The sequence below is a fragment of the Bombina bombina genome, chromosome 1, assembly GCF_027579735.1.
Source record: "Bombina bombina isolate aBomBom1 chromosome 1, aBomBom1.pri, whole genome shotgun sequence".
NCBI classification, from domain to species: Eukaryota; Metazoa; Chordata; class Amphibia; order Anura; family Bombinatoridae; genus Bombina; species Bombina bombina.
In genome coordinates this window covers 1,412,051,288-1,412,339,645 of record NC_069499.1, presented here as the reverse complement: position 1 = coordinate 1,412,339,645, position 288,358 = coordinate 1,412,051,288, and positions in this window count along the sequence as shown.

Below are 288,358 nucleotides of genomic sequence, written 5' to 3'. Positions count from 1 at the left end.
TAGCGTGACCTCAGAGCTGTTACGCTAAAAAAAAAAGTGTCACGAAAATACATTTAAAAATACAGTTACACTCATAATAACACTATCTGATAAAAATTATTTTAAAAAAATATTGCATATGAAAGTTATAAGGGTTTAAAGATATGAGGTCTCGGGTTCTAAAAAGGACTGCAAAGGGCTTTAACATAGAGATACATACATATACATGTCTAAAGATGTATATGTATATAGATAGATAGATATATAAAGATAGATAGATAGATAGATAGATAGAGTACTGTGCAAAAGTCTACTATTAGATTTTGTTGTTTTAGCAATGGTATAATGACCATATATAATTATTTCTCAGTGTCTTTATTAGAATACAACCAGAAAATACTGGATTTTTGTATGCAGTATTAAAAAACTGAAAAAAAAGAAAAGAAAAAACAGCTTCTATAGGCTAAAGTATTAAGTGTGACCTCCCCTTATACTTGAGCAATAGCAGGAACCTTGTAAACCTAAATAGAATGGATCCCTAATAAATGTCATTGCTAATACCTGTATTTGTACTACTATTTCATGTAAAAATAAATGCTGTGAAAAAGGTTTATTACACTAGGTTTTTGCAAGACATGGTTGAGCACTATATACAAATGTGGTATGAGTTTAATTCATTGGAAGCTTGCTAATAAGGGCAACATTCAATCACATAATTCCAAACAAAATGCCAAAGATCACATAATTTGACAGACATAAAATCATACATTTGCATCATCAAGGCCACTCTCAAAGGGAAATCAGCAAACAAACTGGATACTCAAGATGTGGTAATCAAGCTGTTATAAAGAAATTTGAAAAATTGGGAGAAGTCAAAAAAAGGACCGTAAGGTCAAGAAAACTTTCAAAATCTTATGAGACGTTTCTCAGAGTTTCTTCTTTGAAAGACCGTTAAAAGTCCAGCAAGGACCTTGCTCAGCATCTGGCAGCTTCATCAGGATGCCAAGTTGACCCTTCTACAGTCTGAAGAAGCTTCATCAGGAATGGTCTTCGTGGAAGGGTAGCAGACAAGAAACCACTTTTTCGGAAGGGGAACAGGGTGAAAAGGCTAAGATTGTAATGCTCGTGGGATATTCCTCTATCAGACCAAATTTGGCAAGTAGTCTTCTTATCTCAACGTCAGGTGGAATGATAGGAAATATCCCATAACAGAGTGAGTTAATGAAATGAGGTAAGCAGTATTCACGGTAGACAGGGTAGACCTTCACAGCAATAAGATGAAGGCAGAGAATGGTCAAGACAGGCAGAGTCCAGCAACAGGAAGGCAATCAAGCAGTAAAGCAGTTCAGGGGTAAACCAATAGAATGACCAGGAACAGGCAGGTATAAGCAATAAAGGAAATTCAGCAGTATAACAGTTCAGGGGCAAACCAATAGAATGGTCAGACAGGCAGAGTTCAGTAATGATATGGCAATCCAGCAGTTCAAGGGTTAAGCAAGTAGAGTGGTCAGACAGACAGAGTTCAGTAACGATATGGCAATACAGCAGTTCAAGGGTTAAGCAAGTAGAGTGGTCAGACAGACAGAGTTCAGTAACGATATGGCAATCCAGCAGTTCAAGGGTTAAGCAAGCAGAGTGGTCAGACAGGCAGAGTTCAGTAACGATATGGCAATCCAGCAGTTCAAGAGTTAAGCAAGCAGAGTGGTCAGACAAGCAGAGTTCAGTAACGATATGGCAATCCAGCAGTTCAAGGGTTAAGCAAGCAGAGTGGTCAGACAAGCAGAGTTCAGTAACGGTATGGCAATTTAGCAATATAAGTAACGCAGCACCCAGGAGCACACACAGAAACACCTATACTTGGGCATAGGTGAGAGTGACTGAGGTACTTACATAGGGTAAGATTCGCGCCACAGGAGGGATCTGGACCGGCATCAGGAAGAGAGGACGTGTGGTGATGACGTCATCGCCAGCGCCTGAAGCAGCGGCGTGAGAAGATATGCTAAAGCTCTGAAAGATTGGAATGAAGATCAGGGGAAAAGAGTATTATGGAGTGACAAATCAAACTTTGGAATGTTTGGTTCCAATCGTCGATAATATGTGAGAAGAAGAGTTGGAGAGAGATGGAAGAATTAGTGCTTGCAGCCTTTAGTGAAACATGGTGGAGGGTCTGTCCTGTTTGGGGCTGCATTTCTGTCAGTGTTATTGTCAGAATTTATGGGATCATGAATGCTGAAAAGTACAGACAGGTTTTAATTCATCATGACATTCCTTCTGGAAAGCACCTGATTGGCAATTGTTTTATTTTTCAGCATGATGATCCCAAGCACACCGCTAATGCAGTGAAATCATATCTGGAGAGAAAAACAGACAACCTAAATCTAAAGAAGAACTCTGGGAAGTGCTGAAAGAAGCCTGTATAATATACCAGAAGATTCCTTTTTTTTTTTTTAAATATTTGTTTAATATACACCAAAAAAAAGAATTTTACAGTACATCATAGTCAATATACAACAGTTATAATACAAACATAGTATTTCAAATCTTGACCCTTATTAGTATAGGACTATTCATAAAAAAAAAAAACCTGACTTCATCTCCATGGTGTTTTTTTTTTTCTTTTTTTTTAACCAATTCACGTACCTCGACGTGATATAGCAAAAACAAACAAAAAAAAAGGAAAAAATAATTAAAAAAAAAAAAAAAAAAAAAAAAAAAAATATTAATATATAGGATAGGACCCAGTTTAAACTCTATTGTCCTGTCTACTGTCAATCCAAGAGGACGGGAATATACCTGATAAAACTATTTCTGCAAAACTGACAGATGAAAGAAACGGGGAGAGAATCTGTTTTTGTATAGGGGAGGAGTAGGACTTAATGAACGGGGACCATGTTGAGAGGAAACTTCTAACTCTCCTTTCTGACGCATCCTGCATTCAAAAACTATCTGTTCTTGTATAACTTTTACAACCTCATTAAACCCCGGGGTTCTTCTAGATATCCAGTGTTTTAATATAAGGTGCCTGACTGCCAAAATTATGGTGTTAACAATGTAAATCCACTGATGGTCCCCCGTATTTGATACTGACTTTAAAAATACGATATCTTGTAGTTTTAAAGAAACAGAAATATTAAGATGTAGATTAAACCAATAAGTAATTTTTTACCATAATTGATTGATTTTTGGGCAAAACCAAAACATGTGCAAGAGGTCGGCGCTTGCATGCGCTCATTTGGGACAATTACCTGATCTTGTGGGGTAAAATTTGGTGATTTTCTGAGGATGCAAATAATAATTATTAATAAACTTAACGTGCTATTCTCTCCAGCCCACAGAAACCTTACATTTCTTTAACACAGAAAAGCTCTTCTCAATAGTCTCAGAATCTGTCTCCACTCCCCGCTGGGACCAAGAATCACACAATTTGTCTACAAGAGCTTGACTTTGTTTTGACAACATAATGTCATAGATCAATGAAATTGAAGTAACTTGTCTAGCAAACTTCTGTATAATGACTCTGACCTCGGACCAGGCCGCTGATGGAGGAAAAATCCAACCTTGTTAAAAAAAAGTGTCGAATCTGAAAAAACGCAAACAAGTTGGACCTCGGAAGATCAAACACCTGAAAAAACGATTCCACATCTAAAATATGATGATTACCGTCGAAGAGCTGCTTTACTAAATTTAAGCCCTCTTCGGTCCATATTTTAAAAACTTTCTGGGATATTCCAGGGGTAAATTGCGGGTTACCTATTATGGGCAAAAATTCTGAGTAGGAAGGATCTATGCCTAACGTAGTACAAAACTTGTGCCAGGCCAGCGCTATATTCTTTAACCGAAATTAGGGAAAACACATTCAATGGCAACTGTCGCAACTTACAATGAAGAATAGCTTTTAGAGCAAAAGGATGTATTAAGAAGGTCTCTTCCTCAATTGAGGTAACCCTGTTTAAATCCGCTATCCAATCAAAAGCAAATTTGACCAATGTTGCAATATTATATAACTTGATGTCCGGAAGGGACAGGCCTCCACTGGAAGACTTCTGCATCAGTTTTATGAGAGCAATATGTCGTTTTTTTTCTTTACATAGAAATTTAGAAATATAGCCATTTAATTTACTAATGTCCTTAAATACTGATAGATTTTGTAGAGGGTACAGAAGATGGGGAAAAATAATAGTTTTGATTAAATTAGCCCTAGCAGTAATAGCTAGAGGAAATGAGGCCCAAAGTTGTGGATCTTGTTTAATCTTCTGCAACACTAGAATGTAATTTGCAGAATACCACAACTTGGGATTCTTATGTAATACTAGCCCTAGATATTTGATAGCATCAACCGTTTTAAATGGCAATTCAACCCTTGGGGGAGTAGCTTTCCCTACAAACATGAGTTCGCTTTTTTCAAGGTTAACTTTATAGCCTGAAAAAGAGCTAAACTCCTCAAGCAATAACAGTAACGTTGGAAGAGATCGATGGATATTCTCCAAGAATATAAGGGCCCAGAGGAATACCTGATAAACCATGCCTTAACCTAATTGCAAGCGGTTTGAGGGCGATATTAAACAATGAAGGTGATAATGGACACCCTTGTCTTGTGCCCTGTTGCAAAACAATGGGAGGAGAACAAGATCCATTTATCAATAGATATGAAGTGGGTTTTGCATAAATTCTATTAATGAATTGAACAAAATTCCCCTTGAACCCAAACTCATCCAGGGATCTGAACAGATGTTCCCAAATAATAGAGTCAAATGCTTTGACTGCGTCCAATGTAAGCACGGCTCTATCTGGAGTCTCCCGCCTCTCATCATCCTGACTGATATTCCATGTGTAGTCTAAAAAAGTAATAAGTTTACGAAAATTCTTTATGGGGTTCCTTAGGGTCATAAACCCTGACTGATCTGGGTGTATAAGATGTAGACACCGAGATAATCTAGCCGCTAAGAAGGTAACTTTGGAGTCTTAATCTTAGCCCAAAAAGATTCTTGAGTGGGACGATTTACACTAACTGCGGCATATAATTTTTGGTAATACTTGAAAAAAACCTGACCTTTTTCCTGATTATCAATGTGCCTTACCTCATTGTATTTAATGGCGACTATAAAATTCCTTTTTTTCCTGCTTCTGGTAAGCCTCGCAAGGTATTTTGCAGAGCACCCATTGAATCCTCTATAATATCTGTTAATTCTTAATTCTTCCTCCTGTGATCTTTGTTTTAAAAATATATCCCTTTCCTTCCTATATTCTAAATATATACCCCAATTAACCACAGAGGGAACAATCTGTAAGTTCCTGTACGCATTCTTCACCTTATTGGATAATTGTGTCTCCCTCATCTTAATGGTCTTATCTTGTTTCTTCAAATAAGCTGGAATCTCCCCCCGCAAAACTGCTTTCAATGTTTCCCAGAAAATTTCTACCTTGTTTCGGTAACTAGCATTAAGCCTACTGTAATCAAACCATTTTTGTCTAATCCATGAGCAAAATCTAGACTCCGTGTACAGATGCCTAGGAAAAGAGAACACTGTGTTATTGGAGTTGCTCTTTCACAGGGAGGAAAGGACAAAGAGATTATTGCATGGTCCGAAATCAAAATCTGATAGATTTCAGTCTCCAACTTCCAGATGGACACAGCCTCCGAGACCAAAAAGAGATCGATTCTCAAGAAGGTTCTGTGGGCTTTGGACTCACACGTATATTTCTGTATATCCAGATTTTGTACCCTCCAAATATCAACCAAATTTAATTTATAACAAATTTTTTTTAAATATTTGGCCTCTTTCTTGTATAATGACATATTTGTTTTTGAAAATCGGTCCAATACCGGTTGTGATGTCATATTAAAATCCCCACCAAGCACAAGATTCTCTGCTTTAAATGGGTATACCTTGCCTTTAATTCTTTCCCAGAACTCGGAAGAAAATTTATTAGGAGCGTAAATATTACAAAATATGAATTTGATATTTTTGATACTAATTTGGAGTATAATATATCTGGCAGCTGTGTCTATATCCGATTTAATGATCTTGTATTCAAGATTTTTATGAATTAAAATTGCTACTCCAGCTTTCTTGGTAGACCCTGACGAGGTAATTACTTCCCCTACCCACTTAACCTTGAGCTTGGCAGCTTCTTGCGCATTTAAATGAGTTTCCTGTAAAAGAACTAAATCAGGTTTTTGCTTAGCCAAAGTCTTAATAACTAATTTACGCTTAGCAGGTGATGAAATCCCCCCCACATTCCATGATAGAATCTAAATACCTTCTACTAACATAACCTTTTTTTTTGTCCTCCTTCTTCTCTCTTTCCCCTTATTACCTGCCAATAACCGCCGTGACGGAGAGAAAAAAAAAAAAAAAGAAAAAAAAAAGGAAAAAAGGTGAGGGCAGCCGCCCTGTATATACAATCAATTTTGACAATAAGAAAAAATATAACAAGAATATTCCCATTTGTCCTTCCTTCATCCTTGCAAATTTACACAGAATATACCTCCTAAGCTCATCCAGTCTAGCCAAGTGGATTATCTGGCGAATTAAGTTCTTGGTCAGGACTACCTTTGTACATCTTAATAAACGTTTTAACTTCCTCTATCTGATTAAAAATATGCCTTACACCTCCAAATTCTACTACAATTCTAGCTGGGTATAATAAACGTGCATTTAAACCTTTATTTATTAATTGTGTGCAATATGGTGCCATCCCTTTCCTCCTGGAGGAGGTTTCTGAGGAAAAATCCTGAAAGAGGAGGATCTTGCTGTTGCCAAAAGTCAGAGGGCCATAACTTTTATAACATTTTAATATTTCAACTTTATCCTGAAATTTCAGAAATTTACATATTGCCATTCTAGGTCTAGTAAACCCAGTCTCTGCAACTCTCTTGGGTCCAATTCTGTGCGCCCTTTCAATTATGAGTGGCAGGGTGTGGGCTGGTATACCTAGGGCCTGTGGTAATGTCAAAGATGCAAACTTGCTAACCTCATCAAATTCGGGTAACTCCGGTAGGCCAATAATCCTGAAGTTATTGCGTCTGGAGCGATCTTCCAGATCCTCCAGACGCTATTGCATACCTTTAATCTTGGTTTCCTGGCTGTGGACTATACTCTCTTGGTTATTAACCTGATCTTCTAGAGAAGAAATTCTGTTCTCAGCTTCCATCATCCTAGAGGAAAACTGTTTGACTTCTAGAGAGAGTGTCCCTATTTCCGTTGCAATGGTCCCTAGTTCCTTTTTGATTATCTCAAACTGGGGGGAAAAAAGGGCTGTAAGTTGGCCAACAAGAGCCTGTGTGTCAATGGCAGATGGATTTGTATCCGTTACTACATCAATACTAGTATCGGCCATTTTGGCTTTTTTGTCCTTTGACTTCACAGGCATCTTTGGAGAGCTAACTCTGACCTGGGATACAAACTTATCCATACAGTGAGTGAAAAACAATAGTGTAAAGTGACAGGAAAAGGAAAAAAAAAACAAAAAAAATGAGTGCCAGTACCTTATCTAACACACTGGTCTGGATATAAATATGCAAAACAATCAAACACACAAAAATAAGAGAAAAAACAAAACAAAACTCAAAACAGTGAAATATGGACCAGCCAAGTCCTTCAAAAATATTCTGCTTTTGCTATAGTGTTTAAATTATATGTGACTGTGAAATAATCTTCTATATAAGCTTATGGCAGTGACCCTGCCAAATAATGTATCTATATAAGTGATATTAAGATGAGTCTGAACCCACAAAAAAAAAAAAAAAAAAATTCTACTTTTTTTCTTTCCTTTCCCTTCCCTTTTCTTTCCTTTTTTTTTTTATGATACCGCCTATGCGAAAGATAACAATTGCCAGAGAGAGATTGAAACCATTAACAATTGACACTCCTATTATACAATTTCCCTCGGATTAGATATGAAACTATCAACAGATGTTTAGGAGAAATGCTATTAGACTTCAGCAACTTTAACAGGGATTAGAATTACTCTGGCAGACTATAGGATTTAAGCTAGATGTCATCCTACAGAGCAAACCATTTATACATAACTAAGTCGCTAAATACTTTCAACTGGAAGTAATAATCATGTACAGAAAAAGCAAGAAGTCTCTGCAGTCCTTCCAATTAGACCAGTTCCTCTGAAGCTCTTTATCCTAAACTCCTGAGTTAGATCATAGATTCCTTACCGTCCATTTTGCAAAATGCTGTTATATAAGCCAAGACAGTTTTTAGCCCAAGTAATCGTATGCAACTGCAATACAGTTCGGACCCTTAGGAGCCCTGTGTCTTACGATCAAAAAGTCCAGGTTCTCAGGGGCTATCAACAAGGACCCAGACTGGAAAAAATTGGCCCTTAGTGCAGCAACAAATCTTGACTTAGCCCTTAAAACCGATAAAGGTACTCACAACTAATCCAGCAAATACATAGCAAGATAAACAGACCGAGCTACCAGGAACTCATCAACAGCTTGTATACTTGCGGTCTCTTGGGGAGTAGTTAGTATGCGTAATTCTCCAATTGCAGTTTAGCAGCTCCCATCAGAATGTAACAGAAACGTTGATGCGGCAGTCTCCTTAAGCTCCTTTGGGAATATCCAACAGCAGTCTTCTGATCCTCCGGTCCTTCTGGCTTACCCCACTGATCCTCAAAGCTGCCAGAGAGGAGCGCAACGCCCGGATCCCTCCGCGCGCTAGCAGCACCTCCCACTGCAGCGTGACCGGACCTCCGTGTGTAGCCCTCCGGAACCACTGTGAGCAAGGACGCTCCCACCAATGCCGCTCTCCCAGTCAGTGGAGCCGCTCCTACGTGAGTACCCTCCGATGCTGCTGCTGTGATCAGTAGTGAGGTAACCAATCCGGCTTAGAGTATACTGGATAGTTTAAAGACCATATGACCCAATCTTGAGACCGAATTCTGTATTTAAAAGGTAGTGAGCGGTTCCCCCGCTAGGCTCTATTTAGCCAGTATAGTTTCCACCTCAGGCTATGACTGAGCCCTGCTTCAGCCCACTAAACCCCTAGAGGTAGGGGGTATGAGGCTATGAGAGGGAGCAAGTTCTTTGCTTAGTCGAGCCAAACGCTGACATGGAGCATGCTGCTGTTCACTCCGCCCCCAAACCGGAAACTGTTACCAGAAGATTCCTTATGAAAACTTTAGAACATTCTCCCCAAAAGAGTTCAAGATGTGCTTAGTGCCAAGGAAGGTCACACTTGATACTGACTTTTGCCTAAAGAAGCCATTTTGTTCTGACAATTCTGTATTTTTTTAAAATATTTTTTTGTGTACATATTTCCTGTATTTTCTGTTTGTCTCTTAATATAGAGACCAAAAAATAAATATGGATGGTCTTTAAAAGTTTGCTAAAACAACAAATCTAATGGTGGCCTAAGACTTTTGCATATACAGTATATAGTACTCCTTCTCCCCCTGTTCTCCCCCTCTCTCTTCCTCTGTTCTCCACCCCTCTCTCTTCCTCTGTTCTACCACTCTTTCTCTTCCTCTTTTCTCCCCCTATAGCTTCCTCTGTCCCCACTTCTCTCTCCCTCTTTCTGTTCTCACTCTTCTTTCTCTATCTCTGTTCCCCCTTTTCTCTTTCTCTGTTTTCACCCTATCTCTTATTTTGTTCTGTATGTGTGTAAGTGTGTATGTTAGTGTGTTAATATCTTTATTACAAGATTTTGACTACACTTAACAATATAGTGCACAAAAGTTGTAGTCAAAATCTTTGCGCACACTGCTCAAAGAAATTAGAGGGAACATTGATGGTGTTGTGTGCATAATAGTGGGACAGTGTCTGGTATTGTGTGCAAATGAGGTTCACAATGACTCACTTGTTTAATTCAGTCTACTTTTACGCAGACTTCCTTTACACCTTAGCATCGCTCTATACACAGTTGTTGTATTTCACCCAGAAATCAACTTCACCCAGCAGTGATTCACCTACTCCCAGCTGATGAGTGGAAAAAAACACGAAACAGCTGTCCTGGGATGGTCTGAATCACTGGACTAACCCTAGCTAAGCTTAAAAGCTGTGTATACAGCAATGCTATGGCGTAAAGGGAGTCTGCGTAAAAGCAGACTGAAGTTAAAAAGTGAGTCATTGTGAACCTCATTAGCATATCTTACCCAGAATCCTTTGCTGCATTGGAAACAGTGTATCCGGAGGTTTTCTGGGAAAAGCAAGCCTCCTGACTTGTTTAGATTTGTTAAATGAACTACACAATGAGTTATTTTCTTTATATTTTTTGTGGAGTGGAGGATTTTAAAACTCACTTTTCACCTCCCCATAATTTAAAAAGTTGTTTTATTTCGCCCAGAAATCAGAAATCAACTTCACCCAGCAGTGATTCGCCTATTCCCAGCTTATGAGTGGCAAAAATCATGAAACAGCTGTCATGGGATGGTCTGAATCATTATACTAACCCTAGCTAAGCTTAAAAGCTTTGGCATAAAGGGAGTCTGCGCAGTGCGTAAAAGCAGACTGAATTAAAAAAGTTAGTCTTGAACCTTGTTTTAATATATTACCCAGAATCCTTTGCTGCATTGCTGGGAAAAGCAAGCCTCATGACTTGTTTAGATTTGTTAAATGATCTACGCAATAAGTTATTTTCTTTTTATATATATATATATATATATATATATATATATATATATATATATATATATAGCATAAAAAGATCTGTTTTATGTTATGCTGTATGCATATTATCATCAGCTTCAAAGGTTAAATTTTTGTTATGTACCATAAATATCTGCAATTGAGTTCTGCTTTGAAAAAGATCTGCAGATATTCTAAATTGTCTAAATGCATCTTAGTAAAATGTATATAGTTTTGCAGTACAGGGACAAACCACTTGGAAAACATCACATAGGTCTGAGGGTAAAAGTTGTTTTTCTACTCAAAATTAAACACTTGTGTGGGAAATAATCTGAGTTAAGATACAAATTTTGTTTTGTTATTTTTTAAATAAAGAAGTTCATCTTAAAGGACCAGACCTGTTCAATTTCTTTGTTCTATAATTTTTTCACCATTCTCCAAAATGAATACCATGTTAAGAAAAAGATGAGGTCTATTTGAGATAATATCACAAGATCCAAGTGATGCATGATTTAAATCAAGATAATAAAATTACAGTGTCCTTAGGTCCAAGATCTTCCATAAGGAGTCTAGTTTAGTGATTCCTAATTTTTACACAGTGCAGTGCATTTCATTGTTACTGCAGTACAATTATGGAGCTATTTCCAGTGATTCTGCAGATGCATTTTCCAGAGATCATTACTCAAACATGAAATCAGCATATTTTCCTGACAATGTATATTACACATTCCTCAGTCCATAGCTCAAACCCAAAATCTTTACTGTTAGGCAAACAAAGATCTTGTTCCACGGGAGTTATGTATAGGCAGTTATCATGTCTGCCAGCTAAATCCACCTCTGTCTGGAGACTCATTGCTTAATCCTACTCCCAACGCGTTTCTTGTCTCTTTGTCTGATATTGGTTGCTTTGCTTTCCAGAAGGGATTATCAGTCTGCATTTGGGAAAACTGGTCAAAAACCACAACTTGTCCAGATATTTCTAGCTGAAGTGGTATGAGGTGGGAATTGCACAATAAATTCTAGCTAGAAGTACAGCAATTTAATTTAGATTTTATGTAAAAGACTACAAATCTTTGCCTGTCACAGGCAGTCTTTTAACATGTTAGGAACAGATTTAGTTTCATTTGTTTCAGGATTATCTTCCTACTCAGCCTTTTCATAAGTTGATGGATTCACCTCCTGCTTTATCAATCAGATATTTTATATAGTATTCAAATCTACAATTTGAGTATGGTTTGTAGGTCTGTCATCTGGTTTGCAGTATTAGGTATCTGCCTAACTGACCACTTCCTATGGAAACTGCATTTAACTGCCCTCTTGTACCATCTGGCAATAGGTTTGGAATGTGGTTGCCATGATATATAGGGTAATGATATAGAATTGTACACAATCAATAGTTCCACCATGTTCAGTTTTATTTATTAATTAGTCAATAGAGAGCCAGAAGAAAAAACACCTTATCAATACTTCACATACAGAACAATGTACTTTTATTGTAAATATATATTTCTATATATACCTATATATCTATTCCTATAAATATATAGGTATAAATATATATTTTACATTAACATTATCAGATATAAATATAAAATATATTTAATAACTACATTATTTTCTAAATGAAGAACATAGGAACGTAAAATATGCGCAATGCGCATCAGGGTTCTAATGCGGTGTCGGGTTAGTGCACATGAAGAATTGCTAAATTCAATACATGTTCTTGAAATATTAAATATAAAGTATTAAAAAAAAATAACAATTCTTAAAAATTATTATGCCTATTGTTGGATATTCTAAAAAAATCCATAGAATATATTTATATTTTTTATAGAAAAATGAATGAAAGTACATTAAAACATTTTTCCTTACATATATTTAAACAATTAAGGGGAAATTCATTTTAACACCTTCACTACAGGGACTTTGAGAGAAAAACTTGGCCAAAATACCGGAGAATTTTGTAGCATTTTTGCTATCACTCCATTTAAACCGAAATATTTTTTCTATTTACCTGTCAAAACGATATATATTTTTTTAAAGTAGACAACCCTATATATTAATCTAGGCCCATTTTGGTGTATTTCATGCCACCATTTAACCGCCAAATGTGATCATATAAAAAAAAGGTTACCTTTTTCACAAACTTTGGGTTTTTCACTGAAATTATTTACACACTGCTTGTGCAATTATAGCACAAATGATTGTAAAAGCTTTTTTTTTAATTCCTATTTTTTTAATAATTTCTGCAGTGTAGGATCAACCCTCCAACCTCCCTGATCCCTCTCAAACAGGTCTCTAACCCTCCCCTCTCTAACTATGTCCGCCATCTTAGGTAGTGGCAGCTGTCTGCCAGTACCTTTAAAAGGTCATTATTTATTTCCTATTTTTTTTTTTCTGTAGTGCAGTGGTACCCCCACCACTCTTGCAATCATTAGTTAGGGACCCCATACACCCCCACCTAGGGTTGCCACCTCAGACATGTTTTCCTTGCACTTATGAGTTACACATGTTGCAGAGTGGGCAGAGGGGAACATCCATTGCTTCTCTGGACAGCACACAAATAGTGACCCTGGACAGCAGTATTCATATTCCTTCCAGCATACCCTGCAGCATGTGTAACTCATAGCTGTCCAGGAAAACATGGCCAAAGGTGGCAACTCTACCTCCACCCCACATTTTTTTCTGTAGCGCCCCTTCCTTCCCTTAAATTTTTTTCACACAGTGTCACTGTTACAGACCCCATTTAGGAGTCCAGTAAGCAGATTAAATGTTACCTCTTAAAACAGGAAATATTAAGGAGAATTGGTGTGTACTTCACAGAATCCTCAATGGTTATATTTATTAAACATATATTTGTTTGCAATTGTATTCAAACAATAAAGTTTTGAAGTTGTATTCAAACAAAGTTTTGCAGTTGTATTCAAACAATACAAGTTTTGCCATTGTATTCAAACAATAAAGTTTTGCAATTGTATTTGTATTCAAACAATAAAGTTTTGTAATTACAGTCAAACAATAAAGTTTTGCAATCTTAATAACCAAGTAACATGTAATTTGTGCTTATTTATCATAAATATTAAACATGCAGATATTCATTTTTCCTTACAGTATTCCTCTATCACTTTTCATGTAAATCAATCTCACAAACTTTATATTCTTATCTATACAAGGGAATGTCATACACAACAGGACCAGGGATAGGCACGGACCAAGGCTGTGGCGGACATTTTCCAAAGTACAGACGTTAGTGAAGGACACCAAGGTACATTTCAAATTAAAAACATAAAAAAAATCTCTTTACAGATAGGGTAGTGGATACATGGTGGACTTGCCATCCAGCAGAAGTGTTAGTGACAGTAAAGTAGTTTAAACATGCATGGGATAGGCATAAGGTTATGCTAGATATAAGATAAGGCCAGGAACTAATGAAAGTATTCAGAAAATTGGGTAGACTAGATAGGCCGAATGGTTCCTATCTGCTGACATATTCTATGTTTTTATAAGTCAGGAGAGCGACACTTTGCTGTCAATTGGGCTGCACGTTGGACGCTCCTGGTCTAGTTCCACAAGTATAAATTAGTCATCTAATCAAACAAGTTTAAAATAAAATTTATATAAAGACTGCTTGTGGTATTACCTTTTTTTTTGGTTATATTGAGAGTCTGCAACTCCTGACCAAACCCACCCACCTTGATGTTAATTGCATAATCATCATGGTTGGTTACTTACTTGGTTATGTAAGGTTTGTCAGAATAGGCAGCGCTCTTCTACAGACACCAGCACCACGCTGCCGCACAGATCAAGGAATTGGGATGGATCATGACTCACGGTTAGTTGACTGCAGGCAGCTTGATTCTTCCCTCACTTTCCCACTACTAAGCGTGGCGCCGCTTGGGTCAAGGAGGTGTGAGGACCAGCATTCATCTGTTCTACTCCTCCCTCCCCTCCGCAAAACGTGTGGCGGACACAGCAAGGGCCACTCACGGACACCAGTGTCCGTGTATGGACACCTTGCCTATCCCTGAACAGGACATGTAATAAATCTTTTCTAATAGAAGACAATAATGTATCTGAGATTATCTGCATATAAAGTACATTTAACTGTAAATAACTGACTCTGTGTCAGACAGTGTTGTTACCAACACACATTTTATATTAACATTAACATTAATATAGCATTTAAAGGGCCAGTAAACCTAAAAATAATGTTATATAATTCTGCACATAGTGCAGAATTATATAACATTATATTAGCGTTAGCTTTATAGAACCTAATATTCCCTGTGAATTTTTATTAAAAAAAAGACTGTTTTTCAGACCCGCTCTCTGTGCTCTTCTAAGCGGGTCTGTTTTTATCACAGAGCGCATCTGGCCAGCTGTCTAGTCACAGCCTGGCCCGACCGCGCAATTATACTCAGTGCAGCTCGCTCCTGCTCTATCTGACAGCGGGAGCGAGCTGCACTGAGAATAATGGCGCGGTCGGGCAGAATTATATAACATTATTTTTTAGGTTTACTGGCCCTTTAACACCAATGAATACTGCATTAATAAAATAATTTAAAAGGTATTTGCAATGAATACTACATTAAGAAAATAATTAAGAAGTAACTGGAATAAATAATAAATTAATAAAATAATTTAGAAGTAACTGGAGCCTTAAAATCTTATTTTGATTACCTCAGACATATTTACAGATCAACTGATTCATTAAATACAGAAATGTTAACATACAGTATCTCTCTTATGTTCTCCCATCTGACATCTTGCACATGTAATAAAGCTGTACATAAAATATCTCTTTTATACCTAAAGTGTTTTGTGTGGTATTTCTTTAGGCATACCTGTTAAAACAGGAAATAAGGAGAATGGGTGTGTACTTCACAGAATTCTCAATGGTTATGAGGTAAAACAAAAACAGTCTCATTGCTCCACCCATGATCTCCCACAATCCTTCAGGATCATAAGTCCATGTCAAAATAAGAGTCCTATGCTCTCACAACAGAGAATTGCATTTTCATAGAAAATTATTACAAGCACCATATAAAACAAATACAATTAAACAAACATCTTTCAATATGAAACATGAAAATTGCATAAAACATTATACAATTGTGCACATATATTTTATGTGTCACATTCTCCCTGACAAAATAAGATGGCTCCAGCTACTAAAACATATATACCCAACTTTCTTAACTTAATATACTGTCACTGTTGGAATGTATGGTGCCACATTGTATGAGTTGTGAGGTGTATGATATGAGTGTGGTGGCATATAATACAGGGAGTGCAGAATTATTAGGCAAATGAGTATTTTGACCACATCATCCTCTTTATGCATGTTGTCTTACTCCAAGCTGTATAGGCTCAAAAGCCTAGTACCAATTAAGCATATTAGGTGATGTGCATCTCTGTAATGAGAAGGGGTGTGGTCTAATGACATCAACACCCTATATCAGGTGTGCATAATTATTAGGCAACTTCCTTTCCTTTGGCAAAATGGGTCAAAAGAAGGACTTGACAGGCTCAGAAAAGTCAAAAATAGTGAGATATCTTGCAGAGGGATGCAGCACTCTTAAAATTGCAAAGCTTCTGAAGCGTGATCATCGAACAATCAAGCGTTTCATTCAAAATAGTCAACAGGGTCGCAAGAAGCGTGTGGAAAAACCAAGGCGCAAAATAACTGCCCATGAACTGAGAAAAGTCAAGCGTGCAGCTGCCAAGATGCCACTTGCCACCAGTTTGGCCATATTTCAGAGCTGCAACATCACTGGAGTGCAAAAAAAAGCACAAGGTGTGCAAAACTCAGAGACATGGCCAAGGTAAGAAAGGCTGAAAGACAACCACCACTGAACAAGACACACAAGCTGAAACGTCAAGACTGGGCCAAGAAATATCTCAAGACTGATTTTTCTAAGGTTTTATGGACTGATGAAATGAGAGTGAGTCTTGATGAGCCAGATGGATGGGCCCGTGGCTGGATTGGTAAAGGGCAGAGAGCTCCAGTCCGACTCAGACGCCAGCAAGGTGGAGGTGGAGTACTGGTTTGGGCTGGTATCATCAAAGATGAGCTTGTGGGGCCTTTTCGTGTTGAGGATGGAGTCAAGCTCAACTCCCAGTCCTACTGCCAGTTTCTGGAAGACACCTTCTTCAAGCAGTGGTACAGGAAGAAGTCTGCATCCTTCAAGAAAAACATGATTTTCATGCAGGACAATGCTCCATCACACGCGTCCAAGTGCTCCACAGCGTGGCTGGCAAGAAAGGGTATAAAAGAAGAAAATCTAATGACATGGCCTCCTTGTTCACCTGATCTGAACCCCATTGAGAACCTGTGGTCCATCATCAAATGTGAGATTTACAAGGAGGGAAAACAGTACACCTCTCTGAACAGTGTCTGGGAGGCTGTGGTTGCTGCTGCACACAATGTTGATGGTGAACAGATCAAAACACTGACAGAATCCATGGATGGTAGGCTTTTGAGTGTCCTTGCAAAGAAAGGTGGCTATATTGGTCACTGATTTGTTTTTGTTTTGTTTTTGAATGTCAGAAATGTATATTTGTGAATGTTGAGATGTTATATTGGTTTCACTGGTAAAAATAAATAATTGAAATGGGTATATATTTGTTTTTTGTTAAGTTGCCTAATAATTATGCACAGTAATAGTCACCTGCACACACAGATATCCCCCTAAAATAGCTATAACTAAAAACAAACTAAAAACTACTTCCAAAACTATTCAGCTTTGATATTAATGAGTTTTTTGGGTTCATTGAGAACATGGTTGTTGTTCAATAATAAAATTAATCCTCAAAAATACAACTTGCCTAATAATTCTGCACTCCCTGTATGCATGTATGATCTGAGGAAGGTGATCTTTCCATCTTGCCTTTTCTTTGTCAACCAGGGTATGGAGCATTTAGAGGAAAGTCCGGTTGAATCTCTCAGCTGGGTTACTTTGAGGGTGATAAGGAGATGTTCTCGAAAGGCGTACTCCAGCAAGTTGCCGAATATTCTGGAAAAGCTCATTCTGAAATTCCCTGTCTTGGTCATGATGTAGCTTTCCAGGGTAGCCAAACCGGGGGATGTAGTCATTGAAAAGACGCTCAGCCGCCGTACAGCCAGACTTATTTTTTGGTGGATAAGCTTGAGCAAATCTAGTAAAGTGATCTACGACCACTAGTATATACTCATACCCACCACGGCTTGACTCTAAGTGCAGGTAGTTGATGCAAACAAGTTCTAGAGGTGAGCTGGATGTTATTCTTCCCATGGGTGCTCTGACATGGGTTACTGGTTTCTTTTGCTTGATGCAGGGACACTTCTTAGTGACATACTCCTCTACTTCCTTTTTCATAAATGGCCAGTAGAATTTTTGTCTCAGATGAAATACCTGTTCTGTGCCCAAATGCCCCATCTTGTCATGCAAGTACTCCAAAGAAAGTTGTTTATACTGAGCTGGGAGAACAAGCTGCTTGTTTTGAGCTGTTTTCCTATAGAGACATCCATCCTCTAGAATTAGCTTGCTCCATTCATGCAAGAGTTTTTTGGCAGCTCCAGTCACTGTTTTTTTTAGACTCTCATCTGGTGCCTTGACATCCTCTTTCATCTTCAAAATCTTGGAGATCACTGGATCCTCCATTTGAGCTTTGGAGAGTTCGTCTTTACTTATCCTTGGCAACAATGAATTGTGGGATGGTGGGTTAGTTTCCATGGTGGACATACTGAGTTCTGCAATCCAAGCTACATCTTTCCTTTTGGCGGCACGAGCTCCATCCCAGACTGCTTGCACCACTTCAGATGACAAGTGCTCTGTGCACTCAGTGGCATACTTTTCCATGTCAAGGGGGATATGCAACAGTGTATCAGCATCAATATTTACTTTACCAGGCTGGTATTTGACATCAAAGTGGTAGTCGGACAATTCTCCCACCCAGCGATGGCCAACCCCGTTTAACTTTGCAGTGCTCATGATATAGGTCAGGGGATTGTTGTCTGTGTAAATGGTAAAGTGTGGAGCGTAGAACAGGTAGTCTCTGAATTTTTCGCACACTGTCCATTTAAGTGCAAGAAACTCAAATTTACCACTATGTAGGCAGTAATTTTTTTCGGCTGGGGAGAGTGTCCGGGAGCCATACGCAATGACCCTCAACTTTCCATACTGATGCTGGTAGAGGATAGCTCCTAGGCCCCTTTCTGATGTATTGGTGTGCAGCGTGAATGGTAAATTAAAGTCTGGGTAGGCTAGAATTGGTGGTTTTGTCAACATGTCGATCAATACTTCAAGCATTTTCTGGTGCTCTCTTGTCCACTCCACAGGGGTTCGGGAGGGCATTTGTGGTCCTTTGGTCTTTCTTCAACTGGGCTGAACTGGTGCCACCCCAGGCTTTGCCTGGAGAAGCTCATAGATAGGCTTGGCCACACATGACAAATTTTGAATAAAAGAGCAATAGTAGCTTAGGAAGCCAAGAAGCCTCCTTACCTCACCAATGGTCTGTGGAGTATGATCTTTGAGTGACAGAACTGCTTCAAGATCTTTGGGATCAATCCGCACACCTTCAGCAGACACAAGACGACCCACATATCTGACTTCACTACGGAAGAGCTCACATTTTTCAGGCCGAAGTTTGACCCCATAATGTTGGAGGGCTTGGAGAACCTTGCAAATCCCTTCCAAATGTTCATCAAAAAACTTGGCATAACATATCAAGTCATCAAGGTATGGTATGCAACATTCGTCCCTGAGGGAATCCAGCATTTCCTCCATGCTGCGCTGGAATACTGCAGGTGCATTGGACAGGCCGAATGAAATTCTTACCCATTCATAAAGCCCCCAAGGTGTTATAAAACCTGTGATGTGCCTGGAACATTTGGCTATGAAGCCCTGATGGTAAGCTTTTCCTTGGTCAAGAATACTGAACCATGCATAACCCCCCAGTGTATCAAGCAAGTCTTGGATTCTAGGCAGAAAGTGCCTATCTGGTACAGTATTTTTATTGAGGAGACGATAATCTATACACAGGCAGAGCGAACCATCCTTTCGGACGCAGACTACTGGTGTAGAATAAGGGGACTTGGACTTCACAATCCACCCTTTTGCCAGGAGATCTTGAATATAATCCTTGACTTCTTGGAACAAAGGCTTAGGTACCGAAGAGTATGACCGCTGCACTGGTATGTCATCTTTGAGATTAATTGACATTTGCAAGCTTGGGATGCAACCAAGGTCACTCTTATCATGAGAAAAGGCCATAGACTCTTCGTACAGCATCTTTCTTACTACCTCCTGCTGTTTCACACTCAAATGGCTGAGGTCTACAGGTGGGTGCCACAGTGTCAAGGTTTCTTGAGTAACTAAAGTAATCTAACCCTGGGCCCTTACACCAGACTTCATGTCTTCTGGTTGCTCTGCCTCCAGTACTTTTTCAATTGGCTGCATATAACCAAGAATTGTATTACCAGGTAATGTTACATCACATGTGGAGTTGTTTCCGATTGGGACAGAAACATAAGGGCTTTGCTGGTTCTGGACTTCTAGGAGCCCCTCGCCTATATCCAGCTTTTCCAAATATACATTGTTTTGTTCTGGTTCAAACAGTGCGACTGGGGCAGGTTGATCCATGGTGGGTGGTATTTTACACTTTACCCGTGTTACTCGGCCTGCTGGAATGACAATGCCTCTCTTTACTTTCAAACATCCTCGCTGTTCGTCAAGCTCAGGAGTTTGGACAAAGTTTACAAGCATTTGAGCTTTCTAATTGGACACAGAGATGGCTCCAGATAGCAGGGAGACTAGAGTCGGTACAAGGCCCTCGGGTTTCCCCTGAATTAGTTCTTCCACTACGTTGAACCCAAGCAGTGGTCTTTCAATTGGCAGATGACTTATTAAGAAGGGAACATTGATAGAGAGATTAGGGTAATTGTTTCCTTGTAAATTAACAGTGATTACAGCCCATCCATCACATGGAATGAGTTTCCCATTTACAGCATACACTTCCAACTTCTCTGTAGTTCCCATGAGTTCAGAAAGAGGTCTTATGTCCACAGCCAGTAAATATTTATCTTTCCAAGCATGATCAATAATACTTACTTGAGCTCCTGTGTCAAGCAGAGCACTTACTGCAAGACCGTTGAGGTTACACTGAGTCAAAGACTTCCTTCCTATTAGGTTGACAATAGCCTCATTCTTTGTCCTAGGGGCAGAGAGAGTGGAAGTCTGATAATGTTCTGTCTTGTCATTGGAAGTTTTGAATGTCGTACAATGAAATGTTTTTGTGTTTTTGCTTTTCACAGGACCAGATTCAACCTCTAGACTTTCATCATTTGAACTTTGGGACAAGGAGGGCTTGGTCATTGGTTGTCCCGTTGCAGTGAACGTTTCCCATTTCCCTGCAGGTTGCATTTCTGGAGGCATCCCTTAGCCAGGTGCCCCTCTTTACCACACTGAAAGCAGTGAGTACAGTTTTGCAGACCAGTTTCAACACACTTTAAGCAACCACAGGGTTTTGTCCCTTTCTGTAGAGGTGGCCGGCTCATGCCACGCTGACAGGTATGCTCAAGCTGTGCTTGTTGTGATAAAATTTCCATGGAATCTACCATACTGATAAGTGCATCAATTCAAGCTGTTAGTTGTTTGATTGAATCATTTTTGCTCATGGGTTTCTTTCACATCTCCCACAGGTTCACTTTTAAGCTGGGTACAACTTGTAATGTTTGGCTTAGTACGAGTTACAGGACCCAGCCTTCGGACCCTCTCATTCTCATCGCTGGTGATTTTTGTTACATTTCTCAGTATTTCCTCTTCTGTGATGTTGTGGTTGGAGAGTAGGGGTTTTAACTCACTACAAAAGTCTTTATATTTGTGTCCTAGTCCCTGGTAAATGGTGTGAAGGAAAACATCCTGAAGAGTTGCCGAGCTGTATCTCACTTTAGTGTCAGCCTGTTTTGCAGCAAAGATGATTTTCTGTTTGAGACCTATTACTCAATACAGGAACTGCTAAAGCGTTTCATTCTCATTTTGTTTTGCACACATTAATTCCTTTAACAACTCTGTGCTATTTTTGTCTCCTTGATATGACCTAAGAAACCCTTTGAGTTCCTCAACTGTCACGTCTTCCTTATTCATCAACATGTCCTTGAAACTGCCTGCTTTTATTATCCGTAGAGTCCCCCTGACTAATTCAGTATCACTAAATTTTTCTTTGATTCCATCTTCAATTTGCCTGCATACACTAGTGTATGTGATGTCAGATGTGTAGTCGCCAATTTGTCCTCCTTTTATTTTAAACTCGCGATGCTGGAGATAGGAGAAGTCCCTTAGGGAGACTACCTTCTCTGACGGTAACTGCATGGACCATTCAGGATGGTTGCTAAACTGTGTGTTATTATGGTTGTTTGTTTGTTGTGATACTGTTGTCAAGGGTTGTGTTAATGTGGGGTTTTGTAAGGATGCTGCAAGATAATGATGGGTTACATTCTGTTTAGTATCTGGGTTTACATTTACTACACTAACCCCTTTGTCAGCTATAGCTGCAGATGATGTTGCATGAACAGTGTCTGTAGTAAAGATATGATCAGTAGTAATGGGTGTATGTGCTGTGCTTGAAGTTTGTACACCAACATTACTCTCATTACTATCTCCAAAATTCAACAGTTTAGCCATACCTCTGTCCTCTGATTCTAAAAAGTTTGTACTATACATGAAGGGATTAATGTATTGAAAACAGCCCTCCTGGTCTCCAGCATTTAGTTCTGAAATGTCCCTGTCCGGTACTAGTCATATGCTCTGGGTGATCTGTAACAGTTCATCAGCGGAAAAGGCGAGAAGTTTCTTTCTGATGTCCCACACCAAACTCTTTATCCAACATAATGACCCTTCTCACGATCCCTCATGTCACTGTCACCAGCTAGCCAGGCAACTCCTTTCACAAACTATTTTTCTTGAATACAGCCACTGCATTCATACTTTGTTGGTCCCAAAGATCATAATTTTGCGAACCAGCGTTCTGCAATCAATTAAACGCCGATCCCAGGACGAGCCCCCCAGAATCTGTTACAGACCCCATTTAGGAGGCCAGTAAGCAGATTAAATGTTACCTGTTAAAACAGAAAATAATGAGGAGAATAGGTGTGTACTTCACAGAATCTTCAATGGTTATAAGGTAAAACAAAATTGCTCCACCCATGATCTCCCACAATCCTTCAGGATCATAAGTCCATGTCAAAATAAGAGCCCCATGCTCTCACAACAGAGAGTTGCATTTTCATAGTAAATTATTACAAAATAGGAGTCCTATGCTCTCACAACAGAGAGTTGCATTTTCATAAAAAATAATTACAAGCACCAGGGGTTACATTTAATGTTCCTTTAACCCCTTGAGTGCTGACGACGTCTCTGAGCCGTTGCAGAGTCTCCTACTCAGATGCTAACGACGGCTCAGAGCCGTCGCTAGCACTCTCCCACTTTGAGGGAGATCTGGGGGCTTACGCGTTTCAGCAATTAAGCTGTACTCATAGCTCAGTGTGAGCTATGAGTACGTCTTAATTGCTGAAATGCGTAAGCTTAATGATGTGCTAAGGGCATATGTTTTTCTAATGTTTCTCTAATTTTGTTCCTGTTTTAATGAGGGCTTAATTAAGCTGAATAAAGAACATTGTTTTACTGCTACTCCTGACTTTTTTTCTTTTGATATTGCTTGGGCCGATACAGAGTTTGTAGCAGTACATTATCCCTGCAAGGTGGATTCTGGCATGGTCAGCGTTTGTAGTCTACTGGGATTGACTTACACTGCAGAGCTGATTCTGGTCTCCATTACCGCTTACCCAAAAGAAGCCGGCGACACCGGATGACGTCACAGCAGGAGCGTTTGTGAGTGAAGCGGCAGACAGTTGTAAGTGGGTGCATGCAAGGCTTGTGGGAGCGGTGGACTCCGAGCTTTAGTTTTCATGGACCGCAGCTAGCCTAGGAGAGAGTTCTCCCGAACGGCTAGTGGTCAGCCAGAGCTTCCGACATGAGCAGTGAAGAAGGGGTAAGTGGAGAGACGCATAGCCTGCTTTTCTTCAACAAATATTCATCCTTGAGACACAGAACTTGGTTTCCAACTTAACAAACGACTGGGGAACTGTACTTATTAGGATCGTTTCTCTCTGAGGGGCAATATTGTATTGGATTGCAAAATGGAAGTGGCTAGGAACAAAAACATCCAAGCTGTGAAGTGACCATGTAAACATACAGAGCAGGGCTGGCGAGTGCTGATGATAGCGCACCTGTCATCTGTTGCATCACTTACTACGGAGTTCCAAACTACCAGCACAAGAACTGTGTGTCAGGAGCTTTGTGAAATAGGTTTCCATGGCTGAGCATCTGTACACAAGTCTCACATCAACATGCGCAATGCCAATCATCTGCTGGAGTGGTGTAAAGCATTCAGCTACTTGACTCTGGAGCAGTGGAAACATGATCTCTGGAGTGATAAATCACACTCCATTATCTGGCAGTCTGATGGAAGAATCTAGGAGTTGTGGATGTCAGGAGAACTCTACATACTGGAATACATAGTGCCTACTGTAAAATGTTGTGGAGAAGGGATAATGGTCTGGGACTGTTTTTCAGGATTTGAGCTATGCCCCTTAGTTCCAGTAAAGGGTCATCTTAATGCTACAGGATACAAAGACATTTTAAACTATTGGGTGTTTCCAAGTTTGTTGCAACCATTTGGGGAAGGTTCTTTCCTGTTCCAGCATGACTGTGCCCCTAGGCACAAAGTGAGGTCCATGAAGACATGGTTTGATGAGTTTTGTGTAGAGGAACTCAAGTGGCCTGCACAGAGAACTGACCTTAACCTCACTGAAATGGAATGCTGATTGCAAGCTAGAAATTCTTATACAACATCAATGTCTGACCTCACAAATGTTTTTTTTTGCTCAATAGGTATAAATTCCCACAGACACACTCCAAAATCTTGTGAAAATCAAGAAGAGCAGATGTTATAGTCACAAAGGGGAGGGGAGTAACTCCATATTTATGTGCATGGTTTTGAAATGGGATTAAAACAATATCATAGGGCCAATTCTATAAAATTTGCAGGTCTAAATATGGCTTTCCACGCCAACACTTGCAGGTACATCCCTCATGGAATTCTATTAAAAAAGGGGCTTTCCCTGTGAGTGGTGAACACCTGAATATACAATTACACTTTGTATTTTGTATAATTTCTTTGTGTTTTTTGCAGTGTTCTTACATTACGACTTACGCTATGCATATTTAATACGATTTATTCCTGTGTAATTTACATACAAATTTTACATTTCTGATTTCAATCGGCCACTAGCAGGGGGTGTCAATCAACCCGATTGTATCTGATCGGGTTGATTGCTGTCCGCCGCTCAGAGCAGGTGGACGAGTTAAGGAGCAGCGGTCTTAAGACCGCTGCTTCTTAACTCCTGTTTCTGGCGAGCCTGAAGGCTTGCGCGGAAACAAGGGGAACAGAGGCCGTTCGGCCCTTGTTAAATTGGCCCCTTGGTGAGCAATTGTGTTACGATTTTTGATGCATCTTAACAATACAATTTTTTCCTGCGTATTTTTGTGTGCATGGTTCAATTATTTGTTTTGTATGATTTCTAAATTACAAATGTAATAGTGCACTTGTGTAATGCTCCTTAGCGAGACCTCCTGTTTTCAGGGTAAAAAGTGGCTTTATAGAATTTCACCACAGAAATAGAAGGGTATTCTTGTAGAATTTCACCAGCCCAGAGAACTTAATAGAATCAGCTACCAGATGAGTGATGGTCAGGTGTCCACATTCCACAGACTTTTGGCCATATAGTGTTATAAATGTTATTTTAGGTGATACATTTAAAGGATCAACTTAAATATTCTTCATAGATTAAATACAAACCAATTATCTGTTTGTACTTATTTGAGTGAGTAGAGGAACACTATTGAGGATATATTATAATAACATTATCTAGGACCACTATACAATTTTGTTCATTGTCCTAAACTGTCATCAGTCTATAATTTTATTGCAGCTAGTGTGTGATATACAGCAAGGCACCTTCTGTGAATGTACACATATTTTCTGAGGTGATTATATGTATACTTCTCAACATTACCCGGAGACTTCATGGAATGCAGGAGGTTAAAAAGGGCTCATCTTTGTAGAATCAAGGATTGATCATGGGCAGACTGTGGTCGTATCTAGATGATCCGTGGGCGTGGCTAAACCAGGATAATAAGCCAGATCTCACAACCTGTGACAATCCCACAGGATGCCGTATGGTTTAGAGGTATAAATATAGGTCAAGCCCATATATTTTGTTGCTTATTCAAAACGAAATGCAAGAATCAAGGCGGCCTGTATTACTTATTGATCCATATTGTAATTGTGTTACTGGATGTGAAGTATATGCACTAAATGCTATCACAATATGAAAAATGTTTATCATATAAATATTAAAATGAGTGGCTTTTGCCACAATTTTATACATTTGGGTGTATTATTATTATGATTACTAACTTTTCACATTTTTGGGTTAGTAAAGTTTGTTTTAATGTGTTGTTTTTTTTTAAAAAAAAGATGGCCTAGAGATAGTATGAATAATCCTTGTTGGAAAAATATTGTTAGATCAGGTTCCCCACGTGTGAAATATATGCACCAACTGCAACCACAATGTGAAAAATGTTTATCATACAGATATTACATTTGAATTTTTTCTTAAATTTCACATATTTGATTATTATTTTTGTCATGATGACTGAGTGTTCATAATTTTTGTTAAATAAAGCTAGTTAAAGCAAATTAACTTGAATGAGTTTTTTTAAAGTCCCTAGATATTCAAAGCTACGATTAATAATCCTTTTTGCCAGCATACTGTTTAGTGGAATTTAATCGACCTCTTCACTAAGTGGCCTTAAACTTAATTTCTGTCTCACTGGTGTTGAAGGAAAACTGTTTTCCACGTAGATAAAATGTTTCTTAAAGAGCTTTTACACCAAACAGGAAATTTTTATATTGCTGCCAGGTTCCTGTGCCCCGTTATCACTCGGCAGAACTGCCCAGAGGCTGTTTACGTATAAGATAATATATCAAATGCGCATATGGATATTTCCACTGACTTGACAAATCGAAACCTGCCCATCTTGCATTAATAAAAAAACACATGTTGAACAATTATTATGTACCATTTAACTCAGAAAAGAATGCAAACCACATAGGTTCTTGTAAGCAATTAAACATCTGAAGAAACATTTTATTAATTTCCACTGGTGCAAGCTGTTAATTTGAGAAGAACACTGTGTAAAATGTGTTGTTTACAGACAAGCACGATTCTCGAAAAAAAGATATGGTTCTCAGAAAGTCTTAGTGAAGCTTGAAATATTATGACAAAGTGCTAGGCTATTTTTGTCATTAAAAAAATATCTTAGGTTCTGTAGTAGATTTTTAACTAGTTCCTTTGTTGTACTTTTTTTTTGTAATGCCATTTAATTTTAATCTACATGTATCCATGTAAGTGATGTAGGCACAAGCTCTCATGCACACCAATTGTCATATCCTTAAGGGTAAAACTTTCTATACCTCCCCCCACTAGGTGATAAACATTAACCATACCAACACAATTCCCAAAATAATCACTCAGACACCAGTTATGGGAGGAAAAAAATCTTCCCCCTCCGAGGACAGGGGTTGCATTTATTTAATACAATAACATATTAACTTAAATAACTCAACTAACTTAACGGTTGCCAGCAAGATCTCCCCTGTCCTACAACTCCTAAGTAAGGGGTGCAACCGCCCTAAAGGAATGGGGGCACTCCCATTCCGTCAGCATGGTGGGCTTATCATTAAGGATTGTGCAGGGAGCCACCAAGCACTAGCCCTGACGGCTAGCATTGAATTTGCTCGAAGTGTCCCCCTCCTCTTTCACCCCCCAGGTTAAGCCCACTGCTGATTTATCGCACCCCGCTGCTGCCACCCAAAGAGGACAAGGGACTCTTGCCACCATCAAACACATAGGGAAGCCAGGGAACAATGTATATTGTCCAAGAATAAATCTGTACCCATATCTGAAAGGTGGTCCTCATCTCCACGGGAAGGTCCTGGGCAGTCAATTCTGATGTTATCATGGGTGATTACCTCTCCTCCGGCCGCTACCATGGCCCTACCTACATCCCTGTTTTGCTTCCTCATCACCCTGAATCTTGCCTTATGGGAACTCATGTGTTTCCATACATTACGGGAAATAATATAAGACCAAATCAACTTTACCTCGGGGAACTGAGCTAACAATCACCGATTATCTGCCAACATAATGCTAGCTAGATCGCCCATGGGCATAGTCCCAATATCGTTTCCACCTAATTGCAGAACAATCACATGGGGATGGCCCCACCTCCTTCTGGCCCGGCAAGTCCGACCAACGCACTTTTCCCAGCCATCGAATAAAAAGTCTTTGCCCAGGCACACCCAACTGCAAGCCTCCTGTACTGGACGCAGCGTGCAGTGCAGCCCATATAAGAATGCCCCAAAATCCATGCCCTCTTGCACGGTTGATTCACACCTGGAACAACAGAAGAAATAAACCCTGGATTTCCAAACAAACAATAAACAACAGTAATAAACCACAGAACTCTACTACCTCAGACGTCCCCTTGTTTCAAAGGCCTGATATACTTTTTAAATCTGGCTTATGTCCACCTGCCCAAAGCGTTAATTTCCCCTTCTGAAGACCCAGACAAAGCCGTATCCATGGCGGCTCCGATTCAAAATAATTGGGGAGCTACCACTGAAGTATTCCACCCCAAGCTCAGCACCACCCTGGTCAACAATACCCTAAATTGAAACCTAGAATGTAAAGATGTAATAGAAACACGTCTTCACCCCAGGCCTAAGTTCCAGAAACCACTGGCACAGGCTGACCGGGCAAATAGATGGCTCCAAAGCAAATTGAGCCATCTACCCATACCCAGTTGATCAGTTTTGGAGCGTGCCACCAGCACCATAACCGCCTTATGACCTAGAAGCAGTGCTGACCATTCTGAATGCTTCAATGGTGCTACCAGCTCACTAACTCGCAGGGTAGCAAAATATGCCAGGGAAAAAGCTGTAGCAAAGAGGACGACCTCGTACTTCGAACTACATATCGTAGGCAGAGCCCTAATCATAAGTCCTAGCCTACTCCTCATGACAGGTTCCCTGATATCTTTAGTAGCACCCCACAAGCTATGTGCTCCCTTAAGTGCTGTCCTGGCTAAGAAGGATTTAGAAACATCAGGAACCCCGCACAGCTTGGTAAAGAAAGAGATAGCTGCCGATTGCGCCTGGCTTAAGGCTCCTTTTGTGCAAGCACACGATCCACTGCAAGAAGCTGTGTATTCGGGGATCTCCACAATTACCCCATAGAGGACAGGAAAGATTGCCATTCACCCCAGTACCTGCAGTATTATAGCCAAGTCCTAGTAGCTAGCGACCCCTGAAGTAACCTTAATGCAGTTCCCCAGAACTCACCAATTGCCAGAGATAAGTTCCAGAAACCACTGGCACAGGCTGACCGGGCAAATAGATGGCTCCAAAGGAAATTGAGCCATCTACCCTTACCCAGTTGAACACTTTTGGAGCGTGCCACCAGCACCATAATACCTTCCCTTTCTAACCTAATATGACCTAGAAGCAGCGCTGACCATGCTGAATGCTTTGATGGTGCTACCAGCTCACTAACTCGCAGGGCAGCAAAATATGCCAGGGAAAAAGCTGTAGCAAAGAGGAAGACCTTGTACTCCGAACTACATATTGTAGGCAGAGCCCTAATCATAAGTCCTAGCCTACTCCTCATGACAGGTTCACTGATATCTTTAGTAGCACCCCACAACCTATGTGCTCCCTTAAGTGCTGCCCTGGCTAAGAACGATTTAGAAACATCAGGAACCCCGTACAGCTTGGTAAAGAAAGAGATAGCAGCCACTCGGCTGCCAATTGCACCTGGCTTAAGGCTCCCTTTGTGCAAGCACGCGATCCACTGCAAGAAGCTGTGTGTATTTGGGGATCTCCACAATTACCCCATAGAGGACAGGAAAAATTGCCATTCACCCCAGTATTCACCCCAGTACCTGCGGTATTATAGCCAAGCCCTAGTAGCCAGCGACCCCTGAAGTAACCTTAATGCAGTTCCCCAGAACTCACCAAAAAGCAAAAGAAACTCATTGGCAAGCAGCGGTCCACATAATACAGTCTCTAAAACATGCACCCCAACAAGAAGAAACTCTTGGGATGACTGGGAAGAAGATAAATAGCAGATTTGATCTCGCCATCTCCACCTCGGGACCTAGACTTTGTGTGACCTCTAGAGCAGACTAAAAAGACTGATAAGGGACAGGCATGTCCGCTTCATTGAGAGAGTCATTTACTGACGCTCCCTCTGGATGAGACAGGTGCTGTATTAGCCTAAACTTCCCTAGATCCTTCTTAGGCACTACCCCAAGGGGATATATCACTAAATTACCCAACCGAAGGGAGATGAAGGGACCAGTCATTCATCCTAATGCTACCTCCTTAGCTATATTCTCTTCAACAGCCTGAGGATGCTCGTTGGCCGATTTTAGGTTACGCACTGTTAGGGGAGGGGACACGGGACGTCTGATCGGAATGTGGAATCCAAATCATAACCCCGATCTCAGGAACTTCACTGCATTCCTGTCAGGGTAGGCCCTTAGCAGATTACAAATTTCCAGTAAAAGCTGGCCTATATTGCACCCTACTCCCGACTAACTCCCTATGCCTGGTGCAATCTGCGCCTGCACGCGCCCCTCAGCAATAGATGAATATGTATCGAAAAAGACACTGGAAACTTTTCTCACACTGCTTGTCTTGAAAACACCAACATTCTCTACCCCCAATCTCCTAAACTGCCTTCCCTGAATTGTACAGGCCTAGCTGGCGGAACTACTGAGCTCTCTTTAGGCCTGACCATAAATCCATTTCTTTCCGTCTGAAATGGAGTATCATATTAGCTTCTAATCTACGCCTAAAATCAGCGTCATATTGATGCCAATCTACGCCTTTACCCCTGGCATGGATGTCATTGATGACTTCCATATACTTCAGCATGTTAAGAGAGTGCTGAGGATGAGATTCTAGGTAGCATGAACCTAACACTCAGAAGCATTTCATCCATTCCTCATAAGTTTCAGGTCTCTTCGCTTTCTTGTTCCCTGTCCCATCCTCAGACATCCCTTTCATATGGTGAGCTACTCCGGATAGTTCTAAAATCTTAACATATCTTCCCTTCTTTATTCTCCTAGCTATTCGAGGCTTAAGGTGGGCGTGCAGTGAGTGAACAATGCACGGATAAGTGTCTGCAGTGCTTTATACAAGGGCCCTAGCAGAACCCGTCTGAATCTCTGGTTGTGCTGCTGCTTTAATCCAGTGGAACTGTCAGAGTCCCCTGCAGAATAACTATCCTCATCCCTAGCGTGTGGTGCAAGCAAGGACTCACCAGTTCCTGCTGCAGCTGCGCCTCCAGAAGTCCCGGGTATCGCCACTAATGGTGCAGGCCTGAGGGTATGGAATGCTAAACTTTCTGGTGTTGTTGCCATTGCCACAGGAGGAGCTTGTGACTGCCTGGGGGGCGGGTCTGCCATGGACGCGGAAGCTGCAGTAGCCATGGAAACCTGTGGAACAAAAGTTTAAGTGGGGGCATCACAGGAATCAAAGATGAGACCCACAGTCCCTTGATCCTGACTCCCCAGCCCACTGACACCCTGAGTACCAGATACACCTCTAGCTAACAACCTTTTGCGCAAACTTGCCATGATATTCATGTATCCAGTCTTACTAGCAATGCCCCTACTTCCAGGTATTAATTCCTGAGACCTTATGCTTCTTGTTTTAGTAACACCCTTCTGAGACACTTTGAATTCTTTAGAACTAACACCACCCCGCCCTCTTCTACCAACTACTTCCTGCCTGCAGTCACTAATACATATGCTCTGAAACTTCTCCCCCTAGCTAATACACCTACACAGACACCTAGCAGTTCAGTCAAAAGTTAACCCTTAAGTTGCTGCATGCTTAATCAGCCCTCCACTTTCCTTTTCATTCCCTTGATACATTTTCCAGTAAATGGCTGTACAATAGATGCAGTAATTGTTAAAGGGACAATTTTCTCCCCTTTAAAGGGCCAGTCAAGCCCAAAATAAACTTTCATGATTCAGATAGGGCGTATAATTTTAAACACATTTTCCAATTTACTTTCATCACTAATTTTGCCTTGCTCTCTTGGTATGCTTAGTTGAAAGCTAAACCTAGGTAGGCTCATATGCTAATTTCTTAGACCTTGAAGGCTGCCTTTTTTTTAGCACTAGAGGGCGATAGTTCACGCATGTAAGTTACCTAGTAGTAAGCACTGATTGGCTAATATGCAAGTCTGTCAAAAGAACTGAAATAAGGAGGCAGTTTGAGGAGGCTTAGATACAAGCTAATTACGGAGGTAAAAAGTGTATTGTTATAACTGTGTTGATTATGCAAAACTGGGGAATGGGTAATAAAGGTATTTATCTTTTTAAACAAAAAAAATTCTGGTGTTGACAATCCCTTTAATGTGTTTTCAGTGATCCATGTTACCCTTTGGAGTGTATTAAATTGTTTACAAACAGCTCCTTTACCTTCACAGAAATTTTCAGTACTGTAATACTGGCTATTTTAATGATATAACAGCTGAAATCAACCTTCCAGTGGGGGTGGCAGAAAGATAATCCAGCCCAGTGGAAAGGTTATACATGTAGCTGCTTTGAATACATTGAAAGCTTATTAGCTGCTTACCTTGTCCTTTTAACCCCTTAATGACAATAACATACCATGTACAGCGCAGAACTCGTCATTGCAGCAAGACCATGCTATATCTACATGCTGCAATGCCTGAGGCATGCAAGTCCCACACTAACACCCCTATTTATTGTACACCCATAACGCACAATAAATAACTAGCCATTACATTTAGCGCTCCGAAAATGAACCAGAAATCAGATCTCTGGTTAATTTTCTAAATCGCCCCAAATTGTGTTTGTTTTATTCTTATTTTTTTAAATATAACTGCACAAAGCAGTTGTTAGGGGTTAAAAAGTGTTGTGTGTGGGGCACTCTGTGTTTCCTGTAACTATATACCCATACACCAATAAAAACAATAAAAAAACTTTAAATGTTCACAATAAATACAAATAAAAGTGCCTTAGACTTGCAAGCGTATCAAAGGATCACTTCCTTCTTCATCAGAGGGTTCAAGCCGAGGGTTCCAAGGAGTCCTATATATTGGGGATGGCAGCAAGCCTCCAGAAGTCCTAAGGGTAAAAGCAGGAATGATTCAGCCCTCTGAGGTTTGATAATTATATTCTCTTAGTTGCTATTAGCGACCGCAAAGTTTTTCAACAAAGTTTTTCAACAAAGGACTCTCTAGTCGCATTAAGCGACCGCAAAGGTTTTTTGCCAGCATAAAGGATCCTCTAGTTGTTATACACGACTGCCAAGTTTTTCAATTCAAAGGATCCCTCAGTTGCTACTAGCAACCACAGATGCCAACTATAATATAATATCCTTAGTCGCTATATAGCGACCTCAAAGTTTCTCAGCACAGCATTATCAGTCTTGATGGTCTTTACCATCTATCACTCTCATGTGTGAAGAAAGAATACTAGTCACACACTGTGACCGCAAAGATCTCTTACATTTCCCCCAGGACCTCCTTTTTTTAACTAAGGAATAGGGGCTGCTACGAAAAATACTGAACGTCAAATACAAACGTGACGTCAGAGGGGTCACGCAAGAGCCGCATAAAAAGCCGCCTACACCACCAGTCGGTAACTCCAAGCCGCAAACAAATGGTGAGCATTGTTTCTCACTAACACGCTCATTTGCTTCTCCTCACTGAATACGGCCAAACACCCTCTATCGTCACTGGCAACTAAGGAAATCTCCTTGCTTATCTTGGATTGAGACATTTTAAAGCGCAAGTACTGAGTGCTTTATTTTAAAAAGTTTTAAGCTGCTATTTGTTTGAGGGAGACGTCCCTCTTTTTTAGTATAACTATATTTTAGGAATTGTGTTCGTTTAATTTGCACATTACTCTTAAAGAGATTATGTTTTAAATAAATTGATATATTGATATATTCATTTGATATTGATACATTATTTGCCACTTAAATTTACCTCTTTGTATCGGACATATATCTCCATAGTGTCATTCCTTCCGATTGATATAATCTTAGTTTACTATACATTCGGATTATCACTTATATTTTTTCCTACGGATTAATTATATACACCTATTTCATTATACCACCTGCTATATATTTTTTGGGTTTTAAAGTATTGGATGTGATTATACATTTGGCCACTACATATTAACACCCTTGCTTTTAGCGCTTAACTTTCTTTGTATATAGCTTGTTGCACCTTTTGTTTTCTTGGAGGGGAATTCACAAGTTAAGCTGGGTTAACACATCCTCTAGCGCTTATAATTTCTTTTTTCCTTGGACATTTATCATTGCACCAGCAGTTCTTGTGAACTGCTGGTGTAATGCTGCCCCCTGCAGATTCGCGGCAGATCGCAGCCCCCTGCAGATTCACAGCCTGTCCATGGAAACAGGGGCATCAAGCTCTGTTCAGCAGCCAATAGGATGAGAGCAAGTGAAATCTTATTGGCTGGTGAACAGCCTATAGGATGAAAGCAAGTGAAATCCTTTTGGCTCTTCACTAGCCAATAAGATTTTACTTGCTCTAATCCTATTGGCCAATGTGAAAATGTCAGCCAAAAGGAATGCAAGGTACCCCAATAAATATGGATTACCTTGGATTTAATCATCAGTGTGCGACGGACGATCGCGTGAAGAGGAACCTCCGCGCCACTGAGTAGCACCGCCGCCGGGTACCACCGCTAAGGACCATTGCCGCCAAGAACCATCGCCACCTCCAGGGATCGCCACATCTGGAAACACCGCTCCACATCTCCAATCCGCGCCGCCTTCGCTGTGGATGAAAAAGATGAACCTGCCTGGAAGAAGATCTTCTCCTCTGGACTTCAGGACCTGTGAGTATCTATTTGGGGCTTTAGTGTTAGTTAGTTAGTTTTTTTTAATGTTTTTTTTTATTTTTAAATTAGGATTTTTTGGGCTAAATGCCCTTTTAAGGGCAGTGCAAAAGAGCTAAATGCCCTTTTAAGAGCAAAGCCCATACAAATGCCCTTTTCAGGGCAATGAGTAGGTTTTTTTAGTGTTAGGTTTTTTTATTTTGGGGGGTTTGGTGGGTGGGGGGATTACTGTTACGGGGGGACTTAGACTTTTTTCTTCTGCAAAAGAGCTGTTTATCTTGGGGCAATGCCCTGCAAAAAGCCCTTTAAAGGGCTACTGGCAGTTTATTCTTAGATTAGGGGGTGTTTTTATTTTGGGGGGGGCTTTTTTTGTTTTTGTAATCATAGTTATTTTTTTTGTAAACTTAGATTTTTTTAAAGTAAATACGGGGTTAATTTAGGGGTTGTTAGGTTAGGGGGTTCAATATTTAAGTTATTTATTTACCTTGTGGGGTTGGCGGTGTAGGAGTTAAAAATTAAATTAGTTGACTGCGTTCGTGGTGGATGGGGGTTTAAGGGTTAATAATTTTTTATTAAAACTTAGTGCCGGCAATTAGGTTTTTTGTTTAATACTTGATGCGGGCGGTTAGTTTTTTTTTTTAATACTTGATGCTGCCGGTTATTTATTTATTTTTAAATACTTGATGCCGGCGGTTAGTTTTTGTTTGTTTTTTAATAGTTGATGCGGGCATTTTTTTGTTTTTTTTAATATACTTGATGCGGGTGATTAGTTTTTGCTTTTGTAATGCTCCGTTTGCCTTCGTTGCATCCCGGTGGATTCTTAAAATGGCAGGGTGGTGGATTTTCGGAATCCACCTGGATTCGCTTTGCTGCATCCAGGTGAATTCTTTTGGCCTCGCGCTGCCTACATTCCGTTGAGGATGCCTGCGTAATTACTGACAGCGACGGACATTACAAACACAATTATAGTATAGATTAATACATCATGTCACTATTGTTCATGACTAATGCTAAGGCAAGATGAAACGAGTAAGACTGCCGCCTGTAGGTCCTAAACTATGAATTAATTGATGGATTGCTGATTTGCATTTTAAAATTTATAATAAAGTTTAAGTTTTTATAAAAATCCATCTCTGTATCTTTAAGAATAAAGCTTTGAAACCCCTGCTCTTCTTTTAACTGAATAGTATATTACTAAAGAAAAACAAGTAAGTTCTGCCCAAGCGTCTAAACCCAGCGTGTATGTACAGTATATACTGTTACTTCCATTATACTCCATCTTTAGCAGCAGCGGCGTCACTAGGGTTGGTGTCACCCGGTGCGGTAAGTTATGGTGTCACCCCCCCCCCCCAGAAAGCAGACACACACAAAAACACAGGCAAACACACATACAAACACTCAGACACACTTAAAACATACTCAGATGCACACACAAACACTCGGAAACACACTCAGACACACACACAAAAACACACACACAAAAACACTGAGACACACACACACACACAAAAACACTGAGACACACACACACAAAAACTCAGACACACACATACAAAATATGTAAACTGCACTGCATTAATTATAAAGCTCATGCCTAGAGCTGCTCCCTGGCTCAGCAGAGCATCAAATGAAAGATAAACAGAGCACTGTAAAAATAAATCACTAAAGAAAAGTTTTAGGTGCAAACTATGAAAATTCTGCTCTCTGACTCTGTTCCAAGTCTGTCAGTGCACAGCCCCGGGCCGCGTGCCTACCGCTTCTTATGGCCAATCACCTCTGCACTCTGCCCACCCCCAGACCCCCGCCTGCCCTCCTACCTGTTCAGTGTGCACTTAGTGTACCGTAACCGTAATGGTCTGGTGGGCATCATGCGTGGCTCCTTCACTTTAAAGACAGTGTCAAACAGTCATGCGGTCAGGTGCCAGGCATCCCCTCATGATTTGCCAGTTCCCGTTTAGAGAGACAGCACAGCAGTGAGTGACTCCACTGCTCCACATGTCACTGAGCAGTGAGCACAGATAGGCAGGCAGGTTTAGGCTAGCAGCGCAACTTTGCAAGGCCCACGGCATGCCCACAACATTCATAGTGAAATTGGGCAGGGGAGAAGCAAAGTACAAACAAGCAAAAGCAGCTGGGAAAACTATTTGTTGAAATTGCAGCACTGGCTCAAGGGGCAAAAAAATTGTGTGTCTACATCTTCCCCAGTCCCACCAATGTTCACAAATGCCAGCCCCTCTAATAAAAAAAAATCTATACATCTCAACATTGTATTTCTTTGAATTTCAATAAAATTAAAAAAAAAAAAAACATTTTTTGGTGTCACCCCCTGGTGGGTGTCACCCGGGTGCGGCCCGCCCCCCCCCTAGTGACGCCACTGTTTAGCAGCATGTTTATCATTACATAATGTTCTGCTTCTCTGTCATTCTCATTGGTTAAATTTTAACAATGGTTTAGTGAGTTCATCTTTAATCATCTTTTTCTTATCAGCAAAGCTATAATAATAAATCTCTGCTTTTGAATATCCCATAGCAAGTTGTACTTTTTATCAATGTGTTTAGTTCTGGGGTTTATCCACTCAGTCTGTGCCAATCTTTTTTTGAGTGATTGTTTGTTAGTTTTTAGAATTGACAAATGATTTGACACATACAGTTCAGTGGTTAAAGGACCACTCAATGCAGTAGAATTACATCATTAACAAGCACATAATAAAAGACAATGCAATAGTACTTACTCTAAATATCCCCTTGTATCATGTGACAGACATCAGCCAATCACAGACTAGAATACGTATACCCTGTGAGCTTGTGCACATGCTCAGAAGGATCTTGTTCCTCAGAAAGTGTGAATATAAAAAGACTGAGCAAAATTTGATAATGGAAGGGAATTGGAAAGTGTCTTAAAACTGCATCCTCTTTCTGAATCATAAAAGTTTATTTTGACTTGAGTGTCCCTTTAATAGTAATTGACATATTCATGTTGCTTCCTGATGTGCGTGTGTTGCTGGTATGTTCTCTGCTACAATTGAATAGGGTATTTACTTTCAGCTGTGCTAGCTGATGGCTCCTACACCATGATGAACAATGTAGGAGTTTGTGACGAGCACTATTTCCAATGGGGGTGAGTTGCATCTAATGTCATTTCTATGGAACCCCACTGTTTGCAGAAAAAGAGCATGAAAATATATCAATAACAATAGCATTGTAAGCAGAACCATCCTACTGTAGTTGTCCCCAGCGGCTTCATGTCTCTTTATGTCTTCACTGACGCAATAATACCACTGTCAGCTTGCTGAATACTCATGTCACATATGTGTGTATGCTGCTGAAACAGCAATAACTTCTGCTCCTGGAAGTACATTGCAAAAGATGTTTCTGTTTAAAAGTGAAATGGACTCATGCACATTACACTTGGGATCCTGAAGTGACTATTGAAGTATGCCCATCATGCCAAGATACCAATGGCATTCATATGGTTAATGAGTGTTGAGGATAGATTCTGATTACAATAGGTTGATATCACACATGTAAATAAGTTTACAGAGCTTCTGCAGATCCTCCCTGTCTCAACATCTCTGCCTGTTAAATACCTCTTACATGTCATGCATTACCAATAGGATTGCCAGGTGTCCAGTATTTAACCGCACAGACCAGTATTTAACCGCACAGACCAGTATTTCAGCCATCTGTCCATTAAAATCTTCGCAAAAATACTGGATACTTAAAGGGACATGAAACCCAAAATGTTTCTTTCATGATTCAGATAGAGAATACAATTTTAAACAACTTTCTAATTTACTTCTATTATCTCATTTGTTTAATTCTCTTGGTATTATTTGTTGAAGGAGCAGCAATGGTTTCTAAATGAACACACGGGTGAGCCAATGACAATAGGAATATATATATATATATATATATATGCAGCCACCAATCAGCAGCTAAAACCTAGGTTCTTTGCTAATCCTGAGCTTGCCAAGATAAACTTTTCAGCAAAGGATAACAAGAGAAGGATGCAAATTAAATAATAGAAGTACATTGGAAAGTTGTTTAAAATTGTATTCTATATCTGAACCATGACATTTTTCAGGTTTCGTGTCCCTTTAAATTTCCAGTATTTTAAAGTCCATGCGTGTTAACAAAAAATAATAGGCCTCCTAGGCATAAATACATTACAAATATGGAGCAGAAAGAAGTGAAGGGCTCTCAAGGGGTCAAATTACTTCTGCTTATATATGTTACTGGCAGCCAAAGTGGTAAAATGATATGCTCTGTATGTTACTGGCTGCTAAGGGTAAAATTACTGTTCAGTTGTGAAAAATACACATCATGAGATCAAGAGTGGGGGTTATGATAAAGCTTTTAGGGGGGCATTGTGTGACTCCAGCTACTATTGTGCCCAGTCAGTGGGAGATTGTCCAGTAATTTTGTGTAAGGCAGCTGGTAACCCTAGTTAATGAACAAAGCGAGGAGTGTCAATCAGCGGGATCGTATATGATCGGGAGGATTGATGTCCGCAGCCTCAGAGCAGGCGGACAAGTTATGAAGCAACGGTCTTTAGACCGCTGCTTCATAACTGCTGTTCCCGGCAAACATTCAGAGCTTGATAATTCGGCCCCTCTGTCTCTAGTTTATGAGTGTCTTCATAAAGGGCAAATCAGTGAATGCTGCCTGGCTGATAAACTGCCTAGTAGCTGTAATCACAGCATTCTCTGCTGGCTCTCATTATGACTAACACTGCTATAAATCACAGCTTACACCAATAGATCATTCTTACACTACATTAAAATAACACAGCAATGCAATTTCCCCAATAAGCTACACAACAAGGAATTATTTTATTGTAGAATGAAGAAAACATATTTATTTATTTTACACTTCCTGTCCTTACCATTACTACTGCCGGTACTGCTCCATAGCTCCATCACTGTATCAGTAGTATAATTCATCATTATTTACCTGTGACCCTGCTTTTTGTTCCCTACATTTAATGAAATATTCTTCCCTGAGGTACATTGCAGGCTCTCTAGATATATTTAAAAACTATCAATGGTGTTTAATTTATTTATAAGCCCCAAGCAGGTCAGCTACTGGGCAGAACACAGCAGGTGAGCCAATCAGGAGCTTCAGTTGCATATAGCCAATTGTCACTGGAGTTATTCTGCTTAGTAGCTTGATGCTACTGTGCAGGACTTGATCAGTGTACTTAAAGGGACAGTAAAGTTAAAATTAATTGTTATTCAGATAATGGGGCCGATTTATCAAGCTCCGTATGGAACTTGATGCGCCTTTTGGCTCACCGGAAACAGTAGTTATAAAGCAGCGGTCTAAAGGCCACTACTCCATAACTTGTCCGCCTGCACTGAGGCCGCGGACAGAAATCAACCCAATCAAATACGATCGGGTTAATTGACACCCCCGGCTAGTGGCCGATTGGTCGCGAATTTGTGGACGGTATTGCACCAGCAGTTCACAAGAACTGCTGGTGCAATGATAAATGCCGACGGCGTATGCTGTCAGCATTTATCGATGTGCAGCGGACATGATAGGCTACATCGTATCATGTCTGCTCCCACAATGATAAATCTACCCCATATCCTTTGTTGAAAGGCGCATGTCTAGTTGGACAGAGCTGCAGTGGGAAGGGAGGAGCCATGGGTATGTCATCGGCAGGGTGGGTGTGTTGTGGGTGGGGTTGGAATAAGGACATGTCATGGGTGGAGCTGGGCAGTCTAGAAATTGGGGCGTTTGCCCTAATGGGGGAGGTACAACTAAATTATTATGCCCTAACAAATCAGCACATCCTACTATGCTATTAAAATGCTGGCTCATAAAGCAGTGATGCTCCAGACTAATTTGCAAAAGCCTCTGAAGCAGTAGCTGATACGTGAAATTGCTTCAGACAAGAAGAAGTAATTACAGTAATAACATCTAAGAATGCCTGGCCGGGATATGTATATAACTATTCTTTAGATAGGAATATGTTCAGACTAGCTGGGATTTCTGGTCGCTGTCATGCTATGTTTTCATTTTATTATTGATTTCTTTGTGTGTTTGTTGATGTGTGTAGTGTTGAGTACATGATTAACTAGGGTGACCATATTGCCGCTTTAAAAAGGGACCCATATGAAAAATACATATGTCAGGGTTCTTATACAAAACATTTATTTAAACATCCATGAATACAGCCCTGACATTTGCATTTTTCATATGCGTCCCTTTTAAAGGCGGCAATATGCTCACCCTATGATTAACAGGTATATATGCTTATGCAATCAGTATATTAGACACTACAAATTGATACAGGATGAGAAGGGATTTGCAGAAAAGCTTACAATCTAGAGGCTTAGGGGCTAAAGAGAATAGAAGGGTTGCTAGTCTGAGGCTGGTGTATGTTTCTAAATACACTGTCATGAACAACCAAGAACTACAAATGTCCCATGCAGCAGATGCACCAGATCTGTAACACTCGGCTATAGTAAAATTTACATGCTGGATGCAGTGACCTACACAATTAACCTATATAGACCATTATCCTTGAACTAGATCCTCTTTACTTCCTGTGGTGTGGAAACTCTCTCTCCCCCTTCTATTGATAGGGTTTAAATGAGAGCTTAGCTTCAAAAGAACAAGTTGAAATCCATAGCTGCACTAAAAAAAAAGTCTGCCCCAGACCTTTCATTAAAGCACGGAGCAAAGGTTTCCTTCCTGAGTTAATGACACTGGAAGTCATAGAAAGGGCTGCCTGCCACATGGGGCCATAAAAATGATCTACAGGATTCTAAAAAATGTCAAGGGAATATATTACTCACAGATACAGCTACTCCCACATGCCCATTCACTGTTTTTCACGGTAACTAGAATTATTAGAAGCTTGAACAAAAAGCATCTGGAACACCAAGGTTCATTTTATGAGGCTTCCATAATGTAGATGAGAAATATTTAAGCTTTAATTGCTTACTCTGTATTTTATGCTTGAAATACACATTGGCTATAATTGAGGTAGGTGGGTCCAAGGAACAATCTGCAAATATAGGTATAAGAGGCTAATGGAGCTGGTGTATTACACACACACACACACAAAGTACACATACAACATACACATAGTACACACACTACAGATACACACAGTACACACACAGCACATACACATTCTCTGATCATGCATGCAGTACATAGAACACACACTATGGGCAAGTCATGCGTAAAATCTGTTTTTTTCGCAATTGTGAAACACTGGACGCGTTATGTTTTTTTTCGCATTTTGGGATGGGCAGGTATTACAAGTTGCAAAATAATTTATTAACCCGCGTAATCCAAAAAGCCAAATCGCATGGGCGTTCATGTGTTCCTCCATAGAAGTCAATGGAGAAGACAAATAGAAAGAACCCCAACTAAACCCTAATCTGTTGCGCAAAGGCCATGACGTATTCTCCTTGAAAAGTGTGCATGAAAATGCGAATATTTCATATTGCACAAATGTTTTCTTAACGGATTATGTTCTATTTATTTCTAAATAAATATTTCTCTATATATGTGATGATTTTTGGACTGATATATCTATTTATTAAGAGATAAGTATATGAATATATATATGTCTAGATATCTCGAGATCTATATGCGAATATTTCTTTGAAAAGAGATATTGTTTAATGTGCATAAGATTGTAATGTGAAATATTTTTATTATCTCCATAGTTAAACATATCTCTACACATATAAATGCATGTTTCTCTATGTATGTGTATTATGTATGTGTATCTATGTCAATGTTAAATCCCTGCTTCTGCTTTTTTTTTCTAACACTCAAGATCTCGTATTTATGAGCCCTTATAACTTTTGTGTGCAATATTTTTTTTAAATAATTTTTATTAGACAGTGTTAATATGAGTGTAACTGTACTCTGTAATCTATTTTTTAAGTGTTTCGTGAAACTTTTATGTTGTGGAAAACTGTTAACTACAGCTCTTTGAGCGAAAAAAAAACGGATTGTTATGTAAAAGGCAATCGGGATTTTTCAAGACTTGTAATATCTGCGCCATGGAAATTGGTTGCGAAAAGACCATATTGCACGCAGAAAACTTGTAATCTTGCCCTATGAAAACAATGCACACAGGAGCTACACACACCCTACAATCTAAAAATGACACAAGCAAACATGCAACATAGTACAGAAACAACATATTTTCAATCAGGTAGATTACAAGTTGTGCGTTCATTACAAGTCTTGTCTGGTATAGCTGTACTGCAAGCCTTTTAGCCTGTAGCGCAACGTCAGTCCCGCACTCATAAAAATGACTTGTTTACGTGGGTTTTCCATAGCGCAGCCACTACGAGGTTTGCGGTGAGGCTAAAAAGCTTGCGTTACAGCCTATACCGACAAGATCCATACCGCCATCTGAGAGCAGTAGTTATGAGTTTTACGCAACAAAACTGTTACATAAAACTCATAACTAAAGTGTTACAAAGTACACTAACACCTATAAACTACCTATTAACCCCTAAACCGAGGCCCTCCCGCAAAGCAAACACTATATTAAAGTTATTAACCCCTATTCTGCCGCTCCCAACATCACCGCCACTAATAAAATTTATCAACCCCTATTCCGCCACTCTCCGACATCGTCACCACTATAATAAAGTTATTAACCCCTAAACCACTGCCTTCCCACATCGCAAACACTATTTAAATATTATTAACCCCTAATCTGCCATCCACCCACATCGCCCCTACTATACTAAAGTTATTAACCCCTATTCCACCGCTCCCCGACACCGCCGCCACTATAATAAACCTATTAACCCCTAAACCGCAAGTCCCCCACAACGAAATATACTAAATTAAACTATTAACCCCTAAACCGAAAGCCCCCCAAATCCCAATAAACTAATTTAAACTAGTAACCCCTAAACCTAACGCTCCCTAACTTTATATTAAAATTACAACTTCCCTATCTTAAATTAAATTAAAACCTGTCAAATTAAAAAAACTAAGTTTAAACTAACAATTAATCTAATATAACTATTAAACTAAAATTAAACTAACTACCAATTAAAGAAAACTAAAATACACATTAAAAAAATCTTAACACTACTATAAAAATTTCAAAGTATCTAATTACAAAAAATAAAAAATACTAAATTACAAAAAATAACAAACACTAAATTACGAAAAATAACAAACGAAATTATCAAAAACAAAAAAGAATTAATCTAATCTAATAGCCCTATAGTTTATTCTACATTAGGTTTCTTTTATTTTGGGGTGTTTTTTTTTTAAATGGGTATTAGAATAGGAATAATTTTTATTATTTTGGATAATTTGTTTGTTATTGTGTGTAGAAGACTTTACCGCCTGGAACAGGACCTTCTCCACCGGACTTCAGGACAGGTGAGGACCACTTGGGGGTTAGACTTAGGGCTTTTTAAGGGTTTTTTGGGGGGGTTTATTTTATTTAGATAGGGTGGTCAGCAAAAGAGCTGAATGCCCTTTTAAGGGCAATGCCTAACAAATGCCCTTTTCAGGGCAATGGGTAGTTTAGGGTTTTTAGTGTTTGGGGGGTTTGGTGGGTGTGGGGTTTTACTGTTAGGGGGGGCTTTGTGTATTTTTTCGGCAAAAGAGCTGATTATTTTAAGGGATACTGGTAGTTTATTAGATTAGGGGTGTTTTTATTTTGGGGGGGCTTTTTGATTTTCATAGGGATTAGGTGTAATTTTTTTTAAATTTTGTAATTTTCTTTATTATTTTCTGTAATTTTAGATTTTTTTTATTTTCTGTAATTCTAGCTTAAAGAGACAGTCTACTCCAGAATTTTGATTAGACTGCCACTTTAATTTATACTTAGTTTATTTGTATTTTTAAAGTAGTGTTACTTTTTTAAAATTTAATAGTAACTTTAGTATTTTTGTAAATTAGGTAATTTTAGTTCATTTAGGGGTGTTAGGTTAGGGGGGTTAGGTTAGGGGTTAGGTTTATTGCATTGTGGGCTATGGCGGTTTAGGGGTTAATACTTGAATAGGTTTATTGCGTTGTGGGCTATGGCGGTTTAGGGGTTAATGCTTGAATAGGTTTATTGCGTTGTGGGCTTTGGCGGTTTAGGGGTTAATACTTGAATCGGTTTATTGTGTTGTGGGCTTTGGCGGTTTAGGGGTTAATACTTGAATAGGTTTATTGCGTTGTGCGCTATGGCGGTTTAGGAGTTTATACTTAAATAGGTTTATTGCATTGTGGGCTTTGGTGGTTTAGGGGTTAATGCTTGAATAGGTTTATTGCGTTGTGGGCTTTGGCGGTTTAGGGGTTAATACTTGAATAGGTTTATTGCGTTGTGGGTTAATGGCGGATTAAGGGTTAATAGTTTTAATAGGTAGTTTGCGATGTTGGGGTTGGCGGATTTAGGGGTTAATAATTGAGTTATTACTTGTAGTGTGGGTTTGATGGCGGATATAGGGGTTAATAGTTTAAATAGGCATACTGCGTTGTGGGGGGTTGTCGGTCTAGGGGTTAATACATTTATTATTAGTAGTGAGAGGGGGGATTGCGGATATAGGCGTTTTACGTGTCGGGCTTATTTTTTAGAGGCGTGTTAGACTTTTACGGGAGATTTGTTATTTTCTTTACTTTTCTTAGGCGCCGGCAGTTTCTAAAGTGCTGTAAGTCACTGGTGACGACAGAAATGTGTATTTGCGCACATTTCTGAACGTCGCCAGTTTATCCGTCATACGCCACTTAGGAACTGCCGGCGCCGTATATGTAATGCAAGGTGAAATTACGGGCAGCGCGGGTTTCTGCGCTTACGCTGAAACCTGCACCGTATATTGGATCGGGCCCCTGATTTCTTTAGGGCAATGCCCTACAAAAGGCCCTTTTAAGGGCCCTTGGTAGTTTATTATAGATTAGGTTTTTTTTTTTTTAAATTTATTTTTTTTAAACAGGGTATTATAATTGAAATAATTTTTATTGTTTTGGATAATTTACGGCTAGATTACGAGTTGTGCGTTAGGGTAAAAAAGCAGCGTTAACAGGTCTTGCAGGTTTAGGGTCACCGCACATTTTTTTGGCCTTACCGTAAAACGACTTACGTAAACTTCGTAAAGTCTTTTTTCTATGGCACTTCCATAGCGCTGGTATTACGAGTCTGTCCTGGGAGGCCAAAAAGTGAGCGGTACACCCTACCTTAAGAGTCCTAACGCATTTAAAAGTCAGTAGTTAAGAGTTTTATGGTACAACGCCGTAACATAAAACTCATAACTAAAGTGCTAAAAAGTAAACTAACACCCATAAACTACTTATTAACCCCTAAACCGAGGCCCTCCCGTATCACAAACACTACAATACATTTTTAACCCCTAATCTGCCGCTCCGGCCATCGCCGCAATTATAATAAACATATTAACCCCTAAACTGCCGCACTCCCGCCTCGCAAACACTAGTTAAATATTATTAACCCCTAATCTGCCGTCCCTAACATCGCCACCCCCTACCTACATTTATTAGCCCCTAATCTGCCGCCCCAACGTCGCCGCCACTATACTAAATGTTTTAACCCCTAAACCTAAGTCTAACCCTGCATCAGCTAATAGGATTTTTTTCTACCTTTATTCCGATTGGCTGATAGAATTCTATCAGCCAATCAGAATCTAAGGGATGCCATATTGGATGACATCACTTAAAGGAACCGTCTTTCAGTAAGAAGACTTCGTTTGAAGAGGATGCTCCGCGTCGAATGTCTTGAAGATGGACCCACTCCGCGTCGGATGGATGAAGATAGAAGATGCCGTCTGGTTGAAGACTTCTGCCCATCTGGAGGACCACTTCACCCAGCTTGGATGAAGATTTCTTCCGGCTTCGTTGAGGACTTCGGCCCGGTTGGATGAAGACTTCTGCCGCTTCCTTGAGGATGCATGTCCTGTCTTCAGAACAGTAAGTCGATCTTCAGAGGGTTAGTGTTAGGTTTTTATAAGGGTGTATTGGGAGGGTTTTATTTTTAGGTTAGGGCTTTGGGCCGCAAAAGATAAAAGAGCTGATTTCTTTACGGCAATGCCCCGCAAAAGGCCCTTTTAAGGGCTATTGGTAGTTTAGTTTAGGCTAGGGTTTTTTTTTATTTGGGGGGGGCTTTCTTTATTTTGATAGGGCTATTAGATTAGGTGTAATTAGTTTAAATATCTTATAATTTGTTTATTATTTTCTGTAATTTAGTGGGGGTTTTTTTTTGTACTTTAGCTAATTTAATTTAATTTATTTAATTGTTGTTAATGTAGTTAATTTATTTAGTGTTAGGTGTTATTGTAACTTAGGTTAGGTTTTATTTTACAGGTACTTTTGTATTTATTTTAGCTAGGTAGTTATTAAATAGTTAATAACTATTTAAAAACTATTCTGCCTAGTTAAAATAAATGCAAACATGCCTGTAAAATAAAAATAAACCCTAAGCTAGCTACAATGTAACTATTAGTTATATTGTAGCTAGCTTATGTTTTATTTTATAGGTAAGTATTTAGTTTTAAATAGGAATTATTTAGGTAATAATATTAAATTTATTTAGATTTATTGTAATTATATTTAAGTTAGGGGGTGTTAGGGTTAGGGTTAAACTTAGGTTTAGGGGTTAATACATTTAGTATAGTGGTGGCGACGTTGGGGGGCGGCAGATTAAGGGTTAATAAATGTAGGTAGGTGGTGGCAATGTTAGGGATGGCCGATTAGGGGTTAATAATATTTGAATAATGTTTGCAAGGTGGGAGTGCGGCAGTTTAGGGGTTAATATGTTTATTATAGTGGCGGCGATGTTGGGGGTGGCAGATTAGGGGTTAATAAGTGTAGGTAGGTTGCGGAGACATTGGGGGCGGCAGATTAGGGGTTAATAAATATAATGTAGGTTTCGGCATAGTTGGGGGCAGCAGATTAGGGGTTCATAAGTATAATGTAGTTGGCGGCGGTGTCCGGAGCGGCAGATTCAGGGTTAATAAGTATAATCTAGGTGTCGGCGATGTCGAGGGTGGCAGATTAGGGGTTAATAAGTGTAAGATTAGGGGTGTTTAGACTCGGGGTTCATGTTAGGGTGTTAGGTGTAAACATTAGTTTTATTTCCCCATAGGAATCAATGGGGCTGCGTTACTGAGTTTTACTTTTTCTCAGCCGGCTCTCCCCGTTGATTCCTATGGGGAAATCGTGCACAAGCACGTACGACCAGCTCACAGCTGACTTAAGCAGCGCTGGTATTGGAGTGCGGTAAGGAGCACAATTTTGCTCAACGCTAACTTCTTGTCTTTTAACGCCGGGTTTGTAAAAACCTGTAATACCAGCGCTGCAGGTAAGTGAGAGGTGAGACAAAACTGGTCGTTAGCACCACATAGCCTCTAACGCAAAACTCGTAATCTGTCCGTTAATTTGTTATTTTTTGTAATGATAGTTTGTTTTTGTTTTTTTTGTAATGTTAGGTTTTAGTGTAAGGCAGCTTAGGTTTTATTTCACAGGTAAGTTTGTATTTATTTTAAGTAGGTAGTTAGTAAATAGCTAATAACTATTTACTAACTAGTCTTCCTAGTTAAAATAAATATACAATATAAGTATTAGTTATATTGTAGCTAGCTTAGGTTTTATTTCACAGGTAAGTATTATTTAGTTTAAATAGGTATTATTTAGTTAATAATTGTAACTTTAATTTAGCTCTACTTTAATTATGTTAAAGTTTGGGGGTGTTAGGTTTAGGGTTAGAGTTATGGTTAGGGTTAGGTTTAGGCTTACGGTTAGGGTTAGGTTTAGGGTTAGGTTTAGGGGTTAATAGTTTCATTTAGGTTGTTGCGATGTGGGGGGCTGGCAGTTTAGGGTTTATAGGTTTATTTAGTGGTAGTGATGTGGGAGGTCAGAGGTTTAGAGGTTAATAGCTTTATTTAGTGGCGGCGATGTTGGGGAGCGGCGGAAACGGGGTTAATATATTTATTATAGTGTGGGCGATGTTGGGGTGCAGGGGAATAGGGGTTAATAACTTTAGTATAGTGGCAGCGAAATAACGGGGGCGGCAGATTAGGGGTTAATAGATTTATTTTGGTTGCGGCGGTATCGGGAACGGCATGTTAGGGGTTAATAACATTATAATGGTGTCGGCGATATCTGGGGCAGCAGATTAGGGATGTTTAGACGTGGGGTTTATGTTAGGGTGTTTTTTCCCCATAGACATCAATGAGACTGCGTTACGGAGCTTTTCATTCCGCGATCGCAGGTGTTATTTTTTTTTTCTAACCCGCTCTCCCCATTGATGTCTATGGGGAAAGCGTGCACCAGCACGTCAAAACAGCGCTTGTATTTTGTGTGGTATGGAGCTCAATGCAACCATATCGCACGCACAAGGTGGCTGTTTCAAAATTTGTAATGGCAGCGCTATGGAGGATGAAATATGCAACTTTTGATGCGCTTGTTAAAAACCCTCTAACGCGCATAACTAATAATCTACCTGAATGTTAATACACTAACCATGCACACAATACACACACACACCAGGCCTGACGTTTGGGTAGGTGAGAGGGGCACTCTTTGGAGGGCCCCACAATGTCAGCAGTGAGATTATGAGATGGTACAATGTATATGTTGTATTTAGCTTATGAGAAATGTTTATGGTATCAGGAAGTCTAATATTTTGTTATTCTTTACATCGGTATCGTGGAATGTTGGCATAGGGGTGGGCCATACAATGGGCAGGGCATACAGGGGAGGGGAATAAGGGCACTGGGCCAAGGGGCCCCACAAATGTATCCTGCCCATGGCCTTACAAATGCTAAGGTTGGCCCTGACACGCACCACACATTACACAAATACACAAATACAGTAGACCTTTTATAGTCATTTTTAACAATTAAAAAAAAAAGCATAATGTGAATGTGCCAATTAATAACTTAAACTTATTTTGTTTTATCTTTTTTTTAGTCTGATCTTTTACTATTCAAACATTTTCCTAATCTTGCAGTTTCTGTTTTTTTTTTCTCACAACCTTAAAGATTATGATCGCAAGTAAAAAATGTGCCCCCGGGGATCTGATATATGATACAACATTAAGCAGATGTCTATAAATAGGTAATACAAAAAAAATATTTGTTCCAAGCCCTGTATCAGTTTACAGATTTATAATTATACTTGTCTTTCTGTCTGCAGGAACATATCCAGTGCAGGTTAGCGCAGAACCTACTTTCTTTTCACAGGCGTGTGTGTGGTCCAATTGCCTTGAGGATAACCTGATATTATCTATAAGGTTAAACTCTATTAAACATGATGTCATAATATCAAAATTTAGATTTGTACAGTTATAAAACTTTACTTTTATTCATAGATCAAAGGGTTCTCACTACAATAAGTTCAAAATGGTGTCTTCAAGTCAGAAACTACAGAGCCAACCTGCCACTTAGAAATCAGTTACTGCACCTCATCCCCTACTGAGAGCTATTTGCCTACAGTCATTAAGATTTCAACATTTACTTACATTATATGCTAAACCTTCAAACTTTTAGCTTCTTGTTTTGGGCTTTGACCAGGAGTGCTGGGAGAGGTGCAGTTTAGCAATGGTGGCCTTAAAAACATTGGGCACCATCAGTAGTGTATTTAGGTTTTGTGCTGCCCTAGGCACTTGAAATTATGCTGCCCCCCCCCCCAGGTTTTAGGCCTTTTTTGGCCATAGTATTTTTTGGTGAGGGTGTAACATGAGTGTTTGTGGCATTTCCAAAGTAAATGTTCATGTTCAAGTGTGCTTGTGTGTATATGTGTGTGTGTTTATGGTGTGTGTGTGTGTGTGTGTTTATGGTGTGTGTATATGTGTGTGTGTTTATGGTGTGTGTGTGTGTGTTTACTGAGTGTGCATGTGTAGTGATTGTGTGAGTAGTGAGACTCAAAAAGTGCTGCCCACCCCTCAAATTCTAGTGCCCTAGGCAAGTGCCTTGTTTGCCTAGGTCAAAATATGCCCCTGGCACCACTATAGAATTGAGTTAGAAGGGAGATGAAAGGAACTGTATATTTGCAGTCCTGAAAGAGGGAAACATTCCCCAAAAGAAAGCCGAAATCCAATTACTCTTCCAGTCTCTCAAATTATACTTTAATAATAAGTCCTCAACAATTTCAAAATTGTGCCAGGGACTCAGTTTTAAAGGGACAGTCTACATAGAATTTCTATTGTTTTAAAAGATACATAATTATTTTATTACCCATTCTCCAGTTTTGCATAACCAACACGGTTATATTATACTTTTTACCTCTGTGATTATCTTGTAATTTTCCCCTTCTGATGACATCACACTTTACTTCTCTGTTCCTTGCTTTCTTTGTATACAGAGCCCAGCAGATAAATATCACATTTAAGCAGGCGCATTTCTACAGTTGCTTTCACTGACTCCATGCCCAAATGTAACACCAGTTTCACTATACAAATGAGTCATTTGAAGTCCTCCGAAGCAATTTATAAAAGTTCTTTATTAAAACATATTTTTGACAGCCCAAACAAATGTGATAACAAGATTCATTTCCCAGATTTACAAAACCCTTTTCAAGGGTAAAATTTTCTTTAAAAAACATTCACTGGTTATAAATTGAGTAATGGTTAAATATATATCTCTTTCCTACAGAAGATCTGTTCTCTTCTGAAGATGAATTAATAAAAAAAACTTTATTTTTTTCAGTAATAAATTATTTCTCTCTCTCTGTAACTGATAAATAAGCTGGCTGAGCCAAAAAATGCTCACTGAACTCATCATGGAATCTAGCAATTTATACACAGAGTTCTTGCAATCATTTATTCCACTAACCGTGGCACGTCTGAGTAGCCATTTTTTTTTTCAGGAAAACACACATTATTAAATCCTCATGTCTTCTACCCTGGAATCTGCCTTTTCCAGCTCATCATCCACCCCAAAAAAATTCCTTTGTACATAAGCAATGCTAGGGTTGTGATGGAAATACTGAATTCAGTTTGGATTAATGTCTAAACCATGGAAAACCCCAGATCCATTCTGTTTCCTTAAAGTACAGACGAATATTACTGCATTTGCATAGATTTCTTGTGAATAATCTTCTTAACTGTGTGTGTGGAGATTTGTAACTTCTAGCTGTTTCTAGTGTACTCCTGATTTTCTGACTCTCTATCATGCAACATTTGCCTTTCTCTCTTTCACTTTATCCTGTATTTCTATACAATAAATACCCTTTCTCTTGCGTCTTTCTATTTTTCATCTTCCATCATCTCATGATGCTCCTCAGTCAGGCAGGCTAATGGAGCAAGCCCCCTCTATGACCTACTTCCTGTTAATTTTTTATGTGACAGTAAATTCAGGGTGCAGGAAAACCATTTTTTCTATCTATACTTTTTAACACCCCTATCTTTATTTCTCTCCTTAGTGTGCATAACCAATGGACATGTGAAAAGAATATCTGCTTGCAGATATAGGGCAGCAGAATTTTGGAGGTGCTATAATAATAAATGGGGTGCATATCAACCCCCCCAGCAATTTCACCAATTAACCATCACTAGATAAATATCATTGCCCACACCACTTTGCTCAAACTCTTTTTCATTCTACTGAAACTATATTTATCCAAATTCTGTTAAAATGCATTTCTTGTCACTTCAAACATTATTATTGACATGTTAAACCTTTATTAGACAGGAATTGATAACAGCACAATAGTTTCTCCCCCCCCCCCCCTCCATGTGTGTCACTCTTCCAATGGGTGTCCTAGCAAAATACTGTACTGCCATATGATATAGAATACAATAATTTTGATGATGTATTGTTAGGTCAATACTGCGGATAAGGGATAGAATACTAAATAGAGATAGGGTAAAGGTTGGGCTAGAAATATCTCCCACCATTTTAAAATATAACCTAGCACTGGGAATAAGAAGCGGGCCAGGGAATCTAGTAGCAGAGTTTGGGACGTCCTGGTATTTGCAGTCTGGAGATAGGGCTGTATGTTCTGGGGTGGTTCTAGGTTTTTTGAAGGGGCTTTAGGATTTTTTTAACCATTAAATTAGCACTTAACAAGGACACTGAACATACCTAACAATTAGCAAACTGTATAATGGGACTGTAAACATTCAGCATCCTGGTGATTTTCATGTCTCTGAGAAACCAGGACATAAATATAGGATGAAGGACGCATGAAGAATGAAGCTAGATTTAGCTGTCAGACTGGGAATCCCCAGCAAACTGTATGACTAGAGCTTGTGGTTTGGATGTTGTTTGCTAAATCACATTAGTGATTTAGTATTTTGGTGTTTTTTTACTATCATTTTAAATCAGTCATAGGGGCCCATTTATCAAGTTTCGTAATGAGCTTGTGGGCCGGTGTTTCTGGCGAGTCTTCAGACCGCTGCTCCATAACCCTTGTCATCTGCTCTGAGCAGGCGGACAGGAATTGCCGGAATTCAACCCGATCGAGTACGATCGGGTTTATTGACACCCCCTGCTGGCGGCCCATTGGCCGCGAGTCTGCAGGGGGCTGCGTTGCACCAGCAGCTCTTGTGAGCTGCTGGTGCAATGCTGAATATGGAGAGCGTATTGCTCTCCGCATTCAGCGAGGTCGGATCAGGTCTGCAAGACCTTTAGTAAATAGGCCTCTTAGTAACTGTAATACACTGATGGGAGTTAGGTGCTGATTGATGGCTGCACATGTATGCCTTTTTATCATTGGCTCACTCAAATGTGCTCAGCTAGCTCCCAGTAGTGCCTGGCTGCTCCTTCAACAAAAGATACAAAGAGAATGAAAAATATTTTATAATAGAAGTACATTGGAACATTGTTTAAAATGTATGCTCTATCTGAATCATGAAAGAAAAATGTTGGGTTTCATGTCCCTTTAAAACAAAACAGAACTATGTTTAATATAAGTAGATCAGTTTCTTTAATTGTGTATTTGATTACATCTCTAAGACTAAATCTATTATTGCTTACTGCTATTTTGTTTTTTAATGATACTATTGCACAGTTTTATCATATGAACCTTTAGAACACTGACACTGTAAGCACCACAATCTCACAGCTGTGTGGAAAACTCCTATGTAATAGCTATTTTATTTATCTTGGCCAAGTAGGTAAATCTACTCCCAACTAGTGACATTTACTAACTTCCAAAGGTGGGGCTCCCTATCACAATAAGCACCACACCTTTTCACTGGTGCTCACAGTGCAAGAATGTTTGACTCAGTACTTTAACGTCTCATACAGAGACAAAGAAGTTATGTCAGCTGCAACATGATGCACGTTGTCACTTGATGAAAAGTCACATTTGGAGGATTGCTGTTCATTAATATGAAATAATTATGCTGCTGACAAATGTGTTAGAAGTAAATATATACTATGTGGTATCATTTGTATAGTGCAGCAGGTGCTTTGTCACCAGGGCCCAAGTGCTATAGGGGGGCCCATAACTGCTAGTCTATACATATATATGTATAGCTATTTATCAGCACTATTCAATGCAGCATGTTCACTAATAGTGTATAGATTTTCCATCATACAGCACAGCATACTGAGTAGATATTCATTTATACAGAGCACAGTGTGTTCATCAGGGTATAGTATTTTTTTTAGGAAGGATTTAGTGTAATGTTTTTTTTTAGAAAGGTATTTTGGAAGTGGTTTTGTTTAGGAAGTTTTTTTGTTAGTTTTTTGTTAGTGTGGTGGTATGTTTTTTAATGGTTTAGTGGCTTTTTTGTTTATTTGTTTGTTTTGTTATTTCTGCTATTTTTTTATTTTTTGTCTTATTTTTTTCTCTCCTATGGTGTTAGATTAGTTTATTGGTTAATAGTGTAGTGGGGTTATGGTCTGCTGGGGGTAAGGCCGCACAAGGGGTTATTAGCATAGAAGAGTTGGGGTGCGGTGGGCCTGAGATCGCATAAGGGGTTAATAGCGTAGAGGGGTTAGGGTGCGGTGGGCCTGTACATTACATTTAGCAGCTTCTGATGTTATGGCAGGCAGTCCACCAGATTTCCATATATACCTCCAAATTCCAATGCCTATTGACAATATAGCCACTGGCCCAAGTGTGCCCCCCAGGTCAGATGGTGAGACCTTTCATTATACAACCGGCACTGACGGGTCACATGCTATGCAATATAACCGTGTAATGCACTTATACTTAAATATGTATTAATGTTTCATCTGATTCCGGGATTTTATCTGGACATGGGAAGAGTGAGTCGCATACTGCCCTGCTCTCAACAGGCTTGGATGATGCAGTTAAACCAGGGCACTCCCGAATGTTAATAAGTGGCTAACTGCAAACAAAATTGCAATCAAATTTTATGATGCCTTAAAGACAGGACTGACTGCTCTAACCCTCAGGGATAAATATGCTAAAATTATAGTAACTAGACGTGCGTTTTGTTTCGGCCGAATTTCGTTTTCGGACGAAATTTTGGTCAATTCAGAGATTTGAATGTATCCGAATTTACTAATCAACACCATAGCTAAAATTCCGAATTTTTTTGAAAATGAATAAATCAGTTTCCAAATTTTCTGATCCATTATTCATATTCAGAATTTTTCATTCATTGTTCTAATCTAAACCGCAGTTCCACGACATCACCAACACTAACTAAATCACTTAATAAAGCTATTAACCCCTAAACCACTGTTCGCCAATATCGCAGACACCAACCAAATCACTAAATAAAGCTATTAACCCCTAAACCACTGTTCTCTGACATCACCGACACTAACTAAACCTATTAACCCCTAAACCGCAGTTCCCCGACATCGCCGACACTATCTGAAACACTAAATAAACCTATTAACCCCTAAACCGCTGTTCCCTGGCATCGCTGATACTAACTAAACCTATTAACCCCTAAACCGTAGTTCCCCGACATTGCCGACACTAACTAAACCCATTAACCCCTAAACCACCGTTCCCAAACATCGCCAACACTAACTAAACCTATTGACCTCTAAACCGCCGTTCCCAAACATCGCCAACACTAACTAAACCTATTAACCCCTAAACCGCCGTTCCCAAACATCTCCGACACTAACTAAACCTATTAACCCCTAAACCGCCGTTCCCAAACATCCCCAACACTAACTAAACCTATTAACTCTAAACCGCTGGCGCCCACATCGCAACAACTTAAATTAAACTATTAACCCCTAAACCTAACACCCCCTAACTTTAACATAATTAAAATAGATCTAAATTAAAGTCACAATTATTAACTAACTACATATTTAAAAATAAATACAAACATACCTGTGAAATAAAAATAAAACCTAAGCTTAAACGAATAAAACCTAACTACTTAAAATAAAAAAACCTAAGATTGCTAAAAAAAATAAATTTATGCTTACCTGATAAATTTGTTTCTTTTTAGACACGATGAGTCCATGGATTTCATCCTTACTTGTGGGATTACGCCTCCTGGTCAACAGGAGGAGGCAAAGAGCACCATAGCAAAGCTGTATATATAGCTCCTCCATTCCCTCCCACTCCAGTCATTCGACCGAAGTTAGGAAGAGAAAGGAAAGCCAAGGTGCAGAGGTGTCTGAAGTTTAACAAAAAAAAATAAGAACCTGTCTCATAGAACAGGGCGGGCCGTGGACTCATCGTGTCTAAAAAATTTTTTATCAGGTAAGCATAAATTTTCTTTTCTTTTTAAAGACACAATGAGTCCACGGATTTCATCCTTACTTGTGGGATACAATACCAAAGCTATAGTACACGGATGAAAAGGGAGGGACAAGACAGGGCACCTAAACGGAAGGCACCACTGCTTGAAGAACCTTTCTCCCAAAAAAGTCGCAGCCGAAGCAAAGATATCAAATTTCTAAAATTTAGAAATTGTTTTGAAGAGAAGACCAAGTTGCATCCTTGCAAATCTGCTCAACTGAAGCATTATGTTAGAATGTCCACGAGGAAGCAACAGCCCAAGTGGAATGAGCCGAAACTCTTTCGGGAGACTGCTGTCCAGCAATCTCATATGCAAAACGAATGAAACTCTTCAACCAAAAGGTAAGAAGGAGCCATAACTTTCTGACCCTTATGTTCTCTAGAAAAAATGTCAAACAGAAAAGACGATTGACGAAAGTCCGTAGTCAATTATAAATAAAAACTTTTAAAACACGGACTACGTCCAAAATGTACAGAAAACGTTCCTTCTGAAAGAAAGATTAGGACACAAGGAAGGAACAACAATTTCCTAATCAATGTTCTCGTCTGAAACAAACTTAGGAAGAAAACCAAGTTTAGTACATAACACCACCTTATCCGAATGAAAAATAATGCAAGAAAAATTATATTGTAACCAAAAGCTCAAACACTCTTCGAGCAGAAGAAATGGCAACAAGAAATAAAACTTTCCAAGATAACAACTTAATATCTATGGAATGCATAGGTTCAATGGAACCCCTTGAAGAACTTTAAGATTAGTTGAAAAACAGGCCTGACCCTAATCAGAGCCTGACAAAAGGATTGAACATCTGGAACATCTACCAGACGCTTGTGTAACAAAATAGATAAAGCAGAGATCTGAACCCTTAGGGAACTCGCTGAGAAACCCTTTTCCAATCCTTCTTGGAGAAAAGACAAAATCCTGGGAATCCTAACTCTACTCCATGAGTAATCCTTGGATTCACACCAATAAAGATATTTAAGCCCTATCTTATGGGAAATCATCCCATTTACAGGCTTACATGCCTGAAATAAGGAGTCTGTGACCAAATCAGAGAAAACTCGTTTGTATAGCATCAAACGTCCAATCTCCAAGCAGTCATCTTCAGAGAAACTAGAATTGGGTGGAAGAAAGGACCCTGATTAAGAAGGTCCTTCCTCAATGGAAGCGTCCAAGGTGGCAAAAATGACATGTCCACCAGATCGGCATTCCAAATCCTGCGAGGTCACGCAGAAGCGAGGAGGATCACTGATGCCTTCTCCAATTTGATTTAAACAATCACCCGGGAAAGAAAACGGGGGAAATAGATATTCTAGGCTGAAGACCAAAAAACTGCCAAGGCAGCTATCAGCTCGGACTGAGGGTCCTGGACCTGGACCCGTATCCCAGAAGCCAGGCATTCTGACAAGATGCCAAGAGAACCAACCCCATTTGAAAATCATATTGGATAATACTCCCGGATGGAGTTCGCACTCTCCCGGATGAAAAATCTGTCTACTCAGAAAATCTGTTTCCCCCCCTGGGATATGGATCACTGACATATAGCAAGAATAAGCCTCCACCCACTGGGTAATCTTGGCTACCTCAGCCATCGTTAAGGAACTCCTCGTTCCTCCCTGATGCTGTCCGCCTGAAAACTGATGAAACTGGGCCAAAGCCAACTGAGGCCAGACCAGAAGAGCCTTGAAAGTCGCTCTCAGTTCCAGGATGTTTATAAAAAGAACAGACTCCGCTGAGTCCATACTCTGCTAAATCAGATCAGTGATCCAGAAACAACCACCATAGAAGAGAGTCCCTTGTCTCCTGATCCAGAGTTAATTGAGGAGACAAGTCTGCATGGCCTCCGTTCCAGCACCTGAGTATGCTTAACTACATAGGTCTGAAGGTGGAACGAACAAACGGAATTTTAAGTGACACAAGGCGCTGCTCATTTTATCAACCTTGGAAGAATGAAAGGTTGAGTGGACCTCACCGGGAAATTAACCTGCAATCCTCAGGTTGTTACAAAGCTCAGCCACAGTTCTCAATCTCCCAGTCGCCATTAGGATCTAATAGATCAGACACCGGGAGATAGACTAAAAATAAGTAAATAAGAAAATTGGAGTCAAGTCTGCTACCGCATGACAGGTAGCACAAGCGCTGTCCTTCTATTACAGAAAATAAAAGTTAGCCCTCTCCCGGTCTGCCTATTTAATGTTAAGACTACCGGGAGTAAAATAACACTGTTTGTCCAGCCCCAGTGTCTGTATAATACGGTACTTCCTCAAGAAGGGGTCACAGTCCCATCACAATAAAGAGTCCAATCGTATGCCCTTATATGTGTTGGTCAGAAAAGTAGTAGAATGTATGTCCCCAGAAATAGTAAAATTAGCACTTACCTTGAAAGCTGTGCGACAGCATGGCAGTCCAGCAGGTTTTCAGAGGTCCTTTCCCTCCCATAGCCCTGTGGACAAGATCAGCCTGAGTTAAAAGTGCTTAGGCTATCTGTATTAGGGCAGCAAACATGTATAGGAGGTGCATTGAGATTATGTCCCACCAGTTCCTATTGCTTTAAAGCCACCAAATGCTCTACTGTAGCGACTGAAAAGGTCTAGGCTACACCCCAGGACAAAGTAGCACTCACTGGCACTACTTTAAAAATAACAAACTCTTGATTGAAGAATTCTTTCTAACACCTCACTTTGCCATCTCCTATCTTACTAACACAGGCAAAGAGAATGACTGGAGTGGGAGGGAAGGGAGGAGCTATATATACAGCTTTGCTGTGGTGCTCTTTGCCTCCTCCTGCTGACCAGGAGGCGTAATCCCACAAGTAAGGATGAAATCCGTGGACTCATTGTGTCTTTAAAAAGAAATTAAAACTACAATTACAAAAAATAATAAACACTAAAATTATAAAAAATAAAAAAGACTACTATTGATGGACTTCCGGTGGGCGGGCTAAGGGATGGCAGCAAAAGTCAGGAGCTCCGTGTAAATGTGGCCCTGAAGTAGGAGAATTGTTGGGATTTCTTCCTGGCTTTTGGATCCCTTGAACCCTGATACCCTCTCCTAGGCAGACTGTGCTGTCCGGTACGGGGAAGACTATTCCTCTAAGTCCCCGTGAGGGTTAATAGGAGTTAATCAACTCTCCACCACCGCAGTGCTACTGGTACTTTTAGCGCATACTATGCGCTGTACTCTACTGACTTGAGACCTCAGCTCGCCTGAGTGCAGAACTTTACCTGGTGAGGACACAGAAGGAAAGCGGCGACAAGACCCAGGCAGAGGCAGAGGAGTAGAAAGTTGGCGCCATAGATCACACGGCGTGGTCGCATCCAAGAACCACTGTAGCAACCTGCCTGAACTGAGCGGTATCTGTCGACCGCAATCATCCTCCTCCACCCTGACCTTTCTGCTCCGATTCTGCTGGTGTAGGCGCTGAACCTACCTGTCCTAATCTGGAGAGCAGCGCAGACAGATTTCTGTGGCGCGAGTCCTGTGGGCGTCATCTTGATTTGGGACCCTGCGGCTGTGACGGTTCTCCATGCAGCTTTGGAACTCCGGTGCACCCATTAGATGGTAATCTTCATCAGGTAACCAAAAACGGGAGATCCGCTCAGATGGCCCTATTACCCCCCTTATAATCTGGGGCATAGAAAGACACAACTGATATGGTGATACTTTGATCACCCGGCACAACGCTGCTTCATATTATTGTGGGGATAGCCTGACATTCTGCCCAAGTGTATGCCTCACTCCTATTAGTGGTGCACCCTGCAAACTTAAGCTGCATTTCTATCCACGGATAATTTGGGATCACTGGAGAGGCTGTTGACTGGGATAGAATGTTGATACCCACAGATAGCCCTCTTTTTCTGCAAGAACTCTAACACTGGGCCCCATACCTGCTTTGGAGCTTTCTGGCTCTTAAAACTTAGCCCTACATTAACTGCCACTAAAGTACTGCCCTGCAGGCCTTATACAAATAGACCGCTGGAACCTTGGGGTGTGCTGGAACCTTACAGCAACGTTAGGAGCCTATTGGTGGTTGGCCCTGCTAATACATTGTGATTTAGGGCTCATATCTTGGACTGCCTAATGATGATTATAGGTGCTGCATTAATGTGAATTGTGACCCTGGTGTATTATATGAGCTGGTAGTACACTGTATACCAAACTGTTTTTTCTATGCCTGCATGACTTACATGTAAACATCTGCTTTATGTACTTGCATCCTTAACATCCTGTAAATTGACAGGGGATATCTAGGTCTCACCACTGTTCAACCTAGTCGGGAGGGGAAATTCTGTGGTTTTTTTATTTTTTTTATTCTTTATTATTATTTCTGAAAAAAGTTTATGTATTACCTTTTGACTAATAGATTGCTACAGGTAGCTGATGTACCTCTTAAGGTAGACTCTAGAGTTTAAGTGTATGGAGAAATACCTTATTCAAGACCCAATGGCGAGTCGCAGCAAGAATGCGGAACGCAGAGCTAAACAGGGATTAGATAGTGTAGGCCAGGGACCTTCTTATGAAATTCAACATGATGCCTCTCTGCTTGACCCCCACCCGATTGTTAAGCAAATTTCCACTCTGTTTTTACCCAAGATAGAAAACTTGCAAAAAGGAGTAGACACCTTAGCAGAAGAGGTGAAACAGTTCTCCACGAGAGTAACTGAAGCAGAGACAAGGATCTCTGACCTCGAGGACACGCAGATTGTTAATACGAGTAAATTGGAAGCTCTAGAGAGGCACTCCCTGGCCTTACAGCAAAAAATTGACGACTTAGAAAACCGCTCGCGGCGCAACAATGTCCGCTTGCTGGGGCTCCCTGAGTCTGTAAAACCAACAGATATATTACAATTTGTAGAAACTGTTCTCCCATCACTGCTAGGTATCCCATCAGACAACCTTGTAGGTAGTGTTGAGAGGGCTCACAGGGTAGGCCCAGAGAAGCCTGTGATGGACCGCAATACCCAAGCTTGCCCAGTCATGATTCAATTTCTCCACTTCCAAACTAAACTTACCATCTTGAAGGCTTACAGAAGAATGGAGGACTTGACTTTTGAGGACTCCAGGCTTCTGTTGTTTCAGGATTACTCAGTAGACCTAATGAAAAGGCGTAGGGAATTCTCCTCTATATGTTCAAAACTTCATAGAGAAGGCAGATGAGCTTACCTAATCTACCCTGCCAAGCTTAAAATCCCTACCCCCAGAGGCCCTAAATTTTTCGACTCTCCACAAGCAGCCCAGGAATACCTAGATGCAGAAAATGGCTCCGGGAGCCCTGGTAGAGCTAGAAGAGATGAGGGGTGATGAGGCTTACCAGGCCGGTAATAAATACATGTTTCTTACTTCAAAAACTTGAATGGCTTCATTGGCCAAAAATGTGAGAATGCCGCCCGGAACTGAGGCGTCTCCCCAAAGGTGTAACCTACTCAATTTGTATTTAGGTTTACTGTTTTGGTGGGGGGGGGGTTTCTTTTTCTTTGTCAAAGTTGTACCTATTTTCTTGTTTTGTTCTCTATGCTCCCTGGGACCATTGATAGATGCATACTACCCACATGATGTCTTGCCAAAAATACTCAGGGAACATGGTTTTCTAAGGTTACAGATTTGTTAATATGTTTACTCCTAGCTCTCTGTAGGTCTAGTCAAAAATGAAGGGCTGGGATAGGCCCGCGCAGGAACTCTGCCTTTGGCTCTTTACATACACCATGCAATCTATGTTAGGGATGGAAGGTTATCATATATATCTTTGTCTTATAAGATGTCTTGTCATTGTTAAGCTAATGACCTGTTTTCTGATGGGTTTTTTTATGTCTTTGATGCTTTTTTTTTTATAGCCTACTAGAGCTTGTGATGTGCTGGAAGGATGGGGTCTGCTGGGAGGTACGTGACAGTGTGAGGACTTATTATTTTATTCTATCTTATCTATTTTATGTTGTTTTATTTCCTGTTATTTTATGTTGTCTAATCCCTTTCCCTCCTCCTCCCCTCTTTTTTTTCTCTCCCTCCTCCCTCTCCCTATCTCTCGCAGGGTGTCCCTTCTAGGACTATAATTTAACATATACACATGGAATGTGGGGGGTGTCCATTCTCCTATTAAGAGAAAAACCATACTGACTCAATTGAGGGAAAAAAAAGGCTGACATAGCGTTTCTGCAAGAGACGCACCTCTCTGATACTAAACACGCTAAGCTGGAAAGAGATTGGGTGGGGAGAGTGGAATTTGTTTCATACAAGAGTGCCAGTAGAGGAGTGGCAATCCTCTTTGGGAAGAAGTTAGAACTCTCAGACACTATAGTGACGAAAGACACAGACGGGCGGTACATTATTGTGCAGACTACGATAGCCAACAAAAAGTACGTTCTATGTAACATTTATGCCCGAATCAAAAAGACAGGACCTTCTGGGAAAATCTGACTGAAGTTCTGACCCCCCTTTTGGGCTCTGCTTTCATTATTGGAGGAGACTTTAATCTGGCTCCAGACCCAAAACGTGACAGGCTTAGAGATACATAAAGAGTCAAGCCGGGAATGCAGGTTAAACCCGAGGGTAAATTTGAATCTGAGATGTTCCAGGCTCTGACCTCATCATTAGATGTGGTTGATATTTGGCGCAAGCTAAATCCGAATGGCAGGGATTATACCTGTGTCTCCCGGGCTTTGCCCACGATGTCCCGCATTGATTTGTTTCTCACCTCCAACTCCTTGATCCCAAGGATCATTGATTCCAAGATAGAAGATGTGGTTGTATCTGATCATGCCCCTGTGGGGCTTTTCCTTGATGCCCTGGACCCACCCAGGGATCGGCGGACACTTAGGTTCCCCCAATACTTAGTTACATCCCAAGAGTTTCAACAGTATATGGTCACTAGTTGGGATGACTTTTGCTGTACTAACGCGCAATACCTCGCAACCCCTGAACTCTTCTGGCAAACTGCGAAGGTGGTACTTGCGGGGAACATTTTGGCTTTCCTATCCCGCAAAAAAAAAAAATGCATGCAGAAAGGCTGGAAAAGCTCAGAAAAGAGCTAAATGCCTCTTATCTAAAATACTGTAATAGGCCCACAAGATTACACCACCAAGCATACATATCTACCAAAAAGGAATATGATGCACTTTTGGCTTATCAGGCGTCTCAGACTCTTTTAAGGAGTAGGGGAAAATACTACAGATATGGAGATAAATCGGGTAGGCTCTTGGCCTCCCTGGTCAATCTTAAGACCTCAAGGCACTTTGTACCTGCGCTCAGGGATGGGGAAAGAGTGGTCAGAGATCCCAAGGGAATAGCAGAAGCATTTGCTTCATATTATTCTAGACTGTACACTAGTGATCAAGCCTGCTCTGATGAGGCCCTAAAAGATTTCTGGGGCTCTATTAAATTACCACAGATCTCGGAAGAACAATTGAATAAATTGAACGCTCCTATCTCTAGAGAAGAGGTAGACAGAACGATTTCGTCTTTGGCACTGGGCAAAATGGCTGGCCCTTATGGGCTGCCAATTGAATTCTATAGACTGTTAAAACCTCAGGTTGTGCCAGTGTTAACTGATCTGTTCACAAAATACTTCTCAGTTGCAGACAAGCCAGCTAGTTCGTTTTCAGCGGCATACATTACTCTTATCCCTAAAGCGGGAAAGGATACTCTTTTACCTGTATCTTATAGGCCGATATCGCTGCTCAATGCGGACTATAAGATTCTGACGAAACTTCTGGCGGAGCGTCTTAAATTTATCTTGCCGGAGCTGATCCACGAGGATCAGACCGGCTTCATGTTTGCGAGATCATCGGTGGTTAATATCCGCCGAGTATTGCATCTGACCCAATACTTCTGGAGAGGGGATCAGGCCGTTTCATCTAGGCTTCTTCCGGAGGCCTTCCTGCTGTCCTTGGACGCAGAGAAGGCCTTCGACCGAGTGGAGTGGAGTCACCTGTTCCACACTATGACACACTTCAACATTTCGGGCCCCTTCATGTCCTTTCTTAAAAACTTGTACTCCTCCCCCACTGCCAACATTTGTGTAAATAACATGTTCTCTAGTAACGTGACTCTTGGGCGAGGCACCAGACAAGGCTGCCCCTTATCCCCGTTACTATTCAATCTGGCACTGGAACCACTGGCGACAAAGTTACGCCAGGTTTTCCCTGGTATTGATATGGCAGGCGACCCTCAACAGCTGGCACTCTATGCAGACGACATGATGTTGTTTGTACAAGATCCGAGCATACATATCCCGTCCATTTTACGAACGCTCCATGACTTTGGCTCCTTTTCGGGGTACAAGGTCAATATGCAGAAATCGGAAATCTTGTGGTTGAATAAAAAAAAGGAATCATGCATGACTACCCGTTTGCAACAGCCTCCCAGAGTCTAACTTACCTGGGAATCCATATTCCTGTCAACCCTAACAAGATATACTCTATGAACCTAACTCCCCTATGTGTCAAGCTCTTTAGCTTGATGAGAAGCTGGAGGTCTCTTCCTGTGTCGTTGTCTGGTAGGAGCAGCCTGGTGAAGATGGTGATCCTCCCGCGTCTCCTATATCCATTGCTCATGCTACCTTTATTGCTGACTAAGGCGGTTGTGAAGATGCTAAATGCAGCGACCAGATGCTTTGTCTGGAGAGGGGGCAAACCCCGAATATCTGCAGACAAGTTATCCATGCCTTACCTAAAAGGGGGTCTCTCCTTGCCAGACTAAAAGCTATAAAACTGGGCGGCATTGATACGATTGGTGGTGGATTGGCAGGTGGGCACACAACACTTTTATAAATCTAGCTTGGAAAATGCTGCTTTGGGGGAAATCTCCTTAGCATATCTGCCACATATGGCAAGGACGGGAGCGGCTTAATCAGTAGGGCTGAACTTCCTATACCGTGATCCCCTAAGAGCCTGGCAACAAGCTCATAAGTGTCTGCAGAAGAGCTGCCATAGCTCTGTCTTTCTTCCGCTTCATAAGAATCCAGATTTCCCAGCGGGAGCTGATATGAAGCCCTTTGATCACTGGGACAAACTGGGTTTGCACTCGGTGGGGTCTTTGCTGGAATCTTTGACCAGATCCATAAAATTCTTTTCCATGCTGCAAAGGGAATTTAATCTCCCGAAAGGCTCACTTTTATGCCTACCTGCAGGCGCGCCATTATGTGGATACGCTGCTTAGAAACAATCCGAACTTCTGGGACGTATCCCCTTTTCGATTAACGCAGTCACTCTTTAAGATGGGTAGATTTTCTCTGTCGGAAATATACCAAGTATTCCTACAGGACAGACTGTTGAAAGTACAGTCTTCAGCCATAATGGGATGGGAGAGGGAGGGAGTCACGGGGATTATGGTGGATGGAGCCCGGGGGGCAATGGAAAAAGTCAGAAAGGCCACTCTCTCTGCAATTCTCAGAGAAACACAAACAAAATTCCTGCATAGAGCCTACTTGACCCCTGATAGATTGGCTAAGTGGGTGCCGGATCACCCTAGTAAATGCTCTAAATGCTCGGCGGAGGCCCCTAGCCTACTGCACTGTATCTGGGAGTGCACGGGGATAAGGCAATTCTGGCAGCAATTACAATATTGGATTAACAAAAAACTGAAAGTCCCTATTTCTCTCAAACCCACTGATATTCTTTTTCTGGCCTGGGATGCCCAATACAATCAATGTGACTTGGAATTGACCATGACGATTTTACTCGCGCGAAAATGTATTCTAAACCGCTGGACTAAAAGGACAAGACCCACTATAGCATATTTTCGCAATCTCCTGAAAGCACAACTATTCTTAGAACAGATAGACACTAGGGTAGATGTTGGTAACAGACTTAACTTGTTCCTAAAGAAGTGGCGAAGACTGATACTGACCTTTGAGCTGCAGATTCAGAGGCAGATATTACTGCCATTTCGTCACACTGAAGTATTTCTGGAGGGCTCTCTGAGGGGTGAATGGACACACATATTTCCTTTCAGTGACTCCTGAAATCCAGTAGGAAGGGAAGAAGTGACGGAGAGAGAGAAGGGGGAAAACTTTACTTTCTTTACTTCTTCACTCCCCCCTTTTTTTTTTCTCTTCTTCACACTGTGCACGAGCAGGAGATTTAATAGGTTACCCTAGTAGGTCCTTAGGATCTAAGTTGTAGGATGGGTGAGGGTTTTGGGTTTTGGGATTTGTTATTTCAAGTTGGTAGAGTTGGGAGGGGGGTCGTGGGAAAGTTTATAAAAAAATCAAAATACAAGAGTTAACTTCTGGTGAATACTATTTGTTTCATAAGTAATTGAAAGACATTTGGACTACTGTTATGATGAGAGTTTTTGGATGATAATGTGACCCGTACTCAACAGATGTAAATGTTGCTTTTCACCTATGTTACTCTTAATAAAAAGATTTATAAAAAAAAAGACTACTATTACAAAAAATAACAAACAAAATTATCCAAAATAATACAAATTATTCCTATTCTAATACCCCGTTTTGAATCAGCCAATAGGAATGAGAGCTACCTAAATCCTATTGGCTGTTCAAACCAGCCAATAGGATTTAAGCAGCTCTCATTCCTATTGGCTGATTTTAATTTTTCAGCCAATAGGAATGCAACGATAACCCAATATAAAAGGGGTACCTTGCATTTGAATCCTCAGTGTGCGGCGGACGATTGCATGAAGAGGACCTCCAAGTTGGACCGATGGACCTCTGCCTGGACCTCCGCCTTCGCGCATCGACCGCTCCGCCTCCACAGGGATGAAGAAGATGCCGGTCCCGCGATGTATGAAGATGGAGCCGCCTGAATGAAGATGCTTCGCCGCTGGGATTAAGAACTTTCGCCGGACTTCAGCAACTGTGAGTACCGATTTTGGGGTTAGTGTAAGAATTTTTTTTGGGGTGGTTTATTTTTTAGATTAGGGCTTTTTTTACTTTAATGGGCCGAAAAAGAGCTGAATGTCCTTTTAAGGACAGTAATAGAGCTGAATGTCCTTTTAAGGGCAATGCTCATACAAATTCCCTTTTCAGTGTAATAGGTAGATTAGGTTTTTTAGTTAGTTTTTTTTATTATTTTGTGGGTTCGGGGGGTTTGGGTTTGTAATGTTAGGGGGTGTTTGTTTTAATTTAGTTAGCAAAAGAGCTGTTTAAGGGCTATTGCTAGTTTATTATAGATTAGGGTTTTTTTATTTTGGGGTGTTTTTTTTAAACGGTGTATTAGAATAGGAATAATTTTTATTATTTTGGATAATTTAGTTTGTTATTTTTTGTAATGGGATTTTCTTTATTTTTGAAGTTTTTTTTTTTTTTTAGATTAGGCATTTTTTATTTTTAATAGGACGAAAAAAGAGCTGAATGCCCTTTTAAGGGCAATGCCCATATTACAAATGCCCTTTTTGGGGCAATGGGTAGATTATGTTTATTTTTATTTTGTAGGTTTTGGGGGTTTGTAATGTTAGGGGGTGTTTGTTTTTATTTTTTTGCTAAATAGCTGGTAAATGGTAATTTTATGACAATGCCCTACAAAAGGCTCTTTTAATGGCCTTTGGTAGTTTATTATAGATAAGGTTTTTTTATTTTGGGATGTGGTTTTTTTTTTTTAAACGGTATTAGAATAGGAATATTTTTATTATTTTGGATAATTTCGTTTGTTATTTTTTGTAATGGTAGTTTTTTTATTTTTTGTAAATTTAGTTTTAATTTTTTAGTAATCTTAGGTTTTTTATTTTTAGTAATGTTAGGATTTTTATTTTTAGTAATGTTAGGTTTTATTAGTTTAAGCTTAGGTTTTATTTTTATTTAACAGGTAAATTTGTATTTATTTTTACTAGGTAGTTGGTAAATAGTATTATTGTAGCTAGCTTAGGTTTTATTTTTATTTCACAGGTAAGTTTGTATTTATTTTTAAATAGGTAGTTAGTTAATAATTGTAACTTTAATTTAGGTCTATTTTAATTATGTTAAAGTTAGAGGGTATTAGGTTTAGGGGTTAATAGTTTAATTTAGGTTGTTGCGATATGGGGGCCGGTAGTTTAGGGGTTAATAGGTTTAGTTAGTGTTGGCGATGTTTGGGAACGGCGGTTTAGGGGTTAATAGGTTTATTTAGTGTTTCAGTTAGTGTCGGCAATGTCGGGGGAACTGTGGTTTAGAGGTTAATAGGTTTAGTTAGTGTTGGTGATGTTTGAGAACGTCTGTTTAGGGGTTAATATGTTTAGTTAGTGTCGGCGATGTTGGGGAACTGCGGTTTAGGGGTTAATAGGTTTAGTTAGTGTTGGCGATGTTTGGGAACAGAGGTTTAGGGGTTAATAGGTTTATTTAGTGTTTTAGTTACTGTTAGCTATGTTTGGGAACAGAGGTTTAAGGGTTAATAGGTTTAGTTAGTGTTGGCGATGTGTGGGGACGGAGGTTTAGGGGTTAATAGCTTTATTTAGTGGTGGAGATGTGGTTGGCGGCGGTTTTAGATAATTTTGTTTCGGCAATTGCCAGCATATTAGTAATGTTAAGTTAAATCGTTTTTTTGGATCCTTTTCTTTTTTCCAGTCCATTCTTTATTCATATGCATTATTCTATTCTAAACTTCTACCTATAGAATAATGCATATGAATAAAGAATGGATCCGAAAAAATTAACAGATCCGAAAATACTATTAAACTTAAATAAACTAATTTGCCGAAACTAAATTATTTATTTAACTAATGAAAACAAAACGAAACAATTTTTTTTAGAGTTGCACATATCTAATAGTAACCCAGGGCCTTGCTGATCTTAATGCGCAGATCTACGACATCGATTGCAGTCATGACTCGCTACCAATACCGAGTGGTCCTTGACTAATTTCCACTGCAAAGTATTTGACATCTCCTGAATCTAAATCAAGGATAGACTTAGGGGCATATGTATCAAGGTCTGGCGGACCTGATCCGACACTGCAGATCAGGTCCACCAGACCTCGCTGAATATGGCGAGCAATACGCTCGCCGTATTCAGCATTGCACCAGCAGCTCACAGTGTCAATCAACCCGATCGTACTCGATCAGGATGTATTGTGGTGATGTCTGTCCGCCTGCTCAGAGCAGATGGACAGGTTATGGAGCAGCAGTCTTTGTGACCGCTGCTTCATAACTGCTGTTTTTGGCGAGCCTGCAGGCTCACCAGACACATGGGGCATCAAGCTCCATTCGGAGCTTGATACATATGCCCCTTAATCTTAACTGGATCTTAGTGCAAGAGACCTGTAAATGATACCTCTTCTTTCAGTTTTCTTGTAACTTATTTAAAGAATACGCCTCTTTTACACATTCCAGTCCATGCTGTGAGAGAGCGCACAGATGGAAAGGTTTAACTTTTATGTAGATGATATTGAGGACACATTATTTATAAGTTTACCACCGCTAATTTAGATTTTTTTTTAAAGTATTTTTCTTCTATTTGATATAAATATTCAGTTAATACCTTTCTTCCAGTCAATCTTTTTTTATTACTTGAATTAGATATCTCACATAAAATGTTATTCACTGTTATGAACTCAGAGTTACTGATATATGACAACATGTGGGAACCAGTAGACCATACTGAAGAACTAGACCTACTCCTAGACAGTATTGTTAATTATAGGGTCTGATCCTAACTCCCCCCTTCTTCTTCACCTTCTCAGACCACCCTTATAGATATCTTTAGTAGACTTAAGATATTTAATAAAACTTAGTCTGGGCTGGTGGCCAGTGACCGAGGTTGAGAACTTCGATAGCGTGGTATCCCTTTACTAAGTTACTACACAATATTTCAATGTCTTGGAATAGACCTATTTACTAGTTTCTGGGTTTCTTGTAGACACCTTGCCACATTGCTGTTATTCTTACATTCACCTTTTACTAAAGAGATAGAAAGAATAGTTTTTAACTTTTATTAGATATTTATGTCAGGATATCTGAGTATCATTAAATAGTATATATACGTATGTATATTTATCTACACATAGATTTATGATAAGACCAAGAACTCATTTTATTTGTGAAACTGTGTGTAAACAAACCGCTTCTCTCTGTTTCAGTTAGAGAAAAGGCAAGTTATTTCAAAGAGAACATCTGTCTCATTACCTAGATCACAGGAACCCCTGGGTTGATAGAGACATGGTGTCTGGGATTTTTCTTTGAGGCCTAATGAGATTCGTAGAAAAAATTTTTAGCTGAAGAAATGACTAAGTGTCACATATGTGTTAAATTGCCCCTGTTGTTTTGAATCCACAAATTCTAGACGTTACGTCTAGAGGAAGATTAGCTCAGCAAAAACCCATGTTTTGCATTGTAACTCTTGGGTTCATTTTTAAAATACAGCCTGTATAATTTTAAATACTGTATACAATTGTGTATTTGTAGACCTACAAAGCAGTGACTAATAGCAACATATTAGATAAGTGTATATGGAACTTAATGAATAAGCTGTATGGTAGATGTATAAATGTTGTTTCAAAATGGTAACATTTTTTTATCTTACAGACAGCAAGATGTCCCATTAATGTTAGACATGGATCTGTGTATTCAAAAATTGTTGGGAATGGGAAATATGCTGTGTTTGTATAAATATATGCCAGGATGTTTGAATGCTGTGATTCTGTGGAGAGCAAATAATTGACAGTGTAAATGTTTATCAATATGATCAATAGAAACATACTGGTGTTTCATATTAAAATAATCAGGATGAATAGTATGACATGGTCCAATACACTTGGAATATGTGACTTGTTGATACTAAAAAATATGGTATATTGAATAGAAATATATAGGAACTGTATTTACTGTTAGCAGTGTTAGGAATAGAAACTGCATTTCTAGTTGTTTACTGCCCCCTAGGGGATTAAAATGGTATGACAGCCAAACGAATTGATTGTTTAAAACATATGCAAATCCAAGTAGCCAATAAAATGTTTCGACTCAAAGGGCCAATTTATGCTCAGCTCCGTAAGGGCGAATCCCAGATCAGCTTCTGTAGGGCCTATCATCCAAATTTCACGATGATAAGAATAAAAAGGGGTGGGACTATATTGCAAAATGTAATCCCAAGCAAGAGAGAAAAAGAGACTCTGCTGTTAAATTTTGGACTGACAAACTGCTGCGATCCAGTCTATTTTAAAGCAACCTGGGCCTATTTTTCTTAACCATCTTGCAAAAATGACCTCTTTCAATTTATTAGGCGGAATTGGATTTACTGGAGAAACTCTGGAAGTTGAAACAATAATTGTTTATTTGTGTGATGTATGACTGTTATTTATCTTTAATATTTTAGACAGAGGTATTCTAAGCCTATAGTCAAATTGCAGTTAGTAATTTTTAAAATGTACTATGTATTTTAGCTTCCATTCATAATTCTATGTGGTTTAAAACTAATCTTTTTGTTTGCCAAGTAATTTATAACTGTAACCATATAAATATATTTTAGAATTTACCTCATTGCTGCTAAAGAATTTATTTCATCTTAGATAAATTGGCATATAATCTGGCTGTTTACATTAAGAATGTTTAAACTTCTGGTGTTTTAATTAGCGTTGTATAGAATCATTTGTGGGTTAAATAACTTAATTGTGCCAGTCTGAATGTTAGTGGCTCATATCTTGGTATCTCATTGTGGTATTTTAATGAAATTCAGTTGCGAATAAGGTTAATAAATAAGATAACTTTCATGATCTTTGCATAGCATATTATAATATTTTAAACATGTATAGTTTGATTCATATCTGGTTTTCTATAAATATAATTCAATGTGTCTATAAATTTTAACTAATATAAAGAATTTAGTAATTTACATTAATTTAATTGTTTTGTATATGCATTTTATTGGGGGTTTGTTTTAAAGAATAATTATTAAATATTTTGTATTATAACCCGGCCATATACTGACATTTAGTTAGACATTATAAACTCAATTCATTATCATAGATAATATTACAACTCAGACATAACTTAAGCTCACCTCTAAAAGGTTATTAGCACTTTCATCCCTACATAGGGCTCCTCAAATCACTATAACCTGTTCAACCTGCGTTACCCCTCCTATAACAGTGACCATTATAGTGTAGAGAATATATTGTGCAATACTGCTTTAGCTGTATTGCTCTGATCTTCTTGTTATGTTGACAGGAATTGGCGAAAGGTTCAGGAGTGGCCTTTAAACTGTTGTTTTATTTACTCCTATATTTCCTTTGATTAATCTATAGAAGGCCCATAAGTGACTTTCAATACATATATTCCCTTGTTAACTGAGCTATCTTTGTTTTCAAGGTCCAAAAGAGGCCTCTTATGATACTATGGGGGTAAAAATGAAGACAATGTTATTGACTGCTTTATACTGATTTATAGACACACTTTATATATTCTTTAGATATGAACTTTTCTTCATTACATTTCTGTAAGTACATGTTTTACTTCTATGTTGATGTATGTCCTCAATAAAAAAAAGAATTAGAAAAAATTTGTACTGCAACTCGCATTTGTATTGCTAAATCTTGGCGTGTTACAGTACCAAATTTTTCAGTAATTATAAAATACTGTAATGAGATGGATAGTTTTTCCTCAGTCCTTTTAGGTAATAAAGATGAATGTTTAGATATATGGGGCATTGGATTGCCTGCATAGACTCAAAGAATCATGGAGACCCATGTTTATTACGAAACTAGGTTGAAATGAATTTGCTTTCCTGGATTGATATATATATATAGATATTTGTTGACTACTCCCTGACCGAACCCCCCATTTATAAATCTTCTCTTTACGAGGAGAGGCAATAATGAGAAATAACACAAGCTGAACCTTAGGAGTAAAGTTAAATGTCTCTAAAAAAAAGAAAAACTTGATTTAATTAATCTGTAAAAACCTAAAAACTTATTTAATTATTAAGTATTTTTTTCCGTTGTCTCATATTAGTTGGTCTAGTAATGTTTATCAAATTTTATATTATTATTAATTTTTTCTTTTAGTTTCTACCAGATGCAATGAAAAACCATTTTACAAATTACAAAACCTTTTCTATAAACTATTATTAAAGGGACAGAATTTTTATTGTTTAAAAAGATAGAGAATCCCTTTAGTACCCATTCCCCAGTTTTGCATAACCAACACGGTTATATTAATATACTTTATACCTCTGTTATTACCTTGTTTCTAAGCCTCTGCAGACTGCCCCCTTATTTCAGTGCTTTTGACAGACTTGCATTTTAGCCAATCAGTGCTTACTCATAAATAACTTCACCAGTGCCAGATTGGGTCGCAGGGATACCGGGATGGTGGGCCGGCAACTGCAGCGTGCACCGCAACGGGCAAGCAGCAGAGGAGAGCACAGTCAGTCACTACATCATTCATCAAAATCATCATAGGTGAGTGAGACTGTGAGACTGAGTGGCCGCCCTGCTTATTGGGCACAGTGAGTTCGAGTTGTGACACACATCATCATGATAATACAGCCAGAACCAGGCTATAGGGAGACTCACTCAAGTCGAATCAAGCAGCTGGCAGCAGCTGCTCTCACTTGCTTAGGATGCGGCAGTGCTGTGCAGTGTCGCCGGGGCTCACGGCTGCTTAGTGCTCCGGCTCCAAATATGATGATGACATTTGCCTCTTTGATTGCTTTCTGTGGTTGTGTCGGATCCTTCCTGCTTGTTATTACTTCAGATTTCTCTGAGCCCTAACTTCAATCTCGCCCATAGTCGGTGACGTCACCAGAGCGAGCTGCTTGCCGCTTCCTCTCTGTCTGCAGCCTTTGACTCTTTGACTGTCAGTTTCCAACTCGCTTGTTAAACTTCCACACTAATATCTCCTCATTCTCAGGGATATTCAGATTGTTGTAAGCCACATTCTATATTTATGGGAATCCCTTTTCAAACAGTTTCTTTTATTGTGCACATGCATCACCAAATACTATTTTCCCTGCAGTTTTGATTTGTTCCTGAAACGCTGTTTCTCACTTCACTGCTGGAGCTGCGTTACCAACAATTGCTAGCTGTAGTGTTTGTGACTGTAACAAATTATATACTAATGTCTATTTACATCTGAATATAAATTATGTTCATCTGAGCATTCATTTTATATTCTCTTGTCACAAGCAACATTAGAAACTATAGGCTCTGCAGTTGTGGTTCAAAATAGTAGAATACCTGTTCTTAACTTATTTATGTTATGACTTCATATGCTACAACTTATTCTCTATTGGGAGCTGATTTGTTTTAAAAGTAAGACCTGTCGTTACATAGACAGAGAGTCTGCACCACATGACCCTGCAAGTTTTAAGATTTAATAAAAGATTATTAACCCCGGCGGTAATAAGGAATGTAGCATGGGAAAAGCAGGCTGAAATGAAAACTATTTGTCCTCCCCTGCTATTGGCACCCTTAACCAGTGCCATTATGCTAGCATAGTCATATCATGGAGAAGTGCACTGTCTCCCAGAGTGATGTCATCAGCTGCAGCCGGCTGACACGCTAGTGACCGTGACCGGAGGGAGCTGTACCACAAAGCAGTCCTCCTAGAACTGCCAGCACAGGATTTCAATTGCCAAGCCAGACAGAGATGAACAGCCAGCAGTGAGTACTATGCCTCTTGACAGATGACTTAAAGGGACAGTCAACACCAGAATTTTTGTTGTTTTAAAATATAGATAATCCCTTAATTACCCATTCCCCAGTTTTGCATAACCAACAAAGTTATATTAATACATGGTTTACCTCTGTAATAACGTTGTATCTAAGCCTCAGCAGACTGCCTCCTTATTTCAGTTCTTTTGACAGACTTGCATTTTAGCCAATCATAGCTGACTCCACGGTAAATTCACGTGCATGAGCTTAATGTTATCAATATGAAACACATGAACTAATGTCCTCTAGGGGTGAAAAACTATCAAAATACATTTAGATTAGAGACGGCCTTCAACGTCTAAGAAATTAGCATATGAACCTCCTAGGTTTAGCCTTCAACTAAGAATACCAAGAGAACAAAGCAAAATTGGTGATAAAAGTAAATTGGAAACTTGTTTAAAATTACATGCCCTATTTGAATCAGGATTTTTTTTTTTTTACTTTACTGTCCCTTTAACACATGTTCTGCTGACAGTGCACTATAGGTTCAAAGCAGCAGGTTTGTTAGGCTGCACCTCTCCCTATTTTTAAATGCTGTCTTTGCATTAAGTACAAAAATAAAAGGCAATAAAAGTCTTGTAGCAGTATCTTCAATGTTTTGTATATTTAGTGTATGGATCACCCCAGGAGCTGCTACATAAATGCTTAGGAGGCATGATAATAGGTAAATAGCAATTCAATAGGTAAATAGTTTCCCCAGAATGAGAGACAGATAGTGAATAGGAAAAAAAAAAAGATAGAATGTGGTAAAATATACTACAGATATTTATATATACAATTTATTCACTTGAAATATGTATGCTAAATTCATATCAGGAATATGAATACATGGAAACTAATATAATTATGTCTGATAAAAATGATCGGTGGGAATGAGTACCTCAGTATTCCCTTTGAGAAAAATGGGTGTGTGCATTCTACAAACTCAATGGAAAATAGGGCTGGCCTTAAAAATTTTTGTTCCCAGTCTGGCCCTGAACTTCACGGGAGTGAGCAAAATGTTATCTATATGAAACACATGAACTATTGCCTTCTAGCTGTGAAAAACTTTCAAAATACACTGTGATTAGAGGCGGCTGTCAAGGGCTTAGAAATTAGCATATGAGCCTACCTAGGTTTAGCGTTCAACAAAGAATACCAAAGAACAAAGCAAATGTGATGATAAAATTCATTTGGAAAGTTGTTGAGTCATGAATGTTTAATTTTGACTAGACTATCCATTTAATTAATTTCTGTCAATTATCATTATTCAGGTTTCTATTATTACATTTTAAAGGGACACTCATGCAATTTTAATCAACTTTCCAATTTACTTCCATTGACAAAATGTGCACAATCTTTTAATATTTAAACTTTTTGAGTCACAAGCTCCTACTGAGCATGTGCAAAAATTCACAGAATATATGTATATGCATTTGTGATTGGCTGAAGGCTGTCACATGATACAATAAGAGTCAAAAAAGACATAACTGAAATTTGTCAGAAAAAAATCTACTACTCACAAGTTGAGACATTGAGGCCCATTTATCAAGCTCCAAATGGAGCTTGAGGGCCTGTGTTTCTGGCAAGTCTTCTGATTTACCGCTGCTCCATAACCTGTCCGCCTGCTCTGATGAGGCGGACAGAGATTGCCACAATTTAACCCGATCAAGTACGATCGGGTTGATTGACACCCCCTGGCCGAGTCTGCAGGGGGCGGCATTGCACCAGAAGTTCACAAGAGCAGCTGGTGAAATGCTGAATACAGAGAGCGTATTGCTCTCCGCATTCAGCGATGTCTGACGTACCTGATCCGCACTGTCGGATCAGATCCGACAGACCTTTGATAAATAGACCTCTAAGGGGCCGATTTAGTAAGATGCAGACGGACATGATCCACTGTAGTGGATCATGTCTGCCCGACATCGCTAAATGCCAACAGCATATGCTGTTGGCATTTATTATTGCACAAGCATTTCTGGTGAAATGCTTGTGCAATGCCGCCCCCTGCAGATTCTCGGCCAATCAGCCGCTAGCAGGGGGTGTGAATCATCCTGATCATATCTGATCGGGATGATTAATATCTGCTGCCTCAGAGGTGGCGGATAAGTTAAGGAGCAGGGGTCTTAAGACTGGTGCTTCTTAAGTTATGTTTCCGGCGAGCCTGACGACTCACACGGAAACTGCTGCATTCACAGCATGTTAAATCGGCCCCTATGTGCTGTTCCTGTCTTGTTATTCTGCATTTGTTAATTATGCAGATTGACTGTTTTTCTGGTCCTTTAAAGTAAACAAAGAAAACTGCTCTACAATTATATTTTAATAAATTATATTTTTATTAATATTTCTATTATATTTTATTTAAGTATTAAAAGACAATGTTATTTGACCCAATTTCACATGAGTTAGACATAACAAAGCTGTAGGTAGTTCTTGCATTATACTGTAATTGTGGGTAAGGAACTTTCGACAGAAAAAGATTTGGTGAAGACAGCTTTGTGTTTGTCTAACTAGTCATTATTAAGTTCATACTGGGTTCACAGATAACATATTCACTATCTTCCATGTTGTACTGGATTGCGTGCGAGGACCCCCTTGTTCTGAAAGAGTCTCAGATATTGCACTTGTTGGCAGAATCAGGAAGCACTGGCATAGGACCAAATATGGCTTAGAAAACTGAATATGAACCAGAAATCTGTACGTGTGGCTGTGCATTTACAGACTGTGTGACCTGGAGAAATGAGAGGTCTATCAAGATATGATTAGCGGTTTAAAATGCATTGTTAAAAAAAAGTGGTTGTAAAGAAATGCCAGGGGAAAGTGACCAAAGGCAATAGAAAAGAGATGTTCAGATTAACACACACTTTAAATGGTAACCTTAAAAATAAACACCAAGATTACAAGTTGTGCGCTAAATCGGGTAAATAACACACAAATAATTGCGGTATCGCACTCTCCATAGCACTGCCATTACAAGTTACTAAAAAAACTTTTTTTGTTGTGCAATATGGTGCATTAAGCTCCATAGTCCATACTGCACAAAACCCAAGACCTGACTTGACGTGCTCGTGCACATTTCCCCACATAAATATCAATAGAGAGAAATTGTGATTGCCGATCTCCGTAACGCCATCCCCATTGATGTCTATGGGGAAAAGAAAGTTATGTAAAAGCCTAACACCCTAACATAAACCCCTAGTCTAAATACCCCTAAACGCCCCCGCATTGCTAACACCTAAATAAACCTATTAACCCCTAAACCACGGCCCCCCACATCGCAACACACTAAATTAAACTATTAACCTCTAACCCTAACTATCCCCTATACTTTAAATTAAATCTACAATATAACTATCTTAAAATAAATAAAAACTTACCTGTGAAATAAAAAAAAGATCAAACTATAAATAAACCTAACTATTTTAATAAAATAAAATAAACTAAAAATAAAAAAACCTAAATTGCAAAATTAAATAAACCTAACACTACGAAAAAAAATAAAAAATCTAACATTACCAAAAAAGCAAACACTAAAATTACGAAAAATAAAAAACACTAAGATTACAAAAAAATAATAAACAAAATTATCCAAAATAATAAAAATTAAACCTAATCTAATAGCCATATAAAAACAAAAAAGCCACCCCAAAATTAAAACACCCCCTAACCTAACAATAAACTACTAATAGCCCTTAAAAGGGCCTTTTGTAGGGCATTGCCCTAAGTTAAACAGCGCTTTTACCTACAAAAATTACAAACTCCCCCTAAAAGAAAACCCCCAACCAAACCAACCCCCCAAGATAAAAAAACCTAAGTCTAAAAAACCTGATACCCATTAAACCTAAAGGGGCATTTGTATGGGCATTGCCCTTAAAAGGGCATTCAGCTCTTTTGTGCCCATTAAAATAAAAAGCCCTAATCTACAAAAAAAAAACACCCCTAAAACCAAACACTAACCCCAGAAAATGTACTCACCGTTCCTAAAGTCCGGAAGTCTAGGCGGAACAAAGTCTTCATCCAGTTGGCGAAGATCTTCTTCCAAATCAGCCAATAGGATTTAAGCAGCTCTCATCCTATTGGCTGATTTGAATATTTCAGCCAATAGGAATGCAACGGTACCCCAATATAAAAGGGGTAATTTGCATTCAAGCTTGAGTGTGCGGCGGACGATCGCATGAAGAGGATCCACGTCACTGAAGACCATTGCCTCTGAAGAGGACCAGCCATCCAGATGACGATCAGCGCTCCGGATCCGTGCATTGCCGAAGACTTCTCCGGGAAGAAGATAGAAGATGGTGCCGCCCTGGAAGAAGATCTTCGCTGCCTGGATGCTATGCTCCGTCTGGACTTCCGGACTTCAGGAACAATGAGTACATTTTCTGGGGTTAGTGTTAAGTTTTTTTTATTTTGTTGGGTGTTTTTTTTTTTTGAAGATTAAGGCTTTTTTATTTTAATGGGCACAAAAGAGTTGAATGCCCTTTTAAGGGCAATGCCCATACAAATGCCCCTTTACAGGCAATGGGTAGCTTAGGTTTTTTTTAAGACTTAGGTTTTTTATTTTGGGGGGTTGTTTGGGTGGGGGGGTTTACTTTTAGGGAGGAATTTGTAATTTTTGTAGGTAAAAGAGCTTTTTAACTTAGGGCAATGCCCTATAAAACGCCCTTTTAAGGGCTATTGGTAGTTTATTGTTAGGGGGGGGATATTTTGGGGTGGCTTGTTTGTTTTTATAGGGCTATTAGATTAGGTTGACATTTTTATTATTTTGGATAATTTCATTTATTATTTTTTTGTAATCTTAGTGTTTTTTTATTTTTTGTAATTTTAGTGTTTTTTTTGGTAATGTTAGATTTTTTTTATTTTTAGTAATTTGTGTGTTCTTTTTTGTAATGTTAGATTTTTTTAATTTTTCATAGTGTTAGGATTTTTTAATATTGTAATTTAGGTTTTTTTATTTTTATTTTATTTAAATAGTAATGTTAGGTTAATTTATAGTTTAATCTTAGTTTTTTATTTCACAGGCAAGTTTTTATTTATTTGAAGGTAGTTATATTGTAAGTTTAATTTAAAGTTAGGGGGTGTTAGGGGTTAATAGTTTTTTTTTTTTTAAATAAATGTTTATTTGAGGAAAAACACAAAATACAAGAATACCATACAACTGTGACATTTTCAATGATACAGACAAAAGGTGATAGTGATATCAACTAATGTAGAGTCAAAAAGTATCAATATAAACAATATTCCAAGGTTGCATGATTTTTCGGATAACCTTATCCTCAGTTTTATATTAATAACGGGCGTTACAACAATCGTGAAGATAAGTGGGGATATATGCTCTCATAGGGTAGTCTCAAATCGGTTAATGGAGTGTGGAATGGAGAAAAAGAAACGAAAAAGAGAAATAGTACCAGAAGAAAATAAATAAATAAATAGATAAATAAGTATGTAAAATATTGAGTCAGAAAGTAGAGCGAAGAATAGAGGTATATAGTGAGAGAGAGTTAGTTATATGTTACATTAGGGGCGTATTGTCTCAGAAAGAAGCGGCCAGGGTCTAATTAATGTCAGGTTTGATTAGTTGGAAATTTTTTCCCACCAGGGAGCCCAAGTTGCATGGTAAAAGTCTAGTTTATCTAGGGATGAATGGGAGTAAGCTTCCATCTTCGATAAGTAGTTGACTGTAGCTATAATCTGTGAGGTGTTAGGAGGAGAGAGTTGTTTCCATGCTTTAGCAATTTCTAACTTAGTAGCCATCACTAGATAGATGGATAAAGCTTTATGTGTAGGGGGGAGGGCTGGGAAGTTGAGGTGAAGCAAGCCAATTTGGGGACTAAGTTGAAAGATTATGCCTAGGGATTGCAGTAGGTTAGTCACCCAGAGCCAAACAGAAGAGATTCTGGGGCAATACCACCAGATATGTGCCTGGGTTCCAAGTTGTTCACAGCCTCTCCAGCAGACAGGAGAGTGAGAGTTCTAAATCCTATGAAGGGTTACTGGGACTAGGTGCCAACGCACCGTGATTTTGTAATGGAGTTCCCATAGGGATGTGCAGTGCAACAATCTTCTAGTGGACTTAAGTTCTCTGTACCAGGAGTCAACGTCAGCTGTGAAGTTGAGTTCGGTTTCCCAAGCTATGAATTGTGAGACTTTTGGTTGAGAGGAGGGATCTAGTAGAATCTCATAGTGGAACGATAAGGTTCCTCTAACCTTGTGAGGTAGGGACCATCGCTGTTCCCATTTTGTGTCAGTTCTAATGTGTTCTCTGGGGAATCCCCATGATTTGATTATGGAAGAGAGTCGAAAGGCTTCAAATTGTAACTGAGCTGGAATCCGGAATTTATTACAGATCGAGGCATGAGATAAGCCACCAAGATGATCATAGAGGTCCATAACACGGTTAGCTCCAAAGGAGGACCAGGAGTGGACATGAGTGTCAGGTAGGCAAAAAAGAACACTAGCTATAGTTTGACACGGGGAAGGGTGGGGAGCTACCGAATTCAAGTGTCTTGCCTGATCCCAGAACTTAAGGGCATCCAAAATCACCGGGTGTGTGGTGACAAGATTTTCCCAATAATGAGAGGGAATTCAGGGGAGGTCTGTTAATCTCACTCCCGAAGGAAGAAGAGACTGTTCAACATCCCTCCATAGGGCAGGGCTCTCTGTACAACCCCATTCGGTCAGATGGGTTAAGCGTGCAGCTTGATAATAAAGAATGATATTAGGCATGCCCAGGCCACCTCTGTCACTGGGTCTTTGAAGGGTTTGTCTCGATGTTCGAGGTCTCTTGCCTTTCCAGACATAGCTGGTAATAAGGCTCTGAAGTTTATTCAGAAGTGGACGAGGCAGGTTAAGTGGGATGGTACGGAATAGGTAGATGAGTTTTGGAATATAAGACATTTTGATGGCTGCAATTCTGCCCGTCCAGGAGATATCCCGAAAATCCCAAGATTCTAATAGTTTTTTCCAATCCGGAAGTCTCTCCGTAAAGTTCTTAAGAATAACAGTTGAGACACTTGGGGAGAGAGGTGGACACCTAGTAATTTTAAGGAATGGGGAGACCACTGGAATCACGTAGAGTGATAAGATCCTGAGGTGTAACATTAATGTATAAAGCTTCGGTTTTAGCCAGGTTTAATTTATAATAGCTTAGGGTTCTGAACTTAGAGATGAGTTTGAAAACAGCGGGGAGCGACCTAAGTGGATCAGTGAGCAGGAGAGTTACATCATCCGCATATAGAGAGATGGTGTGTGAACGGGAGCTTACAGGAAAGCCGGAGATATTCGGGTCTGTTCGTATGGCTTGAGCTAGGGGCTCGATGGAGAAGGCGAACAGGAGCGGGGAGAGGGGACATCCCTGTCTCATCCCGTTGGTGATATCAAAGCTATTGGATTGAAAGCCTATTCCCTTAACCCTGGCAGATGGACTAGAGTATAGAGCCTGGACCGCAATAATAAATTTTTCAGGAATTCCGAAGGCACGCAGAGTCTCCCATAAGTACTCCCACCTCACCCTGTCAAAGGCTTTCTCAGCATCCAATGACAGGGCTAACATGGGGGTGTCTCCCTTAGCACTTTCCAGCAGTATGTCTAAGATGCGCCGTGTGGCGTCAGGACCTTCTCTTCGGGGTATAAAACCCACTTGATCCGGGTGTATCAAAGTGGGAGTGATTTGGGCAAGCCGGTTTGCTAGTATCTTTGCGTAGAGTTTAGTGTCAATGTTAAGCAAGGAGATCGGGCGGTAGCTTCCACAGTCCTGGGGGTCCTTGCCCGCCTTTAGTATAGTGGTGATGGAGGCTTCAAGGAACTCCTTTCGGAAACTTCCTTTGCTGAATACTTCGTTGAATACCTTACAGAGAATCGGGGAGATTTGAGGGGAAAAAGATTTGTAAAATTGACTTGTGAAGCCATCTGGGCCCGGGGACCTCGCAGTTTTGAGGTCTCTAACGGCCAAGGTAACCTCTTCAAGAGAAATAGGAGAAATAAGAGTCATTGTATTCATTTGATCCATTTGGGGCAGGTCTAGGGAAGCGAGGTATCTGCGGATACTGACTGGGTCAAGAGGTTTTGTAGGGTCTGAGGAGTCTAAATTATACAGTTGGTAATAGAAATGCTTAAAGGCTTCTCCTATATCAGCTGGAGACATCACACATCCAGTCGGGGTGTTTATAGAAGTTATTTTGGCTTGTGCCGTCCGATTTCTCAGCTTTCTGGCCAATAAAGAAGAGACTTTATTATTATTATGGTAATAGACTTGTTTAAGTTTGTCTAACATACGTTGAGTTTCGTCAATCTCTAGGTCTTTTATCTGTTTAGAAATCTCCAAGAGTTGATTACTCACTGTAGCTGAGTAGGAGTTAGAAAGTTCAAGCTTCAGGGTTCTGTGTTGGCAGTTAAGAGATGCAAGCGAGGTTCCTCGCGTATTCTTAATCTGGGCATACTTGCTGATAAAGAATCCCCTAAGGTATGCCTTGAGGGTGGCCCAAAGCACCTCTTCAGAAAGAAGAGGAGTTCGATTGACACTCAAAAAGGTGGTGAGCATTGATAGAGTCTCCACCTTGATCCAGGGGATGGTGACTAGGAAGTCTCTAAGGCACTACGTCTTGCCCACGGCACGCGAGGGAGGGTTACCTATTTCGATTGTCAGGGAGTCGTGGTCCGACCACGAGATCACTGATATCGTTGCATCTGTGACCGAGTTCAATAGATGTGAGCTCAAGAAAAAGAAATCAATCCGAGTATGAGATTTATGGGGAGCTGAATAAAAAGTGTGTTCTCGTCTATTCGGGTGTATTGCTCTCCAAACGTCATAGAGATCATACTGTTTAATTAGGTTTTGGAAGGCGGTAGACAGCGGACGTAGCGTCCTCTCTGATGTGGAGATCGGGGGACCTGTTCTATCAACAAGGGGGTTCCAGACAAGGTTAAAGTCTCCTCCTAATATCAATTCCCCTTGGGTCACAGCTGAGACTGACTCTAGTAGTAATCTAAGAAATCGAATTTGTCCTGAGTTAGGTGCTGACGAGTTCTAGAATTGTAAGGTCTCTAAAGGGGCTAATATAAGTCAGCGAGGGAGAGGTGAGGGGGTGATATTAGTATATGAGGAGTACAAAGAAACGAGACAGAAGGAGCCGGAAGGGGGGGTGTGCCTGATAGAGGTTCTGCTTCACTCGAGAGACCGAAGTGAGGAAGGGAGAGGATGATCTAAGGATAACGTTATTGAGTGGGAACAATAGATATGAAAGGGGGTGGACTTGTCCAATACTAACAGAGTGTGATAAATTAAACATAAATAACGTTTCAAACATTGCAACCATTTCAAACATAACGTACAAAACAGGGTAAAGGCACATCAATACAGTAGTATTATAAGGAGAACTTCGTTGAAGCATTTACTACATTTCCGAACCAAACATAGAGACACTTATGATACAGCATAACAATGGTGTGTAGATCGAGAGAGCAGTTCTACCTAGTGTATTCCAGTGGCATTGGAGTAAGAAAGTAGAAGGCTAAAACTACTATGTAGCAGGTAAGACGTGTATTGGCGTATCAGGTTCAATCAGTTTATCTTGATGTGTTATATGTGGGATGAGAAAATGTGGATGTGTTATAAGGGTTCGGATGTCGAATATAGATATAAGCCACTTTCGAGATGGGTTAGTATGAGAAATATACATGTGTTTTCTGTGGTAGATGGTGGTTAATTCCAATCAACCACTTAGAGGTTAGGGTAAATTCAACTGAATACATGGACTTCTTCTAATATCAAAAGAAGAGGAGAAATCTCTAAGGATTAAAATAAAGTGTCCATAACTGGTAGGTTGTTGGGATAAGAGAATGTGTCAGGTGAGATGTACTTGTGATGTGTCCCTAAGAAAAAAAAAAAGGGCTAGTTATGTTAATAAGCACATGCAAACTATAAGTGGACTCAGAGTTGGGCTGAGAAAAAGCTCTAAGAATGGAGATAAGGATTGAACAGGCATATTGTGGGTAGTGTAGAATAGCTAAGCATAGCAAAATAGTATAAACAACAACACAATAATAACAACTATAATCAAAGCATATAAATTAGGTGGAAAATTCCAGACATTAACAAGTATGAGGTACATTTACATTACCCATCCATCTTCTTAAAGTCTCTGTTAGCTGAGAGTCCCAGGTAAATAGGCCAATACTTTGGGAGGGGGACATCTAACGTGAAAGGGGGACAGAAACAACATAAGAGTATGGTGACTAAGGGGGGGCAGTTCGGTAGTTAGAGTGTCTTGCAAGATTTATCAAAGTGCATCATGATATGTGAAGAGTTGAAACCTTCCCCTCACATCTGGGGTCTCTTCGGAGGTGGAGATGATGAGAGCCCTCCCCTAGAGGACTGAAAACTGAAAGCTTGCTGTTGAGATCGCCAGGGGACAGCTGTGGGATTGAGCTTTTTAGAAGTTTCCTGAGTGGTCGAAGGAGGGTTGTCAGCTGTGAGAAGTTTCAGGGACTGTAGAGTCTGGAAGCCTTGTTCAAGAGTAGTGATCTCTGGGAGATCCCATGGGTGCATTCCTTGGTCTAAGAACCCTATGAGCTCTGTCAATAAGGTTTTCCTGAGGGGTGGTAGGACCGAGAAGCTCTGTGAAGAGAGATTGTAGATGGGTTGGTAGCTCCGGTTAACTTCCTCAGAAATACCTCAAATTTCTCAGAGGGTGAAGCTAACTGTGGCCATAAACATCTGACCTCTCTCCCCCCCTTTCCCATTGGCCCACTATGCCCACGGGTCATACCCCACACTTCCATTTCCTTACTCGCTCGGCAGAGAGCAATCCCCTGGGGAGAGAGTCATCTGACATATCAACCCCTCACAGGTCACCTTCAATCAAAATCAGTTTGGATTCAGAGAGGGAATAACTTAGTGTCAGTGAGAGACTACCACTAGCCTGCACACTTAATTCTCCACCGACAGCTCTCCATCTCCAGCTCTTTTGGTCTCAAGATCAGATATCATTTAAGCCAGTGATTGGGCGTAACTTAACAAATTAGAATGGTCGACATGTAGATCTTCTTGTTTTTTTTCCAGAGAATCTGTTCTCTCCCCTAAAAGGGAAATATCTCTCTTCAACTCAGAGACCGAAGTCTTGAGCTCTTGCTTTAGAGAAGTATAGTGTGAGTCCATTTTATTTGAGAGATCTTTAATGGATTCAAGAATAGGGGAGGAAGGGTGGGCAATCCTCTCTGTAGAGAGAGAGAGAGGTTGTGAAGATTCCTTAGTAGAGATGATGGAGTCTCTTGAGTCGTCATCCGATAGGTCCTGGTCAAATGTATTCTTGTGTGAGAAATGATCTGAGAGAGTCCGTTTTGGTATGTCCCCATGCTTCTGTTTCTTTCTTTGTGAGTGAGCCATCTTATAAATCCAGCAAGTTGGACGTTAAGTCGGGGAGGTTCTAATAGGGATTTCAGTAACGTATCGTGGAGCAGAGAATATATGTCAGGCACCCCCCAGGTGGCGGTGCCTAGCCCAGCATGGGATGGAGAGCTGTCGGTGGAGAATTAAGTATGCAGGCTAGTGGTAGTCTCTCACTGACACTAAGTTATTCCCTCTCTGAATCCAAACTGATTTTGATTGAAGGTGACCTGTGAGGGGTTGATATGTCAGATGACTCTCTCCCCAGGGGATTGCTCTCTGCCGAGCGAGTAAGGAAATGGAAGTGTGGGGTATGACCCGTGGGCACAGTGGGCCGATGGGAAAGGGGGGGAGAGAGGTCAGATGTTTATGGCCAAAGTTAGCTTCACCCTCTGAGAAAGAGCTTTACAGATGAGAGAGGCAGCAGGTATATTTCTGTGAGTGATGCGCTCCCAAAGCAGACAAAAAAACTTGCAGCAGTAAATAAATAAAGAGGAAATAAAGTCTCTCCAAGTGTGGTGTTGAGAAGTGCTGAGAGAATCAGTAATCTGGATGGGTGCTAGAAATGCTTAAGATGTGGGTTTTTCTGGTTCTTGTCTATTGGCACTATGTGCTGGTGTTAGTTTTTGAAGGAGGTTGGGTTGCAGCAAGTCAAAGCACAGTGAAGTAGAGCTGATATAAATAATATCTACTATAGTTGAACTTCTAGTTAATGGGGTGTCAGCAGCTTCTATGGTAAAACTTTCAAGAAGGAGCAGTAGTTCTGGCTTGGTCTTGTTAAGAAGGGCAAACAACCAGACACTCGTTGTGTGTAGGATGTAGGTCTATCTCACATGGGGGCCACTTATTGTGTAAGCTGGGTCTACAGTAGTTTCTACAGTTCTGCTGATATGGGTGATACACAAAGCCAGCTGAATCACTCGATAATGGAGTATAAGGGGCTTCAGCAAATGTGTTTACAGATGAAGATCAGTGGCTGCAGCCTGGTATGATCATATAGGGTAAGTGACCTGATGTTAGGTATCTGAGTGATGGCGTTTTACCACACGTGGGGACTGCTTACCACAGAAGTTGGCTGCGGCCATTCCTACAGGCCCCTCGAGCCGGAGAGCTGAGGCGGAAGGTCCGGTGAGTACAGAAGCGTGCCCCAATCTAGGTCGGAACACTCCGTGTGTCCGATGAAGTAGGAGAGAGGAGCGAGGCACTAGCGCTGTACCGGTGAGCGGGAGACACCCGACCGGTAGTGAAAGAGAGAGGGCTACCTTCTGACAGGCTCCGGGTAGCTGCGGTCACTTGATTGCCGAGTGTGGTAGGCTGAGGGCAGCCGGATTGGAAAGTGCTGTCCCTGGGGTTGGCGATGTGAGCCGTTGGGTATGAGCGATGACACCGGAGATCTGGATGTAGTCCAAGCTCCGTAAAGTTGCAAATCCGGAAGTTTGTAGTTAGGAGCGCCACACAGACGTGTGGCGCAGCAAAACATTTCCCAAATAAGTTAGGAGATTAGGGGGTCTGTGATAAATCCAAGTTCATAAATTGCCAGGTGATAGTCCTAAATAGTTAGGGAGGTAGGGTGAGGTAAAAGAGAAAACTTTTAGGGGGTAGAAATAAGAAAAAAAGAAAATTGGTCTGCAGAGCTCTTCTGTAGTGCGACCACTTCCTAGAGTAGCAAACTCCGCCCCCCAGGGGTTAATAGTTTAATTTAGTGTGTTGCGATGTGGGGGACTGGCGGTTTATGGATTAATAGTTTTCTTTTAGTATTAGCAATGTGGGGGCCGGTGCTTTAGGGGTTAATAGGTTTATTATTGTAGTAGCGATGTGGGGGGTCGGTGGTTTAGGAGTTTAAGGTTTATTATAGTAGCAGCGATGTGGGGGGCGGTGGTTTAGGGGTTAATACTTTATTTTAGTGTTGGCAATGTGGGTGGGCGGCGGATTAGGGGTTCATTGGTTTTATATAGTATTTGTGATGCTGGGGATGGCGGTTTAGGGGTCAATAGTGTAATTTATGGGTGTTAGTGTACTTTGTAACATTTTTGTTATGAGTTTTATGAAACATTTTTGTTTCGCAAAATCCATAACTACTGGTCTCAGATAGCGGAATGGATTGCAGGGGGTATAAGCTATAACACTAGCGTTATAGCCGGACCGCACAACCTGTAATAAAGACGCAATGAAAATCCTGCACTCAAAAGCCATTTTTTGAGTGCGGAATGGAGAGTTGCATAAAAGCTAAAATGCTAGCGGTATAGCTGTACTGCCAAACTTGTAATACGGGAGACCTGCATATTGCGCCCAATGGCCAATTTTTTAGCGGTATAGCCGTATTGTAAACTTGTAATCTTGCTCAAAGTTAATTCAACAAACTAATTGATGTTCATAGTATAGATCAGTGATGGTCAATTTCCGAACACATGGGCGCCTACAGGTCAATATTATAAAAACTTTAAAGGCTCCATATAAATTTATGGCTATTAAACAAACAATAAAAAATTAAAAAATACAGAGGGCGACTCCTAGTGCAGGTGAGTAAGTTGGATTAAACCCACTTTCTGTTCCCAACAGATGGATACTCACAAAGTATGAAGCACACTATAGTGCAATTGTAGCCTGCTGGGTATATTGTAGTGGCCCAGCGCACATTAGAACCAGGGTTGTTTACTGCTCCAAATTCTTTTGGCAATCAATGAAGGAACGGAGACTCCAGTATATCAAAATCAATTTTATATTAAAAATATAAAAACAATTTTACAGATAAAAAATGAATAAACTTTATCAGTATAACACGCTACGCGTTTCTCAGCGCTAACCATGCTGTTTCCTCAGGCAGGTAATCCTACCTTACCTGCCTGAGGAAACAGCGTGGTTACGCTGAGAAACGCGTAGCGTGTTATACTGATAAAATATCAACTACTGCTGTTTTTTTAATATACTTTGGATTCTGGTTTTGACTGTTCTACAGTGTTTCAGATTCTGACTATGATCTATTTTGTGATTTGTCATCTCTGTAGTCCGGCTGGTTTTGAATCTTGTCTACCGTGACCATAATTTTGGTTTGTGATTTGGTAACTCTGAAGTTTGGTTTTGGCTTTTGTTTAGTTTACTACTTGCCTATGAACCACCAGAACGGCCTACAACTTCATGTTACTAAAGGTCACATCCTGGGGTTTATACAGTGCTTCGGGATATACTGCTAGTCAGCTACTGGGTCTATACCTGGAATGGCATTTTCCTCTAGGCCTGACACCAGGTCTACAGTAGAGGTTGTAGTTAGATGAAGCTGGATAAGGATGGCTCAGATGGTGATCCCCTGGCCTGGGGTACAGGTAGGAGGATCAAAGTAGGGCATTCTATACCTGACAGAGTGAACAGAGGTGTGCATGAAAAAGGGGGGATAATTGGAAGGGAGCAGGAGTTGAATGGCGAAGGGATGGTGTCCCTTGGCCATGTGGTTGCTTTGTCCCTGTCCTTGTAAATTTGATTAGTCGTCTGGAGTACAACAGGAAGTGAGACATCACTTAAATTCCCAACTTTATCTGAGAGGTGTTAGTTTAAATTTGTAGATTGATATTATAAGGAGCCACAATGCTCAGGAGGGGAAATATTGGAGCCTGAAATAACTGGTATATTAAATGTTAACAGCCTGCTACTATCCCTGAAGGCTTATTAATATCTTTTATTTTGAGTAGGTTTTTTTCTTCTTCAATGGAGTGTTACAGATATTATAATCAAGGTACATTGTTTTAGATAATCTGTTCTACTGAAGATAGAGTGGGCACTTTGATAGTCGTGGATGAATATGAGGGTTTTTAGTTTTGTGGTTCTCCTCAGTGAATAGCTGAATATTTAGCAGCTTGTAATGTTTGTGTAAGCGTGTTTTTGGTTTATGTATGTTTTAATTTGCAATATCTTGCAATTTTTTAAAACTTATTAGAAGAATCTGAGGCTAAATTATATGGAGGATCTGAGGCTAGATGATAGGAAGTTTGCAAGAGGGATCTAAGGCTAGATAATAGGGAGTTTGTCAAGAAGTATGTGAGGCTAGATTATAGGGAGTTTGCAAGAGGGATCTAAGGCTAGATGATAGGGAATTTGTCAAGAAGGATGTAAGTCTAGATGATAGGGAGCTTGGCAAGAAGGTTGCGAGGCTAGATGATAGGGAGTTTGGCAAGAAGGATGTGAGGCTAGATGATAGGGAGTTTGGCAAGAATTATGTGAGGCTAGATGATAGGGAGTTTGGCAAGAAGGATGTGAGGCTAGATGATAGGGAGTTTGTAAAGAAGGATATTAGGCTGGATGATAGGGAGTTTGGTAAGAAGGATGTGTGGCTAGATGATAGGGAGTTTGGAAAAATGGATGTGAGGCTAGATGATAGGGAGTTTAGAAATAAGAATGTAAGGCTGGATGATAGGGAGTTTGGAAATAAGGATATGAGGCTAGATGATAAGGAGTTTGGAAAGAAGGATGTAAGGCTGGATGATAGGGAGTTTGGCAAGAAGGATTTAAGGCAGGATGATAGGGAGTTTGGCAAGAAGGATATGAGGCTAGATGATAGGGAGTTTGGCAAGAAGGATGTGAGGCTAGATGATAAGGAGTTTGGAAAGAAGGATGTAAGGCTGGATGATAGGGAGTTTGGCAAGAAGGATGTAAGGCATGATGATAGGGAGTTTGGCAAGAAGGATATGAGGCTAGATGATAGGGAGTTTGGCACTAAGGTTGTGAGGCTAGATGATAAGGAGTTTGGAAATAAATATGTGAGGCTAGATGATAGGGAGTTTGGTAATAAATATGTGAGGCTAGATGATAGGGAGTTTGGAAATAAATATGTGAGGCTAGATGATAGGAAGTTTGTAAAGTAGGATGTGAGGCTAGATGATAGGGAGTTTGGAAATAAATACGTGAGGCTAGATGATAGGGAGTTTGGAAATAAATATGTGAGGCTAGATGATAGGGAGTTTGGAAAGAAGGATGTGAGGCTAGATGATAGAAGTGAAGCAGTGAATACTATTGTAGAGGCATTGTTAATGCTGGCGATCAGTAGATGGAAGTTACATTAGTTTTGTTGTAGGTTTAATTAGACAGTTTTACTATTTTTGTTTATTGTCATATCTCTTACATATTTCCCATTAAAACGGTGACTAGGTGGTCACGGATCTAAGAGATTAAAATCCTAGTGCAAAAAATGTAACCACACCCATAGCAACAGGTTACAAACAATTGATCTTCCAAGGACTTTCAAAGACAAGCACTAAAGTAATGATGTCCAATATTTTTGCAATCTGTTACTCGTGCCCTCACAAACCAATTTTTCATTATTCCAGTCTTAACCTGCTATAAACCATGTGCAAGACACAAACTCAGTGTAAAGTAGACATGTACATTTTTTGAATGCTGTGACAGCACATGATACACCATTCACAGTCTGTGTATGACTGTTCATAAAAAAATTATATGGGCTCAAAGATATGAGGTGCTTTAACGTGGAGATACATAATACACGTCTAAATATGTATATGTGTGATATATATTTATATGTGTGCACATATGTATTTATATATGCATATGTGTATATATGTATTTATAGACATATATACACATATAAACACATAAATACCTATGTATACATAAATATATATATATATATATATATATATATATATTTACAAAAATGTGAGGGGTGTACTCACTTTTGTGAGATACTGTAAGTGCATTTGAGCCCTTCGCAGTCAAGTAGCTGAAAACATGTAAAATCATATTTATGCAATATTCAAATTAAATTAAAATGTTTAACTATTTATTTATTTACTGTAATTATTTCACATTCCAATGTTCTTCACATGGGGGAATATTTTCTAAATATTTTTAAATAAAAATTCCTATATACTGTATATCTGTAAATTAAATGATGCAAATCCTTGCAAAAGTATTCACCCCCTTGACTTTTTACCTATTTTGATACATTACAGCCTTAAGTTCAATGTTTTATTAAACTGAATTTATGTGATGGATCAGAACACAATAGTCTAAGCTGATAAAGTGAAATGAGAAAAATATATACATAAAACTATTTTTTAGAAATAGAAAACAGAAAATTGGCATGTGCGTATGTATTCACCCCCTATGTTATGAAGCCCATAAACAGCTCTGTTGAACCAATTACCTTCAGAAGTCACATAATTAGTGAAATGATGTCCACCTGTATGCAATCTAAGCTTCACATGATCTGTCATTACATATACACACCTTTTTTGAAAGGCCCCAGAGGCTGCAACACCTAAGCAAGAGGCTCCACTAACCAAACACTGCCATGAAGACCAAGGAACTCTCCAAACAAGTAAGGGACAATGTTGTTGAGAAGTACAAGTCAGGGTTAGGTTATAAAAAAATATCCAAATCTTTGATGATCCCCAGGAGCACCATCAAATCTATCATAACCAAATGGAAAGAACATGGCACAACAGCAAACCTGCCAAGAGACGGCCGCCCACCAAAATTCACGGACCGGGCAAGGAGGGCATTAATCCGAAAGGCAGCACAGAGACCTAGGGTAACCCTGGAGGAGCTGCAGAGTTCCACAGCAGAGACTGGAGTAACTGTACATAGGACGACAATAAGCCGTACGGTCCATAGAGTTGGGCTTTATGGCAGAGTGGTCAGAAGAAAGCCATTACTTTCAGCAAAAAACAAAATGGCGCGTTTGGAGTTTGTGAAAAGGCATGTGGGAGACTCACAAAATGCATGGAGGAAGGTGATCTGGTCTGATGAGACTAAAATTTAACTTTTCGGCCATCAAAGAAAATGCTATGTCTGGCGCAAACCCAACACATCAAATCACCCAAAGAACACCATCCCCACAGTGAAACATGGTGGTGGCAGCATCATGCTGTGGGGATGTTTTTCAGCAGCCGGGACTGGGAAACTAGTCAAAGTTGAGGGAAAGATGGATGGTGCCATTTTAAGGACAATGCCCATCCAAATGCCCTTTTAAGGGCAATGGGGAGCTTAGGTTTTTTTAGTTAGGCTTTTATTTGGGGAGTTGGTTGTGTGGGTGGTGGGTTTTACTGTTGGGGGGGTGTTTGTAAAAATTTTTTACAGGTAAAAGCTAATTTCTTTGGGGCAATGCCCCACAAAAGGCCCTTTTAAGGGCTATTTGTAGTTTATTGTAGGTTAGGGTTCTTTTTTATTTTGGGGGGGGGGGCTTTTTTATTTTCATAGGGCCCTTAGATTAGGTGTAATTAGTTTAAATATTTGATAATTTATTTTTTATTTTTTGTATCTTAGTGTTTATTTTTTTGTGTAACTTAGTGTTTATTTTTTGTAACTTAGTTGTTAGTTTTTTGTAACTTAGTAATTTTTTAGTGTAGATTTAAATTATTTTAGTAGGGTTAGGTTTCTAAATATATAATATAGTTAATTTAATTTGTAGTTTGATGTAATTTTCGTATAAAAGTTAGGTTAGATTAATTATTAATTTAATATAGTTTAATGTCATTTTATTATAAAAGTTAGGGTAGATTAATTATTAATTTAATATAGTTTAATGTAATTTTATTATAAAAGTTAGGGTAGATTAATTATTAATTTAATGTAGTTTAATGTAATTGTAAAGGTAAGTTTAAATTGATTATAAGATAGGGATGAGTTAATATTTAATATAAAGTTAGTGGGTTGTTAGGTTTAGGGGTTTATAGGTTAATTTAGTTTATGGCGAGGTGGGGGGGCTGGCGGTTTAGGGGTTAATAACTTTATTTAGTTGCGGTGGGCTCCAGGAGCGGCGGGATAGGGGTTAATAACATAATGTAGGTGGCGGCGGTATAGTGGGAGGCAGTTTAGGGGTTAATAACATAATGTAGGTGGCAGCGGTATAGGGGGTAGCAGATTAGGGGTTAATAACATAATTTAGGTGGCGGCGGTATAGGGGGTGGCAGTTTAGGGGTTAATAACATAATGTAGGTGGCGGTGGTGTAGGGGGCGGCAGATTAGGGGGTAATAACATAATGTAGGTGGCGGTGGGCTCCGGGAGCGGCGGGATAGGGGTTAAAAACATTATTAGAGTGGCAGTGGGCTCCAGGAGCAGCAGTTTAGGGGTTAATAAATTTATTTACTTGCAGCGGGTCCGGGAGTGCCGGGATAGGGGGTAAACAGTTTAGTATAGTGGCAGTGTTTAGTGACAGTATACAAATAAAGCTGGGAAAAAGCCAAAGTGCAGCGAGATCAATGACTGTCAGTTAACAACAGTCTGCTGTTCATCGCCCTGTACTTGGTGCGTGACTTTTTGACAGCTTTTTTGTTAACTATGGAGAACATATTCAGGTCCGTGGCAGCGATGTTAGGCGATGTTAGGCGAGCGTATTGGTGCCGTTGAATGCAGCACAGTTGACGGCTTGATAAGTAGGCCTCTATGTATGCAAAGAAGACCAAGTTGCTGCTTTGCAAATCTGATCAACTGAAGCTTCATTCTTAAAAGCCCAAGAAGTGGAAACTGATCTAGTAGAATGAGCTGTAATTCTCTGAGGCAGGGCTTTACCCGACTCCAAATAAGCTCGATGAATCAAAAACTTTAACTACAATGCCAAAAAAACGGCAGAAGCCTTCTGACCTTTCCTGGAACCAGAAAAGATAACAAATAGACTAGAAGTCTTCCTAAAATCTTTAGTGGCTTCAACATAATATTACAGAGCTCTCACCACATCCAAAGAATGTAAAGATCTCTCCAAAGAATTCTTAGGATTAGGACACAAAGAAGGGACAACAATTTCTCTATTAATGTTGTTAGAATTCACAACCTTAGTTAAGAATTTAAATGAAGTCCGCAAAACTGCCTTATCCTGATGAAAAATCAGAAAAGGAGATTCACAAGAGAGAGCGGATAATTCAGAAACTCTTCTAGCAGAAGAGATGGCTAAAAGGAACAACACTTTCCAAGAAAGTAGTTTAATGTCCAAAGAATGCATAGGCTCAAATGGAGGAGCCTGTAAAGCCTTCAAAACCAAATTAAGACTCCAAGGAGGAGAGATTGATTTAATGACAGGCTTGATACGAACCAAAGCAGACAAAGCTTTATCCAAACCATCCTGAAGAAATTGTAAAATTCTAGGCATTCTAAAAGAATACCAAGAGAATTTATGAGAAGAACACCATGAAATGTAAGTCTTCCAAACTCGATAATAAATCTTTCTAGAGACAGATTTACAAGCCTGCAACATATTATTAATCACTGAGTCAGAGAAACTTCTATGACTAAGCACTAAGCGTTCAAATTCCATACCTTCAAATTTAATGATTTGAGATCCTGGTGGAAAAATGGACCTTGAGAAAGAAGGTCTGGTCTTAATGGAAGTGTCCAAGGTTGGCAACTGGACATCCGAACAAGATCCACATTCCAAAACCTGTGAGGCCATGCTGGAGCCACCAGCAGCACAAACGATTGCTCCATGATGATTTTGGAGATCACTATTGGAAGAAGAACTAGAGGCGGGAAAATATAAGCCGGTTGATAACACCAAGGAAGTGTCAACGCATCCACTGCTTCTGCCTGAGGATCCATGGACCTGGACAGGTACCTGAGAAGTTTTTTGTTTAGATGAGAAGCCATCAGATCTATTTCTGGAAGCCCCCACATCTGAACAATTTGAGAAAACACATCTGGGTGGAGAGACCATTCTCCTGGATGTAAAGTCTGACGACTGAGATAATCCACTTCCCAATTGTCTATACCTGGGATATGAACCTAGCTTGAGGACTGTGAGTCCCACCCTGACGATTGACATATGCCACAATTATGATATTGTCTGTCTTAAAACAAATGAATGGTTCTCTCTTCAACAGAGGCCAAAACTGAAGAGCCCTGAGAATTGCACGAAGTTCCAAAATATTGATTGGTAATCTCGCCTCATGAGATTTCCAAACCCCTTGTGCTGTCAGAGATCCCCAAACAGCTCCCCAACCTGAAAGACTCACATCTGTTGTAATCACAGTCCAGGTTGGACAAACAAAAGAAGCCCCCTGAATTATACGATGGTGATCTAACCACCAAGTCAGAGAAAGTCGAACATTGGCATTTAAGGATATTAATTGTGATATCCATGTATAATCCCTGCACCATTGATTCAGCATACAAAGCTGGAGAGGTCTCATATGAAAACGAGCAAAGGGGATCGTGTCCGATGCTGCAGTCATGAGACCTAAAACTTCCATGCACATAGCTACTGAAGGGAATGACTGAGACTGAAGGTTCCGACAGGCTGCAACCAATTTAAAATGTCTCTTGTCTGTTAGTGACAAAGTCATGGACACTGAATCTATCTGGAAACCTAAAAAGGTTACCTTTGTCTGAGGAATCAAAGAACTTTTTGGCAAATTGATCCTCCAACCATGTCTTTGAAGAAACAACACTAGTTGATTCACATGAGATTCTGCAGAACATAAAGACTGAGCGAGTACCAAGATATCATCCAAATAAGGAAACACCACAATACCCCGCTCTCTGATTACAGAGAGTAGGGCACCGAGAACCTTTGAAAAGATTCTTGGAGCTGTCGCTAGGCCAAAAGGAAGAGCAACAAATTAGTAATGCTTGTCTAGAAAAGAAAATCTCAGGAACTGATAGTGATCCGGATGAATCGGAATATGAAGATATGCATCCTGTAAGTCTATTGTGGACATATAATGCCCTTGCTGAACAAAAGGCAGAATAGTCCTTATAGTCACCATCTTGAAAGTTGGTACTCTTACATATCGATTCAAAATCTTTAGATCCAAAACTGGTCTGAATGAATTTTCTTTCTTTGGGACAATATATAGATGTGAATAAAACCCCAGACCCTGTTCCTGAAACGGAACTGGCATGATTACCCCTGATAACTCCAGGTCTGAAACACACTTCAGGAAAGCCTGAGCCTTTACTGGGTTCGCTGGAATGCGAGAAAGAAAAAATCTTCTCACAGGTGGTCTTACTCTGAATCCTTTTCTGTACCCCTGAGAGACAATACTCTGAATCCAATGATTTTGGACCGAACTGATCCAAACATCTTTGAAAAATTTTAATCTGCCCCTACCAGCGGAGCAGGAATGAGGGTCGCACCTTCATGCGGACTTGGGGGCTTGCTTTGATCTCTTAAATGGCTTGGATTTATTCCAATTTGAGGAAGGCTTCGAATTGTAAACAGATTCCTTTGGGAAAGGATTAGATTTCTGTTCCTTATTATGTTGAAAGGAACGAAAGCGGTTAGAAGCTTTATATTTACCTTTAGGTTTTTTATCCTGAGGCAAGAAAACTCCCTTCCCCCAGTGACAGTTGAAATTATTGAATCCAACTGAGAACCAAATAATTTATTACCTTGGAAAGAAAGAGAAAGCAATCTGGACTTAGAAGTCATATCAGCATTCCAAGATTTGAGCCACAAAGCTCTTCTAGCTAAAATACCTAAAGGCATATATCTAACATTAAGTTTTGATGATATAAAAAATGGCATCACAAATGAAATAATTAGCATGTTGAATCAACTTAACAATGCTAGACAAATCATGATCCGATACTTGTTGCTCTCAAGTTTCCAACCAAAAAGTTGAAGCAGCTGCAATATCAGCCAAAAAAATTGCAGGGCTAAGAAGAAGACCTGACTATAAATAAGCTTTCCTTAGATAAGATTCAAGTTTCCTATCTAAAGGATCTTTAAAAGAGTTGATGAAATTTCAAATGACCGGCAACATACTGATTTATCCTTCTCTAATGAGGATCTATCTGATTCAGAAGGCAGAATGGCAGACAAAGCCTTCTGAATAGAATCAGAAATAAATTATTTTAAATTTACAGGTATATCTTGTGTATTAGATGTTGAGGGAACAGCAACAGGTAATGAACTACTACTGATGGATACATTTTCTGCATGTAAAAGTTTATCATGACAACTATTACAAACCACAGATGGAGGCATAATCTCCACAAGTTTACAACAAATGCACTTAGCTTTGGTAGAACTGTTATCAGGCAGCTGTGATCCAACAGTAAATTCTGAAACAGGATCAGATTGAGACATCTTGCAAATGTAAGAGAAAAAAACAACATATAAAGCAAAATGATCAATTTCCTTATATGGCAGTTTCAGGAATGGGAAAAAATGCAAACAGCATAGCCCTCTGACATAGAAAAAGGCAAGAGGCAAATAAGAATGGGGTCTTAAATGAAAATATTTGGCGCCAGAAAAATATTTTTTGGCGCCATAAACCTCCGGAATTGACACACTCGCGTCACAGATGATGCAACCTTGTGAAGGACATGGCGTCAACTAAGACGCCGGAAATTACGAATTTGCATCAATGAACGTAACTTTGCGCCAAACAATCTTGTGCCAAGAATGACGCAAGCCTAATTCTGCCCGCAAATTTAAAAGACAATCAATTTGAAAAAGAGACTATACCCCAGGTAAGAAATACATTTTCATAAAAAAGCATTTCCCAGATATGAAACTGACAGTCTTCAAAAAGGAAATATACTGAAAACCTGAATCATGGCAAATATAAGTACAATACATATATTTAGAACTTTATATAAATACATAAAGTGCCAAACCATAGCTGAGAGTGTCTTAAGTAATGAAAACATACTTACCAAAAAACACCCATCCACATATAGCAGATAGCCAAATCAGTACTGAAAAGGTTATCAGTAGAGGTAATGGAATATGAGAGTATATCGTCGATCTGAAAAGGGAAGTAGGAGATGAATCTCTACGACTGATAACAGAGAACCTATGAAATAGATCCCCGTGAGGAAAACCATTGCATTCAATAGGTGATACTCCCTTCACATCCCTCTGACATTCACTGTCAGGAATCGGGCTTCAAAAATGCTGAGAAGCGCATATCAACGTAGAAATCTTAACACAAACTTACTTCACCACCTCCATAGGATGCAAAGTTTGTAAAACTGAATTGTGCATGTAGTGAGGGGTGTATTTATAGGCATTTTGAGGTTTGGGAAACTTTGCTCATACGTCACTAGCTCGTGGACTCTTGCCAATTACATGAAAGAAAGAAATATTTTTTGCATGCAAATCTCTAGTATGAATGGGTCACACTAAGTCAACACTGGTTACTCTAATATATTGGCAAAACTGTTATTATATCTAAAAGACACAATTTCCCCAAATGCAAAACTTCACCATTCAATGAATCACCCAACATTATCCTCTGGTAATGATTACCTAGCCATAAAATGTTATTTCTAAAGTAAATCATTAAGCATTGGTTTTCAGTAATCGCCTTGACCAGAGGTGATTGAAGATGAATAAGAAAAGTATCCAATAATTTAGAAGAGCCCCATTTTTGTGGTTGAGGCTGATGAATGATGGTTTTTATTGTTGAAGAATGCTAGTACCAGGATGAAGGTAAGTAGCAAGTCAGGATTAAATGAACCTCCATATTTAAACCTGAGTGGTTAATTACCTAACCAATAAGGTTCTTTTTAAAAGTCTATAAATGAAACAGTTTCTAATGATGATCATGATGGACATTTGGAATCATGCATGTCTGAAGAGATTAAATATTAATAATAAAAGGCCCATCGATTAAGTACTTGTGCTTTTGGTGCGGTCATGCAGATGATTCTTTGGATATGGGTCTTTAGGTAGGGTTGCTACTTGCTAGGCATGTTTGGGGCGGGGGATAATAGGCTAAATTTGGGTAAAGGGTGTTTGGGAGAGAGGTTGTATAGGGGGACACTTGGGTGCCAGTTGATATTGAACTTGAGGAAGTCATGTAGCGGCATTTCTAGGAAGATGTGGGTTTTCACTTAGGGAATCCTATAGGAGATTTTTAACTCTAGAGGGGATTTATGTATAGGGTTTACATAGGAGTTGTGGGATAAGGTTAATTGTGAACAAATTCTGCAATCTAAGTGTTAGAAATCAAAGCTTTATACATTTTGTGCTAACCAAGCCCTTGTTCACTGTCAGAGAACAAGAGCTTGCTTAGCTTGAAACGTATAAGTCTTGGCTTTCTATCACTGCTACAATTGGTTATGTATAGTAAGATAGTAACATAGTAGATAAGGTTGAAAAAAGACTGAAGTCCATGGAGTTCAACCTATACAAATCTAAAATACTTTCAAAAAGCTCCAGTTAAGCTTAAATAACCTCATTAAAATGTGACCCATTTAATACTAGCAATCATATCCATTAATTTTGTTTATATACAGAAATTTATCCAGACTATTTTTAAATGTATCTATGGTATTGGCATTCACTACCTCCTTTGGTAATGAGTTCCACAATTGTATATTGATTGTATATTGATTCTCATTTTTTCTTTTCTTATTTCTTTATTGAAGATTTTGCAAAATATAGGTTTCACATAGGTATCATCTTGTTGAAAAACATTCATATACATATGCCTTTCAAAGTAGTATAATGTTACATAACAGATTTCCACTTCCTGTGGAACGGACTACAGCATAATCTAAACTTAAACTTAACCTAAATTAAACTAAAACTAAACCAAACTGAACATAGCAGTAACTGACATTTGATACATTTAGTTTAGATGGTATAATTCTTCAATGACCAATTATTTCTAAAATACAATACATTAACGCTCACATATGTATACACTGCAATATCAAAATTTGTTCCTTCAATAACCTACGATGACTAAAGAGTGTGAGTGACTCATGCTTATATCCTAGTTACTCTCAATTAGAAGAAAAAGACCCCCTATATGATTCCTAGTAAAATAACATATCATGGTATAATTGTAAGCGGTTACTTTTAAAGAAAAAGTATCTCTCCAGAGTAATAAGGCTTTGTACTTTGTCTCTCCACATTCCCACAGAGGGGGCTATGTTAGATTTCCAATGGGAGGCTATCAATAGTTTAGCTGCACTAAAGAGAATTTGTGCTAGATTTTTCTTTATTAAGCATTGCACTTCATTGAATGTATTAAATAAACAAACCTTTGGTGATTCTGGAAAGTTGCTAGACAGAACTGCATTAACCTCTACTAAGATTAATCTCCAGAAGACTTGGATAATGTGGCAGGACCACCAAATATGCCCCATATTCCCTGTACCTTGATCGCACCTCCAACACCTATCAGATGCACTGCGAAACATGTATTTAAGTCTAAACGGGGTGAGGTACCATCTTAGCATAATCTTGTAATTAGTTTCCAACCCTTGGGTTGAATGTGCAGAATGGGCAGTATTATAAAAAATTGTTGGCCAAACTTTGGTATTGATCTGATCACCCAATTCTCTCTCCCAAGCCTTAGTATAATTGTGCAGCCATGGAGATGTTGCTTTCAGTAATATTTTGTATATTTGTGAGATGAGTCCTCTTTGCGGAAAAGCTGTGTAACACATTTTCTCAAACGTGGTGAGTGGCCTTAAAAAGTTACTTCTTTCTTTATGGGAATAAATGTAGTGATTAACCTGGTGGTATCTCAACCAAGGTGACAAGATACCCCCTCCCAGCGACTCTAAATCAGTTCTGGGTTTCATTTTATTTCTATGTATCAATGTTGCTATCGGTATACCTCTATTAATGGACAAATCGGAGTCTTGAATGGGTAATTTCTCGAGTGGGAGATCTGGGTTTGCCAAAATGGGTGTTAACAGTGAGAATCTACTTGAGATCTCCTTACTAAGTGAGCAAGTTATTTTCCAGTCAGAGAATGTGTTAGTAAGGGTTTGCAACATCGCTCCATGCGTCTAATATGGAGTGTTGGATAGCCAACAAGCATTTCCCAGTTGCTGACTTCCTGATATATTGTGTTCAATTTGTACCCAATGTTTAAAATAACCCTCATTAAATCTACACCATTCTATAATCCTCTGCAAGGATATCGCTCTCTTATATAACAAGAGGTTCGGGACCCCAATCCTCCTTGATCTTTTGATGTGTACATGGATGACTTGTTTATCCTTGAGGGTTTGTTCTTCCAGACATACCCATTTATTATTCTTTGTAATTTGTTAATATAAATCTCAGTGTGTGGGAGTGGAATTGTCTGGAGTATATACAAGATCTTAGGTAAAAGTACCATTTTAGTAGAGTGTATCCTACCTATCCATGATGTATTTTTAGAGTTGCAAGAGGACGTGAGCCTTACAATATCTGCTGTAAGTTTTGCATAATTTGTTGAATGGATAGATTCCACCTTAGGAGCTATGCTGATGCCTAGATATTTGATAGCTTTAGTTTGGATGTTAAATTTACATATTTTCCTAATTTCAGTTAATATATTCTGTGGGATATTAATGGGGAGGATATCCAATTTTGTCATATTAACTAGGAAGTTTGATACCCTCCCATAATTTGCAAGTTCCTTTTGGACATTTACAATAGACTCCACTGGGGATGATAACGACATAAGAATGTCGTCCGCAAACATGGATAATTTATAAACTCTATTTTTAATCGTAGCCCCCACAATAGAATTATTATGTCTTATCCTGGACGCCAGGGCTTCCAAAGACAAGACAAGAAGGAGAGGGGATAGTGGGCAACCCTGCCTGGTTCCATTTCTAATTTCTAATTGCTCTGATAATGTGCCATTTATACAAATTTGTGCCAAGGGGAAAGTATACAATGCCATAATTTGTTTGATAAATAGGGGCGGGAAATTGAATTTGTTTAAAATGACTTCCAGGAAGGACCAGTCAAGCCTATCAAACGTTTTTTCAGTGTCAGTTGATAGTAATATTATCGGAATATTATAATTGTTTACATGTTCTAGTATGTCTAATATCTTTAGCGTATTATCCTTTGCTTCCCTTCTCGGCACAAAACCTACCTGGTCAGGGGATATTAATTTGGGTAGAAATTTGTTCATCCTAGTGGCTAATATTTTGGCGTATATTTTCAAATCAAAGTTAAGAAGGGATATAGGCCTAAAATTTGCGGGTTGGTCATTTTTCTTCCCTGGTTTGGGCAAGACCGTGATGCACGCTTGAAGCATAGTGTCTGGGAATATGCCCGTGTCCTCTATTTGGTGAAATACATTTAACATGTGAGGGAGTAACAAACTGTGATATGTTTTATAATATAGGCCTGAGAACCCATCTGGGCCAGGAGCCTGGTCAGTTTTAAGTGTTTTGATAGCGTCCACTACCTCTGATTGTAGGATTGATGTATCTCCTTCTCTTCCTCTGATAGTTGAGTTAATTGTACCTCATCTAAATATTTGGAGCATTGTGTGGAGTGTTGAGCTTGTGTTCTATTGGGAAATAAATTATAGAGGGAGGGGGCGGAGCCAACAGTCAAGCAGAGAAGACGCTTTTCAGAGAGCTGCTGCAGAAGCTTCTATAAAATAACGGCAAATTGCAGTATTCTTAATGTAATTTGCCCCAAACTTAAACCTGAGCAAGCAGGACTGTTCTTACATTTTTTGTAACTCGCTTCGCTGTAACGGTATATCAGCTGTTCAACATACTTGAAGTTTACAACTAAGAAACACGCAGGCCCATGAGGCCTACTAAAGCTACAGAGGCAGACATGGAGATAGTTTCTATAGATATCTATGGGGCCCTGTGGGAGTTCAATCTACAATTGACTGCCAGCTTCGAGGACTTATCTGCCAGCCTAAGGTTGATTATGGAACAGCCAGTGATCCAGCTACAAGACAGGCGGGACAATATAAAACATCCGTTGCGCACAGAAAAACTCCTTTCACAAGAGAAGCAGAGGGAGGTGTCTGCGCAAGATTCCATAACCAAACCAAACAGCTTATCGGTGGATCCCTTTTTACCTTACATTAGCTCTGGTCTGGAGGCTACTATACCTATGCAGGACCAAAATAGTATTACTGGACCTTCACAGTTTTCCAGAGTCTCACGGTCCCAAGGAGCACTCGTGGGCCTACAGGATGGCGCCATCCTATCCACATTTTATGTCGCCACATCTGCAGGGCTGAATATAGGATTACCGATCGCACTGCACCCTCCAATACAAGAGACGGAGGCGAGCAGAGAGCTGGAGATCAGAGCCATGGCTAAAATGGTGGATAGTGAAGCATCATTGTCCAGCGCTGTCAGATCGCCATACTCCGGAGAAGATAGGTGTGCACAGATTAGCCCTACTCCGAATGTCGGATGGAAGCTTCTACAAAAATTTTTACCTTACAACTCGAATCCCTGTGTCCAGCTGCAACTTACTAGCCCATGTCTGGGCGTGCTCTGGTGGGAGGCGGCCGGTCCCTACGGGCGCGTGCAGGGAACTTTCCACAATTATTAAAAGACACATGGAGTACGGGTGGATAGAGACCGGTCACTATGGATGTTTTTCATTCATGAATTGTATGGTCTGCAGAAAATGTGGCTTGCGAATCCATCCTTAATTGGTGCCGAGTGTGACTTACCCTTGCCGGGTTACTTGAAAGGCCAGAAGCTGCAAACAGATGTGATATCTGCCTCCCGCTTCACTATAACTGGAATAGGTTAGATATATGCTGCATATATCTCTGCACACTGAGATACTCCGCTAAATTGGTACTTTAAAACCGACTTACTGTCCTACTCGAAGAGGTTTTCTTTTTCTCTTTGTGTCATCTACATGGATTCTTTCTGTACTCTTGTCATGACGTTTGTTGAACTACTATGTTGTTATTAGCTAATTACTATGCATACCTGCTATTGTGCTTTACGTTTTTAGGCTGTACTTGCTTCCTCCCCTATGTTTATATATACAATCTACCCATAAGAGCAATATGACTTATCTTTTTCTATTTAGATAAAAAGGGAGGCAACAATTGTTATTCAGTGTGGGCACATATATTTTAATCTACTATTGGAGGGAGTTATATCTAAAATTGCATCAATTTGAACTGTGTTTTCTATATTCATGTACGGTATATACTGAGACATGGAGCCTCGCCTTTCCTTTGCCGGCAGGGAGGGGAGCTGTGGTAGTTAATGGTAATGGATGATGGTTCTAACTGATTGCCAGTTTGACGGTATAAGAGCAATTCTCACTCAGTAGTAGGTATACTTACAGAGAGGTTCTGGGGGCCAGTTCAGTGTATGCATCGCTATAAATTCATGATTTGGAACTTGCTTATTTGTAAATATTGTAGATGCCCTTGTCTATGCACATATTGGTAAGCTTTCTATTCTTCTCTAAGCTATGCACATGTAATGGCGATGTTTGCTATCATATGGTTTAGAACATCAGTTCTACGATATGATCACTTAGCTGATATATTAGCAGAATAAGATATAATGGGACACATAGTAGTAGATGAGGTCATGCTGTGAGGAAAGGATACATAGGATTTAGTTGGGAGATATGAGAACCAGCTTAGTATTTGTATCAGATAATGACCTACAACATTTTATTATAAGTGCAAGCAGATAATATTCTATCTGGCAGATGTACATATGCTGAAAGTAAGTCATTTTTATAGGTAATGTTCATTACTTCATGCTAATCACTTATGTTTTATATGTATATAGGCATGTATATCTGACACTACTTGTTTGATTTAAGCTAGCCCATGTTCTTTAAGCCAATTTCCATTCAGTTTTATTAAGATTGTTACTCCCATCCCGGGTAAACTTTTGTATTCCATTTGATAACCTTCCCCCCCCCACATCCCAATTTTTTTTATATATAATGTTATTCTATACAGTCTTATTTTGGATGTTGTTCACCTATGGTCCATGTTTGACCACTTCATTTCAAGCGGTATTTACCCACTGAATATTTCCCTTGAAAGTGTCATAAGACCCAGTAGGGTCTTCACTAAGACCACCATATTCCAATGGTTATCTTGCCTATACCTAAGGGTCCATGAGTGGCCGGATTACTGGTCACATATAGAAAATCTGTATATCTAAAATGGAGGTTTCAGTTAATGGTGGGATAATTTTTATGTCTGTCAAATTTTTCTTTTAAAAATTGCATTGTGTTGTGCTTTGCGACAGGCGGTTGTTATTTATAATATGTACCATCTACTGTATATGTTACTTTACTTTTTGTTTTCTTGCAAAACCTCAATAAAAGAATATTTAAAAAATAAATAAAAAAATTATAGAGGGAGTGGAAATAATTTGTAAAGGTTTCTGCTATGTGTTTTGTATCTTCCACTATTTTACCATTTGGTTGTTTGATTGAGTGAATGTAGGTTTTAGCTTGCTTTCTCTTGAGGGATTTTGCTAGAAGTCGCCCCGGTTTGTTTACCTCTGCATAGTACTTTTGTTTCCATTTGAGGGCAGTAGATTGTGCTTTAACGTGTAAATGAGTCAGCATTTTATCTCTATAAAAATTGAGCTGCTCCTGAATTTTAAGGTTAGAGGGGTGTAATTTGTGTAGGTAATCTAAATGAGATAGTTCTCTAGCTATATGGGTGTGTTCGTCCCTGAGGATTTTGTTTTATGTGCCCTAGCTTTTATCATTACACCTCATATATAGCTTTTATGGGTCTCCCAGACTATAGTAGAAGCCATATCCTCCTGCACGTTATTTTTAAAAAATTCCTTTAGTTCTTCTGCAATCAATTTACTAATCTCGGGGTCCAACAGGAGAGTGTTCTCCAGCCTCCAACTGAACTCTTTAATTGGTGCAGAAGGCCAATTAATACTGCATCTCATCATGGAGTGGTCTGACCAAGCTATGTGTAAAATAGATATGTCTTTAACGTGGGAACACTGGGAAAGTGTAAGGTGGTCTATCAAGATATAGTCTATTCTAGAGTATGTTTTATTTGGGGCTGAGAAAAATGTGTAATCTCTTTTTTCTGGGTTAAATACTTTCCATGGATCATGCAAACCGAAAATCTTTATAAGGTTCCATACAGTTTTGAGGGATTTCTTAGGGACATGTACGTTACAATTGGAACTATCTAATTTGGGGAATAGTGGAATGTTGAAGTCACCCATTATGATCAATTGACCCACCAGAATATCCTGAATCAGAGGGACAATAGATCTAAAGAAATTGGCTTGTTTCTGGTTTGGGGCATATATGTTTATTATTGTAGTTGGTTTGTTAAATAGCACACCACTTATAGCTAGAAATCTCCCTTTCTTATCTTTGCTCTGATTTATTAACTTAAAAGGGATTGACTTGTGGATCAATATGCTTACCCCATTTATTTTTTTCCTCGGATGAGCACTATGAAAGTGCTGGGAGTAGTTGCTGTGATAGTGTCTTGGTGTATTGCCTCTCTTGAAATGTGTTTCTTGTAGTCCCACAATTTCACCCTTTTTGTAGATAATATCCCTAAGCACCAGAGACCTTTTATTAGGACTATTGAACCCCTTTACATTCTGGGAAATTAAACATATCTTAGTGTCATTCATCATTGCACTTGACATAATTGTGAACAAGATATATCATTTACCATGTAAGACATTCTGACAGTTCCTGCTGAAACAAATAACAAACAAACATAACTAATAAAAGGAAAAACAGTAAATACTAAAACTAATTTAAGATTAATTACCAGGGGGTTCACTACTATTAAGAATTGGAACTCTACCCACCCAGCAAATGGTTGTCATTGATAAACATATTTATATAATATAGTTTTTCCAACACATCAATATAGTTGTAAACACTCAACAACAAAAATTCAATAACCTAGTCTCGAGAGCCTGAAAGGATACTCTTGGGTGCCGTTGTAGATCCCTGATCAGGTTACCCTCCAGCCATGTTAATGTCCCTGCTGATACAAGTTATTATTTTTTGCGCTACACCTTTTGCCACTCTGTCCTTTGAGGCTTATGGGGTACCCTTTGGGTTTTTTTTCTCCTTGTTCCATGGATTTCTCTACGTCTGGTGTCATAAGAGGGATCTCTAACTTGCGGCAATAATCCAACATTTCTGATGGGGCCGCACAGATTGCTCTTCTGTTGTTCCACGTTACCACCAATTGAAATGGATGGTTCCATCTGTATTTAATGTTCAGTGATCTTAGCGGTGCCAATTCTTTCCTCTTTTGAAGGGTTCTGCTAGATAGGTCTGCATAAATCTGGAGATTAACCCCTTCGAATTTAATAGGTTGCCTATTTCTTGCCCCTTTCATTATTTGCTCTTTCAAAGAGTAATTCGTTGTTCTGACAATAATGTCCCTTGGTGGAGCACCTTCTTGAGGGGTGGGCCTGAGTGCTCTATGAGCTCTGTCGATTTCAACTGGAGAAGAATCTTCTTGATTTCTGAGAGTAGAAAAAAGGGACTGTAAGTACATAGGTAGATCTGCTGATTGAACTGTTTCCGGGATGCCCCTGATTCTTATATTATGTCTCCTGGATCTGTTCTCCAGATCATCCAGTTTATTTTCCAGTTGCTGTATAGTGTTATCTTGTTGATCTAATTGAGTTTTCATTTCAACTGCATCTGAGCTATATGTTCCCCAGTCGTCTTCTAGCTTTTCCACTCTATTGCCAATTTCTGATATGTCTTTTTTTAAATCTGATATCTCATCTTTAATACACTTCTTTACTTGTGCAAGCAGCGAAGCAAAATCCTCCTTTGAAGGCAGAGAGGTTAGTATAGATTTAGTGACACAAATGGTTGCTTGCTCTTCATCTGAGTCAGACTCAGAGGTGTATGATGTATGTGCTTGCTTGGGAGAATCAGATGGAGATATATCTGGCACTTGTGAGTTTGCCACCTTAAAAAAATGGTCTACTGAAGGTGTAGAGGATACACTGAGTTTAGAACATTTTTCTTTATTCTTTTGAGACATCTTTTTAGGAGGCATAGTTACCAATTATGTACAAATGTGATTATGTTGGTATAAGTGTTGGCAATATTTAACTATTTCCAGTGTTAGCAGAATGAACAGCTATGTTTGCCCCTTACAGACTTTGATAATGAGTTCCCCTTATAATATAGCGAAAATGAAATCTTTATGAGGAGGCTCTCGTGTGCTACCGCTGCCCTGTAGGCTTCACATAAAAAATTAATACAGCTGCTTAGTGCCTGCGGTCTAGTGAGGGGTTATTGCTGACAGGGCATTCTTACTTTAGGCATTGTGATATGCATCGGCTGTGTCTAGTGCTGCTTCAATTAACATAGCCTCTTAAACAGATCGAGACTAATTGCAGAGCCTTTCAACTGTTGCAAAATGGCTTCTGTCACACGTGGGGCAAATTTGAGAGTTCACCCGATACGCAGTATTGAGGAGCCTGCTATTTATAACGTTTGTTACCTTGCGGTATTACGATCCGCTGAGCCACTAGAATCAGGGGCCCCACTGTCAATCACCCGATGTTAAACTGCTAGCGTTCCGTCGGCTGACATAGCCAGTTTATTAGGCCCAGATGAGATGTGTTTCACCTAAGTCCACAATGTTGCTGCTCTGTCAACGAATAAATGACCATTGCCTTTCGTTTGACTGGACATCTCTGCATGTTGCTCTGATCATTTGCTCTTAGTGCATATTGAGCCGTTTACTGGACTGGTGCACCGGAGCTCACCTAGAGTGCGGCCATCTCCTATGAGTGCCGGCTCCGCCCCCTCTCATTTTTTTTTAAAGATTTTTGGGGATAAAAATTAATTTATATTAGATTTTCTCCATAGCTATGTGCAGAAGCAATCCTTTTCTGTATTATTACTTTAGCAATGTGGAGGAGGCGGCTGCCTGCACCTGGAACTATGCAGTTCGGATGCAAGTTGCTTCTGACGCATTCTTTACCTCTCTCCTAGCTCTTTATAATGCAGTAAACATGTAAGAAATTCAGGTTGTGCAGTAAAACTATAAGCGTCTATTTTATTGCTCAAAGGGGATTTTCTATCTAAAAATGATTGACCATCTGGTGTGTTTTCCTAACGCATATGTCTTTGGGTAAATGCATATTTCTCTGACCCTTGTTTTCACACCATAGCATGCAAGCTTATTCTTATTCACTCCCAAAATCAGTAACATTGCCTGACCCCCTCATTGATTACACAGAAAACATCTTTGCTCTCCTCGCAACTAAACTGACATTCTAGCAAGATCAGATTCAGCAATAACCTTGACTTATGCAAAGGGCTTTACTTCTTCCACTGTTAGTTTTAACCATTTGTAAACATCCCTTCATTGTAAACTCACAAAGCTCTCTTTATCTTTATTGTATTGAGGTGCAGCTTTATAAAACTCTCTATAAATGTGTTAAATAAACATAAACTAATGACAGAGAGCCAGTAGGATCCTGCAGTTGAGACTATTTGATGTTTTGTGTATCTATGTAACCGTAAAACTATGCTGAGGTTAAAGCCAGGCAAGAACAATGCACAGGGTTCCAATGTTTACCACAACTGAGGGACATTAGCCGGCATAGCAGTAGGGAACAAGGGGGGCACTAGGCCAGTGATGTACCATTCAGCCTGCCCCTCCTCTCTGTTAACCTTATTGTTATTGCCACCTCATTAACTCACCGAAGCAGAAGGCACCCAGCTGCGTAAGAGCACAGCAACTTCGTAAATCTGTCCAGAATGAAAAGAGCTGGCCTAATCTTCTGCTCACAAGGGAATGGGGCTGTTAGGAAGGTCTCCCGTGTAGTGCTAACATGTTCCCTTGTTGACCTTCTCTAAAGTGCTTACTGCTTCCAAGAATTAAATGGAGTCAGAGAGCCTGGCTCAAAAGCACACTAGTAAGGGCTTACCATGTTTGTCATATACTGTTTTCTACACTGATTTTGAAGAGCTCCTTCGCAGCATAATGCTAATATATAATTAGGGCTTTATGATCAAAAACTTGCATGGAGAGACATCTTTATTTTTTTGAGCATTATATTGTATTGTGCGTTGTCTCTCCTTCACACCCAGAATCCTGCATAACGACATAATCAGCTCTCAAGCTAAAAATTGCCTTTCTAAAACTCTTTGAGGGACCAGGCAGTACCCAGAGATTTAAATAATTCAGCCCCGAAAGAGAACATTTTGTAAATGTATGGTACAGAAAATAAAGGGATGTTAAAGTCAATTATTTACTTATGTATATTTATATGTTATCAATTAAACACTGCATTCAAATCATTTAACATCTCCAGATGAAGAATCCTCACTCACTGGACTTTCAATGGTGATACGATTTATTATAAGTAGCGTTTTGGAGCAAACATGCCCCTTCCTCAGACCAACCAGGGGCATGTTTGCTCCAAAACATCACTTATGATAAATTGCATCACCATTGAAAGTACAGTGAGTGCGGCTTCTTCATCGTATATCATGATTTTCATTTCCTGACACACTGGCTGATGACTATTGAGGTGTAAGTGCAAGTCCCTTTTGGAGTTTATATATATAAATAAATACAAATGATTCAGCACACCTTACAATATTATTTTTATTTATATTACTTCTTAGGGGTGCAGTCAACCAACCAAATAATTACACAAAATAGAATATTGGCGCACATCCATTTCTATATTATAAAAACATCCTATAATATAAAAGGCCAAGTGTGTTTGTCCAAAGCTGTCATGCGTAGTAGAGACAGCGCAAGGACAAACACACCAGGCCTTAGAGTCTACCTGATCTGTTGTCCGCGGCGTGACAACGTGAATGGGAGTGGGCATGGCCGGGCGTGAGCGGGCAAGACAGGGACGGGACCAGGCACGGTCGCGCGCATGCGAGAGAGAGATCAAAAGAGAGGGGGGAGAGAGAGAGAAAGAGAGGGGGAGAGAGCAAAAGAGAGGGGGGAGAGAGAGCAAAAGAGAGGGGGAAAGAGGGAGCAAAAGAGAGGGGGAGAGAGAAAGAAAAAGAGAGAGAGCAAAAGAGAGGGGGGGGTGGGGAGAGAGAGAGAGAGAGAGAGAGAGCAAAAGAGAGGGGAGAAAGAAAAAGAGGAAGGAGAGAGAGAGAGAGCAAAAGAGAGGGGGGAGAGAGAGAGCAAAAGAGAGGGGGGAGAGAGAAAGCAAAAGAGAGGGGGAGAGAGCAAAATAGATGGGGGAGAGAGAGCAAAAGGGCATGTATTACCAGTTGAAAGCAAGCACATTCGATTGAGAACAATTTAATTTAGCGCGCGTCCGGTTATCTCAACTTCAGAGCTCTGGTTAACTGTTACACAAGACAAAATAGTTGCACAAAGCACATTAAAAATACATTTAAATGAACAATTACACTAATAATAACACTGTCTGGTAAAAATGATTTGAAACAAAACTGTTTTTAAAAGTTTTAACGGCTCAAAGATATGAGGTCTCAGGTGAAAAAAAGGCTGCTAAGGAATTTAACATAGAGGTACATACACATACATATCTTAGGCTTTTGCAATTTTCATGCTTATGGGGGAATATGTTAACATGGTAACAATATTTTGTTAGTGCATCTCTGGTTTTCGCTCGTGCACAAACCTTTGACTTTTAACTTGTAACACAAGTGCAACCCAACGTGTGCAAATGAGCCTCCATCTAGCATAGTTTACGCACGAGATGGGGAGCTAAATTGTGCTCTACTCATAATCTAGCCCTAAGTAGGGTTCTATAGGGTTCTGTATGTGAAGGAGAGTCACAAACATTACAATTAAATGCTCCAAAGAAGATTTTGTGCAATGTCTCTAGTTTTTTTTATCTTTAGTCCCATTTAGAGAAACATGTAAATAAATCATTTAAATTGTTAATTTCTAAGAGTATAGAAAATGCTGTTTTCATAACTGTGCTGCATCCAAATTCTAACAATCTCTGTGTAATACTTATTTTATGAACAATATTGGCATCTCTTTCACTTTCCTGCAATTGAATGGACTCCCAATCTCCTAAATGAAAAGAAAAAAGGAAGAGAATGTCATAGTCCCACAGGCAAGGGCTGGGGATAATGTCTAGAATTAAATAAATCCGGGCTCCTAGCTTTGTGTAACTTGAAACCACTTGTGCGTATATTGTAGCTTCATTAGGAATGTTTTACGATGAAAAATAAATGGAGCTGGAGAGTTTGGAAGATAGATGGGGGAATTGACCAATAAATCCAGCAGAGTTATGAACAATATTAAAGAAGCTGAAAAATATGCACATATTGGCCCAGATTACTAGTGGCGCTCTATTGTTTGCGTTTGTGCACTAGTTAACGCGCTTGTATTACATGTTGAAAGTAAATGCGAATGCGTGAGTGCAATCGAGATTTACGCTAGAATGATTACAGCAATCTCAGAGCTCTGGTTAAAGGGACATGAAACACAAAATTTTTCTTTCATGATTTAGCTAAAACATACAATTTTAAACATCTTTCCAGTTTACTTCTATTATCAAATTTGTTTCATTCTCTTGGTATCATTTGTTGAAGGAGCAGCAATGAACTACTGCTTCCAACTGAACACATGGGTGAGCCAATGACAATCAGTATATATATATGCAGCCACCAATCAGCATTAAGAACCTAGGTTCTTTGATGCTCCTGAGCTTACTTAGATAAACCTTTTAGCAAACGATAACAAGAAAAGGAAGCAAATTAAATAAGAAAAGTAAATTGGAAATTTGTTTAAAATTTTATGCTCTGTCTAAATCATGAATGTCTAATTATGACTACTGTCCCTTTAACTGTTTCTCGACTAAAAAGTGTCACAAAACACATAACAAATACATTACACAATACAGTAACACTCATAATAACACTCAGCCAGATTACGAGTTTTGCGTTATGGCTGCTCGCTAATAACTTGCAAGTTATTTTTACAGCTCACCTTTCATAGTGCTGCTATTACAGGTTTACAAAAAAAACGGCTTGTGTGGGCGATATGGTTCCGTTGAGCTCCACACCGCACCCAAATTCAAGCAATGTTTTGACGTGCTCGTGCACGACTTCCCCATAGACATCAATGGGGAGATCCGGTTAAAAAAAAGCCTAACACCTGCAATCGCGGAGCATAAAGCTCTGTAACGCAGCCCCATTGATGTCTATGGGGGAAAATTTTTTATGTTTAAACCTAACCCCCTAACATAAACCCAGGGGGTAGATCCGATAAAAATCGTCGCCCGCAAAAGCTGGCGACGCCAATATTTGCGCGGGTTTGGTATCCTATATATGGCGTAACCTAGAAGTTACGCGCGTATATTTCTGCCGTCGCCCGTAGTTTTTTGGGCCATAGGCAGGTATACCAAACCAGCGCAGTTTGGTATCCAATATACAGCGTAAGGACTTACGTGGCGAAAATGGAGAAATCTTACTCCATTTTCACCTTGCCACAAAAAGCAGCCGTAAGAAGCCTTAAGCTGACTATTGGAGCCCCGTAACTCCCTAAACTAGCTGCTAAATAAACCTAACACCTAACGCATGCGCAATGTCTATCTACCTGTCAACCGCGATCTGCTAAATAAAACCTAACACCTAACGCATGCGCAATGTCTATCTCCCTGTCAACCGCGATCCCCCGCCGCAATCCCTAATAAAGTATTTAACCCCTAAACCGCTGCCATCTACATAAACTAACCCCCTACTGTGAGCCCCTAAAACCGCCACCATCTAACTGATCTATCCCCTAATGTGAACCCCTAAAACCGCCACCATCTAACTGATCTATCCCCTAATGTGAACCCCTTACACCGCCGCCATCTACCTTATCTATCCCCTAATCTGACCCCTTACACCGCCGCCACCTAGATAAAAATTATTAACCCCATAATCTAATCCCCCTATACCGCCGCCAGCTATATTAATATTATTAACCCCTAATCTAATCCCCCTAAAATAATTATCTCTATTACCAGCCCTTAAAAGGGCCTTTTGCGGGGCTTTGCCCCAAAGTAAACAGCTCTTTTGCCCTATAACCTGCCCTCCCTACACCGCCGCCACCTATATTAATAGTATTAACCCCTAATGTAAGCCCCTTACACCGGCGCCATCTATATTAAAATTATTAACCCCTAATTTAATCTACCTACCCCGCCGCCAGCTATATTATCTATATTAACCCTAAGTATATTATAGTTAAAGTAGTTATTACATTATATATATTAACTATATAACCCTAATTATATTAGGGTTAATATAGTTAATATAGTTACTATAGTATTTATATTAACTATATTAACTCTATCTAACCCTAACACCCCTAACTAAATTCTTATTAAATAAATCTAATTCATATTATAAACTAAAATATTCCTATTTAAATCTAAATACTTACCTATAAAATAAACCCTAAGATAGCTACAATATAATTAATAATTACATTGTAGCTATGTTAGGGTTTATATTTATTTTACAGGTAAATTGTTAATTATTTTAACTAGGTATAATAGCTATTAAATAGTTATTAACTATTTAATAGCTACCTAGTTAAAATAATTACCCAATTACCTGTAAAATAAATCCTAACCTAAGTTACAAATACACCTACACTATCAATAAATTAAATAAACTACAAATATCTATCTAAAAATACAATTAAATAAACTAAACTAAATTACAAAAAAAAAAAAAACACTAAATTACAAAAAATAAAAAAAAGATTACAAGATTTTTAAGCTAATTACACCTATTCTAAGCCCCCTAATAAAATAATAAAGCCCCCCAAAATAAAAAAATTTCCCTACCCTATTCTAAATTAAAAAAAGTTCAAAGCTCTTTTACCTTACCAGCCCTTAAAAGGGCTTTTTGCGGGGCATGCCCCAAAGAAAAGTGCTCTTTTGCCTGAAAAAAAAACACAATACCACCCCCCAATATTACAACCCACCACCCACATACCCCTAATCTAACCCAAACCCCCCTTAAATAAACCTAACACTACCCCCCTGAAGATCTCCCTACCTTATCTTCACCACGCCGGGCCGAACTCCTCATCCGATCCAGGTGATGTCTATCCAAGCGGTAAAGAAGAAATCTTCATCCCGGCGATGTTTTTATCCAAGCGGCAGCAAAGTCTTCTTCCATCCGCCAGCATCTTCCATCAAGCGGCATCTTCAATCTTCTCTCCACCGACGCGGAGCATCCATCCTGGCCGACGACTGAACGATGAATGAGGTACCTTTAAATGACGTCATCCAAGATGGCGTCCGTCGAATTCCGATTGGCTGATAGGAGTCTATCAGCCAATCGGAATTAAGGTAGAAAAATCTGATTGGCTGATTGAATCAGCCAATCAGATTCAAGTTCAATCCGATTGGCTGAACCAATCAGCCAATCAGATTGAGCTCGCATTCTATTGGCTGATCGGAACAGCCAATAGAATGCAAGCTCAATCTGATTGGCTGATGGGTTAAGCCAATCGGATTGAACTTAAATTTGATTGGCTGATTCAATCAGCCAATCAGATTTTTCTACCTTAATTCCGATTGGCTGATAGAATCCTATCAGCCAATCGGAATTCGACAGACGCCATCTTGGATGACGTCATTTAAAGGTACCTCATTCATCGTTCAGTCGTCGGCCGGGATGGATGCTCCGCGTCGGTGGAGAGAAGATTGAAGATGCCGCTTGATGGAAGATGCTGGCTGACGGAAGAAGACTTTGCTGCCGCTTGGATAAAAACATCGCCGGGATGAAGATTTCTTCTTTACCGCTTGGATAGACATCACCCGGATCGGATGAGGAGTTCGGCCCGGCGTGGTGAAGATAAGGTAGGGAGATCTTCAGGGGGGTAGTGTTAGGTTTATTTAAGGGGGGTTTGGGTTAGATTAGGGCAAAGAGGCAAAAGAGCAGTTTTCTTTGGGGCATGCCCCGAAAAAAGCCCTTTTAAGGGCTGGTAAGGTAAAAGAGCTTTGAACTTTTTTTAATTTAGAATAGGGTAGGGAAATTTTTTTATTTTGGGGGGCTTTATTATTTTATTAGGGGGCTTAGAATAGGTGTAATTAGCTTAAAAATCTTGTAATCTTTTTTTTATTTTTTGTAATTTAGTGTTTGTTTTTTTTGTAATTTAGTTTAGTTTATTTAATTGTATTTTTAGATAGATATTTGTAGTTTATTTAATTTATTGATAGTGTAGGAGTATATGTAACTTAGGTTAGGATTTATTTTACAGGTAATTGGGTAATTATTTTAACTAGGTAGCTATTAAATAGTTAATAACTATTTAATATCTATATTACCTAGTTAAAATAATTAACAATTTACCTGTAAAATAAATATAAACCCTAACATAGCTACAATGTAATTATTAATTATATTGTAGCTATCTTAGGGTTTATTTTATAGGTAAGTATTTAGATTTAAATAGGAATATTTTAATTAATAATATTAATATTAGATTTATTTTAATAAGAGTTTAGTTAGGATGTTAGAGTTAGATAGGGTTATTATACTTAATATATATATATATATAATATAATAACGATATTAACTATATTTACCCTAATATAATTAGGGTTAATATAGTTAATATAGCTGGCGGCGGTGTAGGGGGATTAGATTAGGGGTTAATACATTTATTATAGGTGGCCGCAGTGTAGGGGGATGTAGATTGTAGGTAAAAGAGCAGTTTACTTTGTGACAAAGCCCCGCCAAAAGCCCTTTTAAGGGCTGGCAAAAGAGCTGAATTCTTTGGGGCATGCCCCGCAAAAAGCCCTTTTAAGGGCTGGCAAAAGAGCTGTTACTTTGGGGCAATGCCACGCAAAAAGCCCTTTTCAGGGCTATTTGTAGGGTTAGACTTAGGTTTAGTGGTAGGGATAGTTTAGTATTTTAGGGGTTAAATAATTTAATATAGATGGCGGCGGGGTAGGGGAATTAGATTAGGGGTTAATAATTTTAAAATAGATAGCGGCGGGGTAGGGGCTCACTTTAGGGGGTAGGTAAGGTAGATGGCGGCGGTGTTAGGGGCTCACTTTAGGGGGTTATAGATTTAATATAGCTGGCGGCGGTTTAGGGATTAATAACTTTATTATGTTGCGGCAGGGTTTGGGAGCGGCGGTTTAGGGGTTAATACATATTTTATTGTTAGGCTAGTGAGGGGGGATAGCGGATAGAGGGTTAGACGTGTCGGGCTATGTTAGGGAGGCGTGTTAGACTTGTCGGGCTATGTTAGGGAGGCGTGTTAGACAGTGCTGGTGATTTCATACTTTAGTCAGGTTTTGTAGGCGCCGGCAGTTTCTAACGTGGCACAAGTCACTGGCGACGCCAGAAATTTGTACTTGCGCAGATTTCTGTACATCGCTGGTTTATCCGACTTACGGCACGTTAGCATCTGACGGCGCCGTTTATTGGATAGATGCGAGCTGAAACTGTGGGCGACGCGTGTTCCCTCGCTTGCGCCGCAAACTACGCCGTATATCGGATCGCGCCCCCAGAGTCTAAACACCCCTAATCTGTCGCCCCCGACATAGCCGACACCTATATTACACTTATTAATCCCTAATCTGCCACCTCCAATGTCGCCGCCACCTACATAAATTTATTAACCCCTAATCTGCCGTCCCCAATGTCGCCGCCACCTACATAAATTTATTAACCCCTAATATGCCGCCCCAATGTCGCCGCCGCCACTATACTAAAGTTATTAACCCCTAAACCTCTGGCCTCCCACATCACTAACACTAAATAAATATATTAACCCCTAACGTAACCCTAAGTCTAACCATAACCCTAACGTAACCCTAACACCCTCTAACTTTAATATAATTAAAATAATTCTAAATAAAACTTACTATTAATAACTAAATAATTCCTATTTAAAACTAAATACATACTTACCTGCAAAATAAGCCCTAAGTTAGCTCTTAGGTTTTATTTTTATTTCACAGCTAAATTACACAAAATAAAAAAAGAATTACTCCTAATCTAATAGCCCTATCAAAATAAAAAAAAAAACCCTAGCCTACACTAAACTGCCAATGGCCCTTAAAGGGGCCTTTTGCGGGGGGGGCATTGCCCCAAAGTAATCAGCTCTTTTACCTGTAAAAAAAAATACAAACAACTCCCCAACAGTAAAACCCACCACCCACACAACCAAACCCCCCAAATAAAATCCTATCTTAGCTCCCCATTGCCCTGAAAAGGGCATTTGGATAGGCATTACCCCAAAGAAATCAGCTCTTTTACCTGTCCTCACTAACCACCGACAATCCACTTACAGTTTTTGAAGACCGGACATCCATCCTCATCTAGGCAGCAGAAGTCTTCATCCAAGCGGGCAGAAGTCTTCATACAGACGGCATCTTCTATCTTCATCCATCCGGCGCGGAGCGGATCTATCTTCAAGACGTCCGGCGCGGAGCATCCTCTTCTTCCGATGGCTGTTGAAGAATGAAGTTTCCCTTTAAATGACGTCAGTCTTTTTTCAATGGGACTTCTTGCCGCTTGGATGAAGACTTCGTTGAGGACTTCTTGCCGCTTGGATGAAGACTTCTCCCGGCTTCATTGAGGATGGATGTCCGGTCTTCAAAACTGTAAGTGGATCTTCGGGGTTAGTGTTAGGTTTTTTTAAGGGTTTTTTGGGGTGGGTTTTATTTTTAGATTAGGGCTTTTGGGCTGAAAAAGAGCTAAATGCCCTTTTAAGGGCAATGCCCATACAAATGTCCTTTTCAGGGCAATGGGGAGCTTAGGTTTTTTTTAGTTAGGATTTTATTTGGGGGTTGGTTGTGTGGGTGGTGGGTTTTACTGTTGGGGGGTTTTTTGTATTTTTTTTACAGGTAAAAGAGCTGATTTCTTTGAAGCAATGCTCCACAAAAGGCCCTTTTAAGGGCTATTGGTAGTTTAGTTTAGGCTAGGGTTTTTTTTTATTTGAGGGGGGGCTTTTTTTATTTTGATAGGGCTATTAGATTAGGTGTAATTAGTTTAAATATCTGATAATTTCTTTTTTTATTGTGTAATTTAGTGTTTGTTTTTTTGTGGTTATTTAGGTAATTGTATTTAATTAATTTAATTTATTTAATTGTAGTGTCATGTTAGGTATTAGTGTAAGACAGGTTAGGTTTTATTTTACAGGTAAATTTGTATTTATTTTAACTAGGTAGTTAGTAAATAGTTAATAACTATTTAGTAACTATTCTACCTAGTTAAAATAAATACAGACTTGCCTGTGAAATAAAAATAAAGCCTATGCTAGCTACAATGTAACCATTGATGTCAATGGGGAAATCGTGCACAAGCACGTAAAACCAGCTCACCGCAGTTTTCAGCAGTGCTGGTATTGGAGTGCGGTATAGAGCTCAATTTTGCTCTACGCTCACTTCTTGCCTGTTAACGCTGGGTTTATGAAAACCTGTAATACCAGCGCTGTAGGAAAGTGAGCGGTGACAATAACGTGCAAGTTATTACCGCACCCCTCATACCGCAAAACTCGTAATCTACCCGTAAAGAAATTCACATACCTGAATACTTCAGCTGTCCCATTGCTCTCTGCAACCAGCTGAATTTAAAGTATATCTGTCACAGTCTAAAGAAATTCATAGACCTGAATACTTCAGCTGTCTCACTGCTCTCTGCAACCAGCTGAATTTAAATTATATCTGCCACAGTCTAAAGAATGTCACAGACCTAAATACTTCAGCTGTCCCACTGCTCTCTGCAACCAGTTGAATTTAAAGGAAATCTGCCACAGTCTAAAGAAATTCACAGACCTGAATACTTCAGCTGTCCCACTGCTCTCTGCAACCAGCTGAATTTAAAGTATATCTGTCACAGTCTAAAGAAATTCACAGACCTGAATACTTCAGCTGTCCCACTGCTCTCTGCAACCAGCTGAATTTAAAGTATAGCTTCCACAGTCTAAAGAAATTCACAGACCTGATTACTTCAGCTGTCCCACTGCTCTCTGCAACCAGCTGAATTTAAAGTATATCTGCCACAGTCTAAAGAAATTCACAAACCTGAATACTTCAGCTGTCTCACTGCTCTCTGCAACCAGCTGAATTTAAAGTATATCTGCCACAGTCTAAAGAAATTCACAGACCTGAATACTTTAGCTGCCCCACTGCTCTCTGCAACCAGGTAACCTCTGGAAGATAGCTATCTCATTATTTTCCACCCTACTATTACTAATGTGTGTGTTGTAATATGTATTTGCTATTATTTTTAATTTTTATTTTAAATGCATATTGGAGCATATTGGAGAACCATATATCTTTCTTGATCCTTGTTTAATGGTTTTATTTCCCTACCTGGATACCTCTCTTATCTCTGTAATTGTGAACTTTCCCTGTGGTTTTTTTTTGCCTAGCTCAAATGTCCATAGATACCCCCTCCCTTCACTTTTTTTTGCAGGCCCATCTAACACTAATATATCTCTCTCCCTCAGCTGAATTGAAAGTATATCTGCCACAGTCTAAAGAAATTCACAGACTTGAATACTTCAGCTCCTCCCTGCAACCAGGTAGCCTTTGAGAATTTAATGTATTTTTTGAAAATATACACTCATTTTAAATCTGATGACTGCAACATGTTCCAAAAAATTTGGCATAGTCAAATGTTTTCCACTGTGTAACATCACGTTTTCTTTAATAACACTAATTAAGCATTTCGGCACTGAATATAACAGTTGGTTAAGTTTAGCAAGCTGAATTTTCCCCCATTCATCCATTATGCATGTCTTCAGCTGCGCAACTGTAAGGGGCCTTCGTTGCCTTATTTTGCGCTTCATAATGCACCAAACATTCTCAATCGGAAACACCCACACTCTCTGCTTACACAACCATGCGTTTGTGATCTGGGCAGAATGTGGTTTAGCATTGTTCTGCTGGAAAATGCAGGGGCATCCCTGGAAAAGATGACATCTGGATGGCAGCATACGTTGCTCCAAAATGTATGAATTTCTTTCTGCATTAATGGTGCCCTCACAGATGTGCAAGTTACCCATGCCATGGGCACTGACCCCCCCCCCCCCCCATACCATAACAGATGCTGGCTTTTGGACCTGATACTAATAAGAGCTTGGATGGTCCTTTTCCTCTTTGGCCCGGAGAACATGTCGGCTGTTTTTTTTTTTTTTCCAAAAACTATTTAAATTGACTCTGACCACAAAACATGATTCCAATGTGCTACTGTCAATCTCAGATCAATCCAAACCCAGAGAAGTCGGCGGAACTTTTGGACAGTGTTGATGTATGGCTTCTGCTTTGCATAGTAAAGCTTTAACTTGCATCTGTGGATGCAGCCCCGAATGGTTTTGGCTGACAAAGTTTTACCAAAGTTTTCCCGAGTCCATGTCAGAATATCCATTACAGACTCATAACATTTTTTGAAACAGTGATGTCTGAGGGATCGGCAATCATGCACATTCGTAAGTGTTTTTCAGCCTTGCCCTTTCACACTGAGATTTGTCTTGAGTCCTTGAGTCCTTAACACTTTGAGAATGTTGTTCTCAAAGTGTTGGATTATTTACTGACGCATCTGTTGACAGGTTTGCGAGCCTCGATCCATCCTTGCTCTTAAAGGACTAGGCCTTATTATACTATAATTACTGTACATGATTGCCTCACCTGTTTCACATCACCTTCTTATTTCAACTTGCCACATCGCTATTTGTCCTAAATGTCCCAACTTTTTTGGAACGTGTTGCAGTCATCAGATTTGAAATGAGTATATATTTTCAAAAATACATTAAATTCACAAAGTTTGTTTGTTTTTTTGCATTTTCCATACTGTCCCAACTTTTTTGGAATTGGGGTTGTATTTACAAATAGATATTTCTATATTAATATTGGTATATATTTATGGCTATATATAAGTGTCATGTTCTGGTGTATATTCGCTCAGGACACAGACCCTCGGGGCAGTGGTAGGGAATTGGAGACACCAACCCCTGACCCGGGGAAGAGTATCCTGGACGTGGATAGATGAAATTCTGTGATTCATAGTTGCAAGAAGTTATTGTAGAATTCATGGAGAGTAAAACATATGTATACAATATATTCTGGCTTCAATGGAAACATAAATTGATACTGTGACATAGTTAAAAGGAGTAGCTGCAGGTTTCATGAGTAAAAAATTATAGCAATGTAAGATGTTCAGGCTTCAGAGTAAACTGGTAGAAGATTGTGACTCATAGATGCAAAGAGTTGCTGTAGGTTCCAAGTACATAATATTATTTAGAGCTGTATGCCAGAGTAATAAGCAGAGCAGCACAGGTGATAGACAAATTGCAAGTTTAAGGCATTAAATACTGTATTGTTTGTGCATACATTGGAGAATCACAGGAAATCTGTTTAACTGAACACATAGATGCAGAGTTCTGAATATATTAAAATATTTGCAGGAGGATATTTCTGCTATGACAACTTGTAGCAGTGAATAGTTATAAAGTTCAGAGTATAATGCTGTTGTAGCAATTAGAATAAGTTCAGAATTTAGAATAAGTTCAGAGTTTGCTAAGGAGCAGAGTCCAGGAAACAAAATGGGAATTATATGACTATTTGCGATTAGATGATTTTAAGCTTAGTTAAAAGGAAAGGCTGTAGTTTGAATATGCTGGTAAAATCCATACTGGAACAGTCACAGACCTCTGTTGTTCTGGAACAAAACTTCAAAGCTAATGTAATGCACATTAGGCCTGAGATGATTTAAAAAGAGGCTGAGGGAATCAGGGGCATAAATGTTTAAATAAATTGTCAGGTAAGTTGAATGCAGATACTCCCCAAACAGTATGATTGTCAGTAGCAGGGAAGGCAGTCTTAAAGGGACAGTGATATCAGGCAGGCATATGTACAATAAGCATGTACTTTATATATAGTTATAGATACATATTGTAACAAATTAGCATCAGATATATGTAGAAATATGTATTTACGAATGGGTGATGGGGGAAACCAGACGTGGACTCCTTGCCCAGTGTGCTTAGAGGAATGTGGCTGCACCTCACTGACGAGGCCCATAGGAGGCCGAAACGATCGTCTGGGGTTGTCATGTTCCTTGTTCAGAGGAGAATTGCCTGGTATTTCGGGGCTGGACTGACCTTACTTGGCGGGATCAGACTGATATACTTCAGGAAAGTTTTCTTCTGTGAAAAGCACACTGGTCTAAAAGAGGCTGCTTCCGGGTGGTAAATCGCCATAGAACAAGCCACTGAGCTGTTGTTCGTTCCTGGTAGAGCGCTTCTCTCTTTGTATGCAAATTATTATGACCCTGGGGAAGTCTCCCTATGGGTGATGGGGGAAACCAGACGTGGACTCCTTGCCCAGTGTGCTTAGAGGAATGTGGCTGCACCTCACTGACGAGGCCCATAGGAGGCCGAAACGATCGTCTGGGGTTGTCATGTTCCTTGTTCAGAGGAGAATTGCCTGGTATTTCGGGGCTGGACTGACCTTACTTGGCGGGATCAGACTGATATACTTCAGGAAAGTTTTCTTCTGTGAAAAGCACACTGGTCTAAAAGAGGCTGCTTCCGGGTGGTAAATCGCCATAGAACAAGCCACTGAGCTGTTGTTCGTTCCTGGTAGAGCGCTTCTCTCTTTGTATGCAAATTATTATGACCCTGGGGAAGTCTCCCTATGGGTGATGGGGGAAACCAGACGTGGACTCCTTGCCCAGTGTGCTTAGAGGAATGTGGCTGCACCTCACTGACGAGGCCCATAGGAGGCCGAAACGATCGTCTGGGGTTGTCATGTTCCTTGTTCAGAGGAGAATTGCCTGGTATTTCAGGGCTGGACTGACCTTACTTGGCGGGATCAGACTGATATACTTCAGGAAAGTTTTCTTCTGTGAAAAGCACACTGGTCTAAAAGAGGCTGCTTCCGGGTGGTAAATCGCCATAGAACAAGCCACTGAGCTGTTGTTCGTTCCTGGTAGAGCGCTTCTCTCTTTGTATGCAAATTATTATGACCCTGGGGAAGTCTCCCTATGGGTGATGGGGGAAACCAGACGTGGACTCCTTGCCCAGTGTGCTTAGAGGAATGTGGCTGCACCTCACTGACGAGGCCCATAGGAGGCCGAAACGATCGTCTGGGGTTGTCATGTTCCTTGTTCAGAGGAGAATTGCCTGGTATTTCGGGGCTGGACTGACCTTACTTGGCGGGATCAGACTGATATACTTCAGGAAAGTTTTCTTCTGTGAAAAGCACACTGGTCTAAAAGAGGCTGCTTCCGGGTGGTAAATCGCCATAGAACAAGCCACTGAGCTGTTGTTCGTTCCTGGTAGAGTGCTTCTCTCTTTGTATGCAAATTATTATGACCCTGGGGAAGTCTCCCTATGGGTGATGGGGGAAACCAGACGTGGACTCCTTGCCCAGTGTGCTTAGAGGAATGTGGCTGCACCTCACTGACGAGGCCCATAGGAGGCCGAAACGATCGTCTGGGGTTGTCATGTTCCTTGTTCAGAGGAGAATTGCCTGGTATTTCGGGGCTGGACTGACCTTACTTGGCGGGATCAGACTGATATACTTCAGGAAAGTTTTCTTCTGTGAAAAGCACACTGGTCTAAAAGAGGCTGCTTCCGGGTGGTAAATCGCCATAGAACAAGCCACTGAGCTGTTGTTCATTCCTGGTAGAGCGCTTCTCTCTTTGTATGCAAATTATTATGACCCTGGGGAAGTCTCCCTATGGGTGATGGGGGAAACCAGACGTGGACTCCTTGCCCAGTGTGCTTAGAGGAATGTGGCTGCACCTCACTGACGAGGCCCATAGGAGGCCGAAACGATCGTCTGGGGTTGTCATGTTCCTTGTTCAGAGGAGAATTGCCTGGTATTTCGGGGCTGGACTGACCTTACTTGGCGGGATCAGACTGATATACTTCAGGAAAGTTTTCTTCTGTGAAAAGCACACTGGTCTAAAAGAGGCTGCTTCCGGGTGGTAAATCGCCATAGAACAAGCCACTGAGCTGTTGTTCGTTCCTGGTAGAGCGCTTCTCTCTTTGTATGCAAATTATTATGACCCTGGGGAAGTCTCCCTATGGGTGATGGGGGAAACCAGACGTGGACTCCTTGCCCAGTGTGCTTAGAGGAATGTGGCTGCACCTCACTGACGAGGCCCATAGGAGGCCGAAACGATCGTCTGGGGTTGTCATGTTCCTTGTTCAGAGGAGAATTGCCTGGTATTTCGGGGCTGGACTGACCTTACTTGGCGGGATCAGACTGATATACTTCAGGAAAGTTTTCTTCTGTGAAAAGCACACTGGTCTAAAAGAGGCTGCTTCCGGGTGGTAAATCGCCATAGAACAAGCCACTGAGCTGTTGTTCGTTCCTGGTAGAGCGCTTCTCTCTTTGTATGCAAATTATTATGACCCTGGGGAAGTCTCCCTATGGGTGATGGGGGAAACCAGACGTGGACTCCTTGCCCAGTGTGCTTAGAGGAATGTGGCTGCACCTCACTGACGAGGCCCATAGGAGGCCGAAACGATCGTCTGGGGTTGTCATGTTCCTTGTTCAGAGGAGAATTGCCTGGTATTTCGGGGCTGGACTGACCTTACTTGGCGGGATCAGACTGATATACTTCAGGAAAGTTTTCTTCTGTGAAAAGCACACTGGTCTAAAAGAGGCTGCTTCCGGGTGGTAAATCGCCATAGAACAAGCCACTGAGCTGTTGTTCGTTCCTGGTAGAGCGCTTCTCTCTTTGTATGCAAATTATTATGACCCTGGGGAAGTCTCCCTATGGGTGATGGGGGAAACCAGACGTGGACTCCTTGCCCAGTGTGCTTAGAGGAATGTGGCTGCACCTCACTGACGAGGCCCATAGGAGGCCGAAACGATCGTCTGGGGTTGTCATGTTCCTTGTTCAGAGGAGAATTGCCTGGTATTTCGGGGCTGGACTGACCTTACTTGGCGGGATCAGACTGATATACTTCAGGAAAGTTTTCTTCTGTGAAAAGCACACTGGTCTAAAAGAGGCTGCTTCCGGGTGGTAAATCGCCATAGAACAAGCCACTGAGCTGTTGTTCGTTCCTGGTAGAGCGCTTCTCTCTTTGTATGCAAATTATTATGACCCTGGGGAAGTCTCCCTATGGGTGATGGGGGAAACCAGACGTGGACTCCTTGCCCAGTGTGCTTAGAGGAATGTGGCTGCACCTCACTGACGAGGCCCATAGGAGGCCGAAACGATCATCTGGGGTTGTCATGTTCCTTGTTCAGAGGAGAATTGCCTGGTATTTCGGGGCTGGACTGACCTTACTTGGCGGGATCAGACTGATATACTTCAGGAAAGTTTTCTTCTGTGAAAAGCACACTGGTCTAAAAGAGGCTGCTTCCGGGTGGTAAATCGCCATAGAACAAGCCACTGAGCTGTTGTTCGTTCCTGGTAGAGCGCTTCTCTCTTTGTATGCAAATTATTATGACCCTGGGGAAGTCTCCCTATGGGTGATGGGGGAAACCAGACGTGGACTCCTTGCCCAGTGTGCTTAGAGGAATGTGGCTGCACCTCACTGACGAGGCCCATAGGAGGCCGAAACGATCGTCTGGGGTTGTCATGTTCCTTGTTCAGAGGAGAATTGCCTGGTATTTCGGGGCTGGACTGACCTTACTTGGCGGGATCAGACTGATATACTTCAGGAAAGTTTTCTTCTGTGAAAAGCACACTGGTCTAAAAGAGGCTGCTTCCGGGTGGTAAATCGCCATAGAACAAGCCACTGAGCTGTTGTTCGTTCCTGGTAGAGCGCTTCTCTCTTTGTATGCAAATTATTATGACCCTGGGGAAGTCTCCCTATGGGTGATGGGGGAAACCAGACGTGGACTCCTTGCCCAGTGTGCTTAGAGGAATGTGGCTGCACCTCACTGACGAGGCCCATAGGAGGCCGAAACGATCGTCTGGGGTTGTCATGTCCCTTGTTCAGAGGAGAATTGCCTGGTATTTCGGGGCTGGACTGACCTTACTTGGCGGGATCAGACTGATATACTTCAGGAAAGTTTTCTTCTGTGAAAAGCACACTGGTCTAAAAGAGGCTGCTTCCGGGTGGTAAATCGCCATAGAACAAGCCACTGAGCTGTTGTTCGTTCCTGGTAGAGCGCTTCTCTCTTTGTATGCAATTTACGAATAAATAGAACATATTCTTGTATATGAAGAACATTGGAATGTTAAATATTCATATTTTCATGTTGGGTTAGCGCACTTGAGAATATGTGTTCAGGTTAGCATGCAAGTAGGTGTTTTTCCCCCACTTTTTTTGCTCCATTGACTTCAATAGGGGAATAGGTTATTGCGCGCTCGATATTCTAAAATTCGGGTTTCTGCTTCATCGGGCTAGTGCACAAGCGCTAACTTTTTACTTTTAACTTGTAATATGAGCGTTACCCAATGCGTGTAAAAAATGTACTTCTAGCGCAGTTAGTAAAGTGCTAAGTAGCGTTCCACTTGTAATCTGGCCCATTATTCAGTAAACTTTGCCTGCTATGGGTATGTCTAGCGTTACCAACCAGCCGCTATTTTCCCAACATGGACCTAATTTATAAGTGGAGCAAAAAAATATTAGCACTATTGAGTGCTAACACCACTTGCCACTTAAGTTAAATCAATAGTGCTCCTTTTCTTGTGCTTGAGCAAAAGCCTCAAACGGCTAACATCTGGAAGTCAGATAGCGCGGCTGTGCTAGCTCCCTTTCCTCATAGACTTCTATGGGGGGCGCTTGAAAAGCCTAGGCTCTAAATTTCCCAGACGATTAAGAAATTGAGGTGGACAATTAAAATTTCCTATTTTCTTCCCTCTTGGCTTGTAACGTTTAACTGACTAGTAAAGAATAGTGATATTATATAACTTACTGAAAGTCTGACAATCTCTTGCAAGCACACTCTCAAACTAGACTGGGTACACATCCTAAGTCACTGTAAAACTCACAGTCCTGGAAACTCACAGATAGCTGTACAGCTCCAACAACTCCTGCATATAACCCCTGACCTGCCTGGGGGTAAAACCCATATCGAAAATTACAAAACAATACAGTATTCTATGCCGTTGAAGTCAGTGCTTTGTGCAGGCCACTTGAGTTCCTCCACACAAAACCATGTCTTCATATACCTTGTTTTGTTCACAGGGGCACAGTTATGCTGGAATAGAAAGGACCTTCTCCAAAGTCTTGCGCAATGTTGAACGCACCCAAAAGTCTAAAATGCATTTGTATCCTGTAGCATTAAGATGACCCTTCACTGGAACTATATGGCCTAGCCTAAACCCTGAGAAATAGCCCCAGACCATTTACTATGCATTCAGGTAGAAAGTATTCTCTTGGCATCTGCCAAACCATCAGCATGCCAGACAATGAAGCATGATTCATCACTTCAGAGACCACAATCTACAATACCTTCTTAGCATGTGCTGATTTAAATTATTTTGTGGCCATTGTCCTTTTTCACATAGCTCAGACTATTCAGACTTCAGAGAACACTTTTCCACTGTTTCAGAGTGCAGTTTTGGCGTGCTTTATATTAGCTGAAGTCTGGCATTGTGTATGTTGATGGCTTGTGTCCATACAAATATGGTGACAGTTTGTCTTTTATTTTGTACAACAGCAATGTGGTGGCCATCTTGGAAACCTTGCTATCATATTAATGTAAACAATGTTTTGTAGGGGGGCACACAAAGTGGCCAAACAGGATGCAGGTGAAACCGTGGACTCAGCCGACCCCCCATGTAGTGACACAACTACTAATTGAAGAGCCAGATGGGCCTCCTAGAGGTGTGGGCCCAGTCTCAACCCAGACCTCTGAGACCCCTGTAGTTACGCCCCTGCTTTTGGCCATATAGTGTATGCATCTCTCCTCACATACAGAATCCCAGTTAGCAAGATAAAAAGCTATCAAGCTAAAAATTTGCAGTTCTAAAATTCTTTGAGGGATCTTAAAGGACCTAAACTTAGATAATGTGGCCAGACCAGAGAAAGAGAACTTTAGAGAAACAGCCCCAAAGTATTTGAACGGATAATTGTGCTAATTATAAATTTAATCATAATTATGTGACATTGTTAATGGTATAGATCATGATTGATGTTAATGGTTATGTGAAAAAAACCTGTGAAAATTGACATTTCACTAATAATGTGCGTGTGTGTATGAGTGAATGTGTGTATTACTTATGCATTATGCATACGTTTTAACAAATTAAATTGATTATTATTCTATTATTTTGCAAACAGTTTGATCTTAAAATTATAACATTGCCCCTTTAAATAATATCACGGTGCTCTTGATAGTCTGCACACACAACTACTTTGTGCAACCTTTCAAAATTCTGTACATAATTATAACTCTTATAAAAACCTTTCATGGAAAGCAGTTGCTTATTCTGATTTATTGCAGCAGTATGGGCTGTTAGAGCAGTAAAATAAATGAAAAATGGACTTTCTCCAGGAGCTATAGAAGCTGTGCATGCTTTACAATCCTCAGTTTCCAGTGGACTGTCCTAAATCACTGGTTCAGAGCTTCTCATATTCTGCTTAGCTTTATATCATCATCAGTTTCTTCCCCTGACAGTAGAATTGTATTTTCTAATCATGTTAAGATCTACACAAACATCAGCTAAATGAAAAAAAAATCCTTGTCCAGTTCTGTAAGGCACAGGAGGGATCCATAATGCTAAAGAATACTCATTTTTTTAAATCTGTTTTGAATATTATCATTTTGTTAAGCCTTTCTTTTCAAGAAATTTGTAATTGTCATTTTAACCCATTCAGGATAATATTATTTATTCCTTAAAGGGACATTAAACATTAAATACATGCTAGATAGAATGATGCATTCAAAGAAAAGATTAGTCCATGACTAACATGCAGATGTATTTTTTAAAGTTTCATTAGTTGTTTAAAAAGTGACAAAATAAGTGTAAAGTTTTAGTGTCTATAAAACACTGGGAGCTGCCATGTTGTAACTTGTGTTACCTTCTCTGCTGTGGCCAATTAGGGTCAGTTATAAATAGGTCACTAGAGTGTGCAGCCAATGGTTGTGCCTGATTTAACAGTGTTCTGAACTTCCATTTCTAACAGGAACTGAAAAGCTCACAATTTCAGAATGGAATTACAGGCAGAGGATAAAAATAAATAATGAAAGTATATTGCAGAGTTGTTTTATTATATCCAATTTATCATTTTATATTACCATCTCAAAGTTTTTAATGTCCCTTTAACCCTAGCTAAAATGAGAATTTAAAGGGACACTGAACCCAGATTTTTTCTATTGTGATTCAGATAGAGCATGCAATTTTAAGCAACTTTCTAATTTACTCCTATTATCAAATTATTTTCATTCTCTTGGTATATTTATTTGAAATGCAAGAATGTAAGTTTAGATGCCGGCCCATTTTTGGTGAACACACTGTGTTGTTCTCGCTGATTGGTGGGTACATTCACCTACCAATAAACAAGTGCTTTCCATGGTTCTGAACCAAAAAAAATAGCTTAAATGCCTTCTTTTTCAAATAAAGAAAGCAAGAGAACAAAGAAAAATCAGTAAAAAAAGTAAATTAGAAAGTTGTTTAAAATTGCATGCTCTATCTGAATCACGAAAGAAAAAAAATTGGGTTCAGTGTCCCTTTAAGAAAAAACTATCTTATAACTATAACTATTAGTATATAGTAACCAGCAGTATTACAAGACACAAACTAATTATATTAAATCCTCATCTATTTTTTAAAAAGCTTTGAATTCAAATCAATTGTTGAACAGTAAATCTGCTAGATAAAATTGGTCTTCCAATTACAAAAACAAAATGTGTGGATAAACTGTTTAAAAATTGATGTGTTAACTGTTAATATATAAGAGGAATGCTAAACTTGCATTGAGAAAACTTTTATCAGCATTAAGAGAATCTTAGACTAAAATGATACACCAATTTTTTGGCTAGATTATGAGTGGCGTGTTAACAGTTACGCACAAGCGAAAAGGGGTTTATCGCAGGTGTTTCCACGTGTCAAGTTTTCCACTCGTATTACAAGTTGAAATTAAACAAGATCGCTTGAGCGCAATTGAAGTTAGCACGTGTCAGGTGAGCACAACCTCAGAGCTCTGGTTAACTGTTTCGCAAAAAAAAAGTGTCACAAAATACATAAAAAATACATTACAAAGTACAGTTACACTCATAATAACACCATCTAATAAAAAATATTCCCAAAACAATGTTGCACAAGAAAGTTATAAGGGCTCAAATATATGAGGTCTCAGGGGTTAGAGAAAAAAAAAGCAGGCAAAGGGCTTTAACATTCAGATACATACATATACATGTCTAAAGATGTATATGTATAGATATATGTCTAAATATGTGTGTGTGTGTATATATATGATTTTAACATGATATTAATATGTGTGTATACATGTATTTATATGTTTATATATGTATTAACAGACATATATACACATACATACATATGTACACACACACACACACACACACACATATATATATATATATATATATATATATATATATATATATATATATATATATATATCTCAAGAAATTTACGGCGGGGAAGCAGCTGCTGGGAGCTAAGTTTAACCATATGAGTACCTCTAGATAAATTATATAGGATACTCTTAAAGTAGAAAGTGGTGCAGACCCTTTGTAATGAGATCAGTAAGAAAGGAAATCCTGGATTATAATCCAAGATAAAAGACAGGAAATTCAACACTCTTTTATAAAGAAATTTATTAGCTCACATAAAGTAATGTATCCTTTATTTGCTTAGACCGCAAAAAAGGGGGAGAGCGGTCACTTACACACAGTATATATAGAGACTTAACACCAAAACCTAATATATACAGGAATACAGAAATTTGGATGTGTGTAAATATTACTCAGCGTTTACAAATTTGCATTCAAACCTGACCGGTCAGGGGTCCGTGTGAGTACACTGAAGTCGATTGCATAAAGCAGCATGAGGACAAATATGACAGAGGTTTAGTTAGACCTTCTACATCCGATTGCTCTCAGCGCCTCCTAGGTATCGAGGTCAATACTGGGCAGATAAATCAGTATGGGTATTTGGAGGTAAATAACTATCCTCAATAACAGCAGCAAGTTATGAAAAAATCATAAATCAGTATATGAATTTCGTACATATGAGTATAATATATACAAAGGGAGCACCACCCAGACTACTACACCCTGCTGCAAACAGCACCTCTCATGAGAGGCTTCTTGCCGAGCAGATTAATAAAGTTGGGATCTAAGTAGTCAATGGGATCGTTTCCCCTTAATATGCATAGTATAGCTGAAATGGTTAGGCACAAGTGAATCAGCAAAAGACAATTATATTACATACAATCCTTTGAAATCAATGAGAGGCGGTCAGATGTAAAGTTTCAAAATTCATTAGGGAGAGCATGCAAGCGGTAGCAGTTCATAGCCAAAAGCAAGGAGGATGCACAGAAAGCAGCCTGTCAGTCTATGTGCGTGTACATGTGCATCCGTCATTCAAAGCTTGCAGTTAGTGTTACCGAGGTAATGTGAGCCCCCTCGACAGGGTAGCTCAATACACATATGCTTGTGCTCATTTAAGTAGCTGACAGTCACCAATCAATGAAGGCAACAGTAAGAAGAAATACGACCTTATTCTTGTATTAAAGATTTCTCAGGTTTTTCAGTGCCGGTCCAAGCCAGATAAGCCTCCGAACTGCTTATTACATGAATCCATTTCCTGGCATAACTTGCAAAGTCTGTGTAATTGTGAAATCCTCCGGTACAAACGCAGATCACATGTTCCGGTCGGCTGGACCAATGCCGACGCGCGTTTCACCCGCTCTTCATTCCGGGCTTCGTCAGGGCGTGATGCTGCAGAGAACCTTACGTCCTCTTTTATGCTAACTTGTATGAGCGCCTCTGCTGGAGGGTGAAGATGTTTGCATAAGCCACTTAAGTAACAAGGAAAGTTTTTAAGAACACAAAAAACCTATTTTGTGTCCAAAGCTGGAGCTTATAAATATTAATAGAAAGTAAACATTAATAGAAAGTAAGCAATCAAAAATAGTAAACATTTAAAAAGTGAAACACTTTAATATGTACACATATTAACTTTGTTATAGAAGAACAATAGGTGTTACTTATATATAAAGTCCTTATTCATACGGGTTTATTAATTTATTGGTCATAATAAACTTAGTGGCATGGACTTTTCAAAATATCAAACTAAGTATAGGAGCTGTGTCAATTTAGAGGAAACATGCTATGTCTATTCTATCATTAAGGCCTACAGGCAATTGTGTTTCCAAAATTGAAATCCACTGGCATTCTTTGCGAAGTAGGGTCTTATCGTTGTCCCCTCCTCTATTATTAGTGATGCCTCTGTCTATGCTTTTGGCTATGATCTGCTACCGCTTGCATGCTCTCTCTAATGAATTTTGAAACTTTACATCTGACCACCTCTCATTGATTTCAAAGGATTGAATGTAAGCTAATTGTCTTTTGCTGATTCACTTGTGCCTAACCATTTCAGCTATAATGTGCATATTCAGGGGAAACGATCCCATTGACTACTTAGATCCCAACTTTATTAACCTGCTCGGCAAGAAGCCTCTCATGAGAGGTGCCGTTTGCAGCAGGGTGTAGTAGTCTGCGTGTGTGGTATTGTGAGCTTTGTAAATCTGGATACAAGTATTTATGGCAATAGTTATGAAGGTTAGCCCTAAAATTAGAGCTTGTTGCTCTTTTTTGTATTAATCAGAAAACAACTTCTATGTAGCCTGATTAAACAATATGAGACATTTAATATATGATGAATTTTAGTATTAACTACAAACTTATGTGTTAATAAAAATAAGCATATAATGATGAGATACATTTCATATGTTCAATATATATCGAAAGGAAGCCACAGAAGGAGTAGATATACTGACATGATCTGAATCAGTAACGATAGTAACAAAAATAGAACTCCTTTACTTCACGCAATCACACACATCCTAAAATATTTACAAGTTCAGACACTCCGCAAACATACATTGGCCTAGATTTGGAGTTCGGCGGTAAAAGGGCTGTTAACGCTCCGCAGGCTTTTTTCTGGCCGCACCATAAATTTAACTCTGGTATTGAGAGTTAAAACAAATGCTGCGTTAGGCTCCAAAAAAGGAGCGTAGGGCATTTTTACCGCAAATGCAACTCTCGATACCAGAGTTGCTTACGGACGCGGCCGGCATCAAAAACGTGCTCGTGCACGATTCTCCCATAGGAAACAATGGGGCTGTTTGAGCTGAAAAAAAACCTAACACCTGCAAAAAAGCAGCGTTCAGCTCCTAACGCAGCCCCATTGTTTCCTATGGGAAAACACTTCCTACGTCTGCACCTAACACTCTAACATGTACCCCGAGTCTAAACACCCCTAACCTTACACTTATTAACCCCTAATCTGCCGCCCCCGCTATCGCTGACCCCTGCATTACAGTTTTAACCCCTAATCTTCCGCTCCGTAAACCGCCGCAACCTACGTTATCCCTATGTACCCCTAATCTGCTGCCCTAACATCGCCGACCCCTATGTTATATTTATTAACCCCTAATCTGCCCCCCACAACGTCGCCGACACCTGCCTACACTTATTAACCCCTAATCTGCCGAGCGGACCTGAGCGCTACTATAATAAAGTTATTAACCCCTAATCCGTCTCACTAACCCTATCATAAATAGTATTAACCCCTAATCTGCCCTCCCTAACATCGCCGACACCTACCTTCAATTATTAACCCCTAATCTTCCGATCGGAGCTCACCGCTATTCTAATAAATGTATTAACCCCTAAAGCTAAGTCTAACCCTAACACTAACACCCCCCTAACTTAAATATAATTTACATATAACGAAATAAATTAACTCTTATTAAATAAATTAATCCTATTTAAAGCTAAATACTTACCTGTAAAATAAACCCTAATATAGCTACAATATAAATTATAATTATATTTTAGCTATTTTAGGATTAATATTTATTTTACAGGCAACTTGGTATTTATTTTAACTAGGTACAATAGCTATTAAATAGTTAAGAACTATTTAATAGTTACCTAGTTAAAATAATAACAAAATTACCTGTAAAATAAATCCTAACCTAAGATATAATTAAACCTAACACTACCCTATCAATAAAATAATTAAATAAACTACCTACAATTACCTACAATTAACCTAACACTACACTATCAATAAATTAAATAAACACAATTGCTACAAATAAATACAATTAAATAAACTAGCTAAAGTACAAAAAATAAAAAAGAACTAAGTTACAGAAAATAAAAAAATATTTACAAACATAAGAAAAATATTACAACAATTTTAAACTAATTACACCTACTCTAAGCCCCCTAATAAAATAACAAAGCCCCCCAAAATAAAAAATTCCCTACCCTATTCTAAATTTAAAAAGTTACAAGCTCTTTTACCTTACCAGCCCTGAACAGGGCCCTTTGCGGGGCATGCCCCAAGAAGTTCAGCTCTTTTGCCTGTAAAAGAAAACATACAATACCCCCCCCCAACATTACAACCCACCACCCACATACCCCTAATCTAACCCAAACCACCCTTAAATAAACCTAACACTAAGCCCCTGAAGATCTTCCTACCTTGTCTTCACCATACCAGGTTCACCGATCCGTCCTGGCTCCGATATCTTCATCCAACCCAAGCGGGGGCTAGACATCCACTGAAGAAGTCCAGAAGAGGGTCCAAAGTCTTCCTCCTATCCGGCAAGAAGAGGACATCCGGACCGGCAAACATCTTCTCCAAGCGGCATCTTCTATCTTCTTCCATCCGGTGCGGAGCGGGTCCATCTTGAAGCAGGCGACGCGGATCCATCCTCTTCTTCCGATGTCTCCCGACGAATGACGGTTCCTTTAAGGGACGTCATCCAAGATGGCGTCCCTCGAATTCCGATTGGCTGATAGGATTCTATCAGCCAATCGGAATTAAGGTAGGAATTTTCTGATTGGCTGATGGAATCAGCCAATCAGAATCAAGTTCAATCCGATTGGCTGATCCAATCAGCCAATCAGATTGAGCTCGCATTCTATTGGCTGTTCCGATCAGCCAATAGAATGCGAGCTCAATCTGATTGGCTGATTGGATCGGCCAATCGGATTGAACTAGATTCTGATTGGCTGATTCCATCAGCCAATCAGAAAATTCCTACCTTAATCCCGATTGGCTGATAGAATCCTATCAGCCAATCGGAATTCGAGGGACGCCATCTTGGATGACGTCCCTTAAAGGAACCGTCATTCGTCGGGAGACATCGGAAGAAGAGGATGGATCCGCGTCGCCTGCTTCAAGATGGACCCGCTCCGCACCGGATGGAAGAAGATAGAAGATGCCGCTTGGAGAAGATGTTTGCCGGTCCGGATGTCCTCTTCTTGCAGGATAGGAGGAAGACTTTGGACCCTCTTCTGGACTTCTTCAGTGGATGTCTAGCCCCCGCTTGGGTTGGATGAAGATATCGGAGCCAGGACGGATCGGTGAACCTGGTATGGTGAAGACAAGGTAGGAAGATCTTCAGGGGCTTAGTGTTAGGTTTATTTAAGGGTGGTTTGGGTTAGATTAGGGGTATGTGGGTGGTGGGTTGTAATGTTGGGGGGGGGGTATTGTATGTTTTCTTTTACAGGCAAAAGAGCTGAAATCCTTGGGGCATGCCCCGCAAAGGGCCCTGTTCAGGGCTGGTAAGGTAAAAGAGCTTGTAACTTTTTAAATTTAGAATAGGGTAGGGAATTTTTTATTTTGGGGGTCTTTGTTATTTTATTAGGGGGCTTAGAGTAGGTGTAATTAGTTTAAAATTGTTGTAATATTTTTCTTATGTTTGTAAATATTTTTTTATTTTCTGTAACTTAGTTCTTTTTTATTTTTTGTACTTTAGCTAGTTTATTTAATTGTATTTATTTGTAGCAATTGTGTTTATTTAATTTATTGATAGTGTAGTGTTAGGTTAATTGTAGGTAATTGTAGGTAGTTTATTTAATTATTTTATTGATAGGGTAGTGTTAGGTTTAATTATATCTTAGGTTAGGATTTATTTTACAGGTAAATTTGTTATTATTTTAACTAGGTAACTATTAAATAGTTCTTAACTATTTAATAGCTATTGTACCTAGTTAAAATAATTACAAAGTTGCCTGTAAAATAAATATTAATCCTAAAATAGCTACAATGTAATTATAATTTATATTGTAGCTATATTAGGATTTATTTTACAGGTAAGTATTTAGCTTTAAATAGGAATAATTTATTTAATAAGAGTTAATTTATTTCGTTAGATTAAAATTATATTTAAGTTAGGGGGGTGTTAGTGTTAGGGTTAGACTTAGCTTTAGGGGTTAATCCATTTATTAGAATAGCGGTGAGCTCCGATCGGAAGATTAGGGGTTAATAATTGAAGTTAGGTGTCGGCGATGTTAGGGAGGGCAGATTAGGGGTTAATACTATTTATGATAGGGTTAGTGAGGCGGGTTAGGGGTTAATAACTTTATTATAGTAGCGGTGCGGTCCGCTCGGCAGATTAGGGGTTAATAAGTGTAGGCAGGTGTCGGCGACGTTGAGGGGGGCAGATTAGGGGATAATAAATATAATATAGGGGTCGGCGGTGTTAGGGGTAGCAGATTAGGGGTACATAGGGATAACGTAGGTGGCGGCGCTTTGCGGTCGGAAGATTAGGGGTTAATTATTTTAAGTAGCTGGCGGCGATGTTGTGGGGGGCAGATTAGGGGTTAATAAATGTAATATAGGGGTCGGCGGGGTTAGGGGCAGCAGATTAGGGGTACATAAGTATAACGTAGGTGGCGGTCGGCAGATTAGGGGTTAAAAATTTTAATCGAGTGGCGGCGATGTGGGGGGAGCTCGGTTTAGGGGTACATAGGTAGTTTATGGGTGTTAGTGTACTTTAGGGTACAGTAGTTAAGAGCTTTATAAACCGGCGTTAGCCAGAAAGCTCTTAACTCCTGCTATTTTCAGGCGGCTGGAATCTTGTCGTTAGAGCTCTAACGCTCACTGCAGAAACGACTCTAAATACCGGCGTTAGAAAGATCCCATTGAAAAGATAGGCTACGCAAATGGCGTAGGGGGATCTGCGGTATGGAAAAGTCGCGGCTGTAAAGTGAGCGTTAGACCCTTTAATCAATGACTCCAAATACCAGCGGGCGGCCAAAACCAGCGTTAGGAGCCTCTAACGCTGGTTTTGACGGCTACCGCCGAACTCTAAATCTAGGCCATTGTTTGTTTGTAATGGATATTGCATATAATGGGATTTGCCCAATAATTCGGAATGGTGACAACAATATGCAGGTAAGAAGCTTAAAGGCTTTAGTTTGGTTCGTGTACGTTACCACCTTAGGGACCGTGAGTGTTCCGTTACCGCATTGGGAGCTCCGTGTCTGGGAGAGGCAGCGTGTGTGAGTGCGGCTTACTTCCGGGTAGCGGTAAAAAAGTAGTTCCGGTCGTTCAGTGATCCAGACTCGGTAATAACAAAGTTGCAACAAAACATATGAGATTCGAAAAGGTAACAAAAGTAATCTTTGGAACGATACTTAGCACAGAATATAAGTGATAGGAGACCTGAAATAGGAATAGCTACATCAGAGTAGGTATGACTTCAATAATCAGGCAGTAAATGAATGCAACAGGTAGTCCTTAAATAGGAAAGAGATCAGATAGGAGGAGTTAGAGTTAAAGGTATACCACAGCGTGGTGCTCCCTTTGTATATATTATACTCATATGTACGAAATTCATATACTGATTTATGATTTTTCATAACTTGCTGCTGTTATTGAGGATAGTTATTTACCTCCAAATACCCATACTGATTTATCTGCCCAGTATTGACCTCGATACCTAGAGGATTTCCTCAGGAGGCGCTGAGAGCAGTGGGATGTAGAAGGTCTAACTAAACCTCTGTCATATTTGTCCTCATGCTGCTTTATGCAATCGACTTCAGTGTACTCACACGGACCCCTGACCGGTCAGCTTTGAATGCAAATTTGTAAATGCTGAGTAATATTTACACACATCCAAATTTCTGTATTCCTGTATATATTAGGTTTTGGTGTTAAGTCTCTATATATACTGTGTGTAAGTGACCGCTCTCCCCCTTTTTTGCGGTCTAAGCAAACAAAGGATACATTACTTTATGTGAGCTAAAAAAATTCTTTATAAAAGAGTGCTGAATTCCCTGTCTTTTATCTTGGATTATAATCCAGGATTTCCTTTCTTACTGATCTCATTACACATATATATATATATATATATATATATATATATATATATATATATATATATATATATATATATATATATATATATATATATATATATATATATATATATATATATATAGTGCATTGGAGCCCTTTGCAGTTAAATAGATTAAACCATGATCATATTTATGCAATATTTACAGTTGCAAGAAAAAGTATGTGAACCCTTTGGAATTGTATGGATTTATGCACAAATTGGTCATAAAATGTGATCTGATCATCATCTAAGTCACAACAATAGACATCACAGTCTGCTTAAACTAATAACACACCAAGAATTAAATGTTGCCATGTTTTTATTGAGCACACCATGTAAACATTCACAGTGCAGGTGGAAAAAGTATGTGAACCCTTGGATTTAATAACTGGTTGAACCTCCTTTGGCAGCAATAACTTCAACCAAACGTTTCCTATAGTTGCAGATCAGACATGCACAAAGGTCAGGAGTAATTCTTGACCATTCCTCTTTACAGAACTGTTTCATTTCAGCAATATTCTTGGGATGTCTGGTGTGAATTGCTTTCTTGAGGTCATGCCACAGCATCTCAATTGGGTTGAGGTCAGGACTCTGACTGGGCCACTTCAGAAGGTGTATTTTCTTCTGTTTAAGCCATTCTGTTGTTGATTTACTTCTATGCTTTGGGTCGTGGTCCTGTTGCAACACCCATTTTCTGTTGAGCTTCAGCTGGTAGACAGATGGCCTTAAGTTCTCCTGCAAAATGTCTTGATAAACTTGGGAATTCATTTTTTCTTCGATGATAGCAATCCGTCCAGGCCCTGACGCAGCAAAGCAGCCCCAAACCATGATGCCCCCACCAATATACTTCACAGTTGGGATGAGGTTTTGATGTTGGTGTGCTGTGCCTCTTTTTCACCACACATAGGCCTAGATTTAGAGTTCGGCGGTAAAAGGGCTGTTAACGCTCCGCGGGTTTTTTTCTGGCCGCACCATAAATTTAACTCTGGTATCGAGAGTTCAAACAAATGCTGCGTTAGGCTCCAAAAAAGGAGCGTAGAGCATTTTTACCGCAAATGCAACTCTCGATACCAGAGTTGCTTACGGACGCGGCCGGCATCAAAAACGTGCTCGTGCACGATTATCCCATAGGAAACAATGGGGCTGTTTGAGCTGAAAAAAAACCTAACACCTGCAAAAAAGCAGCGTTCAGCTCCTAACGCAGCCCCATTGTTTCCTATGGGGAAACACCTCCTAAGTCTGCACCTAACACCCTAACATGTACCCCGAGTCTAAACACCCCTAACCTTACACTTATTAACCCCTAATCTGCCGCCCCCGCTATCGCTGACCCCTGCATTATATTATTAACCCCTAATCTGCCGCTCCGTAAACCGCCGCCACCTACGTTATCCCTATGTACCCCTAATCTGCTGCCCTAACATCGCCGACCCCTATGTTATATTTATTAACCCCTAATCTGCCCCCCACAACGTCGCCGACACCTACCTACAATTATTAACCCCTAATCTGCCGAGCGGACCTGAGCGCTACTATAATAAAGTTATTAACCCCTAATCCGCCTCACTAACCCTATCATAAATAGTATTAACCCCTAATCTGCCCTCCCTAACATCGCCGACACCTACCTTCAATTATTAACCCCTAATCTGCCGACCGGAGCTCACCGCTATTCTAATAAATGTATTAACCCCTAAAGCTAAGTCTAACCCTAACACTAACACCCCCCTAAGTTAAATATAATTTTTATCTAACGAAATAAATTAACTCTTATTAAATAAATAATTCCTATTTAAAGCTAAATACTTACCTGTAAAATACATCCTAATATAGCTACAATATAAATTATAATTATATTATAGCTATTTTAGGATTAATATTTATTTTACAGGCAACTTTGTAATTATTTTAACCATGTACAATAGCTATTAAATAGTTAAGAACTATTTAATAGTTACCTAGTTAAAATAATTACAAATTTACCTGTAAAATAAATCCTAACCTAAGATATAATTAAACCTAACACTACCCTATCAATAAAATAATTAAATAAACTACCTACAATTACCTACAATTAACCTAACACTACACTATCAATAAATTAATTAAACACAATTGCTACAAATAAATAAAATTAAATAAACTATCTAAAGTACAAAAAATAAAAAAGAACTAAGTTACAGAAAATAATAAAATATTTACAAACATAAGAAAAATATTACAACAATTTTAAACTAATTACACCTACTCTAAGCCCCCTAATAAAATAACAAAGCCCCCCAAAATAAAAAATTCCCTACACTATTCTAAAATACAAATATTACAAGCTCTTTTACCTTACCAGCCCTGAACAGGGCCCTTTGCGGGGCATGCCCCAAGAATTTCAGCTCTTTTGCCTGTAAAATAAAACATACAATACCCCCCCCCAACATTACAACCCACCACCCACATACCCCTAATCTAACCCAAACCCCCCTTAAATAAACCTAACACTACCCCCCTGATGATCTTCCTACCTTGTCTTCACCATGCCAGGTTCACCGATCCGTCCTGGCTCCAAGATCTTCATCCAACCCAAGCGGGGGCTAGACATCCACTGAAGAAGTCCAGAAGAGGGTCCAAAGTCTTCCTCCTATCCGGCAAGAAGAGGACATCCGGACCGGCAAACATCTTCTCCAAGCGGCATCTTCTATCTTCTTCCATCCGATGACGACCGGCTCCATCTTGAAGACCTCCAGCGCGGATCCATCCTCTTCTTCCGACGACTAGACGACGAATGACGGTTCCTTTAAGGGACGTCATCCAAGATGGCGTCCCTCGAATTCCGATTGGCTGATAGGATTCTATCAGCCAATCGGAATTAAGGTAGGAATTTTCTGATTGGCTGATGTAATCAGCCAATCAGAATATAGTTCAATCCGATTGGCTGATCCAATCAGCCAATCAGATTGAGCTCGCATTCTATTGGCTGTTCCGATCAGCCAATAGAATGCGAGCTCAATCTGATTGGCTGATTGGATCAGCCAATCGGATTGAACTATATTCTGATTGGCTGATTCCATCAGCCAATCAGAAAATTCCTACCTTAATTCCGATTGGCTGATAGAATCCTATCAGCCAATCGGAATTCGAGGGACGCCATCTTGGATGACGTCCCTTAAAGGAACCGTCATTCGTCGTCTAGTCGTCGGAAGAAGAGGATGGATCCGCGCTGGAGGTCTTCAAGATGGAGCCGGTCGTCATCGGATGGAAGAAGATAGAAGATGCCGCTTGGAGAAGATGTTTGCCGGTCCGGATGTCCTCTTCTTGCCGGATAGGAGGAAGACTTTGGAGCCTCTTCTGGACCTCTTCAGCACCGGATGCCAGGACGGATCGGTGATACCTGGATGGTGAAGACAAGGTAGGAAGATCTTCAGGGGCTTAGTGTTAGGTTTATTTAAGGGGGGTTTGGGTTAGATTAGGGGTATGTGGGTGGTGGGTTGTAATGTTGGGGGGGGGTATTGTATGTTTTTTTTTACAGGCAAAAGAGCTGAAATTCTTGGGGCATGCCCCGCAAAGGGCCCTGTTCAGGGCTGGTAAGGTAAAAGAGCTTGTAATATTTGTATTTTAGAATAGTGTAGGGAATTTTTTATTTTGGGGGGCTTTGTTATTTTATTAGGGGGCTTAGAGTAGGTGTAATTAGTTTAAAATTGTTGTAATATTTTTCTTATGTTTGTAAATATTTTATTATTTTCTGTAACTTAGTTCTTTTTTATTTTTTGTACTTTAGATAGTTTATTTAATTTTATTTATTTGTAGCAATTGTGTTTAATTAATTTATTGATAGTGTAGTGTTAGGTTAATTGTAGGTAATTGTAGGTAGTTTATTTAATTATTTTATTGATAGGGTAGTGTTAGGTTTAATTATATCTTAGGTTAGGATTTATTTTACAGGTAAATTTGTAATTATTTTAACTAGGTAACTATTAAATAGTTCTTAACTATTTAATAGCTATTGTACCTGGTTAAAATAATTACAAAGTTGCCTGTAAAATAAATATTAATCCTAAAATAGCTATAATATAATTATAATTTATATTGTAGCTATATTAGGATGTATTTTACAGGTAAGTATTTAGCTTTAAATAGGAATTATTTATTTAATAAGAGTTAATTTATTTCGTTAGATAAAAATTATATTTAACTTAGGGGGGTGTTAGTGTTAGGGTTAGACTTAGCTTTAGGGGTTAATACATTTATTAGAATAGCGGTGAGCTCCGGTCGTCAGATTAGGGGTTAATAATTGAAGGTAGGTGTTGGCGATGTTAGGGAGGGCAGATTAGGGGTTAATACTATTTATGATAGGGTTAGTGAGGCGGATTAGGGGTTAATAACTTTATTATAGTAGCGCTCAGGTCCGCTCGGCAGATTAGGGGTTAATAAGTGTAGGTAGGTGTCGGCGACGTTGTGGGGGGCAGATTAGGGGTTAATAAATATAACATAGGGGTCGGCGATGTTAGGGGTAGCAGATTAGGGGTACATAGGGATAACGTAGGTGGCGGCGATTTGCGGTCGGAAGATTAGGGGTTAATTATTTTAAGTAGCTTGCGGCGACGTTGTGGGGGGCAAGTTAGGGGTTAATAGATATAATACAGGGGTCGGCGGTGTTAGGGGCAGCAGATTAGGGGTACATAAGTATAACGTAGGTGGCGGTCGGCAGATTAGGGGTTAAAAATTTGAATCGAGTGGCGGCGATGTGGGGGGACCTCGGTTTAGGGGTACATAGGTAGTTTATGGGTGTTAGTGTACTTTAGGGTACAGTAGTTAAGAGCTTTATAAACCGGCGTTAGCCAGAAAGCTCTTAACTCCTGCTATTTTCAGGCGGCTGGAATCTTGTCGTTAGAGCTCTAACGCTCACTGCAGAAACGACTCTAAATACCAGCGTTAGAAAGATCCCATTGAAAAGATAGGCTACGCAAATGGCGTAGGGGGATCTGCGGTATGGAAAAGTCGCGGCTGAAAAGTGAGCGTTAGACCCTTTAATCACTGACTCCAAATACCAGCGGGCGCCCAAAACCAGCGTTAGGAGCCTCTAACGCTGGTTTTGACGGCTACCGCCGAACTCTAAATCTAGGCCATAGTGTTGTGTGTTTCTTCCAAACAACTCAACTTTCGTTTCATCTGTCCACAGAATATTTTGCCAGTACTGCTGTGGAACATCCAGGTGCTCTTGTGCAAACTGTAAACGTGCAGCAATGTTTTGTTTGGACAGCAGTGGCTTCCTCTGGGGTATCCTCCCATGAAATCCATTAGCATTTGCCAGTGACTTTTGTAAGTCTTTAGCTGACACTCTAGGATTCTTCTTTACCTCATTGAGCAGTCTGCGCTGTGCTCTTGCAGTTATCTTTACAGGACGGCCACTTCTAGGGAGAGTAGCAACAGTGCTGTACTTTCTCCATTTATAGACAATTTGTCTTACCGTGGACTGATGAATGGCAAGGCTTTTGGAGATACTTTTATAACCCTTTCCAGCTTTATGCAAGTCAACAAGGTCTTCTGAGAGTTCTTTTGTGCGAGGCATCATTCACATCAGGCTTTGCTTCTTGTGAAAAGCAAACCCAGAACTGGTGTGTTTTTTTTATAGGACAGGGTAGCTGTAACCAACACCTCCAATCTCATCTCATTGATTGGACTCCATTTGGCTGACATCTCACTCCAATTAGCTCTTAGAGATGTCATTAGTCTAGGGGTTCACATACTTTTTCCACCTGAAAAATTTGTTTACATGGTGTGTTCAATAAAAACATGGCAACATTTCATTCTTTGTGTGTTATTAGTTTAAGCAGACTGTGATTGTCTATTGTTGTGACTTAGATGATGATCAGATCACATTTTATGACCAATTTGTGCAAAAATCCATATCATTCCAAAGGGTTCACATACTTTTTCTTGCAACTGTATATTTAATAAAGTTTTGTACTGTGTATTTACTGTACATATTTGACATTCCAATGTTCTGTACATAGCAAAATATTTTCTATGTATTTTTAAATACATATTCCTTTATATATATAGTATCTGTATAAATCTATACCAATATAAAATCATCTATATATATATAGGTATACATATTGTGCAAAAAATAATTATATATATAACATAAGGATTGCACCCAGGTCGTGGCTGCTCCACCTGGTTGGAGTGCTGGGCTACATGCTATTTGACTTTTGATATATATATATATATATATATATATATATATATATATATATATATATATATATATATTTATGAATAAATAGAACACAAATGGATAAAACCAAAAATAAGCTATGAAGTAAATGTAAACATCCTAAAACAGACACTATTAATTGTTTCTTGTCATGTTCAAAGAACAATAATGTTTGTCTTAATTTAAATTATTCTATTAATCTAGAATATAAAGAGAAAATAGATTTACAACTGCAATATGTTTTTTTTTTTCTTTCGGCAATAGGAAAAAATTTGGTTCAAAATTATTTTATTTTTTTAAATGACAATTATAAGTGGAAAGAATTTAATTTTAAGACATTTGAAATTGAAGAAACAATCTAAATTAAAATAATTAATAAATAATTTGAATATCCAAATTATATTAGAACAATTTGTCATTAGTCTACAATCTAAAGTAGTATAGTAAAATTTACTCCAATTCATAAAATGGTAATCTCCTCAAGTACACAGACAAATATTGTAACCATTTAGAAGTTTAGATTTTATGAGAAATAGATTATTAGTACTGGAGGAAGGAGGGACTGAAGGGAAGACTGAGTGGTTTTTGCGGCCGTGACAAGTGTATCGCTTGACCGCGCTATTATTAGAGCGCAACTTCATATTACAATCCATACTTGTAAAGTATAGTGCGCACTTTAAATATTAAGTTGAAAGTTAAGATTTGCATGCGAGCGAAAATCCAAATAGCGTTAAAAAAAATTAGCGTGTACTGAGACCTAAAGTAAAGTGTAAGCCTAAAAGTGGCACAAAACACAACATAAACATTTAAATAAAGTATTACATTCATATATACACTATTCAATATAATAAAATCAGATAAATATTAAAATAATACAGCTATAAAGGTACAACGTTATATGATATATAACATGGTGATCAACGGAATGGCCTCAAAACATTATATATATATATATATATGTGTATGCATGCAGAACCGGGGCTATAAGGAACTGGTAATAATTGTGGAAGAAACCAGGACATGAAGAGAGTCAGTAACAGAAGCAAAGCAGGACCAGGAAAGAGTTAATCATAATTGTGGCACCAAGGCACACAGGGCAGAACAGGAGTGATAAGACCAGGAATATCCAAGCTACCTCCTATACACACTACCATGCCTCCCCTCAGAGTGAGCATAATTGGTTCGGGAAGTTGGTAAGTCCGAATCAGCAGTCATCACTGTGCCACAAGCAGTGAGTATCACTCATTTGGGTCATAGTGTCATAAGAACTGACCAGTTGAAAAAATGAGGTAAATAATAAATGCAACCAACTGGGATCTTGGTGTAGTATTATCCAGTACTGGTATTTATTTATGGGTGCAACAATTACGTCACTTAATTTCTAAAACTAGACTCTTATTTTACTTGTACAGTCTCCAACTCCCATCAATAAATGGTGAAATCCTAATCTTTTCACTGTTTGGGTAAGTGCTTACCATGAATACTGCATGAATAGTTATAATTTACTAACTACTGCTTCTACTCTAACCTCCCATCACTAGACTAGCGCTGACCTCTCAACCACAACCATTAACCACTAATGACTTCTAGTTACTATAGGCTTATCGATTAGGAAGCGAGGAATGTAGTTGTTATCCCTCCCAAAGCTCTAGGGAACAGCATTAGACATTTTTTTCTGTCTCTTCTCTCTCTATTATACAGAGGACACAAAGAGGTTTAATAGAGATTTAAAAATTAGCCTTTGTTGTCCCCCTAAATGAAGCATTCAAGTGCAATAGATCAAATGACTACTCTTTTATATGGGTGAAAAATAAAAGGGAAGGATGTAAAGGAGGAGCTCAGTTTTTTACATTTTTCGATGGGGCCTAGGGTTTCTTTAGTTATGCCCCACACTGGTCAAGAAGTAGCCTCCCATCAATGAGCATTCTGCCCCTGCTCTTCAACTACTGACTGTTCATTCAGTTTTATTACTAAAATCTGGTCATGAACACAGACCAGCAGTTTAATGCTTCCATATCACAGTGCCTACCTTCATCCCTGTACAATTGCAGGGCCTGTATGCATCTCCTTATGTGCACCATGCTGTTGCATTGGTCATACTAATGATAATTAACACTTCGAACACAGATGCAACATGCATAATGTTCAATATAATATAATTCCTCTGTATATGTAGAAATACTAATTTGCATAGCCATATCCTCACTATCTCTGAGTAGTTTCTGCTTTAACTTCTGACTTTTCCAACCCTAACTACTTTCATATAACTGAGTGATCTAGTGCCACTTATTGATACCTTCTATTCCAGTCAGAGTCTATTTTTAAAGAGATTAAATGATGCATTTGTGAGGTTTTTTTGAAAATTATTTTGGGTCTGCAATCGCCACGCCCCCTTGACTGGGCCCCCACTGGCAGCGCACTAGGTGGTCCCAGTTTCACCTCTAAAAATTATGGTAAGCCTACCAATGTATATACATAGAGAAAAATGGGGGGAATATATTGGAAGGTGCCGCTAAAATACTTCCACCTACAGAACAGGGGGAAGGAATTTCTGGGTGCGTTAACTGCTTTCCTCTTTGAGCGGTATAATACTTTCTGTACTGCGCATTCTTTTTACCTGTGATCGGCTTAGAGTGCAAGGTACATGTATATTGGAGCTGAAGGTGAGAGAATAGAGATTTATAAGAGAGATATAGTGATTTTTGGTAGATTCTTTTAGAACATATTTATAATCATATTTAGTCATATTATAAACTTTTATTTATTTATGTATACACTTACATATACATATAGTGTAATAAATATACACTTAGGCCTACACTACATACATCTGCACACATACATACTTTACCTATCCCACTCTTTACCCCTTCTCACACTGACAGTATTAACCCAGACATCCCAACCTGCAAAAACCCATTTCAGGGAGGTGGCTTCTCTCGCTACTGTGCCGCCACCCCCCCGCCTCTCAGTTATATATTGGACACCTTGAAACCCTAATTAAGGTAGAGACTTATCATTAAAGTAGCTTCCCACTAAAGTCACATTAAAAAAGTAGCTTTATTGCACAACCACATACAACAAACCTATTTTCCAGTGACCGTACCCTTGTTGAATGCTTAAATATTTTAAAATACGAAGTTTAATTACGTGCAGTAAATAAGGTAGTATTTGTGTTTTACTTTATTAAAATCAGTGGGGGCTTTTTGGTTACTGGTGCATGCTTTGAGGGTTCTATAACGTACCAGCAACTAAAGGCATTACTGAAAGAAACACTTTTACGGATTTGTGCCACATTGGATAATGGTATTTGGAGTTTCAGGGAGATTGCATTTCATTTGTTGGCATCAGGGAGTCGCTATTACAATCAGGGAGACTCCCTGAACTTTAGAGATAGTTGGGATGTCTGTTAGCCTTCCCTTTCACTTAACCCTTTCCCTCCCCTAAACAGAACAACTTTCATTAACCTTTGCCTTGTGTTTTTATTTAATTTCATAACCTTTTTTTATTTTTTTTATTTTCCTCAGACGCTGTTTTTTAAAAAAAAAAAAAAAAAAAGTAATAATCCTTGACGGTGTTCTTGCCCCTTCGTTCCCTTAAACCTCTTTCTATTAAAAGCTTCCTTTTGTGTTAGGAGTCTTGTGTTTCTTTGCTGTCTTTTTTTTCTTTTCCTTAAAAACTATCTATCCTTGTGTGTTTATGCATTTTTTTGTCCATTGTGGTTTAATTTTTGATCTTCAGTTTTTAGATGAAAGAGGGATTGTTTTTTAAGGGTATAGTAAAGGAATTGTTTTTCTTGAAAGCATTCTTTAGTTAAATATACACACACAAATTTGTCAAATACCTTGCGCTGTCCATTTTCTGTAGTTTTGCTGCTATCTTGCTCCTAATATTCTATTCCTAATACTCCTTTCCAAACCCACTGTGAAGCTAATTTGCATTAGCCAATGACAGTGGACAACCTGAGTGCTCTCAGTTGTGTATGCCTACATACCCACGCATGAGCTTAAATTGACGATTCTACCGCCCATGCATATTCCTCAACCTTAAAACTCTGCTGTCACCATCCTCCACAGTTTCGCCTGGAGACTCAGCATTAGCACATGCGTTGGGGTGCGTGCATTATATGTACATTTTTATGTGTTAAACTGCATGTCGGACAGCCCATAAATGTTGTCATCTCAGACGTCATCCTGGAAAAAATATTTTATATTTTAAATAACTTACAGGCTTCTTTGTGATAAAAAAATAATTGGCAAATGTGTTATATATGTCCTTTATTTACTAAGATAAGTGTTATTTTTTATTTTTTCTTGTCACTCATGCACAAATTATATATCTGGGTTCATTCTTTGAATCTATTCTAACATATTTTAGATTCACAACAAATATAGAGAACATTCATGTATTTCAATAAGGTATTGATGGTATTGTATTTCATATATTCTAGTATGGTAACTAAATCCAATGTATAACAGATATGGCCAATATATTGTAGGAAATAAAGCATAAGAAAGGACACACAACACAAATATGATAAATATTACTCACAAACAATTTGCACTGCAAAGCAGTGAAAAGAAGCGTGTTGGGATGTCTAACAGTCTTCCAGCTGACTGATCACTGGTAAAACTCTGTTTGCTGTGAAGAAAGAAGGGGAAACACAAAGGCCTCTTCCTAGTGTGATATGTCCTATAAATTCTTATATTCAATAACTATGAACAAAAGAGTGATTCTCACAAGAACGCTGCACCTGTTTTGTAAGGTGCTATAAATGCAGGTTGTAGCCTACCAGATGGCTAAACCCTCACGTAAAGCTTCTGCAAACCTCCCGTGAAGAGAACAATAGTTTGTTATGTTAAAAAGATTTACTAAAAAAATATTTAAAATCATTTACAAACAATTAAAATCCACAAGCTCTTATGGTATCCTGCAATACTGCACCATAGAGAATCCCTTTCTTTTGCTTTCTTTTCTACAGTTTTTATAATTCACAGAAGTTAACCCTCTGTATGGTGAAGGAAGTGCCTAAAGAAAAATATCTTTTTGGGACGTGTCCATACAAAATAGTATTTTTATTTATCCTTATAATTTTTATATTGTTGATTGATTTATATTTAAAGGGACACTGAACCCCAATATTTTCTTTTGTGATTCAGATAGAGTATGCAATTTTAAGCAACTTTCTAATTTACTCCTATTATCAAATTTTCTTCATTCTTTTGGTATTTTTATTTGAAAAGCAAGAATGTAAGTTTAAATGCCGGGCCCATTTTTGGTGAACAATCTGGGTTGTCCTTGCTGATTGGACAGCACCAATAAACAAGTGCTGTCCATGTCCTAAACCAAAAATTGGCTCTTTAGCTTAGATGCCTTCTTTTTCAAATAAAGATAGCAAGAGAACGAAGAAAAAAGGATAACAGGAGTAAATTAGAAAGTTGCTTAAAATTGCATGCTCTATCTGAATCAAAAAAGAAAAAAATTTGGGTTCAGTGTCCCTTTAAATAATTTTTTGACTAATTGTTTTATTCATATATGTATTACTGGAGCAATACGGAATATTGAGCGCTTCCTAATTTTTGAGACATCCTTTTAGTATAATAAACTTGAGAGGGGGCGCCCTGGAAATAATAGTAAGTGGTAATATCTAGAGTCCAAAAAGGACAGAGAGAATATTATGAGATAGGGTAGTAAAGGCCTGTCAGTCCTTTACAGCGCCACTAGCAATAAAAGGTGTTAGTGGAATAGATCATATAAAATATATAATAAATTCTAATGAAGCAATAACAGATATAAGTGACTACAAATAATAATAAATCCCCAACAGGCAAGACTATATATAAGCCAAAAACTTAATATCTGTAGATAAAATCAGAGAATGGTAACCCTGAATGATATCCAATGATATTAGATAATCAGATGTTCATGCAAAATATATACAAATAAAATATACAGAAAACAGTAAAATATAACAGATAGAAATCTATAAAAAAAAAAAAATATTAAGTGTTGGAGAAGTCTCTGATATTTAGATGGAGGCAGCAATCTGTGATGATCCAGGCCGGGATCCAGGAACAGCAATCTATAAGAACAAGAGGAGACAGATGCGCCACATGGCCCAATATTGTTTGATCCAAAAAAGAGTAATTGATATGTAAGGAATAAACTCACATTTGTGAAAGCACCTCAATCAGTGCTGTGGAAGCAGTCTGGGATCTATGACAGTCACCCAGAAGACCAAACTCCTGAGTGAAGTGTGATATCTGTATTACAACGATATAAAAGACACAAAGTGCCTATATGGCCTAGTATTGTTTAGGCAATGATAAATATAGACAAAAGTGAAGAATATTACTCACAATAGTTGTAGCATCTTCAATGATGCTATTAGAGCAGGATGGGGTCAATACAGTCACCCAACAGACTTAGTACAAAGGCACTCAGGATAAGACAGTGATCCAGAGATCAGACAGCAATCCAGAAAATCCAACAGGACCCCAGCAGTAGATACAAGGTCCCAGAAAAAAGGCAGCAAGTGTTCAAAGTAAAAAATTACTTTATTAAAATATTTAAAATACACAAGCGGACTCTTGCCCTCTCGGACCAAGTGCAATTGTGACTTGCACTCATTATTATTAAAGAAATATTGTACTTTAGAATTCCATGAGTTCCATGCAATATGGATTTGTAATAAAATTAACTTACTGTCATGGAAGAATAATATGGCATTGAACTAAGTTACACTTAGTTCTTATTTGATTAAGTTTCTCCTATGAGGCAATTAAAGGGACAGTTTACTCAAACATTTTCTCCCCTTTAATTTGTTCCCAATAATCCACTTTACCTGCTGGAGTGTATTAAATTGTTTACAAGTAGCTCCTTTACCCTTATATTGGCATTTGAAATAGTTGATTTAGCCTGTGGTATCCCCACCTATTCTGAAAGTTTGTGGCCGCAGGTCCAAGATATAGATAAGCTTTGTAAACACAGCCAGCAGAAGAAATTGCACTCGCAGTGGGATATAGCAGAGATAAGGTAATAAAATGTTAATTTTCTATTGTTCTCTCCAAGTATTGGTGATTAGTTTACAGACAGATATAAGATAAAGAAGCAGGTATATGAACACAATGTGATAAAGTAATGAGATTTGATTATACCTACGAGCTCAACCCATTTTATTAGTATGTGGCTTCAAAACACAAAATCAGAGCTTTAATATACAGAAATAAACCTTAAAAAGTTAATTTTCATATTTTTTTTTACCTTGCAGTTGATAAAAAAAGCAATTGTAAACACATTAAGGGAAAACCAATTTTACAGTATACTGTCCTTTTAATACTTGTATACAAAGTTATAATTTGTGCATTAATATGCACCTGCTATATTTATTCACATAAATATATATTTACCTGACGTACTTCTTTGTCAGGATAAATTGTTTGCAATTATTAACATGTTAATAATGAATGTACCACAACTAAATATTCACCCTAATGTATTGTTTAATACTATTCATATCTTAAGAATTCTTTGAAAAACCAAATCATCTGAATATAAACATTTGATATGAATATGGTGTCGTCATGTTCCTTGTGTTTTAAAAAAGATTTGCCGTTAAGCTTATGTTGTCATCTTATTTAATTGTCTTAATTTAAGGGATACTGAACCCAAATTTTTTCTTTCGTGATTCAGATAGAGTTTTTAAGCAACTTTCTAATTTACTCCTATTATCAAATTTTCTTCATTCTCTTGGTATCTTTATTTGAAATGCAAGAATGTAAGATGCCGGCCCATTTTTGGTGAACAACCTGGGTTGTTCTTGCTGATTGGTGGATATATTCATCCACCAAAAAAAAGTGCTGTCCAGAGATCCGATTCTGAACTAATAAAAAAGCTTAGATGCCTTCTTTTTTAAATAAACATAGCAAGAGAACGAAGAAAATTTGATAATAGGAGTAAATTAAAAAGTTGCTTAAAATTGTATGCTCTATCAGAATCACGAAAGAAAAAATTGGGTTCAGTGTCCCTTTAAACAAGTTGACAGTATTTTGGTGTTGTGATATTCTTCATCTTCATGTCTTAATAAACATATTTGACCTTATTCTTGTGTTTTATTTTTACATATGTTTTGGTTAATTTTCTTTACATATGTTACACATACATTTTGAACAACTATAGTCCTAACAATTTTCCACCTTTGATTAAAGTCCTTCTTTCTTTAACTAATGTTTCAAACATGTTGTAAGTTATGAGTTAAAAAAAGTCTTTTATACAAGTAATGATACTAATTTGATCTTAACGAGTGTTTAATAAACTAGATTGTTTAAAAAACAAAAACCACCCATATATGATTGTAAATAAAGGTTGTAATTCTAATTGAATTATTACATCTTAACTTAACTTAATTGTTTAATAAGATATCTGTTGAAGAATTTGTTGATTACCATATATGGTTTAAATCAATGTTTAATACAACAATTGAATCATTGACTATTAACAATTGTCTAATACTATATATGGATAGAAACTTCATATCCACCATATATGTCAGTGAACAATTGTTGACATGTAATGATTCAATCATTGCATTCCCCATTATTTATCATATATGGTTTAAAAACTATTGCTTGTAAACGATGTGTGATTGAACACTCAAGTGCATAACAGGCTCATTACTTGTATGCAAGCCTAATTTTAAAGTGATACATCACTAGACAATCATAGGAACATGTGTTAAACATGTATTAATGAAAGAAAAACATTTTTTCATAAAAAGTCAAAGAGAGAGAACAGCACTCCATGAGATAGAACAGAAGCTGGAATAACTTCCATGCATGTTCATTTTTATTGAATTCCTCAGGGTGCCAGTTCTTTTTGCACACTATGCCCCTTCACAGAGAAAAAATATCCTGAAGCATATCAGTCTGACCCTGCCCAATGACAGTCCAGCGCCGAAATACCAGGCAATTCTTCTCTGAACAAGGGAAGCAACAACCCCAGATGATCGTTTCGGCCTCTTATGGGCCTCGTCAGTGAGGTGCAGTTGTATCTCTCTAAGGGCAAGTGTCCATGGAGTCCACGTCTGGTTTCCCCATTACTCTTAGGGTGACCCAAGAATAATTTGCATAAAAAGTCAAAGAGAGAGAACAGCACTCCATGAGATAGAACAGAAGCTGGAATAACTTCCATGCATGTTCATTTTTATTGAATTCCTCAGGGTGCCAGTTCTTTTTGCACACTATGCCCCTTCACAGAGAAAAAATATCATGAAGCATATCAGTCTGACCCTGCCCAATGACAGTCCAGCGCGGAAATACCATGCAATTCTTCTCTGAACAAGGGAAGCAACAACCCCAGACGATCATTTTTTCACACTCATGAGTTTTGCATTTTTTATATCATTACCAGGGGAATATTTTGGCCTAGGTAAACGATGCACTTGCCTAGGCAGCACTTTTTGAGTCTCTGTTTTATATATATATATATATATATATATATATATATATATATATATATATATATACAGCAGTAATCCCAAATGTGTGCACTCTCACTAAGTATGGGGCAACTCCCAGGGCAATTTAAATATAGGTAAACCAAAAAAATAAATAAAAAAACACTAAGCACTCACTGGTCTTAACCAAAAAATGTGTCTTTTATTCCATACATGACATTTCGGGAGTCGGGACCACTCAGGCCCCTTCCTCGGACAAGGAAGGAGCCTGAGTGGTGCTGAAACATCGTGTATGGAATAAAAGACACCTTTTTTTGCTGAAGACCATTGAGTGCATATTGTTATATTTATTATTATTATTATTATTGTTATATTTTTTGGTTATAGAGTGCCATCCACTAATATTGGCAACCTTGGTAAATATGAGCAAGGAAGGCTGTAAAGATGTGTCTTTATTGTTTAACCTTTTGATTTTTTGTTAAAAAAAAATACACAAAAATACTCTGCTTTCATGGACATCAAACAGTTGCACACACAGCACAGGATTATAAAAAAAAAATCTTTGTTAAATATATGTCACAGAATTATTGACACCCCTATGAATTCATATGAGAAAAATATATTTGAAATATATTACCATTAATATTTAAAAAATTTTAGTAAACCTGAGTTACTAGGAAAAGGAAATTGTTCAACCATGACTTCCTGTTTCACAGGGAAATAAATATGAGGTAACACATAGGCCAAATTCTCTTAGTCATTGATCACAATGGGCAAGACAAAGGAATATTTGAGCTTCACAAAATTGGAATTGGCTATAAAGAAATAGCAAAAGCTTTGAAAATGTCCATTTCTACCATCAGGGCAATAATGAAGAAGTTCCAAACAACTGGAAATGTTATGAATCAACCTGGAAGAGGACATGTGTCTATATTGTCTCAACATACTGTGAAAAGGATGGTTCAAGTGGCCAAAATATCTCCAAGGATCACAGCTGAAGAACTGCATAAGTTAGTTGCTTCTTGGGGTCAGAAAGTCTCAGAAACTATAATGCAACGTCAACTATAGCACCACAAGTTGTTTAGAAGGGTTTAAAGAAAAAAGCCTCTACTCTCATCCAAAAAACAAACTCAAGTGTCTTCAGATTGCCAGACACTACTGGAACTTCAAATTAGATCGGGTTCTATGGTCAGATGTAACCAAAATTGCACTTTTTGACAATAAACACCAGAGGTGGGTTTGACCCACACGGGGCAAGATTACAAGTCACGTGGTAAATCTGTTTTTCAAAGTTGAGAAAGCACAGCACGTGTTATGGCTTCTTGGCATTTGGGGTTGCGCAGGTATTACAAGTTGCAAACATATTTTTCACAGGCGTTAACCAGCATAATCCAAAAAGCCAAATTGCATGTGCGTTCACGTATTCCCCCATAGAAGTTAATGGAGAAGACAAATAAAAATGAAAAAAACAATAAAGTCCTAATCTGTTGCGCAAAACCCATGACGTATTCTCCTCGAAAAGTGTACATGAAAATGAGAATATTTCATATTGCGAGAATGTTTCCTTAGCGGAATATGTTATTTTCATTTATAAATAATTATTTCTCTATATATTTACGTGATGATTTTTGGACAGATATAGCTATATATAGCAAGATATGTATATGATTATATATATGTCTAGATCTATATGCAAATTTCTCTTTAAAAATCCCTCTGAGATATTGTTTAATGTGCATAAGATTGTAATGTGAAATATTTTAATTATCTCCATAGTTAAACATATCTCTATACATATAAATCCATGTTTCTCTATGTATGTACTTTATGTCAATGTAAAACCCCTTTGTCTGCTTTTTTTTTCTTAACACCCGAGATCTCATATCTTTGAGCCCTTATAACTTTTGTGTGCAATATTTTTTTTGAATAATTTTGATTAGACAGTGTTAATATGAGTGTAAGTGTACTTTGTAATGTATTTTTGAAGTGTTTTGTGAAACTTTTATGTTGTGGAAAACTGTTAACTACAGCTCTCTGAGCACGGAAAGAATTGTTGCCTAACATTTAAGACTTGTAATATCTGCACAATGGACATTGATTGCGAAAAGACCATGTTGCGCACGGAAAACTCATACCACGCGACTTGTGATCTTGCCCACAAAGAGGTAGTCATATGGAAAAGTACCTCATGCCCACGGTTAAAGGGACACTGAACCCAAATTTTTTCTTTCGTGATTCAGATAGAGCATGAAATTTTCAGCAACTTTCTAATTTACTCCTTTTATCAAATTTTCTTCATTCTCATGGTATCTTTATTTGAAATGCAAGAATGTAAGTTTAGATGCCGGACCATTTTTGGTGAACAACCTGGGTTGTCCTTGCTGATTGGTGGATAAATTCATCCACCAATAAAAAAAGTGCTGTCCAGAGTTCTGAACAAAAAAAGCTTAGATGCCTCCTTTTTCAAATAAAGATAGCAAGAGAATGAAGAAAAATTGGGTTCAGTGTCCCTTTAAATATGGAGGTGGCTCTTTAATGGTTTGGGATTGTTTTTCTGCCAGAGGACCTGGACATTTTGTTAGGCTACATGGCATCATCAAATATTAACAATTATTAAATGAACACCTGACTGCCTCTATCAGAAAGCTTAAAATGGGCTGTGGTTGGATCTTTCAGCAGTACAATGATCCAAAACATACATCTAAATCAGCACAAAAATGGTTTCCTGAACACAAAGTCAAGGTCCTGCCATGGCGATTCCAGTCTTGAACTGCATAGAAAACCTATAGGGTGAACTGAAGAGAAGAGTCCACCAGAATCGACCTTGACATTTTAAGGATCTGGAGAGATTCTGTATGGAGGAATGGTCTCAGATCCCTTGCCATGTATTCTCCAACCTCACCAGGCATTATATGAGAAGACTCAGAGCTCTTATCTTGGCAAAGGGAGCACCAAGTATTGACTAAAAGGGTGCCAATAATTGTGCCACACATATATTTAACAAAGATATATCTTTTTTGGATAAACCTGCGTTGTGTTTGCAATTGTTTGATTTCCATGAGAGTGTTTTTGAACAAAAGATGAAAAGGTTAAACAATAAAGACAATTTTTTCACAGCCATATTTACCAATGGTGCCATATATTAGTGAAGGGTATCTGTGCCATATATATATGTCAGGGTATCTGTGAAGTAAATTTAAATAAACTATGGATGTATCATAGAATCTAATATTTCATTTAGCTAATACCTACTATAAATTGATTTAGCTGCATTGCGAACACTGGAATGGGTAATATCAACCCCTCCCTTTTGCTCTCAACTACAAACTTGTAGAACAAAAGAAATATAGACAGGACTTCTAAAGAAAAACAAACATTGGTCCCAAATTATAAGAGATAATGTCCCATATAAAGGGCCTTTGATCATGGTCTCAGAAGAGAGATAACTTCTAAAGAATTATTGCTGGTTAGCCTTCCCAGATTGAAATGTCTAAATTAATTTAGCCAAAAAAAACTCATTACTTAGATCACAGGAACCCCTGGAAGGAACAGACGGTTCGTCTGCAAGAATAAGGGAATATACAAACTTACTCAGAGGATACAGCTGTCCTCATCTAAGTGTTAAATTGTCCCTGCTGAGATCTGATACACATTCTCAGTTGAGAAGGCATCTGAACTCAAGTTACCTACAGCACATGAGAAACTAGATCTCAGAAATTGTGTCTAAATCCTCATAATAATTTAAAATACACAGATCATATTTTAAACAACTATATAAATGTATACATATATGTATATATATGATATATATGGAGAGAGAAAGATCTGAAAATTATACTGTGTTAAATATACAGTATATATATGTTGTATTGAATAATAACTGCATTGGTATATATAAATATTGACCCATTTATTTCAAGATAAACACATTTTTCTTTGTTTTCCAGAAATCTAGTGAAAATTACAAGGAAAAACTGATGTGAAAATGAGATTTCTAAACAAGATGTCCTATGAATATTGATCATAAACATGAATCTATGCCCTCAAAAATTATTAGAAATGTGAAATGTGCTGTATTTATTTAAGATGCAATACAATACCAGGATGTTGAATCCTATGATTCTGTGAAGAAGGATGGTTAACAGTGAGATGCTTATTAATATGATTATTAGAAGTATAATCATATTTAATATTAAAATAATCAGAGAGAATGACTCTATATGGTCCCATATATGTTGGCCAGATAAGTTTATTAATACTGAAAATTGTAGTAAATAAAATAAACATTTTATAGGTTAGATAATTAAACTGTAGCAGCATTGATGGTAAGACTGCATTTCTGGTTTTTTAGCTGCCCCCTAGGGGATTTAGACTAGTATGACAGTCAAACGAATTAACTGTTTAAAACATATGCCAAACCAAATAGCCTATGAGATTTTCAGATCGAATCAGAGACAAGCTCCATTAGGGCCAATCCAAAGACAAGCTCCGATAGTCCTGTGTAGTTTAACTAGTCATATTTAGTGCTAAGTAATTCATATTTGCAACTGTATATATATTTTAGAACTTGCCTTAATTGTAGCTAAAATAAGAATTATTTCAGCTCAGATAACTTGGCATATAAATTGGCTGTTAAAGTATCTTGTTATATTGTTTAACTAGGCACTGTGAAAGTTAGCGATCCATACTTAAATTTATCACATTGATATAATATATTTTGTAGTAAATAGAAATTATTATGTAAAAAAAAATAAAAATATTATTTTTTTAAATTTTAAGATTCATTTTTTTTCTCTCTCTTGTTGTTAAAAATTGTATTAGCGTTTTAATTTAACTAAATACTAAACCAATATAATAATGTCTATTACTAGAAGTGAATCAATTAATTCTATATATAGTGTTGAAATATGTTCCCCAAGATTACCCCTCACTCAGGGCGATGTCCTTAAGATGGACATTATAGGCTACATTAAAAAGAGGTTTAATATTACGGGTGATTTAAAAGATTATATGGATATACTTGCAATTAAGGCTAAAAATATTGCTATTGTTGATGGAAGGTGGAATGAAAAAAGTGAATTATTCCAAGAATTATTAAAAATTAATCAATGCAATAATATCAAAAAACGGGATGAACTAATACTAAAACCTTGGCCCCTTGTAATATGCATTATTGACTAAATGTCTATACTTCTTATAGAAAAGGAATTGTAAATACAGGGGCTAGATAATGGTATTCACTCATCACACAAGTGTGAAGAGAGTTTAGAAATGGCCGAAAATAAAATTGTTACATTTAAGCAAGACATGGCCGCCTTAGAAAAGCATAACCTAAATTTACTAGCCAAAATACAAGAGTTAAATGAACAACTCGCGCAAAGCCAGAAAGAACTTAGTGAATTAAAAAGACAATATCATCATAATGAAAACCCCTCTATTAGCAGATAATTCTAACTCCCTTAAGCAATACATCAGAAATGAACTGCAGAAATTTAGGGAAGAATTTAAACAAAGGACCCCTATTGGGTCAGAGATACATTTCCCATATAGACAGTCACCTCATGTTATAAATTCAGGAAACTGCTATACTTCAGATGAGAAGGGGTAGGCCATGTCTAGTAGTGAGTCTGAGGGCAGAGCTAGCTACCCAAATAGCCCACATAGTACTAATGTACGTAGCGGGTCCCCCCTGTAACATATCTCAGCCTAATGTCACTATCCCTTTAAGACTTCCTTCTCTGACTGCTGCATTTGGGCAGTATTCACATTCAGCTTGCTTGCCTGTCTGATTAATCATTCATGCACCTGATTACCTCAGCCTCTTTTTAAGCCTTCTCAGGTCTAATGTGCTTTGCATTAACATTGAAGTTGTGATCCTGAACAACAGAGGTCTGTGACTGTTTCCTGCATGAACTTAGCAACTATTCCAAGATACAGCATTTTCTTTTACCTATGCAAAATATCATCAAGCCGCAAGTATCAAAAATATCTCCATTCTGTTTCCTGGACACAGCTACTTAACAATCTCTGAACTTTATTATAAATCAACTATGCTTTTGCTTACCATCACTCTCTAATTACAACAGCATCTTACTCAGAACTTTATAACTATTTCTCTACTGCAAGTTGTCATTGCTGAAATATCCTGCTGCTATTCAGAACTCTGCATCTTTATGTTCAGTTAAAAGCTTTCATGTGATTCTTCAATATATGCACAAAACAGTCATTAATGCCTAAGACTTGCAACCTGTTTATCACCTGTGCTGCTCTGCTAATTACTGACATACAGCTCTTTATAATATTATGTACTGTGAACCTGCAACAAACCAAGTTTGCATTTATAAGCACAAACAATGCCTAAACTTTCAGCTTGTCTAACTACCTGTGCAGCTGTGCTTAACTCTGACATACAGCTTTATATAATATTATGTACTGTGAACCTGCAACAAACCTAGTTTGCATCTAAGTGTCAATCTTTTACCAGTTTACACTGAAACCTGAACATTCCACATTGCTATATTTTTCTCTCATTGAATCCTGCAGCTACTTCTATTAACTAACTATAAGTCACAGTGAAGCCAGAATATATTGTAAACAAATATTGCACCCTCCATTAATTCTTCAATAACTTCTAGCAACTATGAATCACAGAATATCATCTATCCACGTCCAGGATACTCTTCCCCGGGTCAGGGGTCGGTGTCTTCAAATCCCTACCACTTCCCCGAGGGTCTGTTTCCTGAGCGCATGTACACCGGATCATGACACCCCCATAGTAAATATAGGGCAGATAGGGGGCACTCCAGCCCCAAAAATAAGGTTCCTAGGAAAGTCCAAGATACGTCTAATAAGGTATATGACACCCCTAAAATAATTACTTTCTTAAAGGATGCAGTACCTAAATTCTCCAAAAATGGAACCACTTCTATAATTGACCACTTAGAGGCCTTTGAAAATGCTTTATCCATAATGAATGTTACTAGTGAGCAGTCAAAAATTGAATTTCTGCCCTGGGTATTTGAGGGTAAACATCACAAATTCTTTGCTTCACTAAAGGATATGAATATTCACTCCTAGAATGAAACGCAAAATCAGTGCAAAAAGGAATTTGGAAAATATTGCACCAAAACTGCAGTGAAAATAGCTGTATATGGTTTAAAATGTGGCGCAAATCAAAGCCCTATAGAATTCCTTTCTCTACTGAAAAGTGCGTACAGTATGGCTGAAGACTACCCCATATTTGAAAGCTCAGAATTTTTAAAATTTATTTTTCAAAGCATTGCCCGCGCACATTAAAGTTAATTTAGCTAGAGATTTTGATGAGCACTGCTCATTGGACTGGCTGATCAAAGAGAGTACAAAGTTATACTCCATTCAGCAGTCCAGTGAACAGGGGGTTGAAAGGGAACCAAAACCCAGTCCCAAAATTGTGGCAGAAACTAGGGTGTCACCTAGCCCCCTCAATTTGGAGTCTAACAATGAAACCAATGTGGAGGTGGCCCAAGAAAACAGGGCATCCCCACAAAGTTTTAACTCTGCCCCTCCCCCAACACGGGCTGAGGCGCAGAGAGAATATACTCAAAATGGGGGGGAAACCCAGGTAAATAATTATCCCCAAAGAGATGAATACTCACAAGGTAATCAGTATCCCCGTAAAAATAAATACCAAAAGTGGCGACAATACTCTCAGGATAACCTGACACCCCAAGTAAATAGTGCTCCCCAAGATATTAATGCTGAATGAGTTGAACCCCAAAGACAACCACGTCAAAATTGGAACAATATCTATGATTCTGAGGGATCCCAACGATCCAGGAATCAATACCCTGGGACATCAAAAAATCGGTCCATGGGTAAAGATAGCTTGTCCATTCAAGTGGGCCAACTCTGTAAGCAAGTTAGTCAATTATGTACACTATTTACTAATATGAGTCAAGCTTTGACGGCTCAGAACTCTAGCAATCCTTTTTTAGGGGTACAGCCAGTGGTCAGCAGTGGGCCACAGACACAGTCATAAATACTGCAATATTACCTGAAAGAGAGGGGAGAGATATACCAAATAAAATGATAAATGTCAATAATGGTACTAATCATGTTCTCTCCCTACAGACCAGAAACGGACGATTTAGCTGTGATGACGAGCAACCTCAGCTCTAACAAATCTCTTTCTTTTGCAGTATTCTCTTAACCTTATTTCCACAGATGCAGTACACAGGAACCCTGTTGATCCAATTACAGAGGGATGGACTGGTGAAAATGAAGTTTCTTCTACATCAGATAACATGGCAGATTCAGGTAACTCAGGTAACTGCCTAGCGCAGATGCAGGGATCCAAAATATTCACTGCCATTGATTGAGCACAGGGATATTAGACCATAAAGGTACATGAAGAGGACCAGTATAAGCTTGCATTCTCGTTCCAAAAGGTCCAGTATGCATTCCAAAGACTCCCATTTGGATACATAAATTCAGGACATGAATTTGCTGTATTCATGCATAAGGCTATGCCTGATGCACTGGAAAGGGGGACTTTATCTTATGTTGATGATGTTTTTAATCAAAAGCACAGACTTTGAAAAACACATCACAGAGCTTAAACACGTCCTCAGCCAACTTAAAAGGGCAGGTGTCAAATTATCCCTACAAAAAGTTCAATGGTGCCGCTCTTGTGTAAACTTCTTGGGACATGAAGTTACTTCTGAAGGGTTAAATCCTAAGAAGAAAAAGGTGGAAGCTATAATAAATTCTAAAAAACCAAGTAACTTAAAGGAATTGAGATCATTCCTGGGTATGACTAATTATTCTCGCAAATTTATTGATAATTATGCAGAGTTAGTGAAACCACTGCTACTTCTTCTAAATAAGGATGTGAAATGGCACTGGAGTGAGGCTCAAGAGACAGCCATCAGAGAGCTAAAGAGAAAACTCACTCAAGCACCTTGCTTAGCGTACCCTGAAGGGGGTAAACCTTTCTACTTAGAAGCAGGTTACACAGATATAAGCATGAGTGCTGTTTTATTATAATTTAAGCAAATTATGCAAAACTTAAGCTTATGCATGCAAAACTCTATCAACAGTGAAATAAAATTTAGCGATTGCGAAAAAGCCCTCTTATCCACTGTATGGGCTCTACAACATTTCTGCGGCTATATACATGGTTAGAAGATTATTGTAGAAACGGCCCAGCAGCCTTTGCTATATCTACAAAGTGAGAGAATAAGAGATGGGAATTTGTCTAATAGCCGCATAACAGCTTGGACTCTTTCCTTACAAGGCTGGCCTTTAGAAATTCTCTACAAGCGGAATAAAAAGAATCCAGTCGCACAGGGGCTTGCTGAGCTCCATAACTGTACTGCTAAGGATCATGGGGAAGCGTTATTAGAAGATTATTTCCTGGAGGAATAATTGCTTTCCCCATATAAAATATACAATGAGGACCAGTGTCAAACAGTGTCCTGTGCTCTCATGCGAGTGGGCTGAATATTTAGCGTTTACATTAGGAGCGTTTTTGTGACTTGTGCGGTGCTGAAGATACAACCCCAGGTACTATTTTGGATGTCTTATATTTTCTATTTGGACTGTTATACATCAATATTGGTGTTGCACTGTGCACTTTTGACCGGACTGGACTTTAGCTATGTCTGAGACACAGGATTGTTTTGTACTAAGAGACTTGGAAGCCACTCTATATCATTATGATGAGGACTTGGATCACCTCTCTACTGATAATGAAAACACCATTGACAGCCTCTTTTTCCATATTGATGAGCTTCGTAGAAAAGATATAAAATTAGATCTGGACATTAAGGCTTTTCTATTATACAAAAAAAATCAACGTATCCCAAGAGGCCTTAGGATAAGGAAATTCCCATCCTTCACAGTTAATGATTCAGACTTTATATTGAAGTGGAACAAGATTCTAAATGATTGTTCATTCGCTTTAATGGACCTTCTTATAGAATTTAAAAAACAACAGAGACAAGAACTTATCACTTTAATTAAAGCAGTACAAACTGACCTACAAAACCTACAGACTGACCCTGTATTTAAAGAGTATGACACCAAATTTGAAGCCAATATGCAAAAGTTTTCCAAAGAATTGTGGGACTTCAAGAAAACTAAGTTGTCACGTGACAAAAGAGACTATGAATCAAATAGGGTGTATAGGTGGTCTGCAGCACCTCACAAAACTCAGGGTGATAAACGTACCTTTAATAAAAGAAATGAAAATAAATCAGCTAAAAAAGTAAGATTTGCTGAGACAGAATATGATCAGGATACCACCGACCATGAGTCTAATGGGGAGGGAGCGGCTGAGGTCAGAATAACATCAGTATTAGATATTCCTAGTGTTGAGATGGAAGGGGCTTCAAAAAACGAAGTGGGTTTAGATGTCAGACCAAAAAGAAAAAAACAAGAAGGGGTAGTAGAGGAAGAAAAAGAAAAGAGAGTAAGGACATATCATATGAGAACAAATCGGACTCAGGTCCGCAAGTATGTTTAAAAAATGTAATTAATCTGTCACAGTATGAACTTAACAAGTATGAAGAGGAGGTTTTAAGTAAGGGTTTGAATTTCTCTCCGACTACCCACTTCAGCCTCTTTGATACCATCTTAGATGTAAACAGTTTTGTGAGAAAACTCACATTGAAAAAACATTTTTTTGTGGAAGATGGTAATGTGGAGGAAACTGTGGGCATTGCGGATGATTTGGTTAAATCTGGCTCTGACAGTGCATCCAATGCACTAAATTTTGATGATCAGTGCACACTTACTGAGTTAATGCAATTAATGGATGACAATATGGGTTGCAACACTGCACAGGGAGAAACTCATCCTGAGGTGAGATTAAATAGAAAAAGTAATTTTTACCCCGTACACACTAGGGGTAAAAATATAGATGTTTTTCAAAGAACAATTGAGAAAAAATTGATAGCTCTGTCTTGTAAAGTTGAATCTAGAAAAAAGAAAAAATCAAATAGGTTCAATAAAAATCTCAGTGACAAACATTTCAAGGCCTTGGCATCCCTAAAAGAAAACCACAATATAGTCATTAAGGCATCTGACAAAGGTGGGAATGTCGTTGTCATGGACAGGGAGTACTACCTTTTTGAGGCTAAACGACAGCTTAGGGATGCTGAGGTCTATGAAAAACTGGATTCTGGTCCTACTTTTGTGTTTGGGAGGAGATTGGAGAGGGTATTACTGTTGGGAAAACAAATAGGTTTGATAAAGGATATTCAAATGGATTACCTATTAAAACAAAACCCTAGAGTACCCATCTTCTATTTCCTCCCAAAGCTACATAAGGACGAGGTTCATCCCCCTGGCAGACCCATCATATCAGGGGTGGGCTCTCTTTTGGAGCCCACCTCTGAGTTGGTGGATTTATTTTTGCAACCCTTGGTGGGTGATTTGACTAGTTATATTAAAGATTCCACACAGGTGCTATGTGCCATGCAATCCATACAATGGAAACCATCTTATCGGTTTATAACAGTAGATGTATCATCACTGTATACATCGATTCCCCATCATTTGGGACTGCAATCTATTTCACACATTCTGAATAGAATGTCGAATTATTCTGAAGACTACAAACATTTTCTTGTTTGTGTCATTGAATTTCTTCTCTCCCACAATTATTTTTTGTTTGAGGGATCTTACTATCTGCAGAGACGTGGAACGGCTATGGGGGCAAAGTTTGCCCCTTCCTACGCCAATCTCTATATGGGATGGTGGGAGCTGTTCCACGTCTATGCAGATAGTAATCCTTTCCGTCATCATATAGTTTACTTTGGTCGCTATATAGATGACTTATTATTTATTTGGGATGGAGATGAGAAATCAACAATTTCCTTTTTTGATTATTTTAATTGCAATAACTTCAATCTTATTTTTGTGGGGGTTCAGGACCCTCTTAAAATACAGTTTCTTGACATTGAGCTAACGATTGAAGGAAATAACATTGTTACTAATTTGTATCGCAAACCCACCAGTGGGAACACAATTCTCAATTATAAATCTTGTCATCCAAAACACGTTTTGAATGCTATTCCCAAAAGTCAATTCATTCGTACAAAACGTATTTGTTCGAATGAATCTTTGTATCAGCAACAAAGTAAAAAACTGCACGACAGACTTCTTGAAAGAGGGTATAAGGATGCCCTTCTACTAAATACAAAAGAGATAGTTGATGCTATACCACGAGAGGACCTACTCGTATATAGGAAAGTTGAAAGAGAGGGAAAGGCTAATGATGTCTGTAAAAATATCATTTTCAGTACTCCATACAGTCTGGAGTTCCGAGAAGTTTGTGACATCATTCGTGAAAGCCTCTCGATTCTTCATACAGATACTGTATTAGAAAAAGTAGTGGCAGAAGGTATAAAATTTGTACCTAAAAAAGCCTTGACTATAAGAGATTATGTAGCCCCCTCTTCCCTGCCTGACAGGAAGATACAATCTTGGTTGAAACCTAGGATGGGTTTCTATAGATGTAGGGCTACCAGATGTAAAACATGTGACTACGTAACGGAGGGAGACAGTTTTGTGTCCCATAGTACTAACAAAGAATATAAAATTAAATTTAGACTAAACTGCAATTCCACACATATAGTCTATCTTATGACGTGCAAAGAATGTAAAATACAATATTTGGGGAAAACCAAGAGGAGGTTAAGAGATCGGGTGTTGGAGCACATCAGGGACATTGAGGACCCTGATGTGTTCACCTCTGTTGCCACCCATTTTAAATTTGAACATTTGGGAAATTCTAGCCTGGCAAATTTCCAAGCAATTGATCATGTTCCTTTCTCCAAGAGAGGTGGGGACAGAGAACATTATTTAAGCAAAAAGGAGGTTAGATGGATTTTTCATCTCAATACTAGGACCCCTCTTGGCTTGAATGTTGAAGCCGATGTCAATCTTTTTGTTTAAATAAACACAAAAAAAAAAAAAAAAAAAAATTTTTGGTTTTTGTGTACTATAGCAATTAAGCCAATATTTGAATTGAAATTAAAATTAAATTTGAATTTGAGTTATAATTAAATAATAGTATCAACAATATATGATACCTCATTTGCCCCTTCTTTCACTGTTATTGTTCACTAAATTATAAGAATTATAAAAATTAATAATTAAAAATTAAATATTATAAATCATGAATTAGAAACTATGTATATATAATAATAATTGTTTGTAATTTTTCTTGAGATTGAATCGATTATCTACTTTGCTCCCCTTTCATGTTTTGTTATTTTTGCTGTTTTTTGTTGTTTTTGATTGTTTATATAAGTATGAACTTGTATTGTTGTGTGTGCAAACCTTCCTGTGTCCTGTACATTACAGTCTATGAATTAGGGATTAATTGTTTAAGGCTTTATGAATTACTAAGTTGGACACATATGATGTTAATTGCCTAATTATATGCCCCTTTAAATAGACTATAGGCAGTTTCTTATGCTAAGCAGTGATCAAGTGCGGTGGACCCGCATGAAACGCGTCTGCTGTTACTGCCTTTATGTGACCACTACTTGATTTGGGTGGAGGTCATTTCTAGCTATTGTCCGCTCTTTGTTTTTAGTGCACAGTGCTTTGAATAAAGAAATCTTTTGAATCTACTTACCACTGTTTGGAGCGTCTTCCTAGTTAGCCGGAACTGTTTTTCTCCAGTGTCAAACATTACCTTGGGTATATGTTGATGGCTGTTCTTAGCATGCCATTATTGCTAATGAGCGTAGATTAGTCGCTGGCATTGGTATAACTTGGGCAAATGGATCCCCAAACATTTCTGTAGGTTTCAACATTGAACCAAGATCTAGTCAAGTTGCAGAACTCACTGTTGTTCTAAAAACCATTGAAATTGCTATTGAGCACAGTATTCATGAATTTGTGATCATTACTGACTCAAATACCTGCTCTTAACTTGGAAAAGAAATGGCATGCAGAAAACAACAAACCAGTCAAACATGGCAAGTTGTTCTGGAAGATTGATAATCTAGTGGTGTCTAATGATTTAACCATACACTGGAAAAAGACCAAGGGTCATTCCAGGGTTCTAGGTCCTGAGAAGGAAGGCAATGATCTTGCAGATTCATTAGCCAAACAAGGAGCCATAACTGGAGAAATCCTTAATATCGACCACTTAATAGGTGCAATTCAGGTAGAAGTCATTACCAGAAACCAGGCTAAACAACAAAGTGAGCCTAACCTGGTAGAATGGAGTCAGGATTCTCCTAGTGAGGACCTGATCACTAGTCAAAAAGAAGACCCCATTGTAGGCATCTTCTATAAACACATAGAAGATCCTGAAAGCGTCCCCATCTCAAAAGAGGACGGTATTGGCAAGGAAGATCTTAGAATCTTAATAAAATCCAAATCACATTTCAAGTTACTGGATGGTTTGTTAGTTAGTACCTCCAAAACTGGCACCCAGCAATGGGTGGTACCTACCAAGTTCAGTGGTCTAATGCTTCAACATGCCCATGATGCTCCCACATCTGGCCATCCTGGTGCCAAATTAACGTATGAAATATTGCGTGACTATGCTTTCTGGCCGCATATGTTGAAGGATGTTCAAACCTACTGTCAAGGCTGTTTAATCTGTCTACAGTTCCAACCCACTGCACCAACACATAGAGCACCATTGCAGAAAAGAGGGATGGTAATGCCATGGTCAGATATACAAATTGATTTTATTGGTCCAGTAACAAGGTCATCAAGAGGTAACAAATACAAGTTGACAGTAACATGCCTATTCACTAAATGGGTAGAGTGCATCAGTGCACCTAACAATAGTGCTGAAACATGCGCAGCTTTGCTCATCAAACACGTGTTTTCCAGATTTGGTTTGTCCCAAAGAATCAAATCCGATCGGGGAACCCACTTCACTAGCGAAGTGATGACCAAAATGTGAAAAATACTAGGGGTCAAAAGAAAGCTCCATATTGCATATAAAGCTGCCTCAAATGGTGGTGTAGAGCGTTACAACCAGTCCATTGTGAAAATCCTCAACAAGTTTGTGAGTGAAACGGGTAAAGACTGGGATGTAAAATTACCTAGTATAGTCCTAATGGCATTAAGAGCAACTCCAAGTAGTGCTACCAAGATGTCTAGCACATAGGGTCTGTTGTTGGCCATGCCCACGATGCAATTGTTTGGCGTTTCGGTATATGCAATGGCTACGTGATAGATTAATCCGTTGTGAGTAAGTACTCTTAGCATAGTCACTGTTTTCAGTCTCAGCTATATGTTATTTGACTACGAGTTATTTGACTACGAGTGATGAGGCTACTGTGTGTTTTAGTGCTCAAAGAAGCATTATTTTGTCATTATCAATATATCAGAATATACTCTATTGCGTTTTATTTTTTAGACTTTAGTTGGTTATTAATCACTATTGATATTGTTGTGCACTGATTCAGCCCCTTTCTATATATATATATATATATATATATATATATATATTACACTTTAGTACACAATTTACATGATCAGTATTTATTTTAGTTCTGTTTATGAGAATAATTGACACCTTGTATTTTTATTGCTTGATTTGCTGTATAATTTCAATTGGTAGACAATGGGATAGGCTATTGTTGAAAATGTATACATCACATGTTCTAAATGGGGCTGTCATGTTCTGATTAGGGGGAGGGGTTAACACCTGAATTAAACACTGTTTGCTCACTTTTCATTTGGTCTGAAGAAGGGGTGATTGATCCCCGAAACGTTACATATTTTTTGATGTGCTAATTAAAGCACTTTTTTTCACTAATCCAGTGAGTGAATATATATATGTATATAAATATATATTTAATAATATAAATAATAATAATATTAATATAAAAAGAACATTGGAGTTTGAAGCATTCATAACTACCTTCAGGTTTAATGTTATTGGTCTAGTGCGGTGTCGTGTTAGTGTGTGAATAATAGCTGTTTGTTTTGTTTTTTACACTCCCCATAGAAATCAATGCTAGTAGAAGTTTGTGCACAAGCAATATTCTTAGTCCCAAAGTTAGCACACCTGAGTCTTTCATTCAAGCACAAACAATTTACTTTCAACTTGTAATACGCGCACTAACCAGAGCGTGTTAACATTCTTTTTTCAGCTGTGTTAGCATGCAAGTTAAAAAGTATATTTAGTGCGCCACTTGTAATCTGGCCCTAAATGCTTAATTATGTGTCATTAAAGACAGTGAGGATTGGATTATGTATTAGTGTGATACTGATAACAATAAGAACATCATGGTTTTTGTTATTTTGTGGCAATTTCGTATTTATGTTTTAATTTTCTTAGTTGTTATTTATAAAATGTGGTGATAATAATAAGTAATGTGCTTTAGCACAATACAAAAAAAAATAGTTACATTCAGGAATGAACCATCATCAAGAGTTTAAAAACATAATTTATGTAAGAACTTACCTAATAAATTCATTTCTTTCATATTAGCAAGAGTCCATGAGCTAGTGACGTATGGGATATACAATCCTACCAGGAGGGGCAAAGTTTCCCAAACCTCAAAATGCCTATAAATACACCCCTGTAAGATGAGACCGGCACCGGCCTTCCTAGGCTCTGATGCAAATTGGTCGAGCCGGCGACCTACAGCTCCACAATATATAACAAACGAAACTGTCCACAGCACCAGTAAAGTTAAAGGAATCTTCTTTATTAAATGTTTAAAAGCATACAAGACAGGTATGCGACGTTTCGAGACCGCAGTCTCTTAATCATGCATACACAGTAATGCACCTGTCTCTTAATTTAAAGGCAGTGTCAACCAATCACATTCAGTATCCAAGGTAACACACCTTGTGCTTGGATTAACCTTTTCATCTCTTATTTAATCATATGTACATTTGTGATTTGAGTATATAGATTCTGCCATCCACAAATAGAGACATAAATAAAAACAATGTATTTACACTAAGAACAGGTAAATTACAGAACATAGGTAAAAAGCAGATGTACATTTACAGAAATATAATCACATCTCGATTTTGCAACTCTTTTAATTTAAAGCCTTTAAACACAGTACTGTTATTATTTTTTACAATGTATGAACTCTTTATTTTAATCCTGCAGAGCACGAGATATAAAAATTATCCTGCATAAACTGTAAATAACTTAGTTTAAATTTATAACTCTAAACCTTCGGAATACACTCATGATACAATAATCAGGAGAGTAAATAGAGGGGAACTCGGACTTGTGTTAAGAAGTTTTTTTGAAACATCATACTCCCAACATGGGATTTAAAAGTGAGTTTGCTTAAAGGAAGACAGACAGATCCCATTCTCTGTTTAACCCTTTAGGGTACATGGAATCCAACCTGTGGATCCAAAATGCCTCTCTTTGTTTCAGAAACATTTCTCTGTCACCTCCTCCTCTAAGCACTCCCACTTGATCAATGATTTGCCAACGTAACTGGCTAATTTGATGGCCAAATTCCACAAAGTGGCAAGCTACTGGAGCCTTATCATCTTTCTTTCTAATGTTTGACTTATGTTTGTTGAGTCTATTCCTCATGCTTTGGGTCGTTTCACCTACATAGATACGGGCACATGGGCATTTGATTATATATATCACATATGTGGATTCACATGTGTAATGTGATTTCAACTTAAATTTATGGCCATTTATAGGATGTACAAATTCCTTGCCCTTGATAACCGAATTACAATTACTACACCCTAAGCATGGGTAACAACCTACATTCCTCTCAGTGATATACCTTTCTTTATTTGGGCGTTTAGATCCTAAGTCTGATTTTACTAGAAAGTCTCCAAGGTTTTTAACACGCTTGTGGGCCATATTAGGTTTGTTCTGCAATGCTTTTATTTATTTATTACAGTCCTGGATGATATGCCAGTGCCTTCTTATAATCTTAGATATCTTATTACTGTGCTCATTATGTTGGGATATAAAGATCAATTTATCATCTTTAGCTTGTCCTGCTTTATCTCTATCCCTTACTCTATGCACATTTTGTATCTCTTGATTAATAAGCCCTGCAGGATACCCTCTATCTAGAAACTTTTTGCCCATTTCCTTAAACCTAATTTTTTTGATTTCTTGCTCACTGACAATTCTGTCCACCCTAATAAGTTGACTCCTAGGTAATGAGTCCTTTAACCTGTTGTTATGAAAGCTATCATACCTTAAAAGGGTATTGCGATCTGTTTCTTTGCAATGTATGTCAACTTTTAATTCAGTACCCTTTTTGTATATCTCAGTGTCGAGAAACACCATCCTTTCTTCACTTAAATTTAAAGTGAACTCCAGGCCTGTTACCTCATGATTGATCTCATCCACAAAGCGGACCAGGGAGTCCCTGCTGCCCCACCATATGCCAAAGATGTCATCTATGAATCTCCACCAGGTGGCGCCATACTTCTGAAAGTGCTGGTTACTATAGACAAACTTTTCTTCAAAAGAATTCATGTACAGGTTGGCATATGATGGGGCAGCATTAGACCCCATGGCCGTTCCCTTCTTTTGTATATACCAAGAGTCCCTGAAAATGAAATAATTATAGAATAACACCACTCTCAGTAATTTTTCAAAAAAATTAATTTGTTGCAAATTATATTCTCCTGATGTTATTAACATTTGTCTTATTATACCAATGCCACTCTCATGCTTTATTGAGGTGTACAAACTCTTTACATCTAGTGTGTAAATTATGCATTTAGAGCAGTCTAATTCTAATGTGGATAATTTACTGATAAAATCACTTGTATCCTTAATGTATGAGGACATTTTTTCTACATACGGTTGCAGCAATTTATCCAAAAGAACAGCAATATTGGAAAATACAGATTCTACATTGGACACTATGGGACGCCCCGGAGGGTTTTGCATATTTTTATGTACTTTCGGTACAGTATAAAAAATAGGGGTTCTTGGATGTTCTCTATATAAGTATTCTCCCATTTTTTTATCAATGATACCTGCTCTAATGGCATTGGTTATAATACGTTTGATTTCTTTTTGGATCTTAAAAATAGGGTTGGTGTCTAATTTCTGATAGGTGTCAGTATCTTGTAGCTATGTCAGAATCTCATTTATATAGTACTCCTTATCTAGGACTATGGTAGCTCCGCCCTTGTCCGCTCTTTTAATTATAATTTCATTATCTTTTTGTTTAATAGTTTTAATGGCCTCTCGTTCAACCTTAGATAAATTCCAGTTTTTCCTTTTTCTATCCTTGGTTACCTTTGTTTCCAATTCTTTAATGTCAGACATAACCAATTTCATAAATGTGTCTAGACTGCTGTTGTGTACCTGAGGTGTAAATGTACTCTTTTTGTATAGGTTATACCTTTTTGGGGTGATAGCACAGCATTTGTCAGATTTACTTAACATGTTGTCATTTATGCCAATATGTTTATTACCAAAAAACAATTTCAATTTTATACTTCTGAAAAATCTAAATAGATCTTTGTTTAGCTCAAAGAAGTCCAGGTTTTTATAGGGGCAAAAGGATAACCCTTTTTCTAAAAGTTCGTACTCACTGCTCTCCAATTTGTTTTTTGAAATGTTAATTACTGTTTCCGGGGCTTCCGATTGCCTGGTCCCCTTGTCTTCATCCGCTTGGATTGCTCTCCGCCGATGTTTCCTCCCACCTCTGTGGTTCCGTCTTCGCTGCTGGATAAAAAAGGTGATGATGATCCGGATGACGCATCTGTTGTAGCTCCGCCCCCTTCCTTACGTCTCTGCTGCTGATTGGTATATCGCCCTTGGCGTCGCTGTGATGTAATGGGGAATCCCCTCTGTGACTCGAAGTAACCCGACCTCCACTTGTAAACTCTGCCTTTCATATAATCATCTTCATCACGGACGAACTTTAACTGCTTCCGTTCCTGAATTTGTTTTTTCAGATCAGATATTTTTTCATCTGTTTTTTTCAGGAATTCGTCCAAGGCTTCAGCTGTTAGTGATTTTACCAATCATTTCTGCAGGTTTCTATGTCTTTTTCTTGTCTTTCCACATCTTTAAGTAGATATTCAACGGTCAGGGTTATTAAATCATAACTGCATTTATTCAAAATAGCCTCGAATTTATCACAGTATTCTTCATTCTCACGTAATAATGTGGGGCGGGTGTTCATCCGTAGGCCTCTCGGAATCCTTTTGACCCTGTGATATTCAGATAATGTTGTAATATGTAGATCCCAAGCTACATTCTTGCTCTTTAGATTTTCAAATTTTTTCTCATGGTCTTGGATAGGTATGGTTTTCAAAAAGTCTCTAGATCCTCTGTTTAAAGTGGTTATACGTGCTGCTTCCATTTCAGTGTACATGAATACTTTGTTACCATCTGTCTTTTGCTGCTTTTCCATCTTTAAAGGTTTTATTCGTATTCAAATGTCCTTAATCTTTAGCCCTCCTGCTCGTGTCCCCAGTCGCTCATATAGATACAGCACTGTAAGATGAGACCGGCACCGGGCAATGCCTTCCTAGGCTCTGATGCAAATTGGTCGAGCCGGCGACCTACAGCTCCACAATATATAACAAACGAAACTGTCCACAGCACCAGTAAAGTTAAAGGAATCTTCTTTATTAAATGTTTAAAAGCATACAAGACAGGTATGCGACGTTTCGAGACCGAAGTCTCTTAATCATGCATACACAGTAATGCACCTGTCTCTTAATTTAAAGGTAGTGTCAACCAATCACATTCAGTATCCAAGGTAACACACCTTGTGCTTGGTTAATCCAAGCACAAGGTGTGTTACCTTGGATACTGAATGTGATTGGTTGACACTACCTTTAAATTAAGAGACAGGTGCATTACTGTGTATGCATGATTAAGAGACTTCGGTCTCGAAACGTCGCATACCTGTCTTGTATGCTTTTAAACATTTAATAAAGAAGATTCCTTTAACTTTACTGGTGCTGTGGACAGTTTCGTTTGTTATATATTGTGGAGCTGTAGGTCGCCGGCTCGACCAATTTGCATCAGAGCCTAGGAAGGCATTGCCCGGTGCCGGTCTCATCTTACAGTGCTGTATCTATATGAGCGACTGGGGACACGAGCAGGAGGGCTAAAGATTAAGGACATTTGAATACGAATAAAACCTTTAAAGATGGAAAAGCAGCAAAAGACAGATGGTAACAAAGTATTTATGTACACTGAAATGGAAGCAGCACGTATAACCACTTTAAACAGAGGATCTAGAGACTTTTTGAAAACCATACCTATCCAAGACCATGAGAAAAAATTTGAAAATCTAAAGAGCAAGAATGTAGCTTGGGATCTACATATTACAACATTATCTGAATATCACAGGGTCAAAAGGATTCCGAGAGGCCTACGGATGAACACCCGCCCCACATTATTACGTGAGAATGAAGAATACTGTGATAAATTCGAGGCTATTTTGAATAAATGCAGTTATGATTTAATAACCCTGACCGTTGAATATCTACTTAAAGATGTGGAAAGACAAGAAAAAGACATAGAAACCTGCAGAAATGAATTGGTAAAATCACTAACAGCTGAAGCCTTGGACGAATTCCTGAAAAAAACAGATGAAAAAATATCTGATCTGAAAAAACAAATTCAGGAATGGAAGCAGTTAAAGTTCGTCCGTGATGAAGATGATTATATGAAAGGCAGAGTTTACAAGTGGAGGTCGGGTTACTTCGAGTCACAGAGGGGATTCCCCATTACGTCACAGCGACGCCAAGAGCGATATACCAATCAGCAGCAGAGACGTAAGGAAGGGGGCGGAGCGACAACAGATGCGTCATCCAGATCATCATCACCTTTTTTATCCAGCAGCGAAGACGGAACCACAGAGGTGGGAGGAAACATCGGCGGAGAGCAATCCAAGCGGATGAAGACAAGGGGACCAGGCAATCGGAAGCCCCGGAAACAGTAATTAACATTTCAAAAACCAAATTGGAGAGCAGTGAGTACGAACTTTTAGAAAAAGGGTTATCCTTTTGCCCCTATAAAAACCTGGACTTCTTTGAGCTAAACAAAGATCTATTTAGATTTTTCAGAAGTATAAAATTGAAATTGTTTTTTGGTAATAAACATATTGGCATAAATTACAACATGTTAAGTAAATCTGACAAATGCTGTGCTATCACCCCAAAAAGGTATAACCTATACAAAAAGAGTACATTTACACCTCAGGTACACAACAGCAGTCTAGACACATTTATGAAATTGGTTATGTCTGACATTAAAGAATTGGAAACAAAGGTAACCAAGGATAGAAAAAGGAAAAACTGGAATTTATCTAAGGTTGAACGAGAGGCCATTAAAACTATTAAACAAAAAGATAATGAAATTATAATTAAAAGAGCGGACAAGGGCGGAGCTACCATAGTCCTAGATAAGGAGTACTATATAAATGAGATTCTGACACAGCTACAAGATACTGACACCTATCAGAAATTAGACACCAACCCTATTTTTAAGATCCAAAAAGAAATCAAATGTATTATAACCAATGCCATTAGAGCAGGTATCATTGATAAAAAAATGGGAGAATACTTATATAGAGAACATCCAAGAACCCCTATTTTTTATACTGTACCGAAAGTACATAAAAATATGCAAAACCCTCCGGGGCGTCCCATAGTGTCCAATGTAGAATCTGTATTTTCCAATATTGCTGTTCTTTTGGATAAATTGCTGCAACCGTATGTAGAAAAAATGTCCTCATACATTAAGGATACAAGTGATTTTATCAGTAAATTATCCACATTAGAATTAGACTGCTCTAAATGCATAATATACACACTAGATGTAAAGAGTTTGTACACCTCAATAAAGCATGAGAGTGGCATTGGTATAATAAGACAAATGTTAATAACATCAGGAGAATATAATTTGCAACAAATTAATTTTTTTGAAAAATTACTGAGAGTGGTGTTATTCTATAATTATTTCATTTTCAGGGACTCTTGGTATATACAAAAGAAGGGAACGGCCATGGGGTCTAATGCTGCCCCATCATATGCCAACCTGTACATGAATTCTTTTGAAGAAAAGTTTGTCTATAGTAACCAGCACTTTCAGAAGTATGGCGCCACCTGGTGGAGATTCATAGATGACATCTTTGGCATATGGTGGGGCAGCAGGGACTCCCTGGTCCGCTTTGTGGATGAGATCAATCATGAGGTAACAGGCCTGGAGTTCACTTTAAATTTAAGTGAAGAAAGGATGGTGTTTCTCGACACTGAGATATACAAAAAGGGTACTGAATTAAAAGTTGACATACATTGCAAAGAAACAGATCGCAATACCCTTTTAAGGTATGATAGCTTTCATAACAACAGGTTAAAGGACTCATTACCTAGGAGTCAACTTATTAGGGTGGACAGAATTGTCAGTGAGCAAGAAATCAAAAAAATTAGGTTTAAGGAAATGGGCAAAAAGTTTCTAGATAGAGGGTATCCTGCAGGGCTTATTAATCAAGAGATACAAAATGTGCATAGAGTAAGGGATAGAGATAAAGCAGGACAAGCTAAAGATGATAAATTGATCTTTATATCCCAACATAATGAGCACAGTAATAAGATATCTAAGATTATAAGAAGGCACTGGCATATCATCCAGGACTGTAATAAATAAATAAAAGCATTGCAGAACAAACCTATTATGGCCCACAAGCGTGTTAAAAACCTTGGAGACTTTCTAGTAAAATCAGACTTAGGATCTAAACGACCAAATAAAGAAAGGTATATCACTGAGAGGAATGTAGGTTGTTACCCATGCTTAGGGTGTAGTAATTGTAATTCGGTTATCAAGGGCAAGGAATTTGTACATCCTATAAATGGCCATAAATTTAAGTTGAAATCACATTACACATGTGAATCCACATATGTGATATATATAATCAAATGCCCATGTGCCCGTATCTATGTAGGTGAAACGACCCAAAGCATGAGGAATAGACTCAACAAACATAAGTCAAACATTAGAAAGAAAGATGATAAGGCTCCAGTAGCTTGCCACTTTGTGGAATTTGGCCATCAAATTAGCCAGTTACGTTGGCAAATCATTAATCAAGTGGGAGTGCTTAGAGGAGGAGGTGACAGAGAAATGTTTCTGAAACAAAGAGAGGCATTTTGGATCCACAGGTTGGATTCCATGTACCCTAAAGGGTTAAACAGAGAATGGGATCTGTCTGTCTTCCTTTAAGCAAACTCACTTTTAAATCCCATGTTGGGAGTATGATGTTTCAAAAAAACTTCTTAACACAAGTCCGAGTTCCCCTCTATTTACTCTCCTGATTATTGTATCATGAGTGTATTCCGAAGGTTTAGAGTTATAAATTTAAACTAAGTTATTTACAGTTTATGCAGGATAATTTTTATATCTCATGCTCTGCAGGATTAAAATAAAGAGTTCATACATTGTAAAAAATAATAACAGTACTGTGTTTAAAGGCTTTAAATTAAAAGAGTTGCAAAATCGAGATGTGATTATATTTCTGTAAATGTACATCTGCTTTTTACCTATGTTCTGTAATTTACCTGTTCTTAGTGTAAATACATTGTTTTTATTTATGTCTCTATTTGTGGATGGCAGAATCTATATACTCAAATCACATATGTACATATGATTAAATAAGAGATGAAAAGGTTAATCCAAGCACAAGGTGTGTTACCTTGGATACTGAATGTGATTGGTTGACACTGCCTTTAAATTAAGAGACAGGTGCATTACTGTGTATGCATGATTAAGAGACTGCGGTCTCGAAACGTTGCATACCTGTCTTGTATGCTTTTAAACATTTAATAAAGAAGATTCCTTTAACTTTACTGGTGCTGTGGACAGTTTCGTTTGTTATAAATACACCCCTCACCACACCCATAATTCAGTTTAACGAATAGCCAAGCAGTGGGGTGATAAAGAAAGGAGTAGAAAGCATCAACAACAGAAATTTGGAAATAATTGTGCTTTATACAAAAAATCATAACCACCATAAAAAGGGTGGGCCTCATGGACTCTTGCCAATATGAAAGAAATGAATTTATCAGGTAAGTTCTTACATAAATTATGTTTTCTTTTATGTAATTGGCAAGAGTCCATGAGCTAGTGACGTATGGAATAGCAATACCCAAGATTTGGAACTCCACGCAAGAGTCACTAGAGAGGGAGGGATAAAAATAAAAACAGCCATTTTCCGCTGAAAAAATTAATACACAACCCAAAAAAATAAGTTTTTTCTCATAAATGAAAGAAAAAAACTTAAATCAAAAGCAGACGAATCAAACTGAAACAGCTGCCTGAAGAACTTTTCTACCAAAAACTGCTTCTGAAGAAGCAAATACATCAAAACGGTAGCATTTAGTAAATGTATGCAAAGAGGACCAAGTTGCCGCTTTGCAAATCTGATCAACTGAAGCTTCATTCTTAAAGGCCCACGAAGTGGAGACTGATCTGGTAGAATGAGCTGTAATTCTCTGAGGCGGGGCCTGACCCGACCCCAAATAAGCTTGATGAATCAAAAGTTTCAACCAAGAAGCCAAGGAAATAGCAGAAGCCTTCTGACCTTTCCTAGGACCAGAAAATAAAACAAATAGACTGGAAGTCTTCCTGAAATCTTTAGTAGCTTCCACATAATATTTCAAAGCTCTTACCACATCCAAAGTATGTAAGGATCTTTCCAAAGAATTCTTAGGATTAGGACACAAGGAAGGGACAACAATTTCTCTATTAATGTTGTTAGAATTCACAACCTTAGGTAAAAATTGAAAAGAAGTCCGCAAAACTGCCTTATCCTGATGAAAAATCAGAAAAGGAGACTCACAAGAAAGAGCAGATAGCTTAGAAACTCTTCTATCAGAGGCAGAGGAGATAGCCAAAAGGAACAACACTTTCCAAGAAAGTAGTTTAATGTCTAAAGAATGCATAGGCTCAAATGGAGGAGCCTGTAAAGCCTTCAGAACCAAATTAAGACTCCAAGGAGGAGAAATTGATTTAATGACAGGCTTAATACGAACTAAAGTCTGTACAAAACAGTGAATATCAGGAAGTATAGCAATCTTTCTGTGAAATAAAACAGAAAGAGCAGAGATTTGTCCCTTCAAGGAACTTGCAGACAAACCCTTATCCAAACGATCCTGAAGAAACTGTAAAATTCTAGGAATTCTAAAAGAATGCCAAGAGAATTTATGAGAAGAAAACCATGAAATGTAAGTCTTCCAAACTCTATAAAAAATCTTTTTAGAGACAGATTTACAAGCTTGTAACATAGTATTAATAACTATGAGAAACCTCTATGACTTAATACTAAGCGTTCAATTTCCATACCTTCAAATTTAATGATTTGAGATCCTGATGGAAAAACGGACCTTGAGACAGTAGGTCCGGCCTTAACGGAAGTGGCCAAGGCTGGCAACTGGACATCCGAACCAGATCCACATACCAAAACCTGTGAGCCCATGCTGGAGCCACCAGCAACACAAACGATTGTTCCATGATGATTTTGGAGATCACTCTTGGAAGGAGAACTAGAGGCGGGAAAATGTAAGCAGGATGATAACACCAAGGAAATGTCAGCGCATCCACTGCTTCCGCCTGAACATCCCTGGACCTGGACAGGTATCTGGGAAGTTTCTTGTTTAGATGAGAGGCCATGAGATCTATCTCTGGAAGACCCCACATCTGAACAATCTGAGAAAACACATCTGGATGGAGAGACCACTCCCCTGGATGTAAAGTCTGACGGCTGAGATAATCCGCCACCCAATTGTCTGCACCTGGGATATGCACCGCAGAGATTAGACAAGAGCTGGATTCCATCCACGATGGTGATCTATCCACCACGTCAGAGAGTGTCGTACATTGGGATTTAAGGATATTAATTGTGATATCTTTGTATAATCCCTGCACCATTGGTTCAGCATACAAAGCTGTAGAGGTCTCATGTGAAAACGAGCAAAGGGGATCGCGTCCGATGCTGCAGTCATGAGACCTAAAACATCCATGCACATACCCACTGAAGGGAATGGCTGTGACTGAAGGTGCCGGCAGGCTGCAACCAATTTTAAACGTCTCTTGTCTGTTAGAGACAGAGTCATGGTCACTGAATCTGGAAGCCTAAAAAGGTGACCCTTGCCTGAGGAATCAAGAAACCTTTTTGGTAAATTGATCCTCCAACCATGTTTCCGAAGAAACAACACTAGTTGAATCGTGTGAGATTCTGCAGAACGTAAAGACTGAGCTAGTACCAAGATATCGTCCAAATAAGGAAACACTGAAATACCCTGTTCTCTGATTACAGAGAGTAGGGCACCTAGAACCTTTGAAAAGATTCTTGGAGCTGTTGCCAGGCCAAATGGAAGAGCAACAAATTGGTAATGCTTGTCTAGAAAAGAGAATCTCCGAAACTGATAATGTTCTGGATGAATCGGAATCTGAAGGTATGCATCCTGCAAGTCTATTGTGGACATATAATGTCCTCGCTGAACAAAAGGCAGAATAGTCCTTATAGTCACCATATTGAAAGTTGGTACTCTTACATAACGATTCAAAATTTTCAGATCCAGAACTGGTCTGAATAAATTTTCCTTCTTTGGGACAATGAATAGATTTGAATAAAACACCAAACCTTGTTCCTGAAAAGGAACTGGCATGATTACCCCTGAAGACTCCAGGTCTGAAAAACACTTCAGGAAAGCCTGAGCTTTTACTGGATTTGCTGGGATACGTGAGAGAAAAAATCTTCTCACAAGAGGTCTTCCTCTGAATCCTATTCGATACCCTTGAGAGACAATGCTCTGAATCCATTGATTTTGGACAGAATTTATCCAAATATCCTTGAAAAAACCTTAATCTGCCCCCTACCAGCTGAGCTGGAATGAGGGCCGCACCTTCATGCAGACTTAGGGGCTGACTTTGGTTTCTTAAATGGCTTGGATTTATTCCAATTTGAGGAAGGCTTCCAATTGGAAACAGATTCCTTGGAGAAAGGATTAGATTTTTGTTCCTTATTTTGACGAAAGGAATGAAAACGGTTAGAAGCCTTAGATTTACCCTTAGGTTTTTATCCGGAGGCAGAAAAACTCCCTTTCCCCCAGTGACAGTTGAAATAATAGAATCCAACTGAGAACCAAATAAATTATTACCTTGAAAAGAAAGAGATAGTAATCTAGATTTAGATGTCATATCAGCATTCCAAGATTTAAGCCACAAAGCTCTTCTAGCTAATATAGCTAAAGACATTGCTCTAACATCAATTTTGATCATATAAAAAATGGCATCACAAATAAAATGATTAGCATATTGCAGTAAGCGAATAAAAAATGTTTATATTCCCTAAATGTGAAACTGACAGTCTGCAGAAGGAAATACATGAAGCTGACTCATGGCAAATATAAGTACAATACATATATTTAGAACTTTATATAAATGCATAAAGTGCCAAACCATAGCTGAGGTGTCTTAAGTAATAAAAAACATACTTCCCAAAAGACACCCATCCACATATAGCAGATAGCCAAACCAGTACTGAAACAGTTATCAGTAGAGGTAATGGTAAATTGAGAGTATATCGTCGATCTGAAAAGGGAGGTAGGAGATGAATCTATACGACCGATAACAGAGAACCTATGAAATAAACCCCCGTTAGGGAAATCATCGTATTCAATAAGTGATACTCCCTTCACGTCCCTCTGACATTAGCTGTACTCTGAGAGGAATCGGGCTTCAACAATGCTGAGAAGCGCATATCAACGTAGAAATCTTAGCACAAACTTACTTCACCACCTCCATAGGAGGCAAAGTTTGTAAAATTGAATCGTGGGTGTGGTGAGTGGTGTATTTATAGGTATTTTGAGGTTTGAGAAAATTTGCCCCTCCTGGTAGGATTGTATATCCCATACGTCACTAGCTCATGGACTCTTGCCAATTACATGAAAAAAAATGATATTTGTCTACAAGAGTGGACCAGTTTAGCAACTAAGGAATGAAGGACTTGCTAATAGCTGTAGTTGGGAATAGACCCTTTCAGCAACTTAAAAACTGAAGATAAAACAGAAATACTCTTAGTCAGGATGGACCATGTCATAATCAACATGGGACCTACAGACAGTGATTGATCACATGGACAGGAATCATATTGAAAGGGCATAATCCTAAAAAAGAAAAAATGCCTTGCCATATATAAGTATGATGTGTTACCTTATGCCTCCCTGTATATTTACTGCATCATTAAATATTTCACTACCTTTTTGTGTTAAAAAAAAAGGGTAGATATTTTGGGTTCCTTTCTATGTCTCTAACTGTACATTTTCTTTTGACAGGTGAAATTACATTGTATGGGTTTGTTTTGCTTACTGTTGATACATTCCAGATAGTATATTTTGCATCACTATTCAGAATTCTAGAGATGTTCTGCTACAGTTCTTCATTCTGGGAGGTGCATAGTAGCGAGCGATGTATCATTTCTTCTGTCATGTGTAGCTGACTATCCTAAACATAATTTTAAAAAAATAATCAAAAAGCTCTGTGACTAATAGCCCTGTCAGGCATTCAAAGAGGTCATCACATGCCAGGTTTTTCTAGGAGACAGGATCTGGGTAGCACACATTTAGTGTTCACACCAAAAGTTTAGGTTTTCTTGTCATAATCTGTATAGAATAATAGGCTGTTGGCTGTAGTCTTAGCCACCGACTTGTAATGGAACTTCAAAGACACAGACCACATTGAGGTTCCATGAGTCAGTGCTACCAAAAATAAGTTATAATTTGCAATGTCTTAGACCAAATACTTTTTTCAGATGGAACATATCTAACTTCAAAGACGGGAAATTAGCAAAAATCTCTAAGTCAGGAACTGATGGTTGAATTAATCAGGTGGCATCTTTTTAAGTTTCAATTTTTTTTTTTGTGTGGCTCTTCTGGATCATTACCAACTTCTACTGAAACACTTATGTAATTGTATCTTTAAAATGAGGCAAAAGCTAGTTCTGCTAAGACATTTACTGGAATGCAATAAGACTTGACAGACCAGGGATTCTTATTTTTCAGAGCTGTTTATCCGAACAGTCATGTGCATCTGTTTTGCATGCCAGTCACTCCTGAGTAATTGACTACTTCAAAGGTTTTTTGCCGGTTTTAATATAGATTTACTTCTGCTGCTTTTCAAGTGGAATAAAAAGAAATGAAAAATGACTCAAATTAATACCAGGCAGGCAACTAAGAGATGAGAGGGTAAAAAGAAAACTGTTTTATATTTGATACGTTTGTGCACTGATTGTTATAGACAGATGAGGAACACATTCCAGGAAAATGCACAATTTGTGGTTATTAATTATTTGTCAAGAAATTCATCTTTGTCCATTTACAACACAGATCACATAGGCACCATATTGTACATAATGTAAACTTTGTTAGATATTTAAATTATAAACTCATGTTGGGCTAGATTACAAGTGGAGCACTACATTTTCGCAGGGCTGGATATTGCTCGCGGTAGCAATTAGCGCTCAGAAAATTAACCAGAAATTAGATCTCTGGTTAATTTTTTTTAAGTGCCCCAAATGTCCTCAAAATAGAGGGCATTATAGTTTTTTATTAAAAAAAAAAGTAGCATTTTTTAAAAAAAAAAAAACAACTGCGCTAGGCAGTTTTGGGGCTTTAAAGTTGACAGTGTGGGGTGTGAAAAAAACGGTATTGAAAAGTTCCTTTACTTTGCGGTCTAAGGGAACTGTTGGTTCCTAGAAAATGTATATGTTTATGCTTATTCACATATTAACACATAAATATATATGTATTGTATATAAGCATATACATATTTACAATTAGCTGCTGTCGCTGTGCGACTAACCCCCTTCGCTGTGCATCAGAACAAGGCTCTCACAGGAGGCTATGGAAATGTGCTCTTGTGAGTGCAATGCTTCCTAGCAATGCGAACGTGAGATCGCTTTTGCATTGCGCTTAACTTATAATACCAGTGCACATTAGCGTGTGCTGGTATTACAAAGTGGAGCTCTAATATTGCTTGTGCGCAAGCGATATTTAGCGCTCCACTTGTAATCTAGCCCTTTGTGTTGTAACGAGAATCATTCGTAAGTTTTCTTTTGGGGGAAGAATGTTATTAAATTAAATAAAGTATCTAACAGATTAACTGTTTACAATTTTTATTTATTATTTGTTAAATTCATTAAGAAAACCTTGTTTTCCATTTTGGCAAGATTTTGCTTTATCATCATTATTGTCAAACGTTGCATAACCCACTGTACACACTCCTATTCCTAAACTTCATTCTCACTGTAACTGTAAGAAGACTGTGGTTTCAAACAAACAAATATGAATGGCAAATACTTAACTCCCAATCATGACAATGAGAATACTGTCCTTTACAATCCCCAAAATCCAATAAAAATAAACGGCTAGATTACGAGTTTTGCGGTAAGAGCTGCTCAGTGCTAACTTGCAAGTTATTGTCACCGCTCACTTCCCTACAGGGCTGGTATTACAGGTTTTCATAAACCCGGCGTTAACAGGCAAGAAGTGAGCGTAGAGCAAAATTGTGCTCCATACCGCACTCTAATACCAGCGCTGCTTAAATCAGCGGTGAGCTGGTTTTACGTGCTCGTGCACGATTTCCCCATAGACATCAATGGGGAGAGCCAGCTGAAAAAAAGCCTAACACCTGCAATAAAGCAGCGTAAAGCTCCGTAACGCTGCCCCATTGATTCCTATGAGGAAACAAAATTTATGTTTACTCCTAACACCCTAACATGAACCCCGAGTCTAAACACCCCTAATGTTACACTTATTAACCCCTAATCTGCTGCCCCGACATCGCCAACACCTACAATATACTTATTAACCCCTAATCTGCTGCTCCGGACATCGCCGCAACTATAATAAACATATTAACCCCTAAACCACTGCACTTCTGCATCGCAACCACAAGTTAAATATTATTAACCCCTAATCTGCCGCCCTAACATCGCCGCCACCTACCTACATTTATTAACCCCTAATCTGCCGCCCCCAACGTCGCCGCCACTATACTAAATTTATTAACCCCTAAACCTAAGTCTAACCCTAACACCCCCTATCTTAAATATAATTAAAATAAATCTAAATAAAACCTACTATTAATTAACTAAATAATACCTATTTAAAACTAAATACTTACCTATGAAATAAACCCTAAGATAACTACAATATAACTATATAACTAATAGTTACATTATAGCTAGCTTAGGGTTTATTTTTATTTTACAGGCAAGTTTGTATTTATTATAACTAGGCAGAATAGTTACTAAATAGTTATTAACTATTTACTAACTACCTAGCTAAAAAAAATACAAATTTACCTGTAAAATAAAACCTAACCTGTCTTACACTAACACCTAACCTTACACTACAATTAAATAAATTACATAAATTACAAAAAAACAACAACACAAAATTACACAAAATAAAAAAAGAATTGATCAGATATTTAAACTAATCACACCTAATCTAATAGCCCTATCAAAATTAAAAAAGCCCCCCCAAAATAAAAAACCCTAGCCTAAACTAAACTACCAATAGCCCTTAAAAAGGGCTTTTCCAGGGAATTGCCCCAAATAAATCAGCTCTTTTACCTGTAAAAAAAAAAATACAAACGGGGGTGGAGTCTGGCCGTGCTGAAACATGGCCGCACAGAGATAGAGCTACGGGCTGAACAATGCTTTTTCCTCACATAAGAACTGGTTGTTTGACCCGCAGAGCGCAACGCTTTGAAGCTGGGAGACCACAGAGGCAGTGGGATCCCCCATATAACGGGATGGCATAATTTTAGGTCCACAACAGGAGTTATCTCTAACTATGCATACATCACAGCAGAGACCGGCGTCATATTGCCACACAGAGTTTGACGGCTAAAGCTGATATCGGACTTGTAAAAGGCAGGTGAGAAAACACGCACAACATTGTGCAAACCATTTGACTAGGTGTTATTTCAGAAGCGGATACCACCTCTTGTAGATTGAAGAGAGAAAAAGTTAGCCGTGCAGAGGTGAATGTTATATTGAACAGCAAAGCTGCCATGCCACTAGCTATATCGGAAGGCTAAGTTTTAAAATGGTTTAACATCACAATATCACCTATACGCAACCTTGCTGGTCTATTAAGCCACCCCTGTTCCCAACATAATGGAAGTTAATGCCCCACCATAATTAATATAAAGATGTACATCAGGCACACATCTCACTAACTTAAGAACTGCAGGCCCCACATGGAAAGGTAACAATAAACTTACAGAGCTCCACAGACATCTCTTGGGTCACTAGCTCCGCTTGATAGAACTCTAATACAAGCTATAAGGAGTCACAAAGCCCTGAATACAACCATTAAACCTTATTATCTAACATTCTTCACTAGGAGGTGAACAGAGAAACTAACATGGCATCTAAAAAGGCGCTAAGATGGACAAAAATAACAAACAACAAGCCGCCCTACCTATGTCAGTAAGCAATTTTTTAGTCCTAGTGAGGCCTCTAACTTGGAGCAGCGGGACACTGGGGGCAATACACAGAATCCACAAGATGCAGCACAACAACAACTTACCCCATTAGATCTGATGACACAACTTAAAGCGGACATAGCTAATCTCCCTTTTAAGTCTGATTTTGACTCACTGAAAAACGTAATTAAGTCGGAACTCACCACTATAAGAAAAGAAATATCTGATATTGGATATAGGGTAGAAGATTTGGAGAAGACACAAGAAACGCTAAACTCCATCACCGACTCAATCACGACACAGGCTAACATACATGAGGTTAAGATATCTGCCCTTCAGGACAAAATGGATGATTTAGATAACAGAAATCGGAGAAACAACTTAAGGATCCGTGGAATACTGGAGAAATCTGCTACTGCAGACTTAGAAAAATACATCCAAAATCTATTTTGTTATTTGACGAAAGATCAACAGGCCCCAGGAGTGGAACTCAACAGGGTCCATAGAGCTCTTAGACCTCCTCCACCGGACACTGCTCCACCAAGGGACGTGATCATAAGGTTCCTCAGATATAAGGACAAAGAAGAGGTATGGACACTGGCTCATCAATTAAGAGATATATCATATCTCAACAATAATCTTTAAATTTTCCTGGACCTGTGCCCCAACACATTGCAAAGAAGAAGGGAAGACGCTTTTATAACCAGAGTGCTCAGGGACAAAAAAATAAGATATAGATGGGGATACCCCATCAGCATGGTGGTTTTGCACAATGGCAATGTCTTCACCTACAAGGAACTGCAAGACCTTGAGGCTCTCTCCAAAGGACTTAACTTAACATTCAATATTCCATCAGAGTTTAACTCTCTGGGGAACAGAGAGGATGGAGAGTCTATGGAATCCAGACCATTGCAGGGAAAGCAACACTGGCAGGTGGTATCCACCAGCAAGCGCAGAAAGGACAAACATAAACCTGCTACTGCTGATGCGATGGTTTCTACCGCACAAGAGACATGAAGCTGATCAAATATGGGTGAGATTGTTCTAATCTTTAACATATGTGGGCTATTTGAAAATTGCTGGGTGGTGATGGGCATGGTTGCGTACATACAGAACTGGGAAATATATAGAATGTGCGCTCTTTCAAAGGTTAAACTTAAATATATTAGCGAGGAAAATGATGTTGTTTCGCATTCCCCCCTAATTTATAGCAATAAGCTATATTATTGTTTCTGGACTTTGTTTTATTGTTGTTTTTTTGGTTTTTATGTGTTATTGTTTGTTATGAAAACAGCATAAGCTGACATGTCATTTTCTTAAAAAGCAGGCTAGAAGAGGGTACATAATGTGCTATGAGGTTTACACCACGCATACAATCCTCAGGAGGAAAACATATACATGGAGTTTTGCCTTGGGAGGTCCATGGGTCCTATAGATAAACAAAAGGGGATAACTTTCCTCACAGTTAATGCAAAGGGTCTCAATAATCCGTTTAAAAGGAATTTAGCTATGAAAGACTTTAATGAAAGAAAGGGTGATGTGATATTCCTACAGGAGATGCACTTTTTACAAAATAGAGAACCTGGCACGTTTAAATAGAAATTTGGTGACTCTTTTTACGCCTCTAACAAATCCAAAAGGGGAGAAGTGGTAATATTGTTTAGAAGAGACATATCATTTCAAGTACATAAACGTATAAAAGATAAACAGGACAGATTCCTCATACTAGTGGGTACATTATTCCATAAGCAAGTGACACTCGTTAATGCATATGCCCCAAACACAGCACAGGATGCCTTTTTTAAAGCATTGACCAATGAAATTCTAGATGCGGTAAAGGGCACTTTAATAGTATGTGGAGATTTCAATTGCACACTAGACCCCACGATAGATAACTCCACAGGGACGTAGTCTACTTCACATGCAATTATCAATAAACTTAAAACGTGTCTTAGAGAACTTGCTTTGCATGACATTTGGAGGATATTGCATAGAAAAGAGAGAGATTATACATTCTATTCCCACCCACATGTTAGGTACTCTAGGATCGACTACATCCTCACTGACGTCACTAGCTTAGCACTAGTTAAAAGCTGTATGATATTACCCACGACATGGACAGATCACTCCATGGTAAGTTGCTATATGCGATGGGGCACTAGAGATGGAACTATTTATTTGTGGAAATTGGAAGATAGATTACTAGATGACCCATTATATGCAGAAAAAAATAGAAAAAGCATTACATTCTTTTCTTGTTTCTTCCAGTTTAATTCAGACAATGGTGTGGACGCTAGATATTGCTGGGGAGCGCACAAGGTTGTTATTAGAGGAGAGTTAATGAGTATGAGGGCACACCAATCGAAACAACAGAGAGCCTACTTTGACTCTGTGTTAAATAAATTAGAAGACCTAGAGAGAGATCATAAAAAGAATCCTCGGGACTCACAGATATCAGATCTCTTGGTGGACTATAGAGGTAAACTTAATGTAATAATTGATAAGAAATGTAAGACCACAACCTCAAACTTAAACAAAAGAATTATGAGGGGCATAATAAATGCAGTAAGTTATTTTTCAGGACGTTGAAGAGTAAAATAAATAAAACATACTGTACATTCTAAAAATCAATGACTCTAAAGGGAAAGAACATACCTCATCTGAAAATATAGCTGAGGCATTTTGTGTATATTGTGAGAAACTTTATAATTTGCAGGAATACCCTCTGGAAAACATAAACAAATTTATAGATCAGCTGGTTCTACCTGATATAGAGGAAGAAGACAGGGCTCGCCTTAATGAACCTTTCACAATAAATTAAATAAAGAAAATAATTAGGGATCTCCCAAATGAGAAAGCTCCTGGCCCAGACGGTTTCACGACCTACTATTATAAAAAATATATATAGACATCCTAACACCACATTTATTAAGATTATTTCAGACTATATCAGAAAAAACTCCATTCCTAGAAGAATCTTTGGCGGCGCATATTGTAGTACTCCCTAAGCCGGATAAGAAAACAGACAGAGTGGAAAATTTTCGGCCTATATCCTTGCTTAATAATGATATAAAAATATATGCTAAACTGTTGGCCACTAGATTAAATTCCATTATACCCCAGATAATTGCGAAAGACCAAGTAGGATTCATGATTAATAGAGAGGCAAGGGACAATACTGTGAGAGCCATCACCTGATAGATTATGCAGTGTCGAAGAATGTCCCCCTGGTTCTAATCTCTACGGACGCGGAAAAAGCTTTTGACCGCGTCTGTTGGAGATTCCTGAAATAAGTCTTGAAAAAATTTGGAGTAGGGACCTCATTTATAGTAAAAATTATGACTTTATATGGCTCCCCCTCTGCACAAGTGCGAGTAAATGGTATACTGTCCCAATCTTTCCTAAGTAACAACGGCACGAGACAGGGGTACCCTCTGTCTCCCCTGTTGTTTGCTTGTGTGGTGGAGGCTTTAGCTGTGACAATCAGAAATTACATGAATATTGAGGGAGTTAAAATTAGAGAAACTGATTATAAAATCATGTTATATGCGGACAACATCTTATTTACTCTCACAAACCCAATAATCTCCATACAAATAATATTGTAGCATTTGAAGGAATTCCAACTCGCATCAAATTTTTTGTTTAACAAATCAAAATCAGAGATACTTAATGTCTCACTCCCACAGGCACATCTCACCCAGTTAAAAAGGATTTTCCCCTTTAAGTGGCAAGAAAAATCTTTGAAATACTTAGGGGTCTTCCTTACTAATAATCCACAAAACTTGTTTCAGATTAATTACATCCCATTGCAAAGGCGAATAATAGCTGACCTCTCCTCCGGGAGATCTTTACATACTTCTTGGTTAGGGAGAATAAATATTTTTAAAATTAATGTCTTACCACGTATACTATACATTTTACAGACTTTACCTATCCCTTTACCACTTAACTTCCTTCCATCCCTACAATCAAAAATTCTAGAATTTGTTTGGGACAAAATTAACGATAGAATAAATAAAAATATCATGTGTACTCCTTTACAGAGTGGAGGTTTGGGGGTCCCGGATCTGATGAAGTATAGATACACAATTTAAAGAGTTCTAGACTGGTTTTATAATTTCAAAAATAAGATATGGGTACAAATAGAGCATGAAATGACAAATATTAGCCACCTGGGGTCTCAATGTTGGACTACCCTTGGGTGTACGCTCAGGGACAATAATTTAAACTCGTTAAGCTCCGAAACTATTTGAAAATGGAAAGTTTACCCCGGGATCACGATTCTCACATCACGTTTCAGGTACGGCAAATAGAAAATTGCAGGTGTTTCAGTAGGGCAATGAAAATAAACTACACACAAGGGGGAATTGATTGAATGGGATCTACCGATTTTTAGGGATTGGCTGTTCCATCACCAATGCATCTCGTTTATTTCTAAACATAGTGATAGGAAAAACTTGATTAGACCCCTGACTCAGTTTGAAACCATGTGCCCCACTTCAAAACTGATAAATCACTCTTTGACACTATTATATAAAATATTACAATTACAGCCCTCGGGACATGTTCCCTATTACCTGGAGAGATGGAACAGCAAATTGGGCATAGTTAATAATCAAAGGGAGGCAAAGGGTTTTTTTCTACAACATCTCGAAATCATCCATGTCAGCTAATATGATTGAGTTAAATCTAAAAATACTACACAGGTGGTACATGACTCCAGTTAGGATACATAAGCTTTTTCATACACAAAATAACGAATGCTGGCGGTGCGACTTAGAGAGTGGGACGATGTCCCATATTTGGTGGTCTTGCACTAACATAGTTCCACTATGGGAAAGCATAGCTGTAGAATCCTCCAAGGTGATAGGTAGACCGCTGCCATTAGACCCTAAGTTGTGGTTATTTCTCTGCACCCCTAGAAAATTTACGACAGCACAAAAAAAATGCTACATATTTTAAGTAGTAGTATGAAAACACTGTTAGTCAAGAAATGGAAGACACAAGATACCCCTGATATAGCACAGTGGGTACATAAATGTAATGACATACTAAAGTTAGAGGAGTACTATTATATGAAGGTCAGATGCATAAATCTGTATGCAGAGATACAGTCAATGTGGTAGGCCTATGTGGTGCAGAGATTTGACAGTCAGGGTCGAGATAGTGTCACTTGAATACATTACCTGGAAAGGGTGGAAAATGAGATTAGATGGGATATAACAAAAATGGACGGTATGTGTCACTGTTATAGGAAGGTAACGCGTGATGAGTTAGGTATTCTTCTAATAGAAAGCCATGTCTAGCTTGCAGTTATGTTTTCAAAATGTTATCATGTTACAATTATAAATGTGTAAGAAGGAATCCAGCACTTTTGTTTAGAGGGTCTTTACATCTGTAACTATTACAAGAAAACTGTATTTAATATTCATGTAATTGATTATCGGATGTTATTGTAATTTTTATCTTTACTCTGGATGTCCAATAAAAAAAATATTTAAAAAAAAATAAAAAAAATGCTAAAAACATAGCATGGAGGATTTAGTTACAAAAAACCTGCCTTTTTTTCCCAATAAAGAGGTACTACTTCTTTTCACCTGAAAAACAAAAACAAACAACCAACCCCCCAACAGTAAAACCCACCACCCACACAACCAACCCCCCAAATAAAATCCTAACTAAAAAAAGCTCTTTTTCAATTGCCAAAAAGCCCTAATCTAAAACTAAAACCCACCCAATAAATTCTTTAAAAACCTAACACTAACCCCCGAAGATCCACTTACAGTTTTGAAGACCGGACATCCATCCTCAACGAAGCTGGGAGAAGTCCTCAATGAAGGCAGAAGTGGTCCTCCAGATTGGCAGAAGTCTTCATCCAGACGGCATCTTCTATCTTCATCCATCCGGCATGGAGCGGGTCCATCTTCAAGACATCCGGCGCAGAGCATCCTCTTCTTTCGACGACTAATGACAAATGAAGGATCCTTTAAATGACGTCATCCAAGATGGCGTCCCTTGAATTCCGATTGGCTGATAGAATTCTATCAGCCAATCGGAATTAAAGGTGAAAAAATTCTATTGGCTGATGCAATCAGCCAATAGGATTGAGCTTCAATCCTATTGGCTGATCCGATCAGCCAATAGGATTGAGCTCACATTCTATTGGCTGTTCCAACTAGCCAATAGAATGTGAGATCAATCCTTTTGGCTGATTGGATCTGCCAATAGGATTGAAGCGCAATCCTATTGGCTGATTGCATCAGCCAATAGGATTTGTTCACCTTTAATTCCGATTGGCTGATAGAATTCTATCAGCCAATCGGAATTCAAGGGATGCCATCTTGGATGATGTCATTTAAAGGAACCTTCATTCAGCAAGAAGACTTTGATTGAAGATGGAGCCGCTCCGCGCTGGATGGATGAAGATAGAAGATGCCATCTGGATGAAGACTTCTGCGGGCTTGGATGAAGACTTTGGCCGCTTGGATGAAGACTTCTTCGGGCTTTGATGAGGACTTCTGCCGCTTCTTTGAGGATGGATGTTGGGTCTTCAAAACTGCAAGTAGATATTTGGGGTTAGTGTTAGGCTTTTTTAAGGGTTTATTGGGTGGGTTTTATTTTTAGATTAGGGGTTTGGGCAACTGAAAAAGAGCTAAATGCCCTTTTAAGGGAAATGCCCATCCAAATGCACTTTTCAGGGTAATGGGGAGCTTAGGTTTTTTTAGTTAGTATTTTATTTGGGGAGTTGGTTGTGTGGGTGGTGGGTTTTACTGTTGGGGGTTTTTTGTATTTTTTTTACAAGTAAAAGAGCTGATTTCTTTGGGGCAATTCCCTGCAAAAGCCCCTTTTAGGCTAGGGTTTTTTTATTTTGGGGGGCTTTTTTATTTTAATAGGGCTATTAGATTAGGTGTAATTAGTTTAAATATCTGATAATTTCTTTTTTTATTTTGTGTAATTAAGTGGGTTTTTTTTTTTGTAATTTAGGTAATTGTATTTAATTTAGGTAATTTATTTAATTGTAGTGTAAGGTTAGGTTTTATTGTAAGGCAGGTTAGGTTTTATTTTAAATAATAGGTAAATTTGTATTTATTTTAGCTAGGTAGTTAGTAAATAGTTAATAACTATTTAGTAACTAGTCTACCTAGTTAAAATAAATACAAACTTGCCTGTAAAATAAAAATAAACCCTAAGCTAGCAAGAATGTAACTATTAGTTATATTGTAGGTAGCTTAGGGTTTATTTTATAGGTAAGTATTTAGTTTTAAATAGGAATTATTTAGTTATTAATGGTAGGTTTTATTTAGATTTATTTTAATTATATTTAAGTTAGGGGGTGTTAGGGTTAGACTTAGGTTTAGGGTTTAATACATTTAGTATACTGGTGGCGACGTTGGGGGCGGCAGATTAGGGGTTAATAAATATAATGTAGGTGTCTGCGATGTCGGGAGTGGCAGATTAGAGGTTAATAATATTTAACTAGTGTTTGCGAGGCAGGAATGCAGTGGTTTAGGGCTTAATATGTTTATTCTAGTGGCGGCGATGTCGGGAGCGGCAGATTAGGGGTTAATCATTTTATTTTAGTGTTTGCAATGCGGGAGGGCCTCGGTTTAGGGGTTAATAGGTCATTTTAGGGTGTTAGTGTACTTTTTAGTTATGAGTTTTATGTTACGCGTTGTAGCGTAAAACCCATAACTACTGACTTTCAGTTTACGGTATTGATATTGGCGGTATAGGGTGTACTGCTCACTTTTTGGCCTCCCAGGCAGACTCGTAATACCGGCGCTGTGGAAGTCCCATTGAAAAAATACTTTACGCAAATTGCGCAAGTTAATTTGCGTTAAGGCCAAAAAAGTGTGCGGTGCCCCTAAACCTGAGAGACTCGTAATACCAGCGGTAGTGAAAAAGCAGCGTTATGAGGCTTAACGCTGCTTTTTCACTCATACCGCAAAACTCATAATCTAGCCGAAAGATTTTAAGAGCTTGATTGTAAAATGCTATTTATCGATTTTCTGGTCACTATTTCCACTTTTTTTGTGTTTCCTGCAGATCTCATTAGCTGTATGAGATATCACATATCTGTCTATTAAATTGAAATGAGTGTGTGTGTATATATATATATATATATATATATATATATATAAATTATAGAGAAAATAACTCATTGTGTATTTCATTAACAAATTTAGACAGGCCAGAAGGCTTGTTTTTCTCACAGAAAACCTCTGAATTACATTGTTTCCAATGCAGCAAAGGATTCTGGGTAAGATATGCAAATGAGGATCACAATTACACACTTTTTTACTTCGTCTGCTTTTACGCAGACTCCCTTTATGCCAAAGCATCGCTGTTCACACAGCTTGTAAGCTTATCTAGGGTTAGTGCAATGATGCAGAACCATCCCAGAACAGCCTGTTTCGTGGCGCTTGCCACTTATCAGCTGGCAGAAAGTTTGAATCACTGCTGGGTGAAGTTGATTTCTGGGCAAAATACAACAATATTTAAAATTACGGGGAGGCAAAAAGTGAGTTTAAAATCCTCCACTATGCACAAAATATAGAGAAAATAACTAATTGTGTAGTTCATTAACAAATGGGAAAAACAAGCCTTCTGGTCTGTTTACATTTGTTAATGAACTACACAATGAGTTATTTTCTGTATATGGTGAATTTATGAGGATACCTATATATAAAAAACCGACCATGTTACAGATGTGAAAATTGGTATTTAGATTCTCCTTGAAAAATAAAGAAACAGGTGTTTTACCATTTCCCCAAAATCCACTTAAGGGGGGTCAAAAGGGAGGGCTGATTTATGAGGATACTTATATCGCACAACAATGTTACAAACATGAAAATTGGTATTTAGATTATGAGAAACACTGAGAATTAACAACAAAATCAAGACGTTGGCGGTATAGGGTGTACTGCTCACTTTTTGGCCTCCCAGGCAGACTTGTAATACCGACGCTGTGGAAGTCCCATTGAAAAAATACTTTATGCAAATTGCGTAAGTTAATTTGCGTTAAGGCCAAAAAAGTGTGCGGTGCCCCTAAACCTGCAAGACTCGTAACCAGCAGTAGTGAAAAAGCTGCGTTATGAGGCTTAACGCTGCTTTTTCACTCATACCGCAAAACTCGTAATCTAGCCGAAAGATTTTAAGAGCTTGATTGTAAAATGCAATTTATCGATTTTCTGGTCACTATTTCCACTTTTTTTGTGTTTCCTGCAAATCTCATTAGCTGTATGAGATATCACATATCTGTCTATTAAATTAAAATGTGTGTGTGTGTGTATATATATATATATATATATATATATATATATATATATACACACACGCACAAAATATAGAGAAAATAACTCATTGTGTAGTTCATTAACAAATTTAGACAGGCCAGAAGGCTTGTTTTTTTCACAGAAAACCTCTGAATTACATTGTTTCCAATGCAGCAAAGGATTCTGGGTAAGATATGCAAATGAGGTTCACAATGACACACTTTTTTACTTCAAGTCTGCTTTTACGCAGACTCCCTTTACGCCAAAGCATCGCTGTTCACACAGCTTATAAGCTTAGCTAGGGTTAGTGCAATGATTCAGAACCATCACAGGACAGCCTGTTTTGTGGTGCTTGCCACTTATCAGCTGGGAGAAGGTTTGAATCACTGCTGAGTGAAGTTAATTTCTGGGTAAAATACAACAATATTTAAAATTAGGGGGAGGCAAAAAGTGAGTTTAAAATCCTCCACTATGCACAAAATATAGAGAAAATAACTAATTGTGTAGTTCATTAACAAATGGGAAAAACAAGCCTTCTGGCCTGTTTAGATTTGTTAATGAACTACACAATGAGTTATTTTCTCTATATGGCGGATTTATGAGGATACCTATATATAAAAAACGACCATGTTACAGATGTGAAAATTGGTATTTAGATTCTCCTTGAAAAATAAAGAAACACGTGTTTTACCATTTCCCCAAAATCCACTTAAGGGGGGTCAAAAGGGAGGGCTGATTTATGAGGATACTTATATCGCACAACGATGTTACAGACATGAAAATTGGTATTTAGATTACGAGAAACACCTATATCTCAAAAAACGAGGATGTTACAGACATGAACATTGGTTATTTAGATTCTCCTTGAAAAATAAAGAAACAGGTGTTTTACCATTTCACCAAAATCCCCTTAAGCGTGGTCAAAAGAGGGGGGGCTGATTTATGAGGATACCTATGTCTCAAAAACCGATGATGTTACAGACATGAAAATTGGTATTTAGATTCTCCTTGAAGAATAAAGAAACATGTGATTTACCATTTCCACAAAATCCACTTAAGGGAGGTCAAAAGGAGGGGCGAATTTATGAGGATAACTATATATAAAAAACCGATGATGTTACAGATGTGAAAATTGGTATTTAGATTCTCCTTGAAAGATAAAGAAACAGGTGTTTTACCATTTCCCCAAAATCCACTTAAGGGGGGTCAAAAGAGGAGGGCTGATTTATGAGGATACCTATATCTCAAAAACTGACGATGTTACAGACGTTAACATTGGTATTTAGATTCTCCTTGAAAAATAAAGAAACACATGTTTTACATTTCCCCAAAATCCACTTAAGAGGGGTCAAAAGGGGGGGGGGGGCTGATTTATGAGGATACCTATATCTCAATACAATGTTACAGACATGACAATTGGTATTTATATTCTTCTTAAAGAATAAAGAAACACATGTTTTACCATTTTCCCAAAATCCACTTAAGGGGGGTCAAAAGAGGGGGGCTGATTTATGAAGATTGATACAAATAGAAGTGGGCGCCTCATACTATGAGGCACCCTCTTCTTTTTGTATCATTTCTGTAGATTGCCTATGTACAACGGGTTTGAGCACTGCTGCTCCTTATCTCGTACGCCACCTCTGAGACGGTGTACAGCAATCAGCCCGATCGAATACGATTGGGTTGATTGACACCCCCTGCTAGCGGCCGATTGTCCACAAATCTGCAGAGGGCGGCATTGCACAAGCAGTTTACCAGAACTGCTTGTGCAAATGATAAATACCAACAGCGTATGCTGTCAGCATTTATCGATGTCTGGCGGACATGATCCTCTACAGCGGATCATGTCTGCCAGACATTGATAAATCGGCCCCGTGGTGGCAACAGGCACTGAGGTTTCAGTTTGCAAAGTAAGGCATGTATTAAATGCAGAAGGTTTCCATGTTGGGACTCAAAAGCACAAGAAAAGTTTGCTCCAATATGATCAAAATCATATAAATAAGTCACAGAAGTTGTGGAGCGATGAAACAAAACTTTAACTTTTTGGCCCTATGGATCAGCAGTATGTCTGGAGGAAGAAGAATTATGCACTGTGGTGGCTCTGGGGCTGCTTTGCATCCTGTGGCACTGTAAACCCTGCAGCGTGTGGAAGGCAAGATGGATTCATTGAAGTATCAAGAAATCCTAGGGAAAAACGTCATGCCTTCTGTGAGGAAGCTGAAGCTTGGTCGTCATTGGACCTTTCAACAGGACAATGATCCCAAGCATTCCTCAAATTCCACCCAGGCTTCATTGCAGAAGTCCTGGAAGATTCTACAGTGGCTATCACAGTCACCTGACTTGAACCCCATAGAAAATCTCTGGTGCGATTTAAAGAAACAAACCCAAGAATATTACTTAACTGGAGGCCATTGCTCATGAGGAATGGGCTAAGATTCCTCAGGAACGCTGCCAGAAGCTGGTGTCTGGCTATGCATCTCATTCGCAGCAGGTCATAGCAGCAAAAGGGTGCTCTACTAAGTACTAAAGATGCTTGCCATGAAGGGGCTGAATAATTTTGAGACTGCAGAATTCATTAAAGTTGCATTTGTGGAAACCACTTGAAGTATTTGTTGTGTTGAGCTATTTCAATTGCTTTTCTTTTATTTGTTCATTGCAAACAGCTGAGAGTCTGTAAATGTTGACAATAAACCTGATTTGCAATGGGGGGTTGAATATTTTTGATTACAACTGTATGTTTATATGTATATACTGTATACAATTTTGAGCACTTCTTAGTCCAACACCTTGTCATATACCAAATCCCTTCAAATCCCTGTGAACAAATATGTAATAAAAAAACATAGAAATATGAATTTTATTATGTATATATATATTAGTGTAAGGCTTTATTTTAATATGTTTTCCATGTGTTTTGTAAAACCTTTATTTTTACCCTTACACTTGTACTTTGGTGTTCAGTCTGCACTAATTCTTCTAGTGCTATTTTGGCTTGTGCTTGAGCTCATCCTATAACTTTTAACCTGTAATATGAAGCTATTTAGCGAGGTCACGATATCCATTGAAAGTATAAGTTGCACCAGAGCGATGTCGGACGTGCTAAGCCTTCTTTGGAAAATCAGTTTACCATGAACTTGTAATATCAAGTAGTGTGGTCAAGCAATACTGCTTATCGCGTCCCGCACTATCATTGTTGCAAAAAATAGTAAACTAAATAAATAACAAAAAATACAAAATATGTGATAAAAATTTGATAAAAAAATAAAATAAAGGATATATGATCCACTTAAAAGTCCTTCCAAAAATCTTCTCATTGAAGTTCCATGAAAAACAAAAAGGAAACAGCAAAAACAGTGCAGTATTGTCTGGAGTTTGATAATATTTAAATGGAACACACCAGTAATGTACTCACATATGCTAGAGCATAATTATGCTCTATCAGTCGTGCATGCCATATAATTTAAAAGCTCACACATAGCCATTCCACTGATCTTTGGAGATGTGGAGCTTTTTGCTTTAAATGAAAATGAATGCACATTTCTTATATATATATATATATATATATATATATATATATATATATATAAATATATATATATATATATATATATATATACTAGTCCTAAAGCCAGGTCACACGGGCCATTTTTTGCAGTACAGCGGTCCCACCCCTTGCGCTCTCTCCCTCCCCCTCTCTTTTGCTCTCTCTCTCTCCTCCCTCTCTTTTGCTCTCTCTCTCCCCCTCTCTTTTGAGCTCTCTCTCCCCCCTCTCTATTGAGCTCTCTCTCTCCCCCCTCTCTTTTGCGCTCTCTCTCTCCCCCTCTCTTTTCCTCTCTCTCTCTCCCCCTCTCTTTTGTGCTCTCTCTCTCCCTCTCCTTTGCGCTCTCTCTCCCCCTCTCTTTTGCGCTCTCTCCCCCTCTCTTTTGTGCTCTCTCCCCCATCTCTTTTGCGTTCTCTCCCCCATCTCTTTTGTGCTCTCTCCCCCCTCTCTCTCCGCCCTCTCTTTTGTGCTCTCTCTCTCCCCCCTCTATTACGCTCTCACTCTCCCCCCTCTTTTGCGCTCTCTCTCCCCCCTCTCTTTTACGCTCTCTCTCCCCTCTCTTTTGCGCTCTCCCCCCTCTCTTTTGCGCTCTCTCTCCCCCCTCTCTTTTGCACTCTCTCTATCTCCCCCCTCTTTTGCTCTCTCTCTCCCCCTCTCTTTTGCTCTCTCTCTCTCCCCTTCTCTTTTGCACTCTCTCTCTCCCCCTCTCTTTTGTGCTCTCTCCCCCCTCTCTTTTGAGCTCTACCCCCCTCTCTTTTGTGCTCTCTCTCTCTCTCCCCCCTCTCTTTTGCGCTCTCTCTCTCCCCCTCTCTTTTGTGCTCTCTCTCTCCCCCTCTCTTTTGCGCTCTCTCTCCCCCCCTCTTCACGCTCTCTCCCCCCTCTCTTTTGCTCTCTCTCCCCCATCTCTTTTGCGCTCTCTCTCCCCCTCTCTTTTGAGCTCTCTCAGTCTCCCCCATCCTCTCTCCTTCCCCTCTTTCCCCCCTCTATCTCTGTCCCCCTCCTCTCTCTCTCCCCCCTCCTCTCTCTCCCCCCTCCTCTCTCCCTACCCCCCCCTCCTCTCTCTCTCCCCCCTCCTCTCTCTCTCTCTCTCTCTCTCCCTCTCCCCCTCTCCTCTCTCTCCCCTCCTCTCTCTCTCTCACCTCCTCTCTCTAGCTCTCCCCCTCTCTCCCCTCTCTCTCTCTCTCTCCCCCCTCTCTCTCTCTCCCCCTCTTTTGCTCTCTCTCTTACCCCTCTCTTTTGTGCTCTCTCTCCCCTCTCTTTTGTGCTCTCTCCCCCTCTCTTTTGCGCTCTCTACCCCTCTCTTTTGTGCTCTCTCTCTCTCTCCCCCTCTTTTGCTCTCTCTCTCTCTCCTCCCTCTCTTTTGCGCTCTCTCCCCCTCTCTTTTGCGCTCTCTCCCCCCCTCTCTTTGCGCTCTCTCCCCTCCTCTCTTTTGCTCTCTCTCTCTCCCCCATCTCTTTTGCACTCTCTCTCCGCCTCACTTTTGAGCTCTCTCTCTCCCCATCTCTTTTGCGCTCTCTCTCCCCCTCTCTTTTGAGCTCTCTCTCTCCCCCCTCTCTCTCCCCCCCCTCTCCACTCTCTCTCCCCTCCTCTCTCTCCCCCTCTCTCTCTCCCCTCTCCTCCCCTCTCTCCCCCCCTCCTCTCTATCTCCCCCCTCTCTCTCCGCCCTCTCTTTTGCGCTTTCTCTCTCCCCCCTCTTTTGCACTCTCTCTTCCCCCCCTCTCTTTTGCGCTCTCCCTCCCCCTCTCTTTTGCACTCTCTCTCCCCTTCTCTTTTGCGCTCTATTTCCCCCCTCTCTTTTGCGCTCTCTCTCCCCCCTCTTTTTTGCGCTCTCTCTCTCTCTCCCCCCTCTTTTGCTCTCTCTCTCTCCCCCTCTCTTTTGCGCACTCTCTCTCCCCCTCTCTTTTGCGCTCTCCCTCTTCTTTTGCGCTCTCCCTCTCCCCCTCTCTTGTGCGCTCTCTCCCCCCCTCTCTTTTGCGCTCTCTCTCCCCCTCTCTTTTGCTCTCTCACTCTCTCTCCCCATCTCTTTTGCGCTCTCTCTCCCCCTCTCTTTTGAGCTTGCTCTCTCCTCCATCTCTTTTGCGCTCTCTCTCCCCCTCTCTTTTGAGCTCTCTCTCCCCCTCTCCTCTCTCTCTCCCCTCCTCTCTCTCTCTCCCCCTCCTCTCTCTCTCTCCCCCTCTCTCTCTCCCCTCTCTCTCTCTCTCCCCCCCTCTCTTTTGTGCTCTCTCTCCCCCTCTTTTGCTCTCTCTCTCTCTCTGCCCCCCTCTCTTTTGCGCTCTCTCTCTCCCCCTCTCTTTTGCACTCTCTCTCTCCCCCTCTCTTTTGTGCTCTCTCCCCCCTCTCTTTTGCGCTCTACCCCCCTCTCTTTGTGCTCTCTCTCTCCCCACTTTTGCTCTCTCTCCCCCCTCTCTTTTGCACTCTCTCTCTCCCCCTCTCTTTTGCGTCCTCTCTCTCCCCCCCTCTTTTGCGCTCTCTCTCCCCCCTCTCTTCACGCTCTCTCCCCCCCTCTCTTTTGCTCTCTCTATCTCCCCCATCTCTTTTGCGCTCTATCTCCACCTCTCTTTTGAGCTCTCTCTCTCCCCCCTCTCTCTCTCCCCCTCTCTCTCTCCCTCCTCTCTCTCTCTCCCCTCCTCCTCTCTCCCTCCCCTCTCTCCCCCCCTCTCTCTCTCCCCCTGCTCTCTCTCTCTCTCTCTCTCCCCTCCTCGCTCTCTCCCCCCTCCTCTCTCTCTCCCCCCCTCTCCTCTCTCTCTCCCCTCCTCTCTCTCTCTCCCCTCCTCTCTCTAGCTCTCTCCCTCTCTCTCCTCTCTCTCTCTCTCCCCCCTCTCTTTTGTGCTCTCTCTCTCTCCCCCTCTTTTGCTCTCTCTCTCTCTCTCTCTCTCTCTCCCCCTCTCTTTTGTGCTCTCTCTCCCCTCTCTTTTGTGCTCTCTCCCCCCTCTCTTTTGCGCTCTCTCCCCCTCTCTTTTGCTCTCTCTCTCTCCCCCCTCTCTTTTGTGTTCTCTCTCTCTCTCCCCCCTCTTTTGCTCTCTCTCTCTCCCCCCTCTCTTTTGCGCTCTCTCCCCCTCTCTTTTGCGCTCTCTCCCCCCTCTCTTCGCGCTCTCTCCCCTCCTCTCTTTTGCTCTCTCTCTCTCCCCATCTCTTTTGCACTCTCTCTCCCCCTCACTTTTGAGCTCTCTCTCTCCCCCATCTCTTTTGCGCTCTCTCTCCCCCTCTCTTTTGAGCTCTCTCCCCCCTCTCTCTCCCCCCTCTCCACTCTCTCTCCCCTCCTCTCTCTCTCCCCCTCTCTCTCTCCCCTCTCCTCTCTCTCCTCCCCTCTCTCCCCCTCTCCTCTCTCTCTCCCCCCTCCTCTCTCTCTCCCCCCTCTCCTCTCTCTCTCTCTGCCCCTCTATTCTCTCTCTCTCTCTGCCCCTCTCCTCTCTCTTTCTCCCCCCTCTCCTCTCTTTTTCTCCCCCCTCTCTCCTCTCTCTCTCTCTCTCTCCCCCTCTCCTCTCTCTCCCCCCCTCTCCTCTCTCTCTCTCTCTCTCTCTCCCTCTCCCCCCTCTCCTCTCTCTCTCTCTCCTCCCTCTCCTCTCTCTCTCTCCCTCCCCCCTCTCCTCTCTCTCTCTCTCTCTCTCTCCCCCCCTCTCTTCTCTCTCTCCCCCCTCTCCTCTCTCTCTCTCTCTCTCTCTCTCTCTCTCCCCTCTCTCCCTCTCTTCTCTCTCTCCCCCCCTCTCCTCTTTCTCTCTCCCCCCTCTCCTCTCTCTCTCTCCCCCCTCTCCTCTCTCTCTCCCCTCCTCTCCTCTCTCACTCCCCTTCTCTCTCTCCCCTCTCCTCTCTCTCTCCCCTCCTCTCCTCTCTCACTCCCCTTCTCTCTCTCACCTCCTCTCTCTTTATCTCTCCCCCCTCTCTATCTCTCTCCCCTCTCTGTCTCGCGGCCGTGCCCGGCCACGCCCCCTTCATGCCTGGCCATGCCCCCTACATGGCCATTCACGCCCGGCCACGACCCCTTCATGCCGGCCACGCCCCCCACTCATGTCTGGCCACGCCCCCACTCATGTCCGACCACACCCACTTCTGCCGCAGATCAGCTAGGGAGTAGGATTCAAAAGGGCATCTTAAAAATACAAATAAAAAAATAGGAATGGTCACTACATATAACGAAGCGGCCCCTGATATTAAAAAAATCCTCAGAAAATACTGGCCGATACTTGAACAATATAAATTCCTAAAAAATAAGGTACAGCACCAAAAATAATGTTCAGAAAAAACAGATGTCTGAAACAAATATTAGCACCCAGCAAACTAAAAGAAGCATTGCCTAAGACTAATTGGCTTACTTCCAACACAAAAGGATTATTTAAATGCAGTAGGGCCAATTATAAAGGCTGCGAACATGCCTATGATGCAAAAAAAACTACTAAAATGGTACATTCGAAAGCTTTTCCACAAAAAAAACTGTGAAATTAACACCTTAACTAATTGCAAAAGTACCTTTGTAGTATATCTACTGGAGTGCACATGCAAGCTACAATACATTGGACGCACCAAACGCCCTTATAAAATAAGACTACTTGAACACCTGAAAAACATAGAAACAGGCTACAAAGGCCACAGTGTCTCAAGACATTTAAAAAAAGCGCATAATCAAGATCCAAAATTACTCAGGGGTACGATACTAGAACAAGTAGCTGTTCCCAAAAGAGGGGGTAATAGGTTTCTGAAATTACGTCAATAAGAAACATATTGGATACACCACATGGGAACTATGACACCTATGGGGCTAAATGAGGATATTGACCTAGCAGCCTTCTTGTAAACACAATTAGGGAAACATAAGAGAGATTCTACGACATGAGTTTTGACCATCAAATCAGTAGTGAAAATATAAATAACAATCACAGCTGTTGTATACATGAAAATACTAAAAAATAATTTTTTCAGATATCAGATAACAAATATTTTAAATATTTTTCATATTCTGGGTTAAAAAATAGGCTTAATTTTATTTGTTATAACCATCAAAAGTATGAATACCTAGATCTAAAGGCAAAAAAGTCTTCACTTGCCAGTTCGATAAAAACTTAAGAACATAGTAATTTCTGTAGTACAAACTTGAATATCAGGAACTACATGATTGAATCCTCTAATTACATTCAATCACGCAGTGCTGATAAGATATATATATATATATATATATATATATCAAACCACTCAATGTTGAGAAGATATATTTAGTATTTTTACTAAATTCAAATGTCAAGGATGCTCAATAGAAATATAGGTCCATTGTTGTATCGTAATATTAGCATCTAATAGACAACTGAAATATTAACAAACATGTTTTAGTTTTTAGGTGTAATAGACTTCAAAACACAATTGGATATATACACAACACAAGGGACCGCAAACCATTGTGTTTTTTTCCATTAATACAAGAAATTAGTTCTAGGACGAGCCTTTCATACCTCATAAGAAAACTATCAGCAAACATTTATACATCATGCTCAATAACGAGCCACGCACCTAAAAATAATAGGCTGTACTTTGCAATTATTTACTAGCAACACAATGACCATTGTCTACCATTTAGAAATTATACTGAACATACGCTTTTAAAAGTAGCGAACCCAACACCAAATACCTCTATTATACATAAGGAAGACTGACTTTAACAAATAGAAATGGTAGCGTCAATAGTTTCCATAACAACCGTCATTGAGGTCATACGGAAGCACGCACGCAATACCTGATACTTCACACGCTAGATGCCGCAAACGAACTGGCCGAAAAAGCACGCCCACTTTTTAGCTTTATAATCCAGAACTTGCCGATGCCTGTCATACTACTTTTGCCTCTGAAGAAGAAGTTACGAGAAACTTCGAAACGCGTAAGGACTATTTCTAAGTGGACTGACAGGCCCTGTTCCAATTGGCATCTAAGCATATTGTATTTTAAGCTTTGAACTTTTAAAAGACTACTACGCTGGGCAACACCTGTACTCAGTTTTTATCCTATCTCAACAGACTTCCAGTTCTTCTATACTAGCACTAGGGCTGTTGCCTCTCTTATATATATAATATATTTGTTTATATGCACTGAGTCATTCACACACTAAAGTCTCCGTAGAGGTGCATCAGACTTGTCTTGTCAAAAAAAACTATCAAAAGGAAAACTTATATATTATATAACAAATAGGAAGACTTCCTTTGTGTTATACCAACTTACTCTTACCTGTGGTATTACCATTATTTCTATGTGCCCAGTTCACAAGCAGTGCGGTTTGGTTTTATCATTATAAATGCTGTCAACTTACCTCATATTGGATTGAGGTTGAAAAATGTAAGCACATTTTATATGAAAATAAAAAAATGTTCTTTTATATATACAGTATCACACTATGTGCATGTCTTTTTCTTTCCCATCCATAACTCCTATGAGCATTTGAAAAAACGGGAGATCTCACCACCAGAGGAAAGACAAGAAAGACATCAAGAGAGTCCAGGATTTCCATTGTTGCAAAGACGAAGTACAGGAAATCGTCAGGTTACCACACCATAAAGAGCCAAGGGATCATCTTTACTTATACAACTGCCGATTACTTACCTCATAAGATTGAGGTACTTTCTGGTAAGCACACTATCCTTACCTTAAACCAAGATCTATTTAAAAGAAAAGACTAGCGGCTAATGAAACTGCATTTGAACTTTGTATACACATCAATTTGTTTAGATTAATCAGACCATAGCCATTATTGCTGTGAGTTCATTTTATTGTTGTGCGCCCAGACAGTAGTTTTGATTATCTCTTTATATATATATATATATATATATATATATATATATATATATATATATATATATATATATATATATATATATACAGTTGTGCTCATAAGTTTACATACCCTGGCAGAATGTATGATTTCTTGGCCATTTTTCAGAGAATATGAATGATAACACAAAAACTTTTCTTTCACTCATGGTTAGTGTTTGGCTGAAGCCATTTATAATCATTCAACTGTGTTTACTCTTTTTAAATCATAATGACAACAGAAACTACCCAAATGATCCTGATCAAAAGTTTAAATACCCCAGTTCTTAATACCGTGTATTGCCCCCTTTAACATCAATGACAGCTTGAAGTCTTTTGTGGTATTTGTGGAGGAGGCTCTTTATCTTCTCAGATGGTAAAGCTGCCCATTCTTTCTGGCAAAAAGCCTTCAGTTCCTGTAAATTCTTGGGCTGTTTTGCATGAACTGCATGTTTGAGATCTTCCCAGAGTGTGTTATAAGCTTGTATAATGTGGCTATTCCCAGAGAACCTTAAGTAAAACAGGCTTATACAAAAGGTTATTACCAAGGGAGATAGCTGGTTTACTTAGTACAAGTTCTTTTTATAACACTTTACAAAATCAAAATAAAGTGAATAAAACTGATGAAATGAAGCCTTTGTATATTTTACACAGTTGTAAAGAGTTGTGTTCTTTAAAGATAGGAGGCAGCAAACAAGCAGCTTATTGGTATTGTCTGAGAAAAGCAGAATTTAATAGCAAAGTCTCTTTATAGTTAAGCTTAGAAATGAGAAACTGATTTGCAGTCTGCAGTGTCCATATATCAAGAGGTATCAGGTTACAGCAGGCAGAGTGTGTGATGCAGAGAGAAGGAGAGAGCCAGATTTAACCAGTTGTGAGCACTTTAACAGTTTGTATGTCAGCAGAACTTTGGATAAGAATATATACAGCTAGAGACAATTGTATATAAAATTAATGATACTTGCGAGTGAGTTTAGAACTGCAGAGAGCGAAAGTGGCACTGAGTCAAAATGGATCACAGCAGGGAAGATGTTCTTATTTCCTGGTAGAGGTAAACACTCAGTAATGGAGCTGGCTGGAAAATCAGACTGCAGAGTTAACACAGACTTGCAAGAGTTGCTGCCAAAGACAGCTCCTTGAAGTGTAAAGCAGCAGGAAATGCTTCTTAGGTTTAGAAGCTGGAGAAATGACAACAAGGATTTCCTTTAACAGGTACAAAAACAGGATCTGAAGAATTTAGCTTTAGAGCTTGAAGCAGAGTGGGAACTACAAACTTCAATTATCAAGCAAAGCACAGGTGTACTGAACACACCTTTAAAGGGAGGTGAAGGAGTGGGTTGGTCTTAGTTCTTAAAGCTACAGGAATATGACAGATCCCCCCTTTCAGGGGCGCCCCCTTCCCGGCTCCAAACCTGGTTTGTCAGGATGTAGACGATGGAAGGATGTGAGCAATTGGGGAGCATGTAAGTCCCTAAGGGGTATCCAAGAATCCTCCTCATGACCATACCCTTTCCAATGTACTAGATACTCAATTGTTCTACCCCGGCGGCGCGAATCCAGAATTGATTCCACTTCGAATTCCGTTTGATCTTCTATCAGCTGAGGAGAGTCCTCGATGACTTGAGGAATATTAACATCAGATCCTTGATAGGGTTTAAGTAGAGAAACATGGAAGGATGGGTGTATCCTGTAAGATACAGGTAGATCAAGAATCGCTGCATTAGAGTTGATCATTCTTTTTATCTTGAACGGACCTGTGAACTGGTTAGCCAGTTTTTTGCTTGGTACCTTTAATTTGAGGTTTTTTGTTGAGAGCCAAACTCTATCGCCAACTGAGTATTGAGGTGGAGTTAGATGTTGTTTATCAAAATAACTCTTTTGGGTACATTTAGATTTCTCTAAGTGAATCTTTAGGGAAGTCAAAGTTTGTTTCAAATTAGAGACATAATCCAGAGCATAAGGTGATTTTGAGGTGGAGATGAAGTTGGGTACAGTGGTTGGATGGTAACCATAAGTGGCAAAGAAGGGTGAGACTTTAGTAGAAGAGTTGATGGAGTTGTTGTATGCGAATTCTGCAAGCGGTAACCATTCAACCCAGTCATCCTGGTTCTGTGAGATATAACACCTTAAGTATTGCTCCAAAGTCTGATTCAGTCTTTCAGTAAGGCCATTAGATTGGGGATGAAATGCTGTTGTCATTCTAGAGGAGATTCTTAACAATTTACATAGTGCCTTCCAAAACCTGGATGTGAATTGAGTCTCTCGATCAGTGACTATAGAGGTCGGTAAACCATGGAGTTTCACAATGTGATCAAAGAATGTTTTAGCTGTTGTGATAGCGTTTGGAATTCTCTTAAGAGGTATGAAATGAGAGAGTTTAGTAAGATGATCTATAACCACTAATATGGTTGTGAATGAATTAGATGGTGGTAATTCGACTATGAAGTCCATTCCAATCATGGTCCAAGGGACTTCAGGTATAGGTAATGGTTTTAGTAAACCAAAAGGTCTGTGGTGTTCTTTTTTACAAGCTGCACATACATGACAATCTGACACAAAGGTAACTACATCTTGTCTTAAACCAGGCCACCAGTAATTCCTTGTTAATAAATCCTGGGTTTTAGTGATTCCAGGATGACCGGACATAGGGTTCGTATGATGTAGATGTAGGATCTCCTTCCTTACAGAAGGAGGAACGTATAACAAATTGTTGTAGAAGTATAAACCTGAAGTGGTGTCCTTTACGCAGCATGATGGAATGGTAGAATCTTTTAGTAAAGCTAATAAAATGTCTTTTTGTAGGCTAGAAGTTACAGCTATAAACTTGGTCAACGGTATAACTGTTTGTTGTTCTTCCTTTTCATTATGTTTAATGAAAGAACGGGAAAGAGCATCAGCTTGGATGTTCCTTGAACCTGGTCTATATGTGATCTGAAAGTTAAATCGGTCCAGGAATAAAGACCATCGGACTTGTCTTGATGACAAGGTCTTGTTTTTTCTAAGATATTGTAAATTCTTATGATCTGTAAGAACTGTAAAAGGTTTGAGTGTCCCTTCCAGTAGGTGTCTCCAGTGTTCCAGGGCACATTTGATAGCTAGAAGTTCCAGGTCCCCAACGGAGTAATTCCTTTCAGCTATAGACAGGAGTCGAGAGTAAAAGGCTACAGGATGTAGGACTGAAGTATCGGTTTGTTGTTGGGAGAGAATAGCACCAATACCAACAGTGGAAGCATCAACCTCTAACACAAATTGAAATTCTGGATTAGGAAGCTGTAGGATAGAAGCTGAAGTAAAACATTCTTTTAAGTGCTCAAAAGCTTGTTGGGCTTCTACAGTCCAAACGAGTCGATTCTTACCGGTTAACTTAGTTAGAGGTTGGACAATGGATGAAAATCCTTTGATGAATCTCCTATAAAAATTAGAGAAGCCTAGAAACCTCTGAAGTGATTTCACAGAGGTAGGTACAGGCCATTTGAGTATGGATGTAACCTTCTCTGGATCCATGTTTACACCGTTAGGGGAAATTATGTAACCCAAAAATTTTATTGTCTTTACATGGAATACACATTTCTCAGCCTTGGCGTATAGCTGATGTTCTCTTAATCTAGACAAAACCCATCTTACATGTTTTACATGATCAGTTAAATTTTTGGAGTATATCAAAATATCGTCTAGATATATTACAACACACACATCCATTAAGTCTTTGAAAATATCGTTTATGAAAAATTGAAATGTGGCCGGAGCATTAGTTAAGCCGAATGGCATAACATTATATTGAAAGAGACCATAACGGGTTCTAAATGCTGTTTTCCATTCGTCACCGCTTTTTATCCTGATTAAATTGTATGCTCCCTTCAAATCTAGTTTGGTAAAGATGGTTGCATCTGTTAACCGTTCAAGTAATTCAGGTATTAAAGGAAGTGGATACCTATTTTTAATCGTAATAGAGTTTAATGCTCTGTAGTCAATGATTGGGCGTAAGGTCCCATCTTTATTTGTGACAAAGAATATGCCCGCTGCTGCAGGAGAGGTTGAGGTAGAAATAAAACCTTTCCTTAGATTATCGTCTAAGTACTCCCTGAGAAATTTTAATTCTTTTTGAGAGAGTGGAAAAATTCGGCCGAACGGTATGATAGACCCAGGTTTAGTATCAATGGGGCAATCATAAGGTCTGTGTGGAGGTAGATTTTCGGCTTCCTTAAGGTCAAATACATCTGAAAAGTCTGAATACTGCAATGGTATATGAGGGTGTAGAGTTTTGATTTCCACACAGGGAAAACAGGTAGCAGAACAGTATGGGGAAGAGAAAGTTACTGTGTTACTGCTCCAGTCTATTTGAGGGTTGTGTTTTCTTAACCAAGGATAACCCAATATTAAGGGGTGTAGTGAGCTAGGAATGATATCAAACGTAATGTATTCTGTATGACCCATGTTACAAGAGACAAGTAAAGGAACAGTATGGTGTGTGATTGGGCCTTTTAAATAAGTAGAGCCATCAATAACCTTCACATAGATAGGGGTTTGCTTTTGCACACAAGGTATTTTATTAGTATCTACAAGGGTTTTGTCAATGAAGCTTCCATAAGCTCCAGAATCTATCAGCGCCTCAGTCTTGAGAAGATGCTGGTCCCACTGTAAAGACAATGTGAAAGTTAATTGTGATTGATGAATGTTATCAGTATTTGGGTTAACTATAAGAATCTCACCCCTTTTTTGCCGGTTCAGAATAGGGCAGGAAGAGACACTGTGTTCTTTATTCCCACAGTACATACAGAGGTTTGAAATCCTCCTTCTCTGTTTCTCTTCTTGGGATAATGGTCCTCGGATGGCCCCAATTTCCATGGGCACAGGGGCTGTGGAGGTCTTTTCAGAATGAGAGGGTGTAAACCTTTTGAGGTAAGTTTCTGGTTGTTGTTTTTCAGCTCTCCTCTCTCTGTATCGTCTGTCCATGGCTATGCATATCTTTATGAGGGATTCCATGGTGTCTGGAGGTTCAATGCGAGAGATCTCATCCTTAAGATGTTCAGAGAGACCTAAACGGAATTGGTTCTTTAGACTTACAGTATTCCACTGTGAATCTGTAGCCCAGAGCTGAAAATCTGCCACATAGTCCTCAACTGGACGTTTGCCTTGCTTCAGGGTGCGCAAATTTGTTTCTGCGGTTAACTGGGTGTTGCAATCCTCATATAAGACAGCCATCTCCTTAAAAAATTCACTGATAGAATTCAAAATAGGATCATCAGTTTCATAAAACTTATCAGCCCACGAACGGGGATCTCCAGTTAGAAAAGAGATGGTAGTACAAACCTTGATCTTGTCAGTATAATATGTCCTGGGCTTCATGGAAAACATCAGCATACATGCATTTCTGAATTCACTAAAGCGTTTTCTTTCACCAGAAAAAATGTGTGGAGGGTTAACCTGTGGTTCAGGGTGATCAGCCTCTTTCCTTGAAAAGAAATCATTCATTAACCTCTTCAGGGTGTGGTTTTCATTTTTAACTTCAGTCAAACCTTGTGCTAAAATTTCAACTTTCTGGTTTAAGGAAGCTATTTCAATTGCCATTGAGGCAGGATCCATGATTTTTTTATATACAAGCTTTAAACTATAATGTATATATGTTAGTAAATTTCTTTATGGCTTAATAATTCTGTTATAAGCTTGTATAATGTGGCTATTCCCAGAGAACCTTAAGTAAAACAGGCTTATACAAAAGGTTATTACCAAGGGAGATAGCTGGTTTACTTAGTACAAGTTCTTTTTATAACACTTTACAAAATCAAAATAAAGTGAATAAAACTGATGAAATGAAGCCTTTGTATATTTTACACAGTTGTAAAGAGTTGTGTTTTTTAAAGATAGGAGGCAGCAAACAAGCAGCTTATTGGTATTGTCTGAGAAAAGCAGAATTTAATAGCAAAGTCTCTTTATAGTTAAGCTTAGAAATGAGAAACTGATTTGCAGTCTGCAGTGTCCATATATCAAGAGGTATCAGGTTACAGCAGGCAGAGTGTGTGATGCAGAGAGAAGGAGAGAGCCAGATTTAACCAGTTGTGAGCACTTTAACAGTTTGTATGTCAGCAGAACTTTGGATAAGAATATATACAGCTAGAGACAATTGTATATAAAATTAATGATACTTGCGAGTGAGTTTAGAACTGCAGAGAGCGAAAGTGGCACTGAGTCAAAATGGATCACAGCAGGGAAGATGTTCTTATTTCCTGGTAGAGGTAAACACTCAGTAATGGAGCTGGCTGGAAAATCAGACTGCAGAGTTAACACAGACTTGCAAGAGTTGCTGCCAAAGACAGTTCCTTGAAGTGTAAAGCAGCAGGAAATGCTTCTTAGTTTTAGAAGCTGGAGAAATGACAACAAGGATTTCCTTTAACAGGTACAAAAACAGGATCTGTAGAATTTAGCTTTAGAGCTTGAAGCAGAGTGGGAACTACAAACTTCAATTATCAAGCAAAGCACAGGTGTACTGAACACACCTTTAAAGGGAGGTGAAGGAGTGGGTTGGTCTTAGTTCTTAAAGCTACAGGAATATGACAGAGTGGCTCAATGATATTGAGGTCAGTAGACTGAGATGTCCACTCCAGAATCTTCACTTCATTCTGCTGTAGCCAATGATGTTAAAATGTCCAAGTACGTCCCATGTGCAGCTTCCGGACTGATGCATGCCAATTTTCCTCCAGTATTTTTTGATAACATACTGCATTCATCTTGCCATCAATTCTGACCAAATTTCCTGTGCCTTTGTAGCTCACATATCCAAAAAACATCAGTTATCCACCTCTGTGTTTCACAGTAGGAATGGTGTACCTTTCATCATAGGCCTTGTTGACTCCTCTCCAAATGTAGCGTTTATGATTGTGGCCAAAAAGCTAAATTTTTGTCTCATCACTCCAAATGACTTTGTGCCAGAAGGTTTGAGGCTTGTCTCTGTGCTGTTTGGAGTATTATAAGCGGGATACTTTGTGGCTTTTGCGTAGTAATGGCTTTCTTCTGGAGACTCGACCATGCAGCCCATCTTTCTTCAAGTGCCTCCTTATTGTGCATCTTAAAACAGCCACACCACATGTTTTCAGAGAGTCCTGTATTTCACCTGAAGTTATTTGTGGGGTTTTCTTTGCTTCCCGAACAATTTTCCAGGCAGTTGTGGGTGAAATTTTAGTTGTTCTACCTGACCGTGGTTTGATTTCAACAGAACCCCTAATTTTCCACTTCTTGATTAGAGTTTGAACACTTCTGATTGGAATTCTCAATTCCTTGGATATCTTTTTATATCCCTTTTCTGTTTTATACAGTTCAACTACCCTTTCTCGCAGATCCTTTGACAATTCTTTTGCTTTTCCCATGACTCAGAATCCAAAAAAATCAGTGCAGCACTGGATGAAAGATGCAAGGGTCTGCCAGGAATCCAGAAACTCATTGACCTTTTATACACACACACTAATTACAACCAAACAGATCACAGGTGAGGATTGTTACCTTTAATAGGCATTCAAACCCCTTTGTGTCAACTTGTGTGCATGTTATCAGGCCCAAATCACCAGGGAATGTAAACTTTTTATCAGGGTCATTAGGGTAGTTTCTGTTGTCATTCACCTAGATAGAAAGTTTTGCCTTGCATCTTTTTAACCCTGAAAATATTACATTTTCAGTGTTAAAACAGCACCGCAGCTATAACAAGTCTTGTTGTTATAGGAGTACCGCACACCTTTTAGCCTGTAACGCAACATCAGTCCCGTACACGTAAAAATTATCGGCTAGATTTAGAGTTCTGCGGCCAAAGGGGTGCGTTAGCTACGCATGCTTTTTTCCCCTCGCACCTTTTAAATACCGCTGGAATTTAGAGTTCACAGAAGAGCTGCGTTAGGCTCCAAAAAAGGGAGCGTAGAGCATATTTACCGCCACTGCAACTCTAAATACCAGCGTTGCTTATGGACGCGGCCAGCTTCAAAAACGTGCTTGTGCACGATTCCCCCATAGAAAACAATGGGGCTGTTTGAGCTGAAAAAAAACCTAACACCTGCAAAAAAGCAGCGTTCAGCTCCTAACGCAGCCCCATTGTTTCCTAACACCCTAACATGTACCCCGAGTCTAAACACCCCTAACCTTACGCTTATTAACCCCTAATCTGCCGCCCCCGCTATCGCTGACCCCTGCATATTATTATTAACCCCTAATCTGCCGCTCTGTACACCGCCGCAACCTACGTTATCCCTATGTACCCCTAAACTGCTGCCCCTACTCCGCTGACCCCTATGTTATATTTATTAACCCCTAATCTGCCGCCCCCGCTATCGCTGACCCCTGCATATTATTATTAACCCCTAATCTGCCGCTCCGTACACAGCCGCAACCTACGTTATCCCTATGTACCCCTAATCTGCTGCCCCTAACACTGCCGACCCCTATATTATATTTATATTTATATTATATTTATTAATATTTATTAACCCCTAATCTGCCGCCCCCAACGCCTCCACCTACCTACAATAATTAACCCCTAATCTGCCGACCGGATCTCACCGCTACTCTAATAAATGTATTAACCCCTAAAGCTAAGTCTAACCCTAACACCCCCCTAAGTTAAATAGAATTTAAATCTAACGAAATAAATTAACTCTTATTAAATAAATGATTCCTATTTAAAGCTAAATACTTACCTGTAAAACAAACCCTTATATAGCTACAATATAAATTATAATTATATTGTAGCTATTTTAGGATTTATTTTACAGGCAACTTTGTAATTATTTTAACCAGGTACAATAGCTATTAAATAGTTAATAACTATTTAATAGTTACCTAGTTAAAATAATTACCAAATTACCTGTAAAATAAATCCTAACCTAAGTTACAATTAAACCTAACACTACACTATCAACAAATAAATTAAATAAAATACCTACAATTATCTACAATTAAACCTAACACTACACTATCAATAAATTAATTAAATACAATACCTACAAATAAATACAATGAAATAAACTAACTAAAGTACAAAAAATAAAAAAGAACTAAGTTACAAAAAATAAAAAAATATTTACAAACATTAGAAAAATATTACAACAATGTTAAACTAATTACACCTACTCTAAGCCCCCTAATAAAATAAGAAAGATGTCCTACCCTATTCTAAAATTAAAATAGAATAGCTCTTTTACCTTACCAGCCCTGAAAAGGGCCCTTTGCGGGGCATGCCCCAAAGAATTCAGCTCTTTTGCCTGTAAAAAAAAACATACAATACCCCCCCAACATTACAACCCACCACCCACATACCCCTAATCTAACCCAAACCCCCCTTAAATAAACCTAACACTAAGCCCCTGAAGATCTCCCTACCTTGTCTTCACCATGCCGGGTTCGCCGATCGATCCAGAAGAGCCTCCGATGTCTTGATCTAAGCCCAAGCGGGGGCTGAAGATGTCCATGATCCGGCTGAAGTCTTCTATCAAACGGCATCTTCAATCTTCTTTCTTCCGGATCCATGTTCATCCCGCCGACGCGGAACATCCATCTTCACCGACGACTTCCCGACAAATGACGGTTCCTTTAAGGGACGTCATCCAAGATGGCATCCCTCGAATTCCGATTGGCTGATAGGATTCTATCAGCCAATCGGAATTAAGGTAGGAATAATCTGATTGGCTGATGGAATCATATTGAGCTCACATTCTATTGGCTGTTCCGATTAGCCAATAGAATGCGAGCTCAATCTGATTGGCTGATCGGATCAGCCAATCGGATTGAACTTGATTCTAATTGGCTGATTCCATCAGCCAATCAGAATTTTCTTACCTTAATTCCGATTGGCTGATAGAATCCTATCAGCCAATTGGAATTTTAGGGACGCCATCTTTAATGACGTCCCTTAAAGGAACCGTCATTCGTCGGGAAGTCATCGGTGAAGATGGATGTTCCGCGTCGGCGGGATGAACATGGATCCGGAAGAAAGAAGATTGAAGATGCCGCTTGATAGAAGACTTCAGCCTGATCATGGACCTCTTCAGCTCCTGCTTGGATGAAGACTTCAGCCCGATCATGGACCTCTTCAGCTCCCGCTTGGATGAAGACTTCAGTCGGATCATGGACATCTTCAGGGCTTGGATCAAGACATCGGAGGAGCTCTTCTGGATCGATCGGTGAACCCGGCGTGGTGAAGACAAGGTAGGGAGATCTTCAGGGGCTTAGTGTTAGGTTTATTTAAGGGGGATTTGGGTTAGATTAGGGGTATGTGGGTGGTGGGTTGTAATGTTGGGGGGTATTGTATGTTTTTTTTTACAGGCAAAAGAGCTGAATTCTTTGGGGCATGCCCCGCAAAGGGCCCTTTTCAGGGCTGGTAAGGTAAAAGAGCTTTTCTATTTTAATTTTAGAATAGGGTAGGGCATTTTTTTATTTTGGGGGTCTTTGTTATTTTATTAGGGGCTTAGAGTATGTGTAATTAGTTTAAAATTGTTGTAATATTTTTCTAATGTTTGTAAATATTTTTTTATTTTTTGTAACTTAGTTCTTTTTTATTTTTGTACTTTAGTTAGTTTATTTAATTGTATTTATTGGACGCGGAACATCCATCTTCACCGACGACTTCCCGATGAATGACGGTTCCTTTAAGGGACGTCATCCAAGATGGCGTCCCTCGAATTCCGATTTGCTGATAGGATTCTATCAGCCAATCGGAATTAAGGTAGGAATAATCTGATTGGCTGATGGAATCATATTGAGCTCGCATTCTATTGGCTGTTCCGATCAGCCAATAGAATGCAAGCTCAATCTGATTGGCTGATCGGATCAGCCAATCGGATTGAACTTGATTCTGATTGGCTGATTCCATCAGCCAATCAGAATTTTCTTACCTTAATTCCGATTGGCTGATAGAATCCTATCAGCCAATTGGAATTTTAGGGACGCCATCTTTAACGACGTCCCTTAAAGGAACCGTCATTCGTCGGGAAGTCGTCTGTGAAGATGGATGTTCCGCGTTGGCGGGATGAGCATGGATCCGGAAGAAAGAAGATTGAAGATGCCGCTTGATAGAAGACTTCAGCCCGATCATGGACCTCTTCAGCTCCCGCTTGGATGAAGACTTCAGCCCGATCATGGACCTCTTCAGCTCCCGCTTGGATGAAGACTTCAGTCGGATCATGGACATCTTCAGGGCTTGGATCAAGACATTGGAGGAGCTCTTCTGGATCGATCGGTGAACCCGGCGTGGTGAAGACAAGGTAGGGAGATCTTCAGGGGCTTAGTGTTAGGTTTATTTAAGGGGGATTTGGGTTAGATTAGGGGTATGTGGGTGGTGGGTTGTAATGTTGGGGGGGGTATTGTATGTTTTTTTTTACAGGCAAAAGAGCTGAATTCTTTGGGGCATGCCCCGCAAATGGCCCTTTTCAGGGCTGGTAAGGTAAAAGAGCTTTTCTATTTTAATTTTAGAATAGGGTAGGGCATTTTTTTATTTTGGGGGTCTTTGTTATTTTATTAGGGGGCTTAGAGTACGTGTAATTAGTTTAAAATTTTTGTAATATTTTTCTAATGTTTGTAAATATTTTTTTATTTTTTGTAACTTAGTTCTTTTTTATTTTTGTACTTTAGTTAGTTTATTTAATTGTATTTATTTGTAGGTATTGTATTTAATTAATTTATTGATAGTGTAGTGTTAGGTTTAATTGCAGATAATTGTAGTTATTTTATTTAATTAATTTATTGATAGTGTAGTGTTAGGTTTAATTGTAACTTAGGTTAAGATTTATTTTACAGGTAATTTTGTAATTATTTTAACTAGGTAACTATTAAATAGTTATTAACTATTTAATAGCTATTGTACCTGGTTAATATAAATACAAAGTTGCCTGTAAAATAAATATAAATCCTAAAATAGCAAACACAAAAAGTCAGCGCACCCGGCTTTAAAGAAACTGAAGGCACACAGTAAAATTCTCAAGTAGTGAATTTAATGTAATGCATATGAAAAACATTACATGACCAGAAGTGTATGGTGGCTGGCTCCACCGGACTTAGAAGATAAATAGGTCCTAAAATAGCTACAATATAATTATTATTTATATTGTAGCTATATTAGGGTTTATTTTACAGGTAAGTATTTAGCTTTAAATAGGAATAATTTATTTAATAAGAGTTAATTTATTTCGTTAAATAAAAATTATATTTAACTTAGGGGGGTGTTAGGGTTAGGGTTAGAATTAGCTTTAGGAGTTAAAAAATTTATTAGAGTTGCAGTGAGCTCCGGTCGGCAGATTAGGGGTTAATGCATGAAGTTAGGTGTCGGCGATGTTAGGGAGGGCAGATTAGGGGTTAATACTATTTATTATAGGGTTATTGAGGCGGGAGTGAGGCGGATTAGGGGTTAATACATTTATTATAGTAGCGTTGTGGTCCGGTCGGCAGATTAGGGGTTAATAAGTGTAGGTAGGTGGCGGCGACATTGGGGGCGGCAGATTAGGGGTTAATAAATATAATATAGGGGTCGGCGGTATTAGGGGCAGCAGATTAGGGGTACATAGGGATAACGTAGGTGGCGGCGGTGTACGGAGCGGCAGATTAGGGGTTAAAAAATTTTAATAGAGTGGCGGCAATGTGGGGGGGCCTCGGTTTAGGGGTACATAGGTAGTTTATGGGTGTTAGCGTACTTTAGAGCACAGTAGTTAAGAGCTTTGTAAACCGGTGTTAGCCCAGAAAGCTCTTAACTACTGACTTTTTTCTGCGGCTGGAGTTTTGTCGTTAGAGTTCTAACGCTCACTTCAGCCAAGACTCTAAATACCGGCGTTAGGAAGATCCCATTGAAAAGATAGGATACGCAAATGGCGTAGGGGGATCTGCGGTATGGAAAAGTCGCGGCTGCAAAGTGAGCATCAGACCCTTTCCTGACTGACTCCAAATACCAGCGGGCGGTAAAAACCAGCGTTAGGAGCCTCTAACGCTGGTTTTGATGGCTACCGCCAAACTCTAAATCTAGGCCTATGTTTTTTCATGGGATTCCCATAGCGCCGGTATTACGAGTTTTGCGGTACAGCTAAAAAGTGAGCGTTACAGCCTAAAACGACAAGATGTGAACCGCCATCTAAACTCAGTAGTTATGATTTTTATGCTACAAATCTGTAACATAGAACTCATAACTAAAGTGCTACAAAGTACACTAACACCCATAAACTACCTATTAACCCATAAACCAAGGCCCTCCCGCATAGCAAACACCATAAAAAATGTTATCTGCTGCTCCTGACATTGTCGCCACTAAAAAAATCTATTAACCCCTATTCCGCCGCTCCCTGACATTGTCGCCACTATAATAAAGTTATTAACCCCTAAACCACAGCCCTCCCGCATCGCAAACACTATTTAAATATTATTAACCCCTAATCTGCCGTCCGCGCACACTGCCGCTATAATAAACCTATTAACCCCTAAACCGCAAGCCCCACAACGAAAAATACTAAAATAAACTATTAACCCCTAAACCAAAAGCCCCCCACAACAAAATAAACTAAATTAAACTAGTAACCCCTAAACCTAACGACCCCCTAACTTTATATTAAAATTACAATTTCCCCTAGTTTAAATTAAATTAAAATTTACCTGTCAAATTAAAAAAAAATATTTTAAACTAACAATTAAACTATTATAATTATTAAACTAAAATTAAACTAACTACCAATTAAATAAAACTAAACTACCAATAAAAAATCCTAACACTACTCTAAAAATTACAAAAAAAGTATCTAATTACAAAAAATAACAACTAACTAAATTATCAAAAATAAAAAAGAATTACACCACATCTAATAGCCCTATCAAAATACAAAAGCCCACCCAAAGTAAAAAAAAACAAGCCTTCAATAAACTACCAATGTTACTTAAAAGGGCCTTTTGTGGGGCATTACCCCAAATGTATCAGCACTTTTACCTGTAAAAAAAAATACAAACATTCCCTCCAACAGTAAAACCCAACACCCAACCAATCCCCCACCCCAAATAAAAAAAAACTATCTAAACTAACCTAAGCTAACCATTGCCCTGAAAAGGGCATTTGTATGGGCATTGCCCTTAAAAGGGCTTTTAGCTCTTTTACACTGCCCAGACCCTAAACTAAAAAAAAAACCCCAAAAAACCTTAAAAAAACCTAACACTAACCCCCGACGATCCACTTACAGTTGTTGAAGTCCCGCTTGAAGGATCTTCATCCAGCCGGCGAAGTCATCATCCATGCGGCAAGAAGTCTTCATCCAGACGGCCTCTTCTATCTTCATCCAGCCAGCGAAGTCCTTATCCAGGCGGCAAGAAGTCCTCATCCAGACGGCATCTTCGATCTTCATCCAGCCAGTGCGGAGCGGGTCTATACTGAAGACATCCGGTACGGAGCATCCTCTTCATACGGTTGCCGCTAAACACTGAATTTTCAATGCAAGGGACGCGATTCAGGATGGCGTCCATTGCATTCCTATTTGCTGAAAAATTTGAATCAGCCAATAGGAATTATTTCTAGTATTTTATTCTAGAGTAGGTTTTTTTTGTTTTTTTTGGGGTGTTTTTTTTAAGGGTATTAGAATAGGATTAATCTTTATTTTTTTGATAATTTTGTGTGTTTTTTAATGATATTTACTAACTAGTCTACCTAGTTAAAATAAATACAAACTTACCTTTGAAATAAAAATAAAACCTAAGCTAGATACAATATAACTATTAGTTATATTGTTGCTAGCTTAGGTTTTATTTTACAGGTAAGTATGCATTTAGTTTTAAATAGGTATTATTTAGTTAATAATTGAAAATTTAATTTAGATCTAATTTAATTATGTAAAAGTTAGGGGGGTTAGGGTTAGGTTTAGGGGTTAATATAGTTTAATGTAGCTTGTTGCGATGTGGGGGGGCTGGTGGTTTAGGGGTTAATCGGTTTATTTAGTTAATAATTGTAAATTTAATTTAGCTATATTTTTATTATGTTAAAATTAGGGGGTGTTAGGGTTAGGTTTAGGGGTTAATATAGTTTAATTTCACTTGTTGCGATGTTGGGGGCTTGCGGTTTAGGGGTTAATAAATGTAGTATAGTGGCGGCGATATCGGGAGCGGAAGATTAGGGGTTAATAATTTTATTTAGGTAACGGCGATATTAGGAGCTGCAGATTAGGAGTTAATAACTGTAGGCAGGCATCAGCGATGTTGGGGGCAGCATATTAGGGGTGTTTAGATGTAGGGTTTATGTTAGGGTGTTAGGTTTAAACTGTATTTTTATTTCCCCATAGACATTAATCGGGCTGCGTTACAGAACTTTTGTTTCCGCGATCGCAGATGTTAGTTTTTTTTTCCCAGCTCTCCCCATTAATGTCTATGGAGAAATCGTGCATGAACACGTCTCAGCAGCGCTCAGATTGTGTGCGGTATGGAGCTCAACGCAACTATATCGCAGGCAAAAGGCGTATGCTTGAAAACTTGTAATGGCAGCGCTATAGGAAATTAAATAACGTAACTTTTGTTGCATTCGTTAATTTCTCTATAGCGCTCAAAACTCATAATCTAGGTGATTATGATTTAAAAAGAGTAAACACAGTTGATTGATAATAAATGGCTTCAGCCAAACATTCATATTCTATCATCTCTGAAAAATGGCCAAGAAATCATAAATTCTGCCAGGGTATGTAAACTTATGAGCACAAATATATATATACACAAAACACAGAAGGGAACTGCACTCCAAGACTGTACTGGGTACACATTCTTTGACCCTGCAACATGCACAGCTCTGGGTGCTCAATAGCACTCTCAGGCATGCTTCACTATCCCCAGAGTCACAGGCAGTTAACCCCAGACAGGTCTGGGTGCAAGGCACATAGGGAAAATTACAAAACAAATTAATACAAATTAATACAACACACAGAGGAAGTCTAACAATCGCTGGCAAGCTCTCAGCTAAGATTAAAAGCAAAAAACATAAATTATGCTTACCTGATAATTTAATTTCCATCTGTATGGGAAGTGTCCACAGCTGCATTCCTTACTTGTGGGAAATACTGAATCTGGCCACCAGGAGGAGGCAAAGACACCCCAGCCAAAGGCTTAAATACCTCCACCCCTTCCTCATAACCCCAGTCATTCTGCCGAGGGAATAAAGAACAGTAGGAGAAATATCAGGGTGAAAAAGGTGCCAGAAGAAAAAAATTCAAATTTAGGGCCGCCCATAGGAGAACACGGGCGGGAGCTGTGGACTTTTCCCATAGAGATGGAAATTAAATTATCAGCGTAGGACGTATCCACAATTCAAGTCACAATCACACTTATTCACATCAAAGGTTTCAATATAAATCGAATTCTAATGTGCAGAAAAATACCAAACAAATAACTGACCAAAGAAGTACAAGGGAAAATGAAACACAAGAAAAACATCACAATAACCATTTTATTGTTCAGAATACTGACATAGAAAGTAACAATATGGCCAAAGGTGCTAGACCAAAAGAACATGTACATAATAAAAATATAATTCATAAGAATAATAAAAACCAATCTCCATATGACACTAGGAGGAATTATATCCAACCCAATGAAGCTCACTATAGAGATTCCCCCAACAGTCATCAAAACCAAGGGCCATATAAAAATCCCAATCATCATTATAATCATAATAGGGATATAAATATTCCAGTACAACAGGATTTAGAATGGAGGGGACCACATTTTTTAGAGCAAGGACCAGGTCCATATCCCCCATGGTCACACAGAGAGAGTTGGGGGGAACCATTATTGATGAACAGGGAGAACAGGAAAAGACCAAGAGAGGGAAGAGAATGGGAACCAAACGAGGGAAGCGAAGTGGCAAAAGAGCCAAAGAAACAGAGGGAAAAGAACTCCTAAAGAAAGCTAAAGAAAAATTTTTTAATCTATCCAGTACCAAATTAACTAATTCAGATCTATTGTTGCTCAACAAAGGGCTCAAATTTGCCCCCAAAAAACTCCCAAATAAATTCGACACCTATATAGACATTTTTTAAATTTGTGCGTAAATTAAACTTAAAGAGATATTACGCAAAAAACAGCAAGTCGTATTAGGTAGTGGATATGAAGGACAATACAAATAACATGGGATCAGAAAGATGTAGAAACTTTAAGAATAATGAATGAATTAACTGATGCAGCAGGTAGCGTTTGGGACAATACAAATATAGAAATGGATGAGTTATTGAATTTAAGTTTACATGATAATGAAAATGAAATTAAACACAGTAAATTTAAACGTCCTTCCTCATTCAATCCCACATTTACACAAGGGGAATATATTCCAGTATTTAATGCCTTAGTAACTGAGGAACTAAATAACTACTTTGACTCAGGGACCTATAAAAATAAATTCAAATTTAGAGACAATTTAAAAATACATGAGAGATTGTCCCTCAATAAATTAAAGAATGATAATCAAGTGGTCATCAGACAGGCGGACAAGGGAGGGGGGGGGGGGATCATAGTCCAAGACAAAGGGGATTACCACAATGAGGCTTACCGATTATTGGGAGATATTAATACATATGAAAAATTGGCCAAAGATCCAACTATTGAATATAACAAGAAGTTATTTAACATTTTAATAGAGGCCAAGAATGAAGCTATATTAAACACCCCAAAATCCCTATTTTTTATCATATTCCCAAGCTACATAAAGATCCGAAGAACCCCCCAGGTCGACCCATCATTTCAGGTTTAGAATCCATTACCAGCAATTTATCTACTTATATCGATTTCTACATGCAGCCAATAGTCAAAAACATTAAGTCATACATCAAGGATACATTGGATGTTATCACACATTTGGAAGGTATACAATGGAAAGAGGAATATATGTGGATAACATGTGATGTATCGTCGTTGTATACCAACATTTCTCACAGTAAAGGGATCGATGCTTTTAAAATGATGGGTACAGACAGTGGTATATCCATTAAACATCTGGATTTCATAACAAATAGAATAGAATTTATTTTATGTAATAATTATTTCAACTTTCATGGTACATTCTATAGGCAAATCCAAGGGACAGCCATGGGTACCCCAATGGCACCATCGTATGTCAATATATATATGGCTCATTTTGAAGATATGAAAATATGGAATAATAATTCATATTCTAGTAATGTCATCAAGTATCTGAGATACATTGACGATATTAATTTTATCTGGCAAGGTGATGTAAATTTGGCCCAAGAATTCATTAGCTATATCAATAACAATATATATAATCTATCCTTTACCAGTAAAATGTCAAAAGAGAAAATTGAATTTTTGGATGTGGAATTCTTTATTGAAGGAACATCTAATGTAGTAATGGTAAAGAATTACCGCAAAACAACAGATAGCAATGGATTCTTAAATGCTAAAAGTGGCCACAAAAAATCGTGGATACAGAACATACCCTTTGGGCAGTTCCGTAGAGTCCGTAGAAATTGTACCAGGATGGAGGATTTTAATAAGGAAGCTGATGTGTTAGAAAAGAAGTTCTTGGAGAAAGAGTATAATAAAGATTTAGTTATAGAGGCTAGAAATAAAAACACAATATGTGATAGGGAACAACTACTATGTCCAAAAAAGAAAGAAAATGAAAGTGAAGGGTTAAAGGATAATACAATCAGGTTTATCACCACCTTCAATGAAGGAGCAGGTTTTTTAAAATTTTTTTTAAATAAACATTGGGGGATACTTAAGGCAGACCCATTAGTCAAAGGAGTTATAGAAGATAAACCAAACATACGGCTAGATTTAGAGTTCTGCGGCCAAAGGGGTGCGTTAGCTACGCGTCTATTTTTTCCCCCGCACCTTTTAAATACCGCTGGTATTTAGAGTTCACAGAAGGGCTGCGTTAGGCTCCAAAAAGGGAGCGTAGAGCATAATTTACCGCCACTGCAACTCTCGATACCAGCGGTGCTTACGGACGCGGCCAGCTTCAAAAACGTGCTTGTGCACGATTCCCCCATAGGAAACAATGGGGCAGTTTGAGCTGAAAAAAAACCTAACACCTGCAAAAAAGCAGCGTTCAGCTCCTAACGCAGCCCCATTGTTTCCTATGGGGAAACACTTTCTAAGTCTGCACCTAACACCCTAACATGAACCCCGAGTATAAACACCCCTAACCTTACACTTATTAACCCCTAATCTGCCGCCCCCGCTATCGCTAACCCATGCATATTATTATTAACCCCTAATCTGCCGCTCTGTACACCGCCGCAACCTACATTATAGCTATGTACCCCTAATCTGCTGCCACTAACACCGCCGACCCCTATATTATATTTATTAACCCCTAATCTGCCGCCCCCAACGTCGCCGCCACCTACCTACAATTATTAACCCCTAATCTGCCGACCAGACCTCACCGCTACTATAATAAATGTATTAACCCCTAATCCGCCTCACTCCCGCCTCAAAAACCCTATAATAAATAGTATTAACCCCTAATCTGCCCTCCCTAACATCGCCGACACCTAACTTCAAGTATTAACCCCTAATCTGCCGACCGGACCTCGCTGCTACTCTAATAACTGTATTAACCCCTAAAGCTAAGTCTAACCCTAACACTAACACCCCCCTAAGTTAAATATAATTTTATTCTAACGAAATAAATTAAATCTTATTAAATAAATTATTCCTATTTAAAGCTAGATACTTACCTGTAAAATAAACCCTAATATAGCTACAATATAAATAATTATTATATTGTAGCTATTTTAGGATTTATATTTATTTTACAGGCAACTTTGTATTTATTTTAACCAGGTACAATAGCTATTAAATAGTTAAGAACTATTTAATAGCTACCTAGTTAAAATAAATAAAAAATTACCTGTAAAATAAATCCTAACCTAAGTTACAATTAAACCTAACACTACACTATCAATAAATTAATTAAATAAACTACCTACAATTACCTACAAATAAATACAAATAAATACACTAACTAAAGTACAAAAAATAAAAAAAGAACTGTTACAAAAAATAAAAAAATAATTTACAAACATTATAAAAATATTACAACAATTTTAAGCTAATTACACCTACTCTAAGCCCCCTAATAAAATAACAAAGCCCCCCAAAATAAAAAAATGCCCTACCCTATTCTAAAATAAAAATTGTAAAGCTCTTTTACCTTACCAGCCCTTAAAAGGGCCTTTTCTTCATCCTATCCGGCAAGAAGAGCTCCTCCAGAGGGTCCAAAGTCTTCATCCTATCGGGCAAGAAGAGAACATCCGGACCGGCAAACATCTTCATCTAGGCGGCATTTTCTATCTTCTTCCATCCGGGTCCATCTTCAAGCAGCCGACGTGGAGCCATCCTTCCTCACCGACGGACTAACGACGAATGAAGGTTCCTTTAAGGGACGTCATCCAAGATGGCACCCCTCGAATTCCGATTGGCTGATAGGATTCTATCAGCCAATCGGAATTAAGGTAGGAATAATCTGATTGGCTGATGGAATCAGCCAATCAGATTGAAGTTCAATCGGATTAGCTGATCCAATCAGCCAATCAGATTGAGCTCGCATTCTATTGGCTGTTCCGGTCAGATTTTTCCTACCTTAATTCCGATTGGCTGATAGAATCCTATCAGCCAATCGGAATTCGAGGGACGCCATCTTGGATGACGTCCCTTAAAGGAACCTTCATTCGTCGTTAGTCCGTCGGTGAGGAAGTATGGCTCTGCATCGGCTTCTTGAAGATGGACCCGCTTCGCGCCGGATGGAAGAAGATAGAAGATGCCGCCTGTATGAAGATGTTTGCCGGTCCGGATGTCCTCTTCTTGCCCGATAGGATTTAGACTTTGGACCCTCTGGAGGAGCTCTTCTTGCCGGATAGGATGAAGACTTCGGACCCTCTTCTGGACGGATCGGTGATACCCGGCGTGGTGAAGACAAGGTAGGGAGATCTTCAGGGGCTTAGTGTTAGGTTTATTTAAGGGGGTTTGGGTTAGATTAGGGGTATGTGGGTGGTGGGTTGTAATGTTGGGGGGGGGGTATTGTATGTTTTTTTTTACAGGCAAAAGAGCAGAATTCTTTGGGGCATGCCCTGCAAAAGACCCTTTTAAGGGCTGGTAAGGTAAAAGAGCTTTACAATTTTTATTTTAGAATAGGGTAGAGCATTTTTTTATTTTGGGGGGCTTTGTTATTTTATTAGGGGGCTTAGAGTAGGTGTAATTAGCTTAAAATTGTAATATTTTTATAATGTTTGTAAATTATTTTTTTATTTTTTGTAACTTAGTTCTTTTTTTATTTTTTTTACTTTAGTTAGTGTATTTATTTGTATTTATTTGTAGGTATTTGTATTTAATTTATTTAATTAATTTATTGATAGTGTAGTGTTAGGTTTAATTGTAACTTAGGTTAGGATTTATTTTACAGGTAATTTTGTAATTATTTTAACTAGGTAACTATTAAATAGTTATTAACTATTTAATAGCTTGTGTACCTGGTTAAAATAAATACAAAGTTGCCTGTAAAATAAATATTAATCCTAAAATAGCTACAATATAATTATTATTTATATTGTAGCTATATTAGGGTTTGTTTTACAGGTAAGTATTTAGCTTTAAATAGGAATAATTTATTTAATAAGATTTATTTTATTTCGTTAGATTTAAATTATATTTAACTTAGGGGGGTGTTAGGGTTAGGGTTAGACTTAGCTTTAGGGGTTAATACATTTATTATAGTAGCGGTGAGGTCCGGTCGGCAGATTAGGGGTTAATAATTGTGGGTAGGTAGCGGCGACGTTGGGGGGGGCATATTAGGGGTTAATAAATATAATATAGGGGTCGGCGATTTTAGGGGCAGCAGATTAGGGGTACATAGGGATAATGTAGGTTGCGGCAGTGTGCGGTCGGCAGATTAGGGGTTAAAAAAATTAATAGAGTGGCGGCGATGTGGGGGGGCCTCGGTTTAGGGGTACATAGGTAGTTTATGGGTGTTAGTGTACTTTAGAGCACAGTAGTTAAGAGCTTTATGAACCGGTGTTAGCCCAGAAAGCTCTTAACTCCTGGCTTTTCTCTGCGGCTGGAGTCTTGTTGGTAGATCTCTAATGCTCACTTCAGCGAAGACTCTAAATACCGGCGTTAGAAAGATCCCATTGAAAAGATAGGATACGCAATTGGCGTAAGGGGATCTGCGGTATAGAAAAGTCGCGGCTGGAAAGTGAGCTTTAGACCCTTTCCTGACTGACTCTAAATACCAGCGGGCTGTAAAAACCAGCGTTAGGACCCCCTAACGCTGGTTTTGACGGCTAACACAGAACTCTAAATCTAGGCGTTAGTGTTTAAGAAAAATAGGAATCTCAAAAATATACTTGCCCCCTCTAAATTAACTAATGTAGAATTCAACAAACAAAGAGGCAATGTAACTTTGGATCAATGGGTCTCTGGAAAACCAGGGACCTTTAAATGTGGTCGCAAGAATTGTTGTATGTGCCCCTTGATTTGGAACAGAGACACAATTATGAACACAAGTCACTCAAAATCGATTCCCATTAAATCCCGGGGTACCTGTCAATCTACCTATGTAGTCTATAGTTTAACATGTAAATGTGGGAGTGTCTATGTAGGAATGACCAAAAGAAAAATAAAACGAAGATGCTATGAGCACATTAGTAACATAGAACTAGGGCTCAAAACATAAACAAAACATAGTGTATCAGACCATTTCAGGATTTACCACAAACAAGATCCCAGTAGCCTGAAAATCAGTATTCTGGAAACAGTGCCGGTCAGTTCTAACCCTCATCAAAGACTCACTATTCTGAGGAAAAAAGAAACTAAATGGATTCAGACACTTGAATGTCTGGCTCCTAAAGGCTTGAATACTGATTTGGATCTTCAAGCCTTCATGATATAAATATATGTTGAAAATTGATGTGAATAAGTGTTCTAGTTTATAGTATCAAAGTTTTTCAAATTACATTTTATATATGGGTTGTCTATAATTCAATATTTATTCATCCAGTTGGAGATATATTATCAAGTAGGGAAATCTGTTGCTTAGATTCGTAATAGTGCAAACAATATAGAGGTATACATCAATTTTTATTAGTAAGATATGTGATTCCAAAGAATACAGTGTCATTTTACAATGGATTTTTAATTGTTATTTATTATCGCCAAGTTTTAATATTGTAATAAAAGTTAACCAAATTTTTAATTTTCAATATATGTATTAATATATGTATTTGCATTTTCAATATGTTAGTTTTTTAGTAGGGAAAAATTTTTGCTTTAGGAACAGAGACTTGCAATATTCCAATCAGTTTCAGACACGCCGCTGTTCCGTAGTTTAGACAGAGAGGTGTGTCTGAGTCTGCCACTGGATTGGATCATTTGTTAGCCTATTAAATTCATCTAAGACTTTTAAAAGGAGGATCCCCGCGAATTGAAAATCACAAGTCCTGAGTCTTGAGAAAGTCCGTATGAATTGGATGAAACGCGTAGACTAAAGAGGGATATCATTACAGACTATCTACCTGTTGTGGCTACAAGCACGTTTGTTACTTGGGATTATAACCACCTGTGCCTTTGGACGTAATACAGACGCAAGAACGGAACACAGCCTGGAGTGCTGCCAGTCGGATTGCCGTCAGAAAGAAAAATCTTTGTATCAAAGGCCTGATTTACATGATGATCTTGTAAGTGCAACTGTATCTATAGCGCAAAAGAATTGATTAAAACTTTTACCTTGAGTTGCGGTTGCGCTCTGTTCTTTTTTTTGCTTTCAGTGTCTATACGGCTGGGGGCTCTTCAGCGTCCTGTGACCAGTCAAGCAGCACCGTACTCTAATACGGAGATAGGAGGATATCATAAACAAGCAACACAGAACGGATTACCGATAGATATTTCAACCATACTCCTAGAGACATCGAGGTGAGAAGAGTAATAACATTATTATTTAACTCCAGTGGCATATATTTTAAAGGACAATATTTTGTTTTTTAATTAACGTTATTATCATTGTTGGCAAATGTATTTATTTTCTTTATCATAAATATATTTTCACTATTACTGTATTTAGCCTATAGCTCGATCTGATATTTATAATATATAATATATTTCATAAAGATTATTTTTTTATTTTTTTTTAAACAAATTTTTTTTATTGAGACAATCATCGTGTTAACATAATAATGCCTTTGGAACAAAAGTACATAGATCAGTAATAATCTTATGCAATAAACATGTAAAAAAAAAAACAACTTGTTAAGAATGAAGGTTGAAGATAGGCCGAGTGTATGGCATTAGTAGTCTCTTTTTTTATAAGGGGTTAATAGGGAGAGGATGGCAAGTAGCTGTGACTGCAGGAAATAGTGAGATGATACCTGTATTTCCAAGTTAAGAGAGTAGAGTAATACGGAGATGAGATGGAGTGGATGTGTGGGGAGAAAGGGGAGGGTAAGGGGGAAAAGGGAAGGGAGGTGGGGAGAGAGGGGAATAAAAAAATAAATAAATAAATAAAAAAAAAAAAAAGGGGGGGGGGAACCCTCGAGAGACAAGAAAAGGAAGGAGGAGGGGGAGGGGGGCAGTGCTTCACTGTGGGGATTTGGGGCTTGAATCCCATTTAGGGAATTTCGTAATCCAAGGGGACCATATTGCATAGAAGGAGTCAACTTTATCTAGAACCTTATACGAATACTGTTCCATTTGTCCGACAAAGTGAACCGTGGAGAGCACTTGTGAGAGGGAAGGAGATCTTTCCTCTTTCCAAGCCCTGGCAAGCACGAGTTTTGTGGCCATGAGGATATAAATTGTAAGGGCTTCCCCTGAGGGGGTGAGGTTAGGCATTGGCATATGAAGGAGAGCAACCTCTGGGGTGTATGGAGGGGTGAAGCCAAATGATTGGAGGAGTATGTATATTTCCCTCCATAACGGTTGAATGACTGGACAGGTCCACCATATGTGTAGTGTTGACCCATTCATTTTGCAGTTTCTCCAGCAACTAGGGGAATGTGACTGGTAAATCCTATGCAATGTAATAGGAACCAGGTGCCAGCGGACAAGAACTTTGTAATGAAGCTCCCAGAGTGTGGCGCAATTAAGGAGTTTCTTGGTAGTCATGATTCTGACATGCCAGACGTCTAATGTTGCAGTGAACCCAATTTCTCTTTCCCAAGCTTGATGTTGTGGTATTTTATGAGGGGATAGGGAGTTAGTGAGGAGATTGTAATGGAAAGAAAGAGGATGTTTAAGGTTATGGGCCTCCTGCCAAGCCCTCTCCCACACTGTCTTGGATCGTAATGATCTTTTCGGGTAGCCCCAGGTACGTAGGCGCGTGCTCAGTCTGTATCCCTCAAAACTAAGTCTGGGGGGAAGGTGGAGTTTAATGCAAATTGCGGGGTGGGAGAGCCAGGTGGAGAGCCAGGTGTCATTTTCGTAAAAGTCTGTCACAAGTAGTGTTCGTAGTTGTGGCCATAAGTCACAGTGAGAGTCCGGTAGACAGAACAGTGCAGCAGAAATTGTGAGTAGAGGGGAGGGGTAAGGGGCGATAGCCGGGTTGTGTTTTATCTGATCCCAGAATTGTAGTGCCTGTTTGAAGATGGGGTGTAAGGAGTCTATGTCATGTCTGTGGTGGAGAGGTATCCAGAGTAGATCAGAAAGATTTAGTCCGGGGGAAGCAAGGAAGACTCAAGAGTAAACCAGCTGAGCTGTCTGCTAGGGACATTCCAGAGGAGGATGTGCGACAATCTGGCTGCATTATAGTAGGAGATGATGTTTGGTAAAGCCAGGCCTCCCTGCGAGATCGGTTTTTCCAGAGTGCGTCTGGATGTTCTGGGTCTACGATCCCTCCACACATATGTAGTGATCAGACTTTGATATCTATTGAGGAGCGCTCTGGGGATATTATATGGGATGGATCTGAAGAGGTATGTGATCTTGGGGAGAAAGGACATCTTGATCGCAGCGATGCGTCCGGTCCAAGAGATCTCCCTGAACTCCCAGGTCTCAAGGAGCTTTCTGAACTCAGAGAGTCTATCTGAATAGTTTTGAGCTATAACCTCAGAAGGGTCTGGGCCAAGATGAATGCCCAAGATCTTAAGAGAGGTGGTTTTCCATTAGAAATTATATGCAGTCTGTAAAGGGGTGAGGACGTCAGGGGAAAAGTTTATGGGCAGGGCCTCAGTTTTGGCAACATTGAGCTTATAAAAGCTCAGGTGACCAAACTGTTGTAGGGCGGTGAACACTGCGGGGAGGGAGTCCTTAGGAGCTGTCAAAAATAGGGTAACGTCATCTGCATAGAGGGAGATTTTATGGGTGTAAGTACCTATGGAGAGACCTCCAACTTTAGGGTTAAGTCTGATGGATTGGGCTAGGGGCTCTATGGCTAAAGTGAACAGAGGGGGGATAAAGGGCAGCCTTGCCTAGTGCCATTCGAAATCAGAAACTTGGAAGATTGAAACCCAACTCCGCGCACTATGGCCGAGGGCTCGTTGTAGAGGGCTTTAACTGCCGAGATAAAAGTGGAGGGGAATTGGAAGGTTCTCAGGGTTTCCCATAAGTATTCCCACCTGACCCTGTCAAACGCCTTTTCGGCATCTAATGACAGGGCCAGGAAGGGAGCGGTGCCTCTAGCTGCTGTATACAGTACGTCAAGGATTCGTCGGGTTGCATCCAAGCCCTCCCTATCTGGGATAAATCCAACTTGATCGTTGGCTATGAGGGGGGAGATTATTTTCGCGGCTCTAACTGCTAAGAGTTTGGCGTGTATTTTGGTGTCAGTATTTATCAATGAAATGGGACGGTAGCTACTGCAAAGGTCAGGGGGTTTACCGGGTTTCAAAATTGTGATTATAACTGCTTCCAGGAATTCTGCTTTAAAAGCGGAGCCAGAGAATATCTCCTGGAAGAATCTGCAAAGAATTGGGGCTATGAGGGGAAGAAAAGTTTCAAGTTTTGAATGATTTTCGTGATTTCCTCAATAGTTATTGGGGCAGTGAGGGAGGATATGGCCTCACTAGAGAGTGAGGGGAGAGAGAGAGAGTTAAGGAACATGCAGATGTCCTCCGGAGTGCCAGCTGGAATCTCTAAATTAGATTCTATATTGTATAGGGCTGAATAGTAGTGTTTAAATGAGTTTCCGATGTCCACAGGGGCTGAGACATTGACCCCCCGAGGGGACTGTATGGACATAATTCTGGCTTGAGCTGTTCTATTTCTAAGTTTGGAGGCTAGAAGGGTGGAAGCTTTATTGCCTTGATGGTAGTAGATTTTTTTAAACTTTTCCAACAAATTGTGCGTCTTTTTAAGTTCTAAAGTTTGGATTTGTTTCGAAATCTTGGCTATTTCGTCGTTTATGACAGGGGAATAGGAATGAGAGAGGTCAGCTTTTAGCTTGCGAAGTTGGATTGTCAGGGTAGGTAAAGTGGCCTTACATTTTAAGCGGGCCTCAGTCTCAATCTGTATAAGGTGACCTCTTATTACTGCTTTCAAGGTGGCCCAGAGGGTCTGGGAGGTGGTCTGGCTGTCATCGTTAAGGGCTAAAAAGTCTGTTATGTGGTTCTGAAGGGCAGTCTTGAAAAGAGGATCTGTAAGAGTCCAGTCTTGTAATCGCCATATCTTGGGGGGAGGGCTTGTCAGTGGACCCAGGCGTAAGTGTAAGGAATCATGATCAGACCAAGAAACTGGAGTGATGCATATGGAATGAATATTCTCAATGTAGTGTGCAGTAGTAAAGAAGTAGTCGATGCGTGTGTGTGATTTGTGTGGGGAGGAATAGAACGTGTATTCCCTGTCTTGTGGGTGGAGGGTGCGCCATGTGTCATATAAGCAGTGTTGAGCCATAAGAAGTTGAAAGGCGGAGGAGAGGGAGTGGGTTGCTCTATCATTGCTAGAGGGGGGGGGTCCCGCTCTATCTAGTTTCACGTCCCAAATTAAGTTACAATCACCTCCTAGGATAAAATCTCCTTGCCTAATTGCTGTCACTGCTTTGAGAAGTGTTCTAAAGAATTTGATTTGTTTGATGTTTGGGGCATAAACATTGAGGAGGGTTACTAAGTGAGAGTTCAATTTACAGATGGAAATGATAAATCTCGCTTGAGGGTCACATTCAACGTAAATCGGGTCATATGTGACATTTTTACTTACGTATATGAGTACACCTCTGGATTTAGAAGGGAGTGTGGCTTCTAAGAGTATGGGGTATTGCTTGGAAGTGCGGATGACCTCCAGTGTATGAGTCCAATGAGTCTCCTGAATGAAGGCTATGTCTATGTGTTTTTTACGAAGGAAAGTAAAGAGAAGGCTGCGCTTGGTTGGGGAGTTTAGTCCTTGTACGTTCAGGGTGAGGAAGTTGAGTCCCTCCATAATAGTGTAAGAGAGGAAGAGAAGGAAAAAAAAAAGGGGGGGGAGGGAAGAGGGTAAATAAGGGAGAGGGAAAAGAGTAGGGTAACCTCTGAATCAAGGTCTGTTATCAATGACTTGGAAATATTGATGAAGAGATTAATGTGTCAGAAATTCAGGCTACTTACCAGAAATAGTTAAGTGTTGTTTCGTTGTGGGGAAGGGGGGGAGACAGCGGTCTAGAGCCGCTATGGTTAGGAGGGAGTAGGCGGTGGGAGTAGGCAAGTTAGAATTAAAGGAATGATGTGATGGAGGGTTTAAAGGAGCAAGGAGGTGACATGCACCATACCCCCCCAGTCATGATTGACAGGTTGGTTGAATAGGAGCAGAAAGCTATGAGGCTGTGTGAGACTATAAGCGAAAATGGTAGAGGAGGAGTCTAAGGTTAAATATCTGGAAGAGAAAAAATGATTGGTAATCAGTCATCTTGAGGGAAAGGTATCAAAGAAGGTCTATGGTGAGAGAGGAGGTATGAAATAGTGCTAAGTGTGATACAGTGAGGCTTATTTCAACATATCATAAACATTTACTTACAGAATTAGAAAATTAAAAAAGGAAAAAAGGAAGTGACCTTCCATTTTAGATTAATTGTGTATAAACCTGCAAACAAAAACAAATTCTGTGATATTAACAGCTGAGAGTATGTATCGACCAATAAATATCTATCCTGATATTCTTCTTCTGTGTCAAATGTAGCAGGCTGCAATTCTCAAATATTATATACAGGTAATGTAACATATAAAGAAACATCTCTGAAATTTAGAACTATGCATTAAAACAAAACCAAACAAACACATCTGGGACCAGAAAACCATGGTGCCGAGAGCTAGGAATAGAGTAAGACAAGTACCCGTATGTGAGCTCCCAGCTTACCTGATTGAGGGTCGTCTGGTGAAGGAGTCATGTTAGAGGAGAGGGAGGATTGCGGAGTGATAATAGAGTAAGATATGTACCCGTTAGTACACTACGATCCTCTCTGTGTTTCCGTAAAGGTGTCCCATCAGATTGCAAGATAAGAGGATGTCTGAAAGGCAAGGTCTAACAGGCTGTGATGTAGGGAGAAGGTATCCAGCATCCTGTTAGGGCCGTTCTGTTTCCTTACGTAGAGAGGTTGAGTTCTGTGGGAGCCATGCTGGGACTGAGGCATCAAGGTCGCTGGAATTTTCTTGGTTCTTGTAGGGGGGGTCTGGGGCTCTCAAGAGTTCAAGGGTATTTAGTAGCCTCATGCCCTGATCTACAGATGTAATCGTGTATGAGTGGTCTTGGTGTTGGACGAAGAGCTTAACAGGGAACCCCCATCTGTACTTAATTTTATGCTGTCTCAGTGCTAAAGTGAATTGGTGAAAAGTTCTCCTTTTGGCGAGTGTGTGAACAGATAGGTCCGGGAAAATTTGCAATTTTTGGTAGGGCTCTTTTAGAGGCTTGTTGGAGAAGGAGGCTCTCATAACCCTCTCCTTGGTTGTATAATAATGCAGGCGTAGGATGACATCTCTAGGGGTGTCTGCAGTAGAGTTGCGAGGGCGGGTGGCCCTATGTGCTCTATCAATTAGAAGGTCTTGGTCAATCGATGTATTTAAGAGAACTTTAAAGAATGTGATCAGGTAGTTCTGGAGCTCAGATGAGGGGATGTCTTCAGAGATGCCTCTAATCCTAAGATTATTTCGGCGAGACCTGTCTTCTATGTCTGCCAATTTGGTCTCCAAATCAGAAATTTGCTCTGCCAGGCTTTGTGAGTAAGCAAGAAGGTTAGAGTGGTCCGATGCTAAGTCCTCGTGTTTTCTCTCAAGAATCTCCATCCTCTCTCCTAATGAGGAGATATCTCGCTTTAATTCGGTCACCGATTGGCGTAGCTCTTGTCTGAGAGATGAGTAATGAGTATCCATTTTGTCAGTTAGGATTTTAATGGTTTCTAGAAATGTAGACTGTGAGAGAGCAGTTTTGTCTTTGTGAGAGAGATCTGATTTGGAGTGTTCAGAGGTTAGGGCAGTTGAGTCTCTGGAATCTTCCTCTGAGAGGTCTGGGTCTGACATATGTTTGCTATGAAAATGGTTAGTAAGAGTTCTCTTAGGGTTGTCTTTTAACTGAGTGCGCCATAGTAAGAGAGGTCTACCACCTGGGCACAATATGGATGCGTATCTGCTATATATGATTGCTGGGGGGGGTGACAGGCTATCACCTCTAGAGCATAAAGCCTTAGCCTTCCATTATATCTCTGATCCTTTTAGGAGAAAAGAGTGCCGGTGTCAGATATCAGTAGAGAGGGCAAGTATCTGCTAGAAAAATCAGCACAGTATAAAAAGGAGACCCCTCTCCAGGGAAAATACCACCTCTGGGTGTGACCGGTAAAGGGGAAGTGGGTATGACCCGCAGGGCAAGCTGCCTGCGGGAAAGGGAGGAGAGGGGGTATCTTTTGCCTAATAAAGGAAGGAAGATGTCCTTGTTACCAAACCAACATGCAGCAGCTGTTTCTTAAGCAAAATGTGGAATAGAGTTGCAGATAGGAGGCCTCTATGGGGCACCTACAGGGTGATTTTAAAGGCCCTCAGTAAAGGTTCTGCAGAATAAGTGTGGTCTCAGAGCAGAGCCTGCAGTAATAAGTGATAAGGATGATCTGCTTAGTGAAAGCACAGTTCATTTGTAGATTACCATACAGCAGGTAGAGTGCCTGAATTAGTGCTGGAGTGTTTGTGCAGCCCAGTGGGCTGGGGCTGCTGCAAAGTGTCCTGTATAAAATTTATGCTGACAAAAATAGTTCCTGTCCCCAGTGTATATTTTTGGCCATATGTATTTTAAAGTAGAGAGCTGAAGGATAGCGTTACAGGTGGGTGAGGGTACAGGCTTGTGCAGGCATTTTTTTTTTTTTTTTCCCCTTTTTTTCCAACGATCTCTTCCCTCCTCCTGTTTCCTCTCCTCTCTCTCCTCTCCCCTTCTCTCTCTCCTTCTTTCCTCACCCCTTCTCCTCTACTCTTCCTTTCTTTTTCTTACTCTTTGAGTGACCCACTTGTATCCGATGTAGGGCCAAATAAAGGCCGTGTGACTGGACCAGAGGTGGCTGTGGGGGTTAGCACAGGACAACGGTGCGAGATTACCTGTGAAGGAATGGGCTTGAGTTGTACTCGCGGTATCCGGGTCTCCTTGCTACAAGGCAGAGAATCAGCAGAGGATGTTCCGTGCGACTATACACTGCCAGGAGTCATCGCGGGTGTGAAGTAAGTTGCCGCTGCTGAGTTGAAGATGGCCGCCGTTCGCGGGCTTTTTTTCTTTCCTCTAGATCCTGCGAGCCGCTGAAGTTCCGGGAAATGGTGTGTAGGGGCTTCCCCGGTCTCCATCCTGTCACCGGAGGCACTGGAGAGGCAGAGAAAGCCAGGAGGAAGCAGGTAGGAGGTTAGTGTAGCGCTCCAGGGTGAGACATCGTTGTATCAGGATTGTGAAGCAGGGTTGGGCGTCAAAGGTGTGATCAGTCCTCAGGGATATAACAAGTGGATATAATGATAAAGGGAAGGAAAACAATAAAAAAATATACCGGACTAAAGGAGTATTATGGCTTATGATATATTTAGGAAAGTTTGTCGAATTAGAGGGAAATTTTTACAGGGAAAAAGTTGTCTTGTGGAGGAGCTCCGGTCTCATGCGACCAGTCAGCTCTGTAGTTGGCTCTGCCCCTAAAGATTATTTTAATAACATCAGAGGTACTGAGGACTCAGAAATATTTTTATAGATTCAGAGTCCTAGTGGTTTTGTTTCTGTTAGCGCAATATTAGACAATTAGTGTAGAATCAGGTAAGCATAATTTATGTTTTCCATCTTAATATGGGAAGAGTCGCCAGCTGCATTCCTTACGTGTGGGAAACATATACCCAAACTCTAGAGTACATGGAATGCTAACGGGAGGGAAAAAAGAGAGGTGGACCCTAATCTGAGGACACCACAGCCTGCAAAACCTTTCTCCCAAAGGCTGCTTCAGCAGAAGCAAAAACATCAAACTTGTAAAATTTTGGAAAACGCATGTAAGGAGAACCAGATAGCCACCTTACAAATCTGTATCATAGAGGCCTAATTTTTGAAGGCCCAAGAGGAAACCACTGCTCTCATAGAATGAGCTGTAATCCTCAGAGAAGGCTAATGTCCCGCCGTTTCTATGCTAAACGGATGACACTACTCAGACAAAAAGATAAAGAAGTCGAAGAGGCCCTCCGACCCCTACGCTTCCCGGAAAAGAGAACAAACAGAGAAAGAGGTTTGTCCTTTCGTGGCCTGAAGATATAACTTCAAGGCACAAACCACATCCAGAAATATGTTGTAAACGTTCCTTTGACGAAGAAGGATTAGGACATAAGAAAGGAACCACAATCTCTTGATTGATGTTGCGAATTGACACAACCTTAGGGAGAAAACCTAACATGGTTCGTAGAACAGCCTTATCGGCATGAAAAGTCAGATAAGAAGGGACTCATTGCAAGGCATCAATCACAGATACTCTGCATGCAGAAGCAATAGCCAGTAGAAAAGGAACCTTCCAAGACAACAATTTAATGTCTACTTCACGCATAGGCTCCAACGGAGCCCGTTGCAAAACCTTAAGGACAAGATTTAAACTCCAAGGATGAGCCTTATGTCTAAACATAGGTCTGATCCCAGCAGAGCCTTAACAAATGGCTGCACATCTGGAAACCACTTGTACAGTAACACAAACAGGGCCAAAAACTGTCCCTTCATGAGACTTGCAGAAAAGCCATTCTCCAGTTCATCCTGGAGAACAGAATAAGTAGGTCCTCCACACCTTATGATAGGTGCGAGGAGCAACCAGCTTACGAGCTTGAATGAGAGTAAAAACAACTCTCTCAGAAAACACTCTCCTGGCTAGGACTAAGTGTTCAATCTCTACTCAGTCAGCCTCAGAGAATCTAGACATTGATGAACAAAGAGACCTTGGTCAGCAGATCCATGCGACAAGGTAACTTCCATGGAGGAGATGATAACATCCCCACTAGATCCGCAAACCATATTCTTTGTGGCCAAGATGGAGCGGTCAGTATCACTGATGGCTGCTTGTCTCGAGCCACTACACTAGGAAGTAGTGGTAACGGTCGGGAAGGATAAATCAGATTGAACCTCCAAGGCACTGCTAATGTATATGTTAGCTCTGCCTGAGGATCCCTGTACCTTGACCCCTATCTGAGTAGCTTGGTATTGAGATGTTATAAGATCTTCCTTTTGCAAATCTCTGTAAACACTCGGGATGGAGAGGCCATTCTCTCAGATGGAAGGATTGTCTGCTGAGGAAATCTGCTTCCCAGTTGTCCACACCCGGAATGTGGATCTCTGACAGCGAACAAATGCGGGTCTCCCCAACACCAGAATCCGAGATACTTCTCTCAAAACTAGGGAGCTTCTCGTCCCCCCCCCGATGTTTGATGTAAGCCACCGAGGATATATTGTTTGATTGGAATCTGATTAACTGGGACGAACCCAGCAGAGGCCAAGCCTTGAGAGCATTGTATATTGCCTGACGATCCAAAATGAGATCAGGAGGGAGCTTTACCTCCTGAGACCAGAGGCCTTGTGCCTTCCTAGCACCCCAAACAGCTCCCCATCCTGACAGACTCGCAACCGTATTCACAATCACCCAGGATGGTCTTAAGACAGACGTCCCTCAGGACAAGTGATCCAGACAAAACCACCACCGTTCCACTAGTTCAGCATGCACAGTTGCAACAGTCTGAGGTGAAACCTGGCAAAGGAAATTATTTCCAAGCTGAGCACCATGAGACTAATCACCTCCATACACCAAGCCAGAGATGGCCTTAAGGAGATCTGGAGGGCAAGACATGTTGAAGCTAGCTTGCGACATCTCTGGTCTGTTAGAAATATTCTCATGTCTATGGAGACTATTATAGTACCCGAGAATTCTACCCTGGTACTTGGTACAAGAGAACTCTCTCTAGATTATCTGCCATCCATGGGATTGACGAAGACAGAGGAGATATTCCGAATTGTCCACTCTTCGAAAAATGTCTTTAGCTAGACCAAATGGAAGGGCAATAAACTGGAAGTGCTGGTCATGGAACGCAAACCTTAGGAACTGGAAGTGGTCCTTGAGTATTGGTACATGAAGGGAACATCCTTCAGATCTATCTTGGTCATGAACTACCCCTCTCAAACGAGGGGAAGAATGGACCTTATTGTCTCCATCTTAAACGAGGGGACCTTTAAAAACCTGCTTAAGCACTTTAGGTCCAGAATCAGACAGCAAGTTCCCTCCTTCTTAGGGACCACAAAAGATTTAAATAGTATTCCAAGCCTCTCACTGCGATAGGCACTGGCACAATAACTCCTAGAGGACAGATCCCGTACACACCCCAGAAAGGCTTCTCTCCTTTCTGGTCAGGAAGACAGGAGGAATCTTCCCTTGGGTGGCTGAGACTTAAAACCTTGTAACCCTGAGCTATGACCTCCAGGACCCATGGATCCTGCACGTCTCTAAACCAAGCGACTAAAAAGAACGACATACTGCCCCCTACACGATCCAGAAGAGGACCAGGGACCGCCCATTCATGTCGACATCGACTCAGCGGGCTTCTTGCTCTGCTTGGATTTATTCCAGGACTTAGCCAGCTTCCAAGAGCTCTTGGTTTGCTCTGGCTTAGTGGAGGACTGCTGAAATTAGTTTTATCAGAACGAAAAGAATGAAAATCGTCCCTTAGATTAGTTCATATACTCTTGCGGTAGGAGGGCACCCTTGTCCCCTAAGACTCCTGAGTGGAGATAATTGAGTCCAGGCCTGGACCAGACAAAATCATACCCTTAAAGGGAGGGTAGAAGTCTAGACTTAGAAGTCATATCTGCAGACCATGACTTCAGCCAGAGCCCGACGGGCCTAAACAGAAAAAGCTGAAGCCATAGCATTCAAGCGAATAAACTGCCTAATAGCAGCACAGATAAAAGAATTAACAACCCTCAAGGCCGTAAATCTAACGTCGAGGGGACCCTCCACCCCAATCAATCCTATAAGGAGTCACACCTGAAGGTAGTTTCTCAAGTAACCGCGGCAACAGCTGCCGCAGGTTAAAACAAATATCCTGTCTGTTGAAACATCCTTCTTAAGAGAGTTTCCATCTTTTATCCATGGGCTCATCAAACGAAGAACTACCCTCAAGCGGGATAATAATACATTTAGCAAGGGTGAAGATAATGCCATCCCATCTCAACTTCATTGAGAGTCCAGGACCGGGGACAATCCGTTAAATGGGAGAAGAGGGGGAAAAGGAATCCAATCCTGCCCCATTCATTCATAATAATGTTCGCCATCTAACAGGAGCAGGGAAGGATAAAGTACCACCCTGTCCTCAAACTCTATCCAATTTAGGAATTAAAGGTGTATCAGGCAATTTGGCCTCTGGGACCTCTGAATTCGACAAAAACTTCCTTTAGAAAAAAGCGTAAATTCCTAAACTAAAGTCTGGTTCCTCCGCAGCCGGAGGTTTAGAGGCAGCAGACTCTGACCCAGAATGTTCATACTCTGAAGTCTCAGAAAGAACTTCATACTCGGATAACCCTCAGTTAAATCCAATAAATTATCTGATGTACTCTGGGAAGGAGTGCAATGTGTAACCTTTCACTTGTGCTTAGCAGGTAAAGCATTAAAGGCTGCAGACACCGCAGTCTGAACTGCGCAGTAACGTCTGGTGAAAAAAATGCCCCCTCTAGATGGAGAATCAGCAATGCTACGGGAAAACTGCATGTGTAGAGATATAAGAATATAGGGTACGCACCTCACTGGACAACAACTCCTCAGAGTTGGATGGCTCCGTGGTATCAAACATGTTTGATATTATCACATTATCAAGGCATTTGGAACATAATTGATAGGGCACAACTAAGGCCTCCTCACCATATAAAACAGTAATTACTCATTAGGAATAGAGGGAGTGCCCTCTAAGGAAACAGCATCCTCCATCGCTAGTGCAATAACTGGAGAACTAGAGAAATAAAACATCTTATTTTATTAAAAAAAACGGCACCCTTATACCCCAAGGGGCTGGGGCACTTGCCACCTCCTATGACCCAGACAGTACAGAGATTTATGACTCCTCTCTGATAGACACCCGGTCAGGAAAAAGGGAATGAATCACATGGTGCACAAGGCAAGACTGTCCCTGCTATGAGAGAGCACGCCAAGCTTGTAAGCTACATGGTTCTCAAAGTGAAAGTGAAACCTGTATATTCCATAACAGCCTATGAGCCCATAACATCTCACACATAAAAGCAGAATAAAATCAAATAAACATATAAGATTATTCCCCCCTGTAAAATAATCCCCCTAAGGAGATATTAACCCTTGATTCTATACAGATAAAAGGAGTCACACCCTGTCTTCTTGCGTTATCATACATGTATAAAAAATTAAACGATCTTACCAGAATCTAAGCCATGGAACAGGAACATGGCCCTTCAAGTGTGACAGATAGTAGCATCACTTCTGACATGGACTTGAGTGAAGAAATCAGGCAGCAAAACGTGTCAATGCTGATTGCTATGGAGCTGTTAATATGAGTCGGGATCGTTTCGCAGACTCTCCCTGCATCTCCAGACTCTAACTTTCATCCATGCTCTCACTGAGAGGCTGACAGGACTACTTAAAACTCCAGTCCCATCTCGATGAGTACTACCCTCCATAAGAGACTACTCTGAAATCTTCTAACACTTCTCTGCCAACCTCCTGTGACGAAAGGCAAAGAATTAATGGGGTTATGAGGAAGTGGGGGAGGTATTTAAGCCTTTGGCTGGGGTTCAGTATTTCCCACAAGTAAGGAATGCAGCTACGGACTCTTATCATATTAAGATGGAAATGGGAGAGTTAGTTACCGCATCTGGCCAAATGGGATAAGCCCAGGTACCACGTCAAGGTCTACAGATTGATAGATATACTGTAACTGAATATACTGTGTAAATATATATAAATTACAAAACAAATTTATTAATACAACATATAGAAAGTCTGGCACTCTCTTGCAAGCACAAATCTAGATTAATAGCAAAATATAAGAGTTAGTTACAGCATTTGGCCAAAGGGTGATAGGCCCAGGACCACATCAAGGTCTCTTCATCCATGGGTCCCTAACCTACAGCCATACAATGCATGCCTCCAACCAAACACACTGAGATACAAACAAACGTGACATAGGCCTTTGTCATTTTCCTAGGCACATACAAAACACAGGAATGGACTGCACTCTCAAACCCAACTGGGCAACACATCATGTTAACCTGCAAAACTCACAGCCCTGGGTGCTCACCAGCATTTACTTCCAGCTGAACAGCTTTTAGTGACTTAGACAGTTAACCCCAGACCAGCCTGGGTGCAAAGCCCATAGGTAAAATTACAAAACAAACTTATTAACACAACACATAGAAAGTCTGGCACTCTCTTACAGGTACACAGCTAGATTAAAAGCAAAATCGAAAAGTTGGTTACAGCATTTGGCCAAATGATGATAGATCCAGGACCACATCAAGGTCTTCTTCACTGGGCCCATAACCTGCAGCTGCACAATGCATGTCTTTAACAAAACACACTGAGATACAAACAAGAGTGACACAGGCCCTTTGTAATTTCCTTTGACACATACAAAACACAGGGTTGGACTATACTCTTTTAAACCGGACTGGGTATACATTCTATGACCCTGCCAAACTCACAGGGTCATTTTTCTCACCTAATCTTTATATTGCTTTGCAGTTGTCTCTTTGATGAGTATTATCTAGGGCAGTGAATACCAACTTGAGGCTTAAATGCTTGTGTTACAGCCTATACCAACACGATCCATACCGCCATCTGAAAGCAGTAGTTATGGATGTTGTGTAACAAAAATGCTTCACAAAACTCATAACTAGACTGTTACAAAGTACACTAACACCCATAAACTACCTATTAACCCCTAAACCGCCCACCCACATTGCAACTATTGAATAAACCTATTAACCCCTAATCTGCTGCCCACCGACATTGCCAACACTATTTAAAATGTATTAACCCCTAAACCGCCGCTCCGAGACATCGCTGCCACTATAATAAAGTTATTAACCCCTATTCCACCACTCCCCGACATCGCCACCACTAAATAAAGTTATTAACCCCTAAACCTCCGCCCTCCACATCGCAAAACACTAAATTAAACTATTAATCCCTAAACCTAACCTAATCGTAGGATTTGTGGGTTTTTTAGTTGTAATTTAGATTTTTTAATTTTTTCGTAGTGTTAGGTTTTTTAAATTTGTAATTTAGATATTTTAATTGGTAGTTTTTTTTATTTTATTAAATTAGTTATGTTAGGTTAAAAATGTTTGGTTTATTTTTTTCACAGGTAAGTTTTTATTTATTTAAATAGAGTTATATTGCAATTTTAATTTAAAGTTAGGGGGGTGTTAGATTCAGGGGTTCATTTTTAATACAGGGCAATGGGTAGCTTAGGTTTTTGCTAGAGTTAGGTTTTTTATTTTTGGGGGTTGGTTGGTTGGTGGGTTTTACTGTTGGAGGGGTCTTTGTATTTTTTTCAGGTAAAAGAGCTGATTTATTTAGGGCAATGCCCTACAAAAGGCACTTTAAAGGGCTATTGGTAGTTTAGTGTTTGTTATATTTTGTAATTTAGTGTTTATAATTTTTTGTAATTTAGTATTTTTTGTAATTGTAGATTTAATTTTTTTTGTAGTGTTAGATTTTTTTAATGTGTAATTTCATTTATTTAATTGATAGTTATTTTAATTTTAGTATATTAGTAATGTTAGTTTAATTTATAGTTTAAACTTAGTTTTTTTTTTATTTCCCCGGTAAGTTTTTATTTATTTTAAGATAGGGATCTTGTAATTTTAATTTAAAGTTAGGGGGTTGTTAGGTTTAGGGGTTAATAGTTTAATTTAGTCTTTTGCGATGTGGGGGCCTGGCAGTTTAGCAGTTAATAGGTTTATTTAGTGGTGGTGATGTGGGAGGCCAGAGGTTTAGGGGTTAATAACTTTATTTAGTGGTGACGATGTCGGCGGAATAGGGGTTAATAGATAGTTTATGGGTGTTAGTGTACTTTGTAAGAGTTTAGTTATGAGTACTAATCTGGTCTCAGATTGCGGAACGGATCGTGTCGGTATAGGCTGTAACGCAAGCATTTTAGCCTCACGGCACAACTTGTAATGGCAGCGATAGGGAAATACTACGCAAAAACGTATTTTTTTTTAGTGCAGAACTGACTTGAGTTACAGGCTAAAATGCTTGCGGTACAACTATACGGACACAACTCAAAATGGCTGCCTTCTGGTTTTTACGCTAAAATGGCCATGTTTTCAGCGTTAAAACTCGTATGCAAAACTTGTAATCTAGGTGAAATTTGGTTTTAGACAAATCCTGCTAAACATGTGATTAATTTCTGAGACAATTTTTCTACTGGCAGGGTTGAGTCATGATTTTGTAAAGGACATTGAGGGAGATTACAAGTTGTGTTCTATAGCCGTTGCGTAGACACCATGGGAAATGGGGCTGTACCACTATTTCTATACCGCCACCATTACAGGTCACCCTAAAACTTTCTTTTGTCGGGCGGTATGGTGCGGTATTCCTCATACCACACAAAAAAAGTTTAAACTTTGCATGCTCGGGGTGTGTGTCCGAGCAGCGTACCTGATAGGACGCAAACACTGCAAGCTCTGAAAGAATTTTCTACAATCCGCCGATTTGGGAACTTTCAACCGCTAAATCACCTACAAAACTCACTAAATAGCAGTCACTGAGATCACGGTGGCTATATCACAACCCTTGAAGGCTGTTTTTATGACATCAGAGCTACAGATCGGGCGATCAAGACCTAAGGCGGCAGCCTATCTATAGGTAACGACCTCCCCCGGCTCCACCGGGTTTTCAGTGCTGGCAGCAGGTATCTACCTTACTGACTTTTCAGCAATAATACATTGGGGAATGTAAGCCCACTAACCTTCGGATTTACACAACCTCATCTCTAGAAGCTGCAGTAACACAACACGCAAGATTTATTGCTGCGCAGTTAAGATGGCCATCACTGAAGAGTCAGATGCACATAATAACTTCCAAGTGCGATGGCACAAATTTGAATTACTGTGCCAGCAACTAATCGACAATGCTCCGTTTGATATCCTAATGAAGCGCCTTACACTTCCCACTGCTGATAATACTGTGGTGTTCTCACTAGAGACAGGCCACAGGCAAGAGGAGCCCTTAGAAGATATTTTACCTTGCGAACCACAATGGATCATGCCGACATCGGAGATAGTGAGCAATCCACACACAGCAACTTTGCAGCAGAAGATTTCAACAAAATCAGAGACTCTGGACCTTTCCGGTAGGTTAAGCGGGCTCCAGTGGATGAAAAGACATAACTTAATGGCTGCGGCTGAAGGGGGTTTCTGGGGTGGCCCCCGGGAGGCCGCTGCATTAAAATTACTTCCCACACTGGTAGCTATGCTTGGTACCTACGATCCATGCCATCACTTGACAGAGGCCCTTCAAGCTGTGCAACGATGTCGGCAAGTAGCGTATGACCAACTGACTATACATGAGCCTTTTTTTTTCTGCCAGAGCCATTTTATTAATGTCCTACTCAGAGCCTCATGCGATACTGTCGAGGTACTCCCCAACGGGTAAACAAAGCCTTGGGGCCAAAAATAAATCTGAACTTTAGCTTGTATTATGCCACTATTTAGGCCAGTTGAATTGTTGTATATTTTTAGTTACTCGTTTAAAAACAGTTATGTATTTAAAATATAATATAATTAACGGTTGTGGCACACTATAAGGCTCCACAGGAAGGTAGCATGATATTATAATGATAAACCAGCTATTTTTTACATCATTTTATTGACACTAGTTCTGCAGACATGGTTGATGTCCTAATATTACCTTAACTGTTGGTCTGTTTTCATTGGGGGTATGTGGGGGGCCCCTGGTGAGACATTCTAAACAATAAAAGCATACCATGGGACATCATTGCATTTACCCACAACATGCCACAACACATACTCGCCGGGTGGCCTGCGGCCGAGGCTATGGGCGAAGTAAGATATACTTTACACTTAATGAAGTGATGTGGGCCCTAAAGTTCATAGTGCTGGATAATATGCATAAGCATGAAGATAGTAATATTCAATCACAAATCCCTCCTGTGGAACGTATGTCACCCAAATATAGTGCAAACATGGTTGTTGTTATTATACTTTTTTAATAATTCTAATGGTCAGAGTTGGAATATATGGAGCAATATCACTCTTGACATGTTCGGTGTTGTGTGTGTGCCTCTGTAAAACACTAAATACAGTGTGTGTGCTTCTTATTTTTTTTTTTTCTTTAGAATGACATCTTAAGGTTTAATCTATACCTTTATTCCCCAATGCTCCTCTTGATTGTGTTTGTTTGTACTTTTCTTGTTTCCTATTTGTGTTTTCTTTATTGTGTTTCATATTGACCCCTAACACCATTATAATTTAAAAGGTAAGGACTCTTTACATATATAGCGTATATATGTTTATCATACAACATTTGTATTGTCACCTAATGTATATGATTATGTATGCTTGATATTTGTACTATGTAGTTCCTCAATAAAAATTTCAAATTTAAAACTTTGCATGCTCATGCACGTTTTCCCCCACGGAGATCAAAGGAGAAAAAACACCTGCGTTTGCGAAATGGCAATCGCATTAATGCATTCCCCTTTGAAGTCTATGGAGAAAGGAAAGTTGTTTAAAAACCTAACACCCTAACAAAACCCCCTAGTCTAATAACCCCTAAACCGCCGTCCCACCACATTACCAACACTAAATAAACCTATTAACCTCTAAACCGCCATCCCCCCACATTGCCAACACTAAATAAACCTATTAACCTCAAACCCCCACCCCCTACTACATAGCCCCGACCAGTTTCTCACCATATTTGGACTTTTAAAATCATTCTCGATCTCCCAGATGTTTGGTTTACTTGCTTTGTGTTCTTTACATCCTCACGGAAGAGCTGATCTCTGACCACCCAGCCCCTCTCTGGCTGGCTGGGCTCCTTGAACTACCGGCCAGCCGCGCCAGGTCATTTCAGCAGCCCTTCACCCGCTCTTTTGGAGATTGGTACCCCCTAGGGAGGGCAAGAGGTGGGGTGATTATTTCCCCATGGCCTTCCCAGTGTACGTCTGATCACCTGATTTTTGGACTGTGGTATCTGGGGACTGAGGGCTTTCCAATGATACCCTGGAGATGCCACTGCTCACCCGGGATCACCCCAGAATAGCCACCTCTGTACCACTGGGACTCTGTAAGACAATGGACACTATGGGGGGCGTCTGCCTTTCTGGAGGGGCGGGAATGGTGGGAGATCGGAGGGTCTGATAAGACTCCTTATCAAGATGTGTTTGTGTATATAAGCAGTGTGTTTCACTCGAATACTGGTTCTGTCTGGTTATTTGGGTGGGCTCCGCTATGATCACTTAGCGGCATGTTCCTTCTAGGTATAGTAAGGTGCCTTCTGGCAGAGCTACCCAGTCGGGGTAGCCGGTGTCCATCACATTTGGTTGGCAGCGGTGGGATGCTTCAGTCTACCTGAAATGTCCAAACCACCAACTGAAGACCTCCTCGGATGGAGCAGCAGTACACTGGGCTCAGGAAGAATACGCTGAAAGACTTGCTGGAAGCTCGGGGGAAAGTTGCAATAAGTCCACGACAGCAATCATTGCCGAACTAATGGAAGGTGAATGGGCTAACGAGCCAGCTGGTGGGTCCGATAGCGACCAGAGCAGTAAGCAGCCCAGTGAGTCATCCACAGTAGAGACAATAATGTCCCAGGTACAGAGGGAGCACCAATGGCGAATGGCTCTCTATGAGCCAAATGATTACCACCCCACCCACGGAGGTAATCATTTGACTGATATCCGACACCACCCAACTCAAAATAGCAGATGTCCACAAGTCTATGGGGGGAGACATGCCGGCTCCCCTAGGGCCACCTTCCCAGCCGAAGAAGCTACCCCATAAGGTTTTCTGGCCCTTCAAAGACGATGAGGAGGATATCGACAGCTACCTCCAAGTATTTGAGGCACAATGCTAGTTGCAGGATGTTGCCAATACCGACTGCTCGGAAAGCTGTCTGGACGAGCTTTAGAGGCTTTTTAACACTGTTCCCTTGGGAGACCGAAAGTACTATGAGCGGGTAAAGGAACGCATCCTTGCCTGCTATGATCTCATGCCCGAGGCTCACCGGCAGAAGTTCCGGGAACTAAGGAAGCAAGAAGGGCAACCTTTAATGGAGTGGACACACCGGTTCACCCGGTCCTTGGACTCTTGGTTTACAGGCTGCCATGTAACTACCCTGGCTGAAGCTACCCAGCTCATTCTGTTGGAGCACTTCTATAACCACTACCTGGAGGGGGTACGAGAATGGGTCTGAGATAGGAGGCCCAAGACAGCCAACCAAATGGCCATCCTGGCTGATCAGTATTTGGATGACTGGTGTCAGGCCTGCCCTGAACCGCGACTGATGACCCACTCCTCTACCACCCCTGCTCGCCCCCCGGCACCACCCAATACCCCAATCGTGGCCGGACTTTTAGCCGATGGACACTTGGCCGACGGACATTTGGCTGAAACACAAGTGGCTGTCAGATAACAGTACGGCACAAGATAGATAGATTTGATAGATAGATAGATAGATAGATACATAGATTAGATAGATAGAACAATATATGCAATAGATACATTTGATAGATACGATAGATAGATAGATTTGATAGATAAATAGATAGATTTGATAGATAGATAATTTCCCAGACAAAGAATTACAAAACGTGCAGCCTGGGACCCATGGTAAGGTTCCCAGAGGCAGTTAGAACAGAGCACTCTGGAACGTATCTGCCCTCGGCCGAAATCGGAACATTCTTTAGCTTTCTGTCTGTCAGCCAAATGTCCGTCGGCCAAATGTCCGTCTGCCAAATGTCCTTCTGCCAAATGTCCTTCTGCATTTTGTCAGAGCACCTACCCCAATACCCCGCCAGCACATGCCCACCTCTCTGGGATTAGCTCACCCAGGGGGTGCTTTGGGTGCAGTCAGATGGGTCATATCCGAAGGTACTGCCCGGGGGGGGGGGGAAAGCCAAAGAATCTCTCTCAGGTTCAGTGGGCCAGGGCCCCAGCTGGAGGCTACAGGGCCGCCGCCCACTGCTTGGACACGGAGGGCCCTGCGGATTACGCCAAATGGGCAGAGGAAGATGTTGGGGTCCTACATGAGGTGAACCCCGCTACCGGAGACAACCACCTGCACCACTGCCAGGTTGTCTGGATTAATGGCTGGCCGGCCCAGGGATTACGAGACAGCGGAGCAACTGTTACCCTTGTCCAGCCACACATGGTCACCAATTAGGACGAAGCTGGGAAGTCCCTTGCAGTTCATGTGGCTGGGGGTACGGTGCTCCGGATCCTTACTGCACAGGTGCACCTGGATTGGGGTGCCGGCTCCCGTGCTGTGGAAGTAGGGGTTATGAATCATTTGACACCTCGCTTCCTCCTTTGTATGGGACAGCTCCCCGGATGCTTTCCCTGTCACTACCCGCCAGCAAGCTGGACAGCAGGCCACCATACTCAATCTCGGGACCCAGGTAAGACACTCCACCCCGACACCTACCCTGACCACCAACCAGATCTCCTGGGTGTCCCCCACTGACTTTGCCCAGGAGACATTGAGAGACCCGATGCTAGCTCCTTACCATGCCCGGATAGGGGCTGACCCTGGGAGCCCAGGAGGGGACAATTTTGAGTGGGAGAAATGGCTCCAATACAGGGTTACAGAGAGAGAGAGAGAAGCAGTTGCCCAAACGCCAGCTGGTGGTACCGCAGAAATATCGGTACGAGCTGCTGCATATAGGGCATGACATTCCCCTAGCAGGACATCTAGGAGTCACTAGGACCCGTTACTGACTGACTCAGACCTTCTTTTGGCCAGGGGTTACAGAGGATATTAGGCAGGACCTGTGACATTTGCCAGAGGGTAGGCAAGACAGGAGACCACCCCAAAGCCCTCTTGCACCCACTCCCCATCATTGACGTGCCCTTCAACAGGGTAGCCATAGATATTGTTGGCCCCTTGTCCGGTCCCAGCACCTCAGGGAAAAAGTATATACTAACCGTGGTAGACTATGCCACCGGGTACCCCGAGGTGATCCCCCTGCCCAATATCCATGCAGAGACAGTGGTGGATGCCCTGCTCCGCATATTTGCTAGGGTGGGTTTTCCACGGGAAGTGATCTCTGACCAAGGGACCCAGTTCACTGCCAAGCTCACCTGGCAGCTGTGGAGGCTTTGCGGGACAAAGCCCCTACAAAGAACTCCATACCTCCCCCAGACTAATGGGTTATGTCAGAGGTTCAACAGGACCCTGAATCAGTTGCTTAAAATGTTCTCGTCTCTCACAAAGACTGGGAAAGATACCTACCACACCTCCTGTTTGCATACCCAGAGGTGCCCCAGGAATCTACTGGGTTCTCCCCCTTTGAATTAGTGTATTGCCAGAGGGTGAGAGGGCCAATAGACCTATTAAGAGCCCACTGGGAAGGATCAGTGGGGGAGGAAGGGTGCTCCATTGTGGGGTATGTCCTAGAATTCAGGGACCGACCGAAGGACCTAGCCGAGAGGGTGCGAGAGAACCTTCAGGTCGCTCAGGGCAGGCAGAAGCGGTGTTACGACAGGAATGCCCGTAACCGGACCCTGGCAGTAGGGCAGAAGGTCCTGGCCCTGAAGCCTGTCAAAACAGACAAGCTAGAGGCTTCCTGGCAGGGACCCTACCAAGTGGTAGAACAGCTGAATGACACAACCTATCTGGTAGCCAAATGCTCAGATGACCGGGTCCCCCAGACCTTCCATGTGAACATGCTTAAGGCATACCAGGAAAGGGCAGAGGACATAGCCGCTATCTGTGTTCCGGCTGTGGAGGACTTCGAGAGTCTTCCCATGCTGGAGCTTCCAGGGTAAAACAGGGTGCCCCCAGGCGTAAGTGACAGTTAGATGAAAGGCTAGGGACTAGGCAGAGGGAGCAAGTCAGGCAGGTGCTAGGAAACCGGCAAGACATGTTCTTCACTACCCTTTAGTACACCACGGCAGTGATACACCAAATGGAGACCCCGGGACAGGCACCCCTGCGACAGCCAGCGTATCAGGTTCCTGAGGCAGTTAGGAAAAATATGCACAGTGAGCTCAGGGAAATGCTGGACATGGATGTCATTGAACCATCCAACAGTCCCTGGGCATCTCTGGTGGTAGTACCCAAACAGGACGGGACCACCAGGTTCTGCATAGACTACCACATGCTCAATGACAGAACCATGACCGATGCCTACCCCATGCCTCAGGTCGATGACCTGCTAGACAGGATCACCCGCTGCAACTTCCTGACCACCCTAGACCTTTGCAAGGGATACTGGCAGATCCCCTTGGACCCAGAGTCCATTCCCAAGTCGGTATTCATCACCCCCTTCAGCCTATTCCAGTTTAAGGTCATGCTGTTTGGGATGAAGAATGCTCCGGCAACCTTCTAGAGGATGGTAGATAACCTCCTGGATGGCCTCCAGGATTATGCCTGCGCATACTTGGACGATATTGCGGTCTACAGCGACACCTGGGAGAACCATCTGGTCCATCTAGGCATCATTCTAGATCACATCAGGGCCGCCGGTCTGACCCTGAAGCCCAACAAATGTATGATAGGGTGCTCGGAGGTCCAGTACCTTGGACACCGAGTAGGCCAAGATTGAGGCAGTCGCAAACTGGCTGACCCCCAAGACCAAGAAGCAAGTCTTAGCTTTCCTAGGGATCGTAGGGTACTACCGCAAGTTTGTCACCAACTACAGTGCCCCTGACTGACCTAACCCGAAACCAGTTGCCCCGAGAGGCCCTGTGGTCCCCCGAGTGTGAGGCCGCCTTCCAAAGCCTCAAGACAGCCTTTATTTCTGCCCCTATCCTGGCCATTCCTAACCCAACCAAATGTTTTTGTGTCCATACAGATGCCTCCATGTTTGGGTTGGGAGCCATACTGAGCCAGGTGGATGATGAAGGGCATGACCACCCCGTAGCCTATATCAGTAGGAAGCTGTTGCCAAGAGAGGTAGGCTATGCGGAGGTGGAGAAAGAATGCCTGGCCCTGGTGTGGGCCCTGAAAAAGCTACAACCATACCTGTACGGACAAGCTTTCACCATTATCACGGACCACAACCCACTGGTTTGACTCAACTGAGTTGTTGGGGACAATGGACGCCTGTTGCGGTGGAGTTTAGCCTTGCAGCCCTTTAACTTCACTATCCAATATCGGCCAGGAAAAAGCAATGGGAATGCTGATGGAATTACCCGGCAAACTGAATTGGGATAGCTCCCCAGACAGCCCCAGGCCGACCCGTGTGTGGATCTAGCCGGGTCTGCCGGGCTTTTAGGGGGGAGCACTGTCACAAATACCAGCCTGCCAAGGTCAAACCACGACCCCCTACTACCTAGCCCCACTGGTTTCTTACTGGATTTGGTCTTTTGAGAGCATTTGCAATCACCCAGATGTTTGATTTACTTGTTTTGTGTTCTTTATATCCTCACGGAAAAGTTGAGGGATTGGAGGGAGGCGGATGGGCGGCCCATCGCTGGAGGGGGCGGGAGAAGGTGTGCAAATGGCGGGATGGAGCTTGTGGGAGGGGGTTTAATAAGAGGGGTGGGACCAGGTGGGACTGCTACGCTACAGGAATGTTAGTGAGTGGGAAGGAGGGGGAGGGTGATAGTGTTTTGGTAAAGGGATCTAGGAGGGGTAGAGGAATGAGGGGGCACCTACACTACACAAAAACATTGGTTATTTTATTAATATTATTTTTTTTTAAAAACTAAGACTAATTTCCTGCAAACTGGGTACTAGCAGACAGCTGCTAGTACCTAACTGGACAGTTAGTAGATGAAGAGGGGAGGGTTAAAGAGCTGTTTGTGGGGGGCTCAGGGAGTTTGGGTGGTATGGGGGGATCCTACACTGCGGAAAATATATGAAACAAAATTACTGGCAGACTTTCTGCCAGTACTTAAGAGGGGGTGACCCTTAGGGGTGGGGGAGGTAAGAGAGCTGTATGAGAGGGGTCAGGAAAGGATCAAGGGGTGGGATATGTCAGGTGGGAGACTGATCTCTACACTAAAGCTAAAATTAACCCTACAAGTTACCTAATCAACCCCTTTCACTACTGGGCATAATACAAGTGTGGTGCTCAGTGGCAAATAGTGGCCTTCTAATTACCAAAAAGGATTGCCAGAGAAGCATTTACAACCATTTGCGCAATAATTGCACAAGCTGTTTGTAAATAATTTCATTGAGAAACCTAAAATTTGTGAAAACGTTCATGATTTTTTTTTTATTTGATCGCATTTGGTGGTAAAATGGTGGCATGAAATATACCAAAATGGACCTAGATCAATACTTTGGGTTGTCTACTAAAAAAATATATACATGTGAAGGGTTATTTAGGTATTCCTGACAGATATCATTGTTACAATGTAACTATCGATAATTTTGAGAGAAAAAAATTGTTTGGAAATAGCAAAGTGCTACTTGTACTTATTGCCCTATAATTTGCAAAAAAAGCAAAGAAAATGTAAACATTGGGTATTTCTAAACTCAGGACAAACTTTAGAAACTATTTAGCATGGGTGTTTTTTGGTGGTTGTAGATGTGTAACAGATTTTGGGGGTCAAAGTTAGAAAAAGTGTACTTTTTTCAATTTTTTAATCATATTTTATTTTATTTTTTTCTAGTAAATTATATGATATGATGAAAATAATGGAATCTTTAGAAAGTCCATTTAATGGGCAGAAAAAAATTGGTATATAATATGTGTGGGTACAGTAAATGACTAAGATGAAAATTACAGCTAAACACAAAGGCCTCCATTACATATGCAGCATCGCACGCAAAATCCCCCGCCGCCAGATTTTACGCGATTTTGGTATCACATATACGGCGTAGCATACAAGTTACCCGTGTATATTTCACCATTGCCCGCAATTATTACTCCCATAGGCTAACATAGAACCGCGTTGCAAATGGGTATCCAATATCCAGCGCAAGGACTTACGTGGCAAAAATGGAGAAATCTTACTCCATTTTTACCTCGCCATATAAGGCAGCCGTAGCAAGCCTTGCACTGAGTATGGGAGCACCGTAACTCCCTAAAATGCCTGCAAAAATCAACTAACACCTAACGCATGCGCAATGTCTATCTACTTGTCAACCGCAATCCCCCACTGCAATAACTAATAAAGTGTATTAACCCCTATATCCGCCATCAAACCCACACCGCAAGTAATAACTAAATTATTAACCCCTAAATCCGCCAACCCCAACATCGCAAACTACCTCTTAAAACTATTAACCCTTAATCAGCCATAGCTCACAACGCAATACACCTATTCAAGTATTAACCCCTAAACCGCCATAGCCCACATAGCCTATTAAATGTATTCACCCCTAATCTGCCGCTGCCAACGTTGCCGCCACTATAATAAAGTTATTAACCCCTAAATCTAAGTCTAACCCTAACACCCCCCTAACTTAAATATTATTTAAATAAATCTAAATAAATTTACTATTATTAACTCAATTATTCCTGTTTAAAACGAAATACCTATAAAATAAACCCTAAGATAGCTACAATATAATTAATAATTACATTGTAGCTATTTTAGGATTTATTTTTATTTTACAGGCAACTTTGTATTTATTTTAACTAGGTAGAATAGTTATTAAATAGTTATTAACTATTTAATAGCTACCTAGTTAAAATAAAGACAAATTTACCTGTAAAATAAATCCTAACCTAAGTTACAATTACACCTAACACTACACTATCATTAAATAAATTAAATTAATTAACTACAATTAGCTAAAATTAAATACAATTAAATAAAATAAAGTACAAAAAAAACAAAACACTAAATTACAGAAAATAAAAAAAATACAAGAAGTTTAAACTAATTACACCTAATCTAAGCCCCCTAATAAAATAAAAAAGCCCCCCAAAATAATAAAATTCCCTACCCTATACTAAATTACAAATAGCCCTTAAAAGGGCTTTTTGCGGGGCATTGCCCCAAAGTAATCAGCTTTTTTACCTGTAAAGAAAAGTACAATCCCCCCCAACATTACAACCCACCACCCACACACCCCTACTCTAAAACCCACCCAATCCCCCCTTAATAAAACCTAACACTACCCCCTTGAAGATCACCCTACCTTAAGCTGTCTTCACCCAGCTGGGCAGAGGTCTTCATCCGATCCGGGCAGAAGTCTTCATAGAATCCAAGCAGCATCTTCTATCTTCCTCCATCCGACGAGGAGCGGCTTCATCTTGAAGACATCCGACGAGGAGCATCCTCTTCGTTCGACGTCCAACTGAAGAATGAAGGTTCCTTTAAATGACGTCATCTAAGATGGCGTCCCTTCAATTCCGATTGGCTGATAGAATTCTATCAGCCAATCGGTATTAAGGTAGAAAAAATCCTATTGGCTGATGCAATCAGCCAATCGGATTGAAGTTCAATCCAATTGGCTGATCCAATCAGCCAATAGGATTGACCTCGCATTCTATTGGCTGTTCCAATCAGCCAATAGAATGCAAGCTCGTTTTATTTTATTTTATTTTTTATTTTTTGGGGGCGGTCCTAGGATCTATGGTAGCGTGCTTGACGTAGGCGCACGTATTGCGCGCCAGGGAGAGGAATACGCGGGTGTGTGTTACGTACCCGCGGAGGAAAGCAAGGACGGGAGAACAGACCTAAGGGGACGGAAAGTGGAGGTCGGAATCCACAGCCGACGAGCGGACGGTCTCATTTCCTGTTCCCCGCAAGCAGCTCAGATCTCTTGTTAGGCGGTAGGTGATGGTGAGGAGAGGCGGCTAAGAGGTATAATAAGGTTGTGGGTACTTTTGCTGTATATGTGTTTCCCCCTTGTGTTTTTTTGATAGGCAGTGGTGAACCGTTGTTTCCTCCCAAGGATTCACCGGCTTATCTCTTGGGGGTTATATGTCTGTTTGGCCGTTTCTCTCCTCAGTAGACACAATCTGCGCCATGAGATAGTCACCAATAGGGTGTACCGATAGGACCAGTGCCATATAGAATATCAATGGCTGTAGGTGCCCCACAAATTTAGGGCTGTGGAATTATAAGGGATATCCCCCCCCCCCCCATCTCCCATATGTTATAATTATCAAGTGATTACTAAACTGGACTAAGTATAAACAACCTAAAAATAAGCAGTACTAGTACCTTGCAGATTGCAAGGCGTTTTTCTATTGGAAGAATATAAACGCCAGCTCTACAGAAATCAGCGTGCTGGACTGCTGTAAAAGGTCCAGCCTGCTTATGAAGGCACAATGAAGTGTCGCTGTGTTTGTGAGTACCATTAAGAAGACTGTATAGTGATTTAGTTACTGTTTATGACAGAGTCACACATGTGCGGTCTCTTTGTGTTTTCTCTCTCCTTATCTCCTTTATGAACCGGGGGAATATGGATTGTCGGCGTTTGAGGTCAGCGTGCTAGGCTGCTGTGAAAGGACTAGCTTGCAACATTTGGCACAACAGAGTGCCGCTATCTTTGTGAGTACCCTGCAGTTGGTTGTTTATGTTTTTACAAGTTCCTCTAAGCGGATTCACACAGGGTTCTGTTTTCTTGTTTTTTCTTTTTCTCTTCCTCTGCTCTCTCTCTCTTCCCCCCCCCCTTCCCATGCTACTGGTATTTCCGGAGGTACGATATCAACTCTGGAAGGGGTCAGCATGCTGAACTGCTGCTAAAGGTTCAGACTGCAACTACAGGCACAATTGGGTGCCGCTGGAATATGTGAGTACCCTGCATGGCTTTGTTTTTTTCACACGTCTGTTTTTTTTGGATACACACATGTGGCGTCCCTTTCTTATGTGTCCCAACAGAAGTTCTGGAGCGGAAAAGGAATAACATCTAGAATATGGAGAATGACTTTTTCTGAATTCTTGGAATAAAGACCTATGGAAAAAGAGCACCTATTTATGAATAAGAACATTGGGACATTTGAGTCTGGGTTGGCTGCCGGAGTTAATTAAGTATCACATTTTTCCTAAATAGTAGTTTTCTACCCACAGATTGCAGAATTTGTATCTTTTTGTTCCTGATTAGGTGCTTATATTGTAGTTTTTGTTCATATGTATTGACTTTCTATTGTCTCTCCTCTATATTTGTTTAGAATAATGCACTATGTTAATTTTGTATTTTTTTATTTTTTATTTTTTTTTTATAATTTGGGTATTTGATAATCGGAGTATATAAGTTAATACGGAGGGATAATTCATTTTGTATGAATGGATTTTGAAATTTGACACATAAAAGTAACACTGTGGTTGAAGCTGAGGGGATAGCAGAGGGGCTAAATTAGGTGGTAGATAAAGAGATAAGGGTGATAGGGGTAGGGTAGAGGAAATAAGAAGCCCATTGAGGGAAAGCAGAAGTATTAGCAGTACGCCTCCTATGGATAAATTTATCCTCTCAACCTCTAGTATAAAAACAGGAAATATGGCAGGGAGGAGGCAACAAGAGAAAAAACAACCTAGAAGGAGTACAGAATTAAGTGCAGAAACCTCGCAGGAGGCAGGGCCAGATATTATAACGAATACTGAATTGTTAAAACAAATGAGCGCACTTTTTATGCCCAAATTTGAGGCGATACAAAATACCGTGGAGGTAATATCGCAGGAAACAAAACAAATATCGGCCAGGCTGGGCCTTGTAGAACAACGTATTTCAGACCTAGAGGATAGGGACATTGAGAAGGATAAGGAGCTGGTAGGAATACGAAAACAAGTTAAATTTTTAAGTGAGAAAGTGGAGGACCTTGAAAATAGATCAAGGAGAAATAATCTCAGAGTTATCGGAATACCTGAAACCCTGCTAGAGAAGGAGTTGTTACATTTTGCTGCAGTCCAGTTACCTACAATTTTGCAAATGCCAGAGGCAAATCAGGCTATTTTAGTTGAACGGGCACATAGGATTGGGGGATTCAGAAATCAGGAGGAGGGTAGGGAAAGACCCAGACCTATAATTATTAAGTACTTAAATTACCAAGATAAGGTAAATATTTTAAAAGCCTATAGATTTCAGAAGAATGCCCTTTATCAAAATAAGAAATTTCTAATTTTCCAAGATTTCTCATTTGAAACCTCTAACAGGAGGAAACTGTGCGTGCCACTTTGCTCCCGTCTAATAAAGGAAGGTAGATCAGTTAGGCTTTTATATCCAGCGAAAATTAGCATTAAAACCCAGGAGGGGTTTAAAACTTTTGATAGCCCACTAGAAGCAGAAAAGTTTCTTCAGGAAGAAATCAAAGGGTAGGGGTGGCTAGAAGATAAGTGGTAATTTATTGATGTTTAGTACAGTTAAAGAACAAGACTATGGAACTTTTAGTGGGGGTTGGGGGTTTGGGGGCGATATGTGGCTTCTTGACTCAGTATGGGAGGATTGTGGGTTTTTTTTTTTTCTCTTTCTCTCCTTCTTCTTTTCTCTCTCCTTCCTTATCGCCAGTTATAAGTAATAATGGTTGGGAAATTTAATATAGGCTCGTGGAACGTGGGGGTTTTTACCTCACCAATTAAAAGGAAAACAGTTTTACAACATCTGAATAGATTAAAGGTAGATATTGGTCTCCTACAGGAAACACATCTGGATGGTTTTGAGAGCCAGAAATTAAAATGGGGATGGGTAGGGGAGGTAGTGTATGCCCCGGGGAATCATAGGAAGAAGGGAGTGGTGATATTATTTAGGAAAAACATACAATATCAGATTCATAAAAAAGAAATAGACCCTCAAGGTAGGTTCATTATCTTGGAGGTGGAACTGGGGAAGAAAAGGATAACATTGTGTAATATATATGGCCCAAATGAAAAGAAAAGCTCCTTTTGGAATATACTTCAAGATAAATTGATTGGGTCTGGACAGAATATTATAGTAGGGGGGGATTTAAATATGGTGGCATCTGATTTGCTGGATAGGAAAAGAATTGGGGAGAGGAAACAATTGGAAAATAGGGACACCAAAATCTTTAAAAAGTTCTGTTATGAGCTGGATTTATTAGATATTTGGAGAAATAACTTTCCGGATAGCAAAGAATACACATGTCTATCTAATGCCCATAAGTCCCTCTCGCGCATTGATATGTTCTTGATTAGTAAAAACCTTTTTTCCTTAGTTCAAAAGACAACAATTACCCCAATCACAGTGTCTGATCATGCACCAATATTGTTAAATTTAATAGTTAATCATAATGCCTCATCTAGCAATAAGTTTTTTTTTCCAAAATACTTGTATACAAATCTGAGATTTCGGAATTTTCTGCGTAGTAAATGGGATGAGTATGTAGCCAATAATAAAGACTCAGTTGAGAATAAGGAGGTATTCTGGCAGGCCTTTAAGGCAGTGATTCGGGGCGAAATTTTGGCATACTTGGTTAAAATAAAGAAAGTAAATAATAAACAGTGGATGCAACTTACAAATCAAATAATTAATAGATATCAAAAGTACCTCCAAAATAATAGTAATGAGAATTGGAAACAATACTTAAATGCCAAGAAACAGAGGGATGCCTGGTGTATAGCAAAGGAAACACAAGCTGAAATTAAACGAAACAGCAAATTTATGTCATATGGTAATAAAACGGGGAAGTATTTGGCCAGTTTAGTAAAGGCTCAAAAAGGAAGCAAACCCATAACAGCGATTAAAACAAGGGATAGGACACTAAGTCACCCGTCTGAAATTATTCAGGAATTTCAGCAATATTTTAAGAAGCTATACGGGGAGAGGGAGGTAGATCAACAGGAAAAAGAAATATTTTGGGAGAGCATTAGAGTGCCTCAGATAGTGGAGGAAGATTTGGAAAGATTAAATGCCAGGATTACTAATGAGGAAATTCAAAAGGCGATGAAAAATTTGAAACTTAATAAGGCCCCTGGACCGGATGATATCCCAGGAGAACTATATAAGATTTTGGAAGATAAAATAATTCCGACAATAAATGGGGTATATAACTCATTTCATATTGATGGGAAGCTCCCCTCTAAATATTTTAATGAATCAAGGGTAGTCTTGCTTCCAAAACAAGGGAAAGATCTGAGCCTGATGGAATCATATAGGCCTATCTCACTGTTGAATGTGGATTACAAGATGTTGACATATATTATGGCAAATAGATTACAAGGAGTTATTAGTTCCCTTATACATGCAGATCAAACGGGATTTATGAAAGGAAGAACATTGGTGAAAAATATTAGAAAATTGGAGGTAGTGATAAACTATTGCGATAGGGCAGCTGGAGAGGGTTGTTCCAAGGCAAAAGACGGGGCAGTGATATCCATAGATACACAGAAGGCCTTTGACTCCCTGATCTGGGACCATATGTTCACCACATTGAGGAAATTTGGCATCCAAGGCAAGTTTGCTAATACTGTTTCCCTACTGTATGCTGCACCTACAGCTGCTTTAGTGGTCAACTCTATGTTGTCGGATAAGTTTGTTTTACAGCGGGGAACAAGACAAGGGTGTCCCATTTCACCCCTTCTTTTTAATTTGTCTTTGGAATCACTGGCTATATATTTCCGAGATAATTTGGAGGTAATTGATATTGGTGGCTTTAAAGTCCAGCAGGCAATATATGCAGATGATCTTCTCATCTTTACTCAAAATCTAGGAGTTAATTTACCTGTGATTATCGATACTTTGGATAGATTTCAGCTATTTACAGGTTTTAGAATAAATAAGGATAAATCCGAAATTTTGTAGTTGATTAAAGATAAGAACTCACCGGTCACACCGTTTAAAGAAGCAAAGGAGTATATTACATACTTAGGGTTAAAATTTGCATCAGATCCAAAAAATTGGTATAAATTAAACTTCCCACCGCTCATTTGTGCTTTGGGGAAGGATATAGAGAGGTGGATGAATCTACCCCTATCATTGTCAGGAAGGATCCAGCTAATTAAAATGATTTCACTACCTAAATTTTTATACACATTTCAGGCCATTCCAATAATGTTATTAAAGAAAGACAGTATGTTAATCAATAAACATATAAGACAATTTGTATGGAATAAAAGAAGGCCTAGAATAGCCTTCAAACGTATGTATGCAGGTAGAAGGGGGATGGGGTTAGCCATTCCAGATATACAGGGAGTGCAGAATTATTAGGCAAATTAGTATTTTGACCACATCATCCTCTTTATGCATGTTGTCTTACTCCAAGCTGTATAGGCTCGAAAGCCTACTACCAATTAAGCATATTAGGTGATGTGCATCTCTGTAATGAGAAGGGGTGTGGTCTAATGACATCAACACCCTATATCAGGTGTGCATAATTATTAGGCAACTTCCTTTCCTTTGGCAAAATGGGTCAAAAGAAGGACTTGACAGGCTCAGAAAAGTCAAAAATAGTGAGATATCTTGCAGAGGGATGCAGCACTCTTAAAATTGCAAAGCTTCTGAAGCGTGATCATCGAACAATCAAGCGTTTCATTCAAAATAGTCAACAGGGTCGCAAGAAGCGTGTGGAAAAACCAAGGCGCAAAATAACTGCCCATGAACTGAGAAAAGTCAAGCGTGCAGCTGCCAAGATGCCACTTGCCACCAGTTTGGCCATATTTCAGAGCTGCAACATCACTGGAGTGCCCAAAAGCACAAGGTGTGCAATACTCAGAGACATGGCCAAGGTAAGAAAGGCTGAAAGACGACCACCACTGAACAAGACACACAAGCTGAAACGTCAAGACTGGGCCAGTCCTACTGCCAGTTTCTGGAAGATACCTTCTTCAAGCAGTGGTACAGGAAGAAGTCTGCATCCTTCAAGAAAAACATAATTTTCATGCAGGACAATGCTCCATCACACGCGTCCAAGTACTCCACAGCGTGGCTGGCAAGAAAGGGTATAAAAGAAGAAAATCTAATGACATGGCCTCCTTGTTCACCTGATCTGAACCCCATTGAGAACCTGTGGTCCATCATCAAATGTGAGATTTACAAGGAGGGAAAACAGTACACCTCTCTGAACAGTGTCTGGGAGGCTGTGGTTGCTGCTGCATGCAATGTTGATGGTGAACAGATCAAAACACTGACAGAATCCATGGATGGCAGGCTTTTGAGTGTCCTTGCAAAGAAAGGTGGCTATATTGGTCACTGATTTGTTTTTGTTTTGTTTTTGAATGTCAGAAATGTATATTTGTGAATGTTGAGATGTTATATTGGTTTCACTGGTAAAAATAAATAATTAAAATGGGTATATATTTGTTTTTTGTTAAGTTGCCTAATAATTATGCACAGTAATAGTCACCTGCACACACAGATATCCCCCTAAAATAGCTAAAACTAAAAACAAACTAAAAACTACTTCCAAAAATATTCAGCTTTGATATTAATGAGTTTTTTGGGTTCATTGAGAACATGGTTGTTGTTCAATAATAAAATTAATCCTCAAAAATACAACTTGCCTAATAATTCTGCACTCCCTGTAGAGGCATACAATATTGCGGCTAATATGAAGTACATATTAGATTGGTTCTCAGGAACAGACAATTTTGCTTTGTGTAAAGCTGAAGAAGGGATGGTCACCCCATTCACCCTTAAAGCTTTGGTTCACATGCCGCTATCTAAGATCCCTAAAGGAGTAAGACAATTAATAATAATAGAACAGCCGATCAGAGCTTGGTGAAAATTTTGTACAAGAATAGGTCTTAATTTCAGAGTTTCTCCCTATTTAACTATAAGGGGGAACCCTGACTTCTTGGAGGGATATGACTCCCTAAGATTTGGAAGTTGGACGAATGCAGGGGTTAGCTATATGATTCATGTCATTAACACAGAGGAAAATAAGGTGAAAACTTTTGATGAGTGCAAAACTGAATTTGGGATTAGGAACTCCCAGTTTTTCGCTTATTTGCAACTCCGCCACTATGCTGAGCAGACCTTGAGAGTAGAAAATGTGGACTGGCATAACAAAGTCTTAAAACAAATATTGGTGCTATTTGGATTAGGGAAAGTATCGATTTCCCCCACCTATGCCGCACTATTGAGTAGTCAGGAGCAGAGCAATATTAGGTACCTCACTTTAAAATAAAAAAGATATTCTTAGCCCGGAAATGGAATCTGAGGTGCTGATAAGCTCCGGTAGAAAGGCAGCTAAAGCTATGAGGGGGGAATATTACAGAGAACAGCAATTTAAGATACTATATCAGTTCTATAGTACCCCCAAGCTTTGCATATATTGGAAGAGAGAAGGGGAAAAGTTAGCCTGTGGAAGATGTAACTTTCATCTAGCGGATTTGGTCCATTTGTTTTGGTCATGCCCAGTGATCCAGAGATTTTGGGGTAAAATTTCTTTTTGGGCTACAAAGACCCTTAAGACACATATATATCTAACAAGGTTAAACGTATTCTTTTTAACATCATATGAGGACGCTGGGGGGAACTCTGTTTTGTTAAACACAGCAATTCTCATAGGTAGGAGACTAATCCTGAAGAATTGGCAATCTCAGAAAGAACCTAGATTCTCAGAATTCAGATTCAGATTCTCAGAATTCAGGAATGGGGTATTACATCAGTTATTTTTAGAAAGGGCTAAAATACAAATGGAAATGGAGGTTAACATAGAGGATTTCTTTGCTAAATGGGAAAAATATATTAGATCACTTGATAACAGTATACAGAAGTTAATTATACCCCCCTTCCAAAACTCAATGTTCATGCAGGAAGCAAATCTAAGGGGAGAATGGGCAGGCCTGATGCAGTAAGGAGAGGGGTTTTAATTTCTTATTTCTCCCCCCCCTTTTTTTTTTTTTTTCTTTTTTTTTTTCTTCTTTCTTTTGTTTTTGTTTTTGTTTTTTTGTTCTGTGTGAATGGGGTGGATATGAATGGAATGGTTAAAGAATTCAGGTAAATACCCGACAGCGGGGTTCAGAGAGTAACATGTATATTGAGGACTAAGAGGTCTATCATGGCGAGTTAATTTGAGTAATTTCGTTAGGGTTTAGCATGACCTGGTGGGGAAGGTTGCAAGATGTGACGGTACAAACCCTTGATTGTTGTAATATGGGTAAGGGAATAGGGGTTGCTATTGTAAACATATCTGTCCTTTTTTTCCTCTGTCACTAGAAATTTATGTTATGCTGTCGGTTGGAAAATAAAAAAAAAAAAAAAAAAAAAAAGAATGCGAGCTCAATCCGATTGGCTGATTGCATCAGCCAATAGGATTTTTTCCTACCTTAATTCCGATTGGCTGATAGAATTCTATCAGCCAATCGGAATTGAAGGGACGCCATCTTAGATGACGTCATTTAAAGGAACTTTCATTCTACAGTCGCCGTTGATGGAAGAGGATGCTCTGCGTCGGATGTCTTTAAGATGGAGATGCTCCTCGTCGGATGGAAGAAGATAGAAGATGCCGCTTGGATGAAGACTTCTGCCCGTGTGGAGGACCTCTTCTGCCCAGATTCGATGAAGACTTCTGCCCGGATCGGATGAAGACTTCTGCCCGGCTGGGTGAAGACGCTCAAGGTAGGGTGATCTTCAAGGGGTTAGTGTTAGGATTTTTTAAGGGGGGATTGGGTGGGTTTTAGAGTAAGGTTGGGTGTGTGGGTGGTGGGTTTTAATGTTGGGGGGTTGTATTTCTTTTTTTACAGGTAAAAGAGCTGATTACTTTGGGGCAATGCCCAGCAAAAAGCCCTTTTAAGGGCTATTTGTAATTTAGTATAGGGTAGGGAATTTTATTATTTTGTGGGGCTTTTTTATTTTATTAGGGGGCTTAGATTAGGTGTAATTAGTTTAAACTTCTTGTAATTTTTTTTTATTTTCTGTAATTTAGTGTTTGTTTTTTTTGTACTTTAGTTTATTTTATTTAATTGTATTTAATTTTAGCTAATTGTAGTTAATTAATTTAATTTATTTAATGATAGTGTAGTGTTAGGTGTAATTGTAACTTAGGTTAGGATTTATTTTACAGGTAAATTTGTCTTTATTTTAACTAGGTAGCTATTAAATAGTTAATAACTATTTAATAACTATTCTACCTAGTTAAAATAAATACAAAGTTAACTGTAAAATAAAAATAAATCCTAAAATAGCTATCTTAGGGTTTATTTTATAGGTATTTCGTTTTAAATAGGAATAATTGAGTTAATAATAGTAAATGTATTTAGATTTATTTAAATAATATTTGTTAGGGGGTGTTAGGGTTAGGGTTAGACTTAGGTTTAGGGGATAATAACTATATTATAGTGGCGGCGACGTTGGCGGCGGCAGATTAGGGATTAATACATTTAATAGGCTATGTGGGCTATGGCGGTTTAGGGGTTAATAATTGAGTTATTACTTGTGGTGTGGGTTTGATGGCGGATATAGGGGTTAATAGTTTAAATAGGCATATTGCGTTGTGGGGAGTTGTCGGTCTAGGGGTTAATACATTTAATATTAGTAATGAGAGGGGGGATTGCGGATATAGGGGTTTTACTTGTCGGGCTTATTTTTGGGAGGCGTGTTAGACTTTTACGGGAGATTTGTTATTTTCTTTTGTTTTCTTAGGCGCCGGCAGTTTCTAAAGTGCCGTAAGTCACTGGCGACTCCAGAAATTTGTATTGACGCTCATTTCTGGACATCGCTAGTTTATCCGACTTACGGCACTTTATGAACTGCTGGCGGGGTTTATGTAATACCTCGATGTGCGAGGTGAAATTACGGGCGGCGCAGGCTCCCACACTTGCGCCGAAACCTGCGCTGTATATTTGATCGCGCCCAAAAAACGCAGAAATGTAAAAATAGCCCTGGTCCTTAATGGTAAGAAAATTGAAAAATGGTCTGGTCACTAAGGGGTTAAATAAAATACCAAAACCTAACATTACACAAAATAACAAACTCTATAATTACGAAAAATAACAAAATCTAAGATTACAGAAAATAATAAACAAAATTATCCAAAATAAAGAAAAATTAAACCTAATCTAATACCCCTATAAAAACAAAAAAGCCACCCCAAAATAAAAATAACCCCTAATTTAACACTAAACTTGTATGGCATTGCCCTAAGTTTAACAGCTCTTTTACTTAAAAAAAAAAAATACTAAGTCCCCCCTAACAGTACAACCACCCAACCCCCCAAAATAAAAAAGACCTAACTTTAAAAAACCTAAGCTACCCATTGCTCCTAAAGGGGCATTTGTATGGGCATTTTACTGCCCATTAAAAAAAAAAATAGCTGTACCGCACAACTCTCTCTCATTGTATGCAAACATTTTATTATTGTGGTAAATAGACCCTATGCAAAAAATGGTACGTAAAAATGTATCTATCAGGAAATATATGTGTACCTACATATCAATTTCTAACTGTCTGAGAAGGACAATTCCAAGGTTGGTATGAAAAACATATCAAATAAAACTGACATTTTTATAACTCAACATTAGAATTTTTCATGTCTTAGGTGATCTATCTCCTGTATTCTCTGATAATGTGGAACGGTCACTGGTCATTTCCCATGTTTGAAATTTTGTCTTCTGAAGAAGTGGCAAATGGCAGACTAAAAAAAGCCCATTTTAATTGTTTCCTCTTTGTTAATTTGAATGACTCCCAGAAGAAAGACAGATTTGCAATTCATTAATTTATTTACTAGATATAATCGTGTCTCTATAATGGCTTATACTTCAATAGTCTCTGTATAGTTATTGCTCTATAAGCCTGCAAGATACAGCAACTATAATATTATAATAATAATATAATATGTTCTAGTTCAGAGGAGTTAAAGGGGCAGGAAACGCCAACATTTTCTTTTGTGATTTGGATAGAACATACAATTTTATTCAACTTTTTATTTTAATTTGCTTTATTCTCTTATTATCCTTTGCTGAAGGAACAGCATTACACTAGTGGCAGCTAGCTGAACACATCCAGGGCCAGATTACAAGTGGAGTATTAAATATCGCTTTTGCAGGCACGTAATAAATTAGCGCTCTACTTGTAATCTAGCCCCTAGTTAGACAATCACAAGAGACAAATGTGTGCAGGCCACAATCAGAAGCTAGCTCCCACTAGTGTAGGATATGTGTGTATTATTTTTCAACAAGGGATACCAGGAGAACAAAGCACATTTGAAAATAGAAGTTAAAGTGATGGTAAAGTTGCTCCATATTAAAATCTGCATTGACAACATTTTTATAAACTATGAGTTTAATTAATTGTTTTTTTTATTTTAAGTATTATTGAAGTAATTAGTAAATTGCACCTTACATTCTATTGACCCACATTCCACCCGGCTCCGTGTCACATTTTTTTGGTGTGTGACATATTTTTCGGCATCCAGTTGAAATCCTGGCCGTTAGGCAGCCACTAGTTCAACCTAACCGCCCCTCTATCTAGAGCGCATGCGCACCTCCCATTGCATAGGGAACAAGCCTGGTTGCACATAAGGAACAAGCCTGGTTGCTTACGTAGAGAGCGAGTGGGACTGCTCTCTACAACAGAATACAGCATCAGACCAGGAAGTCTATGGAAGGCGGAGCGAGGTGCAGTGCATACTGTGCATACTATTATTAAAAATGTTAAAAAAAATAGTTTACATTATTTATTATTATTTATTTTTTTTTTTTTTATTTTTTTTTCAAATAAGCTTTATTGAAGTGTAAATAATCAAATACAGTAAACATGTGCAGGATTAGAGAAAAATAAACAAAAACAATATCACAGAGATATAACATGGATTGTTCGTTTACAACATAAGGCAGGGTATACAATCACTTCAACTTGATAAGATCTCCCCCCCTTTTTTACCATGTAGGGGGTGAGAGATGATTAGCTTAAATTCTTTTACGAATTTTAGGATGATCAAATATAAGAGTAATGTATTAGGATACTTTAGGGGAGGGGGAAAGAGGGAGTAAGTGGTGTATAGAGAGCGAAAAGTTGGAGCTAGATAAAGGGGGGACGAAGGGAAGAGGGATGTGGGACTGGGAAGGGCAGAACAAAAAAAAACAAAAAAAAAAAAACAACAGTGATATTCTTTCTAAGGGTGTCGCTACTCCTGGCTCCACTCAAATTGTTCCGTGCCAAAGTGCCACCAAAGTCTCATACTCCTCCATTTTATGACTTTTAAAGTAAAAGTATCTCTCTAAAATGAGAATTTCCTCCACTTGGGATTGCCACTCTCTCAGAGTAGGGGGGTTTTGTTTTTTCCAATTTTTTGGAATCAGTTTCTTGGCACTTGTGAGCATAATTAGCAATAGGGCGAGATGTAACCGGCTTTGTGTCTTAGGGAGCGACAGAAATAATAAAGTCTCAGGCATGTTTGGGATCGGCAAATTAAGAATGTCAGATATCTTAGTGAAGACCTCTGACCAAAAAGGCCTCAGGACTGGGCATGACCACCATATGTGAAGAAGAGAGCCACTTTCACCGCAACCCCTCCAGCACATAGGGCAGGCAGCAGGAAATATCTTGTGAAGTCTCATTGGAGTCAGGTACCATCGACTCATGAGCTTAATGTGAAGCTCCTGAATAGTCGACGAAACCGAAGATTTTTTAATAAGTCTAAATGCTCTTGACCAGGATTCTGTGTCAATGTCTGGCCCTAATTCCTCAGTCCAACTTTTTACATAAGTCGGCAGTATGTCGTTCTCGTGCAAGGATGCTAACCTGTATATGAGGGAGATTAAGTGTCTTGGCATGGATTCTCCTGCGCAGAGCCTCTCAAAAGTAGTAAGTGATCTGCCCAAATCTTGTCTATTTTTATGGCAAGAGATAAAGTGTATCAATTGGTTATAATGTAACCAGGAGGAGAAAATTGGGGGTTGGGCGGCCTCCAATGAGGCCCGAGGGGCTACTTTTCCATTTTCCACCACTCCAAAAACTGATCCCTCTTTTAGTTTATAGTGTGTTAGTTTCAGGCGTCCCACTTTGTGGTATGGAATCCCAGGGTTTTCGAGTATTGGTGTTAGGGGGGAGTGTCTTGAGGAAAGATGGGTAGATGTCGCAATAGTCGCGTCCCAAATGTTAAATGTCTCTTCTAAGAGGTGATATTTCTTAATTATACTAGGACGTTGTGTGGGTAGTATCCATGCAAGTGCACTCACATTATTTGTTTTGAGAATTTGTCTATCTAAGTCTATCCAAGCCTTATGTTTTTCATTTTGTGCCCATTCTACTATCCTTTGTAGACCTATCGCCCTTTTATATAGGGATATGTCCGGTAGCCCCAGCCCCCCCCCTGTCCCTTGGTAAATACATAGTGCGCCTCGGTATTCTAGGTTTGGTGTTAGCCCAGATGTATTGTTCTATGATCCTCTGCAACTGGGTAATGAATCCTTTAGGCAGATTTATAGGTAGGGCCTGTAAAAGATAAAGGATTCGGGGCAGGATGTTCATCTTGATCACTCCTATCCTTCCAAGCCAGGATATATATTTATTTTTCCAGGAGGAGAGATCTGAAACTATTTCATTTTTGAGAGGGATGTAGTTATTTTTAAATAGCTCAGAGGGGCAAGGGGTTAGGTAAATTCCAAGGTACTTTAATTTAGTCGTGGCCAGAGTGAGGTTGTATTTGTGTTGCATGGATTGAACTGTTCTGGGGCAAGCATTAATATTAAGGAGTATTGATTTGCTCAGGTTGAGGGAGAAATTCAACGCTCTGCCATATTCTGAGAGGACATCGAGAAGTATGGGCAGGGACTCAGAGACGTTCGTTAGTGTATATAGGACGTCATCTGCATAAAGCGCTTGCTTGTGCTCAGTGTCTCCTACCCTTAAGCCTTTGATTTGCTGGTTATGTCTCACAGTGTGAGCCAGAACCTCTATTGACAAAGCGAATAATAAAGGGGACAGAGGGCAACCCTGTCGGGTGCCGTTTCTGATGTCAAAAGTCTCTGATAAAGTGCCATTTATTCTTATTTTGGCGTTGGGGTTGGAGTAGAGTGCAAAAACCGAATGTAGAAAAGCCCGACCAAATCCCATTTTCTCCAACACCCGACGCAGAAAGACCCAACTGACCCTATCGAAGGCCTTCTCTGCATCGGTGGAGAAGAGGACTAGGGGGAGACCCGAGGCCCTAGCATGGTTTATTAGCTGTGAGATCTTAATAGTATTGTCCCTGGCCTCTCGACCAGGGACAAATCCAACCTGGTCATTACATATCAAGTCTGGTAAATATTTATTGAGTCTGGTCGCCAGGATTTTTGCTAAGAGCTTCATGTCCGAATTAATAAGGGAAATAGGTCTAAAATGACCAGGGGAGTCTGGAGTTTTTCCCGGTTTGGGAATAACCGTGATATGTGCTTCCAGAAGGACTCGAGACAAAGAGGGGTTCTCCCGAAGACCATTGAATAGCTCCAGGAGTGGTCCCGCCAGGATGTCCTTGAACCTTTTATAGTAAGCTGAGGAAAATCCATCAGGGCCTGGACTTTTCCCCCCTGGGCAGTTTTTGATGGCAGAGTAGAGTTCCTCTACAGATATCGGGGAGTCCAGGAATTCCGAGTCCTCCCGAGCCAGTGTGGGAAGGTCAAGATTGCTCAGATATGAATTAACAAAGGCTTCTTGTCGAAGTTTATCCTCTGCATGGGCAGAGTCTGGGGGTTGGTCATGAATATTATAAAGTGAGTGATAGTACCTATGAAACTCATTGGCTATTTGGTCGCTACTATGAAGTAGGCGGCCGTCAGAGGATTTTAGGGAGTGGATGTGGGTGCGGAGCTGTCTCCTCTTAAGGGTTCTAGCTAGTATTCGGCCTGGTTTATTGCCCCCCTCATAATAGTGTTGTTTTAGATAAAGAGCGGCTTTTTGGTGAGCCTCCGACAGATGTTTCTGAAGCTCAACTCTAGCCTCCTTCAACTGTGTGATGGTGTTGGTGCACAAGGGGTCTGTCTTATGTTTGCTTTCTAAGATGCTGATCCTAGTTTGAATGTCATGATACCTGGCTCTAATTTGCTTGTGGAGGAAAGCCTTGTGTTTAATCAATGCACCTCTTATAACGCTCTTGTGTGCCTCCCATATGGTAGCGTGTGAGGAGGAAGGATAAGTGTTAATCTCAAAATATTCCTTTAAGATTTTAAGGACGTCATTGTAGATTAAGGGGTTGTCGAGTATGGTGTCGTCTAATCTCCATGTTTTTTGTATAATCGGGATGTCAGGCCATAGAATTGAGCAGGTGACTGGTGCATGGTCCGACCACGTTATGTGCTCAATAACACTGTGATGTGTGATCGAGAGTCCACAAGAGTCTGTGTAAATGTAATCAATCCTGGAGTAGCTGTTATGTGGAATGGAGTAGAAGGAATAGTCTCTGGTTGTGGGATGAAGAGTCCGCCATACGTCATGTAGGGTAAGTTTTGAAAGTGTGTCATTAACCTGTCTAATCGTGGATGTAGGGGTACAAGTAACTCCACGTGAGGTGTCTACTGAGGGGTCAGCTACTACGTTAAAATCTCCAGCTAAATATGTGATTCCCCTGGCGTGTTCCAGGAGAAGGTCAGAGACCCGGTTTAAAAAGGTCTCTTGTCCATGGTTAGGGGAGTAGATTGAGGCCAAAGTGATATAGTGACCATAGAGGGTTCCCACTAGTATAAGATAACGCCCGTTCGGATCTTTCTCAGTATGTGTCATGATAAATGGGACCGTTTTATGGAACACTATGCCTACCCCTCCTTTCTTATTCTGACCCGAGGCAAAATAGGCCATTGGGAACTGAGGATTATGCCATTTGGGTTCTTTTCCCTTCCTATAGTGAGTTTCTTGTAATAAAATGATATGGCTCTGTGACTTATTCAGTTCTTTAAAAGCTATAGAGCGCTTGCCTGGGTTGTTCAGGCCTTTCGCATTTATAGTAGTTAGGTTAATTGAGTGGTCAAAGAACCTTTTAGACTTGTGTTGAGTGGCCATGTTTAGAGGAGAAGAGAGAAAAAAAAAAAAAAGGGGGGGGGGATTTAAGGGGAGGTGAGAGTCACTAGAGGTAGGTTGTAAACGGGAAGAAGGGGGGAGGAGTAGTTCAGAAGAAGAAATTACCTACAAGGTATTAGCACTATACTAGTATCCGGGGATCCAGGGGACCCGGGACACTCTCAGTATTTACAGTAAGTGAAGAGCCCTGTAGTTCACGTGTAACACAAAGTTAGGGGATAAGCCCCTTTACTGATGTCAGTTATAACAAACGTAAATATACATTTAGCATTTTAATTATTCAGGTGTAGACCCGCCCAGGTGTTATTTTAAGAGATCTAAAAGATAGAATCCAACTTTCTTTTTTAGCATTTGGTAGATCTAAGCAAAAACTCTACTGTAACATACTCCTTAGTGAACGAATAGTTTAGGGAGGGCTGTTTATGTAGGGGCCAAATTAAGGTGGGCCAGGCCCATTTTTAGAATATGTAGGGGTATTAGGATTTTAGGGTCTATCCCTAAGGTCTTATTACCGAAGCCTTCTGGTAACTCGGCTTCTGTTAGCATATAAATAACTAGTCTGTGGGGCAGGGAAGGGAAGGGAGGAGCTCAAACAGATACACCCATACTAGCCTATAATCCCTACACCATTGAAAAACAGACCAAACAGGTTCTAAAGCATTTGTAACATAACTATCAACAAATAATAGGTAATTGGATGCCCCAGGGCCTAAAGGGACAGGAACACATTAGACAGGTGCATTTATATATCATTGCACAAGTTAAGCATTAATACACTGTACACATAGGTGGGGCTGGTGTCCCTATAGGGGCATTAACCTCCAGTTCAAGCTGAAAGAAGATCAACATTGTATCCATAGTGTGATATATATCTATGAACAGACTAACCTTGTGGGAAACCAAACATTCATAATAACTTGTGCAAAAGAGGAAATAAACATGTGAAAAACATAATAAACAGAAACAGAGTACGTCAATATTTGAGCACCTATAAAGAGGTTATATATTTTTTTTTTTGTTTGTTTGTTACTATTATTTATACAATCATATAGAGCCTTAGAGCGGTCATATCATGGGCTTACAGAGTCTGATGGTACATTACCCAAATTATTCAGTCCCCGGGCGATCACTTGCTGGCCGGGAGAATGTTTGGGGCCTTTCCAGTAGGGATCCACTGGTGGATGGGGCCTGAATTGCCAAGTTCTCAAAGAAAACATTGTAGTCCATCCCGGTTCGAAAGATTGAAGTTTTATTGTTGCTGGTGGCGATGATCGAGACAGGAAAGCCCCATCTATAGGGGATCCTGTGATTTCGCAAAACAGATGTGATATGGCCTAAGTCTCTCCTTTTTTGCAGGGTAACGGGTGATAAGTCAGAGAAAACTTGGATGTCCTCTCCAGCGTGGGTGATAGAATGTTTCTTACGGGCCAACTGAAGTAGTTCCTCTTTGTCCTTGAAGCTCAAAAATCTAACTATTAAGTCTCTCGGTGGCGCTTTGTTAGGGGGTTTGGGCCTAAGAGCCCTGTGCGCTCTTTCTATAGGGATCTCGGGAGATGATGGAGAGTCTTTAATGATTCGAAATAGGGCTTGTAGATAACCCTCAATATTCTGAGGAGCAATTGTCTCAGAGATCCCTCGAAAACGCAGATTATTCCTGCGGCCACGATTATCCATATCTTCAATTTTATCATTTAAATATTGGAGGTTGTCCGAATGGTTTTGTAAATCTGTCGTGTGCTGCTGTATGGAAGTAGCATTATCATGGGAGGCCTTTTCTATCTTTGATACTTTGGTTTCAAGCACTGAAAAGTCTTTTCTTAAATCCCCAAACAAGCTCCTCATTTCCCTCAACACACTCTGGATGTCTTCCTTAGAGGATAAGTGATGTAAATCTTCTTTAGTGATAAACTGGGGGTGAGTGTCAGCACTATGTAGTATAGATGGATTTAAGGCCTCCTGGGAGCTCTCCATGTTGCTACCAGGAATCTCCTTAGCTGAGGCTATAGGTTTGAGAAATTGGTTCATGGGCTTAGAGGCTGATATCTTGTCAGACTTGTTAGCCCTTTTATTAGGCATACCCCCAAGGTGAGCGATGGGCTAACTGCAAAACACTGATGTATTTTCCCTCCACCGGCCCTGTTACCTAGGCCTTATCCGCTGGTCAAATAAGGAGATATTTACATCCTAATTACAGTCCCAAAGGAGATCAGAAAAAATTATTAGGCCTCTGACTGCTACTTGCAATCCAATGTAGTGTTATTAGCAGATCCCAGGCCAAATCTGGTGTGCTGGCACCAGGCAACTGCAATATAACCCCTTCTTTACGTTGTTGCAAAATCTAAGGTGGCCCTTGTATACCCTGTCAATGCTTTTTCCTTCTGAGAGGCAAGGGAGAGACTGTGCCCTGCAGTGTGGTGGAGAGCTGTTGCAAGATGAGTGTGTGCCTGCGGTGTAATTATTTCAGTACAGTTTATCACAATCAGCCCTGCTTAAACAGTGTTCTGTCACCCCCTGTTTGATTTGCTGGTAAAATGGTATTGTGGCTTACCGGCAGCTGTATCTACGTTATAGACCTTGTGAGGAGCGGGTCCGGAACTTCAAAGGGGTCCCTAGTGATGTGAGGAGTTATCCCTCCTGTTGTAGCTAGAGCTGAAGACAAGTGCCGGGGACTCCCCTCTCCGTGTCGCGGGGCCTGTACGCTACCGCAATGAAGATCCGGTACCGGCTATGAGGCGGTTTGATCCACTATCGCTCCAGGCGCACTCAGTAAGAAGGGAGCCTCCTGGATAGAACGATCTCCACTGGGTGAGTTTGTGAATGTCCAGGGGTGATCCGCCGCTTCTTAAATGTATTAGGCAAAGTGAATAAGACGTCCACGTGGTGTTTCACCCCTAGGGCTGGAGCTTGTCTGCTGCAGTTCTAAGAAGGGGAAATGGCCCTTCTCCGGTTACAAAGTATACCGCACTAAGGATTTAATGCTGGGCTGGGTTATACACCAACTTGTTTAGCTTAGAAAAGTGGCATTTATGCTAAAAACAGCATATCTATCAGTATTAGAAGCAGGAGCCCTCCTAGTGTGCGACCATCTTCCTGCGTGGTCAGGCTCCGCCTCCCACATTATTTATTTTTTTAATTAAAACTTAGTGATGTAAGTAATTGAAGGAAAGGCTACCTGCTTGAATGATCGGTGAGGCAAATCATTACCATCACTTTAATTTAAAAGTGTCTTAAATTACATGCTCTATCTCAATCATTCAAGTTTAATTTTGACTTTCCTATCCCTTTAAATATATTTTTTTCCAGTTTGCAGATGACGCTATAAAGCCTTAGGGCAAAAGCAGAATGAAGCTCAGTTCAGAGAGGGCACCTTCCATTATTCACTGAACCATGACTTTATTACAGTGTTTGGCCAGCAAATGATAACTGGATTACATCCCACTCGATATTACTTACACATCTTGTTTCCATTTGCACTGTGTGTTTTGATTATTGGTATTTAAGATGGAAAACAAATCATGCAACTACATTTTTGGGAGGGAATTCAAAATATGTTTTATATAATTTGTAAATATTTGATTAGGTGCTGCAATTGGCCAAGTAAGCAAATATGCCATTTTGTTGATTGCTTCTAAGAGAACTAGACCAAATAAAAAACAGATAAATTATATAAAATATATTTTACTTGGTGTATTTTTTTAAAAAAAACCTATGTGCAGAAAAGTAATATTGCGTAGAGTACCTTCTAAGCGAATGGTATGGAATATAATAACAGTTCTATGCTGACAATCACATTATGTGAGCCTGCAGCCAATAAATAAGAAGCAGCAGTCATCAGAATGAAGGGGCGGTGGGAGAGTATCTGAAGACAGGGGCAGAGTTATAAGAAGGAGCATGGAGGGCCTTGGATGTTAGGTTTAGGATTTTGAATTGTATTTTGGCAGCCAGAGGAAGCAAATGAAAGGATTGGCAGAGAGGTGCAGCAGATGAGTAGGACAATTAGCCTGGCAGAGGATTTCATTATGGATTAAAAAGGGGGCAGATTACCACCACTAAACTATGGCTGCTGATTGGTTGAATAGCTATTAGTCAAAATGCTCTCTTTCCAAATAGCTTGCATGGTTTAGTTGAAATATTGTTTCCAGCCTGTTTCTTATGCACAAAGATCATAGGTTGTTAAAGGGACATAAACAAAGAATGAAAAACCGGCGAGTCTCCAGTTTTAAATAAAAAAAAGGTCTTTATTTGGTAAAATAAAATAAGTATAAAAACTGGTCACAGCATGAGACAACGTCTTACTCGTTTCGGCAGATCACTGCCTTAATCATAGACATAGAGTTAACCAAGGATGCTAAAATTATATACACATCCGTAAATCATTATGATTGCAAACTACTGGGACCTTTAAAGGGATATCAACCCTCCTTACTAAAGCACTATAACTTATCACAATAGGAAAGAACAAACATAATTGTAATTACCTATATACACATTTACATCTGTCAATTAGCACTATCTACAGCTCATTAGAAATAATCCATAAAAATATAAGGGAATATCAGAGAATATCAAGGCTAGTGAACATAGCATGTGCCTAATTAAACTATCTATATGCATTATATGAAAGCTAGTAGCATAGCCCTAAAGTTTAGACAAATAGATATAAACATATAGGGAGGGACTGGTATGTTCAATTACATCAAAAGATGAAATGGTAATGAGATAAGGACAATAATAATTTGTGCCATTACCAGACATAAAATTGAAACAGAGAACCTCAGGGACTCATGACTGACGGGATCAGAAATTAAAAATGTCCCTATCAATATTGAACCCTACTGGCCTTCTGGTCTTTAGCTGAAAGATCCAGAAGTCTTCTCTATAGAAAAGTTTTGCAGTCCTATCACCCCCTCTGATGGGCATTTTTACATGCTCAATGAGTTGCCATTTGAAGGTAGCATCATTCTTCCTGTGGATATATATGAAGTGTTTCACTAAATCCGAACATTCAATCCCATTCTCAATATTCTTGAGGTGTTCTCTGATCCTGCTACGTGCCTCCCTGGTGGTGCACCCTATATACTGTTTCTAACATTGGGTGCATTCCACCAGGTAAATAACAAACGAAGTACGGCGATTAGTGTAGCTGTTAAAATCATAATCCCTCTGAGTTGCTCTGGATTGAAAATGTCTCGACACTTCAGCATGCCCACAGGCTATGCAATTGCCAAAATGGCACTTAAAATGCCCCTTTACATTGAGCCAGCTGCTAGTATGTACTGCCGGACTGCGCAACATACTGGGAGATAGAACATTCCCAAGTGTACAGCCTCTCCTGGATACAAAATTACAACCTGAGGAAACAAAGTCCTTCAGGCTGTCCTCAGCTGTAAGGATGGAAAGATGTTTTTTGACTATGTCGCATATTTGTTCAAACTGTGCACTGTATGTGGTTATAAACATGAGTTTCTGTACATCATAGTTAGAAATTCATCCATTTGAGTTGACAGAATCAAGTCCCTGTCCATGCGAGAGACTTCCAGATAAGCTCAATTGACCACATTTTTAGCAAAACCTCTAGCCAAAAGTTGGGCAGTCAGTATTTCACTCTCCTTTTCTCAATCGCTAGTATTCGTGCAATTTCGCTTGATGCGAAAAAAATTAACCCTTAGCCACCCCGAAACCAGTATGCTTGGTGTGGTGACAGTGTGGAGAATTGCATTAGAGGCTATAGATTTCTGATATAGAGTAGTCCCCACTTTTTAAGATTCAATATCTCCAATGAGTGAAAGGTTTAGATAGGGTATTGTGCTCGAATCATATGCATAAGGGAACTGTAGATTCACAGTGTTATCATTTAAGTAATCAATAAAGCTAGATAGCTCTTGATGACCCCCGTCCTAATGAACAGGAGGTCATCAATGTATCTCTTATACATCCTGATATTATCCCTATAGGGATTTCTATCTCCAAAGATGTGGGCCATCTCCCACCAACCCATAAAAAGGTTGGCATAGGCTGGGGCAAATTTAGCCCCCATAGCCATACCACGTCTCTGGAGATAGAAAACCCCATCAAACTGGAAAAATATATGTGTGGGCAAAAAATCAAGGGATCTAATCAAAAAACTTTTAAGTGTATCATCATAATTGCTCAAATTGTCTAAAGAATACTTGGTTGCCTCCAAGCCACTGGAGTGGGGAATGGCTGAATATAACCCCACTACATCTACAGTAAGCCATGTACAGTTATTACACCAGACAATCTGCTGAAGGCAATTAAGGAGATGCTTTGTATTAGCGTTTTAATTTAACTAAATACTAAACCAATATAATAATGTCTATCACTAGGAGTGATTTAATTCTGTACATAGCATTGAAAATGGTCCCATCACAATACCCATTACTAGAGGTCAGGTCCTTAAGAAAGACATTATAAATCACATTAAAGAGAAGTTTAATATTGCGGGTGAATTAAATGATTTTATGGATATGCTTGAAATTAGGGCTAAAAATATTACCGTTAATAATAATATGTGGAATGAAAACAATTAATTTTTCCAAGAATTATTAATGATTAATCAATGCAAGACTCTCAAAAAGCGAGAAAAACTAATACTAAAATCTTGGCCCCTTGTGATATGCATTATTGACGAAATGTCGCTTTGTGTCATAGACAAACAATTGCAAATACAGGAGCTAGAAAGTAGTATTCGTTCCTCACGCAGATGCGAAGAGGATTTAAAAATAACCAAAAATAAAATGGATGAATTTACCCAAAACCTAACCGCCTTAGATAAGCATAACATAGACTTACTCGCACAGATACAATAATTAAATAAACAGCTTGCGCAGTCATATCGCCATAATGAAAACCCCTATGTTAACAATGAGAATAATGCAGATAATGCTAACTCCCTTAGAGAACACGTCAGGGACGAGGTACAGAAATATATGGAAGAGTGTAGACAAATGACCCCTATTGGGTCAGAAATAGATTTCCCAAATAGGCAGCCACCTCATGATGTAAATCCAGGGAACTGCTCAGCTGGTGAGGGTGAGGGAAACTCTAATAGAGAATCCCAAAGTAAGTCTATTAAGGTCTACGACTCCCATAAAATAATTACTTTCATACAGGGTGCAGTACCTATATTCTCCAATAAGGGAACAAACTGTAATTGATCACTTAGAGGCTAAATGCATTAGCTATAATGAATGTTACAAGTGAGAAATTAAAAATTGAATTTCTGCCCTGGGTATTTGACGGTAAACATCACAAATTATTTACTTCACTAAAGGATATGAATATTCATTCCTGGTGTGAAATAAAACGACAATGCAGAAAAGAATTTGGGCAACATCGCACTAAAACTGCTGTGAAAATAGCAGTATATAGTTTAAAATGTAGTGCAAATCAAAGTCCCATCGAGTTCCTTTCTGAATTGAAAAATGCGTACAGTATGGCTGAAGATAACCCCAGATTTGATTGCTCAGAATTTGTAAATATATTTTTTGAAGCACTGCCTACACCCATCAAAATTAACTTAGCTAGAGATTTTGATGAGGACTGCTCATTGGAATGGCTGATCAAAGAGAGTACAAAATTATACTCTATTCAGCAGTCCAGTGAGCAGGGGGTTAAAAGGAATCAAAACCCAAAATTGTAGCAGAAACTAGGGTGTCACCTAGCCCCCTCAATTTGGAGTCTAAAAAGAAAACCTACGCAGAGGTGGCCAGTCAAAACAGGCCATCTCCACAGAGGTTTAACTCTGCCCCTTCCCCTACATGGGCTGAGGCGCAGAGAGACTATAACCAAAGTGGGGGACATAATCAGGTAAATAATTACTCACAAAGAGAGTACTCACCAAATAATTGGTATCCGCGCAAGGGTAGATACAATAGATGGCGAAGATATTCTCAGTGTAACCAGACACCCCAAGTATATAATGCTCCCCAAAGTACTAATACTGAACAAGCTGAACCCCAGGGGCAACCACGCCAAAATAGAAATAGCGGCCCTGATTCTGAGGGAACCCAATGGTCAAGGAATCTTTATTATGGGGCATCAAGAGATAGGCCCAGGGGTAGAGGTAACTTGTACAATCAGGTAGATATGCTTTTTACCCAGTTAAATCGGTTGAGCGAACAATTCGCTAATATGAGTCAACCTTCTACGGCTCAGCAAACGAACAATACTTTTTTAGGGGTACAGCCAGTGGTCAGCAGTGGACCACAGGCACAATCATAAATACTGCGGTATCACCTGAAAGGGAGGGGAGAGATATACAAAATGTAATAATAAATATCAATGATACTAATCATGTTCTCTCCCCACAGACCGGAAACGGACGATTTAGCTGTGATGACAAGCAACCTCGGCCTGAAAGCATTAACCAATCTTTCCCTTTGCGGTGTTCTCTTAACCTTATTTCCACAGATGCAGTAAACAAGAATCCAGCCAACCCTGTCATAAAGAAGCCCGGTAGGTATGAAATTCCTTCTGCACGGGAAAACAGGGCGGATTCAGGTAACACGTGGCGAAGCCCACAGATGTACAATAATGCAAACTTTATGTGTGAAATGGTAGAAACTGCAGGAAGATATTATGTATTAGCTGAGCTGCAAGATTCAATCTCCAACCCTATCATGGGATTAATTGATACTGGGTCTCAGGCAACTATTTTATCCCACAGGTTCTACACACAGCTAAATGAGCTAACACCCCACAAACCTTAAATAAAAGAATTTGATGGTTCTCTAATAGGAGTTGGGGCTGACTCCCTAAAAGTTTACGGTACTGCCTGGTTAAAATTTAAATTGGGGAACAGGGTCATAAGACACCCTGTCATTATAGTGGATCTGCCAACTGATCGTTTAATTATTGGTAGTGATCTCCTGAAGCGACTAAGCACCATAATTGATTGCATAAATAATGTAATTTGGTCACAAGTTAAAAGGCCTATCAATTATGAGAAATCTGGTATATCTCGCCCCCGACATAACTGTCACGTGGTGGAAGAGAAACCAGATGCTGTGGAGATTCATTTCAGGAATAACTCTGTACCTGAAACCACTATTTTACAAATAGATGATCAGACTCCTTTAAGTGGCTCTGATGGTAATACTTTTAAAATTTCGCCTGGAAAAATAGAGAATATTTCCTTAGATGGCGATGTATTAACCATATCACTCCACAAGGGGAATCATAAAATCCATAGGGGGGGCACACTCAATGCCTCGCAGGGATTGAGAGAGTTAAAGAGGATCTATTTATCCCTATACAAATGCATGACCTTGGTACAACAAAATATGCCAAGTTGAGTTTAAAACAGGAAGCTAGCTATATAAGCGAAGGCTTATTAGCGCAGATAGCTGAACCTAAAGTGATTAAATATCTTTTTCCACAAGACCACTGTGTCAACGGCCTGGATGACAGGTTTGAAAGCTATAACATCACAGCTAAGTGCTTATTATCTGTCTCTATAGGTATTAAGTCAGTGAAGCACCTGTTTTTAGTTTTAAATACTCCCCATAATCAAATATACATTGGCAATGATATCTTACATAGATATGCCATACAAATAGATTTGATTAACTCTTGCCTCTGGAGCAGGTTAAAGGGGGACCCTGAAGTATTTCAAGATGAAAATGCAGCCCTGAAATCAAACCAGCAATTGCCATATGCTGTGAATATGCAGGTGTCTAACGATTTTATAATTCCGGTCGGGTCTGATAAATTTCTGTTACCATTACAGGTAAAGAGAGGTCAGAAATTAAAAACTTCTGAAACACTAAGTTGCCTCTCCCATAGAATACAAAATCTGGGTGTTACTATGGCCCACTCTCCTTTGGTAAATATTGGAACTACTCCAATACATATTATTGTGCATAACATGACCCCACAGGATATAAATTTATCTAAGGGAACCACCATAGGATATGCGCTGGAATCAAGTTATTACACTTTTGGATTCCAGAATAATGTAATTGGGCTAATACCTGAAGGATACTTAACTGAAGAACAATTAATAGAACAATCCTTTGCATCTATGCCAGAGGGTCTATTTAATATTCAGTCTATTAATCCCTTCAGCTCAGAGGAAGGCATCTGTAAAATTGAAGAAGCCTCTCTAGTATTTGATCAGCAAATCAAACAGCAAGATTACCCCAATACCCAGAGTCATGGGGGCAATGCAAATTATAATAAAGGGGATCTCACCTCTAGGTTGGAAGAAGCCTATGAAATAGGACAGCCTGAAATCTTTCCAGGATTTCAGCAAATAGTCGAATAGCAAATATCCTTTGCTAATGGCTGTTCCAGCGATGATGAACGCCAACAGCTGCGAGAACTCCTGATGGAGTACAAGGATATTTTTGCTAGGGATTTTTATGACTGTGGTACTACAGACTTGCACATTGCAAGAATACAAACATATCCCGATGCACCACCTATCTTTGTTAAACAATACAGACTTCCTTTAGCCTCATATGATTCTCTTGCAGAAATCATAAGGAACTTGGAAGAAAGGGGTATCATACGACAGGTGCACAGCTCTTATAATAATCCTATTCTAGGTGTTCTTAAGCCCAATGGACAATGGCGTTTGTGTGCTGATTTAAGACAGCTAAACAAACGAGTGTACATGTCTGGCTGGCCTGTACCATACATTGACCAGTACCTTGCACAGATGCATGGATCCAAAATATTCACTGCCATTGATTGTGCACAGGGATATTGGACCATAAAGGTACATGAGGAGGACCAGTATAAGCTGGCATTCTCATTCCAAAAGGTCCAATATGCATTTCAGAGACTTGTTTTTGGATACATTCTGGACATGAATTTGCTGTATTCATGCATAAGGCTATGCCTGATGCACTGGAAAGGGGGACCTTATCTTATGTTGATGATGTTTTAATCAAAAGCACAGACTTTGAAAAACACATCGCAGAGCTTAAACACGTCCTCAGCCAACTTAAAAGGGCAGGTGTCAAATTATCCCTACAAAAAGCTCAATGGTGCCGCCCTCGTGTAAATTTCTTGGGACATGAAATTACTTCTAAAGGACTAAATCCTCAGAAGAAAAAGGTGGAAGCTATAGAAAATTCTAAAAACCCAACTAACTTAAAGGAATTGAGATCCTTCCTGGGTATGACAAATTATTCTAGCAAATTCATTGATAATTATGCAGAATTAGCTAAACCACTACTACTTCTTCTAAAGAAGGATGTGAAATGGCACTGGAGTGAGTCTCAAGAGACAGCCATAAAAGAGCTAAAAATAAAACTCACTCAAGCACCTTGCTTAGCGTACCCTGAAGGTGGTAAACCTTTCTTCTTAGAGACAGGTTACACGGATGTAAGCATGAGTGCTGTTTTATACCAAAAGCATGATAATTTAAGCAAAGCCATTGCTTATGCGAGCAAACTCTATCCCCAGTAGAAATAAAATTTAGCGATTGTGAAAAAGCCCTCTTATCTACAGTATGGGCTCTACAAAATTTCCACAGCTCTATACAGGGCGAGAAAATTATTGTAGAAACGGCCCACCAGCCTTTGCTATATTTGCAAAGTGAAAGAATAAGAGATGGGAATTTGTCAAATAGCCGCATAACAGCGTGGACTCTTTCCTTACAAGGCTGGCCTTTAGAAATTCGCTACAATCAGAATAAAAAGAATCCAGTCGCACAGGGGCTTGCTGAGCTCCACGACTGTGCTGCTAGAGATCTTGGGGAAGAATTATCAGAAGATGATTTCCTGGAGGAACAATTGCTTTCCCCATATAAAATGTACACTGAGGACAATTGTCAAACATTACCTTGGGTATATGTTGATGGTTGTTACCATGTCACTATTGATAATGAGCGCAGATTAGTTGCTGGCATTGGTATAACTTGGGCAAATGGATTCTCAAATATATCTATAGGTTTCAACATTGGACCAAGATCCAGTCAAGTTGCAGAACTAACTGCTGTTCTAAAAACCATTGAAATGGCTATTGAACATTGTATTCATGAATTTGTGATCATTAATATTAGAAGTGAAAGAGAGAGCGCCTAATGGTGTGATATCGTTTGAGACAAAATAGATATGATTACTATACACTTCCGCCAAATGGATACTCACAAAAGAGTCGGCACTCACAAGTAGTGCATACAGGCAGGCTGACCTTAGTACAGCAGTCAGTACGCTGAATCTGTCAGATTAGTGT